Source organism: Alligator mississippiensis, chromosome 14 (genome assembly GCF_030867095.1).
Source record: "Alligator mississippiensis isolate rAllMis1 chromosome 14, rAllMis1, whole genome shotgun sequence".
In the NCBI taxonomy this organism is placed as follows: Eukaryota; Metazoa; Chordata; order Crocodylia; family Alligatoridae; genus Alligator; species Alligator mississippiensis.
Window position 1 is genome coordinate 35,506,664 of NC_081837.1, and position 244,555 is coordinate 35,751,218.

General features: G+C 45.7%; 8 protein-coding genes and 3 long non-coding RNA genes across 19 annotated transcripts; 7 read left to right on the forward strand and 4 right to left on the reverse strand.

The window, feature by feature from the left end:
• Nucleotides 1-11,775: 11,775 nt before the first annotated feature.
• ETV7 (ETS variant transcription factor 7) lies at nt 11,776-25,821 on the reverse strand. 3 transcript variants are annotated; one of them, XM_059717093.1, is made up of 8 exons: nt 25,664-25,813; nt 22,679-22,811; nt 20,556-20,720; nt 18,731-18,853; nt 17,795-18,010; nt 16,833-16,975; nt 16,019-16,119; nt 11,776-14,972 (listed from the first exon to the last, which is right to left on the reverse strand). In XM_059717093.1, exons 1-8 carry the CDS (start codon nt 25,667-25,669, stop codon nt 14,855-14,857), a joined length of 1,005 nt encoding a protein of 334 aa, XP_059573076.1. In that variant the 5' UTR covers nt 25,670-25,813; the 3' UTR covers nt 11,776-14,854. The 3 variants fall into 3 exon arrangements, with proteins under 3 accessions (XP_059573076.1, XP_059573077.1, XP_059573078.1); XM_059717094.1 differs by lacking the exon at nt 20,556-20,720 and having other exon boundaries at nt 25,664-25,821; XM_059717095.1 differs by lacking the exon at nt 17,795-18,010 and having other exon boundaries at nt 25,664-25,815.
• An 11,875-nt stretch (nt 25,822-37,696) lies between these two features.
• On the forward strand, nt 37,697-60,845 carry KCTD20 (potassium channel tetramerization domain containing 20). The gene is made up of 8 exons (XM_006266200.4): nt 37,697-37,820; nt 48,076-48,278; nt 49,970-50,234; nt 51,203-51,305; nt 51,686-51,806; nt 54,497-54,694; nt 57,251-57,361; nt 57,639-60,845. The coding sequence occupies exons 1-8, from the start codon at nt 37,810-37,812 to the stop codon at nt 57,929-57,931; spliced, it is 1,305 nt and encodes a 434-aa protein (XP_006266262.2). The 5' UTR covers nt 37,697-37,809; the 3' UTR covers nt 57,932-60,845.
• A 2,062-nt stretch (nt 60,846-62,907) lies between these two features.
• On the reverse strand, nt 62,908-87,382 carry STK38 (serine/threonine kinase 38). Its single transcript, XM_006266199.4, has 14 exons — nt 87,259-87,382; nt 85,084-85,216; nt 82,511-82,562; nt 82,238-82,360; nt 81,205-81,288; nt 78,572-78,695; nt 75,208-75,362; nt 73,974-74,076; nt 71,339-71,400; nt 70,471-70,588; nt 70,015-70,138; nt 68,702-68,797; nt 68,296-68,390; nt 62,908-67,348 (listed from the first exon to the last, which is right to left on the reverse strand). Exons 2-14 carry the CDS (start codon nt 85,212-85,214, stop codon nt 67,218-67,220), a joined length of 1,398 nt encoding a protein of 465 aa, XP_006266261.1. The 5' UTR covers nt 85,215-85,216; nt 87,259-87,382; the 3' UTR covers nt 62,908-67,217.
• A 91-nt stretch (nt 87,383-87,473) lies between these two features.
• On the forward strand, nt 87,474-91,067 carry LOC109284343 (uncharacterized). Its single transcript, XR_009456715.1, has 2 exons — nt 87,474-87,773; nt 88,719-91,067. It is a non-coding gene; the product is annotated as an uncharacterized LOC109284343 (long non-coding RNA).
• LOC132244878 (uncharacterized) lies at nt 90,281-104,590 on the reverse strand. 2 transcript variants are annotated; one of them, XR_009456712.1, is made up of 4 exons: nt 103,501-104,590; nt 94,341-97,939; nt 92,855-92,960; nt 90,281-91,974 (listed from the first exon to the last, which is right to left on the reverse strand). It is a non-coding gene; the product is annotated as an uncharacterized LOC132244878 (long non-coding RNA). The 2 variants fall into 2 exon arrangements; XR_009456711.1 differs by having other exon boundaries at nt 92,855-92,963.
• Nucleotides 104,591-104,685: 95 nt separating this feature from the next.
• On the forward strand, nt 104,686-111,082 carry SRSF3 (serine and arginine rich splicing factor 3). The gene is made up of 6 exons (XM_006266198.4): nt 104,686-104,787; nt 105,851-106,058; nt 106,861-106,995; nt 109,132-109,170; nt 109,806-109,892; nt 110,191-111,082. The coding sequence occupies exons 2-6, from the start codon at nt 105,853-105,855 to the stop codon at nt 110,216-110,218; spliced, it is 495 nt and encodes a 164-aa protein (XP_006266260.1). The 5' UTR covers nt 104,686-104,787; nt 105,851-105,852; the 3' UTR covers nt 110,219-111,082.
• Nucleotides 111,083-116,293: 5,211 nt separating this feature from the next.
• On the reverse strand, nt 116,294-175,238 carry LOC109284342 (uncharacterized). 2 transcript variants are annotated; one of them, XR_009456714.1, is made up of 3 exons: nt 175,149-175,238; nt 173,466-173,575; nt 116,294-116,966 (listed from the first exon to the last, which is right to left on the reverse strand). It is a non-coding gene; the product is annotated as an uncharacterized LOC109284342 (long non-coding RNA). The 2 variants fall into 2 exon arrangements; XR_009456713.1 differs by lacking the exon at nt 175,149-175,238 and adding an exon at nt 174,982-175,142.
• Nucleotides 125,407-131,664, forward strand: CDKN1A (cyclin dependent kinase inhibitor 1A). Its single transcript, XM_014605451.3, has 3 exons — nt 125,407-125,507; nt 128,477-128,890; nt 129,831-131,664. Exons 2-3 carry the CDS (start codon nt 128,485-128,487, stop codon nt 129,878-129,880), a joined length of 456 nt encoding a protein of 151 aa, XP_014460937.1. The 5' UTR covers nt 125,407-125,507; nt 128,477-128,484; the 3' UTR covers nt 129,881-131,664.
• Nucleotides 135,131-170,895, forward strand: RAB44 (RAB44, member RAS oncogene family). Of its 3 annotated transcripts, XM_019492478.2 has the most exons (15): nt 135,131-136,312; nt 140,221-140,448; nt 141,864-141,978; nt 142,881-143,052; nt 144,106-144,252; nt 144,866-144,956; nt 152,032-152,219; nt 152,646-152,694; nt 153,972-154,063; nt 154,989-164,131; nt 165,103-165,184; nt 165,923-166,037; nt 167,355-167,456; nt 168,562-168,638; nt 169,886-170,895. In XM_019492478.2, the coding sequence occupies exons 2-15, from the start codon at nt 140,245-140,247 to the stop codon at nt 169,971-169,973; spliced, it is 10,665 nt and encodes a 3,554-aa protein (XP_019348023.2). In that variant the 5' UTR covers nt 135,131-136,312; nt 140,221-140,244; the 3' UTR covers nt 169,974-170,895. The 3 variants fall into 3 exon arrangements, 2 of the variants coding, with proteins under 2 accessions (XP_019348023.2, XP_019348024.2); XR_002091759.2 differs by lacking the exons at nt 165,923-166,037; nt 169,886-170,895; XM_019492479.2 differs by lacking the exons at nt 165,923-166,037; nt 168,562-168,638; nt 169,886-170,895 and having other exon boundaries at nt 167,355-167,457.
• A 3-nt stretch (nt 175,239-175,241) lies between the features above and the next one.
• C14H6orf89 (chromosome 14 C6orf89 homolog) lies at nt 175,242-206,809 on the forward strand. Of its 2 annotated transcripts, none has more exons than XM_014605453.3 (8): nt 175,242-175,337; nt 178,633-178,840; nt 182,154-182,319; nt 197,332-197,486; nt 197,783-197,922; nt 199,274-199,388; nt 200,112-200,235; nt 201,192-206,809. In XM_014605453.3, the coding sequence occupies exons 2-8, from the start codon at nt 178,652-178,654 to the stop codon at nt 201,275-201,277; spliced, it is 975 nt and encodes a 324-aa protein (XP_014460939.1). In that variant the 5' UTR covers nt 175,242-175,337; nt 178,633-178,651; the 3' UTR covers nt 201,278-206,809. The 2 variants fall into 2 exon arrangements, with proteins under 2 accessions (XP_014460939.1, XP_014460940.1); XM_014605454.3 differs by lacking the exon at nt 175,242-175,337 and adding an exon at nt 177,475-177,545.
• Nucleotides 206,810-209,770: 2,961 nt separating this feature from the next.
• PI16 (peptidase inhibitor 16) lies at nt 209,771-218,242 on the forward strand. 2 transcript variants are annotated; one of them, XM_006266195.4, is made up of 6 exons: nt 209,774-210,133; nt 213,541-213,759; nt 214,341-214,450; nt 214,766-214,854; nt 215,418-216,119; nt 216,537-218,242. In XM_006266195.4, exons 1-6 carry the CDS (start codon nt 209,978-209,980, stop codon nt 216,674-216,676), a joined length of 1,416 nt encoding a protein of 471 aa, XP_006266257.2. In that variant the 5' UTR covers nt 209,774-209,977; the 3' UTR covers nt 216,677-218,242. The 2 variants fall into 2 exon arrangements, with proteins under 2 accessions (XP_019348042.1, XP_006266257.2); XM_019492497.2 differs by lacking the exon at nt 215,418-216,119 and having other exon boundaries at nt 209,771-210,133.
• Nucleotides 218,243-244,555: the final 26,313 nt, after the last annotated feature.

Below are 244,555 nucleotides of genomic sequence, written 5' to 3' on the forward strand. Positions count from 1 at the left end.
TTCACCCTCCATCCCCCAGCCCAGCCCCAGGCTTGTCCCTTTGGTCCACCCCTCCATGCAGGTGTCACCCAGCCCACTTAGGCTCCTCACAGCCCCCAGCTTGGCTCGGTCCCTCTCACCTGCTGCCGGCGGTGCCTGGTGAGGGGTTTGTCCTGCTGGGGAAGGAAAGAGCAGCTGGGGTGATGGACTCCCTTGAGCAGCGAATTCCCCATCTCCCCCGGGTGCAGGGTTGGCGGCCCCCAGAGCCCTGGGGCCAGGCAGGGCTCCTAGACCTGTGCCCCGGGGATCCCTGGGGCTGGGTGTTACCACCTGTCTCAGGGGAGTCCCCACCTCTCAGCTGAAGATCCCAGGTCCCCTGACACACAGATTTGGGAAGGACTGTGACTGTGATCGGGGGACAGGGAGGACAGGGAGACTCTCCCCTGGGGTCTCGTGTGCAGCATGGGGCTGGGAGGGGCACAGGACATCTGGTGAGAGACCCCTGCCCCCCAGATCTGCCCCCCCACCCCGCAGCCCCTGGGCAGGGGAAAGACTCACGGCAGTGGAGGGGTGCGGCCACCTCTGGCCCCTGGCAGCACTGCCTGGCACAGCTGGGACAGCCTCTCCCGCCCCTCCATCTGCCCCCACCACTGCGCCTGCGCCTGGTCCTGGTCGTGGTCCTGAGGGGAGACAAGGGGCCACGCGTCAGCTGGGCCCACGCTGCTGCCAGGGCATAGGGTGACCAGCCCCTCCAAGACACACACGTGGGGGCAGCTGCCAGCAGTCCTGCATGCCAAGAGGGCAGGGCCCTCCTCCACGGCAGTCGGGTGGCAGTCCCTCCAGGGAGCAGGTCTGGGAAAGACCCCAGGGATGTGGCTGGTCACCTGCGATGCAAATGCCCCTGGCAGGCGTAGGTCCCAGGGGACAAACGGATGAGGGGCAGTAACGCTGGGGAGGGGTCTCCGGGCCCCCAACAGATGTCTGGAGCGGGGGTGAAAAGTGCAGGGGGGTTGGGAGTAGCTGGGCCAGCGCAGCCCCCTGGGAATGAAGGCTAAGGAGGGAGAGGGGGTGCCCTCATGCAGAGACCATGCCCCCTCCCCATGCAATCACACAAGCCCCTCCAGCTCAGGCTGCCCCAGACTCACCAGGTGCAGGGTCCCTCCTCTCTGCACCTTCCCCCAAGGAGGGCACGCACGGGGAAGCTTTAATTGGAGGCAGTTTGCCCCTTGCCCACCTGTCCGCCTCCAGCGTGGCATCTGGTGCTGCGGGGGAAGAGGGCTGTGCATCAGGCTGCGGGGACTGAGCACCCATGTGAGGATGGGGGTCCCAAAGCCCGTGTGCGCCCCACTGTGCAGGGGAGCAGACGGCAGCAGGGCCATTGCCAGGGAGACTCCCAGGGCAGGGACAGGGCAGGGGCTGCAGGGCAAGGACCTGGCCCAGCGTGTGGAGCCCATGGGGGCCAGTCCTGTTCTCCTTCCCTGGGAGCTTGCTGCTGAAGAGCAGGGGGTGACAGCTGGAGGGGCACGGAGCTGGGGCTGTGCACATTGGACCTGGGACAGTGTGGGCTTGGCCTGCCAGCTGGGAAGGGAGGCCACACAGCCCTGAAGCCTCCCCTGCTGCCCAGCCCCCATTGCTCCCACGGGGGCACGTGCCCAGTCTCACCCAGGGTGCTGGGGCGCAGGCGCACGGGGGGCAGCTTCTCCCGCCGCAGCATCTGCAAAGAAACACAGCCCTGAGCTGAGGGCGGGAAAGAGGAGACGCACGGCCGAGAGCAGGGGCGAGGCACGGGGCCGAGGGCTGGGCCCTGGCACGACCTGAGCCCTGCCGGCAACCTGCCACATCTCCCCAAAGTCCCCGCCACGGGCCCGTGCTGTGTCCCCAGCGCTGCCCCCACGGCTGAGCGAGAAAGGGCGCTCACGGCTCCAGCCAGCGCACACTCCCGTGGCTCCAACTCCTCCCTCCCTACCTACCCTACTGCTACCTAAACTACTAACGAACTAACTAATTGATACACTACCTAAGAAACTAACTAATCAACAAACTAAGAAACTAACTAATTAATTAGGTAACTAACTAGCAAACTAAACTTATGAATTAAACTATCGAACTAAACTAATATACTAAACTAACTAAACTAACAAACTAATGAACTAAACTAACAGTCTAAACTAACACACTTACGATGTAGTGAACTAGCGAACAGCTAAGAGCTAAAACCGGGGCTCAGGAAAGACGAGGACGAGGAGCGAGGGCGAGGGGCAGCCGGCTCTGGGGGGGTCACGAGAGCACTGGCAGGAGCCGGTAAGCGACAGGGAAGCTGGGGATTGTGATGTCACTGGGCAGGAGCATCATGTGGCCACGGCAACCAGGGGTCTCCCCACCCCACGGGCAAGGTGCTGAGTGCTGGGGCTGTGGGCGCCTTTGCTCTGGCGTGGCCCAGGGGTCTTCCCAGCCCAAGACGACTTTGGACCCTGAACTCTTTGGCCGCGTTCTCCGTTGTTCCCCGTGGGACCAGGCACAGGGACAGCCCTGGTCAAACAGGAGTCCCTGGGGCCTGATCCTCAGCCCCTCTCTGATCACCCCACTGCCCTGTGGGGTCAGGGCACATGCGGGCAGTGACCGGGGTTGGGAACACAGAGCCCAGCTTGACCTCAGCCCCTTTTTGTGCTGGAGGAATGGCAAAATCCCAGGAACGACAGGCAGGAGCCAGGGTCAGCACAGACCTGCCTCCAATGTGGCCTCCCCTGCCCGGCACTGCTGGGCTGGTGCAGCTCATGCTGCATGGTTTCCTACTGTTTCCAGCTCTCACTGCATAATGGGAAACTTGAATACATCCTTCCATTTAGACTGAAAGAAAGTAGTTAGTGGTTAGAATACCCAACATTTCACCAGGGTCTGTGATTCTGTGATCTTCTGGGTGCAAAGCACTGGCAATGTGTAGCCGCTGAGAGCACTGGTACACCCCCTATCAGGCCTCACTCCCTGTTTAGGCGACAAGCAGGCGGGAGTGCCGGTGCCCACCCTGCAAGCACTGGTTGGGGAGTGGGGCCACCAGCAAAAGTGGCCGTGGGACTCCCATAAGCAGCACAGCTGCTTTTTGGCAAGTGCCATCGGCCACAGGAGGGCCCCTGACTCAAAAAGCACCTGTGACCCATGGTTCAAAAGATACTGGTAATGGCAACAATTAGCACATTCCAGCATGTGTTGTTTGGATGGGTTTCCACTGGTTATAGTGGGCATTGTATCAGGCACTTAAATAACAGGCTACATTTTTTAGCAGGAGCTCAATTTGGAGGTAACAGGTTCTCAGGATATTTGTAAATGCATTCATTCTTAAGCAGTATTAACACCATCACCTGGTTTCCTGGTTTCGAGGTAGTTGTACCAAAATTTAAATTTGGTCACAATGCTGCAATCTAATCTGCTAGAGCTGCCACCAGGAAAAACCCAGACCCGGGTGCAGGGAACTCTGATGCGTTGTTCACGGCAGCCTCAGGGTTCAACTATGCTTAGTCATACCTGCTTTTCACACCTGTGTATTTTCTGCTCTTATTTTTCTACCCAGATCTCATTGAGGCACCCGTTGGCAGATGTGGGAAACTCCTCTCTAATTCCCATAACCAGGCTATTTGCCAAGGAATGCAAATGAGTTGCTCTTTGCATTCAGGGAATTAGGATCCAGGCTTTGGGGGGCAGCAGAGATCCTGCAGTTACTTTCACTCCCTAAACAGTTTCCTCTGGTTGGAGGCAGTCCCAGCCGCAAGTGCTCAGCAGAATGCTAAAAAGGATTCATGTGAGCAATGAAAACATCAGCACTTACATTGGACTGGATAAAACATTATGAACAATATGAACCATCCGGCTACAGGGTGCAAGCCAAACATTCAAGGCTAAATCCTATTTCATTTTATCTGCCTAAATGGCCCAGAACAAAGTGACATGGCTGCATACATGCCATTTAGCCTTGTGCAGTGAAAACAGGATTTAACCATTTCTAGGACAGAATAGCTCATATGTGAAAAATATGTGGATTTTCATCTTCCTCTGATGGGGCTGGTATCAACCGCAGTTAGAGAAAGGACATTGGATTAGATGGTTCCCTGGTCTGATGAACTATTACAGTGCCTCCTATGTTCTTGTCTTCTAAGAGTCATTTATGTCTCACTGGGCGCGCCTACATGTTCATTAAGGCACTTTTGCTACTGCACATTAAATTTAGTACCTCTAATGTGAGGTACTAAATAAATGCGCATTAGGCTGCCCTAATGTGCAGTAGTGAAAACATGCTGTTTTTAGTGACGCTTAATGCGCAGCAGCTTATTTTACTGCACATTGGTGTATTAGCACAGCTTTTTGACACACTTTTTGCTAATATTAATGTATTCGCAGTTTTTGATGTGACACTTTAACGCACAGTCGAATAGACTATTAAAGCATGTGTGTAGATATGCCCCCTTAGGACTTGCTTCTGTTACTCAATTATATCCTAAAACTAAATGCTCATGAATCACCGCCCCCGCCCCCTTCCTGGTATTACACAGAGAAACAAGAGCAGGTGGATAATTAGCTAAGACGTTTGTTAAGACGTGAGCACATGTGCTCAAAGTGACCCAGTATGGTAGAGATGCAGATAAGAAGCCAGCCCCTCCAATAGGGGGGACTTCACACACAGCTGAGCAAAGCAAACAGATCAATTCTTGCCCCAGCTAAACTGGGAAAAGAGAATAGCAAAAAGCAAGAAACATTTCCACCATTTTTATCCAGAACCTAGTCATGGAACATCAAGAATGTAGGGAAGGGTCCTTAATGATATTATTATTTAGAGTATTTAAATATGAGTTGATTATGCAAAAAAAGCCTACTTAATGAGCATTCATAATAATGGTAGGCTTTATATTACACCTTTCAGAGAAATGCATTTCCAAGCACATTATAAAAACAATCAAGTAAAAAGGTATAATAGACAAGACCTTGCTATAATAAACAAGATTAATAAAGATAATATATCAGTGTCTATATAGTCATTACATCTTTGAAAAAATATATTTTAATAATCACCATCATTTAATACCACATATTGAATCACAGGCTTATTAAGGGATCAGCCAGGGGCCTTCATTTGAAATATTAGATTCTGATTGTATCTCTGCACCCGTTATTATGGAACTGGGCATTGTGACACATTCCCAGGAGAAAGCTAAAGACATCCCAGTAGATCCCAGAGCTGGCTCTGGACCTCAGCAGTGTAACTAAGGTGATGGGGTGAGAAGAAAGGGTATTGAGCAGTCATCCGGAGGTGTTTGGCAATGTTACAGGAGACAGCTGTCTGTACTTAAATAGAGGACAGGTATTGTATGTGCCACTCCAGCATACGTAACCTAACTCTTCCATTTTGTAGCACCAACAAAACTTCCAGTTGTGTGCTCCAAGTGGCTCCTTTTATATCAGTTGCTGGCAAGGTCCAGTTCTGATCAAACAAAAGGCCTCTCATACAGCATTTTTCATCCTCAAACAGTTCATGAAGGAGATCAATAGTGTGACCCTAGCCACAGTGCTACCAGCAGCCACATCCAGATTCAGGGTCCTGGGGTGTCAAATAGCTCGGTCAACCTCCCGGCCCCTAAGGCTGGGGCCACCTCTCCGTGGGGTGCTTTCTCCTGGTTCCCCCACACACTGGAGGGCATACAGTCCAAATATTTACATGACTTATTATTTACAGAAGAGGCAACATATGAATGAGGTTAACAGCAGAACAGGGTATCAGTAATCGAATTGTCGAAGGCAGGGACCAATGAACTAAGACATCAATTGAATCAAAGACACTCTCAAGTACAACTCACCAGCTTAAACCTTGGGCCTCCTGTGAAGTTCAGCCGGAGCACACAGGATTAACAAGACATCAGCTCTCCTTCACACTGGCAGCACAATACCCATGGCTGGTGCTGCTGCTCCAGAAAGTCCTGCTCTCTGCTAGAGCCTGCATGGGGGACAGCAGCTCTCCTCTGCTCCCGCTGTCTGTGCTATCTGCAAAGAAACGCACACTGTCCCCCCTCCCCAAAAGCATCAGGAGCCGATCAAAAACAGAATTGTGTGGAAACTTGTATAAAGTCATAAAGAAGTAGGGCTGGAAGGGACCTCCAGAGGTCATCTAGTCCAATCCCCGAAGGCATATGAAGCCACGTACAGGAAAACCACAAGTACCAGGTGTTTGTTGCTAAAGGAAGAAAGGGGCCTTCCCACCCTTTAACCCAATGGCCTAATGGTTACAGCACTGGCCCAGGAAGGGGCTTCCCCCCCACTACCCCCCACCCCACCTTTTATTTCCAAACTATGCATACGTGCCAAAAATTGCTGTTATGTGACTATGCAAGTACCATTTGGGAATGTGATGGTGAAATAGGATTTAGCTGTTAAGGTATGTCTATATGGCATGACAGTCTTCAAACACCTGAAGGGCAGTTATAAAGAGGATGGAGATAGATTTTTTTCTGTGGCTGTAGGAAACAGGACTAGGATCAATGGCCTTAGAGTGCACCAGAGGACATTTAGATCAATGACTGAGAAGAAGGTTTTGACTATGAGGCCAGCTAAGCATTGCAGTGGGCTACCTAGCAAGCTGTGGAATCTCCATGGCTGGAAATTTTCAAGCGCAGGTTAGACAAACACCTGGCCAAGATGGTTTGGTCAGGGATGCTCCTGCCTTGAGCAAGGGACTGGATTAAATGACTTTATGAGATCCCTTCCAGCCCTCCTTTCCTATGATCCTAGCATAATGCAGGGATCCCCAAGCTAGCCTGGGTGCCAGAAGCACTATAGCTGTATTAGCTCAGCTAGCCCTGCTGAGAAGCTGGCTGTATGGTAGTATGTCATGCTGAGGCAGCTATACTTCTTCCATTACCCAAGTTAGTTTGTCTAAGGCTGTTTCTCTGGGTCTTCTCCTGAATCCAGCTTTCAGCAGAGAGTCCAGCAAAGTGGGACTAGTTTCCTTAGCTCTGTTACTGTTAACCTCCCGGATTATGCTTTTCTGTCCCCTGGCTGCTCCTCTAGGGAAAGTACAATCCGTTCCCCTTTATGTATTTTTAGCACATATTGATGAAACAGTATCTAATATTGATTGGAAACTGTCCAGCATTGTCTGTATGTCACCCTCCAGTGCCGAGAAGAACTTTACAGATAACCCTGCCATCCAGCGTGTGCTCTACATCACTAAGGAACAGCAGGACCAGGTCCTATAAATGCCGGGCAGCACAAGGGCATGTTGTAGTGGGGGCTGACTAGCTCAGAGGATTGGGAAATGGTGTGTAGAGTGCAGCTGAACAGAAAATAGGGGGTTTCCACAGAAAACTTGGACCTTTTTTTTTTTAGCAAATATCACAAGCTAAAATAAATTCAACTCAAAGCAGCACCAGAGCAGAGTTTCAGTTGAGGTGAGATGCATTAAGCTCCCATTTTTCAGGGGTGTACTTGGTGCATTAAGCTCCCATTGCTTAATGCTGAGTTCTGTGTGCTGAGTTCTCAATCCAAACATGCCCCTGTAGTGAAGAGGCCTGTGCCAAGAGCTTCTAGACACAGTCCATTATGGCAGATGTAAAAATAGAGCCAGAAAGCCAGGCCCAGAGAGCAGAACAGATGCATTAGGCACCCCTCCTGCAGCTGTTGGCACACCAGCACAGAAATTTGACTTGTGATATTTCAAGGTTTGATCAAAATATTTAAAGGGGCTTAGTTATTGGGGTTTTTTTTTTTCCTTTTAAATCCCACCCAGAATAACCTCCTGAAAAACCAATTCCAGTCTAAAGTACCCATTCCAGACACAAAATACGGTTGCAATCACTGCCTTTCATACACTTCTGCATCACCCACCTCAACAGCAACTAGCAATTAGTTTTCGTTTCATAAAGGGGAATAAGCTTGCCTTCCAAGCAAGCTGCCCGTTTATGGTCTCTCCACTCCCGGCCTGTTCACTGACTTTGCTGAGAACCAGGTTGAATGGCCTGCACACAAACCTGAGCTGACACTTCCTATAAATGCTCACTTATCTGATATATGATGGGAAGCAAACCAAGTAATATTAACCTTGGCACGCAGGCCATAAAAGAGCAATGAATGGATATGCACTGCAGGAGCCAACAGAACAAGCATTCGTCTCTGGAAAGGGCAGCATCAATGCACGTCATCCACATCGACCAGGATGCTGCCTCGGTCCTGGCAGTTGAACCAGTGGGAGTTCACTCACCTCTGAAGGACTCTTTCCTTGTCACTTATTGGAAGAAAAATTAAAAACAAGCCAAACAACAAGACAGATCAGATCTTGAAACTGCTCAGTGTAAGGAAGAAAGAATGCCTTTGGCAGCTTCCCAAATGGGAGAGGAAATCCCCCAATCCAACCCATAGTCAGATGTGATCCTTAGTCATGGTGAGCAAAGGACAGATAAACAAGCCAGCTGCCATCTCATGTGATGTTGATGCCTGCTACAAGTAAACACGCTGGAAGTGCAGGATTCGCCGCTGGGGACTCATGCCAAGGGAGCTGCTGATCTGAGTGTCCCAGTTAAGGCGAGATGATCCCTGATCTAACCCCTTTACCTTCCACCCAGGAGTGCAAGGGGGCTCTTTACCTTTTCCAGATGGCTCACTGCTTGCTTATATCAGGGAGAGCAGGGGTGGAGGTATTTATTCCTACAATGAGTTTCAGGTGAGTGAAGGCGGGCACTGATAGCTCAAAGCACTCCCTTAATATATTGAGGGTGCAAAATGCACATCAACAAGCCTCCCCCAACCCAGACATCAGTTCTGGAGGTTCCTCTGTACAAAGAGAAGTTGCTGAAAATACTGCAGTGTTGCTAACACTGCCTCAATTGAATCAGTGTTAGCATGCTTATCCCATGTGCGCCACACTTAACAAACTGTTTCCAAACGTCATGGACTGGGTGTAAAATGCAGCTTCAACACCAAGGGGCAGGAGCGACCCTCCAGACTGGCTTTCCTCACAGTAGATATGGAAGGGAGAGTGCTTACACCTCTGCTTTGGCCTTCTTTACTTTCCCGTCTTCCCTGAACATGAATTCAGTAAACTTCAGTAGCCTGCAGTTAACCAAAATCTGCAGTGCGCTCACCTGATTTGGGGTGGCTGGAGTAGGGAGTGAGGTGGGAGTGCTTGGATCCAGTGGCTGGGATAAGCATAATGAGAGAGGCAGAGAGAGGAGCAAGGACACAGCTGGCTGCTAGATAGCTTTTACCGAGCAAGCAGAACAAGGGATGAGAACAACTACCAACACAAGGGAGAAAAGGGGGGCAAGAGAAAACCAGCTGCATTCAAAACCAGCCAGCTGCTGCAGTAAGGGGTGGGTAGGGGAGGAGCAATGCAGTGCAATGTCTGAAGGACCAACTAGACCTATGTCACGGCATGCTTAATGTCCACTTATGACATTGAATCAGTTTGTGGGGAGCCAGTTCAAAATAACATTTAATGTTCTGGGTACACTTTTAAACCATTCCAGGTAGCTTTAAACCATCTTAACAGGCTCGTATGTCTACCCACTTCAGGTTTAAACTGCATTTAAATCAGTCTAAGTGTTCCCATATCCCTAGACTGCCATCTCAGGGGCCCAGTCCTCTGCTGGGGTAAATCGGTGTAATCGTAGACTTCAGTAAAACGACCTATGGCACCCCTATCACCTCAACACCAGCTCCTTTGGGATGCCTGTTACTTGCCTCTCTGCCTTTGACCCAGACATACATTTCCCATACCAACATCTGGCCCAGCTGGGGTGCCATCTCAAAAGGAATAAGGAGCATTTAATAAGGGTCTAATACATTCATGAACGTTCTGTATTATTTAGATGTCTTTTATTTGTAAATAAAACAACAACAGTGATCATGCACCAGACCTCAAGTCATTTCACACAAAGCAGAAGTAGCTAAAGATGGAGAAAAAGCTCCTTAATGATGTGGCCAATGTCAGCCAACAGCTATGCACGCAAAGAAGAGAGATCTCTATCCAAGGAAAACCCCTATAGAAACTGAAAGCTATTAAACCTAGCCCTGGGTCTGCAGAAGAGTCATCAGCACCTATGTACCTACCATCACAGAAGATCCTCAAGTGCTTAATGAAACATGCTTCCAAAATGCCCCCTACATCCAGAGTGAGCTGCAGCAGGTGCCTGGCACAATATATGATTTTCTTTAAGAAGTGAAGCAAAGATTGATGCATCTCCTTGAAATTACAGGCAGGGTATGCAAACAGTTTTTCTTTTACGTTACCATTAATACACTAGATTAGGGAATTTGGGACAGGTCCTGGAGCTAAGGGTGATACCCCTCTAATGGCATGTAGGGTTTTATTAAATCCCATTAGAGCTTTCAAAATTGCATTTAAGCACTGCATTGGCCTGGTATTAACCCTCTGCAAATGGGTAGACTTCAACTCTAAAGAACAAAAACCTTCCCCCTTCTTCTTTTCTAAGGCACCGTTTGCCCCAAAGCCTGGGCATCCCTGCAGGACACCGGCCCTGTGCTGAGCCAGCCCGGCAGTGTGAACTGAATTCCTAGTCCAGGCTGCCAAGAGCTAGATCCAGATTTCCCTGCAACTCTAAGATCCATCTCTTTCCTCTGCTGCAAAAGGTTTCAAGTGTGATTCTCAGCCCAAATAACCAGTGTCTGGAGTGGTGTGAATATACTCCAGGGACACTTCAGCCTTTTCATTTCCTTCTTTTGTTAACAGAAGGCTTTAGCCAGGGTGTTCACACACAGTTAATTTTCTGGAAGTGAAACTCCCGGATCAGTGTTTATGGAGAACATGTCAGGTCCTGTCTCTCGAGAGAGAGCTGACAAAACTGGGTCCAATGTTTATTTTACTATGCTGCAAGTTAAGCTCTCAGGGTTATCATTGAGGGGTTGTGTTATTAACCACTGACCCCTTAAGCTTCAGCTTCATCAACTCTCCATCCCCAAATGCCTCCGAGCAGGGGGTAAAGCCAGGCTAAGGGACAACTTCTGAGAACAAAAGGGGAAATTCAACTGCAGCTGTAGCTTTATTTTCTTGAAGCGCTTGGGCTTGATTTCAGAGGTGAACTTACACCATTTTGACCCCAAGACAACTCTACTGACATCCCACCCGTGAGAGCAAGGAGGAATTACCCCCGCTGGGACGGATCCTTACCTGATGTAAATTGGTCTCAGTGGAGGTGCAGGCATTGCAGCAGCTCTGGAGCTGGGCTGTTATCTAGCAGAGAAATTCTGCCCTGCTTTGGCCGAGTACAGGCTGTGGGTGCTTGAATTTTGCTCCTCTAGCTCTGCTGTTGCACTAGTTTCCATCACGGTGTCTGAGGACCTAGGACTGCCAACACCGGGACAATTGGTGGAGTCTGAGCCAGTGCTTCTCAACCTTTTGGACGTGAAGCACCCTTCACTTGACTCAAGGTGCCCCTCATCAGACTTGAGCCCCCCTTGTGAACTGAGTGACACCCAGTTTCAAAAACTAATTTATGTATTACCTTCTTACACAGGGCCTGGTTAAGGAGTGAGGGATCGTCCAGCTGGGACGAGCCTGAGCATGGCTTATCTGCTCATCTCCTCTCTCAGTTACTTAGCTCCTCATACCTCGTGGCACCCTTCAAAGGATCTTGTGACACCCCAGAGTACCTCAGCACCCTGGTTGAGAATCATTGGTCTAAGCCTACAAGTTCTGAACAGCTCCAAGGGGCCTATGCCAAAGCCAAGATATTGTATTTAGGCACCTTGCACAACAGATAAATATACAGAGAATATATATAACGTGTATGCCAAAAACACCTCCATGACTTCATTATTTTATTTTTTTATCCAAAAAAAAAACACAAACTGAAATTCACAAGTCATCTCCCGTTCTGCCTTGCACCCCTTGAAGAAACAGCCTCAAAAATACCTTTGGGACCCGGGCAGCATTATACAAAGGATCACAATGATTCACAGAGTTCATGAAAGCTCTCCCATTGAGATATTTCATCAGCTTAACGTGTACTGTGCGCTAATTTGTAAGGCATTTTCAATCACCTTATTAAAAAAAAATAGTTAAATGATCATAGTAAAATCTGTAGACTTCCAGTGGTTAAAAAAACACCCTCCCCTTCTTGGTGGTGTGTGGTTATTATGGTCCAGGCTTATAAACAGATGCACCCTGTGAATGCTTATTCCTCATTCTTGGAAGCTTTGTGGTTTCTTGCAGAGGTTGACAAAATAGTTTTGCAGTTTTTCTAGGGCTTTTCAATACAGAGAGTCTCTGAACACTTTGGAGCTATAAGAAGGACAGTCTTTGGTGGTAAGTGTGCCTAAATTTAGCACTGGAAATTTGAGCATGCATGCATTTGACTGCTAATGGGGTAGGCCCCAATCCTGAGAGCATTTATGCACACAAATAACTTTCCAAGCAATGGGTCGGATCCTCAGCTAAATCAACCAAAATAGCTTGCTGGCACTTTGAAGTAACTGGGAGCATTTATAGCAGTGGTCCTCAACGTTGTTAGACTCAAGGCGCTCCTCAGTAAATTCAGGGTGCCCCTTGAAAAATGCCAGCTTAGTTTTCACTCCATTTTTGATTACAGAAATAAATACTAAAGAAACTAACTTTTCTGGTGCAAAGAACTCAGAAAGACCACAACAGGTCAGGATGTTTTTAACATTAACATGTTTTCCTGCTTGGTGCAGGGGGGTGGACCCGATGATCTTCCGAGGTCCCTTCCGGCCTTACGATCACTGAACACCAGGTATTCCTATTTGAAATCCCTAGGTTTGTCTTGTGAAACATATTTGCACACCTAACAGTGCTAACATTTCACCCTTGAAAGGATCCCAGTGCAACCCAAGGTATTGCCAAACCCTGGTTGAGAATCACTGGCTTATAGGCGTAGCTATTCTTAGGCCTAATGTTTGCAGGACCTTCGTTATACCCCTGTAGAAAGATGGTTCTGGGTGTGTCTACAAGAGACGCTTAATACGCAGTAGGCTGATTAACTAAGCATTACGGCATCAGGCAAAAACCATGCTATTAGGCTATGCGCAGTAGTATTAGTCTACTGTGCATTAACCGTCACAAAAAAGCATGCAATTGCACTAATGCGAGTAGGACAGCCTACTGCACATTTTTGTACTTCCTTTTGCAAGTACTAAATTTAATGCGCAGTAGTTACTTCACATTAATGAACATGTAGACGCACCCACTGTGTCCAATTCACACGTGAAAAAGCTGAGGCTCAGTGGTAGTGACTTGCTCAAAGGCACAGAACTGGCAATTGGGGAGTGGTCATACAGTCCTGGTCCTCCACACACACTAGCAAAGATTAGAGGGTCAATACTAAAGAACAGGCAGGCTCTGTGGTGGGTTATACATGAAGCCACACAGTGGTTGTAATCCATCTCCCTCACAGTAGAGCAATTGTGCACGCACACCTCCTGACTTTGCACTTCTTTGCTTTAACTAGTAGACAAGGTTTCCTCTCCTAAAATGAGAATAGCCTCTAGAATATGTTATTTAGGCATAATCTTGTTCCCATTGAAATCCTAATGACCTTGAAGCAAGCAGGATGAGTAAACTGGAAGAAGGCAGGGCAGGGTGACACCTTAGAAACAGCTTCATAGCAAGTCAGAACTACTGCAGGGGATCTGAAAATGTTGTTAGGCAAAAATGGGATATTGTCAGATTTTAAAAACCCGCACGCGCATTTGCTAGAGTATTTTCTGAACAACGCCTGAGATTATCTAACGAAAAAATGAACTTGCAAAAACCTAAACTGACCTCTGCTGCTGTGTAGTTTAGTTGCATTTTGCTTACCTTGGACAATGGAGTCGGATCACTCAGCTCTGAATCCCCTGTGGTTAATGAACCGATTCTTCCCTCACTTGCTTCGGTGAAACCTCAGCTATCCACAATTTACAGCAGCGGAAGAGAGCCAGCATATGCACCCACTAAGCTTTCAGTCCTCTGCACGGGGCTGAATTACATGAAAGGAGAATAAGGCCGGTTACTTCCACTGCTCATTTAGTGTGAATTCAGCCCTTTGGGAATGTTGTATCTTGGTACTCAAACCCCAAGGGGAAGGTTTCTTCTGGACAGAGCCTCTGCTGGTATGAGTCAGTATAGCTTAATTGACCTGAGCAGAGTTTACATCAGCTGAGGACGTTAATCAATCATTTGGTCTCCTGAGGCAGGGGACTCGTCTTCTGTTATCCCCTGTGTAAATAACTGGAAGACCTGGAGTCCTTCACTATTTCTATTACAACTCATTTTGGTATTTTGTTTTTGTCACATGCCTTCATAGTCAGCTAAGCATAACCAGTATTATTATTGCTCTATACACAGTGAAATTAATTGGAAATATTCAGCTAAAAGAACCCCTCTGCCCTGAAACCACACAAAAATCTTCACATAAGCTGTGACTGATTTAGCAAGGTACAGAAGAGTTTGCTTAACTTGAAGCGTAAGAGTAGAGTTAAGCAGATGCTTAAGAGCCGTGCTGTCCTGAATTAGGGTCACAGTCACCAGCCATCTTGAAACTCAACAACAGAGCCTCAGCCATAACGTACCAAATGTGATCATTTTAAAAAACAGACAAATACACAAAATAACCCGTGGGAAAACGTTAGCAAGCAAAAGGCCAGCCCGCAGATTCATCTCAGTTTCAACGGCCTGCACAAGTTTCTGTGCATAAACTCTTGCTGCCAAACTTCCACATTTTAGTCTTTGAATAGAAAATGTTTGAAGCCTTTAACTGCAACCCAGTGAGAGAAAGGCAGTCTCTTCTTCCTGAGACAGCAGGACATCCCAGGTTCTTCACAGTGACTCAGAGCATCTCTCTGATGCTGCGTGTTTCCACATTGTAGACACGGTGCAATAGAGTTCTTAGGGCGATACCTCCACCACATCCTCCTTGAAATCCAGTCCCTCCTGTTCCTCGCTTTCCAGCTGTTCCAGCTTGCTGGATTTCTCATGTATTATCTCCCCAGGTGTTTTCAAAAATCTGGAATTAAAAAAAAAAAAGGAAGGTGCCTCAGAAAGAGTGAGGCCAGGTAGGGACCTATCCCAACGCCCAATGCAGTCTTTCCATTGATTTCAGTGGGTTTTGGAAGAAGCTGTACAAAGTTGAGCTCCTCCCAGAAGATACTCAACACTTTACACAACAGGTGGGCAAAATGCGGCCCGCGGGCCGGATGTCACCTGCCAGGCCATTCTGTCCAACCCGCGGGGCCCCTAAAATATTTAGAAAATTAATATTTATCTGCCCCCAGCTGCCTGTCACGTGGCCCTCGATGGCTTGCCAAAACTCAGTATGCAACCCTCCGCCCGAAATAATTGCTCACCCCTGCTTTACACCTTGCTTGTATCTGCATGGGGCACATTGCTTTTGTTGTTTCAAAGGGCTGGTAGCTCTTTGCAGGGCTGAGCCCGTGGGATTGGGCTCCACAGGGATCAAAACCTGAGCCACTTATCCAAACCTGGAGGCTTGTGCAATTTGTGCAAAACACACCCTCAATTGAACCCAGCCCAGGTTTGTCTTTGCAGGAAAATAGATAAATAAAACAACTGCCATCATGTTGGCTTTGCAAAACCCAACCCCATTCGACTACTGACTTCTGCTTTCAAATACATGCATTGGACTTCACTGGGATTCAGATGTGTATAAGACCTGAAGTCAGGCCTGCGAACCGGGTTCTGATCTCAGTAGAGATCAGTATAAGCCTCTGTTTTTGTACCCTCAGTTCAATGGCAGCAACAGCCAGTCTGTGTCCCCTCTAAGTCCTCGTTTGCCCACCCCTACTTACACTACTGGATCTCAGTTGCAACAGTATAAATCCAGCCCAATTCCATCTACTCCAGCAGAGCTAATTCAGATACAAGACAGTATAACCAAGACCATCATTTTATTCTGCACATCTGAGGAGGCTTCAGAAGCAATGAGATGAAGCTCAAGACAAGGTGCAGAATGTCTGGAAGCTAATACTAACTTTCCTCTGTCCTGGCCAAATCTCCCTTGTGAGGTCATTTGTGCCACCTGAGTTCTCTCACCTAAATAACAGCTTTTGGCCTGGTTCCTTTTTGATGATGTTGAGTTTGTAATAATGCCTTAAGGCTCTTGACATTTTTTCGTATGTCATGTTCATGCGGTTCTGCGAAGATAAAAGACAAAGGCCTTCTTAAAGCATGCTTAGTCAAGTTGGTCTTGAGCTATGACGTGAACCTTTAAACAGTATCATGCAGAGATACTGGGTGTCCTGAACAGGAGAGTGCCAATGAAACCAGCCAGTCAGAAGCCAGGCTTACCAGTTAAACCAAAGAGAAGGATGATGTACAACATAACATAACCCAACTTGCATCAAAAATGTGGAGGCACATGCAGTTAACAAGTCCTTGTGAATGCTCAGACCTTGAGAAACAATTTTTGTGGGACAGTTTTTAAGGAAAGCTTTACAGTCTACCAAGACATGGGTAGACTTAGCACTGTTCATCATCATCATCATTCTAGTACCTGGGAGCCCTAGCCACAGACCAAGCCTGGGACTGTGGACACAGGAGAAAAAGACAATCCCTGGCCTAGAGAAGTTAAAGTGCAGTAGTTTCTATTTGGTACTGCTGCAATGTCTGCACTGGCCCCATTATTTTGGGGGCTCTCTTTAATATAGGCATACTTTCCGATTCCTCTCAGCCTTCCTTTTAGTAAGGAAGAATTTACGGACTAATTTCACCAGGGGCTGAATCCCTTCAACACCCATTTATTTCAGTTCAAAGCTGGTCACAGAATGCACCATAAAGAGAGCATTGAGTTAAGAATGTGGGCTCCCGCGAGTTAAGGGATGACGGAGCCATATTGACACAAACATACCTTATGGTTCCCCCAGAGCTTGGCAAGTCCATTAGGATCGACAACCCGAAAGACCTTGGCTTCCTTATCTTCCCATTTGATGTATGGTTCGTACCGGCTGTCAGACAGCAGCTGATAGACATAGTCCCAGAGTAACCTGCAGTCTGCACAGGAACGCAGAAGAAGGCGTTCAGCTTTCATCAGAAAGTGTCCCCACAAACCAGAGCCAAGCAGCAGGCAGTGTGTATTAATAACAATAATACCGACCTCTTATCATTAAATCAGTAGATCTCAGTGTGCTTTAGAAAGGGTGTCAGTATCTATATCCCTAACTTGCAATGGGGAAACTAAGGCCCGGAGGCACCCACACTGAACTTTTGAAGCCTGAAACATGTATGCTTGGCCAGAGGGAGTGTATAACCCACGGCTGCTCAACAGAGTGCTCTGTCCTGATCTGGGAAGAAGCTGATGAGCTTGCCAACATGGCCAGCAGAACCAGATTTTAGCTCACATAGTAGAGGCTGATGCTTTCAAAATCAGAGGTCCAGGGGTCAACTGTGACCCCCAGAAGTTCAGACAGCTGCCACTTCCCTCTGCAGAGCAATGCAGCATATCACAGACACATGCACTGTGCTCTCTCCCAGAGATCTTACTTTGGGTCTTCCTTGTTGCTTTCCTTGGTGTAAAATAAAAGTTCTTTTCTATTGAAAATGCTGTGCTTTGGGGGCAAAGAGTCCTAAGAGGACCCATCTCTGTGTTGGGGAAATATGGTGGAGTCTTCAAGAAAGTCCCCCATGGCTGCCCTCCATGCACGGCAGACTTTGAAAGGTGGATGTAGAACCAGACTCACCAAGGTTTTCAGTGAACAGATGTCAAGTTTCCACTGACATCTCTAGCCGGTACCCCCATGTTTACCTCCACCCCCACAGGAGGTTTATTTCTCAGGCAGAGCTGCTTTCCACACCACAGGACTTCATGCTCACCTGCAATTTTACCATCAACTGGGGCTGGTGGGGGAGCAGGAAAACAACAGATGACCTCTGGCCTACAGCTGACTTCTGAGCCATGATGAGAGAGATTAAGTGGCTCCTCTCTGAAGAAGACCTTTCTGGGAGACCTGGGCTGTTCTCTGTGGCTTGGACATGTCGTTAGCAATGAAGAGACCCTTCCTGGGGAGACTTCTAACCTGCAGTTCATACCTGCAAGGAAGCCCAAGGCAACGTTATTTCCAAAAAAGGCCCTCTACATTTTTTAGCCATGTTTAAGCAACAGACAGAGAACAGACAAACCAGGATGGGTTTATTGGGTAAAACCTATATCCCAAGGGCGGGCAATTATTTCAGGCAGAGGGCCACTTACTGAGTTTTATCAAGCCATCAAGGGCCGCATGATAGGCAGCCAGAGGCAGATAAATATTAATTTTCTAAATTTTTTAGGGGCCCCGCAGGCCAGATAGAATGGCCTGGCAAGCTGCATCTGGCCCCTGGGCCACATTTTGCCCACCCCTGCTATATCCAGTGTCGGAAGATGATGAATGCACTTGATCCTCTTGTTACTGATGCCAGCATAACCGCACTGATTCTAGCGGGAGTGAGTAGAGGATCAAGACCGCTGGGTTTTCCCAGGGAAGGGAAACTCTTTGGGATGGAACAGCAGAGGGAACTGTAGGAGCAATAAGGGACATTAAGGAGCTACTAACTGGGAGAGGACACATGGATGGGTGAGAGAGGGAAAGGAGTGTCAGATCAGCAGTGCAGACCAGGGAGAGAAGAGAGCCTGAGGCTGTCCCCAAGTATCTAAGTCTGGTGCCCAGAACATGAGGCATGACCACCTTAAACATAAATATGCCAGTGAGACGTGTCCTGGGTTGGTTTCCAAACCTCACCCACCCATTCAATGCTTATAAATGGGCAACATACCTCCCACCGTGCTGTGCATCTCCATGTGTTTTGCATCCCGAAAGGGTGAATTAAACAATGGGCTGCACACAAGGGCTTGCCGCTGGATTTTGATGTACTGGAGTAACTCGTATAAAACGTCACCTGTGTGGGGAGAAAGAAAATGAGCACCCCTGGACTGAGGTCTGGCCATGTTCTCGGTCACCACAGCCCAAGGAAAGAGGAGACCCACTCAATGGACTACCCAAGGGAAGCTGACAACAGGCCTTCAGCCTTGTGTTATCCAAAACCATGGGGGAACTGCTGCCCAACCCTAGTTTAGAAGCAGGACTTTTGTGAAAGAGCCCCAATCGAAGAGGATAACCTGGTAGCTGACCCCTTACTACATGCAGATTCAGGGACCAAGCAAAATGTTGCTCAACTTTGGTGCTAGCTATGAGGTGCTATTGTAATGTGAACAATAAGGAAGGAGCTACAACTTTCAAATGAAGGAGGTTTTTCCACTTGCTGCAACATAATCCCAGCTTATCTCCCCCATTGATCTATTTATTTCATGCCCAGCACCTTGCATCCCAACGAACTTCAAACCCCTAACAAATCCAAGCACAAATCACACCAGTGAAATTGCAACCACCTCTGGGGTGGAACACAATGGTTGTTTCTAAAAGTGTGTCCACTTTCCAATATTCCTTTAGCCCTGGAAATGAAGAGGCTTGTTGAACCTGATTGAAACTACAGGGAAATATGGTTATGTGTGTAATAGAGCATGGGCTGCGATCCAGAACAGGAGTGGACACTCATACAGATGCATATTGGATGGGAAGCCCTCTTGCATTGGGGCATGAGCTAAACCAAAAAACCAACCTTGTGGAAGAAAATCCAGGACACGGCCCTAGACACTTCCTAGACCTCCAGAACCAGAAGTTATCTGCACCACTTATAGTTGCACTTCACACAGCTGTTTTAGTGTGGCATTGCATCCAAGAAAATCAGCTGTGCTGGGAGGCAGAGCTAATAAATGCAGGCACAGCTCTGGTTTGGAGATGGTACTATAGGCTGGAGCTGATCTGGGACCAATTCTTCAAACTGAAGACAAAGCTGCCTTTTCAAAGGAATGCTGAGACACAAGGCCACAAGACCTGGGACAGCTGGTCATTTAAGTTGACCGGGGTTAGGATAGACCTCCGTCTGCAGGCAGGTTATCCCATAACTCCCCACTGCAGGAATCTGACGCCTTCCCCCAGAAGCGGTAGTGCTGGATGCTGCCCTAGGCAGGAGACTGACTGAACGCACTGTGTGCCTGATCTAGTTTGGTGATTTCTACAATCCTGCCTGGCTTGAATGGATGCTGAGTTGAGAAGGGAGCCATGGGAATGCTCCCAGCACCATCACCCCTTCTCCCTGTGGCAGGACCTTGATGCTTTCTGATACTATTATCCGTCTTCCTCTAGAATCAGGATGCTCCAAATGAGACTGAATAATGCTAGATTGCATGGGCCCAGAGGTTATCACTGCTCCAAAGAGTCTACATTGGCTCCATGCATAAGGGAGGTGATAATTATTCTGCCCTCACCTGTCTTGCTCTTTTAGTCCGTGTCTACTTTGCAGACTTCCACCGATAGAGCTCTTGGAAAGATGCACAGTCATGCTGGCAGAAACCATTAGCGTGGATGCAGTCATATAATATCAGCCAAACAGTGCTCTTACTAGGACAGGTGGGAGGGGAAGTGATTGACCTGGGTCATTCAGCAAATCCCTGACAGAGCCCCTTGAATCACAGCCCACTGGACACATGGCACAGCACAGGGGAGCCAGCCTATTAAATCTCTCTTTCATTTCCTCTAACCTGAGCTAGGAGCCCTGTATCTGAAATCATCCTTGGTGAGAATGCAGAGGGCTTTTCCATTCATTTCAAACTTGCTTTCATCTGTTGGCCGGAGGGAATATTCTTTCTCGGCCCATCTTAACCAATGGATCACATCATCTTTGCTCCAGAGCGAGGGCTGGATTCCTGAAACCAGCAGAGAACAGTCTTTGAAATAAAGGGGGACAAGAGGAGACACCAGCCTTCTCCATCAGCACATTTCCCTTCTAAAAGAGCAGACTGATCATTAAAGAGAGTCAAAGGGCAATGAGACAATAAACAGAAGAAATACTGGTCTGTGGTATCATCCGGTGGCTTGTTCTCATACCTCTGGCTGGGATTGCCCATGCAGTCTAAGGAAATGAGGTGCCCGGTCTCAATGGGAGCAGCATGCCTAATTCTTTTACACCTGTTTGAAAATCCCAGCCATCAGTCATAATCAGCACTAACTAATCCCAAAGCCTCCGACAGCCATCACTGAATCTTCACGCTCCTGTGAGGCAAGCAAGGGGGATCAGCCACGTGTAAAGGTGGGGACATGAAATGATTTGTCCAAGGCTACAGACAAATCAAAGACGGATCTGGGAAAACAGCAGAGGACCCCTAACTAGACCCCAATTCTCATCACCAGACTACACTCCTTCCCACAGCTAAAAATAAACCCAGTGACTCCTGACTCATTGTTTCCCAGTACAACCACTAGACCACAATCTTCCCCAGAAACAGAATTAGAGTCCAGGAGTCCTGAATCACAAACTGCGACAGGCACTGGCACATGCACTTGTCTATAATATATTCTCAGCAATGCATGGGTTAAAAAAAAAAATCTAAAGCATCTGTCAGTAGCATTAACTCCATATTAAATGACATTATTTTTCTTGTAAAACATGAAATAATCCACAAATTGAACCAGCTGTCAAGTGTATCATCCTTTTTCTGGCTAATTAATATACTATCACAAGCTAAGGCTTAAAAGTCTCTATAGAAACTCCAAGGGTTGTGTTTTTTTAACCCATGGATATTTGTGTTAACATGTGCAGCAGTGCCACCACCTTCTTTTGCATCATCATAGAGCTACATCTGTGCTCCCATCTGGGCCCAGCAGACACAGGATGAGAGCTCGGGTTCATAAATTCAGTTCTAAAAGCCCTGATTCAAGCCCCAATCTTGGCTAAAGTGGTAGCCATCAAATCTACTGACTAAAAAGAAGAGAAGCGCTTTGCTCTAGGAGCAAACTGCTAGTTAGTGCCAGGAGCAGTCCTGTCTCCTAATCAGCTGGAGCAGACTGCTTCTCCTCTATGCAGTTAGAAATTTCCTGGGACGTGACTTCAAAACCAAGATACCAAAAAGCCTTCGAGCAAAGAAATGCTTCAATTGAAAGAGCTCCTAAAACAAACTCAGAAACCCCTGCGCATTAACCTTAGATGTTAAACTGATGCCTTCCGTAGCCTTGAGAAAGTTGCTTTTCTAATCAGTAAAATGAAGATATGGTATCGATCAGTACTGACCTGTTTCTAAGCTGTGCTGAGAAAATTAATCAGCCCATTAATGTTTGTGCAACGCATGCAAGGATAACGTGGATCATTCCCCTTGCTGTGGACTAGTCAGCTAAAGGGGAACAGCCTAATACTACTATCTGTTGCTGGAATTACTCCTTTAGTGCAAGTGGTAGAGGTCTACAGTACAGCACTGAACAACGCACACCAAGATGTGGTTGGCTGTTAGAATCGTACAAAAGTAAAGCTGGAAGCAACCTCAGGAGGTCACATCTACTCCAGTGTCCTGCTCCAGGTAGGATCATTCCTGTCTAAACCATCCTAAGCAAGCGTTAGTCCAACATGTTCTCAGAATCGCACAAACAACCCTCGTGCACACCTTCCAGGCATAACGTCCTAAACATCAACACACTTCAGCTTGCCCAAGGTAAAGCCATGGGACGAGGGCACTGTCAGTGTCCTGCCAGGGCAAGGACAAGAAGTGGTTTGTTAAAAATATACCCAAGAAATCCAAGGAAGAAGCGTATGCACAATGCTTTGAAGAGGTATAAAGTACCACCTAAGTACAAGAAAATGTGCAAGGCTGTCAGCATTGCACCATCTACTCACTGAGCCTGCCTGGCAACTTGAAGATTTCTCCCTCCGTGATGGGCTGCAGCGAGGTCACACATCTGGGCTGTGACTGCAGTGGCATGTTAACTGCTGGTACCGGGCCTGAAGAAGAATCAACCATCACTTCACCCTGGGGAAAGAGATCAAAATAGCAAATAAGAACCAGTCCTGCAGAGTAGGTTTACGAAGCAAAATGACAATGTGATTGTATCACAGGTAGGCACAGCAGCGCTAGCATTGATCTTCCCAGTCTGAATAACAGCAGTAGTAAATATGAAGCAACCTGGGTTAGCAACCAGACCACCAGCTTACTATGGATCCTGGATATGTACACCCATGGATGCCTACCCAGGCTACAATCACACCTTTGCTTTGCTACCGAGACATCTCCACATGTGCAGCCAATGGCTGCCTGTCAAGAGCATGGATTTAGAGCAAAGCACAGATAGTAGCATTATCCATTTACAAGAAGTTCCAGTCTGATTGGTAGTTTGAAGGCAGCGCTGAGGGAAAGCCCATTGCAGGAAGTTGTGTTGATGACTCAGGTCAGGGTATTCATCCTTCTGCGTCAAAACTGCAACCAGTTCCCCAACACGATGGTATAAAGAGCTTTGTGTTCCTGGAAGTACCACTTTGACGCTAAGGCATAAAGCTGAAGTGCTAACCACAGGTGATGGTTAAGATTCCCTTTCATTTCCCCCAGGGCAGTGTGGTATGGCATTTTATCGGGTGTACCAAACAGAAGTCATTCTTGGATAATATTACATTACCTACTTCCTTTCACCCTACACTTTCCAACAGGATTGGGGGGGGTGCTTCAGCTCCTCTCCTAAACACAGCCACCATGCTTGCACCCCAGACACGGAAGAACTGATCTTTGTTTGTGGAGCATTTCCAGGGAACATGGCTGTACCTACTCCTACATCTAGGAGACATCATGACATGGGCAGGGCATGAGTCTAATCCTCCAGAGATGCAAGTTCAAGAGATGTTAGTGCAGTTCCCATGCCAGCTGCAAGCTTCCTCTGTGATCAGTTTGCTCACCCTTGTCCCTCAGTTCTCTAGCCACAAAAATTAAGGAAAGCACTTTCCTACCTCAGAGTGCTGGGAAGATAAATTCTGCTAATGGTTGAGATGCTTCGATACTATAATGATGAGCGCTTCTATTACTATTTGTGTAAAGTTGCCTCCTTAGTGATTGCAGCATAAATGGAAGTTCCTGCCCTACACACTTAACCTGTCATCAAAATCTCTGATCACACCACTCTCTATCTCAGACCTATCCCCGCTGCACTCATGTGAAGCAACAACTACTCCCATTTCCAACGAAGAACTCACACAAGCAGGTAAGTCTGCACAGCAGAACGAAGGCGTAGCATGTACCAACATATACCGGAGCTAGCTTTTTTTTCTAGCTAGTACAGGTAACAACAGCAGTGAACATGAAACAGTGCACTTTGTTGTGCCTGTACTTGCTCTCGTGGGACAAGCCCGCTGGGGACCCCAGGAGCATCGTGTTGTTGATAGACTCTGCTGAAACTCGTGCTGCTGCATCCTCCCCAGGGTTGTGGAAAACCACATACATTTCTTCAGGACAATATCTATGAAATGCAGAACTCTTGGTTCAGAGATGATGTGATTTCTTAGTTGGTCTAATAAATCGTAACAACAAAAAAAGGGATAGATAGATAGATAGATAGATAGATAGATAGATAGATAGATAGATAGATAGATAGATAGATAGATAGATAGATATTGTGATTTCTTAGTCGATCTAATAAAAGGTATCATCTCTGAACCAAGAGTTCTGGAGTTTTGCATTTCTTTTTGCAAAAAGAAATGCAACCAACACGGCTAACCAAATACACCCCTGAAACACAGACGATATATATTGCACCTATGGAGCCCATGCCTGAGATCAAAGCCTGGCTTCAGCTAAAGTAAATGGAGTATCATGCAAGAGCCACCAGCAATGTGAATGTTGTATGTGCTCTGCCCATCTCTCCTGGGCTCAGCATTTTGAATAGTGTTCATTAGAAGAGAGCAATGGTTTACATTTTCACTAGGATACACATAAAAGTTGGCTTTGTAGCATGGCTGTGACTTGCGAAGTGGGAAGACTAATAGTCTACATAGGTGCATAGGTCTTTAGCTCCTTGCCTTAATCTGGTCAAGCTAAAAAGGAAGCCTTCCAAAAATGATTGAATTGTTCATTGGCTCATTCCAAAATTCATCTCTGAAGTTTTTTTTCCAGCAGAAGTTCTACTGCGGTTGGCTTTATCGGTAGGGACATCATCACTGATTCATGCCAGCTTTTTCTTTAGAAAAAGAAGCAACAATTGCTGTGAAAAAACATATGAACTTTTTTAGGAGACAGTCCAGGGTTGAACTCTTAACTCCCTCTTTATAGTATGTTTCAGATTCACTCTGAGCAACAAACTACAGGAAAAATAAAAGTGAAAGGAGTTAGCAGTATATATCTTATACCATTTCTTTTCAGAAAAAGCGCTTCATGGTTTATTTTTCTCCCCCTGGATCAGCTGCAAGGTCTACCTGTGGAGGGTGGGGGGAGCAGATACTTTGCCTGATGGCAGAGTTTGTTGCAAGGGAAGAAAAAACAATTCTCCCTTTCCAGATGTCTTCTTCCCTCCTTCCCCGCCCGCCCGCCCGCCCGCCCGCCTCTCTTTGGGTATCGTTTTATTTCCTTATTTCTCATGGCTCCGCGTGGATGGCCTTTCCCGACCCGGCTCTGGGGGCTCCGGCTGAGCGCAGGGAGCTCTGCTTTTCAGGGATGATCTCTGGGAGACTTTCAGCCTGGGAAGAGGATTTCGCCTCGCCCTGGCCATGCCTGGCACGGACCCGAGCGTGCGCCCGGCGGGGCGGAGCGGAGCGGAGCGGAGCGGAGGGCTGGGGGCCCGGGGGAGGCTGCGGGCGGGCGGGCGAGGGGCGCTGGGCGGCGGCGGGGCTCGGCGCGGCTCTTACCTGCATGGCAGGTGGCGGTCCTGCCCGCGGGCGCGGCTCGCTGCGCCGCCTGCTCCCGCCCCCTGCTCCGGGCGCCGTGCGGGGCGGTCCGGCCCTTCCGGGAAACGAAAACGAAACGAGGCGGATCCGCCACTGCAGCCTCCGCCGGCCGCAGAGCCCTCGCCCGGCCCCGCGCCGCCCCGCGCCCCGCACCGCCCCGCACCGCACCGCCGCCGGGGAGCGCGCCAGCCCGTGGGGCCGGGGCAGCCGGCACAGCGCGCCGCGCCGCGCCTCGCCTCGCCTCGTCCGGGGTCGGGGTCGGGGTCGGGGTCGGGGTCGGCCCGCCCGGCAGCAACGAAGAGAAATCCCCCGTTTTCAGATTAAAAGAAGTAACCCCACATCCACTTTTTTCCATGATTAAAATGAAACACCACTAATATTTGTGTGTGTGTCTATATGTACATAAATGTGTGCATATATATATGTATATAAGTGTGCATATATGTGTGTGTGTACATATATATGTATATAAGTATGTACGTGTGTGTGTGTATATACATATGTATATAAAGGGGTGTGTATATATATAGTGTGTGTGTATGTATATGTACATAAGTCTGTATGTCTGTGTGTGTATATGTATATGTGTGTGCATATATATATGTATGTGTATATACATATATATATGTATGTGTGTGCATGTGTATATGTATATGTGTGTACATATATGTGTGTATGTGTATGTGTGTGCATGTGTATATGTATATACATAAAAGTATGTGTGTGTATATACATATGTATATGTGTGTGCGCATATATATGTGTGTGTATGTATATGTATATGAGTATGTATGTCTGCATATACATGTATATAAGTGTGTGTGTGTGTGTTTTATTTATTTAATTTGTATCCAAGGCCAAAACTAATTCCACGTCAGAGAGTCCAGAACCAGAAGTGGCAAACATCCTCCACCCGCACCTGGGGCGTCAGATGTTTCCAAAACCGTTGGCAGGCATCCTACGTGCAGGCCCAAGCCCGAAGGCGTGGGATTCGGATGCCCCGGAGTTTTGCTTGCCCCCAGCCACAAGCCTGTCGGAGCAAGCGAAGGAGGAGACTCCCGTCTCCATAAACTGGGCTTAAAGCCGCTGCACCTCGGCGGGTACTGAACCAGCCAAGAGGGCCATTCTCCTGCCAGGTGGTTCAGGAAAACTGCCTTCATGGACACAGATACATGGTGTTTCCCCTGCCAGGTTAAGAAGCCATTATGCTTGATCCGAGCCTTCAAGAGGCCAAGAAGATATAGATTCATAGTTTGCACGGGGCTGGAAGAGACCTCAGAAGATCATCGGGTCCAGCCCCCTGCACCCAGCAGGAAAGACACCTGGGGTCAGATCACCCCAGCAAGGTGCCCGTCCAGTCTCCTCTTGAAGATTTCCAGGGTAGGCGATCACACCACCTCTGGAGGGAGCTTATTGCACAGTCTGGACACCCTGACTGTGAAGGAGTTTTTCCTAATGTTGAGCCAGAATTGATCTTCCAACAGTTTGTGGCCATTGCTCCTGGTTTTCCCCACAGATGCCCTGGTGAAGAGTTGTTCACTGAGCCCTTGATGTACTCCCCTGATGTAGTGGTAAGCTGCTACCAGGTCCCCTCTCAGCCTTCTTTTCTTCAGGCTAAAGAGTCCCAGGTCCCTCAGCCTTTCCTCATATGACTTGCCGTGTAAGGCTCTGATCATACAGGTGGCTCTTCGCTGAACTCTCTCAAGCTTGTCCACTGGCAACACGTAGGGGGTGCACACGGGTGCACATGCACCCCCTGAGATTGGCAGTGCACCCCCTGAGAGAAGCACTGCTGACGCTGCCAGTGACACTTGCAGGCAGTCACCACTTGCCACCTCCCCCAACCTCCAAGGGCAAGCGTCATTCATGAGTTTGTCCATGTCCTCGTTAAAATGCAGTGCCCAGAACTGGACGCAGTACTCCAGCTGCGCTCTCGCCAGTGCTGAATAGAGCGGAAGAATCACCTCCTTGGTTTTGCTGGAGATGCATCAATTGATGCACGCCAGAGTATTATTTGCCCTCCTGGCTACAGCATCGCACTGCCGGCTCATATTCACACTGTGGTCTATTATTACCCCCAGGTCCCTTTCATATACAGTGGTGTTTCATTCTGATTAGGAAAAAATATGGATTTGGGGTTAGTTTTTTAAATCCAAAAATTGGGGATTTTTTTTTTTATCAGAGAAACCGGGATCCCTGGTGATGGGCAACCTGTCCAGTGGCCTCTTCCTCCTGCCAACGTCTTCCCCTTAAAGCCCTTTCTGCCAGCAGCTGATAACGTAAATCCAGAAGTGATTCAGGCTGAACTCGCTGTTGGGAACTGTACTATTATAGCTCAGCGGTTCTCAACCTTTTTTCTACCAGGACCCATTTGTAAACATCGATGGCCAGTCCTGACCCAGTGCCCCTCTGCCAGCCTGCAATGGAAAACGGTTACCCACATTTTTCTCCTTCAAAGGAGAATAGTTTTTTTAAGTTTGTTCACAGCCCTTTCATATATTCTTGCCACCCACTTTTGGGTTGTGACCCACAGGTTGAGAAACACTGTTATAGCAGACACTGGGCCAGCTGTGGGGAAGCCTGGAGTCCTCCAGGCATTGGTAGGTCTGGTTGACCAACTTGTGGCGGACTCGAGTGCCACCAGTAGTACCACTGCCTCTGTGTGTGGCACGCAGCAGACTGGGGAGGGGACAGGCAACAGGGGGGCAGATAGGGCAGGGGACACAGGGCATGGAGTAGAAAGCAAAGCAGCAGATCGAGTAAGGGGAAGGGATCAGAGTGGCACTGGGGGAGGGCATGGGGCTAATTTGAGGCACAAAAAGGTTGGCCCCCACTGGCATAGATGAATCACATTTAGAGTTAGGAGCATGGGTTGATATGAGACCATAGTTAAAATGTGTGCCAAAGGCTGTGGGGACACTGCTGTTTTGCACTGTATCCACCCATTGCAGGGGTTTCTAAAAATGATCAGGCACAGGTTGTAGCTAAGCTGTAATTAAGTGAGGCTTAAACAGAGACAAGTATCTCTACAAGGCTGTGCTGGTCCTTTGGTATAACTTTAAGAACTGGGATACTCCACGATATCAGACAAGGGCATAACTCTCTTAACTGCATAACCCAGCGCCAGTCCCAACATGTCACCTAATCCTCGTGTTGTAACAAATATTAGTCATTTGGGTATGTTAAGTGCATAGCATCTTTCAAACTAACTGCATGATGTGAAATGATTAGGAATTTCCAGTTTCAACTGATGTTAGAGCAGGGATGGGCAAAATGCGGCCGGGGGCCAGATGCAGCCCGCCAAGCCATTCTATCCGGGCCGCGGAGCCCCTAAAAAATTTAGAAAATTAATATTAATCTGCCCTGGGCTGCCTGTTATGCGGCCCTCGATGGCTTGCTGAAACTCAGTAAGAAGCCCTCCGCCCAAAATAATTGCCCGCCCCTGTGTTAGAGAGAGAAAAACTTTCACCAAAATAAGGCAAGAAACGTTATTTAATCAGCACCAGAAAAAGCTTAGCCCGGCTGTTCCTGTGTTAGTAAGCTGTGTTTACACAGAGTTAGGGTAAGCACTTACTCTCAATAACATTGTTTCACTCCTGCTACTATGCATTAAAAGAATAAAACCAACTCAGTGGACAACTACTTGTTTCATATATTTAGAAAAATCAGTTCTTCCCAATCTTTTTCCAATCCATTCCCAAGCTGACATTTTCAGTTTGTTTGAGGTTTAAAATACATGAGCACGCCTAGCATAAAAGCTTATATCTTCTCTGCTGGCAGCAACTCCAAGCTCTGTAAAAACCCCTGTAACTTCAGTAGAAATACCCCAGAGTGTAATAACTGCATGTCTTAGACTGTGTACACATATGCTAATATGTACCCCTGTAGCTACCATGTAGATCCTATATTCTCTTTCAACTCTACAAAGCAATGTAAATAACTATGATTTTTAACATTCACTAATAAAGGCTTAAATACATCTGCTTGGAACAACCTGAGGCCCCAGAACAGCCCATATTTCTGGTACTGGTAGGAATTCAGCCAGGATGAGAGGCAGGTGTTAGCAATGCAGTGGTGTTTGCTCCACATGAATGTTAATGCACTGTGGAATTTTTTAAAATTTTTTAATAGTTTGGAACCATTTTCTAGGGAGAAATTATCCTCCCTGTGGGCATAAACATATTAGTCAAAACCATTATAAAAATAATTCTTAAAAAGTGGGAGGCTATGAGAAGAGCTAGAAACCTTGACCCTGTTCCACCTTGGAAGACCGCGGGTCTAATTTCCTTGCATCTTACTGATTTATGTACTGCATTAACCTCCATTCCCTGGGCTTGAAAACTGTATTTTGAGATGAGGATCGAGCAAGAGTTTTCTTTTAGCCAATCTGTTTGTGAATTTGGTCTTCCCTAGGTTTCTTGCTGTGTTTGGTACCATTTCTGTAGACATGTTGAGTCTCACCTAGCTGAGGGGAGTCTGAGAAAAGGGCTTTGCTGCAATCTGCGTTTATGTCTTTTGAGACTTTATGAAAGTACACAGATTGGGGAACAGCCTGCCTCGGCTTCAACAGGTCCTCAAAAGTGAGAAGCGTGCGTTTCTTTTGTCACTTGAGGATTTATATTTTCTGGTCAATGACATCAGCATGAAGGGTTTGGGAACTTGCTATGGCTTGTCTATCATTTAACTCACTTCTGTTATTCTTGGACCTCCCAGCAATCTCTCACATTTTATTAGTGTTTCCACCTTTCTTTTATTCCACACTGGCCACGTGCAGGTAGATAGATAGTAGCTACCATCTGCTGTTTAAAGCCAATGGGAGTGGAGCATAAGATCACTTAAAAGCTCCACCTAATATGCTTGCAAGCCCATATGCCAAAACTAAATCAATACAAGCACATATTTACTTATTAGGTTTATATGCCACCCGCTCCAGTAGAGGCCTGTGAAAACATTTGCCAAAGCTGTGTTCGATTCCGCCACTACCCTGCAAACCGCAGTTTGTGAAGCTGGTTCTGATACACCTGGCCATGCACTAACTTTAAGCTCTTCCAAAGTGGTTTGAAACTCTTGTTTCAAGCCATTTCCAGGAAAACAGCTTTGAAGTTAATGGGATGCGGCTGTTAAGTTCTCGCAAGCTCAAAACATCATTAATGCAGGGAATATATTACATTCTACCTCTTGCCATGAGGCCCTGGGCCGCTTGATGTTACCTTTCATTTGAATGCCGGCCATCTTCAGTAGGATTAGAAATTACCATTTTAAAAATGGCTTGGTAATTCAGTGCTTCTGGAAGGCACATATGAGACTTGCCATTCAGCAATCCAGCCTTATCGACAAAACAGGTGGCACCTTGGCATTTGCTGCACCAGCTCCCTCACTCCCTGGTAAAATCCTGGAAAAAAATTATCAATGAATCCATTATCGATAAGCTAACAGAAGGCAGCCCCCATGGCTTCCTCTAAAGGACAGCCAACGTGACTTCATTATGGGCAGGTCATGCCTGACCAATCTCACTTCCTTCTATGATCAGGTAACTCACCACCTGAATGGGGGAAATGAGGTTGGTGTCGTATACTTGGACTTCAACCTAATCTCCCATGATGTCCTCATGATAAAATTGGGAAAATGCGGCCTCGACTACTTTACAGTCTGGTGGCTAAGTAACTGGCTCGGAGGTAGGACCCAGAAAGCATTGATAAACAGAACTGAATCAGCATGGAGGAAGGTGACCAGTGGTGTCCTTCAGGGTTCAATATTTGGACCAGTGCTTTTCAACATGTTCATCAATTATTTGGATTCAGGTATTAAAAGCGAACTGGCAAAGTTTGGGGATGACACCAAATTATGGGGGAGCGTGGTCACGCTTGAAGACAGGCTGGCAACACACGCTGACCTAGGCAGGCTCACAAGGTGGGTGGATCTCAACCTGATGACATTTAATACGGAGAAATGTAAAGTGCTCCATCTGGGGAGAATTAATCCGCAACACACTTACAGGCAGTAGTACACTTGCCAACACCACAACTGAATGAGACCTGGGGGTTGTGATAGACCACAGAATGAACATGAGCCTCCAATGCAATACCATAGCTGGCAGAGCTGATCAAACACTGGCATGCATCTACCGATACATCTCGAGTAAGGCTAAGGATGCCATCCTCCTGCTCTACTCGGCGTTGGTGAGACCACAGCTGGAATACTGCATCCAGCTCAGGGCGCTGCACTTCAGAAAGGACGTGGAGAGGCTCTAGAGAGTCCGAAGGAGGGCCACGCACGTGATTAGAGGGCTGGCAAGCAGGTCATACGAGGAGACGCTGAAAGACTTGGGACTGTTCAGCCTGGGGAAGAGAAGACTCAGAGGGGACTTTGTAGTAGCCTTTAAGTATATCAGAGGCACACATCAGGGCCTGGGGGAGCATCTGTTCACCAAGGCAGCCCACGGGAAGACACGAAACAGTGGACACAAGCTGCTTGAAGATCACTTCACATTGGACATAAGGAAAAACTTCTTTACACGTCGAGTGCCGATGGTCTGGAACAGGCTCCCCTCAGAGGTGCCACAGTCACCTACCCTGGTGATCTTCAAAAAGCATCTCGATGCCCACCTTGCCGGGGTCATCTGGTCCCAGTGGTCTTTCCTGCCCCTAGTGCAGGGGGCTGGACCCAATGATCTTATAAGCATCTAACATCTATGAATCTACTAATCCACCACCTCCCCTATAGTACAGGCTCTGGGTGAAAAAAGGCCACCCTGTGCTAGTGGTGAGAGGATTGATGGATTTTGTGTCCATGTAGGCCTTGGTTTGCCCGCTGATAAATAGGTTGGCTAGTGGCGGTGGGTTTTGCGAGGTAGACACATATCCTATTGTGAGCTGTACTAAGCACATCAAGTTCATGGTCACAAAACAGCCATGAGATGTCAACAGCTTTTGGTCACTTCCAGCCTCGATTGGATTAAGCCCCCAAATTTAAGAATAAAGAGATTTTCTGTGTCTGTTTCTACTTGTCTGAGCCATCCAGGCTCCCGAGTGAGATAATCTTGTCCATGAAAATAGGCGTTGCAGCTTAGACGTGAACTCACTCCATTATTGAGCAGAACGGTGCTGTTTTTCTTTGAAGGAAAGCTGTTTTGTAGCTCCTGGTTTCCTAAAAATCCCAGATTTTCCTTTTGTCATGCCCCCTTGAGGAAACCACGCACATAACAGACCCTCATTTCAACTAAAGCCTGGACAACCTGGGAACGCTTGCCAAGCCAAACAAACTGAAAATGAGCATGAATGGACTGTTTTGTCTTCCAGAGTGCACTTGAGTTTAGCAACTTTTCAGATTTCAAGAGCAAGAGTATTACAAAACCATCCTGGCACCCACATGCATGCACTACACACAAGCGCCTATTTATAATGTTGGAGTAGGTGTCAGCTTTGTGTGTTTTGGAAGGTTTCTCGCTCTTTGTGGATTTCCACGAAATCTGGATGCATTTCCCCTGTGGATTGTGGTTGAAACCCATTGCACGCACCAAATATTTATCTGAGAGGGAAAAAGATTCATAGAATTGAAATATTCTTAGAAAGCACAATATTTATCCATTTGCACAAAATGTTCGTCCAGCCTTGTAAACAGAACAGGAGGGGTCCTGCCCACGAACTCGGGTAAACTTTAGTGATTATGAAAGCAGGAGCGAGAGACTTGGCTGTTGTAAACACTTTGTTCACGAGTGGTGTGAAAGTGGTACCGGGCCTTTGATTGGCAGTAGGAAGATTTTCCCCAGCCAAGGTGCTGGTCTCAAAAAGATAAAAAACCTGTTTCCCTGAAGGAGCTGTCACTGTGCTAACTAAAACTCTTAGTCACACCATGTAAACAAGGTCACACTTGCTCCATTCGCCCTTGCTACCCTGGGGTTTTTTTTAAAAAAGGAATTTACCTTTGGTTTTCCTCTGTGCAGCTGTCACTGAGCTAGATCATCTGTGCCAAGAAGGACTCGGACCGCTCACTAGGTCATTCCTAGAAGGCACACACCCCTTTAGTAACTCCATGATTCTTCCGTGTACCGAGTTTCCCACTTCTCAGCAGGAAGGTAGCGAGTACACTGTAATCAGAAGGTGGAATTGCAGGCTGGGTATCTAAGAAAGCTTGAATCTAGCCAGCACAAACAATAATTACAATCCATATGCCATAGCACAGGTTATATAGGCCAGCTGAAGTGCAAATTAAGGACTTTGGCAGGTCGCACATGTCATTTCATCCTCAGTGCTGACAGTACCAGCTAACTAGATTAGGGCTAGCTCAGGTATATCCCCATGTGTTGAAACACAGCTTCCTCTTTGCAGCCTAGATGTTCTGCACGTGTTGCAAGCTAGGAAGCTTTTGACTGAAACAGCATTTCATGTAAACAGTATGTAATTTCCCTGCTTTCCTTAGGAGCTGCCTATGCTCAGTTCTGAAAAGGGATTTTCTGCAGTTAATAGGTGCACTAACTTGGTGCAACTACTTTGCACTTTTGATTTTAGTTACTGTCATGTCACTAGTTAAAAAAACAGAGGCAGTTAACACGGTAGCAGATGAGCTGGGTGGAATGAGTTAGCATTTAGTCCTTGGGATTCCTTCCAGAGAGAGAAGGTGGAGTTTTAAATTGTTCATAGCCTTTTTAGAATAAGAGCCTAGGTAAGTAACTATTGAGAGCTGAATCTGTACTTTGCAGAGGTTTTGGGAAACCAAAAATAAGTCACAACTTAAAAAAAAAAGTTCTTTAATTAGTGTCTTATGTAACAAATGCAAAAAAATCAATGTTAATATTTTAATGTGTTGTCGGTGCATCAGTTTTGGGTTTCCTTGAGGGTTTGTCCACAAAGGGGAGTTACTGTTTAGTAAGTTAGGGTGTAAATTTACAGGGTTTTAACTCTTCCCATCTAAAGGTTCAGATCCTGTTTCACTTTATGGAGCCAAATGGCACTTTCCCAGCTATGTAAGTGGGACTTTTCACTCTTCGGTGAGATGCATACCTGCTGGAAATGACCTGTAGGCGAATGAGGGTGAGGGCTCCCTAATATTTTCACCCAGTAGCCTACTAGTTACGGCTCCCAAGAAGTGGGAGACCTCAGTTCTCAGCTCCCTGATGAATTGTATCAGTCCGGGTGGACATTTTTTCCATCTGTGATTCTAACACAGACGGAAAAATGAATCCGCTGTAGACTGACAGAGCTCTTGCAGAACAGACAAGAGCCACTTTGCAACGTGTCGGCTGCTCTATATTGTAAAAGTGCTTCTTTTACATATAACACCTGGTTGTGCTTGCACCTGTAGCACAAACAACCTAGCCTGTGCCATCTAGCATGTAACACAAAACGATACCAAAGAAGGCACAGCAATGTTAAAGTATACTTGAGCTGCTTCCCTTTGCTTGTTGTGGGGCCGGATCTACTAGTGGCTTGGGCATTTCCAAATTAGTCACGGCAGCACACTCCTCTCCTGTTTCTCAGGGTGCTGCTCTGACTCCCAGGTCACAGGTCAAGCATTATTCTGTCCCTTCTCCAGCCCTCCTCATGCAAGGCCACTGAGCCTTGCATTTAATAGTCAACCGAGAAAATGGGGAGCTTCTGTCCCTTGAGTAAGGGTCCAGGCTGGACCTGAGTCAGTCTCCAGCTTGTGCTCTCCTTGGCCCCACATATTTTCCCAGGGCCTTGGACATGCCTGAGCTCTGGCTGTATGGTTCAAGCTCTGCACTGGGAAGAAGATGTTAGGTTCAAGTCCATTGCCGGGGGGGGGGGTCTAGGACCTAAATGAGAGCCCTGACCATGAGGCTCTTGAGTTAAACCATGGAAGGGCCCCTTCTTCTGTAGCATCTAACACATGCTAGTCATGGGGTTTTTGCCTGGCTACAATTTCAGGACTTGCGTATGTAGCTGGGTGAGTGTGCGGCACTGCATAACCGCCTGGCCAGAAAACAGCTCCAAGACGCATGCTCAGGAGTCTTGCGGGAGCTTGTGTGTCCACACTGTGCTCAGCATAGGGTTGCAAACTGCGTGCAAGTGCCAAAAATAGCAGCTCTGAGGCTATAGAAGTGCTAATTGGGTAAGCGACATACGATCTGGCCCCTGGTGCACACTTTGGGATGGGAGGAGGCTGTCTCATGCACTTTGTGAACTCAGGGCATGGACGCCTACGACACTTAGAACAGTATAAATGCAGTTTAAACCTGAAGCAGACAGAGAGCAGCCAATTTAAACCAGTTCAAAACAGCTTGGAGTGGTTCAAACGTGTACCTGGAAAATCTGGAGTGGTTCAAACGTGTACCTGGAAAATCAAATACTATTTTAAAGTGGTTCACTGAGATCCAGTTCACTATTAACATGTGGACACGCCAAGCTTTCTGTGACATGAGTTGAATCAGTCCTCCAAAGATCCCACATTGCATCACCCCTCACCTACCCGCCCCCCACCACAGCCGCTGGCTGCTCTCCACTTCTATTGTTCCCTTTTTTCCCTTTTGTTGGCATTTCTGATTAACGAGCTCCCTTGCACTGCTTGTTCAATAAAAGCTAACCAACAACCAGATGTGTCCTCACTCCCTGTTTGACCACAGCCTCTCATGACATGGTTTTGTGTGTGTTAAGAGAAGCAATTAAAAGCAGAGGAATCTTACCTAATGTCTGTTTAGTGCTGTATTCAGAATTAAAACTGACCGAGCTGTCTAGCTCTGGATGGTTGAAATGAATGAGAATAAAGGCTCTTTCACATGTCTCCCCCAACTTTGTCATATTTATACTGAAAAGCAAATGTACTTAGTAGTAAAAGTTCTGTTTGCTGGAATGACATTTGCATTTGGCTATTTCTGAGCCATCCGAGCATGCATCATATAGGAAAGCATCTAAGGATCTATTGATTAAGGGTCTCATTTGCAGCAGAATACAGTATCATGCAGTAATACCTCTGCAGTGCTGCATGTGAGTGCTGCCATTGTGTGTGTGAATTTGGGCCCAGCGGCACCAGATAAGTGCAATACCTCATTTCCCTGAGTGACAGCAGCCCTGAAAGTGACTCTTAAGAGCCTTGACGAAGGGTTTTTGAACCCGAAAGCTTGCTTAATAACTATTCTCCAACCATTTGGGTTGGTCTAATAAAAGATATCAAATTCACCCGAGGAACCTTGTCTTAAGAGCCTTGAAATTGGCAGGTGCTTGTCATTTCAGACCTCTTAATACTCCAGGTTTGTGAAGTTTGTGCATCGCTTATATTAAATTTTAGTAAGTGCATACCCTTTTTCAGTCCCGAGGCTATGCACTTAAATCAAATGTACAGTATTAGCATATGGAGACTGAGAGAAGCAATGGGTTTGTGGTAATACGATATCTTTAACTGGACCAGAAGTACAGTTGGAAGAGATAGACATGCTTTTGGATACAAAATGCCCTTCCTCAGTTCTTGATCCATTTTGTGCCTGGAAGCTTAGCAAATCTCTCCTCCAACTACGCAGTCGTCAGTTCAATACATGATATCGCCCCCTTCAAAACATTTTTTCTTTCTCATATATTTCCTGGTCCATCACAACTACATCAGTCCAATCCCACGACGCTGCAGATTGTCAGCCGAGTGCCTAAAAGGTCATTTGTGCATGAAAATGCCTAATATCCCCAGTAACAGCGTGTGGAGATTAGGTCCCTGATCCAAAATCTGTTGCAATAAATGAAAACGAACACCGTCCTGTGTTTTTGCACATGGCCCTATAATTCAGGCCTTTGGAAATTTATCCCGCAGTTCCTTAATGTGGGAATTTTGTATTTGTAAGAGGGAAATAAAGCTGCATCTTTCCTAACAGGGTCCTACGAAAAGAAAAAGGCAGCAGAAAGCTATTGGAATACAGCACAATTTGAAATAATGCTGGAGGGGGGTTTGCATACAGCCTTGCATATGCAAACAGCAGCGTCCGCTGTCTCCTGGACATGCTGGCAGAGGACTTTTAAGTTGAAATATTTACGTGAATCAGACATCTGGGTCTTGGGGGCGGAGGGACAGCTGCAGCACAAACAGTTTAAACTCCGAAGTGTCTCTGTGGCTTGGCTTTCTCCCGTTATTATTTCAGGATTGCAGCGTGAGCACAACTCTGCGAACATATGAACCGACCGTAAGTAGTGGGGTCTTTTGTATTTGTCTATCAAAATGGGGGGGGTTGCAATGGGTGCTCCAGCTGAGGAAGTGGATGACTTCCTATTATTTAACACTTTGAAATGCTGCTGTTGGACCGGATCTGGCCTAAGCCTGGTCAGAAATAGCCATTTTTGATGCTTTCCACAAAATGCCTGTAAGGAGAGTTTACAGTCTACTTCTCTGTCGTGTAGCTGAAGCTGTTGGGATCGACTGAAATAAAAGTAGAAGCATGAATAGTCGGTAAAGCAGAGAGTTGGAGATGCAGTGTTGTTTTTAAACTGCATGAAAGTGTAACTTGCTCTCTTGCTATGGGCGTGTATGAATAGGTCTGTTGTAAATGGATGGGGCAGGGACCCAGGACCGCACGCTGCTTATTGTCTCTTCTGCTCCTTTGTCAGGTTGGGTCAGTTCGTCTAGTACAGATAAAGCATAATAGCACCCATAAAAGTCCCCGAGCTTAAATCAATACGCATTTATACTCATTTATACCACGGCAGCATGTATACTAAGGAGGGCAACATTTATTTTCCTGTCCCTAGAGGCAGACAGAAGGTTTTATATTTGGAGCAGCTCATCTTTCATTGGCCTTCTCCTCTAGATGACCCACTAATGTACCCTTTGCCCTTATGCCTGGAAAGGAGGCATGGTCTTTCAAAAGTGATAAGGTCAACTGTATTTAAAGTGTTGGCTGAATACACTTGCCTAGTCCTTGCAAGCATTTGTGAAGCTCCTGTTACTGTAATATTTAGATGTTATGTATGAGGGCTAGATGTGAGAGCGAGCATTTGTCAATGGACTGATAACCCAAATAACTTCAGCAGTGGAAACAGACTTCACTCCCCATCACTAGGAATATTCATAGAAAATTCGGGTTGGGAGGGACGCCAGGAGGTCATCGTTCTTAGCTGTTTTGGAGAGGAAAGTGTCTCTGGCAGGATGTTAGCCTGAAGCAATAGGGAAGAAGTTTGCCTTCCTCTGAGGTTTTCAGTAAGTCCATTATCTGACACCTAAATGAGCTGTGACCTATTCCAGTTGGGCAACATCCATTCTGGCGTGATCTGTTTCTTTTTGGAAAAGATCAGAGCGAGTGAGAAAGTAGAACACGTTCTAAAATTAAATAAATGCCCATTAGGTTGCATGGGTTTGGGTTGTAGCCATGTTGGTCTAAGGACATAGGCAGACAAGGTTCCTTGGGTGAATTTGATATCTTTTATTAGACCAACCCAAATGGTCAGAGAATAGTTATTAAGCAAGCTTTCGGGTTCAAAAACCCTGTGCTTTCATTTGCTGCACAAGCATGTGTTAGCAAGAAATAACCCATCTGTTCTTGGGGATCTGTGTGTCATCTTCATGACGGCACCTCCCATTAAAAGCAACTAAAGTTTTGTACGTGAACTATCCGACTATCTGTGGGCAAGCTGGTTTTTAAAAATGTTAGAGATTAAATTGGCAAAGCCTGGACTTGCAATCAAGGTGGAGATGTGCAATGTTAAACCAGAAAGACTGTATTCCAGACTGTAGCTTCAAGTTACATTTGTAGAAACAGTGGATTTCTGTTTGGACTCGAATAAATGAGTAATGTTATAAACGTTGCTAACAGTAAAGCACTATGCACAGAATAGGCTAAAACAATCAGGCATTTCATCAGACTTTAAAGTGGAAATTCTGCTGCCAGAGTTTTTGGGACTTGCTGATGAATTGCATCAGACCGGGTGGACATTTTTTCCATCTGTAATCCTAACACAGACGGAAAAATGAATCCGCTGTACATTGATGGAGCTCTTGCAGAACAGACGAGAGCCACTTTGCAACGTGTCGGCTGCTCTATATTGTAAAAATGCTTCCTTTAAATATAACACCTGGTTGTGCTTGCAGCTGTAGCAGAAACAACCTGGCATGTGCCATCTAGCATGTAACACAAAACGATACCAAAAAAGGCACAGCAGTGTTAAATTATACTTGAGCTGCTTCCCTTTGCTTGTTGTGGGGCCAGATTTACCAGTGGCTTGGGCATTTCCAAACTACTCACTGCAGCACCCACATCTTAGACACCTGGGCCCAGACTTGAAAAGGGACCTAGTTGAGGCAATGCTGTGAATCATCTTGTATAAAATACAGGCACATGTGCCCACGGGTATAATTCAAAAACCCCAGTTAGATGTCCTAAATCCCAGAGGTGTATGTAGGAGTTTCGGCAGCCTGGGCAGGAGTGGGGGGTACCAAGGGCTGACCTCCTAAAAATGGACCGGTGCGGGGCTCTGCAAGAGGCACCCGAGTTGTGCTATTGCTAAATCCCGATGCCTTGAACGGAGTGACTTGAACACCTTGGGGTTGGGATTCAGCACAGATGCTGCAACGCGGTGAGGGATGCAGGGACCCACGCATAGGAAACCCACGGGTGCATGTCTTAAATTTTGTCTGAAATAGGCACTTCTGTTCAGGCAGGATGCCCTACCTGACCCCCTTCACACAAAGCCATGGACTTGCATTGCCGCCAGGTGAGGGGAAGCCCACCATGTCCCCAGTACCATTACTGGTTAGAGCTCGCATGCAGGAGATGGGAGGCCCAGCTCAGCCGGGATCCAAACGTAACCCAGTGATGGGGGCCCTCCCCTATGGAGAAGTGAGCCCATGTTTCAGATCCCTGCTCCTGGGACTGTTTATACATTTTGCATTAAATAACCATTGGATAAAATGAATAAATGGCACTAGGTCTGCTCTTCTGCTTGTACGGGATCAGTGATCGCTTTGCATGGAGTACAGTACTTTCCCTCGTTCCACCGCCGTGTGAAAAATCCCTCTGTCAAAAGATAGTCAACAAATAAAATAAATGTGCCGGCCCCAGCAATGTTAAGACCGTGACGTTGCTCTTAGTTTTGAATGCACATGCTTCTGAGTACTGTAGTATTACCAGATTTTCTGTCTGATGATTTCCTTAGGGTTTAAGACTTTGAAGAGTTGGTTAGTGTTAGGAAATCCTGAGCAAACTGTAAAAGCTGGAGCTACAGCCATTATATTTCAGAAAGCAAATTAACTTCCTTCAAAACGCTCCCCTGAGTCACAATTAGAGAACCATTTATCGGTTTAAAATTGTGAAGCAAAGCATGATGGGGAGATTACTGTACAACTGGTGAATGTGCAGCGTCCAGAACGAGTCTAGACACGGCCAGGGCTGTGTTAGGTGCCGGGCGAACTGCAGAAGACACGAGCCGGTCTCACGCACCTGCGTGGTTTTTAAAGTTTTCAAAAGCAGCAGCATTTTTTTTTTAAATAGTGACTATTGGAAATAGCTGTACATAAAGTATTTATAACAAATCACAAATAAGGCAATGATAGACACAGGACTGACACATGTGGGAGACGAAACATCTACGTTCTCATTTGTGCAGACATTTTAATAACAGGAGCTTCCAATCCATAACAGTTATGCCGTCCATATACATGCCAGAGGAGATTAGTTTTCTCTGTTTAACGATAACTCTGCTTATTTATGGCATGCAGACAATCAATGTGCTCCCTGCATTGCTTACTGTGTCATTGCTGCGGGACAAATAACTCTCTGCTCCAATAAATGCAATACAGTACTGGCCTCAAACACAACTGTGGACTCCCTTTTCTTTCAAATGGGTAAAGGATATCATAGATTGGTGTTCGTTCTGCCCAACTTTTATATATGACAAACGGGAAAGCAGCTTGTTTCCCTCTTCATCGGTTCAATCCAACTTGCTGCGAAGATTCGGATTGCTAATACAGCTGTCCTGTGTATCGAGTGGACATCAATTTAATGATCCTCTCCATGAGAAAAGCACATCAAAAGGGAAACTCAGAAGGCTTCCCTTTCTCCCACACCTGCTAATACCCCTCGGCATCTGTTTGAGCTATATTTTTTTATTATCGCACTAGGCATACCCAAGTTACAGAGCGAGATCAAATGCAGTCATGTGAATTTGTGCTACTATTGCTGCCTCCTGCTCCACTTCTTTTAGGTCTAACCAGCCAAATCTCCAGGGAGAGCTGGTTCTCCTCTCAATTTATACCAGTGCAACTCCACCAGCTTTGGGAGAATTCATAGAAAAGTAGGACTGGCAGGGACCCCAGGAGGTCATCTAGTCCAACCCCTGCTCCAGGCAGGATCATCCCGGTCTAAAACATCCCAGACAAATGTTTGTCTAACCAGCATTCAAATACTCCTCATTTACTCAGCTGAGATCAGAACTAGGTCTCCAATCTGGCCTTCCTTCGCAGGGGCTCTGGAGTGACCACCTTTTGCCTTCGTTGTGATCAGATTTTGCTTGTATTCTGGGCAACCACCTGGAACGATCTCCCCGCAACCACAGAAGGAGAGGATAAATCTGATGAAGCACAAATTCTTATTGTGGATGTATTTGTCTGGCAAGCCATTTTATTTTAATCCCTCTCTCAGGGTAGAATCAAGCACGGCCAATATGTGCTCGTTTTTGGATGGACAGTTTGGGGGAAACTAGACTGGGCTGCCAGCAAGTTGCAAATACAACCTTTTCTCTTGCACAGTTTTGATGCCCTGTCTTCGCTACATTTCTGAATTGCCCTTTTTCTTTAGGAAAAAGCTGTTGCTTCGATGCATGCAAATAAACCCTAGTAAAATGTAGTTGTTGGGTTAGCAGTTGATTGAAGCACGGACCAGAACAACTGAGGGGAAGGTTGCGTGTTGCGAGGGAGGACAAGCGTTTCATTGCCTATGATTCCCCTACTCAATAAGTCATTGGGAACACTTGGAAATCTGAATGGGGGCACTGAAATCAGCCAGTGGTGCTCATGCTCAGCCACACTTGGTGCTATCTCCTGGCTAATCCATGAACCTCCCTGGTCTTCACTGAAGCACCCTAAAAATTGCCATTCTGCATAGGGGCATCGTTTGCTTTTTGCTGCTGTCAGGTCCCCGTTTTGGAGTGCCAGCGTCTCGCCCTCTCCTCCCTGTCCTCCTCGGGTCTTGTTTTTGGCTGATGGATATATCCCTTCTTGAGCCTTTGCCTTTCTGAATCCCAGAAGATTGTGCTCCTACCACACAGGACTGGAAAAGGACCGTCTGGGACATCAAGTTCAGTTCCTTGCGCTGGCAGGGAGCCACCCAATGGATGTTGACTCCAGGGGAGTCTCAAGGACTCTGTCCCCCATGCCACGAGTCACAAAACACCCCCAACAGGCTGCAAAAAAAAAAAAGACTGAAACTATCAGGCTACAGTGTGCACGGGAGAGATCAACAGCGCTGTCAGCACCTCAGGCCCCTGCAGTGCCAGGGAAAGTCAAGCGGCACATGCCTAGATGTTCCTAGAAGTTAACTATGTCCCGTACTACAGAAGAAGGCGGAAGGCGTTGGTGCTGGTGTCACGTGCCACCACTCTTCAGGCATGCCAAATCCCACTGCCCTCTCCCATTCGGGACCAGGTACAATATGTAAGGACAACCCTGGGCTGAAGCCACAGACTCGGGGAGACTCCTAACACGAACGCCGCATACTTGAGACTGGCTCCTTCCCCTGGCACATGGGGACAGCAGATACATCATGTGCTAGATCGCCTCTCAGCTACAGGGGCAGGCAGCTCTGCAGGGCAGTATGAAGGGGGCACGGTCGCATCCTTCCCACTCTCTTTGGACCCCTGTAGCATATTCGGAGACTGCCTTTGTGCCTAGCATTGCCCTGGCATTACATCTGAAGCCGACTCCATCACGTGCACTGCTTTCTTCCTTCCTATATATAGCTGCAGATTAACCAGAATTGGTCTCAGTACTGCTTCTTCCCATGTGCTCTTCGCTATGTACAGGAAATGTTTTTCATTATTTATCTTAGCCACATGGGAGAGCTCCTTTTTACTGTCTCTGTTGGGATCATTAAGGCATCGCTAAGCATTTTGCTTCCTTTCATTTTGAAAGAGAGTCCTGGACATTAAAGCTGCCGATAAACCTTTTGAAAAGCGTGCAATTACACCGGGCTTACATTCTTGTCCCATTTTAGTATGTGCAGGAGAACTAGGTCAGGCGCACACCCATTCTGACTGCACGCTTCCTGCTTACTCATGGTTCCCAGCATCATTCTGCATGGGAGCATCTTTGTGGATTTAGAGGGACGCCGTCACCTGAAAAATAAGTAATTTGGGGTTTTATGTAGGCCACCTAGTTTACGCTCAAGATTAGTAAGATTGGAAAAATGTAAAATACCTGATTCACTCTGTACTATTTGTGATTGCTTCCTTTTTCGCTGATCCCAACCAACAAGCCTGATGAAATTGGACTAGCTGCCTGGTTATATGGTCTTCAGGCCCTTTTAATGCTTCTGCTGTCATGCCAAAGCACAATGCGCCCATGTGTGTTGTTAAGCATCAGAGGAAAAGGTTTAGAATATTAATGAAAATTAATGAAAATTACTCATTTTAATTCATGAGGATGTTTCCATTAATACTAGATTTTGTAAACCTAATGATATAAGCTACCGGTTTGTAGTAGCAACTATTGGTGTTGTTGCCGTTGTTGTTTTAATAGAAATCTAAATGATCAAGTGTGTATGGGGATAGGAACTAAGGATTTAATATCTCCATAAAAACAGGAGGTATTACTGCCAAGCATGCCCTGTTCCTTTTTTTTCTTTAATTAGTTTATCTATTCATGGTAGTGTTGGGGTGGTGTTGTAGCCATGATGACCCAGGAAACATGTGAAAGGCAAGGATTTTTGTGGGAGGGATATAGGCAAGCTTTCAAAGACAAGGTATGCTTCCTCAGGTCCAGTACTGTACCTAGACTCTTGGCAGCTCCGGGCAAACTTTTAGCATCGAGCCCCGCTTCATCAGAGATAATGATAATAATATTCGGACAACGGAAAAAAAAAATTACCATTTTCGGGACCCCTTTCCATCCAGGCAGTCACCCAGTTCACCCATGCCTGTGTCTGGATCTGCTCAGATCACAGAGTACTGGAAAGCTTATCTGTAGCCCTCCAATAAAAGAGATCACCCACAAAAATCCTTGCCTCTTTACATATTCATAGCATGACAATACAAACTTTTTTGCTGGCCGTTTATCATGAATATACTCATTAAGGGTTTTTCATTGCAACATCCTATATAAACTATTTACTTAGCTCAGTACCGAGACCCATTTGCCCCCTCCAGTGTCTGCATGGGAGAACTGTGGGTGGTGGTCCCTGGCATCGCAGAGAGCCCTTCCCTGCAGAGCAGAGTAGGAGAGACACGTAACCGTCTTCCCACTTCTGAACGCACAACAGCAAAGATCCACGCTGCGGGTCCTGTCCTTGTTGAGAATCGTGTAGGGGAAAAAATATCGGCCCGTTTGATGATTTTTTTAATCTTTACCCGACACTTGGGATGCTGTGCCAAATAAAGCTGCGTCCGTTTAAAAACAGCAGGTCCATGTTCCCCGCAGAGCTGCCCTTGTACCATCTCACAACCTCGTTCCTCAATAAATCACAGCAGATCCCCTTGCACCTTCCAACCTTGTTACCAGCCTGGTTTTTTTCACGGTGTTGGATTCATTCTTTAATATTGTAAGACTTTTTTTCTGTTGCCTGTTTCTTGTGCCTGAATGTTCCCAACCAAACGAAACACAATGTTGGGAGACAGACCTGACTTTTCATTTTGACTCTGGCCTGGACTTAGTCGTGAAAGTCAGGCTTGTTTTCCCAAAGCGGTAACCACATTTTGGAGGCTCACCTTGACACCCAGGGCCTTTTTTTGTTTGTTTTTTGGTTTTTTCCAGAAGTGCTCAGCGCCCAAGAATAGAGTTGAAGTCAGTGGGACTTGTAGGCCTCCTGAAAATCAAAGCCTCCACCCAAGCCATTTGAAGCTGGGCACTCAAATTCAATGTCTAATTTAAAAAAAAAAAAAAGATGTCCTTATTCTTTGCCTTCGTTTTCTCTCATTTAAAAACATTCTGCAACAGCACTTTACAAGGTTGTTAATGAACTAATCCTCTAAATATCTGTAAAAAGCTTTGAAGATGAAAAGTGTAAATTATTATTGTATGTTCCTTACCACCAAGGTAAGGACGAAGGTAGCTCACCTTGATCTTAGGCATGAAAGGGAGTCAGGACCTTAATGAGCTGGACAGGTTTGAATATAGCCTTTTTATGTGGTCTTAAGAATCCGTTTCCATATAGGATTGCATTAATTGTAATGAGATTGTCACATTAAATGACTGGTTACTAGGCTTTGCTGTGCTGCCCAAATGTAATCGTGGTCTACAGCGCTGACTCTTACACCTGTTTATGTTTAATGTACCAAAGCTGGGATTCAGCCATGCCCGTGAGGTGGTGACAGAAGGGGATTGCTTTGCCGTAGTGGAAGCACCAGTTAGCATTATTCATAGCAAACCTGATTTTCAGGAGGGTTGATTACTCTTAATTGCAATGGGAAAAACCAGGCCCAGTGCCCATAAAAGCCCCAGGATCGAGGGGTATGCGTCTCCTGCTGTCTCCGGGGCTTTCTCTGTCCCGTGCCTTTCACCAGTGCTGCATCATTAAGCAGAAAAATTGAGTAACAAAAGTGTCAAAGCCAGTTGCTTATGAAAGTACATTCAGCAGCTTAAGTTGTAATATCTGGGTCAGATTCAATTTCATTATAGCTTCTAGCTGTGTGGTAACATCCTTTTCTTTTATAACGTGCCTTTATGAATAAAGTCTCTGATTCACCTTGCTCGAGGGAGATTCTGCGTGGCTCCGAGGTCTCTGTAGCATACATATACAGTAGATAACACGGGCCAAAACAGATGGAAAGAGCATTGCTTGACTTTGATCATGGAAATTCAGACCATAGAAATTAAGGGCTGGAAGGGACCTTGAAAGATCATTGAGTCCAACTCCCCCGCTCTGAGCAGGAATACTGCTGAGATCAAATGATCCCGGCAAGGTATGTTTGATCACGTTTTTTTCTAAAACTATTCAAAAAGAAAAACGTGGCTAAATTAGCGTGTTTTAGAAAAGAATCAATTGTCTGACGTGTTCATGTTAATTAGGAATGCAGCACTTGCACTTCCAGTAAGGACAGTCTTAACACTCTGGATTGCTCATTGTGGCCATTAGCCTTGGCACGACATGACTGAAAAACTCCCTGATGACTATTTATTGCTTTATTATCTAACATTCTTTATTCACCTTTTCTGTAGCCTTGTAAATGTTATGTCAGACTTTACAGAACCTGGAGCTGGATTCAAACAAAAATTATATGTGGAATAATTATTCTGGCACCGGAAGTTGTGCAAACTCCATTAGCAAGGCCGTGGGCATAGGGGGGAAGGAAGGAGGTATTGGAAGGAGCAAAGGGTAAACTAAAACACGAAGTAAAGAGATTGTTTCATCTTTGGGGCTTTGCATGGATGAAGGTGCCAGCAAAGAAGAGGGCAAAACAGCTGAAGACTGTAAGAGCAATGTAGAAAGGAGAGAGGAAAAGGGAGAACTTTAAAGGGGTTGGACTGCCTGATGTGCGAAGGTTTAAAGGAACTTAGCCGTGGGAACTTGGGGATGGATGATTTAACACCATGTGACATTGCGAGGAAATAATTTTAGGAAGGGAGAGAATCTCTTCAATGGCACTCTCTGTTTCATGATGGAAGCTACAGGAGGGTTTTAAAGTATTTTGGGGGGACACCATGCTTATAGGAGGGAGAGTTTGAAGCTATTGAGACTTTCCAACACTGGATCTCCAGGTGTCTCTCCTCCTCTGCCATGCAGCCCTAGAGCCTGTACTCCCCCAGTGCCTTTCTTCCCTACAGTGACTGATTTGGGGGCATTCATCCAGGCTGGGCACCAGCGTGGAGAAGACACGTCAGACTAGGGGAAAGGCAGGGAGCAGGAAGCTCACACTGGTAGGAATGGGATAAGAGATGTCTGGCAGTGAAAGGGAACTTGGTTAAGGAAGGGGATGCAGAAGTAGAGAGAGTTGGGACCCTGGCCAACGATCAAAAAAGGTTAATCAAAAGATAGCAAGTTTAGAGTAGGTTCAGGACAAGCTGCCTAACTTCTACAACAGCACATCTACCAGGGAAGGTCATGGAGACACCACCCATGTAAGATCTGAAATACCGGATGAAAGGATATATATCTGCTCTGGGGGACTCATCCGAAGAGCTCTGAAGACACTGAGAAGATTCCCATGGGCTTCCATGAGCTCTAGATCCACCCATAGGTAGAGATGAGTTGAACTGAAGTCTGAGGTTTCTTCTGACACTAATGTGATTCTCTCTTATAGTACCTCTCTGAGGAAACGCGGTCAGCTTGCGTCACGGAGATCCAGCATGAATATTAACTGTGCTGGGGGCACCAGCCGGCCAAGCAGTCAGGAGTGCAGTCACCCTGCAGAAAGCATCACCATTCCAGTCCACGAGCTACAGGAAAGTAGCCTGACCCTAGGCAGCCAAAGTCCTAGCACTTTTGCAGGTCCCAGGAATGATGGTAAGGATGATGAGTGCATTGACTTTATAACTTTTAACTTGGAGAGTGTTGGTTTTGCAAGGCCTTTGTTTTCTGAACAAATCCAGAAGGCAAACTGGGTTTTTAAAAGCCATGTTTTCTAAATGTCCTCCACTCTGGGGTATACAAAATGCATATCTTTTTCCTTTAAGAGCGCAAATAACTGACCATGTGCATATTAGCCAGGCTAGTATGAGAGATAGAAGGACTGTGCCAAGGTCTTACAGTGTTGACAAGATCTCCTCTTCAAATCCAACAGGAGATTCACTAGATTTCACCAAAGGAGCCCCCAACCTTTGTTGTCTGCCTACGTGTCCAGTGTAATATATTTATGAATACAACCCTCATTAAAATGAGCACTCCCTGTCTCAGTTAATGCTTATAATAAAATGGACCAGAGGCTGTAAGATGCCATGTGCTCTCAACACCAAACTTGACTTCACTTAGTGCTGAGGGTATTCAGCCTCTCACAAAGTCAGCCCCATATTTTGCATGTGTCCCCAAATATTTCTTACTAGTGGCAAATATTTCCGCTCTAATTATTTGTTTCTCCAAGCCTTTATACTCTCGCTGAACAAGCGCGTGTCTCTCAGGAAGGAAATGGCATGTACGTGTAGTGTATCTCAGTGTAGAAACAGCCTTGATCATTGCCAAACCTATTCTGTACCATTCTTAACAAACGCCTCCCTTGTGTAACGCCTTTCCTTACAAGGCTGGGTCTAGGACATATAATGTTCCCTGGGAACAGTCATATGAGGGTCCTTTTATGGTCCACAAGACCATAAAAACTGTCCTCTTAATCACTGAACTGTCCTCTCCACTCCCCCCACCACTGAAGAATTCACTAGTGCCGGCTACTGGATTTATGCTGTGCCTTTCCCTTTCATGCCATGAGAGAGCAGCTGAACGAGACCTGTGCAAGAGACTGCCCTTTCTCAGCATGCGCTATCCCCAGTAACATCTCAAACCATCCTCAAATGTGCATGGTATAATTCGGCTCCACCTCTCTTGTTAAACCAACAGCGGTCTGTGTTGGTTCCTCTGAATGACTGTTAAAGATGGGATCCAGCTGATATATTTCCTCCTATCCCCCTTCTAATTTCTTCAGTCTCTGATTCTGTTCACTTAAGCAATGTGAAATGGAGTTGGACTGAGGGCTCTGGGAAGCTTGGATCTGAATCCAACAGAATCAGGCGCAATGAAGTTACAGTTCAGTGTTAAATTACATAGGGTGCATCTACACGTTCATCAAGGCGCCTTTGCTACTGTGCATTAAGTTTAGTACCTCTAATGTGAGGTACTAGATAAAGGTGCAATAGCTGTGCTAACACGCAGTAGCAAAGGTGGACTTTTTGTGGTGCTTAATGCACAGTAAACTAATTCTACTGCGCATTAGCATGGTTTTTGCCGTGACACGCTAATGCGCAGTAGAACAGCCCACTGCGTGTTAAGGCATCTCATGTAGACGCACCCACAGTGTATTGCCAGGTGTTTTTCCATACTTGGACTTTCTTTTGAACCACCACCATGTCCATCTAGACCAGCATCTCCTACTTCCCACCTGCCCCAAAATGTTCCTACTGAATTGTCACGTTTAAGATTCAGGGAGGCTATCCAGCAAATAAGGTTTCACTGTCACAATATTTGTTTGTCTCTGTTTGGTGTAAATGCAGATTTCAAGTATGTGTCTCACCCAGCAAGTCTCCAGGTCAGTAACCTGTTAGCCACTCCTGAGGACGCAAGTGGCTCTAATTTCCAGGACGGCAGTAAAAGACAGCCAGAGCATTTCACTTCCCAAGAATGGTACGGGAGCGGCACTGCAGGCTCCAACAATTTACAGATGCAGGCTCCAGAAAAAGTGACTCTAGTTGTAGATGGCACTCGATTTGTTGTGAATCCACAGATTTTCACAGCTCATCCAGACACCATGCTGGGAAGGTAGGTGATTTTGATAACTTTCAAGAGGTTTCAAATGGTTTTGGCCCTTTCTGCAAGGGAACTGAACTTCATAGCTTGTGCTCTGATCCTAAGCAGGACCAAGCTGGCTCAGAGCTGACATGGACGTTGGCTGGGAGACGCATAGATAGATGAGGAGGAAGACTAGTAAGCAGTTGACAGTGGTTTTCTATCTGAACCAACGCTGAAGCAGCATCCAGGGGTGCTGTGCAACCAGAGCTTTGGTTTTTGGATAAGATAGCAGAGCGTCTAGAATCACACGATAGGAGAAGACGATTAGGGACATCTAGTCGACCCCCTGCACTGCTGTAGGATTTGCTGTTCTTGAACCATCCCAGACAGATGCATATCCAGCTGCCACTTGCATTCTCCTCCATTGGAAGTTTTCACACTTGCAGCCACCAAAAACTATACGGATCATATGCAGCTCTTCATAATTGCAGCTGTGCACACTCTTACCCCTTGGTAAATGAAAGCAAAACTTATGGTAGCCCCTCCCCTCCCCTGAAGTGCTGTGGTTTAGCTTTCATTTAGTGGGGAGTAAGAGCAAGCACGTGGACAATGACTGCCAAGCTGCTGACAAACTAAGGCCTTGTCCTTCATATGACCTATGCAAGAGAGGAAGGCCAAAAAGCCCCACAGTCCAAACCAATCTGATCAATGGGAAAAAACATCTTGACCATAGCCTCTAGCCAGGCCATCAGCAACACACCCCCGTCTTAGATGTGGCTAACATCCCAGTGCTTTGGGTGGAGGTGGAAAACCCCCCATGGGGTGGGCAGGGAGAGAAAAAGTTCTTCCTAGCCCCAACTGGTGAACAGCAAAAGTCCTGAAGTATGGGATTACCAGCCATCGCCTGCACTATAAGAGCTATAGCTGTGCCCCGATGAGGGCTTGGATTATGGCTTTATTGAATGCACTTGTACATATTTTGTGTATCTATATTCCAGAATGTTTGGACCAGGAAGAGAATATAACTTCACGCGGCCAAATGAAAAGGGAGAATATGAAATTGCAGAAGGAATTAGCTCCACAGTGTTTCATACAGTCCTGGTGAGGAGACATTTCTAGCAGTAGAAACATCCCTTTGTAATGCTTGCAAAGCAGAGCTTCCTTCCCATTCACTCGTTTCAAAAATCTTATGTTGTGATTACAGCTGATCATTTCCTCTCTCTCACATGAATCAACGTGGACTCTTTTTGCTTCTTGTGTTGGCACCTCGCTTGACACCATTTGCGCTTCTCGGCTCTGCTCTCACCCCGTTTCTGCCTACGTAAATGGCATGAAGAATTCTTTTTAATGTGGCAAAACTGCTTCATTCACTGTTTTTCTCGTAGCTTAGGATGTTGCGCATGAGCACTGGCCGACAGAACAAGAAATAGACTTTTCTAAACCATTTCTAAACACCATCTTCTTCCTTCATTTATTTGCAGGATTACTACAAAACTGGAACCATTAACTGTCCAGATGGAATATCTATCCCTGATCTCAGAGACACTTGTGATTACCTCTGTATCAACTTTGACTTTAACACAATCAAATGTCAAGACCTCAGTAAGTGAGAGCTCTGTCCGGTGGGGCTTGGACCTGAAATGTGCTGAGCAGCAGTCTGGCCCTGACTGGGCAAAGCTTGTTATGAAGTGTTGCATGTTAAGCATATGATCAGTCCCATTTACTCCCCTGGGACTATTTGCATGCTTAAAGCTAAGCCTGTTCTTAATTGCTTTGCTGAACCAGGGACAAAGCTTTAATGTCCTGCAGAACCCAAGCTCTTAGTCTTTGCAGTGTTCCCGACTCAAAGAAAAACTGGAACGACTGCAGAGTTGACATGCTGAAAGGCTATTGCTGGAAGTGATGCACCGATTAAGTTAACATTAAGAATTCATAATAATCCATTATGCATTTTACTGCATTGACTGGATCTGGGCTCTTAAAAATGTTCCTTGTAATGATCTTAACCTTTCCATTTCATCCAAGTTAAAGCTCATCTTATTTTTATTTTGGCTAACGCTGCCAGTTGGAGGACAGAGGCAGGTTGTTAAGGAAGTGATCAGAGGTGCCTATGGCCTTTGGATGGGCACTCTTGTTGTAGATATAGCATATAGTTAAGTACATGATCAATGAAATAGCAAGGGGGGACTAGAGAGAAGGAAGGGGAACTTGCAGCTTCCATTCTTTGATTTCCTAGTGACTTGTTTTGTGAGCATGGACAAGCCACTTGGTCCAGACTTCTCAAGCGCAGGTGCTGCAAAGGAAGTTCCTGCTGCGCGGGTGGTATTCTGCTACCCTTTGTGCACTTCCGTGCCAGTTTTCCTGATGCAGAGGTGGTGTTTTTCACACTTACATTTTGTGATTCTTTTATTCTCCCATTACTCATTCCTTCTGGACACAGAAGCGTACTACAGGGTTGCACCTACGCTCTGGCCAGGCAGGTATGTGGCTACGTACGCACACGCAAGGTACATGTGCAAATCACTGGGTTGTAGATGGTCGAGAGGAGGACGAAAGAGGTTCCTCCTCTGTTTTAGTTCCTGTAGCAGGATGCTTAGGGTAGTTGCCCAGGAAGCAGGACTCAGCACAGTGCTCTGGCTCCCATGCCACAGGTCAGATATTACCTGGGCCCTTCTCCAGTGCTGTGTTTGAAGTTGGACCCCTGGGGAACCAAGAAAGGGAGATATTTGGGGCCAGGAGGAAGGGAACAGGCTAAAGAGGGCTGTGATTCATGGTGCTCTGACTGGAAACAGACTCTAGGTTCCAGCCTGAGCCCTTGCTTCTCATTGAGGCAGAAACTCCCCCTACACTGCTTTCCATCCGTTTCCCCCAATTAGTATTAAATGCAAGTGGCCATGGCTTGCCATCCAGAGGAAGGGACTTGACTGATGCCTCACCTGTGCCCTGGTGGTTTGAGCACTGTGCTGAGAAACTGGAGGGCTCCAACTTCAAGCCCCCTCTGTATAAGAAGGGCCTACAACCTGAGTTTCCTGCTTCTTGGGCAAGGACCCTAAGACCATCCCCGTGGCTTCTTGCCACAAGATGTGATGGAGGCAAATACTATGGCTAGGTCCAAAAAGGGACTGGATACATTCATGGATAACAGATCTATTGATGGTTATTGTACAGAATGGTTAGAGATGTTTCCTCTGACTTTGCTAAGCCAATAAATGGTGGATGCCAGAGCGGGTATTGAAATGGAGGATAGCTCACTCTACAGATACCTGGTTTGGTGCTCTCCCTGTATAGCCTCCACTTCTGCCAGTGTCAAAGACAGGAGACTGGGCTAGATAAACCCTTGGCCTGATGCAGTGTGGCTGTTCTTAGGACTTGCACCTAGATACGTGTGTGTGTGTAGTCACGTACCTGCCTGGCCAGTGCATAACTTGGTGCACGTGCCTCGTACACACGCTCACACATCCACATGGCAGGAGTAACAGGATCACAAGCAGTGGTTGTCATAAACACCACTAACACAGCTGGGTAAGTGCCATTTCGGGGCACCAAAGGTAACAGAAGTCTGTCCTAGCTGTGCTGAGTAGGTATATTTATAAGTGGCCTAAATATTCATTGCCACCAGGGGATTAGAGAGTTGTGCACGCCCAGGACCTGTGGCAATTAGGCTAGCAGCTCTTGGGCTCCTAAATAGAAATTTTCACTAAGAGCCTCATATTTCTGACACACAATGTTGATTCCCACCCCTTCCCCACCCCAGCCCCCCATTTGCAGTTTCAGATCTGCAAAATGAGGAAAATATTTACTTTGCAGGCAGTTTCTGAGGCTGGATTCACTCATGTTCATTGGGTGTTTAAGAGCATCACGCAAAGTGCTTGGGAAGTGGTTCTCCAACTCTTTGGACTCGTGCTCCCCTCCACAGCTTTTGTGAATGTAGTGGCACCCCATTTTTAAAAAAAACTAATTTATACATGACAGTGCTCACTGCTTGCAGAGGAATTGAGCATTAGAAGTATGGGACTGGCCAGGCAGGGACAAGCCTGAGGTTGCATTTATCTGCTTATCTCCTCACACCTCGCTTACTTCCTCACACATCCCAACACCCTTCAAAGGATCCATGGCACCCTGGTTGAGAACCATGGTGCTAGAGGAAGGCAAGTGTTTTAAGATGCATCTGAGACCTGCCAAAGCACAGGTCCCATTTTAGCTTGGCAGCATCAGCTTGGCATAAAACATAAATAAGTTACTAAGTTCTTCTAGCTCTGTGAAGGATTTTGATTTGACTTGCCTCCATCTAGGTGCTTTGTTGCATGAACTCTCCAATGATGGTGCTCACAAGCAGTTTGATAGCTGCCTGGAAGAGTTAATTCTGCCTATCATGGTGGACAGTGCCAAGAAAGGAGAACGTGAATGCCATATTGTAGTATTGACAGATGAAGACACCGTGGACTGGGATGAAGATCACCCACCTCCAATGGGAGAAGAATATTCACAAAGTAAGAACAGGCAATTGGTTCCTAAAACCATGTGCTGCGTTAGGAGAAAGACTGTTGCCAATGAATGGCATTCTCAAGAGCTTTCTGTGATGAAGGGGGAAGGAGGTTTCCCTGCATGTGGGTTTGTTTTAGATGAGAAACTGCATATTGAAAACACAGCAGCGGCCTCATCTTCAGAAATGCAAACATGGGTATCTCCCACTAAAGTCAGCTGGAGCAGTGTGGGTGGGTAGGTGTCCCAGATCAGCAGTTTCCAGTCTTTTTGTACACCCAAACCCAAGTACTAGGGCTGCATGAAGAATCAGGGTACCAATTTAAAGGTCTGAATCGATTCAAAGGCTGGAGAACTCCCTTCTTGTCAGCACAGAGGCAGAAAACGATCTTGGAGTCATTACTGACTCCAAGATGAACATGAGCTGACAATGTGAGGATGGTCAGGAAGGCTAACCGTACCTTGTTGTGCATCCACAGATGCATCTTGAGCAGGTCCAAGGAGGTGATCCTCCCCCTCTATGCGACACTGGTCAGGCCGCAGTTGGAGTACTGCGTCCAGTTCTGGGCGCTGCACTTCAGGAAGGATGTGGACAGCATGGAGAGGATCCAGAGGAGGGCCACCCGCATGATCAGGGGCTGCAGGGCAGGCCCTATGAGGAGAGGCTGAGGGACCTGAACCTGTTCAGCCTCCACAAGAGAAGACTGAGAGGGATCTGGTGGCTGTTTACAAACTAACCAAGGGGGACCAGCAGGCATTGGGGGTGGGGGGGAGTCCCTGTTCCCCCGAGCACTACCGGGACTAATGAGGAATAACAGCCATAAATTGATGGAGAGTAGATTCAGACTGGACATCAGGAGGCACTACTCCACGGTCAGGGCGGCTAGGATCTGGAACCAACTTCCAAGAGAAGTGGTGCTGGCTCCTACCCTGGGGGTCTTTAAGAGGAGGCTGGATGAACACCTTGCCGGGGTCGTTTGACCCCAGTACTCTTGCCTGCCATGGCAGGGGGTCGGACTTGATGATCTGCTCAGGTCCCTTCCGACCCGACCAACTATGAAACAAAGCTCTCCGAATCTTTTCTGAAAGATCCCTGCAGTCCCCGGTGGCTGCAGCAGGGGGCTGCAGCTGACTCCGAGCTGGTAAGTACTGGGGCAGGAGAGCGGGGTCTGGGAAAGGGGGGGCACCATGGGGGGACCCCTGCCAGCTCCCCCGACCCCTGCCCGCATCAAATCGGGACAGTGATTCGAATCACCAAATCTAATCACTGTCCCCCAAATCAGCCGAATCAGAATCCAAAGCAAATACTAGCTGCTTTGCACAGGCCTACCAAGTACCGTAGTTGAATTTCTGTGGGGCTTGAAACCCCTTCTGGAGGGACAATGCAAAGACTTGGAACCACATTGGGGTTTTTTTAAGCTGCCTAATTCTTTCTGTTGACGTTTCGGTAGCTGAGGAAGTGGATTGCTGTGAAGTCAGATATTTTATGCAAAAATTATGTCAACTGATTTTCAAGCCTTCTTTTTCATTAATATCCAGTCATGCTGCTGGCATGATGTAAAGCTTGGGGGAAGAAAATAATGTTTCCTCTTCTTCCAATGCAATGATATATATCCCTTGTCTAAGCAAAGCTTTGGTCAGTGTTAATTGGAGTTTTGCCTGTGAAAGGACTGCACAACTGTGCTCATAAATGTATTGGAATAAGAGCTTCCTTCCTTACCTATGCATCTTACACTTGCTTAGCATGCTTCAGCTCCCACGGAAATCAGCACCTCATGGATCAGTCTCTTCCGCTGAGTGCTTATAATCTTTTGTCAGTGGCATCATAGCCTGATACCACGGAAATGGCTGCTCCGGCTCAGACTGAGAATCACAACTGAACGTTAAGCAGCCTCCGCTGTGCACAGCAGATGGGCTGTGAGGGAAAAAGAGAAAGCATTTGGTTAAAAATAACATAACTCTAATATTTGGCAACACTGAGGAGGAGTGATTATTAAAACCATGCATAGGGATCTTGGCTTAAACCAAACTACAGTATATCTGGGGATTTTTCACAGTGGAAGGCAGAGTCCCTCAACTATGAAGCTGCATCATGTAAGCTTATCTTACACACTGGGGGGGTAAAACCAATGGTAAAGCAATCACACACGCACAGTAACTTGCATTATTTTATTCATTTGCTTTGCTCTCCTCAACCTTTCAGCCCAAAGAGTAAGTAATATATATATATATATATATATGTGTGTGTGTGCGTGTGTGATAAACCCATCCAGTGCTAGATGGGTACTAGTTACATGACTTTCCACTTAACCTGTACAACTATTCTCAGACCCATTTTCCCCAAATTATGTAACCTGTATTACTACTTACATCAGAGAAGCCAAAAATCCTTGATGAGGTATGTTCGTAGGTAATAAAAACCAATTCTGAAAAGCTAAGGCCAACATTGTCAGCACCCAGATTGCTAGGAGTTGCCAGAGGCTGAATATTTCAACAGGTAACGAATGCTGAGTGCTAGAAAGTGATGCATTTCTTATACTGAATTATCCGTTTTCTTTCTCAAGTCCTTTACAGTTCCAAGCTGTACAGATTCTTCAAGTACATTGAAAACCGTGACGTTGCAAAGGCCGTGTTAAAAGAGCGTGGGCTGAAAAATATTCGAATTGGCATCGAAGGTAAAAACAAATCCTAAACAAAGCAAATGCAAACAATCCAGCAAATGCCCTCAGACCCCAGCCCCCTTGCTGGGAACGCGCTGTCTGTGGGAACTTAGTCTGTGCGGTAAGCCTGGCTCATGTCCCACCGTGACTACATATGGAATATGAGCCTGTGTCTACAGAGCGCTGGAGGTGGGCTCTCGCCCTGCCAGAAGTCTTGCAGGGACTCTCTGTGGTCCGTAGGGTGGCAGCACTGCTCAGAAAGGTGGATTTTGACAAGCTGATTATGTTTCAGGTTATCCCACATGTAAAGAGAAGGTGAAGAGGAGGCCAGGAGGCCGCTCAGAAGTTATCTACAACTATGTGCAGCGCCCGTTCATCCAGATGTCTTGGGAAAAGGAAGAAGGAAAGAGCCGCCACGTCGACTTCCAGTGCGTGAGAAGCAAGTCCCTAACGAACCTGGTTGCTGTGGGTGACGATGTTTCTGAAGACCAGGAAATTTTATTGCATCACCCACCCCAGGTGGACGAACTGGATAGGTTAAATGCACCTTTCTCTCACGTGGCTGCTAATGATCTTCCTGATTAGTACTGGCTCAGGGTCAAGTCCCCTTCCAGTTGTTCTCTGGCATCTGGGGACTCCTCAGCTTCATTTCATCCCAGGATGTGGAACATGCCACCTTGCAAGGTGCTTCCTCCTTATAATTGCTTATATTATGGTGTACTATGACAACTATGTGAATAACGAGCTATGTTCCCTCAGTCAAAAGGCAGGATTGCAAACAATGTCTCCTTGAAAGGGAAGAGATGGTGTTCTTTCCTCCACTGCTGACAGCTTTGGGAGTACCTACAGAGAGAGATGGAGGTTGAATCTTCACCTAGACCTGTGAAAGAAGAACAGAAGCACTAGAAGCCTCTTGTTTGGAGAGAGGCAATTCCATGAATATTAAAAAGCTGTTTCAATTTTAGATGCTTCCCACTGCTATAATGATAATCAGTTGCAAGGGGACCAAACATCAGAGCAAGACAGATTCCACCCTTCCGTACAACAAGTACAAATATAGCACATTTGTGACTGACTGTATAACACTGTGTACTCCCAACAGGTTTTGCATCCAGTATGTATACTACTGTACTTGAGAATGATGGAGCTACTGTTCCAAGAGGCCTACAGATGTTCACCTGCAACTGCTCACTTACAGTTCTCCTTAAGACAGAATCACTTCTTTATTAAGAGAAGACTTTATTTCTGTTGACCTCAACAAGAGTAGCAGATTTCAGAGAGTGGAAATAAAGCTCAATGATGTTTTACCAAAGGAGTGAATGTCACTAAGTTGCCTATCAGAGATATCTTTGCACCCTAGAGAGCTATAGAGTCTTCCCGAATCCCATTAAGAAAAAAAAGCAGAGAAGGCAACTCCTCAAACAGCCGTGCGGACAGTAACGTGAGTCTACAATCAGTTGCATCAGGCTCGTGCACCAACCTCAGATGTATGTTCAGCGGGGATCTTGAAGGCAACGTGGACTCCCCATGAGCAGCTGATGCTGGAATTTGGGCTGCTTTGTAGCTTGCAGGACTGGCGACTTCCCTCCAGTTTGAAAGCAATGGCATGACTTTATTCTGTCTGACCTGTAAAGGATGTAGGGTAGAATAACATTAGCAGATCTGGTATTACTACAGTAAGAACAGCCTGGTAGAGAGTAACTGTGCACCTGGGGAAAATAGTATAAATACCTTCTCCTGCCTTTGGCTCATTGTAGTAGGTTGTGTTTGAGGCCCAGACCATGTTGAATCCAGGAGTGTATCCGCACACAGATAGCCAAGCTAGGTTTCAACTAGCAGGCATGGGTTCCAGATGTGACTTGACCATAGCAGCCCATAATTCACCAGGGGCCAGTTTGCCTGGCTTCTCACCAGGGTAATTCAGCATGGAGGCAAGGGCTGCCATAGTTTTCCTGCTAGGTTATGCTGCAATCAGTTCAGACATTTTCCATGTTCACAATAGCTGTAGCCCCCATTCTGGTGCAAAGGCAACACGGGCTCTTCATTTCCTCTTGTAAAAGGAGCAAAAAAAAAGTGCAGTTCTGCTCCTGCACAAATTGCACCTGCAGCCAGTTGGGATGGAAACTCGAGCACTGCGGCTGTTCCATTTCTGTGTTTATAGATGGAGGAAGGGGTCTCAAAATCAGCCCTGTAAAACCCAACTAAGCACCTGTTTTCAGCAATGCTGCTTCTCCACTCCCCGTGAGTGGGAAACAGGCATTCTTCCAAGCAGCCTTTCATTATTTTCTACCTGTAAACTAGGCTCTTACCAAAGACATTTTTTTGCTGCTATAGGAATGTTTTTTCTTTCCTCACATATGTAAAAGTGACAATAAATAATAAATATCTTACAGACTTGTGAATGCTGCTGTAGGCCAAAAAAAAAAAAAGACAGAACCTGCTAATGGCTCTAGTTTCCATTTGTATCCGAGTTTAACCATCCCTAAAATAGCTTCCTTTCCACAGAGGTTTGTTCCTGGTTTCAGAAGCGCAACAAATCATTTCCTCTTCCTATAAGTGCCTGTGAGAAGCAGATTTTCAAGCATTGGAGGTAAAAGGAATGGAGGAGCTCAGATGCCATTAGACACTTTTGAAAATCTGCTTCTAAAACCTCTCAGAGCAGGACAAAGAAGTGTCCTTAAGCATTTGCAGGCAGATGATACACACCCCACGCTTTCCATTATTTCTGTTTCTTTGTATTGTATTGGAAGACTCTACATGGAACGGCAATCTTCCTGGCTTAAGGCCAGTTTGGATCCCTTCCTTATACTGGTGACACAAGTAGACCTTGTGGGATGATTACTCACCAACATATGGGACTTGCAAGCTGCCCATGAGCATTATGTTACGTATTTATTACTGCATCACTTTAGATGTTTAATTAATGTATAATATTGAGTAGCTGGCTTGATATTTGAGTTTACATTTCTTTATATGTTAAGGGCCTGAACCTGCAGGACACTGAATACCCCTAAAGTCCCCTTGTCCACTGCAAGGCTTCAGGTGCTGCTCGGTGTCTTGTGCTGTCACCAACATCAGAGCACGGGCCTTGAGCTTCTCATAGCATTGGGTATTTGGGGAGTTGAGGGCACCCAGCACCTCGTGTGAACCCTTTAACAGCTCATACAGTCAGATCTTGGATGCACTGAGGACACGTTCAGTGAAAAAATAGTTTACATCCACCACCTTACTAACCCCCCCCAAAAGTAGTTTTATCTAGTTTTGTAGCTAATTAAAGATGACTGGGATTTTTTATTACTATTATTATTATTCTAGAGCAAACTCAACTGAAGATTTTTAAATATCTCCATTCACTTTTTTTTTTTTTTACTGTTATCCATCATTCAGGTACATGGCAATGGTCTTATGTTACTTTTTACTTAGTTTGATGTTACTTGTGGTGTTTACAAGACCCTACAGTTGTATGGTTTCACTTCTATAATAAAGTGTTAAAATGTAATGCAGCTTGCATTTTCTTTATTGAACAGAAAGAGCGCTGTAAAGGATGGTGACTGACAGCTGTTCAAATGTTGCAGCTAAGAGGGATTCCTGTTTCATTTTCTGATCCTTTCTGTACATATTCCAGTGCCACAGCTCTGGTCTTATGCTTCCTTCCTGGCACGTCTCTCTCCCAGAGACATTAGGCTGGACAGCTCCAAGAAAAGGTTGTTCCAGCTATGCACCGAGCTGGGTAAAAATCATTTGAGACAAGGAGCAACAGGTTTCTCACAATATTTCCACAGAACAGGAAAAGTGACATTCACACACACTGCTCTTTTCACCTAAATCCAGAGATAGCCCTAGGCACTACGATGATTAGAGGACCCACAAATAGATGAAGGCCACAGTCTGTTGGTCATTGTGTTCATGTAACAAGGATGAGGTTCCTTTCTCCAAGTGAGTTATCAAATACTCAACAAGAGTTAGATGAGTATGTGATGCTCACAGAAAGATGCAAGAATAGCAACAGTCAACATTTCTGGAGCAATGTGAAAGAGAAGCCTGAAGAGCTTCAAAAAGCTTGAAGATCCAATTTTAAGTTCTCCTCCTCCCTTCAGGTTAGAAAAACGTACCTATATTCATCTATGATCTAAAAAATGCCACAGAACTCAAAGCGAACACAGCACCAGTATGTTTAGCACTCAGTTATGAACCAGGCTCTCAAGAAAGCTTTACTGTTTCATAGCACCTTCTGGCTGAAGTTCACAAAATACTCAATACCGGCCTACACGGAGCTCAGCTGATGTTAATCAAACCGCTCCAATGGGAAAGCTCTGATCTGCTAGTTGGCATTAGGGAAGTCAAACACTTGTGCTCTGTCTCTGTGCCAAAGACTGGCTCAGACACATTCCTAAGTGTAGGCTAAAGAGGAACTAAGAGGTAAAGTTGATGCTAGTTATGGAAACTTCTGCAAGGAAAGGTCAACCACTGAAAGTCTCATTGAAAGGTTTTGATAAAAGAATTTGGAGTCTAACTACTTGCTAATATTAAAAAACTGGCAAGTAGCAGGAGTGAGTAGCTCTCAGCCACAGCTGGACCTGCATCCTGGTGAGTGAAAGGGGCAGAGGGAGCTCTGATTTTCCATGATAAAAAAACCCAAAATTATAGGTATTTAGACTGTATTATAGTGATTGAGGCAGTGGTAGGCTTCCAAACTGCTTTAAAACTGTATCAATAAAACATTGTGTTCAACTGATGCATGCATACATCCCCCTCCCATATCTATATATCTATCTATATAGATATAGATAGATATATATAGGTATCAGTTGAACACAATATTTTATTGATATAGTTACAACATCAATATATATGACGTTTCATTTTAATTGTGGATTTTGGAGGTTTTGATCAGAGAATTTGCCATTTTTAAACAGAGAAAACCAGGATCCCAGCTCGGAGTAACGCTGCTCAGATGGTAGGAGCTGGCAGTGCTCTGCTGCAATAAGCAGAGCTATGTTGATTTGTGCCAGCTGGAGAGAGAGCCCAGAATCTAGAACTCAGTAACACTATATTATTTCTCAAAGCAGCCACAAGACTTTACTTTCCCCCCACCTCTCCCCTACAAGCCTTCAAGCAAGGTTTGTTACAAGCATCAGATTGTGCCCTCATACAGGGACAGCAGCTGCAAACTGCCAAGATCAAGAAATGACATATTCATGCAATACAGCCTTTAGCTAAAGAGGGTAAAGCAGAAATACTGTTGATCCTCTGCCCAGGGCTATCCACAAGCATGCGCTTCACCACTCCGACTCTATTCAAACCATCTTTTTCACCTATGGCATCTTATTCCTTTCACAGTCAGTGTTTTCTTTCACCCCGTAGCCCAACTGAGCCAGCTGCAGTGGATTAAGGAGTTGAGAGATTTGTAAAATTAGACGTGGATTCTTCAGCCTCTAATGCAAACTGAAATGTGCCCAAGTTGAACAAATCTCTGCTGAGGGTCCTAATTTAAAACACTAATGACACTTTTCTGATAAAATCTCGGAGATCTGCAAGTTTATAAAAAGACCCCACGCACGTTAACAAAACTAATGTTTATTGAAGAGGAGTTTTCTTTTTATTTACACAGTTCAACAGAATGTAAAAGATCATCCCATACAAAGTTGAGGAGCCCCTTGCTGAGGCCCCAGCAGCACGCGGAACAAGTTTGCCAAATTTTACAGTTGGGTTTTTGTAACACATTTCAGTATCTACACAACACTTTTTCGACTGACAATTTAAGGCAGAGTCAGGGCACAGTGATAAGTGACGTCGAAGTGCAATTTGGTGCTCGGCCTGATACAAAGAGGAATTGGCAGCATGACTCATGTTCACTCCCATTAGGATATTACAAGACTGGAATTATTCCTGAACGTCTAGTTGGGGAAAAAAAAAGAACGCCTCATGCAAAACTCATGTCTGTAACTTAAAAGAAAAAAAAAAAAGCGAAAAGGCATTGGTAATGACTTCAGGTTAGCAGCTAATAAGAGAATATACACAAAGTCAGTAACAAGTTATTTAAAAAAAAAGTTTGGCTAGCAGATCTGGAAAAAAAAACCATAAAAACTCTTATTTTGATAGCGGTAATGCATGGATCCTGGAAATAACACACTTTCCCCCCTCTCTAGTGTCGCTAAGAAACCACATGTAGTAGAAAACAAATGTATGTAGGTATCTTTAAAGGAAAACCTGTTACTGGAAGGGGATGACCAACAGGTACAGTGTTAGGGGGAAGATTTTCAAAGGCACCGAACTGCTATTGAAAGCCTACAGAAGTTGGGTGGCTGAACTGCCCCTAGTGCTTTGGAAAAAATCCATCTTTAATTTCAAATGCAATAAAACACAAACTGTATATGGTTTCAAAACACATCCAGAAATTAAATATACACAAGAGATAGCTAATACACAGTACTGTATAGTGATTTTCACAGCAAATCAGCACAAGCTCGAGGTGTACAGATTCTCCCTTGTCTTTGGTATATATAAAAAAAAAATACACTAGTCCCTTTGATGAAAGGGCTTCTAATACAATTACTGTCTCAATATCTTTTACACTCAAACTTGTAACAGCTCAGGAGGGTTTTCAACTTAAAAGCTTTAACATAAGCAAAAAAAGCTTTTAGGAATTGCAATAAAAAGGCTTAAATAAGAAATTGGTAACAGCTCTTGCCTTTCCAATTGTTTATAAGGGTATGTGCAGGCAGCTAGAGAGCAGGAACTCACCGTGGATCAGCTGCTTTGCGATAACTGCCCACATGCATGCTTTACGCCACAGCACAAGGAGCTAAACCATGAAGCTCCCAGTTCACAGAAGGCAGAGCTACACAAGTTTAGTTTTCACCTACAGGGAGGCAAGAGCATCCACATGGACAGCTACCACGGAGAAGCCGATCTGCAGCAAAGCCTCGCTCCCCTTTGTTAAGTAGTTCGTTTGCACATACCATTTAGGCTAAGTAGACATCCAGGGGTATTAGGGGGAGGTTAAATGAATCCAAAATGGCTGTCCAGTGTCAGCTAAGTCAGGATTGGGGGGAGAACACTAGTGGGGGTTGGAAGCCATGACTCACAAGGGGTGGGAGTGACAGGCACGACCTACGGGTGGGGTGGGGTCCACTCCCCCACAAGCAAACCTATATCCCCATGCCTCCTCCCCTACCTCCCACCAGTTCCAGCAGCAGCAAACACTGATAAAAGCAGTTTTACCCCAAGCAGCTTGTAGGATGGGGGCTGAGAGGGCTGGCTGTTTGTGGGCCGGGGGGTGTGGGGGGAGGTGAAAAGAGCAACCCCGGGGCTGGGCTTTTCCGGCCTTGGAGCTACTTAGGGAAAGCGTACAGAAGTCCCATGCACCGGTTTGACCTAAATCAAGCGAGTTTGATACTGCATAGATCTAAGTTTATCTTAAAATGGGTTCTGCAATTTTTAGGCCAGTTTGTCTGCATGGAATTTGTGTATCGTTACAGGTTCAGACTGACTGCTGGTCACTGAGACCAGGTCTATAAGCGTAAGGTCAGCACAGGGATGAGCTAAGTTTAAAATCAGGTGGCCATTTTCAACCCAACTTAACCTCCCCAAATGTCTGTACTTAGCCTTTAGCTACATATCTTGTAATGAGGATTAAAGGAAAATGGATTAGAATAGGATACAGCAACGTTCACATTTGAGACGTAAGCATCAATTAGAAAAAAAAGCTGTTAAAGGCAGGAAAAGAAAGAACTGGCTAAACAGTCTGATCCTACAAACCTTTACTTATGAGAGCCTCAACTGACATGAATATTCCCATTGTCTACAAAATGCCATGGCCCGAGTAAAGACAACTCCTGACTTCAGGATCTGCAGAACCCAACTTTATTTAACCTGCTTATGGCAATGGAATGAGACAATTCCTACTACACCAAAGTAGGAAATCAGAGTGCAGCATTCGGGAAGGCTTAATAGTTACGGTTTTTAGACAGAGGATGTTAACAAGATGTCACTCTCAGTCTTCACTAGCATTCCTGTCAAGCACAATACCTCCATTCAGATCCACCCCCCATTCAACATTTGTGGCACTTCCAATCAAAAAGACTATTCTGGGAATATTCCACAATGCTCTCATAAAAAAAAAAGTTGCATCAAAATCCCATTATCTTCCTTTTGCTAGTCTAAAAACCTAGGATACAATACAATCCTATAGCCCTTGGAATACCCTGAGGCATTGCTCTACCTTCTAAACATGGGAGTTGTTATATGCTAGCATTCAGCACCAAAAATAGGATGCAACAGGAATTTCAACAGTTTAAGTTGTTATGTACTTTAAAAAACTTTATTAATTTAAATGTTTTGACAATTAAAGACCAGTTCCACACAGCTGGTGTGGAATGCATACCATGAGTGCAACAACAGCTACCAAACTGGTGCAAAAAAGAGTGCTCACTGATGCAGAATCCCCCAAATGAGTCTGATCAAGTTAGAGAGCTCCGAGAGGTGTTTAGGCAAGGGAAGGCACTTTGGGGCTCTCACAGAGAGCATCCTGATCATAAAGGAATGTGCTTCCATAAACTACAATAGTAAAAGAGGGGGTTTAGGTTCCATGTACTAGGACTTTCTGATGATGTGGGGTAAGAAGTCATCTCCCTGAAAGGCTTCAGGAAGAGATGCTTCAGCCATGGTACAGAAAGAAACAACATGCAAATGGAAAGGGGAGGTCATTGAACAAGGATTTTTAAATGAACACTCAGAAGAATTTGATGCTTTCTGCCATAACTCACTGCTGCCTAGACAGTGCTCTGTTACATCCTGCCAACAGCTTAAAAGGCCACAAAAGTTTGCATCATCATCCTTATCTTTGAAGCTGACTAAGACTAGGCAAATATTAAAAGCTGTGAAGAGAGGGCAGCAGCAAAAATAGGAAGCCCCAAAGTTTGTCCTATTATACATAGGAATGTATAGCAATGTTCAAAATAAATGGATACGCTTCCTTTCTCCCCATCCCACCTTCTACTCAAGGCCTGCTCCTGTTACTGCCTATGGTTCACTAATCTCTTCTATTACCCACATTGATTACATGTATGCTTCTTCCTCACAGCAGTTGAAAATTCAGCTGGTTTCCATGGATAGGCTGTACCAAAGACGAGTAGACTGTTTTCTCCTGTCACTGCTCAGAAAAAGCAAAGCCTTACACAAATTCATAGTTCTAAAAACAATTAATGGATTTAGGGTCATTGTCTCCGTCTTAGTACCAAAAGTAAAGTGCACCACAACTTGAGGCAATTGAGAAAGAGCTGAAAAATGCTATTGAAAATGCTTCTGAGTAGCGTTATAAAAAACAGAACTACAAACTAAGGTTAAGGCAATACAAGTTTTGTCATTATACTACACGGTGATTTACTGGAGTTGTCTACCTCAAGCTTTAATTATTGCTTTAGTTCCTCTGTACTACAGTTCTTAACCATGAGAGAAACACTGCTGGCAGAATTGGCAAGTTAAGTATGTCACGCAATGTAGGACTGCTGAAACAGTCTGTGTAAATGCCATAAGCTTTGTGGTGTCACAACAGAAAGGCTCGCTCTCGCGCTCTCTCTCTCTCTCTCTGATGGATTGAACAATCTGGTAAGGAACCAAACACGAAATCAGAGAGACTCTCTCCTGAAGCAGCACAATGTTGTTTGCAGCAGAGGTGGTGAGAGCATTTTGTAGACTTTTCAATGGAGCAGAAAAAGAAACCCATGTTAACAACAATGGTGTGCAATATACTGAGCTGAACATCTTTTCCAAGAGCTCTAGCCCCCAGGTAAGGTTTTCTTTGAAGGGTATAATCTCAGTACAGAGAAGTAAAATCCAAGGCTCAGAAATAGTCCCAGGTCAAGACTCACTACTTTCCCGCTTTCATATAGGATGGTATCGCCCCTCGGGCTGTCAGGCCCTCAAAACGCTTGTAGGTGTAATTGATGAAAACCCAGTCTTTATTCTTGTAGTCAGTCTCTGGATGATTACTTGTGGCGACTTAAGAGACAAAGAGATAAAGGATTTAATTTCTTCAGACATTAAATGGTACTTATTCTACAGAATAGACACAACCTTCTTTAAAAACCTATCAGATCCTCGAGTTGAAAAAAAAAAAATGCTATTGCCCAGTTCTATTCCTTAGCTGCAATCCAAGAGAAGCATTGGAGTCTATGGGGTTTTTAAAAACCACTCACTAAAATGCTCTAAAAAATCTACCAATGGTCATTCAAAAATGTTTTGTCAAGCAGTCTTTGATTAAAGCAGACTCGCTCCAATGACAACATTAAATCTACCACATTCATTGTAAATCTGCATATGTTAAACCTCACCCTCACGTGCCCAAAGAAGGACCACCAGATTCCAACTATACATTTACAGTCATTAGTAACAGCATAGGGACAATCATGGTTTTGGGTGTGTACAATAGAGGGTGAAGTGTCTTATATATACATTAAAAAAAAGGCAGGCAAGGGCATCAGTGTCACCACCATAAGGGACTTTTGGCTGCAACATTGCCACAATACATATTACACAAGGGAGATAAATCTGATAAATACAAGTTTTCCTTTTGTTTCTGGGTTTAAGTCTGAAGTTCTCCTTAACACCACCTGTAGCTAGATATTACAGTAAAAAAAAAAAAGAGCCTGCTTCCACAAGGCCTTGACTCATACAGATTCCCATAATCGGGAATAATGAATCCTTCCACTGACTTTTCAAGGTCTATCCCTGTTGCTGGCTACAGTTTACTCAAAGTCCAGTGCATGGAGCAACTGGCAGGACTGAGCTCACAGCTCATAAGTTACCATTTAGAATCACCTGTAAGTATTAAAAGGACTCTTACCATGAACTTGCTAGTTTAAGCCATTTTTGCACATTTAACTTCAACAGGAAACACTACATTATTGTATATAATAGGTAACTACAGACTGCAGTGAGAGATTTACCTGTTGGCTTAAGGATATCAGATTCTGGAAATTCATCAAAGTTTGAGGTGTCATCAATGCTTTTAATTTCTATAGGTATTGCAGCAGGCCTCTCTCTGCCAAAAACAACACGCTCAGCATTAGATTTTAAGGCAACACATCGCAGACAATGAATACACTACATTTTGGAAGGGTGTCAAGAACAAGGCAGGAGAGTGCCCAAACTTCATGGAATTTCAGGTCAAGTTCTGTATTCCACTTCTATCTCCCATGCTTGGACCTGCTTCCCTGTACATCTGAGTTAGAGCTGGGGTTTTTTAAACCAATAAAGGAACACTGCCAACAAATCTATTGTGATTAGATTACTGGCCAGAAAGTAAAACAAGGACTAAGATTTCTGAAAGGTTATTGTCCAGCAATATCTTACCTGATATGTTCCCAATCAACCCCTTCAAAGAAAAGGTTAGTTTTGATTTCCTCAACACCAGGTGCACCAATTCTGTGCTCCCATTCACAGCAAAACCTGTATAAAAAGGAATCGTGAAAATAGTGAAGTGTTCCGTTTAGAAAATGCAAGGCATTTATCTATATTTAAGAAGTAATTAGAGATACTTAATTACAAGAGTTTATGTTAAAAGCAAAATACAAACTCTAAGGAACGTAAAAGTGGAGATGGAAGTGTAGGCTATTTCAGTTTTAATAAAATGTAGGCCAGTAGAGGGCAACAGTACGCCAACAAAACTGTACAACTATTACTAAGTATTAATAACAGATTAAAAATTATTAGAAACATTAGGTATGCGATTATGACAGAGGCAAACAACGGCATATTCTTTCACAAACAACCTGGTGCACAGTAGAACTTGTGCATAAACCATGCTCTAAATACACTATCAGCTGCACTGGCCTGTTGTGTCCCACAGCCAAGTCTGAAGAAAAGGTTTTCCAGGAAGTTTGTAGGAGATAATTTATTCCCTGAACTCTGTCTAAATTTTATTGCATACATTTATCTTGATCTAGATCAGGAAGGAACGTTTTGGTGTTGGTGAATGGCTCTTGCAGAGAACATGAATGTTGACAAAGGGCAAAAGGGAGTTACCATATCCATCATCATAAAGGTAGTAGTGTGTGAAAGCACAGTGGGCAAGTCCCATTTTGAGATATGAGCTTATCAGGATCACCTATAACTTTCCCAAAAGAACTTACCACCACTCGCAAATGTTTCAAAACCACCTAATGAAAAACCAACAATTCAAATTAAATGAGAACCTTGACTGTTTCAGAGACAACCTTTGCCATTACAAAGAGAAAGGGGTCTATATACAGGCAGTTAAATTATCCTCATTCTTTATTTCTTAGAATTATAAAATTCAAGTTTCTGCAAAATTCAGAGATGCAGGAAACAGAATTAAGGCATTGGGAGTATGCATCTTGTAGCATTTTGGACATATGAAATATCCTTACTTTATGAAGGAGTTTCAATAATGTAATCCTTTAAGAGATACAAATTGAAGGAAGCCAGTAACAGTTATGAACTTGAGGAGAAGTTTGGTTGCTGTTTGTCAGTTGTTATAAAATCATAAAAAAAACACATCTCCTTGAATTAAGCAACAGCTTTAAACTCTCTGTATCAGTCAAGTTATAAGTCTTTCATACATTTAGGTGAGATAAGGAGTTAGTAATATTTAATAAATAGTATTGGTTAAGATGATCATGTGATAACTACTGCCTGGATGGTACCTTAGAATAAGATCCTTGGCTTTATCAGATATTGGAACTTCTGGAGGAAAGATGAGAGTCTCTTTCCAGTTCATCACCTTCTTGTATGTTTCTTGAGGGGTCTCAGAACAGAAAGGAGGATAACCTAGAGACAGAGAGAGAAATTGCTGTCCTGCAAAGTAAAGAATGATTTGTGGATACTGAAGTCTATCCTCGGGAAGGTGTGCAGGTAGGCAGGAGGACAGATCCAATGACAACATTTGGGATATTTATGAAATACAAATTTGGAATAAAGCGAAGGTGAACAGCAGAAAGTAAAATTGCTTAATGTGAAAATGTGCATTGAGCCCTAGATCCTCCAATGTATGCGTGCTAAAAAGCCTATGTTCTAACAGCTCTAAATGTCTAACGTAACAAAATACGTAACCAAAGCCACATGAAAAAGAAGTTACTAGCAGACCAAACATTGCTTCTTACCAATTAACATCTCGTACATAATGACTCCAAGCGACCACCAGTCACAAAGCTTGTTGTATCCTGTCTGCATAAATACTTCTGGAGCAATGTAATCTGGAGTACCCACCGTGGAAAAGGCCTGAAAATGAATGGTTTCAGTTACATACTTTTGAAGAGCTCCTTTCTGCAACAATGGGTGTTTATGCTAAACAAAAAAAGACATAAGGGTCTTTCCAAAAGGAATATCTATACAGGAATCTGCAAAGCAAAACTGTTTGTGGCCATTTATTTTAGATGTGTGAAGATATTAATGCTTTTATTTTTCTTCACCATTAGAAGTCTCAGAGCCTAACAGCCGTTTTTTCCCTTGAACGGGACAAATTCTAAGGTGGTCAAAGGAAAGCCTTGTTCACACCTGAAGGCATGGCTTATGTCCATCTCTAACATCTGCTTTGCCACTGAACAAAAACTCCTCCTCTGGGTTTTTTCTGCTAGCTTCAGCTAGATATGAACACATGCTCTTTTTCATTAATTCTTCTTGATAGTCACCACTACATGCAGGAGGATGCAAACAACAGTGCTGGTCCCCCCTCATTTCTCAGGAAACATCAGTCTCAGGTTGGGCTAGCAGGTTCCCAAAAGGCAATGTTATGTTGAAAGTGGCTAAGAACTTTGCTATTTTTAGCCATAGTGGCACCATAAAAGCATCAAGCCAGGAAGGTTCACTAAGTTAAGTGCGTTATACACACACACACCTTCCAAGTATGGCTTAAAGGGTTTTAAAATGCACTACTGGGTTAATGACAACCATATTTAATATTAAATAGCCAGGTTGTTTCCATTTCAGAGCTCAGAGCTGTGTCTTTCCAGCCAGATGAACTGTACTTACCAACTGACGTCTATTTCTCTTCCAAGTTTCTGCTTTCCTTTTAGAATTCATGTTCTGGAAAGCTAAAGGAGACCAGGACACATGAATGTCACCACTGCTTAATTTTTTTTCCTCCTCCTCCAATTTCTACCCAAGTCATATATCCTCAAAGTCCAACAGAGAGGTAGAGTTACTCCTAGCTCATCAACAGCTTGCAGATCCTATCATTTCGACTCGCAAGTGCCCCACACTGCAGCATTCTAGCTGTTGTGCTCAGAATACAATTGGCCCTTCCATTAGAAACCCAGTTTTCAGAAGCATTAATTCCCCAATCAAAACACTCCCTTCAGGGAGTGAAGGCATTTTTAAAACAAGGATAAATTCTGAGCTCAGTTATACCCCCGTAAATCTGGAATAAATCCCCAGGCACCTCAGATTTACAACAACATAAGCTCAAAATCCATTCTACAGTCTCACTCCTGTAAATTTCCAAAAAGATTCATTCCTTTCATAGAACCAGATAAAAAATTGATGTTTCAAGGTTTTATAATTGCCACACAGACAGAGGACAGCCCAAATTGGATACTAGGATCTCAAGTGCTTTGAAAAATGCCTTCTATAGAAGTAATATATATTGGGTATAGCCAAATGTACAGTATTTTACGGTGCAAGTGCTGAAGCTGCAGAGCACGACAGCAGCATGAGACCCAATACAGCAAAACCCTTTTCCTCAGATATAGTTGTTGCAAACGTAATTCAAGTGAGAAGTCAGACTCAGAGCCCAAGAGAACGAAGGCTTCACTATGCACAGAAATTAAAGCAGATAAAGTAGCAAGAAAGACTTATTACCAGTCTTTCTAGCACATCTCAGCCCTGATCTGAAAGCACTATCTGTAGGGGTGAAAGGTGTTCAGCTTCTACAGCTGAAAAGTGAAGCACAGATTATCAAAGAGCTAGTCAATACCACCTGTATGGGTGAACTTTTTGGAATGGGTGCTCCCTTTCAGTGGGAACTGGATGGCAGCCAAAGTCACATCGCTGTCTTGATCATTTGAATTAAAGTGTTTTGATATAGTCAAGACTGACTAATGTTCATAAACATTAAAGTAGGATTCAGGGCCTAAGATCAGGAGGATCTCTTTAGATTAAAACCCCAGGAATTAACACACTGAAGGTCCAGTTAAAGCTTCCACACCATGGAGGAAGAACAGAAAGCATCAGTCTTCCCTACTTTAAACAACACATGCAACTATCTAGTAACCACAGCCACAAAGACAAAGCATTTGCTCAGCTGCCACACTGCAGTCCTTCTTGAGATGAAAAAATTATCTTAAAGGCTGATGTGTAAGAACACATACTCCAAAAATTAAGCCATCCTCAAATGAGGTATGGCAGGGTTTCCCCTATTATCCCAGCATGCAGGTACATAGGTACGAGGGTAGGGAAAAGAAAAGAAAAAAGTCAATTTAAATAATGTTTCTTTTTAAAAAATAAACCAACATAAAATTAAAATTTGAAGCTATAGTATGCTTAGGCCTTAAATACAGTTTATGGTAATCTACTCAAATCATTTAAATTAATTATTCAAGCAGCACATGCTCACTGCTGAGGTCTAAAAGAAAGGCAAAAAAAATCTCTACTAAGCTGGAGGAAGTCACTGGCTAAACACCTAAAGCCAAAACAATAAAATAGCGTTTGACAGCTGTAACCTCTTCTGCAAAAGCAGAGAAGAATTTTATTTCAGCTTTTTTCACTTTGACCTAGTTATTGAACTGAACTAAAAGTGGAGAAACCAACTCAGAGTTGGGAAAAAAGCAGGAAAACCTCATTTTCCTCTTCCAATCTATAAAGGTAAACATAATAGCCTAAGATCTATCAGGGCTAACGTCTTAAAGGAGATGATCACCAGAAACAATTACATTACATATTATCATTGTTGAACAAAGCAGCTAGTTCTAAATGAAAGCACGGTTTGGTAATCTCTCTTATATAGCCAACATATTTAAACATCCTCAGTAAATTAAAAGAACTTTCAAAATGCCATGTTTCACAATCTTAATCAGAGTCCAATTTCCGTCCAACAACAGCTTGACATAGGACATGGGTAAGATATTAATCTAATATAAAAAAAATTAAGAATATGACTAAACATATGTTAAACTATAGAAACATGTAAATAAGTATCTATTTACTTACATCCTTCTGGTTAGCAGAAAAAAGTACTAAAATTTAGCACTGAAGGCACCATTTGCTAGTCAACGTCTTAATGGTTACAAACTAATGAAATGCAATCTTTTCAGGGGCATTAGTACAAATGCAAAACAAGATTAGAATCATTCATTCCAATCAAGGTTTCTTCTACTCTTCTTACCCTGGTGATTCAAATCAGGGTGCATTAAATATGATGAACCATCATACAGAACAGCAAAGTGTAAGTAATGCAAAATAAAGGTAAATAGCATCTTTTTCCTTCCGCTACTGATCACCAAGGTTTGGGAGAACACAGTAACTGGGTTTGTTTTTGCAGTCTACCCAATTCACTAGTCACCTTCTAATCCACAACAAGGTTCTACACACCTGAAGTATTTTGCAGTAGAAGTTAGTCATCATAGGATGAAAGAATATAAAATACTGGTACTCATTTCAGAGAACTTACTGAAGTCACTAGGAAGACTGTGGTTCAGGTTTCTGTAGAACTCTGTTCTGTGAGCCTTCTTCAGTCCAGTGCACAGACCAAAATCTGATAGCTTCACATGACCCTGGAGATGGAGACCCAAAATGTAGAACCAATTTAAGACATAGATCCAAAGAACAAAGCTGTTTCTTTCCAATTATTTCAGATGCCAAAATTCTTCTTGGCACATGTACTATGTCCTGTTCTAGTATAACTGAAGATGCTGAAACAGGTTAATAATAATACATAGCAGACAAGTCAATGCCTGGTCACGGTCCTATTGACCATTTACTCCTGAGTGTGCCAAGGGCACCTTGCATCTTGCAGTATCAGACCCATAATCCCTTGAAGGAATGCATCATGCTATTTAATAAAAGAAACAGCAGTCTTTGGAGGAAGTTCTAGTCCCTCCTGTGCCACAAAAATGAAGGGGTTGTGTGTTATGGCACTCCATAATAGATTCAAAAGTCCGCCATGAGTAGAAAGCATTGCAAATATTTTCTAAAATTCTAAATCCTGACTTTGTAGATGCATATGCACTCCCTTATTCCCGTGAGGCTACATTCAATACCAAATATTAATTAGTTTTACCTTGTTTTAGAATTAACCAGGCAGTAAATATTTATTGCTGGTAAACTCCTTCCACACAAATTAAACAGTTAGTTTTACTTAGCAATAGGAGGGTGTTGAAATACCCAAACTCCCCAGGTATTACCTGCTGCAAACACCTAGAAGTAACCACGTAACCTGACCAGCCTGAAGAAAGATGCCCTGGTTCTATCAGAGATAAGATCTAGCAAGACTGAAAAGCTAATGGATCAGTTACATCCCCACATTTAAATGTAATTGCACTACTCAATATTTGGCAAGTAGAGGCCCAGCAGATGTCAGATCAAAAGGAAGCATATTGGACTAAGGAGGGAGAAATGAAACTGAAAGGGTGCTTTAAAACTGTACTCAGAATAACCAAAAATAGTTCAAAATAACTGCCACAGAGAATCACTCAGAATAAGGTACTGAGAACTGGAGGCTGAGCTGGCGGCTGTCATTATCTTGAATGTGCCTGGGGGAAGTAAACATCAATTTTGTGTAAGCTTGAAGAGATTAAGTGGTAGTACCCTATATCACAGACTGCATATTGAATTTAAGACAGAGATTAAGATTTGCAGTCTCTTTACTGCTACCCGAACTTCATCTAGTGGTTAATATTTTGTACCTTACTGTCCAAGAGAAGGTTGTCTGGCTTTATATCCCGATGGATAAAGCCCAGCTGATGGATGGAGTCAATGGCCAGTACGGTCTCCGCTATATAAAACTGAGTCTCTTCTTCTGTTAGGGTATCTTTTTTCATCAGCAGTGTCATCATATCACCTAAAAAAGTCCACAACCAATTAGCAAAAAGTAAACATAAACAGACTCAGCTCTAGCTTCCTACTAATTTTGAAGATATATACCATTAAACTAATGCCATTATTTTACTTTTCATTACATTTAGGACGAGTTTACAAAGAAGCAAATGCAATCCAAGTAGTACAGATTCAAGGACTCAAGACATGCATCTGGTAACACACATGAGTAGTAGCTATTTGCATATTTATATTCAAACTCAGTCATCTCTTTAGTTAAAATCATTTAGCAATGAGACAATGAATATAAAGCTTAATAGACTTCAGAGAATTTGGGGCAGAGGCCAAAACTACCTGTATACAAGTACAGTCCAATGCTGACCTGATGGAGACCTCAGCACAACACAAATAAATAATTTAAAAGCTAGTTAATACAGGTTCTCTCTTTAACATAACATAGTTATCACCCAGTGTTTCTTCCACATGACAGTCAAAAAAAAATAGTGACCACAGGCCATCAACTGGCCTCAACAGAAAATAAGAGCTAGATATTGTTTTAGTGGCATAAACCTAGAGACAGAAATTACACAAACTGGTATAAGTGGCTGGAAATCAGATCATATCTGTAACACAACAGAAGATCAGTGCACATAAACCACTTTCAAAATGGCCAAAACTGGTTTAAGATAAATCTGGATGGATGTAGATGGACTTAACTGATTTAGGTGAAATTGGTTTACTGAACTTCTGCCCCAGATCCCCTCCAGATTCAAGGTAACTCTCAACCCCTCAGCAACCCAGGATGCTTTGCACCTCCCCCGCCCCTTCGCAGGGTGAGCAGGCTAGCCTTGGCCCAAGCTGCCTATTCTAGTGAGCAGGGAGGCATGCTATAGAGCCCCTGGCTTCTGGCCTGGGCCACTGCAGGCATCTGGCTGTATTTCCAGAATCAAAAGTGAATATCTGTTCAGTTGCCTATCAGTTCAGTCTACCCAGCTTAGACTAACCTGAGAAGATTGAATCAGCCTTAGCCTTTTTGACCCTCTGTCCTTAGCCAAAAGCTGTAAGCAACAATTTTTTAAAGACAGGTATGAAGACATTCAATTCAAAAGAAATGAATGCAGTAGATCCCAAATAGTTTGCATTAATCACCGAAAGACCATCTGCTAAATACTACATTTGGAGAATTAATCAGTTATGGAAATTTAAGAGGCAAGTCAAAACAAGTTCACATCTGGAGTACTGTGTTCAGTTTTGGGTCCCCCACTACAAAAAGGATGTGGACAAATTGGAGGGTACACTGGAGGACGACAAAAATGCTTTGGAGGCTGGGGGACATGACTTATGAAGAAAGACTAAGGGGACTAGGCTTATTTAGTCTAGAGAAGAGGAGACAGAGAAGACTTAATAGCAGTCTTCAACTACCTGATTGAGGGTTCGAAAGAAGATAGAGCTAGGCTATTCTCAGTGGTGGCAGATGACAGAACAAGGAGCAATGGTCTCAAGTTGCAGCAAGGGAAGTTTAAGTTAGATAGTAGGAAGAATATCATCCATCCATCAGCTGGGTAGTAAAGCACTGGGACAGGCTACCCAGAGAGGTGGTAGAAGCTCCATTCTTGGGAGTTTTCAAAACCCAGCTAGACAAAACTTTGGCTGGGATGATCTAGTTGGGGATGGTCCTGCTTCGAGTAGGGGGTTGGACTAGATGTGACCTCTCAGGTCCCTTTCAACCCTAACTTTTTATAATTCTATGATATTTGGATTAATTTAGTTTAGTTTTCATCAACATCAGATACTATACCAGATGACATAAGAATAACAGATACAGGAAACCTCGCGACAGTCACCTAATCCTTCGCCAGAAGAAAAAGAATTACTAGAGAGATTGCACACTGTAGCCACATCTACACAAGCAGCAGACTGCAGTTGTTACCGTGCCGTCATTTAGTACTTGCATAAGCGAATGCTAAATGACTGTGCAGTACCATCCCTGCATAGCTTTTTTCAGACACTACTGCACAGTAGCTCATTACTACTGCACAGTAGTGGCACATCATGTATAGTACCCGCCAACGCTATTATGCAGTAGCTTGTTGCTACTGTACAATAGCATCTCGTGTAGATGCACCCAGTCACACTGTACAGTTTTTGCAACTGCAATTTAGTAAGCTTCTTCCATATTTCATTTTGTTCCCATCTAACTAGAAACTTGTATTACAGCTGTCCTAGACACACAACACTCAATTAGCATAAAGTTCAGTTGTGTACACAGAAATGCCCCTCAAACCAAAGTGGACAGCCACTTACAATTGCATATGTAGTACATCAAGGGCTCGGTGAACAATTGTTCACTAGGGCACCCTTGGGGAAAGCCAGGAGTAATAGCCACAAACTCCTAAAAGACCGTTTCAGGCTCAACATTAGGAAAAACTTCTTCACAGTTAGGGTGTCCAGACTGTGGAATAAGCTCCCTCTAGAGGTGGTGCAATCATCTACCCTAGAAATCTTCAAGAGGAGACTGGGCAGTCACCTGACCCGTTGTCTTTCCAGCCTAGTGTAAGGGGCTGAACCTGATGATCTTCCAAGGTCCCTTCCAGCCTCGCAATCTATGAATCTATGAATCTGAATCTTAGATAAACATCTGTGGTTACAGGATTCTTATCTAAAACAAATTGTGTTATGGCACAATGTCAAGTCAGAAAGCTTTTTTTTTTTTTAGTAATCATGTAATACACCATTACAATGAAAACCTGCAAGACTCCAACATTCACATACTCTGTACACTATAGTAATTTGGACTTTTTAAAAGTCAACCTATTCTCAGTTCCCAGAAGAAGATCCCCTAATGGTTATTGCTGCTGCCAGCCTACTAAAAGCAAAAGGTTAGAAAACAGAAAGTACATTATGATTCTAATAGTTGCTAGATGTAAAAGTCCACGAATTAGCCGAATAAATATTTAGACCCAGTTCTCAAACATCTGCAGCTAGCACAATTCTGAAAGAGGGCACAAAGAGAATAAACCCATAACCATGGGCCAGGTCCTTCAAGGTACCAAGCAGATCAATTCCCCAAAGCCAGGAGGCCTTAAGAATGGCTCAGTTCCTTACACAATATACCTCAAGATAGGTGGCAGTTATATGTACAAATATCAGTAACAAAGACAGACAAGGTTGGTTACTGAGGAAGAAGAGACAAAGAAGAGAAGTAAAAATGACCTTTCGTTCTCAACTAATTACCTCCAGGCAGAAACTCCATGATAAGGTAGAGGTTCAGTTTATCTTGAAAACTATAGAACATTTTCACAACCCACAAACTGTCTGCTTCCACTAGAATGTCCCGTTCTGCACGAATATGGCCCACCTGGAAATGCATGCATTCAATTAGTTACAAGCCTTACATTTTATTCGACTAATTTTTTTTTTCTCCACACAGAAGTAAATTATTGCAAAAGAGAAAATACCAACCCCCACCCCCCCCCCAAAAAAATGTCAAATTTCCAACAGCAGGAATTGAAACATCATTGCATCTCAATATTTGTAGGTAGAAAATACTACATCAAGCTTAAAACAAGCCAGAATCCTTGAATACAAGCCACTGCCATTCATCCACTTTCTTTTTTAAGGTACTTACTGAATTCCTTAGACCAGGGGTTCCCAACCTTTTTATGCTGCGGACCAGCGAACTGCAGACTGGAAGTGATCAGCATACTGTGGGCAGGCAGCCAACTCTTTTTTTATACTCAGTATTTAAAAAAAAGGGTTGGCTGCCAGTCCACAGTATGGCGGTCACTTCCGGACTTCCAGTCTGGCAATCAACCCGACCGGCCTGCGGGTTGGGAACCCCTGCCTTAGACCACTAGTTGACTCCATCTTACTCCTCAGCACACAGATTTGCAAACTATTTCTATTCTAAGACTTCCATTGCAAGAAATCTACAGGAGGATTTTCCTTTAAGAATTATAGAAAGTTTTTCAGGTGCAAAATACCCATAGCCACATGATACTCCAATGACGCTGGAATACTTGAGAGTTCTCTTTGTGGATTGTTTTAGATATGCAAATGTTTCTGGAATTAAATAAGACCCTGACTTAATAGGAAAAAATACTGCTGTTACACAACTTCTTGTGCTGTTTGTATTGCATGAGTGTCTACACAGGGAGTTATATCAGGAAGACTTAAAGGAGTAAAATTACATTAGAAGAGCTGTGCCAGAAAGCTTCCCTCTGCAGATAAGCCATAGGGTGATCTAGGTTAGAATGGTTCTATAGATAGTACTTACATAAGACACTAGCTATCACTCCTTTAACTAGAAAAAAAGGGGGAAAAACCTGAGTCTACAATTTAGCACTCATTCTGAGCTAAGGAACTTTGTTTTGAGCTCTAAAACATGAGTCCAGCTAAAATGATTCCTAACAGTTTAGGAAGCCAGCATGACCCCAACCAACCCATGCTGCAAGCATCTTTAACTAGAATTGTATTTAAAAAACTGAAATTTAAACATTTTGTCTTCAAACAAAATCTTGGAACAACATCAAATTGAAGTCTAGTCACTTTAACATGGAATAAAGTATCTCCAGATTCCCAGACAATTTTCATCCTAACCTTTTCTCATTTTAAAAAATGAAACAAGCTTTCTGACCTGGGTATGAGAGAAACGGGAAAAAAAAATACTACACAGGGAGGGGAAAGAAGGCTAGTCTCACTGAAAGCATAGAAGCAAACAAGAGTAAGATTCCCCACCCTTTTAATCTCTTTCAGTTATGGTAATTTCCTGTGTTAATTGCAACTCATAGTTAAAAGAGAGGGAAAGGGAACTTTCTAACCTGAGTGTATCCTTTTAATGTCTGGTCTACAATTGCTTTTAGAAAAGGTATAGCAGAAAAGCACAGGCTCTTCACGTGTTAACACTGAACTACCCTGAACAGCTCTTTTACACTTGCTACTTATATGACTAGTTCCACCAACTGCAATGGAATTACTCACATGAGTAAGCGAGCAAGAAGGTCAACACATGACCACTGGCCTTACTGGCAATTTATGGTAATGTTTCCAGCACTGAGCCCACAAGAATTTGCTGTTGGTGCTGAACAAGGACTGACATCTGGCTTAATCTGAAGATTTTATCGACGTTCTCACACACTTGATGGTAAAAAGAGATATATAGCATCACAGGATGTAGTAAAAAAGAACATAATCCGTTATAATCAGGAAGTAAGCTCTTGATCATGAAAGCTTATAGTTAGTCTATCAGGTGCATTTCTACTCTGCCTCCTGCTACCTCACTATACTAAGTTACAGTTACTCCTATGTCCCCTTCAAAGTGGAGAAACTGTTACTTCAAAGCCCAATTTCCAGTCTTATTCCACATCAGAATGAAATGCTTCTTGGGAAAAGCTAATACAATTGTAGCATCCATTAAGTGACAGCTTAAGTTGTTTTAAGAATATAAACAAATTTAAACTAAGTACATATATATTTTAATAAATACAGATATAGTACATATGTATAATCAATCACCGACATTATAATTCTTTACTTCCCCCACCTCCCCATAAGCATTAGAATTTTTTAAAGATAAAAATGAGGTGGGGGAGACCTGGACAAACCATAAAGTTTAAATCCTAAGGCTGAAATTTTCAAGGGCAGTCTAGGGAAAACTGGGCATTCAAATCTCCAATGCAACCTGAAAAGTCTGGGAGGGTGGCAGGGGTGGGAGAAGAAAATTAACACTATTTTTAGCTTGCAAAACTATACTGCAATTATCCCTTAAGTTTAGGCTAACAATCGTCATGAAGTAATTACAATTTACAAATGGAACAGAAAAAGATTTGAAGGCGGAAACTGCAATACTACTTAATAATCTCATTCACCTGCTCTTTTTCAAGCATGTCTGCCTTGCGTAGTATTTTCATTGCATACACATGCCCTGTGTCTTTCTTCTGGACAAGCCGTACCTATAGGTTGTGGAAAAAAAAAAAAAAAAAGACACAAATATATCCTTCCTATGGAAGCTTCCTCCTGCCCCCTCCCCAGCGTTGTTTTCAGAGCAATCCAAGTACTGAACGCTTAAAACAAACAGACAAAAGTTCTTTGGGCTAATCCAATACCTTGTATTAGACCAACTCAAACAGTTGAAAAAATCCTTCTTTGCAAGCTTTCAGGTACGAATACCCTTCAAAGAGTATTTGTACCCAAACGCTTGCAAAGAAAGATTTTTCCAACTATCCGAGCTGGTCTAATAAAAGATATCAGATTCACCCAAAGAAACTTGTCTGCCTGTGTCCTTAGATAAATAAAGCTACGACCTATACCCATAAAACAAACGGTTCAGTTTTGTTTTGAAAAGTAGCATCAGATGCAGACAAGAGCATCTGATGGCTCATGATACGGTAATGAAATACAGAGCACGTTACTTCTAAGACAACAGATCATTGTAATAAGGCTGATTCCTTCTGATGGCGTTTGGCAGCCTATATGAAATGAGTTGGATGATCTAAATGTTGTTTGGCAGGCAATTTTCTCCAGCGTTTAAATACAGTATATCTAGACCCTCAGCTATCACTGCACCCTCCACACTAGCCCTACAAATCTAGGATTAAGGTACTTCAGCAATACAACATAAAGAACATGGCAGGCTGCTATTATACCTCTTCTGTAGACAGAACTGTAACATACATGTTTGTCAACCATTACTAGAATTATACGCCTTTAAAATATACATAATAAGCACTGACTTAGAAATGGCATAAAGATAGACTCAATGAATGTCAAATTCTAAACCATCAGCAGCTTTTTTCATGTCATTTGCCTTCAAACTGTGTATACTGATTTAAGGCCTTTCAAAGCATTCTAGTCCTTATTATGCTAGTACTTTTATACAGCAGTCATGTTTTTCGTTTTTACCTCTCCAAACGCTCCTCTGCCTATTACTTTTAAAGACTCAAAATCTTCCAAGCCGAGCCTTGTTCTCTTTAGGCGAAGAAACTCAGTTTCCTTTTGGGCATGTGCTGATCTCCTAAGTCTCTTCTAGATTTTGTTTACAAGAAAGAGAGAATGAGTGTCATACGGTTAGTCTAAGTTTCTTCCGTGAACACCCCCACCAATCTTCATAAACAAATTAAAACTATGAGAACTAATGATTATAGAGCAGAAAACTTGTTTTCTTGAAGTCAGTACCTCTTCATCCTTTAAACCTTCCTCGTCCATCAGTTGTTCTAGTTTCTTTTGTCTGAAATAGGAAACACAATTATAAGAAATGTTCAGTTCTTCAGAAATACTAAAAAAAAAAAAAGCACATATACTTTTGACATGGGAGTGTTATCTTGAACAGAGAGCTAGGAGTTTGGAAATCTGGACCATCATGTTCTGTTCCTAACTTACCCAGCATCACACCAATCATGAAATTCCAACCTCTCTGCTTCAGTTTACCCATTTATACATAAAAGGGTGTATTTATATAGATTACAGATGTGTAGACAACTGATGTTTACTGCACATTCACTGATTCACAGTAGTTTAGGGCTGGAAGGGACCTTGCGAGATCATCGGGTCCAGCCCCCCCTGCTCTGGGCAGGAAAGACGCCTGGGGTCAAATGACCCCAGCAAGGTGCGCGTCCAGTCTCCACAAAATGTCCTTGGAAAAAAGGCAATATCAAAGTGAAAAAAATAGATTTACAGATGCTGATCTTTTCAGAGTTAAGCCAATAGCAAAATTACCATCAGAAGTCCAATTTCACCATCTTCCCTCTGATTTTGCTAAACTAAACCATCTGTCTGAAATTTCACATACCTTAATTTATTAAAGGTGATCTATGGTTATTCTAAACCAAGATTCCAGAGGTATGAGCTCAATTTCTAACTCTGCCAATGATTTCTTGCATCACATGAGGAACACACTTAGGCCCAGATTTGGTTTATTATTGAAAAAGAATAGAGTTACCTTCCTCAAGTACACAAAGTTACTTAGAGACCATTCCTCACTGATTTAAAAAGGAGTTCAGAACCTAAACTCCTTCGTGGATCTGGGTCTTGCCTTCTCCATGCTGCAGTTTGCTATCTATCAAATGCATAAAACAAATTCCCTACCAGAAAAGATAAATTCATTCATTTTTGCAAGATGTTGAGATACAAGTGAGGTGGAATGCATCCTGCCTAAATTGGTATTAATGATTCTCCCCACCTTACAGTATTCATATGCATTTACAACTTGAATTCCACCTGACTTCTGGGGGCAAAGGAGGCTGTAGCCTACTTTTGTTCAGATTCAGACATTACAGGTACCAAGAAGAGTTCTCAGAACAATGCACATTGCAAATTTCTCTATGAACTTTTCAGTGTGTATACTGTTTGATAAAATAAAGAACTTTTGTCATTCTTTGCAAGTCATTCTTTGCAAGATCCTCTTCCGGTTTCCAGTACCACTAAGAAACTGCCAAATAATGATAACATTTTAGGCCAACATGTCTATATCATACCTACTGAAATTGCTTTCCCATTATTTGCCTACCATCCTTCACACACAGGCAGTTCACATGAAGTAACTCATAGCTCAAATGGTGTTGAATCAGTTCTACTTTATACCCAAAGGTGAGTTTTTCCTTCCATCTCATTCTGACAGGACATGGAATTCAGATTTAAGCATGCAATCATAAAGTAATTGCATTCACAATGCAAATCTAATGAACGTGTACACACACAAATCTTCATCTTACAGAGAGAGAAGGCGGCTTTATAGCAAGGCTTTGGAAGTAGGGTACATAACACAGAGCAGAAGGAATCACACATGAAACATGAGCAAAGCCTTTGAAACTTCCCATTTAGACAGAATCTAAAAATTATTCATTACTGCCTTATGGCCTTGAACTAAAAAAAGCTCATAGATAACCCAGCCTTTATTACCTCAATATTTCGGGGTGGGGGGTGTCAGTACCTGTTTTACTTTTGTCAGTGAGCATTTCATAATGATTAAGTTAGCTTTTTCTGTCATTAAATTACAAGTGAGGGAATCCTCAGCCTTTCTGAAAGTTATGGTTAGAGGATCCTTTTTTGTCAAAAGGCTGCATTTCACACGTGCCACCGCAACCAATGATAGCTGAGGGTACTCAGCATCTTGGAGGATCAGGATTTCTGATGATTATTAACAAATTCGTTCATCACTCATTACTTAACAGCTCTTTTTAGACTCCTTTTCCATACACATTTAAAATGCTACAAAACAAGCTAAACCTTTAAACTTGGTCACTATCATCTCTTAAAGCTACAAAGATTTTACAAGGGGAATTAAAAAAAATCAAGATCAAAAGTAGATGGTGTGTTTTTAGGGGCTGAAGTTGTTCTTTACTACTTACATGATTTTTTAAATATCATTTTCAGTTTTAAAAAGAAGCCTTACCCCCATTTTTCCTCAATTTAGCCTCAACCATATGGATTTTTTAAAAAACATGGTCTAACAAACTGCTGGATTTAAGACAAAATATTCAGAATTGAAAGGATATTCTGTTTTAATTTGTAATGTTCTCCAGCTAAACATTTTTGCACTGTTTAATCTTGAGCCCTTTCGCAAGTACATTGCTTATAAGAGCCCCTAAAATATCACCATGGTTATGATAACGTTAAAGTAAGTTATATTTAAGCCACAATGTAGGAGAATAAATGTTTATATGGAAGCTCCCATTAAACAATTCTACTAATAGTATCCTCTCCCTTCTACAGAAACACACTTATCTCTTCCACCCCAAAACAGATTTTACCTCATTTCTCGTTCTTCGTGCTGTGCAATGAGATTGCTATAGAAGTTTTCTAACGTCACTTTTGTCATCGTAACTCGTTCCTTGGTGTGGTTACTCATGGATGAGCAGGGTGTTGGACCCGTCATTGCCATCGCTACTAGGAAGGAAAAAAAGAGTGAGGGGCAAAATATGCTTTAAATTGAATGTGCATTTGTAAAGATGTTTCACTACATTAGAAGCTGAAACTAAGAATTGAGATTGAGTGGAGCTAGTAATATGACGTAAAGCGTTAACATAATTAAAGGTGCTAGACCAGTTATCTGTCACCAGGAAACATCAGCAAGAGAGGCAGAGCAGGGAAAAATGTTACAAAATTAAAAGGTACATGTCAAACTTCCTGTTTTCAAACAATGAACTGAAACAAGAAGGAAGGAAACTTGACAAACATTATGCCTGAAAACCACATTTTGAGGCAGTATTGCAGATGTTTTGTACTACTCCCAAAGCATCTCGCTGCCTTTTATAAATGCTAAGAATGATAGAATCTGCCAAGACACTTAATCCAAGAGCCCTCCTTCCTTTGACCTATACAGAAAGAGGATAAGAGGATACCTTGAGATTTGTTACATGCTGCTCTTCCCTACTGTGAAATGTACTAGGAGCCAAGATGTTAACAAACGAGCTTGTAGAATAGCTGAAGAAAAGCAATTTTCCTTAGTTGTGTTTATCGTCTTCCATTTGAATGGAAATTTGCCCAAGACCGCCTGCCAAAATCCATATGGATTAGTTTTAAAATACATCTGAACTTAAAACAAGGACATCAGAAAGTTTAATTTCCCTAACCCCATGGTTTGAATGCTCTCTGAAAATTAAGAAATACATGAAGGCGAGGCAATTTCATATTCTGGCTCAAATTCAGGACAGATCTAAATCACCTCAATTTGCCTGTTGTAAGATACTTTGTAAAATGCAAAGCATACGACATGCAAAACGGGTTTTCCGTAATATTTATATTACGGGTTTCTGGTGATGATAAAACTCACAAGAACAAGATTCAAGTGGCTGGTACATCTCGCTCAGAATCTGAGAAGAACCGAGGGATACAATTCAGACAGACTTGCCCATTTATATCACTTGGCACTGACAAGATTGTAGTACATCATTATTTGCTACCTTCCCAAGAGCCTTTTTGAATAGGGCACCTCTGGTACAAAGAGCCATTTCAAATCTAACACGTTTCTGTGCACCTTTTTTTCCTCGAAGAGAAGAGCCCACCTGAACACTGTTGAGAAGCGTTAGCCGTATTTTCGAAGCTAAGCATTTTACTTAAGAAAACAACACCTCCAAGTGACACTGTATGAGTTAGGCATGGCAGATTCTCCCCTTACAGCACAATACAAGAGCCGACAGATCAGGTATCCGTGTGCTGTAAGCACATTTAAATCCTGCTCATTAGTTATGCAGCTAGTGCCCATTTCCCAGGGAAGAGGGTACAAAAACCACCCAGGGAAAAGCAGGTGGCATGAAAAGAAGGGGGGGGGTTGGGGGAGGGAGGGAGAGAGAGAGACAGGCAAGTAACTCGCACAACTGCAACGATGCAGATGGCAAGTTTGGCAGAACGAGCTAACCCCACGTTCCTGACAGATGCCACCTCCAGAAAGCAAGAGCGTGCCCCAAACAGGCCAGCCGCAGGGGTTGGTTGCGTTTGACCTGGGACAAGCGCCCGCGTCGATCCCGGTACAGAAACATCCCGGGAGCGGGGTGTCTGCGCAGCGCTCTGCCCCGCAGGGTTGAAGCGAGCAGCCGACGTCGTTGATTCGATGGGGATGACCGCGCGGACGTCCTGGGACAGACGGTCAGCGGTCGTGGTCATCGCCGTGGGTAGAGCCGAGAGGGCGGTGCGGAGAGGGACGGTCCTGCCTCGGGCAGGGGGGCGGACTAGCCCGTGGGGCGCCACCCAAAAGTGGGTTGCAAAAATGCATGAAACAAGCTTTAAAAAGAGATTCTCCTTTAATGGAAAAAAACGGGGGGAGGCAAAAGAGGATGTGGGGGGGGCGAGCACAGGCCCTATCCCGGGGGGGGGTACACCTGGCGGGGCAGGGCCCTGTCCGGGTGGGGGGGCACACGGAGGCCCCGTCCCGGGGGGGGAGGGCCCCCCCCAGAGGACAGCAGAGGCCGGGGGGGGAGGGGACTTACCGCAGCGGGAGGGCGGCCGCCCCCGCCCCTCACACGGAGGAAGACGCAGCCCCTCGCGCCGGGCCCGCACGCGCCCGCAGCCGGCACGGACGGCGACCCGCGCGGGACAAGCGCCCCCGGCACCCGAGCGCCGCGCGCATGCGCCGCTGGGAGACGGCCCCTCCCCAGGGGGCGGGGCTGCTCCTCGCATGCGCACGCGCCACCGGTTTCCGGAGCGTGGTGCGCATGTGCGGTGATCTGTGGGGTGGGGCCGCTCAGGCTGATTCAACCTGGCAGCCCCAGCAACGCAGGGAGCCAGGTGTCCTGCGGGGGGTTTGCGTAGATAAATGCATGAGTTTTTAAAAAAAAAACATTTAAAAAATGTAATGAATCATGTCTCCTATGAGGGCCAGCCAGGAATGGGACCCGTTGTGCCAGGCGCTGCACATGCACAGAGCAGGAGTTGCCCCCTACCCCCAGAGGTTACAGTCAGACACGGGTCTGTGGGTGCATCTGATCTCCTTTAGTAGACCAAGGTAATTTTTTTTCCAACTATTTAAATAAAAGAGACAGATGCATCTTGTCTGCTGATGCCCAGGTGTGGGCAAAATGCAGCCTGCGGGTTGGATGCAGCCCTCCAGGCCGTTCTATCCAGCCCGCGGGGCCCCTAAAATATTTAGAAAATTAATATTTATCTGCTCCTGGCTGCCTGTCATGCAGCCCCCGATGGCTTGCCAAAACTCAGTAAGTGGCTCTCTGCCCAAAATAATTGCCCACCCCTGGTGTGGAGTGAAAGACCTGTAAGAACCCAGACATACAGAAAAGGATGAAACCCCTGCTCATCCATATGCTGTGCGCTGTCATTTGTACCCAACTCTGAAAGATCACAAATGTGTTTAAAAAAAAATCTCAGTAAGCAGCTCTCCACCCAAAACAATTGTCCGCCCCTGCCTTAGACCAACACGGCTACAACCTACACCCCAGTGGGCGATGGGTATAGCACATATCGCAGGGGCCGTTAGCTGTGTTACTCTGAAGTGGGGCACGGAGTAGAGACTAACCAGTGCTGACAGTCACTGGCTTTTGTAGGCAGCGGCCTCCTTCATGAGCACAGCTGGAGGGAGACGAGTCCTAGTTCTGGGCCTCAAGTTTATCTGTGCAAACTGAAGGGCTAGAAATGTACATTAAAAGAATAAAGGATGCAAGCTTGACTGCTAGAGCGGATATTAACACAGATTGAAATGTCACAGCACTCAGTAGAAATATTAGAGTTGGCAACACTGGAAAAATGCCTCTTTAAAATATTGGAAGCTGGGGTCCTGGTATGTGAAATTTCAGATAGATGGTTTAGTTTAGCAAAATTAAAGGGAAGATGGTGAAACTGGACTTCTGATAGTAATTTTGCTATTGGCTTAACTCTGAAAAGATCAGCATCTCTCCATGAACCTAATTTTTCACTTTGATATTGCCTTATTTCTAAGGACATTTTTTGGAGACTGGATGCACACCTTGCTGGGGTTATTTGACCCCAGCTGTCATTCCTGCCTAGAGCAGGGGGGCTGGACCCAGTGATCTCACCAGGAGCTCCCTTCCAGCCCAAAACTTCTGTGAATCTTCCTCATCACGCCTGCTTTACCTGTGGTACGCTGTCAGATGTCACCCTTGCTTTACCTGTGGTACTCTGTAGGATGTTCTTGGTGTTTCTGGTTTGTGCCTGATGTGTGTAATGGTTTCAAATGACAATATTTAAGAGTTTTGGACTAAACTGTTGCCTGTGAACGCAGAGGACTGAACTTGATGGCACAGGAGATTCCTTCCAGTCCTATATCTCTAAAATGGCAGGAGCTGAAGCTTTTAGGAAGAAAATCCAAACATTCATGCAGTGTAATTATGGTATGACATCATGAGACAATGCAGTGACATTTTGGCAGAGTCTGGCCCAAGGATATCTTATCATGAAGTAGTGGAGTCATTGTGTCCTTACACCAACACACTGAGAGTAGATTTTGCCTCTGCTCTCAACATACTGAGAGTAGAGAGTATCATGACTCACTAGGTTTCTTGATCTATGCAGAGCTGGGTATTCCCAACCTGAAGGATAACTGCAGTCTTTGGAACAATATTGATGGAGTTAACCTGGGATAATGGGTTCTACTGGTGTTATCAGATGGAGGTAAACAGAAACAAAAATTGGTGGAGGAAAAGGGAGAAGAGATTAAAAAAGTTCTTCGAAAAGATGAAATCCCAAGGGTGAGTTCCCCAGGGCCACAATATCCCACTGTCTGTCTTATACTCAAAACCTTTATGAGGTTTCTATCACTATTTCCTATTTTAGGGACTGAATAAATAAATGTCAAGATTACTGTATTGATAAGAGGAAATAGTCACTCATTGTGCTAGGTGGGCCTTTGGAAGTGTGACAGAAACAGAACCAGAAGGGGATACAACAAAAACAACCATAGTGTAAGAAAAATGTAGACTGGGACTGGGATCTGCTAGCTCATTTCATACAAGCCACCAGGCATGTGTAAGTGAGAGAAAGTACATGTCTAGTGATTATAACATGCGATTCAGAGTTTCTGGACTTTATTGTAGTCTGGTGATTTGTGTGGGGGAGGCATGATTCCTATGTTTTGGCTCTCGCATTTACAAACTGCTTGGACACATTCACTATTTTAAGCCTTAGCTTCCTTGCGTGTAAAATGGATTTAAAAACCTCTACATCATAGGGATCTCGTGACATTCTCTGTGTTTGATGAATGTTGCAAAAGTGATTTGAGATCCTCTAACAGAAAGCGCTGTGAAATGGTAATGTAACACAACTGCTAGCATAAAAACAAACAGGGAACACCAGTTAATTTCACATATGTCTCAGAGCATGATTTTTGATGGTAACCGTTCCTGGGCTGAACCAGGAATTGAGAAGCCCCCATCAATTCCAAGTTTCAACCCTGAGCCATCCACTTCTCTCATACTTCTCTGTACATTTTTAAAGGAAAACCATTGAAATTCTGCATTAATCACAAATATGTAGAGATATTAGTAAAAGATAATCTTGCTTTATTTTATTTATAGTTCTAGAGTTTATTTGAGTACAACAGATATATCTATGCCGCATGTGAAAAATCTTTTCATTTTAATGACAGCAAGGACTGTTGTTTAAATTGTACCACTGTGTTAAATGAGAAATGTTCTTTTGCCCTCTGAACATACAGCTGAATTCTACTATTACCAACAGCCAATTTTCAAGAATTCAAGTAATATATGTCATCCACAGGTGATGGAAATGTTGATAGACTGGTAACATGAATGGGAGAAATATAATATCCAAAATATTTATTTTGCACTTGAACAGGATGTTGCTTTGCTTAAGACATAATTGACAAATATGGCAGTAAAGGTGAATGGCAAAATAAAATTCAAATTTCTTTGTGCCATTTATTGTTCCTTATGGGATAGATCAAGATGGCCTCATGAAATTTATATTTACCCCAGAAAATACTTGTCGCTCCAGCTGTTCTCAACTTTTTGTTTGGAGGATTCAGGGAAACTTTAAGAGATCCTGAAACATGATATCAAACATGCAGTTTGGGAACTGATCTGCATCCTTCCCCTCCCACCACTAATGTGGGACAATGATCTGAGTCTGCAACTAGAAGAGCTGCTGGTTGCTTTCAAACTCCAGCTTTTGTACCTACAAAGCCTGGGGCAGGGGTCAAACACGATGATCCTTCAGGGTCCCTTCTGACTCTACAATCTATGGATCTATGAAAGTCAGCATCCTCAAGGAAAACCTACCAGGTGGGAATCTGTATTTTTAATAAACAAAATGTAGCAAAAACATTTGGGCCTAGTGCTACAGCCTGGTTCATGACTATGAAAGGCCATGAATGCAACGATGCAGATGCAAAACTGATGCACAACAGGCAGGTAGTCAGGCAGGGGGCCCATAGAAAAGGTCTACATACCTACTGCACCAAATACATTTCTATGGGACTTTGAGAATCAAGGAATCTATAAATACACAGCTTCTCCAGCCAAACCACCCAAGAAACCCCGAAGCTTCAGACCCAGTTATGGAGCGCTCCCATCATGTTGAAGGGAAAATTCTGACTCCTGCAGACCTCCCCAGAGCACAAATCACTTGTTCAGTCTTTGTGCTAGGATAGTGGTCTGTCCCTTTACGGGGCTGTCTTTGTGCAATATCGAGGAATAATAAAGGGTACAAGTAAACGTTATTTTTTCTTTTGCAGTTCACCTTTGCAGTAGAGCATTTCCCCAAAACAATATCACGTGTCTAAAGCTATGGACAGACTGCAATGGGTTCAGATTGAGAGAGGAATGTTATTTGGTTGAGCACTGGGACTTCTTTTGCTGCTAGGATCTTTGACTTGAAATATGTCAGGAAGGTACTGCAGGTTCCAGCTACCTTTTGCATTCTTTATATACTGCAGCAAATCCATTTTCTTCAGCATAGGAAAGGTTTGTTCCTTCTCCATCAAGCCCAGCAGCAGCTGCTTCACTAGATTTGGAGTCTCATCATTGCTGATGCTGTCATAAAGGCCAGGGAGATCATCGCTCTTCTGCAGATCCCACATGGCATTTGAAAGTGGAACATCTCTGCTGCTGGCTGTATGCACACCACCCATGACATTAGAGAGCCACATCAGGCGCTTGAGCCCTTGAAGCGCCCTCCCTTTATCATGCATGTACTGGTGTTCTGTCACTGCTCTTTTACTGAAACGTAAAAGGAAAGTTCAGTTAGGGTAGGAAGCAGAAACCCATGCAGGTCTGCACTCCCGTTTTTAATCCTGGCTGATTTGTCATCCATATATCTTAGAGTGCTCTGAAACCTGGGTACATATGATTACCTGCCCCTTTTCAGAAATGGAAAAACTGAGGTATAAAGAGGTACGTGACTGTCCAGTCATCTATATATAGCAATACAGATGTACAAATCCCCAACTTGAGATCTCAACTTTATAGAGTTTGGGATTTTTTGGCTTACACAGGTGTATAACATATCACGAATACCATACCTCAAATTAAGTCAGCAGCATATGTAAGAAGAATGAAGCTCTATTATCTCTGCACTGAGCCACACCAAAACTTTTAATCCAAACATTATTAATTGGGACATTAAATATCTGCATACAAATCTAGGCAATATTAGATTTCAACAATTACAGCAACTGGTTCAAGCTGCAAATTTCTATCTAACTCAGCACTCAGATCTGGAATGCTGATTAGAACCATTTTTTAAAACATACAGCTTGTTCATACTCTTGGCTTTCTTCTTCGTGACTTCCTTCATATTTGTGTCAATTCATCTTTGCTTTGTCTAATTTGTGGTATTTAATAGTGGCACCTAAACTTCATTTATATGATATAAAAAGTAAAAATAAAATGCAAAATGCAGTGGGCCTGATTCTCTGCTTTGTGAAATGAGGACAAAATAGATATAAATTGTTAGCTCATCAGAGAGACTATTACTTTTACCTTTACTTTTCAAGGAAGTAAATGACTACATATGTGCAAGACAGTGGACAATTCAACCCGCTAATTCAAGTGCAAGAGATTTTCCAACAATATCTGGTACAAATGTAACTGTTCTTACTTTTCCACTTCTTGAGATGTTGCAAAACAAGCAAGAAAAAAGATGGCCAGAAATATAACCATCTGCAGAGATCTCTGGGACAGAAGCATCTTAAACTTCTTCGGATCTGCTAAACAAGACAAGAAAGGATAGACATTATTACCAAAGTTCTTTTCCCTTTCATGTGTTTCATTCTGTCAGGTGCATTTTCAACCCACAGGCATTTTAGTTCCCAACAATGTACATTTGCAAGCATAGCACATCACAGTACCTGGAACCAATCAGAGGTTTGCCTAGTAAAGACTGAATAGAAACTTAGCAAAGAGCTCAGTTGTAAGAGATTTGCCATTGGCTTCATTGGAAAGTGGATTGGAGTAAGAATTCTGGAATTTGGTTCTGTGACCATCCATTTCCTCTTAGCAGTAAATATATGGAACATGAAATATTGTTCTTATCATGCTGTTGTAAACCCTCCCTTGAATAGAATTGTAAGCAATGTAACTGTGATCCAAGACTGACACAGTGTGCCAATGATATAAGACCACTCAGTTCTGGTATTAAATCTTTACTAAAAAAGTGGAATTATACTGTTAAAAATATTTTTTCAGTGGAAGAGTGGAAGTGTGGAGTGCAGGGGTGACCTAACCTTGGTTCTGAACCAGGGAAGTGAGAATTAGCAAGAATTCCCTGATGAAATGAGCTTCAGCTCACAAAAGCATGTGCTATATGTGTGTAACATATACATGCATATATATGTGTGTGTATATATATACACACATGCATACATACACACATAGTGTGTGTATATGTGTGTATATATATATGTATATGTATGTATAGTAATGTATGTATGTGTGTGTGTATACACACATACACACATATTTTGGTTAGTCTGTAAGATGCCTTCTATATTAATTGTGGCAAACACAGCTTTAAAAGGCAACATAAACACATATATATGAGAAAGAACAAGAGTTACTGTTTTCACATATGTTTATGAGGTGGTTATCAATTTAACTTAGATTCAAAAGAGTTTAGTCAAAAAGAAAAACAATTAGAAATGTATTTTGGGTAACACATTCCAGCCTGTGCTAGACAGCTTCTAAAAATGGGTTTGCTTCCTACTTGTTTAGGTAATAGGTTGGTAGTACCATCCTGGAAACACTGTTTCTTTTTTCTTACACTAGGCAAAACTATACCACATGGCTGGAAAGCAGAACTTAAACCTCCCATTTTACATATATTTTTCACTTATTTTAGACTAAAGTCTATGGAAAACATATTTGAGAATAAAATATGTTGGAGAACAAAAGGCTATGGTTTATGATTTATAAATATGTCATAAATCATCTATCTTATGCTGTTGTAGGCTATATGAGATCTATTTATCCTCATTGTGGGTAATAGATGTGTTATGTCTTTGCATATGATCTATCCTAGTCCTACATATCAATAAAGAAGTATCTTTAAAACAAAAAAGTATAATATTAACATATGATACACTTACGGTTGATCCTACAGAGTTCACGGCAAAGGCTGATCAGCACAGATCTGTCTCAGTGCTAGTCCTCTAGTGAAGGTCCAGTTGCAATGAGAGCATGTATCTCTCAGCTTCTTTTATAGCCGCTCAGAAACCACACAAACAATAGATATGAGCTGTACAGCACCTTCTGTGACTAAGACTTTTCCTTGCATGTTAGTGAAACCTTCCTACTTCCAAAGATAATAAATCTTGGATGAGAAAATCTGCTGTCTCACTGGAGACCTCCAGCAGGTGAAAAACGGCTCAGCCCTTTGCTGTTGTCCCAGTCCAATCAAAGTATTCCTGTTAATGAAATCTGTTGGCTTTTTATTTTCAAAGATAATAAACCTTGCATGATAAAATTTGTAATTCCATTGATTAAAGAGAAGACTTCCAAATAGCTCATCCCATCCAGTCCTATCAGTAATGGTACACATTTTGTAAAGTAGATATCTGGATCAATAATAGCATGTGGTGCTGCTTATCACAAAGCTAGTAAAGCAGGACAGTTATTCACAGAAAAAAAAACAAATTACCTGAAACATTTGTAAAGATCAACAGCGCTGAATATCAATGTTCAACAAGAATTCTGCTTAGGCCTATTGGTTGTTCAACAAACACATCTATTCATCTGGGATCCTGGAAGTCAGGTTGAAATGGAAACAAACTCAAGACATCATTAAATTCATATTACCATAAAGGCAAGCTGTAGCTCTCGAAATAAAGGATGATTTAAGTATTAAAGTGGTGCTGCGCTAAGTATTAGACAAGAGGCAACGTTTGGATGTGCCTTGAGGCAGTCTTTGAAGTTAAATGTGAATGTGGTATGTATTTCATCACACGCATCAGAAACTGCATTTATATGATGTTTTACCTGAATCTGGATACCCATGACAAAATGACAGGTGGCAGTTTTGTATGTGCATTGAGTATGTCTATTCAGGGGAAATGCTTAGCAATTTTCAGACATACTAAGCACCCATTACACCATTTGACATCAATCTATCTAGGGGATTATGTAGCTTCAAGTATCATAACATTCAGGCACCTAACAATCTCCATCATCTTTATCCCCCCAACAGCCCTCTGAAGTAGGAATGTGCTACATCCCTGTTTTTTAGGAAGAGAAAGCCGAGGCCAAGAGTGCGACTTGCTAAGGTCCCACAAGAGGCCTGGGCCACAACCTTGACCTGAACCTGGTTCTCACAAATCTGAAGGGGAGGAAGAGGCACTAACCACTGGGCAATTCTTTCACAAGAGGTCTGACTCTATGCTTCCTGAAATCAGACTCAAATTGCCTCACACTAACCAGGCAATAAGTGGAGCACCCCAAATCAGTGGCTATTTGAAAATGCAGCTTCATATGCCTGAGTCTTTGTGTGATTTGATCAAACAATGGGTACCAGATTCTAAACCTCATATGCCACTCTTGGAGAAACAAGGAAGCTAGAAGAAAAGAGCTTTGCTTCTGCACAGAATCTTGGTTCTTCAATGAGAAACACAAGTTAACCCATTCTCCCATATGAAACTGCATGATTATAGTGGGCTGTACATAGGGGTGTACCTGAGTGCACCTACCCAATGGATCAAGGCCCTATATATATTTAATGAATTTAATGAAGAGAAAGCAAAAGTTTCCCAAAGGCTAATTTAACACTGATAAGAATTAAAGCTCTTCTAGGTATTTGCGACTCATGTCTGAAGTCTGCTCTGATTTGATTCCATTGTTTCCCACACTACCTGTACTGGCTATAAAGCATTTGGAACTTTTGATTTATGCTTAAAATTCAAGAGTCATTTTGTTTTGTTGAGGGTAGAGAAGTGAGCTGAATTGACTGAACTAGATATTAAAATTGTCTACTTCTTGCTAGAAGGCGTTCAACACCCTACGGTGCCTATTGTCAGTGGCCATGTCTACACGAGACACTGACTGCACAGTAGCTCATTACTACTGCTCAGTAGTGTCGCATGGCATGAAGCGTGACGCGACACTACTGCACAGAAGTAACAAGTTACTGTGCAGTAGAAATGAGCTACTGAGCAGTAGCATCTGCAAAAAGCCATGCGGGGATGGTACTGCACAGTAATGCCAGTTACTGGGCAGTCATTTAGTATTTGGGTATGCAACTACTAAATGACTACAGAGTAACAACTGCAGTCAGTGTCTCGTGTAGATGCAGCCAGTGTGTCCCATTTCTGACCTAAGGCTTGACCTGAGCCTACTGAAGACAATGAAAAGACTCCTACTGATTTCCAAGAGTTTGGTTCAGGACCCTAGAAGCAACAGCTGACAGAAAAAAAGAAGGGAATGAAGGCTTTGATCTCCTAAATGAGGGCACCAATGAAATAGGGTAAGAAGTTCCAGCTGCAATGATGGCAACTATCCTTTAAATGCTCAGACAAACCATTGGTCTATTCTAGAGGGGCAAGTCTTATTTTCTAAAGTAATAGCATTTGTCATTGCTGAGGACTAGGCCCCTGGAAAGCTTGAAGAAAAAGACAGCTGCTGAGTGGAAACATGAACTGCAAATTAATTTCAGATCGGCCATCACATAACCATACTTTGCCATTGCTGTCAGCCATGGCTGAATGCAAACTGGTGACTTAATGATAAAAGGAGCCATATTCTATTACCAGTCCACAAAGTCATCTAGTTCCTACTAATAGCATTGCTGAAATCTAATTGCATTTCATATATTGCTCACAACAGCTTATTTTGAGCCATGTTTCACAGCAATCAAACAAGGATTTCTGACTTCATTACTTGAGTTCTGATTGCTGGTGCGAGAGCCACTTGTTAAAGAGGACAAAGCCTCTCACCAATTAAAAAATAATTTTAAAAGATGTCACTAAAATAAAAGCCAATTTCTTTTTTTAGTTTCCAAGGTAGCCTGAAGTTATACCGAAGTATCTCTCCATGAGACAGAACTTCCTAGTTACAACTTCAAAAACTAATAAGCATTAGCCAAAGTCAAGTCCAAAACATCTGGTTTAATTCTTCCCTGACTTTTTATCATCTCCTTTGTTTAAGGAGCATTCACTGAGTGCAATTATTAGCATCTTCATCCTAAGAATTAAAATTGCATTCATCTGAGCAACTGCAGGCAGGTCAGGAAAATTGAAACATGACCATTAAATAAGCACTTGAGGCATTCTGTCACGGCCACAGACCATTACCCTAGCTACTTTGCTCCACTGTGTACTACTTTCCACTTAAGAACCAGAGGACAAAAGTCAGAAAACGTCCTTTGTGACTCAGTTTTCAAAGAGCTGGTATTAAACAAGATTCAGGGCATGATTTCCTACTATCTATATCGAGCTTTCTATCTTGGTTAGGCAAGGGCACCCCTGAAATCAGAAGCACACAGCACAATGCACATAACTGCAGCACTTTCAGCAAAAGCTAACATTTTCCTTTCAACCTCACTTTGAGAGGTATAAATTAGATTTGCTCCAGAGAAGTTAATACTGCTGCACTGGTACCAAGTTACTGTGAAAGGAATGCCATCAGAAACAATTACTCACTGTTACTGCCACAAACTTTAGATGCCATCAGAGTTTCTTGCTTATCACTTACAGCACTTCTGAAATGAAGAATAAAGCTCTGTTAGCACAGTTGTACCACTGGTGCGCAAACATTACCTAAGTCATTTCCATGATGCTGGCTGCTTACCACCATGCACATTCACCCAAAAGTGCAAACCCCATCCACTACCAGGAACAAATGATACACATTATCCCCAGGTGGAAATGGAAACACAGATTGTAAGTGTTCATGAACATCTATAGTTAGTAACTGAATCTGAATGTAAGGGAGACAGAGGGGTGTCTGGGTACAAGTTAATTTTACAGTAACTGCCCTGGTGATATATTTGGAATTGGGCCTGATATATATTTAAAAGTTAAAAACACATCCCTAAGTGGCATAGCTATGCTAGCAAAAACTTCAATGTAGATGCAACTGTATAAAATTAAAAAAGTATAGTTTATTTTTCTGGAAAATATTATAAACTACATTAGCGAAAGACCTGTTTTGCATCTCCATGAGGACAGTTTACTATTCTGGCAAGTCTTTTAAAGAACTTAGTCCAGGACCAGTTCTCACGTGATCGGAGGACCACTGGTTGAGTTTCAGACAACCTATGGCCTCTTTCAAAGCATAAAATTAAAGGAGTCTTATCTTTGACTTCAAGAGTCTTTACATCAGGGCCTTAGTTTTCCATTGGCTTAGGGCCTGCTCTTGTTCCCAGTAGAGTTAATGGCAAAACTTCAAATAGGATGAGGCCCTAACTACACAATAACCTATTTTCAAAGTAGTGCATTTGAATGACGATCAGTGTATGCCGGGGAAAGAGAATTAGGGTTTCTCCTGTGAACCATTCTTTTGTTGTGCTTTGTGATCCAGGCCCCAGGGACCCAGGTGGTGTGAGGAAGTGAATAGGGCTGCCACAGAGCATAACAGAAAAAGGAAAGAAAGAAGGATGGAGGCCCAGCGTAAGGGGGGAAAGGTTTGTAGAGGAATGATATGAGAAAAGATGTAAATAGCCTCCTTAGAGAAGCAATAGAAGCCTCATCATTTAGGACTTTTAAAACTGGAGTGGACAAAAAACTCAAATGTGCTCTGGAGGGGACCATAAGACTACTCATGGTATGAAAAGTAAGCACATGTGTAAGCACTGATGGCATCAGGCCCATTGAATAAAAGATTGCTTTTTCCCTGTGGTATAAATAGATAAGTCAGAAGGAAAGAACAGGACCTGCAAGGAGTAAACAGCTGATGGTTTGCAAATGGGTTATGAGTGCCATGATTTCTTGTTCGTTAAATTTTGTTTCAGTTTTAAGGTTTTCTTTCTATCTTGGACTTCTGCTCCTGTTGGACCTTAGTACACCAAGGTTCAAAACATGCATGTGTTTGAATGTTATGGAACGGGGAATCAAAAGGCAATGAGAATGCTATTGAGCAGAGGAAAATGAAGTGGAAATTCTCCAAAAAAGTAACATTGCATTTCATGTTAAGCCTAGTCAAGATAGGTTAGTGAAAGGGTCAATATCAGACTTGGGCAAATAGGAAAGAAACCATAGAGTCCTTTAACATCAAGCATTATCTGCTTCAGTATGTTAAAGGTTGTGAGATGCTCAGATACCATGGTGATGAGCACTGCATGAGTACCTAAGACAGCAAGTCTAGCCCTTGGTCCTGCAATGAGAAACATGGACTTCAGATACGAGTCACATATTTCTAGAACAGCATCAATTCTTATCAATATTAAACTAGCACTTGTTAAACTTTTGCTTTCTCTTCATCAAATTCATTAAACACATAGGGCCTAGACCCACCGGTTAGGTGCACTCAGGTACACCCCTATGTAGAGCTAATATTCTATCTACTAGACCATGCTTCCTATCTTACAAATCCTGAAGCCTGCCTGTGTCTTGCTACTTAAGGCAAATTCATCACAGTTCTTCCAACTTCCATTTTCTGCTTCTTCCACTCTCTTTTCTCCTCCCTGATCTGTCAGAGTCTGGACTTGACCTTGATGGAAATAAATATCAAGCCTCACAAGTTTTATCAGAAGGAGGGAGAGGAGATGGGTTAATAGGAGAAAGGATTCCTTAAAATGTTATTTCAGGGAGGATACAATTTCTCTTGGCATCTGGGGGAAATTTCTCTTGGCATGTCTGTGGAAGGAATCCCATTGGGTTCATGGGGGTTTTGTACATATTTTTGAAGACTGATGACGAAATGATTTTAACTTCTGCACTTGAACCTACAGTGAGTGCATATAGAAAAAAGAAGAGCAAGAGAGACAGAAAACACCCGCCCTGTCGGGAGGAAACTGTTTGACCACACATGGGTGGTAAAATAGAGTCCATTTCCCTTTGTTGATTGTGAAGCAACTGCTAATGCTTTGCTTTGCTGCTTTCCATTCCCCCACTTTCCCCTCCCCATCCTGACTGAGAGATCAGAGGTACCTCACAGTAAGCCCTAAGGCTATAAAGAATCTCACACCACCACACCCAACCGCATAACCCAAGTACTAAATTTTTTGTATGAGGATACCACAATTTGGGCTGTGAGTTACTTATATCACCCCACACACATCTCAGACAAGGTTCTTTGGGTAGACGTGAGCTCTTTTATTAGACCAAGTAAATAGTTTGAAAAATTGCTCTTTGCAAGCTTTCAGGCACAAGCACCCTTCTTCCAGCATAGGGAGAGACTGGTAGTGTTTTGTGTGCTCTCCTGGGTAGAAGGTTTGTGCCTGAAAGCTTGCAAAGAGCAATTTTTTTAACTATTTACTTGGTTTAATAAAAGAGATCACGTCTACCCAAAGAACCTTGTCTACCTATGTCCTTAGAGCAACACACCTACAACCAGCAGCCCCATATACATCTCATACACAGAGACAGTACGGGCACTGTTTTGATAACAATTAAACTAAGATTATTTTAGCAGTGGGTGTAAAAGGCAATGGCCAGATTTGTTGCTGTACCATGTTTTTTGATTTTTTTACAGTTACTCTGTGATATCTCTTTCCTACCTGGGCTAGCAAGGGGATAGTTGTATGGTCCAGAAAAGCAATAAGGAAATAATCTCATACAATTATTATGATGGGGAGGACACTAAAATAATGTCTGGGTCCTGTGAATAATTAAATCCTGGGGCCTGAAAACCTAACTCCAAATCCTATTGTAATGTCCCAAAAAGAACCCTTCCCTTCTTCTTTTCCTTAACAGACTAATTTCCCTTGGTCTAAAATTGAAGTAGAGAAGTGGTAAATCAGGCTAAAGGAATATTATAATCTTCCTTTTGACACCAGATTATCAGAGATGCTGAGCACTTGCGACTCCAGTATAATAAGATTTCTAGATGCTCAGTACTTCTGAAAATTAGGGACCAAGTAAACAATCCCAAGCTGCAGATGGTATTACTTTGTATGAGTGTGACTCCCTGAATCCCAGGCCTATGACTGGGCCACTAAATCTCACCCCGCACCAGATCATAGAATCATAGAAAATAAGGGTTGGGAGGGATCTCAGGAGGTCACATCTAGTCCAAGCCCCTGCTCAAAGCAGGACCAGCCCCAACTAGATCATCCCAGACAAGGCTTTGTCTAGCCAGGTTTTAAAAACCTCCAAGGATGGAGATTCCACCTCCTCTCTGGGTAACTGGTTCCAGGGCTTTGCTACCCTCCTAGTGAGAAAGTTTTTCCTAATATCCAACCTAAACTTCTCTTGCTGCAACTTGAGACCATTGCTCCTTGTTCTGTCATCTGCCACCACTGAGAACAGACTGGTGTCATCCTCTTTGCAATCATCAACCATCAGGTAGTCCAATCCCCTATTAAATCCCCTCTCAATCTTCTCTTCTCCGGACTAAATAAATTCAGTTCCCTCAGCCTCTCCTCGTAAGTCATGTGCACCAGCCCATTAATCATTTTCTTTGCCCTCCACTGGACTCTCCAAATTGTCCACACCCTTTCTGTAGTGGGGGGCCCAAAACTGGACACAGTACTCCAGATGTGGCCTCCCCAGTGCCCAATAGAGAGGAATAATCACTTCCCTTGATCTGTAGCTATGCTCCTACTAATGCAGCCCAGGATGCCATTAGCCTTCTTAGCAACAAGGGCACACTGTTGGCTTATATTCAGCTTATTGATCCAGAATAGCTGCCCTGTATCTGGGTCCAAGAAAGCAGTTTTCCTTAAGCCCCTGGGAGATAACTGTTCTTCTGGCATGGTTTAGTACCCACCAAGGCGTTGGGGCTTAATGCCCATTTTATGGAAATGGGAGGTTCCTCCCTAGCGTGCTCCTGCGGCCATATGGCTGAGGGCAAGCAAAACCTGGGGGCATCCGAACCCCAAGCTTCTGGGTTTAGCCCTGCACGTAGGATGCCTGCCAAAGACATTGGAAATATCTGAAGCCCCTAGTGGGGGTGCAGGATGTTTGCCGATTGTGGGGCCACTTATAGTTCTGGACTGACTCATGAATTTGGACTTGATTTGGCTGAATTGGCTTGGAACATGGAAATCCAGAATAGCTGCCTGTGAGCATTCAAAAGAGTGCAGTATACAATAAATTAGACAGAAATATCTAATTAGTGTAGACCATGAGGCTTCTACCTGGATCAAGTGGTATTTCCCCCTCCTTTGAGAAACCTTTAGAACAGGGGTTTTCAATCTTTTTAAACTCGTGGCAACCCTCCACCTTTTTTTTAAAAAATAAAAATAATACAGCAATTCTTCTGTTGCAAAGAACTCAGAAAGACCAAAACAGGTCAGAATGTTTTTGAACTATGCATTCCTATTTGTAATTTTTAGGGTTTATTTAATGAATCGTGTGTAGGTGTTTGCATACCTAACAGTGTTAATATTGGGTGGCACCCTGTGGCACCCTTAAAAGGATTTCACAGCACCCCAGATGAGAATCAGTGCTTTAGAACATGAGGTGATTCTGATCATCACCTGACCTGTATAATCAGTCTTTATTACAGATTGGGCTCTCATTAGCTCATAAAAACTAAGTAGGATCTACGTTTGGATGGGAGATTTCCTATACACCCTGGGTCATCGGGTCCCAAACTCTGACAGATTACGCACCGTCAATTTAAAACAATACAACCTCAAGTACCACCAGCAAATTTTTCAGTTCAACCTTAAGTAAATTTTTGTCATGTAAAGTAATTATAATAAATCTGTTAACAAGTACCACTGACAGGTTGTCTGTGTACCACTGGTGGTACCCATAACACAGATTGGGAACCGCTGCCCTAGGTAGTTGAGCTGTGTAAGGATCGGGACTATGTCACTGAGGCTTGGGACCACGTCACTGCTGCTTCTATTCACATTGCCGAGCACAGTGTCATTTTTCTGTGGCACATTTTCTTGGGCTAAAGCGGGGGCAGGCAGTTATATCAGGTGGCGGGCCGCTTACTGAGTTTTGGCAAGCCATTGAGGGCCACATGGCAGGCAGCCAGGGGCAGATAAATATTCATTTTCTAAATTTTTAGGGGCCCCGCAAGCCGGATAGAATGGCCCGCGGGCTGCATTTTGCCCACCCCGGCCTAAAGGATCTGCATACATCACTGCACCTCTCCCTGTCTCAGTTGCCCCAGTAGTAAAGCAAAGGAAATAATACAGCCTACCAAAGGTCATTGACAAACCCCCAATTTGAGGGTGATCTCTATTACGGTTCACTGGTGGGTCTTAAGAGGACTTAAGAGTCCAGTCCTTGCATCACAGAGCCATCCACAGATGTTGCAGGTCTTTCCACAGGGCAGAGTAGGCCGTAGGCTAGGATTTCTCTTCTTTTTCTCCCTCACTCTCTCTTTTCTGCTTTGAGGGCAAGATGTTTTACAATCTCTACCCTACCAAAGGATTTGAGATTCAATTAGTTCCCTCCTCTTGTGATTTTCCCTCAGTATTTGTGGTGTTCTGTAAGCTTCTGAAGGCCCAGGGTTATATCAATCAGCACCTCCAATTTAACTTAAAATGTACATTTCTAAATCTTAGGTGGGGGGTAGAAGGGGGAAAAAGCTGAACACCGTGGTTCAGAGATAAAGGTGGAGCCATGTTGGTCTAAAGTCAGTGGTCTCTTTTTATGAGACCAACTAAATGGTTGCAAAAAAAAATAGGCTTTATTTGCAAGCTTTCAAGATTGTAACGTTGCTTGCAGGTAGAAATGAAACTTCATCTTGCGCAGGAGCGGCGGAGGGTGGTCCAGGCGACCCCCGGCGTAGCGCTGCTCTTAATCGTTTCTGGAGAAACCCAGCGTTGAGCGAGACCGACCCGAGACGGCGACCGCGAACGTTTTCGACGACCCGACACAGCAACTCTCGTGGGTTATAAGGACGCCCGCCAAGCGGAATCGGATGCCGGTTTAGACCGAGCGTCGTAGCCAAACAGCCGCATACGTTTTTCCGGGTGGAAAAGTTCATTTCAGGCCAAATCAGGCTCCACGACAAGTTGGAGCAGCCCCTCCAAAACATCAAAACTCGCTCCCGATTGACTGGGCTGTTTTAGTTGCCCTGTTTGCTTGGGTCAAGGAGGCCTGTGCCCAGTTTCTGGATGCAGTGACGCTGTCCCTCGTGGCAGCACTGCGGCAGCTCCTGCTCCTGCTCCTGCCCCGCGAGGTGCCCGCCCCGCCACGCGCGCGGTGCAGGGGCAGGAGGATGGTGCAGGCCCGGGTGGGGGGAAGGGCCCGGCTGGGCGGGTTCCACGGAGCCGTCCGTCACTCGAAGCGCGCGCCGTGATTGGAGCGCCGCGGCGTCACGTGGGGCGGGGCCGAAGCGATATAAGTGCGGGCGGGGCAGGCGGCGGCCGCCATTTTGTCCAGGGAGGACGAGGGGAGTGCGGGCCCGCGCGGGATCGAGGCGGCGGCGAAGAAGTAGCAGCGCGCGCGCGATCCCCTCTCGCGCTCTCCCCCGGAATCGGTGAGGCCCTCCTCGGGGCTCCCGCCCAGGCGGGGCGGACGCAGGCGCCGGGCCCGGCGGCAGACAAAGGCCCGCCGCCATTTTGTGCGGGCGGCGGGGCCCGGCCGGGCCGTGGGAAAAAGAGCGCGGAGGGCGGGTGTTTCGCGGCGGCGCAGCCCGGCTGGAGGCCGTCTCGGCCTGCGGGCCTGGCGGGCGCTGCTCCCGCCGAGGATGGCGCCGTCCTGCCCCTCCCCCCTCGGCGCGCGGGAACAATGGAGGCGTCCGCGCATGCGCACGAGTGGAGCCTATGCCCCCTACTGGCGCCGCCCTTGCACTCCAGCGTGGGCGTGTGCGCATGCGCAGCGCTGGCTGGGGTGGGCAGCTTGAGCTCCCTTCCTGGGAAGGACTGGAGCCCCTCCCCCTCTCTGCTAAGCCCCTTCCCTTACTCCTGTGTGAATTCCTGGGAGAAGGTGGGCATCTGGCTTTCCTGCTCACTGCGCTTCCCAGTGAAGACAATGGAGCATTTCCAGATGGGACCTAGCAGGCATTTATGCGCTGACTACTTTACTGCCCTCCTCCCCCATGCACCAGAGATTCATCACTTCAGAGGATGCTCGATTAATCGAGTCTGCTGTACACGGCAAACAGCGGCATGTGCGAAATGGACGTCAGTGCACAGAAAGCAGCAGGGATGCACTTTTGAACTAAGGCTCCTCCAATGTGTTTCAGTTCAAAAGTGCCGCTGCCGTTTTCTCAGCGCTGACATGCATTTTTCCACTTGTATGACTGCGGGCGTCACACCACTGAGTGCTTTTCACAGCTCCGAGCACTGGTGCTTGCGTGTGTAAAAATGCTTTGTGTTTTCAAGGCTGCGAGTGGGATGAGGTAGGAGCCCACTTAACAGGCCTGTAGGTAGAGTAGGACCCGCTCACAGTTTTCTCATGAATTGCAAGCTAGGGGAGCCTCATCCTTTTGCCTAAGATCATGTCGTGTTGTCCTTCCTGCCCACAAGCGTGTAACGGTTGCACTTTTATAGCTGCAAGGAGAAAGAAACGATATCTGACCTGAAATGTTTTTGTTGTAGTGATGCATCGAGACTCGTGTCCGCTGGACTGCAAGGTTTATGTTGGTAACCTTGGCAACAATGGCAACAAAACTGAATTGGAGCGAGCTTTTGGCTACTATGGGCCACTGCGGAGCGTGTGGGTGGCTAGAAACCCTCCCGGCTTCGCTTTTGTGGAATTTGAAGATCCACGAGATGCAGCTGATGCAGTAAGAGAGCTAGATGGAAGGTAAAAATATCTTAACGCAGGTCACTTAAAACTAAAAATCTGAGTTTGTGTTCAACATCCTGTATTGGTAAAAGCAACCAGACAATTAGGGATGCAGAAATCTTGTAATTAAACAGCTTTATAACATAAGAGCTTAACTTTGATGGTGCATATTTTAATTGATCCTGTTCTATAGGTAGCTTCTTGCAGTTTGCACATCTGACATGAAACTGATACCTAACTGCTAATTTGAGTAAAGGGAACTTTCAGTTTGGGGAAAATAAGCTTTGGATACTTTAAAACACTAAGTTGTGTTTCTGTGATCCTTGCAACAGGGATCTAATCTTAAAATGTCTTTAAGAACAGCTCATTACATAGTGTGTGCTACAGAGCTAGTATGCAGCTGAATCTTGAAGTATTAAAAAGTCTGTAAAACAGTATTTTATTTCTCTTAACTGTTAACAGCACAGTTTTGGAAATATTCCTAAATGGCAGTACCTTGATTTCAGCTAGCTCAGACTTGATGTGCATAGAGTATACCCAGCTTTCAAGTGAAGGTAGGGGGAGATGGCACCTTTAAAGACTGATTTGTTCAGGAGCATAATCTTGTAAGTTGTTGCCTATAGAAGCACAGATCCCTCAGAACAAGTTAGTCAATAAGGTGCCACTCTACCTTCTAACTTCAGACTGCTACAGCTGTCTGACTTTCAAATATTCATCATGTAAATAAGACATTCAGATGAGTTTGTAATCTTATTCGCTTTTTTTGTGTGTAGACAAACTTGTTCCTATAAGCTTTTATAAGTACTGATGTTTATTTCAGAACGCTGTGTGGGTGCCGCGTCAGGGTGGAGCTGTCCAATGGTGAAAAACGGAGTCGGAACCGTGGTCCGCCTCCTTCATGGGGTAGGCGCCCTCGAGATGATTATCGCAGAAGAAGTCCTCCTCCTCGCCGCAGGTACACTGGGTCAGAGTACATACATAGAGAGTTGTTGGCATTGTTACCACTTAGCATCATAGAAGCAGGCTTTTTTTTAAAGCATGTTGATGGGAAACATACATCTGCTCTTAATTTGGAGATTCCAAACACTCTAAAAAGAGGTGAATACAAGTTGTGTTGAATGTTGGCTTTTGTCCTTAGGTCACTGTGCAAGTTGATAGTCAGCGCCCTCTCTCCTGGATTTATCCTCTTTCGTCCTAAGATCTATTCATCTTCTAGTCACACTTTCCCTTTCTTGCCCTTACTTCAACTTAGGCTATGTCCTTTCCTTTACTCCATAATGGCAAACATTACATACAGCAACCTAGGCTTTTCCAGGCTAATGTATTCTCCATTTTGTTTTGCACAATTTAAATACTTGCCAAGTAGGCAACTTTATTCATAAAGTAAGCCTACTTTAAATGTACAACAATCATTTTAAATATAACTTAAATTTCTAACTGAAGCGTTAGAACATAAATGTGGCGAATCTGTCACTTGTTTTGTGAACCCAGTTCTAAAGTAGGGCACATTCTTGGATCCAGGCTAGCTTGTCTGGATGTTAACTGTGCACTTCCATCAAACCTACAGCATGGTTTTTACAGGACTGAATTACCTATTGCAGGTGAGTGAAGTCCTCACAAGGCAAGGTTTCAAGCTTATCCCTTTTGCTGTTCTTTTTTTTTAAAAAAAAAAAATAACACAATAGGAGTATTTGTTAGCTAATAGATGGTTGTACTGATGGCTTGTTTTTCATTTTTTTTATGCTTTTTGGTCCATCTATTAATAAAAATGAACCCGTTACAGAGTCACCATCATGTCTCTTCTCACCACCCTCTGAGTCTGCATTAGCCAGTCAACTAGCCCTTTCAGCGTCATGTGACCAGCGCGCCCCATTCAGCTTGGCTGGTGTCGTTTCACATGACCCAGGCATGGCCAGTCGTCAGGTTGCACCGCCCTTTGGTTCCCGAGCATGCTGTTTTCTCTCAGCCTTCTCTCCAACCTTAACCAAATCGGCAGCAGCCACCTCGACCGCCCACACATTCCCGGCCAATCAGCTCAGCTGTTTATTTACCAAATGTCTTCACAACAACTACAGCAGCAGCCTTCGGCTAACAAAAAAGCAGGAAAAATCCACAACACCCCCTTCGCCAACCAACTAAATACAACGCAACATCTGGCAAAACCTTTTCAGCAAATTCTTCTTGGCAGTCAGTCCGGCAGCCTCACCTCACCATTTCTAGCTTGTTGAAACCAAAAACTAGTAAGTTTTTCCTGCTTATACAGTTTACTGCTGGTTAAAATAAGGAGTAAGCGGCTTATAAGTAATTACTTTTCTCAATCAAAGGCTGGCTGTGCATAATTGAGTGGTAACGTACATATGTTGCTTGAAAAACTTTTAAGGGTGATAAGGAAACTTTACATCTTAAAATAGAGCAAAAAGTAAAAAGGCAGTGTATATGCATGTGATGTGCGAAACTAAATTCTTAATGAAGCTCTAACAAACTTAGCTTTTTCCTGCAGAAAATCCTATCACCTTTAAATGGTTTTACTAACAGTTTTCAAAACTTAAAACAATTACTTTTTTGGGATGAACTGGGCCGAGCTAAGGTTATTTTTTTAAGTCTAAACACACTGGCATTTTAAAAATGACAATCACAAATATGCAGTTCTAATGTAGCACTTTAATGGCATTATCAATATTTACACAGAGCGCATTTTCACTTTTTCCACTTGGTATCTCTTGTGTCTTGTCATGGACCCTTTTGGCTTGCATGGGTTCCAAAACATTGGTTTATGTTACTTTTGGAACCACTTGTGGGACTTTGGTGTGGTGTTCTGGGCAGTGATTTAGTTGATATGGAAATGTTGCATTGGACAAGTCTGCTATGAAGCATTAGTTAAAGTGAATTTCTGGTTGGAAACGTGCTGTTCACACTGAGCTTTGTTTTATTGCCTTAATCTTTCCATGCGTTTTACTGGATGATGGATGCCTATTTTTCTTGGCACGTTCCCTGGGCCCAGCAGTGAGTTTGACAAGTTGGGAAATGCCTCACCCCGTTAATGCTAAAAAAAATAGGAAAAAAGCCTCATTTTTCCCTTTCTGATTTTTAGATCACCGCGAAGGAGAAGCTTTTCTCGTAGCCGCAGCAGGTAAGCAAATATTGATTAAACACAGACATTGTTATTTGAGAGGTCTTAGGAGGTATCTTTTTTGTAAATTCCTGTTTTACTTGCTCAAAAATGGCATATTTGGAAGAGTTCTGCTAATACAAGGTAACAAGTTCTAGGCAGGTATGAAATATTCCAAGGACTTAGTCATTAAACATTAATGGATTTCAGTACATGCCTTAATGCACTGGAACAGGAAAATATTTACGTTATGCCATAGGCTTGCTTCAGCTTAATCACATTTTTAACAACGTTGCCTATGTGGCAAATAAGACTGAATAAAAAGCTAATACATTAGTGTTAGCATTATGCATTAACTAGCTACTCCTTTGCAAGAGTGGAGGTACCAATTAGAATTGACACATTGAAAAAACACAAAACATAGGCACTTCAGTAGAAACCTACAATGTGCCTTGCAAATTCTTAGATTAGTGTGATTTCCTGGATAGTGAGATGCAGGACGGTTATATTTGAAGTAGTTACTGATGCTTCATATTGAACCAACCTGCAATGCAAACGTAAAAGGCTGGGATTTCTAGGTACCTCATAAACAATCAAGCAGTGTTTTATAATCTGTAATTTCGTATTGATGCTGGATAGTCATATCCTTGTTGCAGGTCCCTCTCCAGAGACAGAAGAAGAGAGAGATCGCTGTCCCGGGAAAGAAATCATAAGCCTTCCCGTTCCTTTTCCAGGTCTCGTAGGTAAGTAGTTAACATGTCTCCAAAATAAATAAGAATGCAAGACTTGTATAATTCAATTCTATTAATTTCCCTAATCGTTTTGAGGGGTATTCATGCTGTGTCACTTATAGCTATAAGCCACATGTCTAGTTTTTCAGGCAAATCATTTGTTACAAACTTGTTAAAGAGACTAAAATTGAGATCTTTAAAAATAGTTAAAGTGCGTAACTCTAATTGCTTAATTTAAGAATTAAATTCGGAAATCTATAGATGAAATAATACAAATTATTGCACCTCTAACATTATTTATCTTATTTAGTCGTTCTAGGTCAAATGAGAGGAAATAAGACTTTCGGGAGAAGCTGTGTACAGGAAGTCAGATCTGAGGACAGGAAGAGGAAGAGTATGTACAGAACACTGTTTTGTTTGAGACTTCACAAAGCTCAGAGCATTTTAAAAACATTTTAGCTGTTAAACTTGCTTTGTTTCTTGTATCTTGTAACAGGTGACAGATGTAAAGATGTGAATCTGTATATGGTTCTGAAGAGATCATATGATTTGTAATACTACTAAACTTAGTGCTTTACAATGTACCCTTATGCATAATTTCTAGTTGCTTAGAATGGTACTTGGTTTGTACCACATAGATGGAAGAATGTTTCTGGTTTCTAGTGCATTTTGGAATCTTTTTGCTGGGAATCTGTAAGTTTTGAAACCTGCAATGAAAACATTTTAATATTCATTGCAGCATTTTTTTCTAACCAAACTGAATTCAGCCTATGCAGAGCAAGAAGCGTCTGCTTTCCAGTCTGGTGGGGGGAAGAGATGGAGATGCAAACCAATAAAAGGTTAAGGGAATGAATGAATTGCAGTTGGTGTTATCCAAAGCTCCTTAAGTTGTAACATGTATTAGCTGGAACAGCTACTTGCCACTATGTGAAATGTAGTTTTTTTTAATCCCATGGGTCATTAAATTCTGTATTTCCTGCGATTAGAGCACTGCTTTTAATAGATGATTGTCTAACCATCCAGTCCAGAGTGTTGAAGCAGACCAAATTATACAATAAAACTGACAACTGGAGTGGATGGTTTCAGTGTGTAATGGTACATTGTAAGTGTGAGAAATAACATTTCTTTACTGTACAAGAATTTTCATGTCACTTGTAAAATGTTTTTTGTGAGATTCTTGGGATTAAAGTTTTGGTTACAAATTGTTGTAAGTATTTAACTTTGAATACCTACCGTACATTTCCATGCAGAACACACTCAAATCTGGACAGTTTGGCATAATTTAGCTCAAATAGAACACTGTTCCAAAGTATTACAGTTAAGTTGAAGCCATTCATTTCATCTTAATACCTCTTCAACAGTAAATTTAACCATATGGAATATGTTTAGTTGCAAGATGCAGGTTGTTAGTGTGGTTAAGTTGAAACCACCTGCTGCTTGGAAATAGTTGACTGTGCTCCATAACATTTCACACTTTGAGTGATGGGTCACTAAATCTATAGCTGGTTTACAATACTACTCTTCCTGACACAAGCTAGACTTCTGACTAGACAGTCTAGCAGATTCAGCTTTGAATTCAATGCCTACTGTTGGGCTTCAGTAATGCTTGCCTAAAAAAAAAAAAAAAGCATAAGCAAAGAGAGCTTATTATTTCCTGTGTCCTAGGATTTCATTGGTAATAAGCTTAAAACAAACTGTTCACTTTAAACTTGGCTTTCCATTCTGTCAATGAGGTTTTCAAATTGCTTCTGTCTGTAAACTGAAGTCTTGCATGGAGATTACACCCCAGCATTGAAAACAAATTTCTGGCATGGCTCAAATGTAAGTAGTTCCAAACTTCATAATGGCTCCTTTTCTTCCTGTATCCAGGAAAATAGGCAAAATCACATTTTCTGATCTTGTGTATCTAGATTAAATCCATCATACTAAACAGCCTTGTGGTTTAATTTCCTTCACTGTCGTACTTAAGTACGGGGGTGGTTGGGGAATACTGTATGAGGCTTGGACTAAATAATAATTGTGAAGGAATAGTTTAGTGCTACTCCAGGGCTGTCCTATTTCACAAGGAATATACAGACAAGTAGTATTAACTAAATCAGTTATTCATAATACATAACATAGCACTATATCCGTGGTTAAATGCAAACCAATGATGCATTTCCCCTCAGATGTAATGGGGCTTGCTTATAACTTTAAAAAAACACCTAGTAAAGTTAGTCCTTGTACAGCTTAATAGGACCTGGGATCAGTTCTCAGTTCATCAGCTTGATAGGGTCCGGCTGCTTTCAAGAGCGGTAGCACATGGTAGTTCTATATTTTAGGGGTTGACACTTCAGTCAGGTCCTAGAAGTCTCATCTAGGTGCGTACTGAAGCTAGAAGATGTACAAAAAACTAGAACTTTTGGTTCTAAAATGATACCTTTTTCTTAGACCAACTGGAAAACGGCAAGAAAATTGTCCGTGCATTTGGCAGATGTGCACTTAGGTCTTCTAGCCAGCAGAGGTCACCATGGGACCTGTTTAGTATTAGTACTGTTTCAGGGATAGCAAGAAGGGCGGGTTACCGGGTATGACATTTTCTGCTCTCGGCACAGATTTCATTTTCTCCTTTTAAATTTAATGTTGCTAGTTTTTTTGGATCGATCTAAATTGGAAAAGCAGCCATCAGCCACTTTGCACGTGACCCGGACAGCAGTACTTCCTAAACATCCTGCTCCCTCTTCCTTGTGCTGTAACTTGTGGATTGACTGGCATGGAATCACCAAACTTTCCCACAGCTCCCTGGCAGATTAGCCTTCCTGATTACAGGTTGATGCCTCTTGTGGCTAAACCTGCAGGGTGTAGAGAGGAACTAGCAATCTGCCAGTAGTATAAACAAATGCTCAATTTAAGGGGTGGGGGAACAATTCTCTGATATGCCAGAGGTAGCGTACTACAGGAAGTATGATGGTAAGTTTTTCACATCAGTAGGAGTCTGCAAAAGTAGTCGGGGTTTTCTCATGTCCAGACTTTCAGGTTTTGTTTCGTTTCTGTTTTATTACTCATGATGATCAGAAGCGAATCTGATGTTATTTAGCTAGAAACTGCCATTGCATCAATCCACTGGCTCTAGCTAATAAATTAATCCTCCAATAGGAAAGCTCAAAAACATAGCCTTAAGGAAAAGCTGACTATGTCTATGAGATAACAGTTCTTCAGTTTCTTACTTTTAATCCTTTATATAACTGCATGTCTTCACTGTAAGCTTTTCAGCTCATTCTTACAATACTATAACAGACTGAACCAAGACTGAAAATTTAAACCAGTTGTGGATTCTGAGCTTGGTGTACCTCCTATTAAATAAGAAAAGCTCCACACACTCCCTTTGGAATTAGCTGTAAGTGGAAATCTTTTCCTTGGTCTTATAATGGAGTAGGTTGTTCATTGGCTATACTAAGTGTAAAGCAGAAAAATAAACTGGTTTAAAAGTAATGAATGCAATTGTTGACAAGTTGCATGCTTCTAGTATCTTCTACATACTCAGTTAAGAGATCACATTGCTTCTGCTGTGATAGAAACTTTCTGGGAAGCAATTTCCCTGGTGGCTGTTCATCCTTTCCCCTGCTATTTTGGAAGTTTCCATGGATTAAAAAAAGGGAAGCAGCTCCCAACTGCCTTTCAGTTTTTTTTCTGCCTACCAAAGGATTAGTGAACTTGGGCAATACATAGTATCCTCAATATTTTCCTGGTCTTGTCTTTATTCTGCCCTCTGGAGGCAAGTTTTGGGTCAGTTAGTTTGCCATTTGGTTAATCAGATGTTTTTAAAGAAGAGATGCTGCATTTGTACAGGCTTTTCCTAGACTTGCAGGAGTGAAACTGCTTTATGCACCCCCTGCAAACAACACTCCTCAAGCCAGTTTAACTAAGCTTGCACTTCATATGTCAGACATTGATTTTCAAGTATTATGCTGAAATGTCTCTCACTTCTGATAGGGAATGTTCTTAAGGCCCAATCCACTGAGGGCAGCTGCTTGTAAAATTAGCATTCATTCAAGGATCATTGTCAAGGTCTCAGATTGTTCTAAAAAGCCTGGTAATTTGCCAACAGTGGCTTTGTGGATGCTGGATCAGTGATCCAGGAATGGAAAAGTTGGATAATGATCTGGTAGCCAAGCATAGATGTAGAGCTACAAACTCCAGCTTTGAAATCAACTGGCAAGCATTGATGCAGAGCTGTGAGAAAAAGAGTAAACTTCCCATTTTACAGCTGCAGCTGACATGCAGATCTAAAGCAAAGCCTGCATTTAGATCTGGTTACATGTAACCAGGGCAAGACCCTGGCTTGGAGTTGGCAGCCAAACCTATTGATTGCCAAGCACAGTGGCAAAAAAAGACCTAACAATTCTGTGAGCATATAGATCCGCTATGGGAATTCCAGCAATACTAGAAAGGGGAAATGCACTGCAAGCTTCTGATTTCGCAAGTTATGGAGAATATCCCATCTGATGGGATGCTTTTTCAATTGTGAACTGCACAGAGTTCAATCTAAAAAGCTCTTATATTTCCAGTCCAAATTTTTATGTCAACCTATAGCCCGTGTGACTTGTTCTGAATGTATTAGGTAGGTTAGAGAGTTCTGAAATTGTTCACATTCTTGTACCATGCATTTCAGTAACTATCTGAGCGCTATTAAGGAAGGAGCATATTCAGTGACAGTATCTGTCCCCTGTGGTTTGTGCTTTCTCACATCCTCTCCCCGGAGTGAGAATTGTGTGTGTAATGGAGCGTTTTGTTTAGGTAGGTTTATTTTTTTTTTAAGTGCACAGTTTTGCATTCATGTTAGAGAAGCAAGATCAAAGAAGTATATCTAGCACTTCAGCAAAAAGTGGGAAAAGTTGTGATAATCCTTTGTCTCTGTGGGACTTGGTTCGACAGACACCCAGTTAAATGGCAAGTTAGGAGCATGGGGGAATGCTAGAAGATGATGAAGGAGCCCCAAAGCAGTCTGAAATAAGGGTCTAAGCTAGAATCTGGAACAAAGAATCTGCAGGCAGGAACAATGTTATAGTCAGACAGCCATCAAGCAGGACATGGGAAACTAAAAACCAAGTAGTAGGACCTAAGGAACTAGTCATGAGCCCACAGCTGGCCAGAAAGGCTTCTGTCCTCTTAACTTGCCTGTTGGGCTCTGAAAGAGCTGTTGCTTACAAGCAGGCAACCATACCCCTGGTGAGGGTGCAGCGGGACCAGCTGGGTGTAGTTAGATATATGGACAGCCAGGATCACTCAAGTAACCAGGGCCAGCTGGGGGCAATTTAGCCTGCCTGTTGCCATGCTCTGGACACATTGTATTGTCTGTACCAGTCTTTGAAAGTGCTGTCACTCTCCTCGTGTTTATTTTAAAATCTATATTCAGCGTTTAGTTCCCTCTCCTGATAAAAATGGCAGTAGGAAGCATTGATGGTACTCAATGGCACTTAAGACACATTTCTTACCACCCCCTTTTCCTTCTCTGCTATGTCCCATCACCATGAGATTTAATGTGTGAACACTACATGACATCAAAACTTGTAATGAAAGCTGCTAAAATGTTTGAACGCTCCCTTCCTGTTCACGGTAATTTGATTTAACTCCTTTTTCCAGACCCATGTTCAAACACACGACCCTCCTTGTAATGATGCAAGTGCAGTGTACTGTGACCTAGTGAGTCACTGTTGTCCATACGAGGTTTCTTGTCCAAATCCAGACTCGGTGAAATGCTGCTTAGTTGTTTATAAGGTGACATCCCTAGGAAGCTTTACTGGAAATAAAAAAAATAAAATGGCTGAGCTGAACTGTCAGTCCTTTGTGGAAAATGCACATTCAGACAGCTTTCATAGTAGTCCAGCTCCAGCACTAAAGCTATGGGAGATCAGACAATTTAAGAACATAAAAAAAGGTATATTTTTGAAAGAAAACTGATTCCACCAGCTGAGGTTTAGTATTAACAGCAGCACAGGGTAGGTTAAAAAAATATTGCTATCATAATCCAGGCTTCTAAAAGATTCGGACTAGAAAACCTCAAATTAAGACATGTCCATTCATGCCCCACACTGATACATTATGAGTAGATGGCTCACCAGCTGTTATTCTGAGTGCTGTGTTGGATTTGCTATAAAGGATTTCAAAGGTCCACGGTACAATTATACTCAGGGAAGACTTAACCTATAATTAAAATGTAGCTAGCTCAGGTGAAACATCACTGTTGAATCTAGCACAGAGACACTAGGTAGACAAGAAACTGGGGGACAAAAAAAAAGATTTTCCTATCAAAACTGCAGGTACTGGATTTACTTAACTTGGAATTTGACCAGGGCACCAAGGCTAAGGCATCCAAACCTTTGCAAAAAGTGCCTTCATAGCTTTACTGAAATGCAAGCAGTCTGTGTGCCTCACCTGAAAGACTGCAGTTAAGCAGCACCGTGTTCCCCTATTACCATATAGGGACATGGATTACTAGGTATTAGGTTTATTTGATTACTGCCGTTCAAACAAATATGCCTTTTTTAGAATCAGTCTGAATCCATGTCAGTTCCAGGCAAATAGAGTTAAGAAAACTTCGGGGGAAATGTACCTTTGTGCTTTGTACAGCTATTTTATTAAGTAGGTCCTGACAAGGCAGGTGTCCTCACAGGGTCTTCAGCCCTTAAATCACTTAGAAGTCAATGGCATTATTTCCATTTGTGTTAGCCCTGGATCCGGTCTTAGAACAATTTTAGCTGCCATCATTCTTTGCATGAGATGATCTTATTCTGACTCCTGCCTGGGCATGATCCAGAGGTAAGTGTTGAACTTACACCAGCATAGAAGCCAGCAGAGTTCATCTTCTCGCTTGCCATAAACTAAATATTTTTCCAGTATCATGCATAAGTGATGTCTCTTTCTATTGCTGCAGCAAGGTCCTCCTTCGTACACCAAGGTGTCTCACCAAGCAGTCAGCAAACGAGCAGGTGCTCCATAGTCTGCACTTCAGAGTACTCGCATATATTCATGTCCCATTTGTCCCATCATGTTTGTTTTTGACCTTCCAGGTTGCATACGCAGGCGATGCAGTCAGCAGAGTGATTCCTAGTAATACACAGAAGACAATCTGATTAGAATTAGCTCCCAGAAATTCAGCTTTTATGCAACCCAAGTGAAGACTGTAAATCAGAAACAGAATGTGGCCTGGAAAGAGATTGCAAGACCTTGTGCTGACTGCCAAAATGATCAGCTAGGTGCATAATCAACAGGAAAGAGTGCTTTTCTTTTATAAATATTACATTTAGTTCTCTTATTCAGAGAGGAGATGTTCATTGCACATGAAATGCCTACGGCGCTTGGAGATAGGTCAGCAGCCGCCCTGGTATCAGGGTGTGGCAGCAGTAGCAGGGTGGGATGGCATGTCACCATGGGTGTCACTTTCCAACTGGATGGAAGATTACTGTAACCAGCTGTAATTAAAACATTACAGCTGGTAACATTGTTTTCACACGCACTCTGCTCTTTAAACAGTCTGCACAGTTCCCTTAATAAAACAGTGGCATTCAAAGCCTGATAACATTTATACCACCTAAACACTTCCAAGGTTACCAGGGCTTGTAATATTTGGATCTAATGTTTATTCACAATTTCTGCAAGCACCAGGAGTGGATAAAAACACTATTTTATGTATGCAGTGCCAGAGCCTGCTGCCTTTGAGATCAATGGCAAAATTCCCATGGATTTTGTGTTGTGGGATGAGATGAGAGTTAGCATGCTTGTGATAGACTGTGGGCAGGAGTGAGCTGCACAGCTGTAACTGATGGCCTAATTTATCTCTTTATGTAAAACTAGGCTTCCTATTCTCATATTCAGTTTCCTGTATGTATACTGATAAAGGAAAAAATGTTATAAACAAGCAGGTGGTTGCCTTACATCACAGGGAGAGATGTGGATTAATGGCATACACCTGGCACCAGCTCATCAGAACTCCTAGGTTCTCTCCGCTGTCATTGTGAGTGCCTCACCCAGAAAGTAGATGCTCTCAGATCTTAGCCTGACCCTCTAGGCTGCACTTTCTAGATGTATTAAACGGAGGAAGTGACTTTCCTGCCTGGAAAAGGTCTGGTAAAAAAATCATTGAATGAACTGATCAGCATCTATACCGTGCTTTGAAAACGCCCTGCCTGAAGTGCCAAATACATAATTATAGGAAAGAGTCTGGGAACAGATGTGGAAGAATGAAACCAAAAGAAAAAAAAATGTTTGCACTGACTCCTGGCCAGCTGCTGGAAACTGGCGTAGCAACTTTGAAGGAAATGAGCCCATGTCAGTTTGTACCAGCTGAGGCTCTGGCACAGTTTTACATTTGTGCTCAGATGTACTAATATAAAGGAAGTCATTAGTTCATTACAGGTGAAAGCCACTCCACCGTCTTAAAGCCCAGCTCTTCCAGCTGGTTTTGGGTGGCATGCAAAAGGGAGGAAGAAATTACTCTTCCAGTCATGGGCCTAGGTGGTAACCACTGTTCACCCCACTCCAGCAGATGCCATTTCAAGCCATGGGTATCCCCTCTGTGCCAGTTATACCAACACCAGTGAGAACCAAGATTTGCATCCCTTCCCAGCCCACTGCTATCCTCCTCTAGAGTGGCCTGGAGTGCTGATTCTGTGAGGCACTTTGAGGGGGCCATAGGCTCAACTGTGTATTATTCCTCTGCACAAACCTGATGTGAGTCAGACAGCCCTTGCACTCAGGTTAATTTTATCTTGTGCAGCCTATGAAATTGTCTTGCATTCTGCTGCCTCCATGCAATGAGACGGATCCTCCATCCCTACGGTGATGTACAAGAGGTGCACAAATTCTTTGTAAGAACAGGCCCCTTTACAGTGGGTAAAGGCAATAGAAGACAAAGTTTAAACCCAGTGCTGGGCTCTATATTTCTCCAAGCATTGGACACATCTTAGTTTTATGACCAGGTTTGCATGTTGGCATCAAGTTTATTTTGTAAACAGTAGTGGAGTGACTTGTATTCCACCTACTCATATCTGTTTAAGCAGGCAGAGGCCAGATGCATCATTTCATCAGTGGTTAATTTTACGTTACAAATAATGATCAGGTATGAGTCAACAGCTCACTAAGGGACATCCTGTGCCTGTATAAAATATGAAGGGCTGGATCCTGTTGCTCTCTGTACTGTAGATCTCAAGTAGCACCATTGGGCTAGACTACAGAGTTAGGAGTGGGCCAGGTAGAAACTGCAGCAACCCAGAAGCAGCTGCAAAAGGCACAAATTCCTCCTTGCTCCGTGATGATACTGACTCGTTGTCCTACTTCTTCAGTAAGTTAAGTAAATTGCAAGTTCCTTTACACCAATTCAACTCCACTAAACTGCTCCATGGGGGAAATAATTGGGTACACTTAGTTCTGCCTTGGCAAAATCTGGATAAGCCATGGCTGACTGCCTCTCCCTGTCCTCAAGTCCCTTTCTGGGCGTGGGCTCCAATTCACAGTCTCCCTAGTGAAAGCAAAGGGACCATTTGTAAAAGTGAAGGGATTGTTCAAGTAAGGTGCTACTTATAGCAGTAGTACTGGACTATTCTCAGAGGCTGCAGGAGGTCAAGGACCAAGACTTAAATTGCACCATGGAAATTTAAGTTGGATATTAGGAAGAACTCTCTCACTCAGAGGGTGGTTAAGCATTGTAATAGGCTACCCAGAGAAGTTGCAGACTCTCTATCCCTGGACATTTTTAAGAGTACAAACGCTTGACTGGGTTGATTAGTCAGGGATGATCCTGCCTTGACTAGATGACCTCTTGAGGCCCATTCCAGCCCTACTATTCTGATCCTATGTGGGTAGTAATGGGGGCAGAGTGGCCCCAAAAGTCTCGAGCCTATGTGTTTCCTTATGTAGGAGAGGTACAGCAGGTGGGGTTTACTTCTTTAATGTGTGATGAAGAGACTGGATTTCTGTTCTCTGAAGCCAAGAGGAAGTGTTCCCCTGTCACTAGGTTGTCAGTTCAAATGTGTGGGTGATTAGAGACTGGATTTACAAAAAGGCCTAAGCAGGTTTGGCTGCCAACTCCACTGACTTTCACTTAGAGATGTCAAACCAGCTCAGGCGCTTCGAAAAACCCCGCTAAGTACTAACTAATGAACTAAAAAGCTGGAAATCTAGCCCCTCTAGGAAATGTTTGTTGTCTTTCAATGGATGCACTGCTTAGACTTGCAAACCGCAGACCCTCTCCTGTGACTGGGAGCCAGACCCTTCTTCACTCACACTTGAGTTCATTAAGAGTCAATCCATTTAAAACAATGAGCAAACCCTCGGATGAGGCACCAGCTTCACACCGGTGCTTTAAGAGCTAGTTTCCTGAGTGCCTGCCTCTTGATCCCAGTGAGAGTACAGGGTGCAGAGCACCTGCCCTGCCTGGATAGGTCAAGCACAAGTAATGATCCGGAGGCCAAAGGACAGACAGAAACCTGTGACTGCTCTGAGCCACACCCTCGGTGGGTGCAGTGTCTTTTGCATAGTCACAAGTTCCTCTCTGACTACAGCGAGTAACAGGGACCAGGAAATAAAATATTGGATCTCACTTCCACCTGCCTCATTTCACCATGCTGCAATAATGAGGCTCTTTTCTGCCAGCCCCAAAAAAGCCCCACAAGCTGCTCATGGAAAGTTCCCGAAGCAATTATGTTAATGACTATAAACTAGCCCAACAACAACCGTGGATGAAAATGAGCTCAGGGGAGTGAATGAAACAAACAATTCATGCTCCGGGCTCCCGGGATCCAGCAATATTTCCAGTAACCCAAAGGCTGCGCTTTAAAGAATGCTTCATCCAACCATTTGCGCTTGGCAGGATTCTCTTTACACTCTGCTGGGCCCAGAGTCTCATCAACCGTGCCTTCATAAATGGAGCAAACAATGCCTGAATATGGCAGGGAAAGAGTCAATTAACACGATCCAAGTTCTTTTAGGGGCAGAGTTAATCAAGCATTCAGCGTTTTGTCATTCTTGTCTTTCTTTCCTGGGAAAATCCTATTAGTATAAAATCACTTAATAGGGCACTTCAAAGAGTTGATGGGAAAACAGCCTGTGCTCAGATATAAGCACCATTCAGCTGAACACTGGATTCATTTAGACTTTTGCTGGAGCATGAGAGTTTCATTATGAGTGTTCACGTTTGCTACTTTTTTTTTCACGAGCTCATTAGTAGAGATAAAAAAAAAAAATCTTTGGCAATCTTAAGCTTGCTGCACAGAATTTCTAACATTCATAATCTTGCTGAATAATCATGGTTTGTCCCTTGCACAGCCCTTTACACCTGTGCAAAGTGCTTGTCAAACACTGTCCTGATCTGACAAGCTCTCACACCCTCTTAGCAAACTCTGGCAAGGAAAGCTTGTTAAAAGCTGTGTCCTTTTCCTTCTTTCATAATCTCTGCTGTCACATGAGAGCCCCACGCTGCTGTCCTTGCTCACATGTGAAACCCCACTGATGGAGGTTTCCTCACAAGGGGATTCCAGGATTTTTACATTCAGTGCTGGCCAGATGGTGCCGGTATATTCATGATGAATTGAAGGTTAAAAAAAAAAAATCAGCCCTGCAATGTTCAGACACAGAGTGTGTGCATCGAAGAAATAGCTGTTGCTGCAGCACAGATGGGAGCCTCTCTATAGGGTATGATTGTGTCTCCTTTCCCCAGGTGTTGTCCAGGGTATGATTGTGTCTGCTTTCCCCAGGTGTCATCATTCACCAGCAGCTAAGGGGCAGATCCTCATTCTGCTTTACCAGCACTGCCTTAAACTGAGCCACCCTGATCTGCATCAGCTGAGAGTCTGGCCTTCCAACTGCAATTTGGGATGCCCACTTGGCCCAGATGTAAAGCAGTGAGAGATTCACATGCATGTTCCAGCTTTCCTCTCATAGGCAGGTTGAACTGAAAGCCCAGCCTCAAATCTGCCTGAATCGTAAGGTGTTTGAAGCCCGCGCTTTAACTTTACAACTGTGAACTAGTCTTTCCTCTCTAACCCTCCCGCTGGCATCACGTGCACACCAGTTGACCGTCCAGTGTTACTGGAATTCCCGTTCACTCATGATGAATGCTTATGAGCCTGTCACAAATGACAAATAGCCAAATCCTTGGAAAGGAACAAAACTGAGATTTAGAGGAAATATGTTTGGACATGTCCTGGAGACTACTGTCTGTTCGGCTAGTATGAGTTCAGCGCAGCCTCACTGCTGAGGCATAGGTGACTCAGACACACTGGTGCAACAGACACTGCTTGGTATAATTAAGTGTCAGGCTTATTTATTTGCATACAGATCTGGAGTGACTCCAATCACGTTATCACTTGGAGGCCAAATATATGTGCTGAAACTGAGTTCTGAGCTAATAAACAGAGTGTAAGTGAAAAGCTTTCAAGTGTAGAGATTGCTTTTTTATCCAGCACTACAGGCATGTACAACATTGGCAGCAGTGAGAAGTCAAAACTCAGGTATTAGCAACTCCTCAGAATCATGTTCTTTAAAAATGCTTCAAAATCTTAGTAATAAAAGGGGGGGGGGGGGTAAATTGTTTCTGGATTGTGTTTCCAAGCTTCTCACCCCACCAATTTTGATAATGGGGAACTCTCTTTTAAAAGAAAGCTGAGCTTCACATATAATCACATTGACTACAGGAGGGTTGGATTGTAAGAACATCAGTTAGTAAGAGGATTATGATACCATTTCAAGAGAAAGTCAAATTAGAATTGTGACTGCATCCAAACAGCAAAAATAGGCACCTCTGCCCCTCTGAATAGCCTGTCTGTATATAAACTCAGCAAAGCGTGGCCACAAATACCAGCAGAGAAGCAGGTAACAAGTTCCCATGAGTTCAGTAGCTTAGAGTTAAAAGCCTTTGCTTCTGTTAGCCAAGGCCCTAAGTTCAAATCTCGTAGGGACTCTGCCAGTGGTTTTACAGCATGAGTATTTTTTGTTATAAAAAGAAATGGGAAATTTGTCATTACTTCATTTCGTGTCTTCCAACCAAGACTGCATGTCTTTCTGGAAGTGCTGGGTTCAATACAGACAGCTGGGTGAAATGGATGTCTCCCTTGACTTAGGTTAGACAGGGGGTCAGACTAGATGATCAGATGCTGGCCTTAAACTCTAGGTTGGACCCCCCACCCGCTAAAAAAAGCTTATTGCAAGAATCCCTGGGTGAAAGTCTATGTCTTATGTTATACCAGAGTTCAGGCTAAAGTATCACAGTCCCTTCTAGCGTTAAACTGTATCAATCTCTAAATTTTAGGAAAGACATCCTGAATGAAAGCCAGGGTGGAGGTGACAATACACTGGTGCTAGAGAAGTGGATCCCAAATTTTCTGGATCAAGAGACCAATATCAACCCTCAAACCATCAAGCACCCTTATCATCAAACGTATCACAGAAGCTGACCATGGCTGCCAGTGGGAGTGCAGACTACATCTTGGGAGCTACTGAAGTAAAGGGCATCAATATGCTGGACAAACAGAAAACTTTAGGTTTGAACCCCTTCAACGGTTGCTGGCAAGGAGAGCAGCAGCTAGAGAGCAGCACAGCCCCACATTGAGCCGGACACGGTAGGAAGCAAAGCCGCTCAGCGTCCTCTCTAGGGGCAAGGCTGTCTGAATACCACTGAAGATGTGGCCGCAGTTGCGAGTGCCAAGTTCGTTGGGAAATCTGACCCTGTTATCTGACAGCTGCAACACTGAGCTCCAGAAGTGTCCCCCCTTGCAATGCGTTCATGCACACCCGAGTGCTGCTGACTCTCTTCATCCCAAAGCGTTCAATGGCACCATGCAGCATTGAATTAGCACACTGCAGAATGCGTGCCCTCTGCTGCACGCTCATCCCAGCACAATTCTCCCACTCTGTTGGGCCGTGCGAGAGCTGGGCATAACAAGGGAGCTGTTTTCCACGTGGCCCTGTGCCAGGGGTGAATTCCTCAGCTGCAGAATCGGAGAAGGAGCAGGTCACGGAATAGGATTTGTGAGGTTATTAAACACAAGAAGCAGGGGCACCTGCACAGCGCGGGGTTGGGCAGATTTCTGCCTTCTAGTGAAAGCAGCAGCTCCCAGCGGGTGTCACACAGGAGCAGAAGACCCCTCCGGCTGGCTCAGAGCAGTGGGATCCCCCAGACAGCAGCCCAGCCTGTCTGTGGCATAGGCCGGCATTCGATTCTTGAGTCATGAGCAAAAAAAACCCTCCAGTCATCAACAGTGCAGTCACGTACTCAGAGGGAAACCCCCTTCCTTCCTAGCTACTCTGCTTGGCTCATACCTTGGAATGAGAGGACCCATCATTTCTTGTCTTTTCCTTACAACTGTGGGACTTCCCGTCCTCCGGAGACGGCGAACTGCCTCTTTGACTGCTCTGCTCTGGTCTTCTGCAATATCTTTTGGCAAAGAGCTCCCCAGGTGCACTGTGTCGTGATAAAGAAGGTGTGGCTTTCACCGGCCCCGTGCCAATGGAAAACGTCACCAGGGCCGATCGTCCCGTGCTCTTGATTTTATTTGGATGCCTTTTCTAAACAGCATGTAGGTAGCGAAAGACTTCTTGGCAACAGCCGTGTACCTTTGAGGCCGGTAATGCCAAGTGTTTCTGGGTGGTCCCTTGTGGTTTCGTGGAGGTTCAGGGCTGGAAGGGATCTTGCGGATCACCGGGTCCAGCCCCCCCGCGCTTTGGCAGGAAAGACCGCTGGGATCAGACGACCCCGGGCGTCACCAGGGTGGGTGCTGTCAGGCTTCTCCCTATGCGAGACCCTTGCTGCGCATTCGCCTAATAACCAGGGATCCCGGTTCTCTTCGATTTAACCTCTCCCTCCCCAGTCTTCAGTTTAAAAAAAAGTAACCCCCAAATCCCCCTTTTCCCCGCGATTCCAACGAAACACCACTATACATACGTCTCTATAGCAATGGCGTTTCGTGTTAATCACGGACAAAATGTGCCTTTTGGCCTTACCTTTTTTAAACCGAAAATTGGGGATATATACATATATAATTTTTGTAAATCGGAGAAAACCAGGATCCCGCCTAATAACGCTGCGCGGCAGTAGGCTGGCGGTTAAAAAAAGCCTCCTGCGCGGTGCTAGTAGCCAGCATCAGACGAAAACCAAAACGAGAAGTGTGCCGGCACTGACGAGCACGGAGTTAATACTTCATTAAACAAGCACTGGACGAGACGTGCGGCCACTGGGGCGCGTTCATGACCCCCCCGGGGCGCGCGAGCCCCTGGCTGCCCCGGCGCGGGGGGCTCAGCTGTAGGGCTGGTTTCTCCGCGGGCGGGCGGGCGGGCGAGCGGGCGGTCGGGGCCGAGCCCCGGGCGCGGGCTCCCTGCCCGCCCGCCCTCCCTCCACGCGTGCCCCGAGTGCGGGCCCGGCCGCCCCGACACGTGCGGCCCAAGCGGCGGGAGCCGGGGAGCTGGCCGTGCGCGCCGCGGAGCACCGGGCGGCGGCGGCGGGGACATGCCCCGACACAGCCCCGGGCGGGGCCGGCCTGGCCTGGGCCCGCCCCTCGCTGTATATAGGCGACGGCGGCGGCGCCCGGGACTCGGCAGTCCGCGGCAGCAGCGGGGCCGGAGCAGGCGGGCGAGGGCGAGGAAGAGGAAGAGGACGAGGTGAGCGCGCTGGGAGCGGCTGCCGGAGCGGGGCGGCGAGCGCGGGCGCGGGTACGGGTACGGGCGTGGGCACTGGCTGCTTGCCGCAGTCGCGGGGGGCCGGGGCCGAGCGGGACCTCTCCGCTTGTGTGATAACGCAGGGCTCCGCTGTGACGTCGGGCTGACGCCCCTCGCCGCGGGCCTGATTCGGTGGGGCGCCCCGTGACGTCACTCCCGTGGGGCAGGTGACGGCAGAGAAGCCCCGGGGATGACGTCGTGCGAGCGCGGGGTTGAGCACGGGCTCCACCTGCTGGTCGAGGAGCCGCACTGAAGTGGCCGCTATGGCCGAAGCGGTGGTTTGGATCTGGGTCTGGGGGGGGACCTTCCTGGTTAACCCCCCCCCCCCAAAAAAAAACAACAAACAAACAAACTAGCCCTGCCCTTCCCCAAGTGCTGCTCTGATCCCCTCGCCCGTCTGACCTGCTGCTCTGCTTTCTGCTCCCTGCCCTGCCCTGCCCTGCCCTGCCCCTCCCTGCGTGCCCTGCCCCAGCTGTCCCATGAACCTCCTCTATCTGCGAAGGTAGCTGGCCACGACTGACTCATGAATGCAAAGCTGCCACCTCCCATGCACACCTTGCCTGGAAGTGGCACGCTTGCATGACCGGGGTGTCCCAGGCTAAGGAGACAAGGCCGGATGAGCCGTAAAGCTTCCTCACGGTCTCCTCTCTGCGGTGGGCTTCGCTGGCGCAGACCAGGACTCTGCCTTCCTTCCCGGCTTGGTGCAAGGGAGAGAAGAGGCTGCCTGGAGGGCCGGGTGGTGAGGATTGGGGGAGCAGGGATGACTTGTCGAAGATCATCGTGCTGGCTTGCTTTTAAACTGAATGGAGCATGTCCCTCTCGGATGTCGTGTCCTGCTGAAATCTTGCTAAGTGTAGGAACAGGACTGTTCCCTGCCAGTGCTGGTAGTGAGCAGAGCATTTCACATGCTCAGCTGGTTTTCTTAAGAGAAGTGCACCAGATGTGGCTCGGTGCGCTTCTTTGGGGCCAGCTGATAACATGCGTCAGCTGCAGGCTTGTCCGACAAAAGGAAGGAAACTTAAATGTCCTCTTTCTAATACCGAAGAGTATTCGGCTCCGTGTCCTTAGCGCTCGGTAGCTTCCACCGTCATGTGATGGTGCTGGAAAGACAAAGCATCGAGTCTCTAAACATCTAGTTGTGCCAGATCGCTGGCTGAGGAGCTGCCACTAGTGTCGAAATCGGTGGGAGGTACGCAGCATTCGGCACCTGGGGATTGGGCATTTGTATGGCTCGGTCCTGCGTGTCTGGAGGGGAGGAGGAATCCTGTTTGCTTTTATAAGCATCAAGTTCAAACTTGTCCCGAGCCCTAGTTACCTGCCAGTGCTTGTTTGGACATGCTGAAACTTGCCTGACTCACCATGATGTCATTCCCTGAAGCTGTTCACAAGGGCGTGAGCTGCCGGGAGATATGAAGTTTCAGTTCTATTTTTAATCTGAACTTCTCCGGTTGGGGCTGAAAGGCAGGAACAGGATAGGTTGGATCAATATGCTATTGGCAATCGGACCACTAATGGTCAAGGGTGAAGATGTGCAAGCTGGATGCGGCCTTTGGATGTGGGCCTGTGTAAACTCCCAGGGTACTTGGGACTGAATAATGTGGGAAACTTGTGGCTCTTTTGTGACGGTGGTGTATGGGTTGCAGAGCTGACCACAGACCTCTTTGCTTGGATATTTGACTTGAGCTGTTTCTGGTCACGGACACATGTACTTGGTACGTGTTCTTTAGCATGTCTGATTCCCATGGTAAGTAATGGGGATAACCCAGGGGTGGGCAAAATGCGGCCCAGGGGCTGGATGCAGCCCACCAGGCCATTCTATGCAGCCCATGGAGCCCCTAAAAATTTTAGAAAATTAATATTTATCTGCCCCGGGCTGCCTGTCATGCGGCCCTTGATGGCTTGCCGAAACTCAGTAAGCGGCCCTCTGCCCAAAATAATTGCCTGCCCCTAGTATAACCAAATACTTGGCACACCTTTCCACCAAGCCTATGAGAATAATCTCAAGGTCTTGCTGTGCCAGATGCTGTATGTACAGATAATTCCTGCCCTCCGGTAAAGGACTCTCCTCGAGCACCTACAGGCTGCAAAGGGAGGCCATTAACCCTATCTATGCATGCCCATGGGAAGGGAAAGGGGAAAATGTATACCCCTGTAGCAGAGCTGCTGCCTTGAACTCCCCTCAAGTCCAGGTCCTGTTTCTGGACTCTAAGGCTGGTTCCTCATTGCCACTATCTGCATACGGAGGTTTTGTCAGTAATTACCCAACAGCTTGTTACAGATAAATAGGTTGATTAACAATGTGGAAAAGCTTGCAGCTTGTCCCCTGCAGCTTGCTTCAAAGCTTCCTTGCCATTGAGGTCTGGTTCTTGAGTTTAAGAAATGCTGCTAAAGTTTCCTGTTGCCTCATCTGCTCACAAAAGTCTTGTATGAATTTTCAGATTTGATTCTGGATTTTTATGATCTCAATTTTGAGGGAGGCCGGAAGCTTTGTGGTGTGTTCAATCACTGCTCAGTCAGTCCACAGGACTTAATTCCCACCCCTTCCACTGGCTGGGATGGGGGCAACTCCATCCCTCCTGTTAGGATAAGGCAGGGATGGCTGATGAGAATGGCCCATGCCACGATTCTGGCAAATAACTTGGTGTTGGTCTAACTGACTACACTTGTCCGAAAACGGGGTTTGCATCCAAGACCTTTAGCACTCTCCCAGGTGAGCACCAGGAGTACCTCTTGCTTCTGGGAGACTTGGCCTTCGTGTGGACCAGGCACTATCCTTCCATGGATTATATTTGCAGGTAGCCAAGCATGGGGAGCTCGAGGCAGCCCCTTGGAACAAGGAGACAGTAACTGAGGTCCATCTGCATGATGTTGCTTTCCACTGTCTGTAACAGCACCCCTTCTTTTTCCTTCAGCTGGGAACATGCCTCTGTCACAGAGCAACCTCCGGCAGACCCCCTGCAGCAGGAAGAGCTGCAGAAACCTCTTTGGCCCAGTGGATCATGAGCAGCTCCAGAGCGACTTTCAGGACTCGATGAGGAAAAACCTGGAAGAAGCCCAGCTCAAGTGGAATTTTGACTTTGAAACTGAAACGCCGCTGGAAGGTGCCTTCAAGTGGGAGAGGGTCCCATTTCCAGACATGTCTTCTGAGTACCTCTGCAGCCACTCCAAAGTCCCTGGAGAGAACAGTCGAAGCACTTCCACCCTCAAGATTCCCACAAAAGATCTCCTTAATCGGCCCTTCTCGGGTGAAACCATACAACAGGTCTCTGAGGCCAATCGGGCCAGCTCTCCAAGGCGCCTGAAACGCAGACAGACCACCATTAAAGGTAAGGCTGTGATGCTTGTGATTTTTGAATAAGAGTACCCCACTGAGTATCCTGCAAGGGGTGGGTCAATGGCCACAGTCGGCGTTATTTATTTCGCACTTTCTGAGTTGCGGGAGCTGGAGCAAGGTTCATGACCACTTTGGAGTCTTCCCCAGGCAGGGCAGCAGCTCTAGATCAACTTGCCTGCCCTGTGGGAAAGAGCAGCCAGTGAGGAAATAGGCTTAGCTCCCTTCCCTCCCATGAGGCAGCCCCATCCTTGCATGAGAACCCAGGAATGCAGGAGGGCCCTGCTCCCTTTAGTTTCATGTAAGCAGTGGGATGACTCTTCCCTCCCTGCAGTACCTGAGAAAGGGAAGAGGGTTAGAAACCCCTGGAGCAGTCCCTTCTTCAAGGTGGGAGTGGGGGCATGGGAAGGCAAGATGCTCCTACTGCTTTCCCTCTTGGTGAGGTTGGGGAAGAGAACAGGACAGCCCTAATGTGGCACAAAGGACTAATACTGGGGTGAGCTTCTGCAGCAGGGGTCAAAGTGACCTCGATCCAAAAGTTGCACAACACCTGTCATGTAGGTGTGCAGGGAGATGGCCAGTCTTGCCTGGCCAAAACCATGGCTTTTAGATTCTGAGGTCAGCCCCTTGAAGAGATCACATTTCCCCTCAATTTCCTATTGCTGCAGCACAGGATACTCCAACTAAGAGCCAGACCTTGCTCCCAGTGCTGCATTCTTGCCCAATGAAGCTGTACCTACCCTGGACATCCTGCTCTATATGGTTGAGATCTTTCTGATGACTTGAAGCAGGACTCCTGCTCACCCTTGCTGTACTTTCAATTCAGACAGCTGCTCCTAATGTTTCTCTAGGTGACTTATTTGATGAGACCGAGATTTGAAACTGCATCAAATGAGAATTAATACAATAGTCTCCACTTTTTTTCTCCCCCGTAGATTTCTACAGTTTAAAGCGGAAGATCTCGTCCAGCAAGCCAAATCCTTGATCTCAGAATAAACGCTACTGTCTGTGCCTTTGTCTTGGGCACCATCACTGAGATCTGTTTTCCCCAACTAACCTTTAATGGAGCCATGTTGCCCTCTGAAATGCCTCCTGTGAAAGAACATGGAGGAGTTGCCTGTTGGGTAGGACAGAATCTGTGGGGACTTTCCTGAAGCTGCCCATGGGCCTTGGCTACCATCCTCTCTCTGTACTGTATAAGCTTCTTCCTTGATCTGTGTGTTTAAGTGGTATAGTGTTTATAGTGCCCTATTTATGATTTAGTCCTGGGTACCTAGTGACCCACCCATGTGCAATGTGTATTGTAAAGCATTATTTAAACTAGACTTGGATTATGCTTGGGTAAGTTCTTGGGACTGTGGAAAAGAGGGGATGACAGAGGCTGAAAAGTAGGCCCCGGAGGCTCGTGTGATGGTAATAAGGAGTGCAGCAATGGGTACAAGAGACAGACAAAAGTACTCCCACCTAGGATGTGGGTCTCAAACTCCTGGAACCATCTATCTTCCCTCTCCTCCTGGCCACTTCCTTGAGCCCAGGATGCAAAAAGAAGGTAGAGAGGGATCTTCATCTTTAGGTAGCTGTACCTCACTTAAAAGGAGCAACGGGGTGTCCAGCATCCAGGTTCTAGCTCATGGGATCAACTTTGGAGCCATTTATTTGTGTCTCCTCACTAAGCCTCACCGCTACTGAGCAGCTTCACATGCATTGAATTTGCACTGGAAGGAGAGAGCCATGCATGCACTGTCTGCCTTGGTGTCAGTGTATCAGTCCAGTGGAGGTTACTGCTCTTCCTTTTTTCTTTCTAAAGGAATAGTCTGTTGAGGAAGAAGGAGATGCCATGGGCTATGTAGCAAGCACCCCTGCTGCACTGACTTACAAATCTGAATCAGTTTGGGGTGGAGCCTCATGGGGAAGAGTCTCCTAGCATCTACCCTGTAACTCAGGTCGGGTGCTGTTCCTCTTTCAGGCTACTTCCACACAGAACTGAACTTACCAAGAGAATTATCATGTAGCTCTAAAGTGTGTCTTGTTTCTGTATTAGTGGCAAGTGTTTTGTGAGTTGTGCAGGAAGCCTGGACAGGGGTGGAGGAGTCCACTTGGCAGGCAGCACCAGGAATGCTGGTCCATCTTGCATTTAACAGGCTAATGTACTGCTCTGGTCTTTCCACGCTTGTATGAGATCAGAATGTGCCCTGAAGGTTGCTTTTCATAATCTCCCCCCCATGCTAATGCTACATCTAACTGGCTTCTAGCACAGGCTGACCCAGAACATGCTCGATAGAGGATATAGTTTCCCAGTAGCTAGGCTGGACTTCCATAATAGAAGCAGAGCAACTCCTCCTGTGGGAGGCAGGGTGATGTTGTGGCTTGCTGTACCACAACCACTTGGCTTCTGCTGGTCTAACTAGAACTGGAAAAAAAAATCCAGTTTATGCTACTGGATCTCTTCAGGTGTTGGGCAGGACCATCTGTGCATGAAGGAGGAGCATATGCTCTTGTTAGAGATTGGTCTGAAGCCTTATCAGAAATCCTGAGACACTTTATCTCATCCTACTGATCTTGGACTGCTGAACATAGGCAGAACAAGCCTCTGCCATGGATGGACTCAGTCTTGTCCCCTTCTCATCTTAATGCACTTTGGTGTCAGAGAAATGCTGGCAAACTCTTAGCACTAATAGGATCTTATTTACAAATAAACTGGAGAATCAACTAGAAAAGATAGTTTAAAATATAACTTATGAATAAAAACATCTTTGTGTATAACTGAAACTGTTGCATGTCTTCTGTTGAACATAAGCTTCCACACCTTTATTAGTGGAAGTAATGCATCTTTATTTCTGGATTTCCACGTGCCACATGCCCTTAACACCTGGGTTTCTTGCTCTGCTATACATTCTGTTGCTACTTTACCCTATACATCATTAATCCAATCCCCAAATGGGATAGGTACTGCCCTTTCAGGGGAGGGTTGCAAAGAAAATGTGTTTAGAGATGGGATTCTTATTGGAAGCTGTGTTGTGCCACCCTCTGAGCATACTGCAGCCATGTCGCTTGCACCTCGCTTCCTCCTCCCACTCAGTCTTCCATGGCTGACTTGGTTGCACACAGCTGGAGGCTGCAAGATGACACTTAGACGCAGGCAATTTTTGCCATATCTGGCCACAGAAAGTGGTCTATAGCTGTGACCAAACACAAGTGTATGGTTGCAGGCTGCTTCAAAAATGGCCGATCAGAAATCTTCCCCCCCCCCCGCCTCATTGTATGAGTATTTCAAAACCGAGCTTCTTCTATAACTTGTGTCTGCGCAGCCTGCCAGCCTTTCACAGTTTTGAGAACGGAGCGGGGAAAAGGAAACAGAGGGAGTTCAGTCTGGGTTTTTTTCAGCTGGTGCTGGAGGGTGGGACAGGTGTACTGGAGCCCCCCTGAGGTGGGGAACCCTTAGAAGAGCTCCCTCTGCTCCCTTTCCCCCTCCCATTCTGAACACAGCACAGGCTGTGTGGAGGGGCATTGCTAGGGGAAGCAGCCCGCAGCCTGGCAGCTAGATTCCCCTCCCCCTGGAACCAGGAGTGAGTTTCTGTTTGGTCTGGGGGGGATGTTGTAATTCCCACAAAGGGTTTTCAGTTACAGTGGGGAGCTGCACTTCTGTCTGCATGCTTATTTCTCTGGAGCAAAGCCCTCTGACCACTTGTGTCCTTTCACACAAATGGATCTGCCTTTGCAGCCCTTATATTAGTGTAAATCAGCATAGGTTGGGGCAGCATGGACCAACCTCTTTGACAAGTGCGCTACATGATGGCCTTGCCCCTTCCTCGGTTGCCACTCTCTTCCCATTTGTCTAGTCTTCTGCTCTGCTTTCTGCTACCTGATTCCCTATGCCACACACTGTGCCATTGGGGGGGTTGCTTGGCCACCCTTGCATTAGGGCACAGACAGGACAACCACTTAAAACAGTTTAATCTGGAACTGGGCTGACCTACAAGCCTGTTTAAATGGCTAAAGCTAACAGGAATGGTTCAGAAGTACACCTGGAAAATCAAGTAATATATTTAACTGGCTCACTTGTTAGGTGAGGATGCCCCATGCTCTAGGACACTGCCTCCAGGCATGTCCATCCCATACTGCATTGATCCTTTTGGGCGCCCCACTCCCCTTGACACTCCACGGCAATTGTCTGCTGTGGTACCCAGCTCTGGTACCCCAATCCCTCTGTTTCTCTTGCTTGTTCACTAACAACCAGCTGTGTCCTCACTCCCTACTGCACTCCAGTCCCTCATGCCTTCCCCAGCTCCAAGGAACCCAACAGCCTGGATCTAAGCATTCTTCCCCTTTCCCCCCAGATCAGTGAAGCACATGCAAGCTTCAGTCATTTGTGGGCTATTCAAGTTTATTGAACTCACATTTAGGAGAGAATAGAAAACAAGTGAAAAGGCCCCCAACCCAAGGCCACCCATCCCCTGAGAACCCCAAAGGCATAGGTGTGAGCACTTCCCCCACTCACTGGCTGAGAGGCATGCTGGCTCTTACCCCCCTGGTGTTGGGAGTCGCAGCACTTCACACACTGTGAATGGGTTCCCAAGCAGGGCCATTTGGGAATGGTTCAATTGTTAGGTGTGACTTGTGGAGCTGTGCTAGACTGCAGCTGTGCACCTGACTTACCCATCAAGTCCCTTTCTCTGCTGCTCTAAAATAGCTTGAGCCTTTTCACCTAAGAAATGCTGTGGTGCTTTCCCTAGCCTCCAGGGGAGTAAAGGACCAAGTCTTGCATCTCCTGAGCCAGGAGCCTTGCCTTTGCTAATCTAGACCTCTAAGCCTCCCTGGGGGTGTTAACACTCTACAGATATTTGCAGAGTGTTGTTGTGCTATCCCTTGCTGCAGCTAAGCCAAGATCTACAGATTTAGCCCTTTTAATCTTGCTTCTTACGTCAATCTGGCCGACCCCTCCAGTGATGACTGCTCCCCTGCAATCCCCTCCAGTCTGCCAGTAGGAGAAGGAGATCGAGCAAGCAAACAGGTCACCGATGAACAGCTCTGGAAATCTGTGCTGCTCTCAAGATGATGAGCTGGGCCCAGTTCTAGGGTTGCTCAGAGAGCAATGCACAAACACAAAGCAGCAGGATGAAACAAAAGGAGGATGTGTGTGTGTACGTGCATGTGTAAAGCACAAAAGACCCTGCCTCTCCCACCACCAAATAGCCCAGTGATTGGGGTGCATATGCACAGACTGTGCAAGAATGACGTCCAAATCTTTCCCCAGGCAAGTGCCCTCACTTCTAGGGTGTAGGTCGGGGAGGGCAATTATTTCGGGCAGAGGGCCACTTACTGATTTTTGGCAAGCCATCGAGGGCTGCATGACAGGCAGCCAAGGGCAGATAAATATTAATTTTCTAAAATTTTTAGGGGCTCCACTGGCCGGAAAGAATGGCCTGGCGGGCCATATGCGGCCCGCGGGCTGCATTTTGCCCACCCTTGGTGTAGATTGTAGCAGTGTTGGTCTAAGGACATAGGCAGACAAGGTTATTTGGGTAGATGTAATATCTTTTATTAGACCAACTCAAATAGTTGGAAAAACTCTCATCCTGAAATGACTGTGCTGGGTCCAGACAGTCCACCCAGGAGCAGAAGAAGTTCCCAGGGGAAAACTCCATCAAAACACAATCTCTGTGAACCAATGTAGTTCAGGTGAAAGAGCATTTAGGGTGGCCGTGAGGGAAGTATCTAAACAGTGGTTTGGGAAGTGTCGTTTGTCCTTCCCCACCTGCATCAGTGTTTATACACTTCACCAAGGCATACTGAGGAGACATGCAAGTAGAAACAGAGGACTGAAGTTGCATCAGTTCCTCGCCGTTTCATGTGTTTCAGTCACCATCAGTGATCACACACTTGCTTTGGTAAGGCCAAAAGGCACCTTGCAGCTGCTGCTAGAATGCGCTTCAAAGAAATGGGGTCTCTGTGGACCATGAGCCCTGCCTGCCCTGTCATATTAATGGGATCACCTCCCAGATCCTGTAGCCTTCTATGAGCAATACCAAGCAGGGGCTTCTTATTCTGGGAGCAAGGAACAAGATTGAACTCCTCCTCTATTCACTTACTCTACTCTACTTACACTAGTAAATCAGCCCCTCCCAAACACACCTGCCTCGAGTTCTGCTAATGGCTGTAAAGCCACAATATCTGTAACAACTGTCCTGATGTTAAACTCCCTGCAGCTGATTGTTAGCCCATAGTACCACACAAGTGCTTGCCAAACAGGTTTTACTTCAAAACACAGGCCCAGGGGGGTTGACAGTATCAGCCTTCCTGTAATTCTAAGTGAGCTTGGCTTTGATTTCCTAAATGGGGACGCAGATAGGATCTGTTTGCACGGAGGTAAAATGTTCTCAGGGATATTTGCACTCACCCCCCATGATGCACCTGAAGGGAGTAGGCAAGCGTAACCAGAGCTAATCTCAGCTTTGGTGAGCAAGGATCAATGCTGGGCACCTCTCTACAGGTAATGAATAACTCTACTCAGCACTCAAATCCCTGGCGAAATCTAGGAGGCCGTTTTGGCATGCTGTATCCAGTGGGGCTTTGGCAGTGTGGAGAACCAAAGCAGAAAGAAAGCAACAAGTCCAGTTGCATTGTCTCCTTGCAATAAATAAAATAACTAAACAGCCCAAGAGCGAATACCGAGTGAGATTTTTAAAAGTTGGATGAATAACAGAGTGGGCATTTCAAAGGGGCACGAGGGAATGATGCCCTGAGTTTGGAGCGCCCGAATCCTTCGGGTTCCTTTGCAATGCCCACCCAAAATGTGCAAACTGAGACTGAACCAAAACCCAAGATCCAAAGAAATGGGAGGCTTGCAGGAGTTCAAAACTCTGGATCTAGATCAGAATTACGCAGACAGGTCTCTGTGCCATGGGAGTGTTATTAGCGTGGGAGGCCAAGGGCATTCACACCCGTGTTGTTTACATAGCTTCCAAAGGCATCCAGACCTGTTTAAAACATGTCACTGGACCAAAGAGCTTATCTTATCACCAATGGACCCGCTGGTTACAAGTCCAGTAGCTTGTTCTGAGTGAGGAGGTGGATTCTTAATTGGTCCTCACAGCAGCTAGGACTTGTCCGTGTGCCTTGCTATTTTACAGTGATGGTGTCCCTTTAAATATTATTTTCACAAGTTAAGGTTACAAAGCAGCATCTGAGAACAGGAAATGCTGGGAGGTAGGTCTCACCCGACCGCGGAAAACTGAGTTGAGCAAGAAAGACAGCAACAGCTCAGGCCTGAATTGGGCGGATAACGTGTAACGGCAACATCCCTCCTCTGCAGTCTTACCGAACTAACTCCCCTGAGAGCTTGGGATCCCTCTCGCACAACAAGCCGGTGCCCTGCACTTCAGACAGGCTGAAACCCTTCCTGAAGCATTACTAGAAGGTAAGACAGATAGGCTGCTCTTTTATTCCTGAGCCTGGCTTAGCCTGGGACCTGCTGCAGACACCTGAGCATCAGGGTTATTGCTATGCTTCCAGGTGAAGAAACAGCTCCTTTTTGCACCTTCAGAATCATTTGACTCCTGGTTTTGTATAATCAGGGCTGGATTTGCAGCAGTGCACTTCTAAGCACAAGCAGAAATGCTTTGATGCTGATATTTAAGGGGGTTGAGCAGGTGGCTGTGATCTGCATGAACTGTTGTGAGTAGAAGGCCACGTAGAATCAAGGAGACTCCAGCCTATTCATCTCAGCTGGGTGGGATCCTTCAGCTGGACCCACTGGCTGTGCTCTGTGATGAGACGAGCCACAAGGCCATCCTGCTCTTGGTACAGGATGCACCAGTAAGATTGGACTGGGGGATGGGCAGTGACACAGATTTCCTATGATCCCATGTGGTCACCTTATGCTTCTGCCAATGGGTTGATTCAGAGTAGGCATATGATGGGGAGCCAGGGCTCCTACTCGGGTTATCTCTATTTTGAAGCCCAGTGCAGGCTTCAAATGGTCTGCTCGCTTGCTTCCTGCGTAGGCTGGATCCTTATCAGTACCTCTTTTAACCGTTGCTAACCTTACAGAACACTGTAGTGAACTCTGCTTACTCATCAGCCCTCTCACCCCCGCAGACAGTGTCATGGCTAATCTCTGTAGCTCACATCGAAATGCCATTTGTTTAAATGGAATAGAGAAGAGTCTCATGCCATGTGTGGTGGCACGAGGGGCCAGTGGTGAGTGTGCTGGCCTGCACTTAAGAAAAGGAGTTTAACCCCCTGCTCTGCAAGAGACTCCCTGTGTGACCTCATGCTTATGTATTTTTTGCAGTGAAAAGTTATTGGATGAAAAGCAGGTGCAGTATGTTGGGAGTAGGACCAAAACCCAGGACTCTCCCTTCCCAGCTGAGAGCTCTTATCACAGGGCTGCACAGACAGTTTCTTCTTACAGTCACCCTCCCTCTGGCCCCCGCGAATCTTGCATTCTCAGCTGCAGAGTGGAGGAGCGGAGGAAGTCCCCAAGCAGGGTAGGCCACACCTGGTGGCTAGGGTGCTCTCAGGAGTGGGGTAAGGGAAGATGTGGCTTTGAAGCCCCTAAGGGTGAGTAGGGCATTGAACACAGGGCAAATATTCTGGCCAGTGTGCTGTTATACAACAGGGGTTACTGTATAATAGGAATTATACAGTAGGAAAGCACTGTCTCATCATCATCTCCTCCTATATTAAAAAGGCTGCATGTACCCACACAAAAACCCCGGACATTGAGTCCAGAAGGTGTTTTGTACTATGAACCCCCAGGGGCCTCACCCAAGACTACAGGCAATGCCAAGGGAGAGGCTGGTTTTCAGACAACCCCTTTCTTTCAGCAACTTTTGTTGGCTGGTTTGGGTATCTCCTTGCTCTCCATACTGGTTGCAGTGAATGCCACTCCCAGGGTTTCTAACTTTGCCCAATCACTGACCAGGAGTTTTGTTGTCTGGCACAAGTTTGTGAATTTACACCCCCAGCATTGGGATCTTGGCCCCTTTGTTGATCTGGCCCTTCGCTTCTCTGCTTCTCAGTGCCACAGCTGCAGCATCAGGATAAGAGCCATGCCCTCCTGCACAGGGGTGTGGTGAGGACACACATTAAAGACCCAGTGGTGCTCTGAGCTTGCAGCGAAGGGAGTCGGAGAACCTGGGAGAGACGAGTAGACAGAGCTGGGGTTTACTGTGAAATGCAGGTGTAAGACTGCAGACAGGAGCCTCAAAGGGATTCTCTTCGTGGTTTTTACCAGTAACGTCTAAGAGTCCCCATCTGGGATGGCTCCAAACTTTGCAGCCTGTTGGGAAGGATTTAAAAAGTGCTATAAATAAAAACCAGAAAAAATTAGCAGATCTGCTAAAGGGCTTAATAAGAAGCCTGGTTTGCTTTTACACTGAAGTCTCAACCTGTTCCTCTGATAGCCTACGGCTGGGTCAGGGCTCTGCACCAGACTTGATCCTAGCTGCTGCCAGAAGAACCTCAAATTCACTGAAACCTGATGGTTTATAACATATATCCTACTCTAGCCTATCATTTTCTTTTCCGGGAATGAACTTTCAAAACCAAAAGCAGAGACTGTAGCTAATCCCAGGACTCCAGGAACTGAGGCTTTAAGAAAAATGCCAAATATCCCAAGTTGGGTGGTGGAATTGTAGGAGTAGTACAGTGAAACCCACATGGACTTTGGCTTCATTTACCCAAATTTGAGTTTGCTGCTGTCCTAGGGGGCTGAGTTTCCTTCGACAAGGAAAGTCAAAGCCGATCCAGGAGGCTGATCTGCTGCTGCCATTCACAGGATCTTTTTTTTAAATTTTGTGTCTGGAGCCAAATCGGTTCCAAATTCTATTGATTGAGCACGGTTCAATTGTTCAAGTCTGTGCAGCGCTACCACCAGCAAGTGTCCTACTTCCCAGACTCTTCAGCCTGAGGCTTCAGATACTCCAAAATCCATGGCAGGCATCCTATGTGCAGGCCCCAAACCCAGAGGTATTGGAGTTCAGATGCCCCCTCATCTCGCTTGCGCTGTGCCAAGGAGCAAGTTAGAGAGAAAGCCCGAGAGCAATCCCCCATCACCATAAATTGTGTAGCCGAGATCCTCCCATTGGGAAGCCTTAGTAGACTCTTGCACAGGTGCCCATCTGCAGTGCAAGGAAGTAGGGACAGGTCTCCACCCTCTAACTACACCAAGTCATTCAAGGCTGAGAAGAAGGGGATCTCCCTTGCCAGGTAAGTAAAGCCACCTGGGATGAGAACCATGATCATGGTATCTCCTTTACCAGATCTCTCTCCCCAGCCCCATCACAGATCGGTCGCTCAGAATGAGTAAGGCATTTTACACTGCAGTGGCACTGTCCCTGTCCTGCTGAGTTCAGCCTCAGACACCATATATAAAGGAAGAGCAGAAGTAAGACCATGAGCATTGCCAGGACCTGCCTTTCCTGCCCTTAGCATAAGGGATGGGAACAAAAGGGGCTTCAAACTTTTTGTGCTTCTTGTAATCTGCAACGATGCCAAGTAAGCTAGAGTTACCCCAAGACTACTTTAACCTATGCTCTGCCTCCAAGGATCTTCCTTTGTGAGCCCTGGGAAGAAAAGACTAGCTCTAATGTGCCTGCAACCCACCTCCTGATGGCAGAAGCTAGGAGCAAGTCTGGTACAGAGCCCTTACCCCAGCTTCCCACTGCTTTCTGTACAGCATGATCTGCTGCCAGAGTGGGTATAAATGCAAACCGGGCCTCTTGTTCAGACCTTTAGTGATTCAAATCCAGGAGGCTGATCTGCTGCCATTCACCTATCTGCTGCCATTCATTCATCTGTCAGGTGCTTTTGCTTGAGGCTTGACTCTTGGTATCTGCAATGCTGCTTTCAATCACTCAAACCCAAGCTCCCCTCCCAGTTCAAACCTTCAGGACACCTGGCTTAACTCCTTTACTTGTGGCTATTAACGTCCAGTGTTTTGATGAAAAATGCCAGAGAGAGGCTTTGGTTTGGGCAGAGGGATCAATTCTGGGATGCTTTTCTCTCCCTCTGTGCTGGCTGAGCAGCAGGATGGTGTCAGGGCCAAGCCACTGGACCTGAGAAGTAGGAGGTCCATCTCGAACTCTCTTGGCTCTTATGTGAATTCCCTATGTAGCCACAGGCAGCTTCTTTAGGTATCAGTTTGTCAGCTGCAGGGATATAGCCATGTGCCCAGCAGGGGCTAGGAATACTGAAACCGCCTGTACCTCCTCAGTGTGAGAGGTCTGTGACCCAGAGAACTAATCCAGTTAAAAGCCTGTTACTTAGATGCACTGAGGGGAGGAAGGAGAGCGTGGTGCCCTCTTATTTCCCTCTTCAAAGGGCTGAGCTGTATGTTCAAAGGCTATGGAGCGGAAGAGGACTCCAACCAAAGGCAGGCGGCTGGGCTCCAGCCGACGGAAGCAACTAAGAGAAATGAGTGACCAGGCAAAGGAATCCTCGATCCTAGAGGAGGATCCGGTGGCGTCCGAAATAATGGAAAAGGTCCAGGATTTCTTCCGGGAATGCGACAAGGACCAGAAAGGATTCCTCACCCGTGCCGACATGCAGGTAAATTGCAGGCTTGAGCATTGTCCTGGGTGAGCTGAATTCTGCCTCCTGGAACCAAGGGCTGGGACTTGACAAAAGCACTAGGCCTGGAGACAGATCATGGGAATAGGACTCAGGAGACCTGTGATCCTACTCCTCAGTCTACCCCTTGTCTCCTGTGTGACCATGGGAAAGTCACAGCTCACTGTGCCTCAGTTTCATGCTTTGTAAAATGGGAAAATGCTATTCACTTGCCTTCATCAACCACACTGAGATCTAGGGCTGACAAGTGCCATTTCATGGCTAAGCACAATAACTGCATTGCAAATAGATGAATATGAAGCTAGTCAGTCTCTAAGGTCTGAAGCTCAGAAGAGCTCTGCCCCATTCACCTCCCAGAATCAAGCCCGTGCTCTGCAAATTGCCCAATGAAAAGCCAAACCAAACATGTCATGAGCAAAAGTGGGTGGGCTGGCTTGTGGTTAGCTCATGGGGCTGCCTGTGACTCACCACATGGTTCTGATAAATCACGTTGTTTCCTGCCTCAGTTTTCCCCTCTGTAAAACAGGTCTGAACATTCCTCTCTGCTCCCTAGAGGTGTTTCATAGATCTCTAGGGTCAGAAGAGACCTATTAGATCATCGAGTCCGTGTTAATAGATACCTGGCATGGATGTTTCTAGATAAGGACAAAATCACAGATCACAGGTTGCTATTAAGTTTTGGATCTGATCCTGCCAAGTCTGCAGAGTAGACGGTTTTCAGCATGGTGAGTTGGGAAAAACTTGGTAGTCCCAGCAAGGTGTTTGGAGGTAGGAGTAGGTGGATAGGAGCTCTGTGCATCTGATTCTCCTTTCAGCAGTGCAAATCAAGAGTGTTGTTTGTATTACACTGCCTGTGTTTGAGGCATTGTAGATCCTGTACAGGGTCTCTCTGCGCCACGACCAGGGAAAGGCTCAATATGGGCAAATTCACCCTGCCACAAAAGTGGGCCACGCTTCTGAGAAGCAGAGTGAGTTAGTTCCATGCTGCTGCAGCTAGACTGACCAGTACACAGTGGCTAGGGTACATCTACAATGCAGGTGCCTGAAGCTTAGACCTACCCCTAAGAGAGACTGACTGCCCACAGTGAACAAGGGGAAATGGGCACAGAGCAGTGACGTGCCCTGTCCAAGGTCCCCTGAAGGCAGAAACAGAAGCAGAACCCAGGTTGCCTGAGTCCCAGTTGCTGCCTCTGTAGAAATGAATGGAGTCACATCACTTTCATTGTGTGGAAATGGGATCAGGTGCAAGAAATACAACAGATTAAGGCAGAGTTGGGGCTAGTTACCCTTGTTGCTTAAGCAAAGTGCCTCTCTGGTGGGCGAACAGCTCCTTTCCCCTCTCCTCCAGCTACTGCAAGGGGTTAGTCACACTCAGACATTTGCATTGTTTTTAGAACCTGAAGATGAGGGATCTCCCATGCAGCGCCGAGGAGTTGGAGTTCATCTTCGATACTCTTGATATGGATAAGAATGGATCTTTAACGACAGAGGAATTCACCACAGGGCTGCGTAGGTGCCATTTCGCTGCCTTCAAGGAGTCAGTGTTGCCACTGTATAAATGCAGTAGTTGCGGTAGAGCCCCAGCGAGGAAGGGGGCATCCCAACATTTATAGCGCAATGGAGGCTTGTGCGGTGATTTCAGAGTATGTGCAAAGACATGGCCATCTCTCCTGATCTTTCAGCCCAGAGGAGAGTGTGGATTCATTCACTGTAGCAGGGCAATGCTTTGCTGCATGGTTTGATTAGTGCACTGAGAATATCTGCCACTTCCACTTCTCTTTTTCCAGAAAAACTGGCTTTTCCCTTAGCACGGCCCTCCAACTCTGCCATACGGCCTGCATGTCCCACAGGCTGCCTCGTGCCCGGGCTGCCGCACAGCCTTCTTCTTGCTCCAGGTGCTTGACATGCTCCAGGTGGCTGGACTACCTGGCATTGTCCACCTGCTGCCCAGATATCTGTAATGCCCAGCCTGGCTTACCCACCCAAGCTCCTGTCTCTCCAAATGGCACCATTTGCAATAATTAACTCCAGTCCAGCTGTGAGTGTGATAGGAAGCCTGGGGCTGTTCCTCAGGCTGGTTCTTCCCTCTCTCACACGGGGAAGGTAGTATGGACAGTCTAGTTTATCAAACATTTTCTTGTCCAGATCCTTCCTAGCACCTAGAATGACATCCTGGATGCTTAGCCCCAGGCTTCTAAACAAGGGACCTGGTCAGGCTCCTGATGAGAGGTGCTGAGTATCCAGAAAATCAAATAGCTGCATGTGCTCAGAGATCCTAAAAAACACTTTATTTGGGTGTGTATTTGTATCGAAGTCTAACATTGAGCCCCCCAACTTAGAAAATCTTGGCCTTAGGCTTTACTGTTCTGTACCACCAGGCCACTGAAGTATCTTTGTTCATGTAATGGCAGGGCAGTTCCTGAGCGCACAGACTGCAACCAGAGAGCATCGGAGGAGGAAAACAGCTTCCCGGAGGGTGCACACGATGTCTGCTAACCTGTCTCTGGAAGATGTGGATAGTGAGGAAAGGAAATGCTTCATAGACTTCATGGACCAACTGGGTGCAGAGAACATCTTTGAAGAGTAAAAGCCTATCAACCACGTTTTCATTTAGTGCCCAGTGGTTGGGACCCATGCAAGCCTGGGTTGGGGTTGTGAATCTATATGGGACATCCAGGCCAAGATCTATCCCCCATACAGGCCACCAGGAGCAAGACGGTAGGGAGCAAAGGAATAGCCTTAAGACACCTTTGCCCCATGCTTCCTATGCCTGCTCCAAGGGCAGGGGCACAGTAGTTGAGAGTCAAGTCGTGCTCGCCTGCAGTCTTATTGGTGGCCCTTCCTTTGAGAGGGACCTTTTTAGTCATCAGGCATGAGTTGCTGTTCCTTGAGCTAAAGAATGCCACAGCCCCAGTGCTCACAGCCAAACTCAAGGATCTTTCTTGGTCCACCTCCTAGAGGGTTGGCTGGTTGCGGAGCTAGCCACCTGCCTTGCAAAGAAATCCTCACTGAATGGCAAGCCTCCTTCTAACAAGGTGCTCTGAAATGTTTCCATTCCCTTCCATTCCCAGGCTCTAGACTATCACTAGGGCCCACTAAAAGCTTTTTGATAAAACACTTTCCACTCCAAAACATCTCCTCAGCCACCACCTTTGTTCCATACAAAAAGCCTGACATTTTACTTTTCCCCTTTTTTTCAATTGTACAAGAATTTGCGTTTCCTTTCAGTCAACCTTGGACACATTCAGGACAAACTCTGAATGAGACCAATGATTTTCCTTTTTTTATTTTTAATTAGCAGAAAATAATTTCCCTTTTTTTTTTTTTTTTTCAATGAGTCCTAACTCCCCTCCCACATTCCTGGCTCATTGTCCCTCTCTACAAACCCAGAATTACTTGAAAAGCCCTTTCATTCATGTTCCTATAGACTCACTGGCATTCAGACTGCTATGGGGAAGGTCTCAAGCCCTGCAGAGACTCTCTGGAACAACAAGTATTCTTAGAGAGCTTTTTCCCCAGTCTAACCATTAATGAGACCAGAGGGCAAAGATCCTCCCTGCCACTGCAAACAGATGGAAGTGGGCCACTGGAATCTGCAAGCTGCTCACCTGAACACATCCATGTCTCTCTCTCCAGCCAGTCGGAGATTTGGAAGCTGTGGGTGAAACTGCGTCAGGATGAGCCACACTTGCTGGGCAACTTGGAGGAGTTCCTGGCCAAGATGACAAATCAGATCAAGGAAGCAAGGAGTGAAAAGGCAACCCTGGAGCTGACCTTAACCAAGTGAGTCACACTGCAGGATTGGGCTGGGGATCTCTCAGACCTAGCCCTACCGAAGGGAGATGAGTGAAAAATAGGAATGATGGAGAAGGACCTAAGGGAGGATTTCATCATTTCCATCTGTGGGGCAATGGGTGGCTTAGGAGGTTGCTTAACAGCTGGAAGCATTTGATGTCCATGTTACATGATCTGATCCAACCCAGTTCAGACCAAATGTCACCGAGGTCTCTGTTGGCCCAGAGGAATTGCGGGGAGGGGTCCACATCACAAAACCACCACTGCAGAAGGGTGGTCACAGCAGTGAGACATGGGGCTCAGAGCCTGAGCCAACCTCCACTGACTGGAGGGACTCCAGATGAGTTAGATGTGTGCCAGATCAGGCCCAGTATCATCAGCCCAGCACCGCCCTTGCTTCTGTGAGTGGCCTGGGCAGGTCAAGTCATATGGGTAGGGCAGTGCGGAGCAGAAACTTGTCTAGCTGCTGCCTGCTCTGTTGGGGGAGAAGCCTCTCCAGGGCTATCCATCAGTCCCCTTTCCTCAGCATTATCTGTGGTCAAAGAGCTCAGTCTGGTGCGATTAGACCCATGCTCAAGCGCCCCTCCTTTTGCTGTGCCAGACAAGTCACTGAACGCAACAGGGAGGTGCAGCATCTGTACGAAGAAATGGAGCAGCAAATCCACCAGGAGAAGCAGCGGCTGCAACATGAGGTGGGTTCAAGCCCTATGCGTATCTGATCACCTCCAACTCCCGTGTGTAGCAGGGTGCTCAGGCGAGGGGAGAGAGGCGGTTATCCTTTCCCAGGCAGGAGGGCTTCATCTGGACCCAGAACTTGCTGCCTCTCTGACCTCTGGGAGGTGGGCTGGGAAGAACCTTAGAGAGCCACGGAGGAGCTGGGCCTGCAGGGTGGGACATGGGGAGCTTGGCAGCTTTGCTTCTGCCTGGTGTTCAGCCAGAGGCAGGGAGCAAGCACACAGAAGTACAGGAGCCACCCAGGTGCAAATGCGCAACAGGAAGTCACTAGCTCTGCAGCTGTTTATCTCTGGACCCCACATTTCCTGGTCATTCACAGTGATGGCCTGGGGCTCACAAACATATGTCCATTTTGCTCCTAGCAGCAAGGATGGGATTCTTCCCCTCTCAGCTTTGTTGTTCCATATCCACCTCCATATCCTGCCTGCTCTGTTAGGGCTTCCCCAGGGTTCATATTACACGCAGGCTCTTGGGGGTCTGTGGCAGTGGCAGCTGGAAGCCGGAAGGAGCCACTGCTGCTGCCTGAGCTGGTTAGAAAGGCACGGGGTGGGCTGGGGGCTTCTCATCATAGCAGAGTCACTGGCACAGCTGTTTGAGTGCTCGGGTCAGGTCCCAGAGGACTGGAAAGGGGCCAATGTGGTCCCTATTTTCAAGAAGGGGAGGAAGGAGGATCTGAGTAATTATAGGCCAGTCAGTCTCACCTCCATCCTTGGCAAAGTCTTTGAAAAGATTATTAAGGATCATATTTGTGTGAGTCCACCAGGAAAAAAAATAATTCAGCAGAGCCACCAGCATGGATTTGTAGCAGGTAAATCATGACCGACTAATCTGGTTTCATTTTATGACCAGGTCACAAAACGCTTAGATGCAGGAATAGACGTGGATGTTGTTTACTTGGATTTTAGGAAGGCCTTCGATATGGTATCTCATCCCATTCTCATAAATAAATTAAAAGGCTGTGACTTAGATGATTACACAGTCCGGTGGGTGGCAAATTGGCTTGGGGGTCGTGCCCAGAGAGTGGTAGTAGACAGGTTGGTATAGACCTGGAAGGATGGGGTTAGTGGGGTCCCACAGGGCTCAGTCCTTGGACCTGTACTCTTCAATGTCTTCATCATTGACTTGGATGTGGGTGTGAAGTGCACTTTGTCTAAGTTTGCGGATGATACGAAATTGTGGGGGGGAATGCACACTCCAGAGGGTAGGGAACGATTGCAGGCAGACCTGGACAGGCTGGAAAAGTGGGCAGAACACAACAGGATGCAATACAACAAGGACAAATGCAGAGTGCTGCACCTAGGGCATAAAAATATCCAGCACACCTACTAGCTGGGAAGTGATGCTCTCAGCAGCACAGAAGCAGAAAGGGATCTTGGGATCATAGTGAACTCCAAGATGAACACTAGTCATCAGTGTGACGAAATCATCAGCAAAGCTAACCGCACTCTATCGTACATCAGCAGATGCATGACAAATAGATCCAAGGAGGTGATATTTCCCCTCTATGCAGCATTGGTCAGACCGCAGTTGGAGTACAGTCATTCCTCGGACTTACGACACAATTGGTCCCTGAAAACCTTGTCTTAAGTCAAAACATTGTAATTCGGAACCAATTTTCTCATAAGAAACAATGTTATAATGGGGGATTGGTTCCTAAACCAAGGCCCAATACCCTATTTTCACCAACAATACCCCAGAATTTTGTACTTGATCAATTATAGATGAGTAATATAGCTACATTAATGTATTTATATTGTAAATAGCAATCACATTGATTTGGAAGGACTTCTTTGTGGTGTCTTTGCTGGACTTTTTGAAAGGCTCTTGGTTGGACTTTTTGAAGGGTTCTTGCTGGAGTCTTCTTGGGAGTCTTGGCTGCAGGTTTTTCTGGACTCTTGTCTGTTTTCTTAAAGAAAGCATCCAAGGAAGTTTGGACAGATGTTCTCCAGGAAGATGAGCGACGCAGCAAACTTGTTTGCTGGCGTGGCGTCGCGTTGGATCAAGCATTGTAAAGTCAAAACTGACATCATAAAGTTGAAACAGGGTGTCGGTTTATAAACATTGCAAGTGCGAAACGTTGTAACTCAAAACGCTGTAAGTCGAGCACTGCCTGTACTGTGTCCAGTTTTGGATGCCGTACTTTAAGAAGGACATGGATAACCTTGAGAGGGTCCAGAGGAGGGCCACTTGTATGGTTAAGGCTTTGCAGGCCAAGCCCTATGAGGAGAGACTGAGGGACCTGGACCTCTTCAGCCTCCGCAAGAGAAGGCTGAGAGGTGATCTTGTGGCCGCCTACAAATTCATTAGGGGGTACAGCAAAGGATCGAAGATGCTCTGTTCATCAGGGCGCCTCTTGGGGTAACAAGGAACAATGGTCACAAACTGACAGAGAGCACATTTAGGTTAGACATCAGGAAAAACTTCTTCATGGTAAGAGTGGCCAAAATTTGGAACGGGCTTCCAAGGGAGCTGGTTGTCTCCCGTATCTTGGGGGGGTCTTTAAGAGAGCTGGATAGGCATCTGGCTGGGGTCATCTGACCCCAGCAATCTTTCCTGCCCATGCACGGGGTCAGACTCGATCTGTTGAGGTCCCTTCTGACCCTAGCATCTATGAATCTCTCTCTTATGGGGGGGAGGCTCAACCCTCTCCAAGCCCCCCCTGTATTTTGAACCCTGGGCTTCCCCGGCTACTTGCCACACAACCCCCTTTAAGTTCTGAATGCATTCCCTGATGTATCATCTTCCCCTCTCATCCAAGTCCCAGAAATGCTTCTTCACCCACCCAGCTGGTATAAAAAACCACCTTTGAATCTTGATCCATGTAGGGCTTGGATAAGGGACCAATTAAATAATCCTGGCAGAACCATTCACACTCCATGTTCCAGGTCTGACCTCTAAATCTAGGATGCCCTTGCCTTTGCTTTGCTGTCTTTCCTACCATATGTTTTCTCCCTTGTTCCCTTCCTTTTTCACTTAGGTTTACAGACTTTTTTGGAAAAATATATTCCTATATGCATATAGTTATATATACAATATCCCACAAAAGCATTCCTACACACACCTTAAAAATGCATACCTGTTCCCCCTTCGGCCTACCCCAGTAGTTGTGCCTGAATTCATAGCGGAGGGAAAGCTATTTATAAAGTGAACTTGTCAGATTATGGTCATTAGTTAAGGAAAACATGCACATTTTGCTGTCACAGTGAGTAAGCAAGTTCAACATAGAGTTAAAGGAAGTGATGGGATTCATTTTTTTTTGGTTACTTGTGTGCATGCACACACCTACCCTTGACTATATATGTAATTTTTGTCAATGTTTCTCTGTCACCTGGGTTCTGGGAAGTGGGAAGAAAGTTTGGGATTTCTAGACTGGGCTGATTTCTTCTTGGGGAAGAACTGAGAACATGCAGGCTCAGGCCAGGCCTCCTTGGTCTGCTTGATACACAGGATACCCATGGATTTCATTCAGCCAGGCCAGAGATGGCACACACAAGGCCAAAGCTTCCTCAGCTGATTATATCCCAGTAGTGCCCATTGTGGACACTTGTGATTGGAGTCCACTGTACAAGGCACTGTATGAACTCATAATAAACAGTTACAGGAAAGCAGGGCTGGAAAGGACCTTCCAACATCATCTAGTTCGGGCCTCTGCTCAAGGTAGGAGCATCCCTCACTAAATCAGCCCAGTCAAGTGTCTGTCTAACCTGTTCTTGAAATCTTCCAAGGATGGACACTCCACAATTTCTCTAGGTAGCCTGTTCCTATATATTAATAAACGCACACATACAATTAAAATGATATGACAATAAACAAAGCAAATGATACTTAAATAAACAAATGACAGAAAATTTCAGAATAATTTGATTTTCACCCTGCATTTTAAACCTAATAATGCAGCTCCTACTCAGTGTAGGAGATTAGAAAGCAATTCCTGCCTCTGTCCTTCCTGCCAGGGCTCCCTACAACTTCTCCCGTCATCCTGTTTCACTCACCCGGCTGGCTGAGGGCCTAAAATCATTCCCTATGCTCAAAAAAAACTAAAGGCAAACACTTGATCTCATGGCAAGACTTACATATGCTTTCTTATCTGGCTATTTACATACAATATCCATTGCATTCTTAAGGAGCTTATACTATGCATATAACTTCCTGCCCCCAGGGGTGTAATTGTTTACCAGTGACTGAGAAATCTTTCCTGCTCCAATTATGACCAGGAGAACATTTGCAGCCTTTCAGACATAAGGATGACTAATCCAATATCCTGAAGATACTGTCTCTCACTTAATTTCTCCACTGTGAGAAATGTCCTTACCTGAATAGCCTGTTCTCAAGTGTTTTTGTTACAGGTCTGTATTCAAATATAAATTCAATGGAAGGGCCTGGCTCAAGTGCCACATACCATGTCCACAAGGTCTATTTAACTGGCCATTAAACATACCCATGTCAGATGTTTATTCTTATCAATGACTTCTCTCAAGTGTGAATAGGTCAGGAACACTTAAGTGAAACACTGCCCAACTAAATAATCTTGGCCAAAATATGAAACAAAAAAATTACATTCATATCAAATACCACAATTCATACCAACATAATAATGATAATGGTAAATACAGCTTGAGGCTACCTATACATAGAGACTACACATGCTGTATCGATAAAACCAACTCAAGAAAACACGCATGATATTCGACAAACCTCTCAAAATATTGCAAGTTCGTGATGACGTGCTTCTGGTCCAGAAAGCTTTCAAGCTACCCGTACTAGCAAGAAAAAGGAAGTGATATTATCTCCTTCTCACCAGTGCCCAAAGAGGTTAAGTGACTTGCACAAGATCACATAGGGAATCAGTGGCAGGGCCAGGGCTCAATCCCAGGGGTCTAGCAGTCCAATCAAGTTCTTTGTGTGCAGGACCATCCCTTCTCTTCTCTTTCATGAAGCCAATTTGTTTTCAGGGCCCCAGCTCAAACCAGTATTTTCTCAGTCCTTTGCACCAGCAGGTGTGATGTAGCTGTCTTTGGATTAGGGCTGGCATGCCAGTCAATTGACCAATCAAATATTGTTAATTGACCAGTCAATTGACAGCATGTTTTTTGACTGGTCAAAGATTATAGGAATTTTATTTTAAAAAACTATATTTTTATAGTTTTCTTGACAGAAATATTATTTGTATTGTTTTTTGACACATTTCTTAATGGAAAATTGTTCTTTTTCTGTTGTTATTTGAACCTATTGGCAATTTTTTACAATTTTTGACTGATATTTCACTGGTCAATTGACTGAACTTTATATGACCAGTCAAATATCCAACCGTACTCGGGACATACTCAGTTCCTGTTGCTGCTGGGTGTTTTGACCTCTGCCCTCAGACACACATGTGGGTTATGAGTCATTCATAGTGCTAAAGGTGTCGCTCGGAGTTGCTCCTCGGTGTGTGTTTGGACGTCCAGTTGGAGCCATTCTGTTTGGGCCTCCAGGCTGCAAGGAGCCAAGGTCTGTAGTTTGCCTTTTGTTTGGTCAATGGAAGCTGTGTTACGTTCCAGCTGAAATCATGGGTCAGACTGTGAACATTTGCCCTCAGCTTTAGCTACTCAGCCCTGAGTGCAGTGCAGCGAGGGAAGAATGTGTCACTCTGGGTGGCATCAGGGGACAGGCAGCTCATTTAAAGAAGCTGGCATTAACGTCTTCTCTCGAATCCAGAGCAAGGCTAGAAGTCACTTGCAGAGCACGGAGATGCAGAGAGCCCTGGCCATCAAGGAGAGGGAAGTGCAGCACCTCGTATTGGCCCAAAAGGAGGTGAGATGGTCTGTGTCCTCCCGACAATGAGCTGTGTGTGGGGAGGACTTGGACCTAGTGGCAGAAATACTCAGGTGTGTGGCTGGGTGAAGCATCCATGGGAGGCTCCTTCAGGCACCAGACTGGGCACTGCTTTGTATCAATGCCAGCTGAATCACTCCACTGAAAGCATCTCTTATACCATGCCAAAAACCTTACAGCTGGGCCCCCCTTGAACTAGCACTGCCAATCAAATCCTATACCCCATCCTTCTTTTTTTTTCACAGGTTCTGGTTTCTGGCCGAAACAGAACTGTACTGGAATCTCTTATCCTATTAACCTGTTGCTTGCTGCTTGGATGTCTCAGCTATATACAAATGCAATGAGTTTATTTTGTTGTGCTGATGACGTTGTCCCTATAGCATGTGTTCTGCTTCTGGGTGGATCGGGTACACCCAAGTGCAAAGCACCTGCTGCGATGCTTGATTTAGCTGGCACGCCTGGACAAAGACAACTGTTGTACTTTGAAGTGTTGCAGACTTGAGCGGGCGGTAGGAATCTGGTGGGATGGTGAATGCAGCATGTATTGCCTAATAGCACAGATCTCTGTTGCATACTCGTGCACTTGTTCCACTCATGGAAATTCCACCCCCAGAACCAAGGCTGGGTAGGCTTTAGAGTTATGAAGAGCCAATTGCTGATGGCGCTGATTCTATTTTCTCTCTCCTCCTTATACTCTGCTTTTTGCACATCTTTTCACAGCATCTGATGAAGTGAGCTCCAACTCACAAAAACTTGTGCTGTATATATCTTTACCTTGGTTAGTCTATCAGGTGAAAATCTATCCTGCCTTCTACAAAAACAACTCTTCCATTGCACTGGCAAGATCCTACTGAGGAGAGTAAAATGCTAGGTTGCCTGGATATTTCAAAGTAGTGATTCAAAGTCAGGCCACCAGTCAGCCCTGCTAATCCTAGCCAAGCAGGGCACTGTCCCCTGGGAGCAGGTGGAAGACGGGGCTACTCCTTTGTGTCGTTAGTTTGGGATCCAGGCTTCAAGCCCTGTGCGAAGCAAAAGGCAGTGCATTTTCTGCAGAGGGCACAAGTGCATTGGAGCTGGCCTACAGGGAAGCTTGGCCCCAGGCCCAGGATCCGATTAGCTCATTATTCATAGGTTTGTGTGTGTTGCTGGTGAGTCTAACAGCCTCCCCACTGGCTCCTCTCTGGGTCCTTGAATTCACCACCTCTTTCCCCCTCACAGCTTGAGACTGAATTTCATAGCCTCCAGACCAACCAGCAGGCTGCCAGCTCTGAAAACCAGCAGCTAAAACAAACCAACCAGGACCTGGAGACCCAGCTGCACCAAATCCACCAGCAGCTCCAAGAGACCCACGAGCACCTGGGTGCTATGAAAAGCAGGGTATCCCAGCTGCACAGTGAAGAAACAAGGCAAGTACTCCTCAGGTAGTCACTATGGGACACCACAGGCTGGAGAAAAGCCTTTGGGCTGTCTAAAGGTCAGCCTTTCTCCCAGAGAGGAACCCCCAGATCACAGGTGAGGCAGAAGCCAGTATCTGTGCTGGAGGGAAGCTTGCCCTACTGCTCCCCCGGCCATCCCTGCTCCATGGACAGAGTTCTGCCACCTGTCACCAGCCTGATTGCACATGGTACTTTCTGCACAACATCCTTTTTCCACTCTTCAAATAACCCTTCTCTTCTCTATCTCAATCTCACCAGCTGTCCCATGACGGGATCCCTCACTGTGCTCAGCAAGGATAGCAGCATCCTGCAGCTGAGGGATCTTGGTGAAGGCACGACATGTATGGCATCATACACAGCAGTTGTAACATCACTGTTGCCTCTTTCTGTTTGCAGGGACAGACCACTGGCTGACGTGTCCTTTGAGACTCCTTTGCCTTCCCAGGTATTTTGTCTGAGTGGGGACAGGTCATGGTGATGGGATTGCTTCTGTTCTCATAGCTCTGGGGAGCCTTTCACATTGCCTTTGCCTTCCCTTGCAATATAACTGGCTTCCTGCCCTGTGGCACCATCCCTTCAGAGAGGAGTTGCCTAACTTCACTGAACCTAGCACCTCCAAAAGACAATGAGTGCAGCTCTAGCAATGCCCTCTGGGGGATGCTAGTGCTGGAATCTTATCACATCTTAATCTTTCTGTGTTTCTAAGGCACCTTTTGCTGTCACATACTAGGCTGGATTCACCAGCATCTGACCCAGCATATGTTAGAGTAGCCCTAAGGTTGCTCTCATTTATGCCTCTCGCAATGACCCTTTTGAGCTACTTCTGGGGACCAGGCATGGTAGAGCTGCTGCAGAGAAGATGTAGAGGGTCACTGGGACTGTTCCCCTTTAGTTTGTCCTGGAGCCTCGTTGTACCAGACTTGTTGTGGTAAGCAGAGCTCATGATTTCTACACAGGCTCAATACTTCTGGGTGCCCCAATGCAGCGTAGATGGAATATCATCAGACTTAAGAGTTTCTTGAGGATATCAGTAGAGCTGCTTGTAACTAAAGAATAGGAACCATCTGGAGCCAGCTTTTCAGCTAGAATAACTTAGTGGAGCTCTTTTGGCTTCAATGGAGCAATTCCCTTTGACCCCAGCTGCAGATCTGCCCCATTTTTCCTTGCTCATTTAGGCTGGGAGACCAACTCAAATTTGGGCAGCCCCCTTACAAAAGAAGTGAGTCAGATTTTAATCAGCCCACAGGGCACAATATCCAGTCAGCCACACAGTTCCCACGGCCTGCCATGTGCTTCATTGCAACAAATGTTAGTATGCCGGACACCAGGCGTCGTGCTGGACAATGTGAAGAATGGGTGCAGCCTTCACAGGGTGTGAGGATGATCTCATGGCTCTAAGCTCCCCACACTGCAAGCTGTGAGATATGGGCCCAGGTCACTGACCTGAGTCACTTCCCTTCTCTGCCTTTCAACTTCCAGATCAGTAAAATATGGATGACAATCCTAATCCATTTGCAAAGCACTCTGAAGCCCAGGGGGTGGAAAGATCTTGATGTAAATCCCACTGAAACGGAAACTGAAATTGAAATGAACTGTCTTCCAGGAATGGGGATAAGGGACTTCACTGTTCTGAGAAAAGGAAGTTGGGATCATATGGGCAGAGGTATCTTGTATTTCTTTGGAAAGTCCGTTATTGATTCCTCTTCTCCTCTTCCTTTTCAGGAAATGCTGAATAAGGAGATGCCCCACTCTGAAATGCAAATCAAGTTTGGATCCCAGCTCAGGCATCAGGAACCAGAGGGCACCCCTCAGCTGTAAGTGCCAGGAACATGGCCAGCTGGTTTGTCTAGGGCAAGATCAAAGAAGTGACAACTCCTTGCCCTCCTGTTAGCACCTTGCTCTGTCTCTGAGGCTGTTACACTGCTGGTTCTCTGCTCCTATGCTCTGCTGAAACCCCAGTGGGACACTGTAATGCGATTAGCACCTGGTGGGAGGCATAGCTCATATTCGGCATATCGTGGGAAGGGCAGCTTGACTGAATAGCCCTGCTACTTGGAGCAGCTCCGTAGGGGCATTTTGCTCAATGGATGTCTAATAGTGTGTGTGTTTGTAACTTCAGCATTACCTTGTCTGGCCTGTGGGCTAAGCGAGCAGTCATCTCTTCTACTTGCTATTAGGCAATGGCATTACTTCTTCAGCCCAAGCAGTATAACATTGTTCTACTGCTCCGCTGGCCACTGCTGGCCGTCCAGTTCTAGTTGCTGCCCCTTTCCTGCAAGCAATCTCTTCCTCACTTTTTCTTCCTTTTTCAAAGAGCAAGAATTCTTGTGGGTGGTGTCTTTTATTGAACTAACAGCATGGTTGGTATTGGTATAGCTATAGTCAAGCTTTCAGGTATTGTCCACTCTTCCTTAGGCCTCCTGAAATAATTAGATCAGTTATTTCAGCTTGGTGCCCTGGATCATCCGCTATCACTGCTTTATATTCGGATCAAACTTTCCTCTTGTTTTACTGATTCACTAATTGGAGGTGTTTTGGATGCTTTTTAGTCCCACCCCATGTGCAAAGGGTTAAACAACAGCCCCTTGAAACAGGTGCTGTCTGTGTTATGTTACCACACCAGCACTGTGGCGAGGCTGTCACACCGCTAGCACAGCTCAAGGGTGTGGAGGCAGTGGAGCATGTTTGCACACACTGTTCCTGTGCACATCGCATGCCATCATCTATGCTTCTTTGCAGGGCACCACAGAAAGGGCCAAAAGAAGAAAACATTTCCATTGGTGCTGGGAGTGATTCAGGCCCCTGGAAAAGAGTGATCTCCATAGAAGAGGATCCTGTCTTGGACTTCATGGAGGGACAGCAGTGTTTCCCACAAGAGCTTACAGGCCAAAGCTCTCTGCTGCGAGAACTGAATGATGCAATAGCAGCTCTGAAACGAGGGCCAGAAATACGGAGAGACGAGCTCCTCCCACAAAGAGATGGTTCTTTACAGCCGAGCAGACAAGGTGGGGATTCTGGGCAAGGAACTGAGCAGGTAAAAGAGGCAGAACAGGAGGCACAGTGGAGAAATGACGCAGAAGCCAAGGTCTTGGAGGGGGCACTGGCAGTACTCGCCAATCAGGCCACCTTACGAGGAGAGCCTTGGACTGAGGGACCATCCCAAGCAGAACTTCATGCTCAGGAAGCAGAGCAGGCTGGTGCTTCTCAGCCAGCAGGGCAGGATCCAATTCACCCATTGGCAGTAACACAGGGAGTGAGCACCAAGGCAGGTGTGCAGCTCCTGGGTGAGGCGGAGACACTAGAAATAATGAAGGGGGAGAGAGAGGATGCAGCTCTGCAGCCTCCTGCTGGGGCACAGGTCCTAGAAGAAACCCAAGGGGAGCATGCTGTCACAGATGTGCAACACCTGGATGCGGGTGAGACAGTAGAAGACAGGCAAGGAGACAGGGTTGGTACAAGGGTGAAATATCTGGATGAGGACCAATGGTTGGCAGTACCACAGGGAGAGGGTCTTAATGCAACAATGGAGACCCTGACTGAGGCTCAGCTATTAGAAGTAGTGCAAGGGCAAAGTGCAGATGCAGAAGTGCAGCCCCTTGCAGAGGCTCTGGCAGTAGGAACAGGGCACAGCGACAGTATGGAGGGGCAGGGTTTAAGAGCGGTCCAGGAAGAGAATGGAAGTGCAGATGTGCAGCCCCTGGATAAGGCTGAGGAGCTTGAAGGACTATGGGGAGAAAATGGAGCAGGCAGGGAGTATGTGGGTGAGGTTGCAACAGTAGAACGTATGCAGGGAGAGAGAGATGCAGATGTGCAACAACTGGATAAGGAGGAGGCAGGAGAACCACTGCAGGGAGGGAGAGAGGATGCAGAGATCCCACTCCCGGATGGGGTTGAGACACTAGAAATAAGGAAAGGGGAGAGAGAGGATGTAGATGTGCCACACGGGGATGAGGCAGAGGCTGTAGAATCAATGGAAGGAGAGAGTGCTGATGTAGACGAGGAGCACCTGGATGAGGTTCTGACACTAGGCATGACAAAGGGAGAGAGAGATAATGTGGATAGGAAGCATCTGGATAAGGCTCAGATACCAAGAGTATCACAAGATCTTGTTATGGCAGAACTGTGGTCCCAGGATGAGGCTGTGGTACTAGGAGCAATGCAGGGAGAGATCACTGGTGCAGAGGTGTGGTCCCTGAATAAGGCTGAAACACTGGAAGTGATGAAGGGTGAGGTAGCTGATAAGGGGAGGCAGCAATGGGCGGAGTCTCAAGAACTTGAAACCGCTCATGGCAAGGGTGCTGATACAGATGTGCAGCACCTGGAGGCAGTGCAAATGTTAGAAGTAACAAAGGCAGGGAGTGCTGAGGTAGATATGGAACATCTGAATGAGGCCCAGTTAGTGGCAGTAGCACAGGGACAGGGTGTTGATACAGATGGACAAAACATGGATATGGCAGAGACAGTAGAAATGCCAAAAGGAAAAAGTACCGATTCAGATCTGCCATGTTTGGACAAGGCCCAAATGTTAGACATACAAGAGGGAGAGGAAACTGATGCAGGTATGGAACATCTGGATGAGGCCTGGTCATTGACAGTACCACAGGGAGAGGGCATTAGTGCAGCTGTGCAGATCCTGAGTGAGGCTCAGCTATTACAAGTTACACAGGAGGAAAGTGCAGACACAGAAAGAGATGTGCAGTCCCTGGAGGAGGGACAGGCATTAAGAGGAGCCCAGGAGGAGAGAGTAGCAGCAGATATGCTGCCCTACAATGAGAATCAGGAACAAGAAGAAACAAGGGGTGCAGACCCGGAGCATCTGGGTAAAGTTGTGATGGTAGAAGTAACAACAGGAGGGAGAGAGCTTCCAGTTATGCAACACCTTGAAGAGGCTAAAAAGCTTGGTGTGATTCCCAGAGAGAGAGAAGATGCATGTATGCAGATCCTTGATGAGGCTCAGGTCCTACAAGGAACCCAGGGGGAGCATGTTGACAAAGGTGAGTCACTAACAATTATGACAGGAGAAAGAGAGGATGTAGATGTGCCACACTTGGCTGAGACAAAAGTAATAGGATCAATGCAGGGAAGGAGAGTTGATATAGACACAGAGCACCTGAATGACTTTCTGACACTAGGCATGACAAAGGGAGAGACAGACGATAAATATGTGCAGCACTTGGTTAAGACTCAGGTACCAGAAGAATTGCAGGGACATCATGTCACGGCAGAACTGTGGCCCCAGGATGAGGCTCTAGTACTAGGAGAAATGCAGGGGGAGGCAACTAGCACAGAGGTGTGGTCCCTGGATAAGGCTGAGACACTGGAAGTGATGAAGGGTGAGGGAGCTGATATGGGGAGGCAGCACCTGGTGGAGCCTCAAGAACTTGAAACCGCACATGGCAAGGGTGCTGATACAGATGTGCAACTGTTAGAAGCAACACAGACAGGAAGTCCTAAGGTAGATATGGAATATTTGGATGAGGCCCAGCTAGTGACAGGAGCACAGGGGGAGGGTTTTGATACAGATGGACAACACCTGGATAGGGCTGAGACAATAGAAATACTAAAGGGAGAAACTGCTGATGCAGATCTGCCACACTTAGGTAAGGCCCAAATATTAGAAATAGAAAAGGAGATTGAGGCAGATATGGAACATCTGGATGAGGCCTGGTCACTGAGAGTACCCCTGGCAGAGGGCATTAGTATGGCTGAGCAGACCCTGACTGAGGCTCAGCTATTCAAAGTTACGCAGGGGGAAATTGCAGACACAGAAAGAGATCTGCAGTCCCTGGAGGAGGCGCAGGCATTAAGAGGAGCCCTGGAGGAGAGTGTGGGGGCAGATATTCTGCTCTGCAGTGAGGATCAGGAAGAAGAAGGAACAGAGGGTGAAATGGGCAGTGCAGACAGGGAGCTTCTGAGTGAGGTTGTGATGGTAGACCTAACAGGAGAGAGAGAGGATGCATCTGTGCAAAATTTGGAAGAAGCTAAAAGGTCTGATGAGATTCCTAGAGAGAGAGACGATGCAGTTATGCAGGCCCTGCATGAGGCTCAGGTCCTAGAAGGAGCACAGGGGGAGTATGTTGAGACAGATGTGCAACACCTGGATGAGGCACAGGCAGTAGAAGCAATGCTAGGAGACAATGTTGATGCAGCTAAGGAGCTCCTGGATGAGACTGTGGCACTAGATGTGACAAAGAGAGAGAGAGATGATGGAGGAGATGTGCAGCTTCTGGATAAGGCTCATGTACTGAAAGTATCCCAGGGAGATCTTATTATGGCAGAACTGTGGTCCCAGGATGAGGCTCTGGTACAAGGAGCAATGCAGGGAGAGATCACTGATGCAGTGGTGCGGTCCCTGGATAAGGCTGAGACACTGGAAGTGAAAAAGGGTAAGGGAGCGGATATGGGGAGGCAGCACCTGGTGCAGCCTCAATACCCTAAAACCATGCATGGCAAGGGTGCTGATGCAGATGAGCAGCACCTGGAGGCAGTGCAAGTATCAGAAATAGCAGAGGCAGGGAGTCCTGAGGTAGATATGGAACATCTGGATGAGGCCAAGTTAGTGGCAGCAGCACTAGGGGAAGGTGTTGATACAGATGGACAACACCTGGATAGGGCTGAGACAGTAGATATACTAAAGGGAGAAACTGCTGATACAGATCTGCCATGCTTGGATAAGGCCGAAATGTTAGAAATACAAGTGGAGACTGATGCAGATATGGAACATCTGGATGAGGCCTGGTCATTGAGAGTACCCCTGGCAGACGACATTAGTGCAGCTGTGCAGACCCTGAGTGAGGCACAACTATTACGAGTTACACAGGAGGAAATTGCAGACACAGAAAGAGATGTGCAGTCCCTGGAGGAGGCACAGGCATTAAGAGGAGCCCAGGAGGAGAGTGTAGGAGCAGATATTCTGCTCTGTCATGCGGGCCAGGAACAAGAAGAAACACAGGGCAATACTGGGGTTGTAGACAGGGAGTGTCTGGATGAGGTTGTGATGGTAGAAGTAACAACAGGAGAGAGAGAGGATGCAGTTATGCAACAGCTGGGAGAAGCTAAAAACCTTGATGTGGTTCCCAGAGAAACAGAGGATGCAGGGATGCAGGCCCTTGATGAGGCTCAGGTCCTAGAAGGACCACTGGGGGAGCATGTTGAGATAGATGTGCAACACCTGGATGAGGTTGAGTCACTAGAGGTAATGAAAGGAGAGCTAGAGAAAGCAGATGTGCCAAACCTGAATGAGATAGAAGCTGTAGAATCAGGGCAAGGAGAGACAGTTTATGTAGACACAGAGCACCTGGATGAGGTTCTGACACTGGATGTAACAAAGGGAGAGAGAGATGATGCTGATGTGCAGCATCTGGATAAGGCTCAGATACCAGAAGTATCGCAGGGAGATCTTGTTACGGCAGAACTGAGGCCACGGGATGAGGCTCTGGTACTAGGAGCAATGCAGGGGGAGATCACTGGTGCCGAGGTGTGGTTCCTGGATAAGGCTGAGACACTGGAAGTCATGAAGGGTAAGGGAGCTGATGAGGGGAGGCAGCACCTGGTGGAGCCTCAAGAATTTGAAGCTGTGCATGGCAAACATGCTGATGCAGATGTGGAGCACCTAGAAGCAATGCAAATGTTAGAAGTAACACAGGCAGGGAGAGCTGAGGTAGACATAGAGTATCTAGATGAGGCCCAGTTAGTGGCAGTAGCACAGGGGGATGGTTTTGATAGGGGTGGACAACACCTGGGTATGGCTGAGACAGTAGAAATACCAAAGGGAAAAATTACTGATGCAGATCTGCCATGTTTAAACAAGGCCCATATGTTAGACGTACAAGAGGGAGAGGAGACATATACAGTTATGGAACATCTGAATGAGGCCTGGTCATTGACAGTACCACAGGGAGAGGGCATTAGTACAGCTGTGCAGACCCTGAGTGAGGCTCAGCTATTCCAAGTTACACAGGAGGAAAGTGCAGCCGCAGAAAGAGATGCACAGTCCCTGGAGGAGGGGCAGGCATTAAAAGGAGCCCAGGAGGAGAGAGTAGCAGCAGATATGCTGCCCTACAATGAGAATCAGGAACGAGAAGAAACAAGGGGTGCGGACCCAGAGCATCTGGGTAAAGTTGTGGTGGTAGAAGTAACAACAGGAGAGAGTGAGCATGCAGTTATGCAACAGCCTGAAGAGGCTAAAAAGCTTGGTGTGCTTCTCAGAGAGAGAGAGGATGCAGGTATGCAGATGTTTGATGAGACTCGGGTCCTACAAGGAACCCAGGGGGAGCACGTTGACACAGATGAGTCACTAGAAATAACGATGGGAGAGAGAGAGGATGTAGACGTGCCACACCTGGCTGAGACAGAAGTAGTAGGATCAATGCAGGGAGAGAGAGTTCATACAGACACAGAGCACCTGAATGACTTTATGACACTAGGCATGACAAAGGGAGAGAGAGACAATGAAAACGTGCAGCACCTGTTTAAGGCTCAGGTACCAGAAGAATCGAAGGGAGATCTTGTTACAGCAGAACTGTGGCCCCAGGATGCGGCTCTAGTACTAGGAGAAATGCAGGGGGAGACCACTGGCACAGAGGTGTGGTCCCTGGATAAGGCTGAGACACTGGAAGTGATAAAGGGCAAGGGAGCTGATGAGGGGAGGCAGCACCTGATGGAGCCTCAAGACTTTGAAACTACACATGGCAAGGGTGCTGATGCAGATGTGCAGCACCTGGAGGCAGTGCAACTGTTAAAAGCAACACAGGCAGGAAGTGCTGAGGTAGATATGGAACATCTGGATAAGGCCCAGGTAGTGGCAGTAGCACAGGGAGAGGATGTTGATACAGATGGACAAAACATGGATGTTGCTCAGACAGTAGAAATGCCAAAAAGAAAAAGTACTGATGCAGATCTGCCATGCTTGGATAAGGTCCTAATGTTAGACCTACAAGAGGGAGAGGAGAATGATGCGGTTATGGAACATCTGGATGAGGCCTGGTCATTGGCAGTACCACAGCGAGAAGACATTAGTGCAGCTGTGCAGACCCTGAGTGAGGCTCAGCTATTACAGGTTACACAGGAAGAAGGTGCAGGCACAGAAAGCAACGTGCAGGCCCTGGAGGAGGAGCAGGCATTAAGAGGAGCCCAGGAGGAAAGTGTGGGAGCAGATATTCTGCTCTGTGCTGAGGATCAGGAACAAAATGAAACACAGGGCAAAACTAAGGTTGCAGATGGGTTGTGTCTGAGTGAAGTTGTAATGATAGAAGTAACAACAGGAGAGAGAGAGGATGCAGTTATGCAACAGCTGGGAGAAGCTAAAAAGCTTCATGTGATTCCCAGAGAGGCAGAGGATGCAGGGATGCAGGCCCTTGATGAGGCTCAGGTCCTAGAAGGATCACTGGGGGAGCATGTTGAGACAGACGTGCAACAGCTGGATGAGGCTGAGTCACTAGAGGTAGTGAAAGGAGAGCTAAAGGATACAGACATCCCACACCAGGATGAGACAGAGGCAGTAGAAGCAATGCCGGGAGAGAGTGTTGAGTTAGAATCAGAGCACCTGGATGACGTTGTGGCACTAGGCATGGCAAAGGGAGAGAGAGATGATGCAGATGTGCAGTATCTGGATCAGGCTCAAGTACCACAAGTATCACAGAGAGATCTTGTCACGGCAGACCTTTGGGCCCGGAATGAGACTCTGGTACTAGAAGCAATGCAGGGGGAGATCACTGGTGCAGAGGTGTGGTTCCTGGATAAGGCTGAGATACTGAAAGTGATGAAGGGTGAGGGAGTTGAGGAGGGGAGGCAGCAACTGATGGAGCCTCAAGAACCTGAAACAGTGCAGGGTAAGGGTGCTGATGCAGATGTGCAGGACCTGGAGGCAGCGGCAATGTTAGACATAACACAGTCAGGGAGCACTGAGGTATATGTGGAACATCTGGATGAGGCTCAATTAGTGGCAGTAGCACAGGGGGAGGGTGTTGATACAGATGGACAACATCTGGATAGGGCTGAGACAGTAGAAATACCAAAGGGAGAAACTGCTGATTCAGATCTGCCATGCTTGGATAAGGCCCTAATGTTAGATGTACAAGAGGGAGAGGAGACTGATGCAGGTATGGAACATCTGGATGAGGCCTGGTCATTGACAGTACCACAGGGAGAGGGCATTAGTACAGCTGTGCAGACCCTGAGTGAGGCTCAGCTATTACAAGTTACACAGGAGGAAAGTGCAGACACAGAAAGAGATGTGCAGTCCCTGGAGGAGGGGCAGGCATTAAGAGGAGCCCAAGAGGAGAGAGTAGCGGCAGATATGCTGCCCTACAATGAGAATCAGGAACAAGAAGAAACAAGGGGTGCAAAAACAGAGCATCTGGGTGAAGATATGATGGTAGAAATAACAGCAGGAGGGAGAGAGCATGCAGTTATGCAACAGTTTGAAGGGGGTATAAAGCTTGGTGTTATTCCCAGAGAGAGAGGGGATACAAGTATGCAGATTCTTGATGAGGCTCAGGTCCTAGAAGTAACCCAGGGGGAGCATGTTGACACAGATGAGGCACTAGAAATAATGGGTGAGAGAGAGGATGTAGACATGCCACACCTGGCTGAGACAGAAGCAGTAGGATCAATGCAGGGAGAGAGAGTTGATATAAACAAAGAGCACCTGAATGACTTTCTAACACTAGGCGTGACAAAGGGAGAGGGAGACAATGCAGATATGCAGCATCTGGATAAGGCACAGGTACTAAAAGTATCCCAAGGAGGTCTTGTTATGGCAGAACTGTGGCCCCGAGATGAGGCTCTGGTACTAAGAGCAATGAAAGGGGAGAGTACTGGCATAGAGGTGTGGTCCCTGGATAAGACCAAAATACTGGAAGTGAGGAAGGGTGAGGAAGCTGATGTGGATGAGCCATGGCCAGAGGAGGTTCAAGAACTTGAAACAGCACAGGGCGAGAGTGCTGATGCACATGTGCAGCACCTGGATAGGGCTGAGGCACCAGAACTAGCACAGGGAGAGAGTGTCAGTGTGGGTGTGAAGTGCTTGGATGAGGAGTCTCTATTAGATATAATGCACAGAGCTCAGCATGAAGCAGATGCATCTCTCTGGTCTGAAGCTGAGATACTAGAATTAATGCTGGGGAAGACCTCTTATGCAAATGTACTGCCGCCATGTGAGGTGCAGACACTAGATCTAATGCAGGGAAAGATGGTTGACGCAGATGTGCAGGCCCCTGCTGCTTCAGAGCTGCCCCTGCAAGCCAGCATGCTTCAGGAAGGACTGCTGATGCAAGAGGATGTTCTCATTCCAGATGTGCAGCCTCCTGATGTTTCAGACCAGGCGATACAAGAGGAAGTTCAGAAGCAGGCACCAATGCAGAAGGATGGGCTTGTTCCAGATGTGAAGACAGCTGCTAGTTCCAAGCAGGCAGTGCGAGAGGAGAATCCTCCCACAACAAAGGTACCACAGAACATGACCCTTGAGCATAAAGAGCCAGAGAAACAGGAGGCTCCACAAAACTATTCCTCTCTCATGGAGATTCTACACATGGAGCCTATTGAGACTAACATTGAGCAAATGATTCTCAGAGACAGCCTGTTTGGGGATGCACACATGGCTGAGAGTCTGCCCCACAGCCCTAGGAAACCTAAAGCAGAAGAAACCAAAGAAGATGCAGTGGACAGGAAACAAGAACTCGGTGTTGATGTGAACAAGGCAATGAGCCCTGAACCAGGAGAGGAGTCCCAAAAGAGTCCAGCAGAAGACTTCAAAGACCTTGGCCCTGATCCAGACCATCTTTATAATGTGTTGTTTGTGGGGGACTCCAATGTTGGCAAAACTTCCTTCCTGTACCGGCTACATGATGATTTCTTCAATCCACGCCTGACTGCTACCATAGGTAGGAATCTCTCAGCTTCCAATAAAAACACATACTGTCCATCATGGGATGTAAACTGTATGGGGACATAGGAAGTGCTCTACCAGATCTAATCTTGCCGTGGCTAACACTGCTTGAAAGGCAGGTGAGAGACCACCAGCCCCTATGTATTTTAAGATAGATTTTTATAGATATGCCTTGAGTTTAGGTGTATTTTTTCTAACCACCTCAAGTCCTGATCCTATTCTTCATGTAAGGTCCTGTCAGTCTGGACCAGACCACAGGACTGAGGCCTAAATAAATCATTCATATACAAAGTCTGGCCCATTATGGCATGCTGAGAAGAGGAACAATAATTTGGGTTTGTGCACCAGTACACAGAAGGAAGCAAGTCTATTCCAGTAGGACCAGGAAGAACAAAAATCCTACCTGGCTTTAAAATGGAGCTTGATAAATTTATCAATAGGATTATGGCATGGCTGGTCTGCTCTAGTTCTATAGGCTGTGCTCCAATGACCCACCTCCTCAAACTGTCTGTATTATCTTAATGATTGGACCTGTTTTATCACCATAGAATGAAGCAGTCCCTAAAACCCACTCACAATTCAAGTGCAAGGCAGGTGAACCATTGTGATCCCCACAGACCATGGAATTTCACTCTGAGATTTCTGCACCCACAGATTGTCCACACTAAAGAGCCTCTGTGTTATTGCCATGTTGGCGGAGACCTCTAGTGGAGATGCAGCGAATGCTAGCAGGAAGGGTGTTTTCTCTCTACTGGAGAACCATATAAGAAAAGCCAACAAAAGCACTTGTCAGCATAGCTGTGTTGGCTGGGAAGGGGGAAAAGGGAAGTAATCTCTTCCTACCTTTAGTTGGAGAGCTATGGCAAAGTGTGTAGTTTGGTAGACTCTGTAGATCTTATAGACCTGCACACTCTGTACTTCATTTGGATTCTGCTGCTTTACAAATGACTTCATTGCATGCACTAGGATTGGATTATCGGATCAAAAACCTTTTTGTGGATGAGAAGTGCTTTGCTCTGCGCCTGTGGGACTCGGCTGGTCAAGAAAGGTAAGGTCCAATGCTATATGTATGAAAAGTTACATATGGTAAAAAAATGTCCTTTTCTTATATAAATTTCCTGTTGTTTAACCCTCTTCATTCACAGTAACCTCACGGGATACTGTGAATGAAGGGAGTTGCACATAAAAAGAATAGATGCTTACATGAGACAATTGACAGGAGATGGATCAAATAAAACAGAGTTGTCAATACGATGCTTCAAATGAGTACTAACTGCTAAATCTATGCATCACCGAAATAAAAGCAAACTCCTGTTCACGTCAGAGAGGTCAGGACTTAATCCCAAATATCCTGATATGTATAATATATGTGTTTGTGCATGTATGTGGTATAAATAAAAGTATTTTATACAGGTACCTCTGTATACACTTACATACCCAGACATGCATGTATGTGTATTAATATAGGTACATGTATAGACAGACATATATAAAAAAAAAATTGTCAATCTATATGTTCATGTACACATGCACCCTTAAGGCTGTGCATGATGCTCCTTAATTTTACCGTTGCCAAATTTGCAACATCTAATTTTGCTTCAAGACCTTGCGAACATGAGTATCTGCATATTTATGCACATTTGCATTTTTTATTTTGCTACTGTCATTAATATTGCAGTCCTACATGAAACATGTTTGCTGCTTTTTTCAACTTCCATTTTTCTGTCTTAAATGTTGCAAAAGAGGTCCACAGAGCAGCATAAAAACTAAGAGTGCTTTATAACAGGTATCATAGCATCACCAAGCAGTTCTACAGAAAAGCTGATGGAGTGGTATTGATGTATGATGTCACTTCAGAATACTCCTTTGCAGATGTGCGGTACTGGCTGAATTGTATCCAGGTAGGTAGAGTGAGTGAAATCTTGGTTTTACTAAAATTGGTTCTGAAATCTCACTGACTACAAAGCAACCAGGATTTCATCCAATAAGTCTTTGCCCTTTATTAGTTCCTTCTCCTTGAAGATTAGCAAGCACATTGCGATCATGCATTCAGCATAACTGCTCCCCTGAGATGTAAAATGGGGATAATGGCAAAGTGTGGACACTGAGGCCAAGAGAGATAACATCCTAGGTTACCCAGATGATTAGTGCTGGAGCTGGGAATAGAACCCTTGTCTCCTCAGTGCCTGTTCATTGCTTTAGGCATCACACTACAATACTAAAGAAGCATCAGCTATATTTTGCCTTTAGATATCTATTCACCACTACTATTGGAACTGGTAGGAAACAGGTTGGTGAATCTAAGAGCCAAATTGACTTTGTTTTTTTCTGGAGAAGATACAGAGGATATGAGAGGTAAGTATTCTCTATAGAATTGAACTGTTAATACCCTTATTCTTCTGAAGAAAAGGGCCTTTAATAGTGAAGTGGGGTCAGAGCCTTACTTTTGTGTAGAACTGGCTACAATTAGAACAAGTAGGAATGTCTCAAATATTTTTTTCATTGAATTTTGGTTTATAATTACTTTTGGCAAAAATAATCAACCTTTCAGTCATTTTCATTTTTTTCACACCAGTTTCTAATATTGTTCATTGAAAACATTATCAACAGAGTTATCAATATTTTTTCTTTATCACAAATGTGTTGGGGAAATAAAAAAAAATTGGGAAATAATTTCAAGATTATTTGAATATGAGGCCTAAATTCAAAAAAAATAACAGTTCTGCACTAAACCCTGAAAAATGGAAATAAATTAATTGTTTGTCAGCTTTTTTTTTAAACAATTTTTTCAGCCAACTCTACAGTTTGTATTATACTATTAAGATTGAACCAAAAAGGGAAGCAAATTTTTCACAATGTGATGTCTTCATATCAAGACCAGGTGCCTTGCTGGAATATGAACTTCAGTAAAACAAGTTATTTGGCTTTCTGCAGGATACCTAGGTGAAATCCTCTGGTCTGTGCTATACAAGAGGTTAAACCAGATGATCTAATAGTCCCTCTTCTGGCCTTAAAAGCCATGAATCTATTTATATTATTGTCTAAATCCATTGAAGACACTGGGGGTCACACTAAACATTTTCTGAACATGTTTAAACATTGTTTCTTGGTTATCATTTGAACAGACAATGGATGAAACTGGCCTATTGGAATCAGTGAAAAAATTTCTGTTGACTTCTCTGGGGCCAAGATTTCAACCCATGTGTCCTCCTTTACAGGAAGGTGCAGAAGATAAGGTTGTTATCCTTCTACTTGGTAACAAAATAGACTGTGCTGCAGACAGACAAGTGTCTACTGAACAAGGTCAACGCTTGGCAAAGGTACGTGCATGGGTTTGTTAGAATTTGCCATCAATTTAAATTCCTTCTTCATACTTAGTTTAATGGTTAAAAGAATAAAGCAAACCCAAGGCTATAATTAAGCAAGGATGGCTGAAAGAATGAGTCTTTCTAAACATTTTATGACCAGCTGGGAGCTGTGGCAAAGCAGAAAACCTTTAATGCATTGTTCACATTTGCCAGGAACTGACCATATAATATTGTCGCCTTCCCCTGCGTGTGTGTTTATCACTTCTTGCTGTTCTCATTGTTAACTTAGGCCCTGATTCTACAAGCTGCAATATGAGGCTCCTACCTTGAGCCCCAGATGGGGTCCTAGGTGGTAAAATTCTTGACACAGGGAATCTGTGCTTCTTCCCACCGTAAGGCATCGTGCTCGTCTCTACTGCCAGATGCATAGTAGAAACCTCAAGCAATACCAGTTCAGGATACTTTGCAGGGAACTTACTGTTTTACATTCTCAAGGTGTTGTCCAAGCATTCATTCTGGTGACAGTCCGTAGTACAGGCAAGTGTCCTTCTCCCCATTTTACAGATGGGCAGAATGGGGCAGAAGGGTTCAAGGATGCAAAGCAAGTCACTAGCAGAACCAGAAATAGAATTTGGGAATTTTTAGCTGAAAACTCCAATATCCAGTGGTCTAACCATGCTGCCTCTTTCTATGTACATCTGCTTCACGCTAAACATCTCTTCCCTGCAGTGAAAGACTAGCATTGTAGCTACTGAGGAAGCTAGTTGTATTCTCAACTGTCCTATAACCTAACAGGTTCTTCATACAGACTTTTATTCATGTATAAATTCTCCTTCACAGTAGCAGCAGCACTTTCTAGGCCATACATTTCCAACTACATTTCCATCACCGTCTGCCTTTGTGTAATTATTAGTCCTTTGCCCATGAAATTTGTGCTTTTTTAGTCCCATTTAAATCATGTTATCTTTCCAAATGCACTGTCCTCTTTCTCTTTTCATGCTTAATAGGAGAGAGGGAAATGCTCCAGTTGTTTTACATCCACCTAATCTGTGGTTTGAAACTATCAAATAGATGTATACAGCAAGTTAATTTGTGTGTGGCCTCTTGTATCCTTCAGGAAAATCGGCTCTCGTTCTATGAATGCAGTGCTGCCTCAGGCCACAACGTCTGCGAATCCATGGTTGCCTTAGCCAGGTGAGCAGTGTGCTTTAGGCTTGTCAACTGTGCAGAAGTGAATGGGCTGGCTCACACTTTTCACATGTCTTCAACTTGTGAACGCTGACAGTTCACTTACAGCTGAAAGCTGCTTGGCTTCACATTCTGTAGAAAACTCAGCACCCTTCCCCCTCCCCTTCCCACCATGCACAGACCTTGCTGATGTCAGTCAAAATTGGGACTATGCCCATTCTTACCAGCTAAGAATTGGCTATGAGTTCAGAGATCAAAAATCATAAATGGGCACGTTTATGAAATGGCAGCACACAACACGTACCTTGAACATCTAGCATCATTGCTCTGACGCAACATGTGTAGCTTCTGCTGAGAACACATTATTGGATGGTGGGGTAGAACACAGCATACTGGGCCCAGATCCACATTAGCTTTAGGACTGGCTACTAGAAACTTCCATGGGTCTTCCAGATGTTGCCAGCCCAATCTGCTTCCCCCCACCATAGATTAGGACTGTGGGAGGGTGCCAACTTCAACTATTTGTTCTTCTCTCGGATAAGTTTGGAGCTGTAAATCAGGCATTGCTCTACCTACCATTGTTGGATATTATGTTTTGTTCCATGCCCCTCTGATCTTAGGCCTCAATCTACAGGATGCTGCTAATTTTGCTATGGCTTGATCAAGGAGGTCAGATTCATTCCGGATGTGGCTTGATTTAGGTTGGAATTTTCACCCAAATTCCTTCCCTCAGTGGCCATATCTTCCACATTCTCCAGGCAACTCCCTTCAGCCCCTTTGAACACCTTAGCACCAGGGGTAGGCAACGTTTTTTGGCTGGAGTGCCGAAAAAAACCACAATGTCTACCATGGAAAGTGCCAACGTGCCGGAGCCCGGAGCAGCTGTTTGCAGCCTCCCGGCTGCAGCCAGCCCAAGGAGCCCAGTCTGCTTGCAGCCTCCAAGCCACCTGCTGGGAGCAGCCTGGGGTCTGTGGCTGGCAGCAGCTGCTTAGAACCTGGGCCGGCCGTGGTGTGCCGAGCAAAATGGCCTTGGGCACCATGCTCGGCACGCGTGCCAGAGGTTGCTGACCCCTGCCTTAGCCCTATCCTCTATCAGCATTTTCAGAGATGGATGATAATGCCTGGCTTGTTCAATGGATTTGGGCACCTAACTCCATGTGGGTGCATTGTAAAGTCCAACTTGTATCAAGTCACATGTAGACAACAATGCTGAACAATTAGCGGGCTAATTTGTTTTGTATTTATTATCCTAGGTTGCTAAAAGATCAAGAAGACAGATTAAAAAACGAGGCAGTGGAGGCACCAGCACCTCCCCAGAAAAAAAGAGGCTGTTGTGGGTGACCAGCAGGACCTCTGCTGTGGTCTATGCATACTGTTGCAACCAGAAAGCATAAAAATAGCTTCATCTTAACCACCATCTCTGTGTCTGACCTTACTGATTTCCCCTCAGGCACTGCAGAGCAAAAGCAGTTATGAGGGAGTGGGCTGCAATCTGTTCTGAATCTGTCTCATTCATGTCTAATCAATTTCTATTATTGCCCATCTCCAGAGTATCTAAGCGCTTAATGTGTTAATTTGGAAACATCAGTTCTTTCATTAAGAGATCAAAACTGCAATCCTTCTCTGCAACTGATGATGCAAAAAGCACAAAGGACCCAGCCAATTTTTCATAGCCTTAGTTGAGTTACTGGAATCAACAAAGAGCAAAAACCTTTGAGGGTGAAATTCAACTCAGCGCACAGGGCCAACACAAGGCCTGTGTTATCACCGGGAGCTGCAAAATAGTGCTTAACGGTGCTTAGGCCTCTGTCTGGTGGCAAGTTTAACTCTGAATTTGTAAACTGAGAAAATGTGATTCCAAATCAACGGACAGAGAACGTACAGTAGACCATAAACTCCTTTTACAGTTATTTCTTTTCAGATTGTACTTTCTAAAGTATACTATCAGTTTAAATTTCTTCACCTGTACATCTAATTTTGTTTTTGCCTGCCTTTCATGTTCTACTATGCCTGCAAGTAAGAAAGGATCACTTCCTCTGTATAAACTTGCTATTAAAAACTACAATAAGAAATGCACAGAAAAATTGATAGAAGCCACAGGATAAATAATACAAGTACATTGAGATGAAGAGCTTGGTCAGCTGAATTATTTTGAATGAAGTATACTCTAAGAAGCAATGGCTTATTCCATTATAACAAGCTGGGGAAAGGGAAATTAAGGTGTTGTAAACTACATGTATAAACACCCTTGCTTTGTTTTTTATTTGTGAAGTGTTTTTTGTACTTGTTGATCTTTGTTTTTAAAAATACATCTTTAAGTAAAGTCCAGTGAAGGGCCGGAAGTTACAATTTCAGTGCCTGAGACTGTGGGAAATGATCTAGCTCAGATGGGTGTGTTTTTGTTATTGTTATTTAATGTTTCTATTGTGGTGCAGCCTAGATGATTTAGCTAGGTGTGGGTTCATTGCGCAGCTGAAGGAAGATATATAGTCAATGAGTAATATTTCAACACCACCATAAATAAGGTGTATTTCAATATGAGTCTGGTTCTACTTCTCTCTTTCAATTGGAACATGTGTGCTATTCATAACTCTACCAACCAGGTGAATGATGTCAGCTTTGCACATTGGGTGGGGAGGAATGAATTGGATTCATGCATTTGTTGTTGCTATTGGGGAACACAGCCAATATATTTACAGTGGGCGCATCTACACATGCACATTTACTGCATGTAGTAACCAAAATTACTGCGCAGTATGGGTGCATCTACATGTGCATGCCCGTACTACACAGTAAATATGGCGACTTACACCAATTTGAGTGTAAATTTGATACCTGCATGATGCAGGTATCAAATTTATGCCTGATTACTTACTGCACAGCAATTCACATGTAGATGCCTTACTGCACAGTAACTGAGTGTAAATTTGATACCTGCATCATGCAGGTATCAAATTTATGCCCAATTACTTACTGCACAGTAATGCACATGTAGACGTCTTACTGCGCAGTAACACTGCGTGTGGACTGGCTTGAGACTAACTTTAGTCCCAAGTCAGTCCACATGCAGCATTAATGCACTTTAATGCCTGCACGTGTAGAAACTGGCCTATTCCCGCTTACTGCGTAGTAACTTTAAGCGGGCATAAATGCACGTGTAGACATGCCCAGTGATACAAAAATGGTGTATAAGCCAGCCCTCGCTGACCATAGGTAATGTTCTGACAGTAGCATGAGTGGGGTTGGCCTTTGCCCAGTGACTTGGACTGAGTTCTTCAGGTTCTCAAAGCCCAGTAGTTTGCTTTCTTATCCTTGGGAAAGAACAACTGTGACAGAACCAGACCAGAACTCCAAGGACAGAACAAGACCAGAAAGATCGCACCTAAAGCTGACCAGCAAAAGGAGACAAAGGCACATCACGAAAGGAATAAATTATATGAAATCATAAGACGTGATAGCTGAGGTAGTACAGTTTGCAAGCTATGGCACAATTTTATAATTAAAATGGTAGAAGACTAAGAATCAGATCTTTCATGCTAAGAGCTCTGGTGTTTTAGTGGTTTCACTGACAAGTTCATTGACACATTTGGATTAATCTTGATTCTAATTTATTTAAAATTACAGGTATATAATAATAATGCCTCCTACAGTGTAGACTTGAATAGACTTGAAATCCCATTCAGCAATGAAAGCAAAAAGTCCTCAATATATACATCAACCAAAACAGACCATCCATTCAATTCACAGAAGGCTGCATACTTGTATTCTAAACTCTGTGGAGAGCTGTGCAGCTACACACAGCCAAAAGCTATCCACCAGAGCTTTCCCTCATCCTAAATTGTGTTTGTACTATGCACAGAAGATGGCGCTTTTTCTTTCTTCAGTCCTATTACTGGTCAGCAACTTTTTATTTGCTTGCAAAGGAAATTAAATCATTTAAGGTTGCTATTTTTCAATTCTTCCATTAGATGGTAGCAAATACACCAGTAATAGCCAAAAGCATGCTGCTGTAGCTGTAAAAATGGCATACTGTTAACTTGTATTGGACTCAAAATGTAGACAGGCTTTTTTCTTCTTTTTTTTAATGAAAAGGCAGACAAGAAGCAGCTGTTCTATTTTATTCCTATTGGTTCCATTGGGATAAATTCCAGTTAAAGAGTACTTTGTTTGCAACCCAAACTTGATAGCACTAAACCTGAAACCACATCCAATTATAAACAAACACAAAATAGATTTTTTTCATTGCCTAGCTGAGAGAAATGCTAAGTCTGTAATAAGTGTAAATAACGACAAGTGAGTTGCATTTTTTTTAAATGTCTCACTTTTAAGGCCCCAATCTTGCATGCATTTGCATGCCTGTGTAATCCTATTAAAGCCAACAGGACTGCTCAGTGGCATAAAGTTAAGCATATGCTCAACTGTTTGGAAAACGATTATAGGGATTTCACCAGTAATAGAGGAACTTCCTACATGAAATTCCATTTCTTAGCAATGCAAGAAATCTTAGAATGCCAGGATAAGGTAGCCGAGTGCCTGAAAGCCAGAGAATTGTGTTGGTTGGGCCTTCAAAGTGAAGCACAACCAGACTAAAGAGTGCATAGATCGTGACATGTTTTAACCAATCATCACATAAAAGCTACCTAACCTCAGATTTTCAAATTTTAGCTCTTTCACCATTTAAAGTGAGCTTGTCATTTGCTGATTAAATATAAGCCAAACTAATAATAATGCCTAATTCTAACATAGCATCTGGAAAACTCAAAACAGCTTGATATCATTGTGCCAGTTTCACAGGTTGTGCATCTGGGGCACAAAAGAGGTGCAGTGACTTACCCAGCAAGCTGTTAGCAGAGATGTGACTTGGAACCGAGATCTCCTGAATGCCAGTGCAGAGCTCTGCTTTGGGGCCACAGAGTTCTCTGCATGTGTCGTAAGTGGAGGCCCTAAAAGAAGGGAAATTTAAAACCATTAAAATACTTTCCTCTCACAAAATATAAACTGTAGAACTCATTCCCACAGAAATTCAGGCCAAGAATTTAACAAGCTTCAAAAATGATTGGATGATTGTATAAATATCTGGACTATCGAGTTAATCCAAGACCTCAATAATGGCAGCAAAAAAAAAAAATATTACTGTACATTTAATGATTATGGGTCCCGCTAATCTCCGTCATAAATCAGGATGAAACCTGTGGGAGGCAGATTACCATGTTTACCCACTGCAGCATCCTTACATCTTCCTCCAAGCAGCTGGTGCTAGCCACCATCGGAGACGCAAAGCCAGGCTCAAGTCTGATCCAGTCTACCAGACCCCATGTAATTTTAAAAGATTTAGCCAGCAGACACACTAAATAATGTCAGTACCAGCCCTCTGCACCTGTTAGGGTGGCCATCATAGAGGACATTCCCGTTTTCTGCTGCTCTGTCCTCTATTGATATGAAACCTCTTCAAGAGAAAAATAGAGGACGTAAAGGCGTTGGGTTTTGTATCAACAGAAGACAGAAAACAACCAGACTGCCACCCCTAGCACTTGTGTGCTATTAATGGACATTGCAGGCTGTGCTTTTATACAGAAAACTATAAACTTGGAATTAATTTTGGATTATGGACTAGAAGTAATTCATCACAAGGGCTCATCTGGCCGATCCAATTACGGTAACATCCCAACGCATCACAAGCAAAAGAGATTCACGCAGGTTGTGATTTTCCAACTTGCAGCTGTAGCCAATTCCCTGACAGTTTCAAGCAGCAGATAAGGGAAGCTGGTGGGCACTGCCAAATCACAGCAAGGAGGGAGCTCGGGGGCTATGTAGACTAGGGACGATAAAAACCGGATGCCGTATAGATAGGGGTGGCAAAAGCAGTTGATGTGACCAATAAAGCTGTGGGGTGACTGCACCTGCCAAAAAGCATCCCCCGAATTATGAGGACAGGGTGAGGTGGGCTGAGGAGGGCACCCTATAACCCTTCTGAAAAGTGTGTGTGTATGTGTGTGTGTGTATGTATATAGATATCTATATACACACACACCCTATAATCCTTCTGAAAAGTGCGTACACACACACACGTGTGTGTACATATATATATATATATATATATATATATATATATATATATATCTCCAATATACACACATCTACATACACACACACATATATACACATACATACATATCTATATACACACACACGTATATATACACATACATATATATATCTATACACACACGTGTATAGATATCTATACACACACACACTTTTCATACGGATTACAGGGTGTGTGCATACATATACATGTACATATCTCCTATAATCCTTCTGAAAAGCTCCCAGGGATGCGATGTGACACCTCATGTGACGCAGACACTCGCCCCCGGGCGCCGACCCCCTCACACCGACTCTCCACACGGCTGCAAGCTCGAGGCGGCGGCGGCGCGGGCCCCGCCGGCTTCCCCGCGATGACACGGGTGTATAACGCACACGACGCGCCCGGGGCCTGAGCGGTGTTTTACGCACGTCTGTGCTGCTGTAACTTGCCGTTAACGACACCTCCCACAGCGGGCCCGGGGGGCGGGGCCAGGGCGCTCTGCGGGGGGCGGGGCCTGGGCCCGGAAGCAGGAAGCGCCGCGCCACGCCCCGCCCCGCCCCGCCTGGCCGCGGGGGCAGGAGGAGGCGGCGGACGCGGCCGCCGAGCGGCGTGGATGGGTGAGGGGGCGGCGGCCGCGGGGGGCGGGGCAGGCCCCGGGCCTGGGGGCAGGAGGGCGGAGCAGCCTCCCCGCAGACCTCGGCTGGTGCCGACCCCGGGGCTGTATTACACCCCCCACCCGCACACGTTACATTTACAGCGCGGCCGGGTGGCGCCATGAATGTAGACGGGCCGCACCTGCCGCGTGGTGGCAGACACGTGGCTGTCCGGCCAGGAAAAGTCATTCATGGCGCCATCCGATCACGCTATCAATGTAGACAGGCCGCACCTGCCAAGTCCATGGCTGTCCAGTCATGAAAACCCATTTATAGCGTGATCGGATGGCGCCATGAATGTAGACGGGCCCCGCCAACCGAGTCACGGCAGCGCCAGGAAAAAACAGCCTGTCTGCCCTCAAGGTAGCGCTTGAGCCACTGAAGAGCTGGTGTGTCTCCAGTATTCATCCGTAGACACCTCTTCAGGCATAAGGGGAAAGAGCGGATCTGTTTCTCCTTTCCTAAGTGACTGGTCCGTTGTGCCCATGTGGAGGCCAAGGATCATTTGCTTTCTAGAAAGGTGTATTTTTTGCCCCTAAAAAAAAAAGAAAATAATCACATGGGGAAAGGCTTTTATCTTCCAGCAGATTCATTTTTCCCCTTGTGTCTCTATAGGTGTCTGGAGTACATCTCACAGGCTTCACGTGGCCAAGCCTGTAGAGGTCAAAGAAAGTGTTTGTGATTCAAGGGGTTCCCTTTGAGTGCCACGGCTCTGAGAGCTGTCTAGCAATCCAGATGGGGCTGGAGAGAAATCACATTGGGCGCTAGCAAGCTGCTGCGAGGGCAAGGGGGAAAGTGGCCCGTGCGCGGTCGTGTTGCTGGGGCTGTTGTAAGTGAGATGGCAGCTGCTAGAACAAGCCCTTGAGGTTACAGACCCTTGCATCAAACTCGTGGAGTCCTGCATGAGAGAGATTGAGGCTTGAGCAGTGGTGTACTAGAGTTACTGAGAAGCTAGGTAACTTTTCAGTCTCTTTAGCCAGCCTGTCGTTGCGGATCCAGGGGCCAGGCAAATAGACCATGGTTAAAGTTGGAGCAAAAACAATCCGCCACTGCCTCTTGCTTGCTTTGAGTCAGTGCAGGGGTAGGCAACCCCTAGCACGGGTGCCAGTGTGTGGCACACAGAGGCATTTTGCTTTGCACGTGTGCCTTAGGACAAGGCTGCACTGCCCCGACAAGGATCAGGCTGCTGGTGGCTCCCTGGCCATCTGCCCTGGCACACTAACATCCTACAAGTTGAGGTTGTGGGTGTTTTTGACGCTCTGCCCAAAAACATTGCCAACCCCTGAATCACTGTATCATGTGCGTAAGAGAGTTGGTAAAGCATCCTAATTTTCCGACGTCTTGTGTGTGCCAAGTGCTCTCTTGTTTTGTAAAAGGTACCTGCCTTAGGGAGTTCGTAGTCTTCAATCCGATGGTGTGCATGCTTGCTCTGATAGGAAGACTTGCAGCTAACAGCGAGTCTGCATGATCAGGTCATAAATAGATCAAGGATGGCGGTTATAATGTGAGGGGAAGGAAAGCAACCTGGCAGTACAGCCATAGCACATACCTCATTCCATCAGTTTGCTCTTATTTTTTAATTGATGTTACTCTGGTTAGTATTTCTAATTAAGGTTTTTGAGTCTAATTAATCTCAAAAGGTAACAAACTAGTTTGCAGGTTAATTGTTGAAGAGCCTACAGGATTTTAACATGAAAGCATGATTTCTTGATTTATGGTTGCTGCTGTTTTTGATAGGGGAGGTGTAATTGAAATGAGTTGATATTAGATGTTAGGTTTGTATGTTATACAGCCCTTTGCTCCCTCAAGGACAGGCTGCCAAACTTATCTGTGCTTTTAGCATACTGGATGTGTTGACAGACTGGTGCAGAGTGTACATGTATAATAGCCGTGTGTATTCTTCTCACTGTAATAGACTGAGCAGAATCAAAGGAGGAATTTAGCAGGCAGTGTGCTTGATCTGCACTTGCTGTTGAGTAGTGTTTGCATACCAGCCTTGCTTTTGCTCTAGTTTCCATTTTCAGCCTTGGGTTGGATGCAGCAGGCTAGATTTTTACATGCAGGTCAGGAGCCTGCATGCGGGGCTGGGTGTAATTGCATTTTCTCTCTAAAAAGGCTTTTGGTTGTCCGAGCTTGGGGAAAACCCTTTTATCCACAGCTCAAAAGCAAGAGGTAAGGGAAAACTTCACATTCATCCTCTTCTCTAGCCAGTGCAAGATATTTGCCAGCGATTTGTCCCATCTAGTTCCTGGTATCGCTGTAATTCCAGCTGGCTTTTTGCTTCCTTGCATCTTTCTCTAACCATAACATGTTTAAGTTGCAAGACTTTTCCCTTATGAGAAACTGGTGGGGTGTGGAGGAATAAACTTGCATCCTGATGCTAATCATAACTTATGTTGCACAGATCTGTTGTCACAAGCTTCCCCACTGAAACTGCACAGGGGGAAATAATTTGCCAGCAAAAGCCATACTGTCTCTGTCTGGTATTTATGATATGAGTCTCAGTGCAGTACTTAGTTGTGTTGGGTTGCTGTATGCTAACAACCTGGAAGCCAACTTGAAGCTTAACACTAAAAGCCTCTCATGCTTGCCGCTTGCTTTCATGTTGCCAGTACCCAGCAGTCAGCTGGCCTTGACATTACATTGCAAGCATTTAAAGTATAAAATCTTGACATTCCCCCCAGCCTCCCACCCACACTTCTTTTTAGAAATAACCAAGAAGGAGAAGGAACGTACTGAACAAAAGATAAACCTTGTTAAAGTGAATGATTCAAAAGCTATAGGCCATGAAAAAATGGACTGTACACCTGCTCTCTGGCTTGTGTATTGTTGGTGATAACTCCCAATGACCTTTTAAGGGCCAGATTTTCAGCTGAGGTAACTGGATGTAATATATTGATTTCAGTAAATTGGTATCCATTTATACCAGCTTAAAATCCTAGCTGTTTACCTTTATTGTCTGCCAAGTGTTCTTTAATGTCAATGGGGATAGAGCTGATTTTCTCATTTGGTCACTGGGAGATGTAGAAGCAATTGAGAAGATAAGGGCTGCAGCTAATTTTCCAGATTTAGTTCTTCTGTGTTTGAATAGACTAGCTCTTTGGCATCAATAAGCCTTGGAGCTCTGCTGAAAAGAAACCTCCTTTCTCACCTTCACCTGGAGGTATAAACTCTTGTGATTTTCTGGAAGTGGTAACCTTGGGCTGCCCACATGAGGCTTTTAAAAGGTGAAGGTCCTGACTGTTGATTCTTTCCACAGGGATTTTTCCCTGGAAGCCATGGAGCTTTCAGCTAGCGAACCCAGCATTTATGACAAGCTATCAGAGACCATCGACCTGGTGAGACAGACTGGATACCAATGTGGAATGTCAGAAAAAGCTATTGAGAAGTTTGTCAAGCAGCTCTTGGAGAAAAATGAGCCGCAAAGGGGACCCCCACGGTACCCTCATTTGATGGGTCTTTGCAAGGTAAAGTGTCTTTCCCACATGCAAGGGTGGATGACACGGGTGTTTTTTGCCCTCCGTACCTTTGGAGGGCTTGAAGTTCTTCCACTACCTGATGGTGTATTTATCCATGATTTTCTTGATGCGTCTGTCTGATTTTACTATAAATGGCCACTTGTATCTTCCTGCACCCATTCCCCAGTGAGAATGTTTAAACAAAAAGATAAGTTGCCTGCACTTTGGCTCTGTCCCAGTGAATTGAAAGATGAGCTTCCCCTTAAAATGTTTAACAGAACGTGGGCCTAGTTCTCAAAGTTAAGACTCAACCCTGTCAGCACTTGCAATGAACCTTTGATGTCCCAGCATGATTTAATAGCAAGGAAAGGCAGCCTTGGGCCAAAGATCATGAATGAGAATTGAGAGATCTGGGTTCTGTGCCTGGCTCTGTCACAGATCCCTGATATCAAGGTATAGCTCCCTGCATCTGTCTTTAAGCCTGTGGAATGGGTGTGCTGCTAGGATCCTTGATTTCAGGCTCTTGTGGAAAGGAAGGAGAGCAGCAAAGCAAGGACCATGGACTTGAGAAAAGCAGACTCTGACTCGCTCAAGGAACTCATGGGCAGGATCCCCTGGGAAGCCAGTCTAAGGGGGAGAGGAGTCCAAGAGAGCTGGCTGTAAGTTAAAGAAACCCTGCTGAGAGTGCAGGAACAAGCCATCCCGATGTGCAGGAAGACTAGCAAGTATGGCAGAAGACCAGCTTGGCTTAGCAGGGATCCCTTCAGTAAACTAAATCACAAAAAAGAAGCTTATAAGAAGTGGAAACTTGGACAAACAGCTAGGGAGGAGTATAAGAGTATTGCTTAGTCATACAGGAGTGAAGTCAGGAAGGCCAAAGCACAATTGGAGTTGCAGTTAGCAAGGGACGTAAAGGGTAACAGAAGGGTTTCCACAAGTAACAAGAGGAGAATGAAGAAAAGTGTGGGTCCCTTACTGAATGGGGGAGACAGCCTAGTAACAGGATGCAGAAAAGGCTGAAGTGCCCAGTACCTTTTTCACTTCAGTCTTCACAGGTAAGGTCAGCTTCCAGGCTGATGTACCAGGCAGCACAGTCTGGGGAGGAGGTGAGCAGCCGACTGGTTAAAAAAAAACAAAACCAAACAAAAACAAACAGGTTAGGGATTATTTAGAAAAGCTGGACATACACAGATCCAAAGGGCTAACCTAGTGCCCATATTTAAGAAAGGGAAAAAGGAGGATCCAGGGAACTACAGACCTGTCAGCCTCATCTCAGTCCCTGGAAAAATCATGGATCACATCCTCAAGGAATCCATTTCTAAGCACTTGGAGGAAAAGGTGATTAGGAACAGCCAGCATGGATTCACCAAGGGCGAGTCATGCCTGACCAACCTGATTGCCTTCTGTGATGAGATGACTGGCTCTGTGGATGCAGGGAGACCAGTGGATGTGATATACCTTGACTTTAGTAAGGCTTTTGATACGGTCTCCCACAACATTGTTGAAGGCAAGCTAAGGAAGTATGGGTTGGATAAATGGACTGTAAGGTGGATAGAAAACTGGCTGGATCATTGGGCTTAGAGGGTAGTAGTCAATGGCTTAATGTCTAGTTGGCAGGCAGTATCAAGTGGAGTGGAGGGCCCAGGGCCAGTTTTGTTCAGTGTCTTCATCAATGACCTGGAAGATGGCATAGAGTGCACCCTCAACAAGTTTTTAGATTACACCAAGTTGCGGGGAGTAGTAGATATGCTGGAGGGTAGGGGTAGGATTCAGAGAGACCTAGACAAATTGGAGGATTGGACCAAAAGGGACCTCATGGGGTTCAATAAGGTCCAAAGTCCTGCACTTGGGACAGAACAATCTCATGCACCGGTACAGGCCGGGGGCTGACTGGCTGGGCAGCAGCTCTGCAGACAAGGACCTGGGGGTTACAGTGGACAATAAGTTGAATATGAGCCAACAGTGTGCCCTTGTTGCCAAGTAAGGCCAACAGCATATTGGGCTGCATTGGTAGGTGTGTTGCCAGCAGATCAAGAAAAGTGATTATTCCCCTCTATTAGGCACTGGTGAGGCCACATCCGGAGTACTGTGACTAGTTTTGGACTCCCCACTACAGAAAGGATGTGGATAAATTGGAGAGAGTCTAGCAGAGGGTAACAAAAATGGTTCGGGGGCTGGGGGACATGACTTGTGAGGAGAGGCTGAGGAAACTGGGCTTATCTAGTCTAGAGAAGACTAAGAGGGGATTTAATAGCAGTCTTCGGCTATCTGAAGGATGGTTCCAAAGAAGATGGAGTGAGACTTTTCTCAGTGGTGGCAGAGGACGGAACAAGGAAGGAGCAATGGTCTGAAGTTGCAGGAAGGGAAGTTTAAGTTGGATATTAGGAAAAACTCTCACTAAGAGGATAGTAAAGCACTAGAACAGGTTACCCAGAAATCTCCATCCTTGGTGGTTTTTAAGGTCCAGCTAGACAAAGCCTTGGCTGGGATGATCTAGTTGGGGATGGTCCTGCTTGGAGCAGGGGTTTGGACTAGATGTGACCTCCTGAGGTCCCTTCCAACCCTCATTTTCTATGATTCTGTGCTTAAAGCTGGGAAAGCGCTTTAAGATCCTTGATTGAAAGCAGCGGTATAGGTGCAACATATTACTTGGCTGTGGGCAATGTTCCATCGGTGAGGTCAAGATGTTTAAGATGGGAGATTTCCCATTCAAATTATATGCAGCAATACTTTAATACTGCTTCTGCAACTCTCTTTGAACCAGTCTTTTGACAAAAAGAGTCAAGGTTTGTCACTCCTAGAAATGCACAAATGCTGTGTAGTTAGGCAGGCAGTCTCATGGTTAGAGCAGAGCATTGGGAATTCCAGTTTCTGTTGCTGGGCTCTTGATTCACTGTGACTTCTAAGAAAAGTCACCTAATCTCTCTGATTTATTTAGAGATTTACACAGCTAAGGCAACTCCTGGCTACTCTGCCAGAGTGTTTTGAGGCTTGGATAATGTTTGCAAAGCACTTTAAAAATCCATGCCTAAGGGGTGCTGTGGAAATGCAAGTTTATTATTTGGTTAGGCAGCAGGAATTCGGGACTGTTTTCAGATATTTCTCAGCCCCCTGGCATAGGATATCTCTATTGTTGTGTTTTAAAAATACAACCTTTTGTCTGCCAATATTTTTGTTTGAAGGTAGATTAGTTTCACTTTCATATAGTTCCAATTAATGAAGAAGCTCTAGTTCCCTGTGTTAGTAGCATTGCTGTTTAAGTGATCCTGAAGAAGTGCCTGCTTATAATAGTATAATTAATCATGTCTGTTTTCTTTCACAGGGCCTACTCATCCTGGGGCTAGTCTTGCTAATTGTGTACTTCATAATCCAGCCATATACCCCTTTGCCACCTGAAACCACTCTCTCCAGAGCCCAAGTCTGGGGCTCCCTCATCGTTCATATCCGGCTCCTGTCTTTGCCCATTGCCAAGAAGTACATGCTGGAGAGTAAGAAAATAATTTCTTTGCTGTAACATACCAGATGCATGGAGATGGGAGAGACAGCGAACACCAAGTTAAACACTAACTGTGTATACTGGTTGCATCTTTCACTCGCCTCCAAATTAATAGATGTTTTACTATGGAGACACAAAAATTGGTCTTATACATAGCTTCCATCATTTCAGCTAGAGCATGAAATTAGCCCCAGTGAAATCCCTACAAGCAATTTCCAGTTTACAGGCACAGACTGGGGTGTATTTTTCTCTATTACTTTTTAATCGCAAATTCCTTCTTGCATGTTCTCTCTTTCTGGTGTTTAACACTGTGGGACAAAAGTTCAGATTGAAGAAGCGATGTCCCTTCTTTAAGCATCTGAGTAAAGTTACTCCTATGTTGCAAGGATAGGGGGACAATGAGGAACTTGATATATTTCTTTGTAAATACTGCCTTTTCACTCTTGATTAAGAAAGAGGGGGGTAACTTTGTAAGTCAAAGGCCAGTTGTGGGAAGAGTTTTGAAATTTCAGCATGTGATTCTGATTGACTTGGAAAAAGGAAACTTTGCCTTAGTGACACACTGGGAACAGACTCTGGAAGAACACTGTAGCTTTTGCATGTAGAGTGTTCTCACTGAAGTCACTTAAAGCTTCTTGCATGGGGCAGCTGGAGCATTAGTCTCCCAGTTAGGGGCACTGATCCCATGGTGATGCTGGGACAGAGAGAACAGCAATGGAAAAGTTTGTGCTGGGTTCTTACCAGAATAGAAGCAAGTTGGTGTACACAAACCTAGACTAGTAGGTGGGAAATAGCTTGGGTTCCTGTGCTAATGTTGATAAACTCTTTCCTGAGACTTTGGTAATGGTGGTATGAAAGTTCTTAATTCTTCTGACGAAGAAGGTGGCATGATATCGATCATCTCTCCACCCAGCATAAAACAAATACTTATGTCCTTGCTGTAGCCTGGTTTATATTTAGTTTCAGGGCTTCATTGTGTCAGAGTTCCTTGTTCAGGCTTTGACTTTTCCTGTGGCAGCTAAAAAGGTCAATCTTGAATTGCTAGCTCCCTTCTTGTGTTTTCTCAGTGTGTCTCCCTTTGTTCCACTGGCTCAAGCACTATGATGTAAGCCCACTTGGGTGGATCAGGGTATCCCCTTTGTTCACTTCCTGGCTTGCAAACTAAGATTTCTTGGGCCAAAAATAATAAACCTGGGTAGAGGAGAGGCCCTGATTTACAGTTGGTATTGATAGTGTGTGTGTACACAAGTCACTAAAATGCCGTTGGTGCTAATGAAACATGTCTCTTCCTTTCTCTGCTGAAATGTCAAACACAGCAGATAATTCTGCACTTCTAATATTTTAACATGGTCTAGAGAGAGGCGGTTAGTTGTGCTAGGCAGAAGTCATGGCAGCGTGGCACCTTATAGATTAACTTGTTCAGAGAAGTGTGAGCTATGAGGACGTAGGCTGTAGCCTATGAAAGCTCATGCCTCTCTGAACTAGTTAGTTTATACTACCCTGCTTTCTGCTTAAAATGATCTTGTTAGTAAGATGCCACAGTACTTTGTAAGCATGCAACTCACAGGTCTTCTCGAGTGGGGAAAGGCTACTGAGGATTGCTGGGATTGTGAAAAGTCTTGAAGGAAGAGGAGCAGCTTCAGTTTGATTCCTGTTGAAGTCAACAGCAATTGACTTCAGGTCCACAGTCTTAATGTGAGAGAGGACTGAATGGGAGGAGGTTGGAAAGTATTCAAGGGGAATAGGAAAAATCTGGGTCTGTGAAGGTGGGAGAGAAAATTACTCAGTTCTTATACATTGCCCCAACTCTGCATGGATTTCAGGAACTTGGGGTGGGGAGAAGCCAGAGTGTCAATGTGGGGAGAGGAAGGAAACAAAGATTGGGGGTGAACCCTTGTGGCTTTTTGGATTTGGAGCATTGTGGGACTGGTGCCTTTTGAAGGCTTTCTTTTTTTTTTGACTGTCATAGCACCCAGTTTCATGTCCTGCAAGAAGAGTGGTGCTGTGGACCTGCTCTGACTCCTCCCTGCCTGGGAGGTGCTGACTCACTGCTGCCTGGGATCTGGATCACTTAAACATTCCCAGCTTCCACTTTCCTGCTCAGTTGTTCTTTTAACAACATAGTTCTCTGTTGTCTTAGTCACTATCTCTATACCATCTAAATAGGACCCATAATAACAGGGAGTGAAGGCTGCTGCTGTGTCAGCATCTGGGCTGCAAACAGAGCCCAGGATGCACCAACACTGAAAAAAAAAAAAAATAAAACATTTACCCTGGTTTGACCAAGAGGAAACCCACTGCATTACCTAAAATATTCTTACCAGGCACTTCCACAGGGAGCCCCAGTGTCAGGGAAATCCTTTCTTTTGATGTTTTTATTGCTTCATAACTTCAGTACATTACAGAAATGACCAGCAGCCCTCTTAAACCTCATTTCTTATGGATTGCTTGACTTAACAAGTAGAAGAGCAGCCAGGAGATGGAGAGTAGCAGTATGTGTGACTCTGATGCATACTAGTGCCAAGGAAGAGGAATCATTTAAGGTCATTACATGGCACGAAGTTGAAGAATGGGTGGGGATACAAGCTACATATGAGGAAATGCCATGAGAGCTGTCAAACTGAGGGATCACCCAGCACAGGAAGTAGTTTCCCTTAACATTTATCACTTGACTTGTTGACATACTAGGACATAAACTATGAAGGCTTTGCACTGGCAAAGGAGGAAGGAAGGTTCAGTATTTTATGCACTGGAGTAGGCTTTGGTGGGGTGAAGGGATCTGGGTTTGGCTGCAGGCTGTGCCATAGTTTTCTTGTGTTATCTCAGGCAAAGCACTTATTCCTGTGGGCCAAGTTCCCCTGTCTCAAACTGCAGATAATCATCTCCACCTTTTGCCTATCTTGTCTTTTTTGCTTGCAGGCTCTTTGTTGCAATGTTTCTTAGTATGGGTGTGTCCACTGCCTGCTACAGTGGACCTCTTCATTAGGACCTCTAGGTGCTATTCCAGGGCTATCAAACTCATCCCATACCCCGTGCTGAATCTGTGGGGCCAGTAACAGTAGCAGCAGGACTGGTGGTCTCAGACCAAATGACCATATGCTCTGGCAGTGCTGGGGCAGTAGGCTGTGGGGATGTGTTTGACACCTTTGGGCTACTGAAATAATAATTTGGTGGTGCAACAGATAAGCCAGTGGTTCTTTTCCCTGCCAGTTTTCTGGTTTGGGAGGCTGTTGGAAGTCTTACAGGTTAAACTTGCAGCATGTCCTGATGACAAACATCATGTTCTCACTGTTCCAGCTTTATCATCCTGTATCCTGCAAGCAGTCATAGTGCTGAGTTTGTTGTGCCACTTGTTTCTGTGACTGTGTAAATTGTGATTGTCTTAAAGGCAAAAATAAGGGGTTTGCTGCGGAGTGGTATAAAAGGAGAAGTTATATGGAGAGACAGCAAAAAAAAAAAAATTGTTGAAAGCAAGAGAGAGAGAGAAACAGACCAAAATACCAAACAAGGGCCCAGTTCTGCAAAGCCAGCTTCCTTCTTTAATGTAAAACTGGGTAGAATGAGTTCATTTCCGAGAAGACTGCTAATGACATGCAGAGCCCTTCTTGCCTGGACACGGATTCAAATCCCACATGCTGATGGCTGAAAGTAATCCTTCACTGATTGAAGGCAGGCATGACTGTCTCCTGCACGGACACGACATGTTTACTTTGGATTAATTTAACTTTAGGTTAAAAACAGGGCAGACTTACGAGGCACAGCTTTACACCACCGTGAGTCACTCCATGGTAAAGTTGCCTTCAGAAAGCAAGGGCTGACTATGCACCAATGTAAACTTCATTTCTATACTAGTCGGGTGTCTGCATCCCTAGTCACCCTCACCTTGGTGGGCAACTGTTTGCTCAGTGCAAACCTATTCTGCTACCCAGCGATCAAGCAGCTGGGTTGGGTGAGCTGGTCATGTGTCTGCTCATTACCATCGAGTAAGTTTATTACAGAGTAAAGCCGGTGGTAAATTACTCTTAGTAATAGTGTCATGTGTCTGTGCACTCAGTCTCATTTTTGGTAGACACATGTAGACCCTACCATCCTCACAGGCACCATCATGGGTGACCTCTATATTGAAATTAAAGGTTAGGGAAGTACTGCTGTGTTTACTATGCTGCTGGAGTTGATGTTGCTCTTCACAGTAGGAGCAGCTGTGCCTGATGGGTTGTTTGCAGGGCTGGATGCAAATTTAAGTTTCCTTTTCATGTGTACCCTTTCCTCCCCACCCCATACCCTCAAGTCCCAAGTCATGTCCTCACCCTCCTTAATTTACATCTGTCTGCCTTACTCGAAGATGTTTTCCCAATGTTGGCAGCTGAAGTCCCGTTGGTTGGGTAAAAGTTCTGCAGAAATGTGTTTTGCATTTTCTCTAATTGAGCCAACGGGTTTACACAGCATTTGTGCGAGCGAGCACCGGCCCTTGGTCACGTTGCACTTCCCATGAAGCAAAGGAGAAGTCTGCCCAGCACAAGATGGCTGGATCAGTTGGGTAGACTTGGCTCAGGACCCCTATGTAGCACATATTCTCAGGAGCTTGACAGGACATCTCTTGGGCCTGGATTGTTTTCTTACCTGTATTGAGACAAAATAATGTGGAAAAAAATCATTTAGGGTAAAGGGCAGATGCTTACATGGTGAGTGAGGGGGGTTAGCTCGTTTCAAAGGGGAAAGATTGTAGGTAGGTAGGGTGCTGGACCAGACCTGGACTGCCTTATGATCCTTGCTTTGTAATAGGTTTCTTGTGTCACCTTGGGCAGGTTTCTTAAACTGTCTTCTCGTATTGAAGAGCACTGCTCTGTTTTGCAAGGGTGTTATGAGGATAAATGTGGTTTAGGCTGTGGAGTAGTTAGATTCTGCCGGGGCCATGTATGTACTCTGAATAGAAAGCTGCTTTGCACAGGGACTTATTGGCCCCAACATCACTGTGAAGAATATGATATCAAGTAGCTAGACAGACTGACCAGCTGGTTCTCCTTTGGGTCCTTTCCTCTATTCCCATCAAAATATATGCATATTTCTGGTATTTCTATTCTTTAAATGTGAATTTAAGTAGCAGACTGACAGCCCTGAATAGTTTAACTCCTGCCAGTAAAGAAATGTAGAACAGGCGATGGCAATACCTGCTTTCTGCACACTAGCCTCATGTCTGCCCTGGAGGGAACACTCCCAGGGGGAATTGGATAGCTCCTCATCCATGGCCTACTCAGTCCTTGGTCTCTCTACTGAGGTTGCCAATGAGAGGGTTAGTTAGGGTCAACATTTTAATGACATGGACCCCTGAGAGATGAGCTGAGACCCTGGGAACTCACTTCACGTTGAGCTCCAGGCACTGTCCATGTGTTACAAGCTTTCCATCACATCTTGCCAAGGCTGGATTTGAACTAGTAAACTGAAAGGGTGAGAGTCCATTGCCTGCATTCTGTCTCCAAAGCCACCCAGTTTGCCATGACAGCTTTATGTCTGGGCATTTATTCCCTGCTTTACATTTTGATCAGACACTAAAATGTAAAGTGCAGTGCTTATTTCCAACCCTCTCTGTTTCCCTTAAGAACCATCAGGTTTTTTCCTGAATTATTTTGACACAGCCAAAGAGTGTTTTCTTTTTTTTTTTTTTTTTCTGTTCCAAATTCTAAGCCTCAGGATTTTTTCTCGTCTTATGTTATTTCCAACCCAAATTGCTATTGAAAATCTCAAGGGTTATTATCTCTGCTCAAAGTAATGGGGAGGCTAGTTTTACTTGCTTATCAGCAAGTTCACCAGCCACTCCTTTTAACAGATCTTGTATCTATGCGTCATGTGATGGTAAAGCACCCTCCCTTGAAATAAAGGGGAAGCCCTGCATCGCTGCTACCATGGTAAAATAACCTCCTAATCTTGTTTTTGGTGTGTCAGATGTGAAGAGGATTCTGCCCAGATTAGGAGGAGGAGCAATACTTGCATAAGGAGTTAGTGTTGTGGAGCGACAGCCTGTTCCCTGGTGCTGCGGGAATGTCCCAGGGTGAGAGAGCAGGTTGACTGAGCCCTTCTCTTCCTCCTACCCTCTCAGGCACTTCTGCAGCCCTTTGATTGAGAAATACAGTTTCAGTTCACTTGCCTACATATCTGAAGTGAATCAGGACTTGAACCCAGGTCTCCCTTGGCCCAGGCCTCCGGACTGTCTTGTTCTACCCCCCGGATTGTCCTTCCTCTCTACCATCTCCCACAACTTGGTGAGAGAGACAGTGATGATTTTCCTTTTGACCCCCAGCAAAAAGTGTCTGCTGCATAGGGACCCTTTTTCTTTGCTGCTCCATAACAGGAAGATAAGTGATTAGATGAGATTAGCAGGAACCATAGGGCTGCGCACAAGGTCCCCTCTGAATCCTGTTGCAGCTGCCAGTTGATCTGAACTTCACTGTAAACAACCCTTGCTCAGTATAACCTGAGACCTAATAACAGACACACATGTTGGCTCATTTAAAGACAAAAAAGTCAGTCTGGCTTAGCAGGGAAGGGTGGTGTAGATTGGGTTTTATACACAGCTTTACAGCTTTGCTTTGGCTCACATTCAGGCAGCGGTTTGTTTATTTGAAATTGCTGACAGTAAACTAGCTCCAGATAATTGTGGGAACCTGGAATGCAGAAAACTATCTTTGTTTTTTGCATTTTGAAGACTCCAGTTTATATATATTTATATATTTTCCCTTCTCCTTCAGAGCCAGCAGTTTGTGCGTTCATTGCCTAAGGTTTTCATACAAAGCCACAGATGTGCCACACCTATAAATAACACCCACCTCTTGAGGATATTAAGCTTAACGCATGTTTTGGGATCCCTGGATGTAGCAGAAGCGGCCGCTGGTGGAATCCTGTTTGTGTTGGGAACCAGAATTGTGCTGCTCACCTTGGAGGGCATCTGCTTATAATTGTAGGTGCCGGTTGGACTGGATTTTGTGAAAGGTCTTCCAGCCAACCAGATCCCCACCTGTCAGCGGATCAGTCGGTGTAGATTTACTCAGGGTATTAGGGTCGTTTCTTAATTTGAATAATGATTTCACTATTCATGTTAAGTCAGAGACTTTATTTCTCCACTTTTAGTTGGATCAGAATGATTATCCATTCTCTCTCTAAAAGTGAAAATCACACTGCAGTTACTTGAGCAGCCATTCCCTATTACTGAAATGTGCAAGTTGGCAATGGCTCATAGCAGTGAAGTCTGCCCATGACAAGCAGTTTCCCCATGGTTAATGCTATGAAAACAGCTTTGAAGATGCTTCTTCCTTCAAGGTTAAATAAGTCCCGCTTACCCCAAACAGTAGGGGTAGTGGATGAGAGAGAGGGGAGAGGATTGTGAGTATTAGGGTGAGGACCATCTGTTCTGTGCGTCTGTACAGTGACCAGCACAACAGGATCCTGGTCCTTGATTGGCACCACCAAAATAAAAATACTGCTACCAGCACATTCACAGCAGTGTTTATGGACTGCTGCGAACTCATCCAAAGTCTCGAACAGCAACATATTACATATTCTTGTTTTGAGATGATGTTATACATGAATAAGGTGCTTACTAGCCTGATTGAGGAAAAACAGTAATTGCAATGCAGGTGTTTTTACCGAGGGAAAAATGCTGGCCCTTGTAGAGGGACACAAGACAGTGTTTCAAAAGATGTGATTTCTGGCCACAGTCCTGCCCATATCATGGGTGATTTTGAACATGTTGCTTCAGCTCAATGGTTTTAGTTTTCAGGAATGAGAACTTTTTCTATCTCCAAGCCTACATTTGTTAATTAATGTCTACAAAGCACTGGGAGATTCCTGGACTTTTTTCTTTCTTACCTTTTTTTTTATAGCTCATTTACATCCAGCTGGATCCCAAAGCACTTTGTGGGCAAGCCACATCCTGTTTTGCATCAGGTGAAGAGACAGCACGATAAAAACACCAATAACAAATAGTAATAAAAAGTAAGCGAGCTACTCGGGGGTAGGAATAATCACAGCCATCTAACATGGCAGTTGCTTGGTCCCGTCTCGGAAGCAACAGCAGATGGAAGATGAGACTACAATGTCTGTCAAACAGAAGCCAAATGCAATCGAGTGCTGTCGGGGCTGGTTAAAGGAACCAAGAGACGTTTTTTTTGTTCAGCCTTGCTTAGTCTTGGCCCAGAAGTGGGGTGCCTAGCAACACCAAGACGAGGTCTTCAGCTGACTTAATGAAGCTGTTGTTTAACTTAGTAGCCTGCCCCAGATAAAGCAGCCTGATCATAAAAGACTTTGACTGTTTGGCAGCAGGAGAGTGGCAATTAATGCTGCCACTGCTCCCCTGTCACCAAATTTTCGGATAATGGGGCTGGATGGCATGGCTCTGTGGGACGGGTTAAGCACTCTTGCACTAAACCATAGCAGTTTTGCCAGGCTCTGAGAAATAGCACTGCAATGGTGGGGTCTGTGTGTGTATGAGAGAGAGAAGTGGCCAGAGGCCTGAATTTTGGTGTGATCTTTCTACATGTTTACTCAGATGTGTGTTAGCTTATTGGCAGTGCATCAAGCCACGTTTTTTGTGGTGGTTGTTAGGGTTGGCACTCAACTCCCACCTGGGTGAACCTTGAGGAAAATAAGGTGTTAATGGGATTAAATACTGCATGACCATATCCATGCAATAGAGAGGGGAGGAGAGGTGCTGATGGGCTGGAAGGCAAGAAGGAAAAATCATGGGGTTGCTGCTAGCATACTTCCTGTGCTCGAGCCCTGCAATATGTGTATACCCTGCTAATTGCTACGGAAAGGGGTGCAGAAGTGCAGGACTCAGCATGCAGAGGTATGGGACAGCTCCCCAGGTTGGGGTAGACCAAGGGTCGAGCGCTGGGCTTCAGAATATAGTTGGTCAGTGTATGGAGGCTTGAGGACAGCTTCAGGGTCTGCCCTAGTGGTCAGCGTCAACGTAGTTCTGCAGCATGCTGATTGATTGGGTGTCTTATTAAAAGATCTGCTTCAGACCTACAATGAGTTTTTTAGAATCGCTGCAAGAGTTACAACTGAAATTCTGGCAGGCATTACTTGAGGTGTCAAATGGCATGACCACAATGGTCTTCCGGCCTTTGAAGTTTCTGGCCAGAACTTCTATCCCTTTCTTAAGAAACGTTTCCACTGACTTCAGTGAAAAGCCCAGTATGAAAAGGGACTGAAAATGTGAATAAGAGTTAGTAGTAACCTCAAGGTATTTATTAAAGACTGCTTGAAATATTCCCCCTTGTCCAGGGTTCTCTTTAAGGGGCTGTAATTTAAACAGATGTGCACCTCTACACAGGCATTAAACATAAGTGATTTCTTCTTCTCCATCTCATTTGCTCCTAAAAATCTATAAATTCTTATTCGACTATTGGGGCTGCAGGCTAGATGAGTCACTGCTGTGCCTGTAAGTTCTGCCTTGAATCTGATTTCACCTTTGAATTGTCTTGGGGTAAAATTAGTCACGCTCAGTCCAGACTCAGATCTCTGTAGTTAATCTGCTGATCCGCCCAGATGAGAACTGTTCCGGTGCTGTTTGACAATGCGTTAAATATCCTGTGGATATAAAAATAAAAGGCAACATTGGGTGGCGGTTAGTGGAAACATTTGCAGTCAGACTGATCATCCTAATTGGGGAAATGGAGCACCTCTGCCTAGGGCACTAAAGAGTCCTTTAAAAGTCTGATCTAAAGCTCAGTGATGTCAGCAAATCTCCCTGTTGACTCCAGTATTCCCAGTACTGCTCCTCAAGTGCACTTGGGAACACTGTTACTGGTGAAGATGATCTAGTCTCCCTAGGACTTCTTCAGAGGGAGAGAGGCAAAGGGTTTTTGATTATATATTTTATTGGACCAACTGTATAGTTGGGAGAGATGTTTGACAAGCTTTTAGGTACACAGTATTCTTCCTTGGGTATGGGTAAATATCCAGGGATCAAAAAAAAATCAATAGGGAAAAAACCAACAGAGCAGCACATGGGCAGTGTGCGCTGCTGAACAGAGCCAGGCTGCTCAGAGCCGCACTGCGGCTACCAGCCAGGCTCTGCCCAGCAGGATCGCTGTTGCTGCAGCCGTGAGAAGCCCCCAGAGCCCCAGTTAAGGCTGGTGGGGCCAGGCCAGTACTGGCCCTAGCCTCCCCATCTGCCCTCAAGATAATTTGCCATGTACCAAAAATGCACATGGCACAGGCATTCTCCGGGGGCATGTAGCTGCGGCGCATGATGCACCGCTGCTACTTGTCCCCAAGGAACCAAATGTCTGGACGCGGCCTTTGTGTCCAAAAGCTCATCTAACATCTCTCCCAACTATACAGTTGGTCCAATAAAATCTATTCCCAAAAACTTCTTGCTGCTTGCACATTTCCTTGACCACTCCAACACCACTCCAACCCTATTCAGGGAGAAGAGGCAGGAAACGTATACCAGGTTGGGAGGATTTTCTTTAAGTTTTCACAGTTAAGCCTACCTGATGTCTTAGCCCTAAAGGAAACTTTCAGTGACTTCAGAAAGCCAGGATGTGATGCAAAGCTCATTGCAGTCTCTGGGAATCTTTCCATCAACTCTGAAACAGGTTTTCCTGGGCAGTGGAGTCATCCGGGAGTCCATATAGAAAACGGTCACTAGTATTGTTGGCAGGGTGTGGGGATGGAGATCCCTGTACCCTGGTATAATGTATACTGTTTTATCTACTGGAGTAAATTATATGGAGCTCAGGAATGGATAGACTTGCAGTTACCCTGGGATAGGCAGGCAGCTATTACTGTACCTTGCTAATAGGTGGGGAGGAAGTCTGTAATTTCCTGTTTGCTTTCATCAAATGAGATGGACACTTGTAACTATTTCAGGGGTAATTCTCTACTGTATTGAATAGCCTAACCCTGATTTAGGGGTTGGTGTGATCTGTCCATTCCTTATACTGGAATAACATTGATTACACCATAAACATTATCTGTCTGTCTATCCCCTGAGTCTTGCTGCCAAGAACCTTGCGCGTTTCATAGAAGCTCTTTGAGGGAAGTTGGCATAGAGGTCAGCCAGTGAAGTGCGTCAGCCTTTTAACATTTTATGCACCTAAAATATTGAAATTCTTCAGCACTTAAGCATCTGGGGTATAATGAGCTAGTTCCACTTCACACACATTTTCAGCAGTATATTGGAAAATGAGGGTTGTCTGTATCTCTCCAAGTCTTGGGGGAGAACAGGTGCTTTGCAAGGGGTCCTGTGCTGGCTGGCTTACCTTGAGCATCACCGCCTGCTCTTGCTAATCGATGCTAGCCCTCAGCATGGGGCCTTTGCTGAATAGGATGTCTTGATGAGGGAGATCCTGCTCTTTCTGTCAGGTTGGTGTGCGCAGGCTCCCACTAGCTTTGTTGGCTCAGGACAGGGGCAGAGCTTGACATTCAGATCTAACTGTTCCCCTGCTTTACCTGTGGCTGGTTAGGGTATTACATCTTGCATTGTGTCAGGTTTGATGATAGTTTTACATATTCCAGATTTCTATAGGATGGTTTGGATAGGGATGATCTTGTGTCAGGCAGGGAGTTGGACTAGATGACCCCTGAAAGTCCCTTCCAGCCCTACTTCTGTATGATTCTGTGACAGCAACAGCAGAGCCAAAGCCTATTAACTCCCTTTTCTAGTTTCCAATCCAGCTGTCTACAAACCAGCGCTTGACACTTTGCCCACTCAGGTGCACCTATGGGTTTAAAGGCAGTTGTTTGTACTAGCAAAAGGGCAGATTGGAGATTGTGAAAAGGTCAAAAGGGAGGGGCAGTCATTTTAAGCTGATCATAACAGGAAAAATATTTGTTCCGCATAGTGGAAATTATGGCCCAAATCCCTTACACTAATCATTGAAGCATTTAAAGGGAAATGCCCATATATTTGTCTGTCCTACAATAGGATCTTGGAGTTAAGTCATGGACCCAGGGGCCTGATGTACATACCGTGATAGGTGGTGGTCATGGCACGCTGGTTGCCATTCTATGAAAAGAAGGCCGTGTGAACACAGTGCTGGGGGAAGCTAGTTACAACCAAACCAGCACCCCAAAATGTAATGTGTGTTTGTACACGCATGAATTATGATGTGTGTACACACATGAATTATAACACACAATGAATTATGCCCGTGCCCATAGCATTACATTTTAATACAAATGGATGTAGCGTAGTAGTAACGGCCGTGTTGCTCTGAAAGCTTATCCTCCTAAATCTACAAACTGATCACACATGCAGCATGCTACACTGCAAGCCCAAATAGTCCCCCAGGGTGTCTGGGCAGGGTGATAATGTAAAAGGAATGTAGGGGTGTAATCAAAAAGGAGGAAAGAAATACTCTGCAAAGCGCCTGCTCCAGTCCCCGGTGTGCTCTTGTACGTACATCATCCTCCCTTCTACACACAATCCATTCTCCCTCCATCTCTCCCTCCCTCCACACAGAGGCCCAGCCTTCCTCTCCCGTCGCACTTTTCATGCCAGTCACACACGTTCTGATATGCAGGCTAACACCCTCCACAATAAATCTAAAAGATTAATTAAAACTCCCCCAGCCCCTCATGCCGCATTTATAATGCTTCTCGAATGCTCTTTGGATGGGTTATTCACAGTGAAAATAAATAACCTCCTGAATCAAGCGATTTTGAAAATGCAGGCATCTCGCACTAGTTCAAAAGAGAACTTGGGCCCTGGCCTGTAGGGCCGGGTATCAGGCAGCTTCACCGGTCGCTGTATAAAATTTCAAGACCTACGTTCGGAGAATTTCACAAGAAATGATCATCTTGGTGTCCCTCTCTTGATTGTGAATTACCACTGTTTAGTCTTAGGATATGTTTTCTTGCTGAATTAATGTTATCTCGGGTTAGTCTGGTGAGATCTTTCAGGCTTTTGTTTCCCATCACTGACTAGCTGGGGGGGTTTGCTCGTTTTTTTGCAAATTCCAACTCCTTACAGGGGCTGAAACAAAGATTTTCTTTTTTGCTCTCTCGTGAGTGGGGAGGATGGGAAAAGCACAGCACAGCAGTTTCTTAAAGCTGTTGAAAAACTGTTCGGGTGCTTGGGGTGGAATTGACCTTTTGCTTGGAATAAAAATGTTACAGTTGATATCTTTTTTTTTTTTTTAAACAGCACTTTTATTTATTTGTGTTTTTCTCACAAGGAACAGGAATGATATCCTGGTCCTCTTTAGTTTGAATCCCAACAGTAGTACCTGAAACCAAGCTTTGCAAGTCATTGTGCAAATAGGAATTGAACAGGATGTGGAAGGACACACACACGCCCCCTCCCACCGTGATCATCAATCAGTGAACCATAATCCTCTACAGTGGTGTTCCCCATCTGTTGGGGAGTAAGGAAAATAAACCGCTTTCCTGTTGCATGATGCCTGTTTGGTATAACTCATTATACATAATGACTTAGGTATACATTAGCATTTTGGAGTTCAGGCTATGATTTGCAAAGCTACCTAAAGAACTTAGATGCCTAATTCCTAGCCCTTAAGTTCCCCTAGATAGCTTTGCGAACTGCGAGCTAAAGGCTGTGATTCCAGGTTCAGAGGAAGACACAGATCCTATGTGCCCATACATTGAGCTTTTGGCTCCTGGCAACAGAGGAGAAGATCAGCTTCTCGACTTTCATTTAAAACCATGTTTCTTGCCTTCGTGGACACAGAAAAAAAATCTTGAAAGTTTGTTATGAATGTAGCCCACATCCATCTTTCTGGTAAGGAAGTGTATTCTGAGTATGCAGATCTTTTATCTTGAGGAAACTTGATTTAGTACAAAATAACCGGCTTGCGAGGGCAAGCCCTAAGTGTGGTAAAGAGCTGGAAATAACCCTCAGATGTGAGCTGCTCCACTTTAGTGTGCTAGTACCCTCTCCTAGGGACTGTTACATGGGAGCAGGCTCTGGGGGCCCTGTGTGGGTTTTGCTTTGCTTTAATTCAGTCCTGGCATCTGATCTGGGTGGGCAAACCCAGGCACCCATGTGCGGTGCTGTTGACATCACTGGGACTCCATAGGGCCATAAGGCTCAGGTTTGGGTGGCTGTTATGAGGTTAGATCCTGCTCCTGCAACTTATAGCTGGTGGGTGGACTCCTGTTGGCCTCTGAGCATTGGAGCCAGCCTGGCATTAATCATTAACTACTCTTTGTCTGATGATTCAAAGCTCTACAGAAACCCCTTTTAACTCTTACCTCGTTCCACTAAAGGATCTGCTCACTGCTCAGGAACAGACTATAGGCACAAAACATTCCCAGAATCAGGCAGAAATGTTGACGATTTCAAAGTTTGTATTTCACCAAGTTTCTTGTGCAAATCCAAACCATTCCCCTGAAGTATCTGATGCCCCAACCCACCAGTGCTACCACATGCAAGAACCTAGCTCAGGGTACAAAGGAAACCTGCCTATGGTGAATGGTGGACAGGAAGCAGAGATAGAGTTAAGGGGTAAAAAGGAAATTAACTTTAATAATTCACAGGTGGAGTTAATGACAGTGGGAAGGACAGTTGAAAAGAAACTATTTTTAACTGTCAACTTCCTTCCATAAATCTAGATGGCTCCTAAGTTAAATATTTGAATTGCTCCATAGTATGTGTATTTATTTCAGGTTAGTTGCACAGTAAGTGGTCACTGACATTTCCCCTAGCTTCCAAGTACTGCCATCCGGCAGGGGCATACTCTACCCTCCAACATTTATTGACAAAGAGTAATTTCCTTCCAAGATTCTGCCTCCAAAATCTTCACCCCTTTTCCTTACATAATGCCCAAGGAAGAAGATGCCAGTAAGAGCTACATGAGTTACCCTAACACAGCTTGCCTGATGATTCCTTGTTAATAGGAAATAAACTTTGGAAGACATTGGTAATCCTCACCATATTGGGCTGGGAGGTGGTGAGGTTGTGATCTGAAATCTTGTATCTTTCCATTTTGCTCCTCATAATACAAACCTTGTTCCTTTTTTTTTTTCTTAATCTTCATAGAGTGCCATGACTGGTGGGGACTCGCTTGCAGACACAATGGCTCTAAAGTTCCTCCTGACTGCATTTGCTGTTCTGCTGTAGACAATCTCCAGATAATGAATGACCTGGGACAGTTACCAGAGAAACTCCACAAGTGTCAGCCTCTCCTAATCAAGGTAAAGCATGTATTTTAAGGCTGGAAGGGACTGTTATGATTCTCTGATCTGAAATCCTGCATAGCACCAGGCAGAAAAACCTGCTTAGTAACTTCTTCAAATTCATAACTTCTGTTTGAGCTAGAGCATATGTTTTAGGAAGGCATTCAGTCCCTAGGTAAACTGTTTCAGTGGTTGATAACCCTCACTGTTAATCATAACAGTCTGTATAGCTGCCAGTATTCTTGAAGGGGTGGAAATGGGAGAGAAAATAGCCCAGGTGCATGCCCTTAATCTTTTTCTTATGTTTGTTTAAGACAAGGCAGTATCTGTCATATGAAGACCTGAAGCATTTTCAGTCCCAGTACCCAGAATTGGCAGAGGTTACAATAGAAGAAAATGCAGCCGACCTGTGGAGCTGCCATCCAAGAGATGAGTTCCCTTTTGCCTTCCCTCGGTGAGTTCAAGGCAAACTGGAGTGCTGGAAGTTGTATACCACTTTACCCCAGGAGGGCCCAGCCTTTGGTCAGTTCAGATGATTACCCTGGGCCGGAGAGCTCCATCTGATGGGAGAAGAAAGGAGAGACGGTTGCAACCTCCCTTCTTCCTAGCAGAGGTGTAGTCTGTGGAGACCATTGGCACTGATGTGTAATGCTTTAGTTTGATCTAAGTGGACAGTTGTTCTGCTCAAGATGGAGAATTGCATGTGGGTCTCTGTAGTCTGTGTGGGCTGTTCTTCATATTAAAGGTCAAGGCATTCTTGTATGACTTCTTGGGCTTTCTTTGGACCATCTGGTCTCAATTGGAAGAAGCAGATTTGAAAGGACCCCATTTTTTTCAGTTGAAACTGTTTGATCTTGAAGTATAGAAGGGGGCTGACCCTTCTTTGATCTGTGCTAAAACTCTTAGTATGTCTAAGGCTTTGGCACAGTTTGAAAGCCCTGTAAGGTCCCAGTCTGCACAGAGCAACACTGTGTTAAATCTTTCCATTCTGCCTGTCACTGTGGGGCCAGTCTATTTTGTATGAGTCCCCCTGGCACTTATGTGAGTGGTTGGAGCCATACTTAAAGCTGCTTTTCTCAAAAAGGGCAGGTGTGAGCAAAGGAGTGTGGTGAAGCTCAGCAGGGGTACAATGGATTCTGTATGTTGGTCAGTGGTTAAGCAGGGCTCTTTAAGTGAAAGACGCAGCATTCACTAACAGTCATCAGTAATGGCAGGTGGATGATCTGTATATTGACACAGATGTATTAACACTGTCATCCCATCAGGCAGCAATTTAAAAATGACATGCCTCACCCTAACTCTATCCTGTATTTTCTGGCCTCATGAATAGGCTTGGATGCTCTGCACATTATCCATGTGGTTTCAGTTAGTGTCATACAAAATGCCACCTCCACATTTTTTTGTAATGACTTTGTTTGATTAATGATGTAGAATGCAAAGGGAAAGGAGAGAAAGAGGTACTCTTTAGATCTCTCCAGTGAGGAACAAACCCTTTGTTCCCAAATGATCATGTTCTACCCCCCGTTTGAAGGTGCCTTGCTCCATCAGTGAGGGATGAGACCAGTGCACAGGGCTAGAAGCCAGGGAGCCTTGGGTTCTAATCCAGCTCTGACAATGACTCCACATGAAGAAGTTACTTAACCTGCCTGAGCCCCAATTTTCTTGCCTAAGGTGGGGCTATCAATATGCATCTGCCAAGCCCACAGTGGTGTGGAGAATGAATGTCTGTAAAGCACACCGTCACAGGATGCAGCCTTGTAAGTGCTTGCTATTACAGTAATGTTAGCCTTTAAAATGTTTTCCAGGAACAAAACTCAGATTCTCCAGGAACTCTTTCCTGCCTTCTCCCTGCTGCCCTTCCTCCAGGCAGTCTCCCTAGAAAGCTGCTTTCTCATCCACCATCCAGAGTTACAGAATAAGGTGAGAAATCCATTGCAACAATGCTTTCCTCTTATGTGTGTGCTTGGCACACTGTCTGCATGGGCTGTAGGTCTGGCAGGGACTCCTCAAGGGATCCTTGTGTATCACCTAAGCCATGAGGAGAGTCAGGCCTTGTACTTATATGTTCAGCACAGAGCCGATGTCATTCCCCTGTAGTGCAGTTGGCAGCAGACGCTCCATCCAACTGTTTAAGTTGGGAAACGCAAGTGGGGATACCAAAGTTTTGTCCCTGTTTCTGTCCCCAACTTGCTGTAGGACCTTGAAGGCCTCGGTTTTCTTATCTGAACAATGGGGAGAAGGCTCAGCTTCTACTGAGGAAGATTGTGATGCTGGTTTGGCACAACTGCTCATACCCATTTTGGGTGATAGGTTGGGGGAAAGGAATTCTCGATTGTGTCCCACTGTCTGCCCATTTGTTTTCTGTCTTCTCTTCCCTTGGAGTCCCATGTTATCTCCCCTTCTCATTTTTTATCTGTTGGGATGTTGGAGTTTGGAGAAATAGTGAGTGAAGGAGCGGATGCACAGTGCAATGAGGGCTTTGATGTGCTTTTGTTTTGCTAAACCCATAAGTAGTAGTTGTCTGTGCAGCAGCCACCTGCCCACATCAGCCTTGCAGAAGATTGCAGCTGGATTCTGGCTCTTTGAGGACAGGGAGGAATTCTGACCAGTGCTCCCCATGTCTCCCTCTCCCTTGTGTTGCAGACCCACAGACTGCACAGTGTGTTTGCTGTTGGAAATGGCCAGTTGACCTTGAGCATCATGCCTTCTGACAAGTGCAGAGAACACTGCAAGACACTGAAGGTGGAGCTAGAAGCTGGAGATTTTGGTGAGTATCAGTGCTGCAGCTCCAGACCCCTTGTCCCAGCTCAATCTTACTCCCACTACCTCCGAAAGGAGTGAGCATCAGCTTCTAGCACCAAATAATTGCTCCTACATACTAGGCAACACTTCCACATAGCAAAAGAGAAGAATTAAACCCCAGCCCCTGTGGAGCATAAGCCATGTGACTCCTAATGATAGCACATGCAGCTTTGTGTCTAAGGTCTGGTCTGCATTGGAGTTCTGCCAGCACAGCGTTGAGTGTGTCCACACCCAAGTGTCCTCTGCGTCGGCAAAGCCCTCCGGTTGCCAACAGAGTTACTCCAGCCCTACTGAGTGAAGTAAAACAGCTGGCTGAAGGTGCATAGGGACACTCCCTCAACCATCTTCTGGCTGCCACAGTCCCGTCAGCCACTGGTGCCTTCCCAGAATGTAGTTGGCAGTCTGGCAGAACAGCTGTTGAGAAGCTGCATGGGGACCACCCAAAATGATTGGATAGGCACGTGCTTCAGCAGCCTGGCAGTGGTGGCTGTCTTCTGGTGGAGGAGGAAAGCGTGTGTAAACAAGGCCAGTGGCCCGATCCTTTCCTCTTTTTTAAAATCCCCTCTAAGTTCCCAGGATCATTTGAGGTCCTGAGCACAAAGGAACTTCTTATCTGTGTTCACCAAATGGCTGTTGTCTCAGCATTTGTCTGACCGGGTCAGGGTCCATCAGTGCTTGGAGTGGAAACTATACAAGCATGGGCAAAGTGCTGCTGGTAATGGCACTTGTCATTAAGTGGCTCCTTGAGTCATTGCTGATCAGTGCCCTGCTGTGGTGCTACAGCCTGAAGAAGGTGCCTTTGGGAAGGAGTTTTAAACCAGGGGCCCTGATCCTACTCTGTCCTAGACCCACGTCCATCACATTTGTGCATAAACTATGTCTAGTCTGTCTAAGACCGCCTCTCCTTTGTGTTTCCTGAAGGCTATGCTAGCGAGGAGCACTGGACACTGAGCTTTCACTCCAAAGGAGCAGAACCTGTTGTGGTTTGCGATGGATCCGCTAGCTAAGAACTGCGGGGGTAATGAAGCTTGCTTCATTGCAGGGACATTGCAGTGCTGGGGACAAAGAGACTGTGTATAAACACGCTAAGGCTGGTGCAGCTGAAATGTCAGAGAAGGCAGGTTTGCCAACCCTACACATTTACAACGCAGGGGACCTTGCACTTAAAATAACTGTATTCCTGACTTCCGAGGTAGTGTTTGCCTTTTCTCAGAGATGCCTTGGAGAAACTAGAGCTGAAATGATCTGACCCTCAGGTAAGCCATGGATTTGCACTGCAGGCGTTTCCCTGAGAGCAAGCACGGGGGTTTCTCAGGACGAGACTTGCCTTGTGTCACTTGTGAATATCGTGCTTTTGAAATTTCACAGGGAGCTGCAGACTGGAAGAAAATTGTGAATAAAAGTCTTCACCCCAAAGGGGTAATTTGGGGCCTGCTAAGGGGGTTGGTTTGCCACGGAAACAAATTACTGAAAAATGTCATGTGCTTTCCCCCTCGTAACACTTAGGTGGTTAGCCATACTAGCCTGAAGTCCCGGTGGCACCTTGGTTCAGAGACATGAGCTTTCATAGGCGACAGCCTACTTCATCAAGTGCCTACATCTGACCAAGTAAATTGTTGCCTCCAGAAGTTCAAGTCTCTCTGAGCCAGTCTCTGAGGTGCCACCCTGCCCTGCTTTTTGCCCCTTACAACATGCATCACTACATGCTCCAGAAAGATAATAATGTAACCCCCCTCTCCCCCAACCCAGTTTGGGCTCTGTGCCACAGGAACAAAACAAGCCTTCCAGCCTGGGTTCAGAGACTGCCACCCAGCAGCATTCCTCTGCCAAATGAATCTGTCTAGCCACTGACTCCTCTTATCTGGCTGCGAACGCTCTTCTGCATCTTCCCCAACAGCAGTGGCTGAATCCAGTGAATGGTCACTATATTTTCCCTGTGTCCAGAACGGTTGGCAGGAATGGGGCAGTTGTGACTCCGAGGGTATGGCGGCTTTGGGTGGAGCCCATCTTCGGTGCAGGGAAGTGCTGCATGAGGTTCTCCTGCCAGGTCTTTGCATCAGATCCGCTCTCCTGCTAGTTCCTCTGCTGAGTCCAGTCTCGCTTTGACCCCTCTGTTCAGTGACGGGAGATTTTGAGTCGCAAACTTGGGAACTCAAAATCCTCCAAAAAATAAATAAATAAATAAATAAAAGTCACCCTCCTGCCAAGCCCCTTTAAAGTGTCCTAAGATGGCTGCCTAAAGCCATTATAGTCTTCTCTTGAAAATTTGGCTCCAGTCTAACAGTGGCCAAGGAAGCCTTAATCACAGACTTTGCTTGGGTATCACACTGCACTTGTTTGGGAAGTGCTGATGCAATTTCCCTGGCAAGTGTAGGCAGGATTTGAAGGAGGGCAGCCTCTTAGGGTTTGCTTTATCTGAAAGGTCCTTCTTCCCTTGTCGTTTTTGTATTGCCTTCTTCTGTACCTCAATGCTCCATTTCCCTCCAGAATGACCGTTGATATTTTTCCTGAGTCCCTTCCAAGCTGCCTCTACATGTTTCCTGTTGCTTGTGCGCTCCTTTGTCCAGTGCCTTAAGAGAGGATCGGTTTCAGCATGTGCAGGCTGCTGGTGCAGCGGTTCCTCCCAAGTCTGATCCTCTGGGTCTGTGTTTCTGCTGTGGAAGATCACTTACAGATGTGTCAGACTGAAGTCAGAGTCCAGGGCTGTGGTTCAGGACATAAACTCATGCTCGTTAATGCAGGATGCGTGGAGTTATGGTGTTTACGTTTGAAAGCAAGTTAATCATGTTAGGAGAAGCGAGACACTCTTCATTTGTAAATATTTTTAGGTCTGTTTAAACTAACGGGCTAGGAAGATTTCTCTCCATCCCTTGCTGGTTTTTAGCAAGAGGCGAGAAACAAAGGGTGCATGTATTTATTATTTGTCACGATGATGATCAAAAGACCGAGACAGGTTCAGTGCCTCATTTTGATCCCTGTTCAGTAATCAGCACGGAGAAAGACAGCTCCAAAAAATATTCAGTCTGAGGGTTTGATCCTACTGACATTGTGCATATGCATCACTCGAGTTACTGCTACTGAGTCCGGTGAGACTAATGTGTGTCTGTGCTTGCAGGATTGGCCCCTAAACAGACACGCAGCATAAGCAGAATAGAACATAAAGGGGGATGTTCATGCACTGTAAAGGGCCAACTTAATTGGCAGCAAAGTGTCACCTGGAGTTAGGTTAGTAAAACTTACAGTATTTCGGTTTTTGGTGTGGTTTAGCCTAATGATTTTATATGCATTGTTGTATCCATAGATGCCCCACTTTAGCTCTGGATTCTACTGAGTTAATGGGAATTTTACCCTGCACTTTAATAACAGCAGGACCAGGCATTAGAAACATGAACTAGTGACTTGCTACTTCTACTTTGGCAGCTTCTCAAGTCAAGCTCGGAGGCTAACGAGGTTACCTCAGTCGCTCGGCTTTTCTGTGCCTAGTCCCATTTATATAAAGTTTTAAATGGGAGATGCATGCAGCGAATATAGTGGACTGGGTGTTAAGAGTGTGGGTGGGTTAGTGATAATGTTGTTTCTAAGTGTCCTTGAATGTAACTTGCAGGAAGTTGCAGAGACAGTTCTCAGTTGTGGTTGAAATGGCTGTGTTTTGTGGACCACATCAGTGCAGCTCCCTGGCTGCTTTTTGGAAGGAGGGGAGATCAGTTGATCTATAGTACAGTCAGGTTTCTGGCTCTCTAGCAAGAAGTAGATTTTGAAGCCAGTGTGTGCCTGCTAGAAGGGCTTTCCTGCCAATGGCTTCTCCCCAGTGCAGAGAGGTCCTAGCAGAGCATTTGCAGCTGGTTGGACACAAGATGGTAAATCTGTCCTGATTGCAGATTCACTTTCCAAGTGCAATTTATGGGCTCTGCATGAGTTTCCAGATCTGTGTCTGAGCGATTGCACTGCATACGTCCCAGCCTCTCTCCCCCTGGAGCTTACATCATTTGTTTTTGAACTCAAAGTATTTTTTTCTTGTCCTCTTCCGAGAGCTATAAGGAATTAAAGGCAGCATTAACTGCTGAACTAGAACAGGAGGGCCTGAGTCTACTAATCTTTTTTCCCCCCCTCACTTAAGAATCAGATTTGGTGCTGTGTGAACCAGTGCCAAGCCCTGATCTGTAGCCAGATTTCAAGCCTACCCTTGTCCTGAGCAGCTGGGCAAACAGCATAACATCTTTAATGCGGCCTTAGCTGTCAGGGTTTGAGCTCTTGGTCAAATAATACTGAGACTGAGATTGTGTGTGACAAAGTGAAACGTCAGCTCCTGCCGCCAACCCCTGCTGTCCAGGCTAGAGAGGTGAAAGGCTGCAGGCAAGTCCAGTCCCTCTCTCCCCTGCTGATTTTGTGTTTTGAGGTCACAACTTCACACAGCCGCCCAAGAAAGCCATTTCCAAAGGCTGTGGCAGGTTGGGTTGTGACCTAGGACCTGACAGAAAACATGTTTAAACCTTGTCCCTGCCAGCCACTTCCCAGGGATCAATGGAGGCTGTAACAGAATGGCCATCCTCTCGGGTAACAGAGCCACCTTAGCAGTGAACGTGGCTGGATCAGCTCATTGATGCTGTATATTCTGTTGTGTGTTTCTACCACCTCAAACATCACCTGGGTATTTGTGGGCCCTGTTCCCTTCCCAGTGTCTTGAGACAATCTCTGTGTGCACCAAGTTTCCTTGTGTTGTCTCTCCTTCACTGGCTTCTTCAAGGTGCCTGTTAACACCTTCCGCGCAGATTCACCCCCCCTGAAATTCTCTGCCCAGCTTCGGTGCCAGCCCGGAGCTGGACATGTGATCACTGAAATGCCAGGGACTTGCGACCTGCTGTGAAAATCCACCAGCTGAAGCACAAAGCTGACTCTCTAACCCATTACCCTAATGGCCCAGGGTAACAGAATATTTTGCTTGCCAGTGTGGGAAGATCACCTGCTCCAGGTGAGTCAGTAGGGAGCATCTTGCAGAGGTTGGATTAAGGCCGACTTCTGATAACAGAAGACACTGATGATCCCTCCGTCCCTGGTTTCTGAACTCAGGATCATAGAAGGCAGGAGAAAAGGAATCTTGTTACCATTCTTTCAACACCAGGAAATATTCCAGCTTCCCCCGGGGCACTGGGGCTGCCAAGTCCTGCTGATTTTTAATAGGGCTTACACATGGAAATCCCCCAGGCAGTTTTACAGCTCTCAGTCTTGGACTTGCTTTGCAAAACCCCAGAGAGTTTTTCCAGGGGAAGAGCCCACTAGGTCACATAGTTTTCACTGCACTTAGCCCCTTTCTCAGCAGCTGTTGCAAAGCAGACGCCCTCCAGCAAGGAACCAGGGATGGGATATTGGCTACACCTGCAAGGTTGACTTGGTCTTAAGCTGTCTTATTGCCCATAAGGGTGCGGAGCCAAGGGGCAGGTGGTTGCTGATTTGTAGGGAGATAACTAATTTACATTGACCCTGCTGTGAAACCCCAGGGCAGGTGGGGCATCTCTAGTTTTGATAGGAGTTAGGTAGGTTCAGTCAATGCTGTGCTCCCTCATCTGGTTGGCTTCTCCTAGTTTGATGCCAAAGCTACAGGGCCTTGATTGTACAAGGACACCTAATGCACATCAATTATACCCTGGTAAAAACTCTGCTCCCCTCCCCTGCCTTTTTTTTCCTTATTTTTCCAGCAAAGACAAAGCCATGGAGTAGCTGAAGAGAAAATCAAGTGAAAAGGGCTGTGAATGATAAGAGAAAATTGGGTTCAAAGGGGATCCTACAGCCATTTCTCACAAGCAGTGCTGTAGTGAGTGGCCTGCCACTGTGAAGAGGGGTTGCAGGATCACGCCTCTCCTTGCAGCATGCTGAATGCCATCTGCTCCATGTAATTCAGTGGAAGGCAGGGAGATTCGGGCCACAAGTATGGAGCAGCTGCAGCAGCCTTGCACCCATGACCAGAAAATAAGCCTCTCAGAGGCTTCTACTTTCTTCTCTTCACATATTTTCTACATAAAGCTACGTACTTACTTTGCTCTTCAGGGCTGCTGACCATAGGTCTTGTATAGTGTAGATCAACTGTCATACTAAGCCAAACATGGGAGATAACTGGCTTTTCCCTTTGTTTTTGAGACTAGAACAAATGATAGTGTATTGTTAGCATCATCTTTGTGTAGGGGGGGAAATAGGGGATATTATGGTTAATTGTAACATATTACAAAGGCTCAGGGCTGTGCTGGGGAAACAATCCTATATATATAGCTATATCTATATATATATATCTATCTATAGATATCTATATAGATGGATATCTGTAGATATAGATATCTATAGAAATATATATAAATACATTAAGACTGTTTTGAATTATGTACACTGTAAATTTGAGTAGCTGTTAATGTAAATATGCAACAAATGCAGAATTTTATGGATGGTTATAATTTAATATATTGCAGACTTTGTAAATACTTGGCTGGGGGGGGCTGTAAAAAGTGTAAGTAACTCAGATTTGTATGTACAAATAAAAAAAGATGTTTTTACTTTTTGCACTGAAATACAAATGTTAAGGCACTCCCTCCTCCCGCCCCCCCCCTCCCACCCCCCCATTAAAGAAAACCCGTGTCGCAGATTCGGTTGTTTGTTTGGGGATTATTTTCTCCATTTGTTCCCTCCTTTGAGGTCCTCTCCAAAACAAAAATGTGCTTTAATTTCATTTTGAAAATGGCACGAAGCAAAGATTAGACTTGGCCGACAACTCTGTCTCTTCCCCTGTTTTTTCTTGTGTCTTTTGTCCCCCACCCACCTTCCCCCTGTGCACTGAAGCTGTGTCAGGCTCACACATGTCCCCACGTGCCAATGTATAACGTGTTATGTAACCAAGTTGTTTATCCTAGTTAATGCAGATGGGCTGTATGTCGCTGCCGCGGAGCAGAGCGGTTGAACAAACAAAAGCCACATTCCTTATGCCGTTACCTAACGGAGCCTGCTGGACTGGACGCAAGCTTCTCCGCACATGGGTGGAGGGGTTGGCCCTCGGTTTTTTTTAATGTCTTTATGCTGTAGAAACAGGTTCCAAAGAAAACAATTGTGGGCGGGGGCCCAGAGTTGAGAAACTGCCTTCAAAGAGCTTCAGGGTTGCCAGCAGCTGTGAGTGACTTTGCTGAACACTTGACTATTACCAGCTATTTCGTGCTGTTAGCTCTGCACAAGGTTGACATTTGCTGGGGGCGTGCAGTTGGGGCCATACACACAGCACTGCCAAACCTGCGGCCGTCTAGAGATGCCCGGAGGCAAGGCAGCAGGCTGGCATGCTCCAAACCTGGGCAGGCAGAGGGAGCAAGCTGCTTTGTGCTTAAAGACCCTCCAGGGTCTGAATTTTTTAACAAGAATGAGGATGTCTTTCCCCCTTTTCTCCCAGCCTTTGTGAGGCCACATCCCAAGATCCTTTCCTCGTGGTTGACAGGAAGCTGCCTGGCATCATTTCTCTGGCTCCCGCCATCCCAAAGCATTCGGCAGTTTTGGACACTTTCCCTACTGCCTGTGGCCTAGGTGGGCTGGACGCTGGTTGAGCTTGGGGGCAGGTGCACAGGAGAAGGGCTCGTTCTGAATCCCAAAGGATCCTGCAGCCAAGGAGACAGAAGGGGATGGCATTTCTGGGGCTCAAGATCTGTTTGATGACATCCTGGCTGGTACTGTGCCTCCCACTTGTTCACTCATCTCCCTTTCCCAGTCACTCAACTTCCTTCCCAGCAATTAATATTTTACCTAATTAGCACATCGTGCTATTCCCATCATTATAATGAATTGTTTGTATTGCAAGAGCACTTAGGAGCCCCGACCATCGCCCTTTTGTGCTAGGTGCTATGTAGACACAGAACGCAAATGGTCCTTACCAGTTTCCTAATTCCAACCTTTATCTCTAGACAAGGTTTAGAGAGATCTGCTTGCAGGTTGGGGACTTCTGCAGTGGTCCCAAGCCCATGTCTTGGTCCACAGAGAGATGGCTCCAGTTCCTTTACTTTGCTAGCCACTTCCACAGGTCTCCAGGTCCTTTATTGTAAAGGAGGAGCTAGCTCCGTGGTGGTGACTCCTCCAGTAGGTGAGAGGAAACAGGCACCACCTTTTGGGTGTGTGACTGCCAGAGGAAAAGGGTTGTTTAAGTTCAGACGTCTTCTCAACTGTGTCCTGTGGACACATGCCAGGTAGGCTTAAGCTGAGAGGATGTTTGAGTTGTCTGCGATGTAGTTATACTCAAAATGGACAGGACTCTGTCGTACTTGGCTGTTCAGGGCAAGAAAAGCAGCTACACTTTAGACTTGCATAAAACGGCAATTGTGTGCCTGCAGAACTGTGTTCACTGGTAAGGATGGTCCTCCCCAAAATGCTATGATCCAGAGGAAGACACTACTCAGACCATGTTGGAGTGGAGAGAAAATTCCCCAGGTGACGAACAACTCCATCGTTCAGGAAGTAAACACGGTCAGAAAGTGATTGGATAATTAGGAAGATATAGCAGGTCCTGATGGTGAAAAGAGATTTGTAGGTAGAATAAAGTGTGTGTAAATGCATGTGAAGGCTCAAGGGGATGAATGGAGCAGAGCCCCCTTGAAATGAGGCACACGTGTCTACCAGGCAATGATTGAAACAACCTACCAGTGCCCCCCCGCATGTAATCCATTGTTACTTGGGTCTCCTGTCTGTTGCTAACTGTTGTACCTTTGTAATTAAAAGCAGAAGGTGTATTGGGGGCTGGGGAGGTATGAGGGGCAGGACAGCACAGACAGGATATAAGCAGACCTTGGGATTCATTTACAGCATGAGAAAAAGTTAGCAATACTCTGACCCTGAGACTGTTGTTCCCCAAAGGCAGCAGAAGGGGCTGCGATGGGGATGCAGTGCAATCACGTGCTGAGATCGCAGATGGGACGGGAGTTCTCCGCCAGGCAGGCTGTCCAGAAAGATGTGCTCTCTGCTGTCACGGGATCTGGGGAACCCTTTGCTGACACCTCATTATTATTAGCTATGGGAGCACTCGTGATGTCGGAGCATAGCATGAGACACGGTCCTTCCCTCATAGAGCCTGTGCCTGAGTTCTGGAGACGAAAGGAGCAGCGGGGACAACTGCAATGTCCCACCCAGATCCCAGGGCCTTGCCTGCCTCATGCATCATGAGTACAGCCCATGCCAGATCTGATATTAGAAATCGTAACCCAGTGTTTCTGCTTGCTGTTCAATGGCTGGTTGGTTCCTCCCTAGCTGCAGCTGCAGGCTGGTGGCAGGTGCAATGAGCTACGTGTCCATTTGGGGTTTGTTTGGAAAGTGCTCGGGCATCTTTTGGAAGGGGTGTGGAAGTAAATAGTCACAGGGTCTCCTGTAGGATCATGGCCATGTTTTAGGTCTGAAATCAACAGCAGCAGCAGGACCAAGAGAGGGAGCTCCTGTGATTGTGGAGAAATTAAAGGGATTTCACTCTCAAGGTCAGTCTCAAGGACTGGGCACAGCTTACTCGTCAGTCCCTGAAGCAACATTCCCCTTCCATCAGTGACATTACGTGGGAAGGGTGTGTTCCACGGGGCTCTGAAACGTATTCTAATAAAGATAAATTTCCTCCCCCTAATCTCAGCCTTTGGGTGTTCCTTGTTTTGGGAAGTGCTTTAAATCTGTCTGCCAGAGACATGGACTGCTAAAGCCAGAGACTGACTGCCACAATGCTGAGCTCAGATCTTCCTCGCGTTCTGCTGCTGCTCACGGCCGTGGAGCTGAGCTGGGGGTCCCTTAGTGATGAAGACGAGAGGATGATTTTGCAGATGCACAATCTCTACCGCTCTCAGGTTTCCCCACCTGCTGCAGACATGCAGAAGTTGGTAAGTGTCCCGTGGAAACTTTGGGGTCTTCCTGCGCCAGGCTAGTGATGGTCTTCTGTATGGTGGTAAGAGAATCCTTTTGCAACTGGATATGAAGGGTCTCTTATATGTTGAAACAAAATCTTGTATATTATTGCAATGGGGTGGAAGGGGATCTTCTCCATAGTATTTGATGTCAGTGGGATTTGGGTGTTTCCTGCATTTCCTTTTAAAATAAGAGTATCCTTTGTCTTCTGAAAATGTAATTTTAAAGATGCCTTCAGGTTCACAAATGTAATTGAATTAACTAGAGATCCAGGGGCATGATGGCATTTCTTTTCCCACTAGAACTCCCTGGCTGAGCTATGTAGGGTGCACAGTTAATGGAAATTGCTTCAGTGAAGAAATTGCAAGAAGCAAATGACCAAACTTTAAATTCAGTGGCCAGAGCAATGAAATCCTGCCTGAGATCTGGTAGCAGCGCGTTGTGCAGTCCAGCGCACGTCACTATTAAATGCTTTCGATCATGAATAGACTTTGTTCTCCAGAGAGTGAAATACAAAACTGAACCCCAAGCACCAAATTTCTTACTGGATTTTGTCTCTAGTGAGTTCTTAATACTAGGTGCTGCTCTCACAATACTCCTGACGGGTGGGTTCAATGCAAAAGGATCATCCCCTGTTTCACAATAGGGAAACCGAGGCATGAAGGCGTAACTTATCCCAGGTCGCGCATGAAGACGTAACTTATCCCGGGTCGCACAGGGTGTATAATCTTTACAACCTCTGCTGCGATCTGAGCACTGAGAGCCAAGCCCCACCACCCGCTTGCACTCGAGGTGCAATGTAGAGCAGGAACCATAGAGCAGGGCTTGTGTCTCAAAGGCAGGCTTGAAATTGCGCACAGAAAGAGTCACGGTGGCGATTGAACTAGGAACGGGAAATCGGTCTTGCAGGCCCCTGCTCTAACCGCTAGAGGGTGCTGCTACTTGGGTCCGAATCCTTGATTCCATTAAGACAATGGCAACTGGTGAATTAATACTTGCACCAGGCTTTGAAGGTGGAGGGTGCTGGCTGCTGATGTCTGCAACACTTCCCCCTGCAGCTGGTTCGTTATCATAATTTGACTCTTAGATCCTGCCAACACACAAGTTACCCTGTGTTAACTCCACTTTTGCGTGCAAACAAAACCCAAGTTACCTTCTCACTGCTTTTAGTTCAGGGATAACGGTTTGAAAAGCCCCCAAATGATTTAAGGACCCACGTCCCATTTTTGAAAATGTAGGCACGTGGAGTCCAGATCCTCAAGCGTATTCAGGCACCTAACTCAGTGGGATGAGCTCAGTGGGGGTTAGGAGCCTAAAAACCTCTGAGGGCTCAGGCCCCCTGACCTGTTTCCTTCTCACAAGGGACTTGGGCACTTAAGAAACAATGATTCTTAGGTTCCTGAGTAACTGAGAGTGATGTTGATCATTTCCCCGCTAGGTGCTTAATGAACCATGTTGTCTATTGTTTGTAATGCCCATCTGCATAACAACAAGGACCTTTAAATGCAGTCCTATTTGTTTAAAAAAAAACCTAGTTGCAAGCCAGTTTCCAGGGCAGAGGCAAGGATTTTAGCTAAGATGAAAAACTGATCATTCTGGATTCTAGGCTTGCTCTGAGTTGTGTTTCTGGCCCGACTGTAACTGGGGGATGTGCAGTGCACAAGCCAGCCCTGCATTTTGTGCTATAAAATGTAAGGGTAAAATCTTTGTGACCTGCTGCTAGTCAGTAGCTGAGGTTTTTTCTGTAGCACGGGGAGTGTTTGTAAGCCACTTGGCCTAGAAACAGTCCTGGCAGTCCCCTATAAACACCCTGTTTCTACACGGCTCTCGCCTCCATCTGGATTCTTATGGCTCTTTTTCCCTTGGAGAAATAAGATCTGTGCCTGAGTTCACCTGCTTCTGTAGCCAACCCCCCCGCTCTGAAGTCACCCTCTGCTTCTGTTTGGGACAGCAGAGCTGGTTGCCATGGAAATAGCTATTCAATGGGCATGCGCAGGCCAAAACCATATTTTTGGATGAAGCGACTAATGCAGAAGTTGAGTTTTCTGCCTGTGGAACCGAGCCCCATGCAACAGGGAGGGAGGGAGGGAGGGATAGCACAGCCCTGAAGTCGGGTCTGCAGCCAGCACCACAGACCCGGCTCTGTGCTGATGCGGTGGGGAGCAAGCATCCCCATGCTTTAAACCTGCCCCCTCTTCTCCCTCTGACAGGCCCGGCTCAGACCTGACTGTGCTACATAAAGAAAAAGGAGCCCCCTCAGCCTACAGTCCCTCTTTCACCCCACCACCTGCCCTGAAGATCTGATGGGGATCTTGGTAGCACAGTGGGTGCCTCTTCTCCAAACCTTCCTCCTCTGCTTGGGCTCTGATGCATAGGAAACAGGGATTGGGTTATAGCATCATCATGCCAACTACAGTTACTACCCCTGCCACTGGGCCCCAAGCGTGGCCCTGCCAAGTGCTTTTGGTCCTAAATGGAGACTACCATCTTCCTTTTCTTTCAGCAGCCTCTAGCTCACTCCTCAGCCATGGGCTAGCATAAGTCCATTTTGCATGCCTGGGTGGCATTCCCGCCTGCCATGCCCTCCCTCCTGGTTGGACTCCAGAGAAACTGCTGCCTCTTTTTAATGCTGTGAGAATGGAGCAAGCAGCTGCTTCGCAGGGTCCCCTTCATCCCTCCCCTGCATGAAAACATCTCCCTTTCTTTCCTAGTAACCGGCTTAGCAGGATGGAGCTCAGCTGGGCAAGATGCTGCTGTCAGTCGAGGCACTGGAGCACTTCCTTAGCAGGAAGCTGTCAGGCTGAATCTCCGTTCCAGCCCGTGCACCGCAGGGCCTTGCACAGCCGTGAAACTGGGCATGTCTCTTTGGTTTGTCCTGTTCCTCCCAGTCAGCCTAGTTACCAGTTTAAGCAGGAGTCTTGGGACTGCTGCCCTCCTTCCCAGCAAGCTACCTCTCTTCTCTGTACCTCAGCATCCCCCTCTGTTCAACAGGGTTATATCCTGACTGGCCAGAGATGCTTTGGATCCAACACTGGAAGTGCCTGTCAGGCTGTTGCTATTTGATTGTAGTCTGTTGGCAATCAGGATTTTACCCAAGTCCCATTCATGTTGGTCCCCGTGAATGTCAGTGGCGTGCGGGTACTGCGTTCTCCTAGGCACATTTGGAAATCCCTGCATACAGCATTTTAAAGGCCCCAATCCTGCAACTGGACTCCACTGGTCCCACCCCTCCTGCCCTACCTGTGCCACTGATGGGGATGAATGGGAGAGTGTGTGTGTGTGTGTCCAAGGGCCCAATCCATGCTCCCAGTGACTGGATCCCATCTAAGGACTTCTATTCCTGTCTTCCAACATCCTGATGGTGACTTTGGGCTTGTTCCAGAGCTGGGACCCAGACCTTGGCACCTTTGCTAAGGCCTACGCAGAGAAGTGCATCTGGGACCACAACAAAGACCGTGGCCGGCGAGGTGAGAACCTCTTTATCATGATGGAGGAGCTGGACCTGCAGCTGGCCATGGAGGACTGGCACAGCGAGTACCAGTACTACAACCTCACCACCACCAAGTGTGCCACGGGGCGCATGTGTGGCCACTACACCCAGGTACCTGGATCCAGGGCATCTGAGGGGCCTTGTGGGGATGGGGCAGGAGCTGTCCCTGGGACTCGATCCCCCCCTAGTCTTAGTGAATGTTCTCAGATGCCAGGGCAATGGACACAGCATACAGACCTCAGTAGAAAAGAAGAGAGATGGATGATGCTAAGCACAAATTACATAGTTATGGGGCATAGTGAACAGATTCTCATCATTAGAGATCTGGTGGATAGGAGCCCTTGGGATGACGAGCCTTTAAAGCAACCTATGTATTCGAATGCAGCCCTCTGGTTACTCAGAACACTTTGGTATCAACTCCTGAGCGCACACCATTAGGGATGGGAGCAGGCGTCAGGACACAGGCGCCTGGGTCCCCAGACCTGTTTAGATCTGGGTTTTTCCTTCAGTTGATTATGAAGACAGGGTCTTCTCTTGCAGAAATCGGTTGTGGAGTCTGAGCTGCACCAGAGATCGGGGCATCTGGGTTGCCCAGGCAGGCTCATCTTGTGGTCTCCCTTCTGATTCAGCTGTGCGCTCTCCCTACCTTACACCAACAGGCCTAACCCTCCTCTTTTTCCATGTTGCTTCAGGTGGTCTGGGCAAACACCCTGCGTATCGGCTGTGGGGCACACTTCTGTGAGACTGTGGAGGGCATTGAGGAACGTGACATGCACCTGCTGGTTTGCAACTACGAGCCCCCGTGAGTTTGCACTCACGAGAGCAGCTGTGACTGTATCTTGACTGATCGCATCTATTTACTCTAAACATCCTCCCCCAAGCTTGGCCCTTGCTATCCAGTAACTGGGGGAAGCCAAGGCGAAGAAAACCCTGGGCCAACAAAATAAGACGATGAAGTGTGCAGTAAATGTGGTTGCCATTTTTGATCATTTCTAATCCTTATTAAGGGTCTTGCATGGATAGACATCCACTGACTGTCGTGGGCTGGGGGCTGGAATTTTATCCTCTCTGTTGTCACAAACTCAGTGTCATTTTCATCTGCCTGTTCTGCTTCTAGTGGTAACATAAGGGGACGAAAACCATACAGGGAAGGATCCCCCTGTTCTCTGTGTCCCGAGGACTATAAATGCATCAATTCGATGTGTGGTAAGTGAAGGCAGAGAGAGGATCTGGGTCTCTCACCAGGAAACGATTGGACTGGGAACCATGGGTGGGCTGCCCTAGCTGCCCCCATGGACCAGGCCTCCTGAATCCAACGGGGTTAGTTTCTGAAGGAGGAGCTGCTCCACAACTGAACGGGGGCAGATGAGGGATGACTGAATGGAGGGATGTAAGCTTAGTGCTCTGGCACCTGGTCTCACTGTCACCACTCGAGGACTCTCCTGTACCTTAGATAGAAAAGGCTTCCAACCCTGTTAGCAATCATCTCAAACTTCCTCCAAGGAAGTCTTATTCCAAAGGGGTTGGGGTTTCTCACCTCGGATCAGACCAGTATCCTGGGACTGATCAGGGATGTCCCTGGGCCCTAGTATCTACCTTCCCTTGCTGCGCCATGAGACAGAAGGAGAGGGGCAAATCCCAAAAGGGAGGCCTGTAGAACAGCTGCTTTTTTCCAAGGTCTTCACTGTCACACCACTCAGAGAGGCTGGGGTGCAGTTGGGTTTATGCTGCTCTGATGCTAACCCCTGGTCCTCTCTGTCTCTCATCAGAACCAAGTGTAGACTCAGAAGAGACTACTATACCCACCATGACAACAAAGCCTAGCCCAACCACTATTGCCAAGCTAGCACCTACCACTACCATTCGAACACGCACCTCCGCCACAGGCCGAGCACGTACCACAACCAAACCAGCACTGACCACAAGAAGCCCAACACCCACCACAGTCCCAATACCAGCATCTACTACTACCCTAACACCCACCACAACCCCCAAACCCACCACTGTCACAAAACCAGTACCCACCACAACCACCAAAACCAGTCCAGCACCCCCCACAACTATAAGGTCAACACCCTCCACAATGGCAAGGCCCAGTCCCACTACAGAAGCTGAGCTGACATCCTCCATAGAGCCCACTTTAGACCTGGACATTGAGTCCTCTCCAGAAATGCAGGTATACTCTGAAGAGGCAACAGAGGCTCTGCCTTTAGATCTGGACCCGACCTTCAGCCCTAATGCCACTCCAGAGGTAAATGGAGAGAGGAAGGAGGTCTCTTTGAGAGCTGAACAGGCTGTCCCCTCAGATCCACCTCCATCCCTTGAGCTAATTTCTTCAGAAGCTGATCTAAGCTTGGAAGAGGCCAAGCAGATTGTAACTACCCTAAAGCCAGTGCCCTCCAACCCTAAGGCGCCTACCCTCCTGCGTTTAATGTCATCTTCCAAAGACCTCACTTTCCAGTCCTTGTCAGGTAAGGAAGCTGTGGAGCCTGTCTGTGCCTGTCCCAACTTGAGCATAAAGACATTAGACAACTCCTGAGTAACACAGAATGCACTTGCTAAGGACCGGTACTGAACTGGCCTTCCAACTCCTCCTCACGCAGCACAGACCCTGTTCCCCGCACCTTCCCCTGCACGGCACCACCTAATGTTGGCAAGGATGGCTGGCACCACCTAAGCTGTGAAGCATGATCCTGCCTGCTCCCCAGTGTTGCACAAACAGTCATGACCTGTGTCTTGCTTCCAAAGGAGCTGCGTGCTGCTGTCCTGCACCATGGATTGCCCTTGTCCATGTGGTAGCACGCTGCAGAGAGTGCTGCATGCGCTGGGGTTGATTCTTAGCTGTGGGCTTCAGCCTTCACTCCCGGCTCCTTTCCTTCTCCCCACAGGTGCCAAGGAGACGGAAGACATATCACCAGACCTGACGCACAAAGATGGGCACCAGCCCAAGACTTCATCTGCCAGCAACATCCTAGAGCTCTCTTTTCTATTACTGGCCAGTTCCCTCCTGAGAGCCCTTCTGCTTTGAAGGTTCATTCTTAGCGATCAGTGCTCCGGTCAAGCAAATTCTCCTTCATTACTGACTGTTCCACTACACCGCTGGATACTTGGTGCACCATTGGCACAAGGGGGAAAGACTTTACTCAGCTAATGCACTCCAGTCTGATCCTAGTTATACTCACATTCAGGCTCCCTCACCCAAGAGGCCAAAGGCAGTCCTGTGAACCCATTATTCCCTAGATACCAATGAAAGGGGCATAGAAGAAAGCTCCCAGCTCATCTGTGGAAGGGCAGGAAAACTGGACAAAAGAAAGCTAAATCCCACTGTGTTTCTTCCTCCCTTATCCCAACCTGAAATTCCTTAGCTCCTACTGCAGCCTTTGACTGTGAGATGGGAGCTCCTGAATACTGGGCATCTCATCCTCCAACCTAGAGTTACTGGGTTTGGAGAGGCCCATCTCCAAAGTGGAAATGATGGGCAATCCCACAGCTCGGTGGAGCTGGCAGATCCTCTCCATCTCATTCCATAGGAAAGGCACCGTGTGTCATGTACAGGAAAAGGTCAAAGGTCCACCGACCCCAGCAGCCCGTCGGGCAAGTGGGGTGAAACCATTGCTTTCTGCCTGCCTCCCCCAAAGCTGCGGCCGCTGGTGCAGTGGATATGCAGGGAGCTCGGCCTGCCTGCTTCCCACCAGTCCAGCTGCAAAGGGCAGCAAGCTACTACACCAACCAGCCTACCTCTGAGGCTGCGCTCTGCCTCCCTGCTCCTCCTGCAGCCAGGCTCTTTGGCTCTGCTCCATCCATTGGGTGTCCCTCTCCACGTATTCCATATCCCGTGACTCCTATTTCTTTTTTTGTGCATGGAAGATAGTTCTTCTGTAGTAGAAAAGAGGAAATGGCTCTTTATAAAGCTCCCATCAGTGTTTTCTGCCATTTGTGGCACGACTTTAGGATTGTTTCCCTGAAGTGTACGATGTATTAAATTAGATACAGATTTTGGTCTGATATATTGCCTACATCAGGGGTGGGCAAGATGTGGCCTGCAGGCCAGATGCGGCCCTCCAGGCCATTTTATCTGGCCCGTGGGGCCCCTAAAAAATTTAGAAAATTAATATTTATCTGCCCCTGGCTGCCTGTCATGTGGCCCTCGATGGCTTGCCAAAACTCAGTAAGCGGCCCTCTGCCCAAAATAACTGCCCGCCCCTGGCCTACATAGTGTATATGTATATTAGTATGTATAGTATACTCCAAAATGAAGTGCCTTGGTAGAGTTTGGGCTTTAAGCTCATTTTATAGTCCAGGACTCGCTTTCACTCTGTCATTAGTGTTCGTTAGTTCCTGCCACTGCTGTATGTATCTTAAGATTTTCGGAAAGGTGTTTACTATATAGCACATTTCCCCTCACCCTCGGGTGGTCAAAGGGGAAAGTGCCACCAGGAATAAAGCATCCAGCAACTATTGGGTCCCTTCATTTTTCTAACAGATGAGATAAGGAATAGCATTGAAGCCCTTATTTCCTTCCTTGCAAAGGCTAGTGCTTTTCCAGTATGCCTGTGAAGTCCGTCTTACAATAAATGCCGTTGTGTAAACCATTGTTCTGGAGTGTACAGTATTTTCCTGACAGGGGCAGGGATCCCAGTTGCTGTGTATGAATTAAGTTCTTGGCTGCGTACTTAGCATTTGGTAAAATCGGTGAAAAGTAAAATGGCTTCTGTGGCTCCTCCCTTTTCCTTTTTTCCATTTTCTTCTGAATTTCCGTGGTGTTCTTCCCTGCTAGGGTCTTGCACTGCATGCTCCATCATTGCTGCAGCCGTATATTTGTGCATGGACTTGAAGACCTACAGGGAAAACACAGTTACACAGCTCCAGAGTGCTGACAGCAGTTTCCCTTTATTTCTTTTCATCTTGAAAATATTAAAAAAAAAACAGCCAGTCACATGTGAACTTCCTCTCTGCAGTGCTAATGCAAGCACTTTGATTTGCAAATGTCCACCAGGGAATATTAGACTATGGGCTGTTTGCTCTTCCGTGTTGAGGCTTGAGCTGTTAAATGTACAGTATAATGTGTGCCTGATATATATGGCTGGGAACATGGTGAAACTGGGTCCTGCATGCTGAGATTTCCTGATTCTCATGTGTCCTGCTTTGTTCTGGTAATGCCGCTCTGAGGTCGGGTATGCTTCCTCTCTGTTCATGTCAGAAAACTCGAAAGCCCCATTTTTGTTACAGGAAGAAGCCTGTGGGTTTTTTTAGGTCACTCAGAGCTGCCAGCTCCATGAGCTTCTAGCCGGCAGGTGGCGATGGTGCAGATGCAACAGAAAATGAAGCAGCTTTAAAGTTGCTGAACAAACCCAGGGAGAGTTTGAACGCTTTATTTAATCAGAAAGATCAGACGTATTTAAATGTTAGATAAAAATAAACTTGTGCCCAAGTGACTTGGGTTGTATGTGAACTCAGTCCGGGCTGAGCTTCCCTAAAGCAACTGCTGAGGCACATGCAATAGAAATGCAAGCTTTGAGCTTGATGATGGAAATGCAGATCATGAGGAACCATGGTGCTGCCTGGTTGCTCCTAGGGCTAAGCCTGAAATACAGCCTCTGCTCTGCATGGGGCAGGGATAGAGACCCTGTAAATCAGAAAAGGAACTGAAAAAATGCTTTTCCTCCCAGTAAAATGGCAGAATTGGGTAACTCCAATGCCTTGGCTAAGCCTGGCTCTCTGAATTGGTGACAGGGCTATTAGCTGGGCAGAGACCTGGCATTGCTAATTCTCCCAGTTGTATCCCAAGTCTTTCCAGAGAGTCGAGGGTTCATATTTTTTTAACCCGATTTCAGTGCTGCTGCCTCTTGCACAGTTCAGTGTTTCCTGTAAAGCTTTAGCTCCTGGAAGCAAATGATTACATGAGAGTCTTATATAGAGAAGCAGGCTGTTGGGCCATCTGGCTTTAGAGGGCAGCTTGAAACTGTGATCTCTAAAGGCTCAGAAATCTAAAGGCAAATACCATCTTGCTTGTATTTCTTTCTCATCTCAGTTTTTAAAGCCAATTCATGACGTTGGGGGTGGCAGGAGAAGGAGAGGGCGCGTTGAGCAGTTGGAGCTGGCAGTCCTGAAGAGGAGTGTTCTTGCTGGTACTGGGCTCTTACACGGCTTGGACCCTTCCCCTCCACCCTAGGGTGGCCATCGTAGAGGACAGTCCCGTTTTCTGCTATTCTGTCCTTTATTGGTACGAAACCTGACACCTTTATGCTCTCTATTTAAAAAATAGAGGACATAAAAGGCGTCAGGTTTCGTATCAAGAGGGGACAGAGGACAACAGGACTGTCCTCTATGATGGTCACCCTAGTCCACCCCAACACCCTTTCACCCTATGTGTCAGCCTCTTGAGTAGAGCTCCTGACACTGCTGTGCTCAAGACCCAGGTTTCGCACATGCCCCCAAGGCCTCCTCACCACTTCATTTCTGCTGTCATTGAGCACAGATGGGACCAAGTGGCCTGGGGTTATCTGGCAAGGGTGGCCCACCCACCTTTTCAAGCTTAATGCACCAGTGCTTTGCAGTTGGAGACAGCCACTGCTCTAGCCTCCTTGTAAGGGGGATTTATTTCCAGCAGTGCCAACCTCCAGCTTGTCTTGGGGTGAAGCTGGCGCTAGAGCGGCTGGTGCTAGAATATGGTCCTGCCGGGTTATTCTTAAGGGTACGTGGATGGTGAGAGGGACAGAGGAACATGCTGGTAGTGTGGGGAGAAGCCTTGGTTAGCAGAGGAGGAAGAGGACAGGAGGGTGATGGATGCTCCACGGTGAAGTCACAGCTCCGTTCCCCGGGAGAGGCAGCAGCAAGCATGCCTGGAGGAGGCCGCCGAGTCTTCAGCGCCCAGGCAGCTGGCAGGGCGTGAGGCTGAGAGTTATTCTGAAGCCAAGTCATGCACCAGGGTGGGAGCTGCAAGCACACCCCAGTGCAGCTGGGCCTCATGGGAGCCTGCTGAACACGCCGCCTCACGCTCCCCTGCTCCTGGGTACTAATTGCTCCTCTTTGCTGGCATTCGGCTTGCCAAGTTGCACTGCGGGCTGGAGAATGGGGCAGTTTGGCCTCTTTTTCCCTCAGCCATGTTGCTATGGCAGCTGGAGCTTTTTAGAACACAAACCCTTTTGTTAGCGGTGGGCATGGGCCAGCTCCAGCCCTCCGCCCCCCTCCTCCCACACTCTCTGGGGCTCAGCAAGCCTCTGCATTACATGCGCTTCACACAGGAAAAGGCTCCAGGGAATGGCACGGTGCGTTTCTGGGGTTACAGAGCTTGCTATGGTGACCGTCAATAGGAAGCCAGCTGCCTGCAGCACAGCACCAGAGGAGAAACCTTCATGCATCCTGTCAGCAGGTCCTCTCTGCTCAGCCGAGGTGCCTGGAGACTGATCAGGCCCAGCAAATTGGCAGGTGCCAAGGCGTGAAGAGAGAGTGGGCACACAACCCATTCAGCATGGAAATCACAGACCTGCTCTTTTGCATCTCGACAGAATATGCCAAGTCCAGCCAGCCGTGGGCGGTTACTTTAAGCATAGCTCTTATACAGACAGCTTAACCCCCGCAGGATGTGCTTTACTCTGCCTTGGCATGGCCCTGACTATTCAAGCAGTCATGAGCACCATCTCTGAAAATAACACCCACCTTTGGGATTTGTCCTATGCTGATGGCTGCACCCGGAGCAAATCCTAAGTGGCAACAAGGCCCAGGTCCTACAAACTCTTTTGTACCAATTTCCCCCCAGTGTATCACGTTACTCATTGCAAACAAACTAGTGGACCCAGTTGCCTTTTTGTCCCCATGTTCTGGATTTCCAGAGGCACAAACCATGGGGATTTTGTGAGTACTCTGGAACCAACACCAGCCCACGGGGCTGTTTATGTTGCCTACCTGCAATATGTGATGGGTTGCCCAAGCCTGCTCTTGGATGGGCGGATTGTAATTTTTTTTCTTTTAATGCCAAATAATTAGAGCAGGTTAAAAACGTGGGGTATGGAAGCAAAAACCTGCATTCATATTTTTTTAGCGGGATTCAAACTTTCATCCGAGAAGGGCCTTCCCCAGAATGGTGGTTTCAAGGCAATAAAATGACACTCTATTAAAAAAAGGACAGAGTTTATTTCCCAGAGGCCGTTTTCCCCACCAGCAGTTTATTCGTGGCACAAAATCCACTCTCAGTGATTAGGATGCCATTGCATTCATACAGGGAAAAAGCACATAGCCGTATTCACTTGACACAGGATACTGGAAATTAAGCCCCAAACAAGAGATGCTCCTTAAATAAGAAACAGCTGTGTCACCTTATCACCTGTGCTGGTATTTTGATGCCTTTCATGCACTGTTTGAATGGGAGCCTTGCAGCCAGATAAAGCATGTAGCTAATTGGTTTATAACCCCTGTGAAAGAAAGAAGCTGCAATTGCATGTCACAAGGGCATGCAGCTTTGTCAAAGAGCTGGATTTGGGGATTAGAAAGCAGCCCTCCAGAATAACAGGTCTGATCTGTTATCGCCAGCTGCTGCCACACGTACCTGCCTTTGACCCAGTCTCTGGAGTGATGAGGGTCTAGGCAAAGTGGCAGTGCATTTTAGTAAGCTGTATCCTGGAAGGTACATGAGCCCTCAGGCATCTCATCCTGCAGTACTTTCGCTATCAGCTCTGAGTGGCTGCCTGGTCTGATGAGCCCTGAAAGATTTGGATTCACCCCTTTGAGGCGGTGTTGCTTAGTCAGAACAGTCAAGGACCCAAACTAGAAGCCCATTTCTAAACCGAACGTTGGGTCCAGTCCTGATTCCCCCAGTCTCCACAGCCCTGTTTCTACAAAGAATGTGGAAAAGGACACAGTTCATCCAAGCACCCCAAAACTCTGGGAGAAAAGGGTTTGATCCAGGATCCGAATCCTTCAGAATTTGGGCCTCTGCTTTTGAGAAGGATGATGCATCTGACAGCTCCATCAAGCATTCATGTACCACCTAACCCCATGCTTTAGCTTCTTGGGCACCTTCTATCTTTGAAACAGATGGACAGAGATTAATTGAAGCAGATGGTGTCCTGTTCATATGACTGGGGCACAGAGATCAGTGATAAGCCTAGCGTTGCAAGACCCCAGGTTCCACAGGAGAAGCACATTGAGAAGCTGCCCAGGAATTTCATATCAGTGTGAATCCCTTGTTGGCAAGAACCGATGTCTCTGGATCTGTGTGGCTGAGCTGTTTCTCAGGTGGTTTTGCTGCTCTTCAAGGAAGGCAATAGACTGTATAGTTATCACCTGAAATGGGATGAAATCCCTCCCACCAAACTATACAACCTACTACCTCACCTCCACAGAGCAATACAGAGAACTCGCATACTCCACAGCCACAGCACCAGCCTAGCACAAGGAGGTAACGGTCCACGACACCAGGCTCAAGACCAGGTGAAGCTCCATGCATGGCGTTGACACGGTTGGTGTGACCAGAGCTGATGACCTGACTGTCTCCTTAGGAAAGACAGTAGATTGTATAGTTAGCTCAAAGGGAGGGTAGGACTCCACAACTATTCAATCTACTACCTCAGCCTCAAGGACAGCGTGGGGCCGCAAGAGCCCAAACCAGTGATGCAATGCCAATGGAAAGACGGCTCCTCTAGAAGGATGAAGTTGGCCCTGCAAAGGGAAAAGAATGAGCAGAGTCAGCCTTTGTGCAAAGTCTTTGTTCTGCTGGAGCCATTTCCTACCTTAAATACCCCATAGTTTGTACATAACAACAAACTCCCATCTCCTCTGCAATGGATCTGGTTATAAATTTGAACCACCTGATGCCTGAGTGCTTTTGAATGCCCTACCAGCATCCATGTACCTGCATCCAGAACCCACCTGCTGGACCATGAAAATGGACCAGATAGGACACATTTACTTAGCCACTGAGAATGGTAGGTAAGATCAGGCAGACTAAACCAGCTAGATATAATTCGGTACACTACAGGTCTTGGGCTACCAAATGCACCAGTACTATCATGTAAGCATCATGGATTCCTTTAACGTTATAACAGAGCATGGCTATGTAGCAGGGCAAAGCTTAATGTGAGACCGAATGCGTCAGATTAAGCATGCAATTGCAGGGGCTTAATCTGCCAACTTCACTCTCAAATAGCACAGGCAGTCTCTGTGCGTGGCACACGGCAGACTGGGGAAGACACAAGCATCTCAGCAGCAGATAGAGAAGAAGCAAAAAGCAGAGCTGCAAATCATGTAGGGAGCACAGAGCTGGGAGCAGAAAGCAAATGGGGCAAGGGAAGGGGATCAGGGCAGCTCTTGGAGAGGGTAGGGAGCTAATTTGTGGCACACCTGCTCTACATCATTTTCATTAACTTTCTCTTCAAACACTGAGGCAAGCCAGCCAGGACGGGGAGCAGTAAATAAGACAATGAATGAGGCCAGGTGCTGTAACAATAGACAAGGGCAATAAAAATTTCTCTGGATGGGCAAAGTGTATCTTGGCCTTGAGAAAAGGGAACTACTCTTTGCAGAATAAAAAACCTGGGTATGTCGCGCAATATTGACTGGGGGCAGGATTTCCTTATGGGCTTCAGCTCTTTAAGTGGCTGAATTTCAGAGCTGGGAATATTATTGAGTGCAGGTTGGGGATTGAGCCCTTTTAAAAATCTACCTATAAATATCAGCATTGGAGCTGCAAGGGCGGGGTTAAAATCAAGCCTTGATTTTACATGTTGAGCACTTGAATATTGGGGCTGTTTAGTCCAGCATTGCTGATTGAGTAGATTGTAGAACTAGTTGAGGAAAAGATCACCCCCTTTCTTGAGATTTTCCTGGAAAAAAAATGCCTTCAGCTTTATAATGAAAAAGGAAAACTTGAACCATTTCCAGGATTTGTAAACCAAAAAACTAAATGTGTTCCCCCCACTGCCAGTTTTCAGCTTTGCATCAAAATTAGAATACTTCAATTAAAATGAAGATTTTTTTTCTATGCAGTTTTGCTTTGATCAAAAACAGCTATTTTTCAACAATAAAAAGGTTTTTAAAAAAATCACCTTGGCTCAGTAGCTACTCAAGTGGGTAAGATAATGCTTTGTAGGAAAAGAAGAAGGTGAATTGGAGAGAATGTGGAAAAGTGAAGAAGCAAAAAGATCCACAGAAATCTTCAGCATCTTGTGAGCAACCTGGTTTTTAACTTGTTCTGTAGAGGCGGCACAGTCCTGTTCCCTGGATTTTTTAGCCTATTTTAACAAACTACTCCCTGTCCTTGCAGTGGCAGGGTACTGACGGTGCGTGCCCTCATCCTTCTGCTCTACCTGCGGCAAGTTAAACGGTGCTTTTGATATTTCGGGCATTATGCCTGGTAGTTGTGCACGGAGGTTGCTCCTAAAGTTTTTAAGAATAGATTAGACAAAGGATGGTTTAGATAAAATATGATCCTCCCTCGAGTAGGGTGTTGGACTACATCTGACCTCCCGAGGTCCCTTCCAGCCCTACTTTTCTATGATTCTATGGTAATAATTAAGTATGTATTTTTTTTAAACAATGAGGAAAGTTTTTGGTCAAATTTCTGTCATGGAAAAATTTGCTGCTCTGGATTTTCCACTTTCCCAGCATTGGCAAGTTGACAGCACTATAATATCTTGGTTCTCTGGCTAAACCAAAAAAAAAAAAAAGTTTTAAGATCTTATTTTGTATTGAAACAAAACTTCTTTGACATTTTTCAGGGAATTGGGAAATAATAATAATATCATTTGGGGTCATATCAAATGCTTGGTTCTACCTGAAAAGAAATATTTTTGCAGGGTTTTTTTCCCCCATAAAAATTAGAGCAAAAATCAACATGAAATGCTGACTTGATGCAAAAGCACCAAAATATTCCATTTTAAAATGCTCATGCTAACTGTTTTGCCTTTTCAAAATTTTCATTCTGTCTTCGTGGTTGTTGTTGAAACAATTGGCTGAAATCTCCATGAATTTGTGAAATGTTTCAGTCAACTTCAGTCTGCATTTCTGGCTAAAAAAAGATCATCTGAAAAATGTTACCCAGCTCACAGGTCTGACTGAGCAGATAGTTGACAAGCGTTGCGTCTCTGGACCTGTAACACCAGTATATGTGTAGCTCGAACCCCCTTGTCTCTCCCCCTTAGACCTAGATGTCTCAAGGAATTAGCAAGCCGACATCCCCAACTCTCGAATGGCTGCAGGCTGAATGCTCAATGCAATCCCTTTTCCCACAACAGTCAGAGCCTTCTTCCAAGCAACGGCGTGACCCAAGCTGACTGTGGATCAGGCCTTGAGAAATGTCTTGGTTTCACTAAGACGTGCCTTGCCCGGTTCCCTGTGTGAGCCTTCAACTTGGACTGACAGCACAGAATCGTTGGAATAAATGTTAATAAAATAACAACACTTCATCTCTTATGCTGAAGGACAGAGCAAAAACAAACACTTGAGATTTTCGAAGGAGCCAATTGAAAGAAGAAACTTAATTCCCATTGATGTTCAGTGGACTTTGGGTGCCTAAATCCCTTAAGGCCCTCTCAAAAGCACAGGTTTAATTGGAAAAGACCTATGGGCGCTTGTATGCGTGATGGGGTTTAGACCTCAGGGTTTTATTCTATGCCCCCTAAACTGGTTTTTAATTGAAACCCACCATTTCACTTTTTCCGTCATGTTACAGCGATAGACCTGATCCGTTTTTGTTTTTTGTTTTTTTGATAGAACTGGAGCCTGGGCCGTGGGGGGGGCCCTGGTCCTTCCCTCCGCGGTGGCGGTGCCCCCCAGGGCCACCCAGATAGGCTGCTAGCAGGCCAGGTGCTGACAGCTGCATCGTTGCAATTTGCAACGTTGCAAAGTAAACCACATTCGGCCCTAATTTAGTTTGCAATGATGCAAACTCATCAAAAACACCCCAAATTGGCACATGTGTAATGCGTGATGCCATTAAGCCACACAAATGACATTTTTGTCACGTGTACGTCGTGATGACCATCACATGTACAAGCGCCCTATGGTTTTAGCTCATTTCACCAAATTGTCTCCTGTGGTAATAGCGTGTGCATGTGTGTGCAAGCTCGTATGGCAGGACAGGAGTTTCACGGAGTTTAGAATTGGGCAGTATCGCTAGTTCACCTGGTCTGGCCTTCTGTGTATCCTAGGACATTGGTTTCACCCACGTATGCCCATTACTAAACCCAAAGATTTTATTTAGACGAAAGTTTTACAGACCTCAGGAGAGGAAAATTGTTGGGTGCCACAGGCTGGGAATAGGCAGGACGACAGTGTCATTTCTGCAATGGCAGGGATTTGATTCAGTGAGAGATGCCCAGCTGGTCTCCCGCAGGTAAACCATGCCCGCATGCTACAGAGAATGGAAACCCCTCACCTCTCAAGCCCAATCTAACTTTTCTGGCCTCATATCTAGTGATCTGTGTGACCCTGTGCATGTGAAAGAAGCCGGTCTGTGCTATCTCAAGAGGACCGGTCTACTCTGTCCAGAGTCCTCTCCCCAGCTGTGGCCAATTTCTGATGCTTCGGAGGAAGGTGAATAAACCCCCCAGAATATGCATCTGTCCAATTGTGCATCAGAGAAAAAAAAGATTGCTTCCCAATCCCTGACGGTGACTGGCTGAAGCCCCGAGGCATGAGATTTAATTATAAGCATTGTCTGGAAAGTTATAAGTATTAAGAACACATTAAATGCAACACACGCCGTCCTGTTCTCACTGGGGTCCACGAAGGCAGAGGGTCCTCATCGATAGCAAAGCTAGAAGAAATCACCACGACCATCCAACCTGATCCCAGTCAATATTGCATATATTACTCTCCCAACAGATACCGTACGGCATCGCAGTGATAGATGGTGCCTGTCCTGGATAGCCCGGAAAGGATGCAGTGCCATGTCAAAAGCAGAGCTGGAACTAGACCCCACCTCATTTTCTGAATCCCAATCCGCCCCGCTCTCCTGATCGCACCACTTCAGATCCCAGCCTCCTGCTCTGATCGCTAAGCTGTACTGAACACGATAAAGCAGGACAATGTGCCTCTTTCCACACAGCATTGAACAGAGAGCAAAACAGCCAGCCTCCGTGTTAACGGCCGTAACAGTGTGAGGCATCACAGAAGAGCCAAGATCGCACAGGACATAAATAACAGCTCAATGGTGCACACGCTGCTGGGCCCTTTTTGGAAAAAAATAAAATAAAGGAAGGAAGGATGAATTCACTCGTGGGCATGGGAGATCTGTGCAAAACCTCTGCCTGCCGGGCTTCGCTTTAGAGATGCCGAGCAGCTACCAAAACAAGCTGCATTTCAGCTCCCCACGCCCCAAACCGTCCCTTCCTGCACACAGCTGCTCGGCATTTCGTTTTGGACGCAGCCAGCCCTGGCTCCGGGTACAATATTCAAAGCACCAAAGTGACTTAGAAACCTCCTCCCCATCAGTGGCTCCTAACTCCTTTCGCCCCGGGGTTTTAGGTGGCACGTGGACCCTTTCTGGAAATGGCACGCATACATTTTTCCATGAAGCGGCGTCTGTTTTTTACCCCCCCGAGGCTTCTTTCGGGCTCTCCAAAACCGGCCCGAACTGAAGACAAGCAATTGCTTTATATCTGAGCGTTTCGGACAGGGGCAACCAAAAGATCCCACCTTATAAGTTGGGAGGGATCTCGAGTATGTCCATGGAAATACTGGATCCGTTTGGTGGCTGGGGGGCCGGGGGGGACACACAATAGGCTTCCCCAAAGCCCGCGGTAGCAGAAAAGTTCCTCGAGGAAGTACAATTAGCTAATTCGAATCCAGATTTTGCTCTCGATCCCGAGGGGGAGAGAGCTCACTGAGGTTTAGGAGCAATGCAGAACTCGTGAAAACCCCTCAAAGATCCCCGAAAAGCAGGCCCACGGGATTTATAAGCGTCTTTGCACGCAAGACGTCTGGGTACGGGCAAGAGTCGGACTTGAAACCACGGGAGGCGCCGCGAGGTGCTATGGCCACCTCAAAAGCTCTGCAACGATCTGGAAAGGCTTGAGGTGCCGATCTGGTTTATTAAGGAGCCCTGAATGAAGTGGGGAAAGGAGGGGGAGGAAGCCATAAAACAACAAAATAGCTCCTTTAAAAGCCAGACACTGCTTTCAGCTTTTGTGTAGTCGCAGTCCTGGGAGACGGTGCCAAAACGGTCCGGGGACAGGCAGGGTCTCTCAGCAGGAAATCAGGGCGATGCATCTCTTTAAGCCTTTTCAGTCTCCTGCAGTAAGAGCCGAATTAGGACCGACCCAGCCCGATTTTAAAAAATAAATTTAAAAATATTTAAAAAAATCTGCATGAAAGCAGCTGTCTGCATTGACACAAAATGGCTGACCGTCAGCCATTTTGTTTCCTTAATCTTGCCTATAGGGAAGCATGCAGCAACTGAATGCAACGTTTCATTCACCTCGCTGGTTTGCAAGGGTAGAAAAAAGATCATTGCACCAAACTTTTCAGCAGTCTCACCCCTCCTTTCCCCCAAAACTTCTTGTGGTTGCAGTAACTTCATTTGCCTGCACGAGTCCTTTCTGCTGTCTGCATCCCCTAGCAAGTTCGTTCCCTCGAGTTATGGCAGCTTCTCAAACGCTTGGAGTTGCCGTGCGCCCTGTTGAAATACCGAACCGGGTTCGTGCCTCTTGGTCTAGATCAACGCCCGCATCTGGTGCAATTCTGTATACCAATGCAAGGAAACCGGACTAAAGAAAAGCAGCCGACGGTCCAAAGAGCCTCAAGAAGTCACCTACAGCCACTCCCAATCAAAGACAGCCGACTTCTTTGCCGAACTAGGAAAAAGTTTGGCAAAACTTTAAGCGCTCCCAAGTGAACGTTGCGTTTTAGAAAAGCAACGCAACCCGTCTTTATTTCACATGCCACCCAGAAGTGTGACTTAAATAATATTGTTAAAATAATTCACCAAGCGTCTATTTATAGGCAAAGGGAGGAAAGAAATGTGAACGGAAATTCTTAAAACTCATTCGGGCAAAAGTCTCGGTTCGTCTGCGTAACCTTGCTTCTCTGTGCCCGGTTAAGGGAATAGGTCCTACTTCAGATTAAGTTTTAAATGGGTTAAAAAGGATTAAGGAATGACTAACAGATGTTGTAATCAATAGCTCGTTAATTATTAGAAATTGTCGGTGAGTGCAACACAACGCTTGAAAGCGTCTGTGCCGTTTATCGATGTATACCTGTAACATGCATATAACATCGGCTTATACTTTATTAACCCTTTATTCAAACTTTTATTAAATATGCCCTTAATATAAAGCATGGCCCTAAAGGGAACATGTTATTTAGACATTATCCATATCGGTTACTATATATTCCACCTTACCTTGAGAAAAGTCCTGTAAAACGTTTTAGAATTAAATCAGTAAGGGTCTATTGCTATTCAATAGGGGTCTGGAGAAATTACCCTAAAAAAAAAAATCAGTAGAATTCATAGATGTTTGGGTCGGAAAGGATCTTAGCAGATCATCGAGTCTGACCCCGGAGATTGTGTGGAGTTTCTCCTTATTGTTTTATTTTAGCATTTGATATCAGGGCTAGACTTCTCTATTCAATTCTGCAGGATGGTTTGCACAGCCTAGAGAAAGATCACTTTCTATTAAATTGTGTAGCACTTTCCTAGAGAGGATACCTGAATTCAGATATTGTTCAAATCCGGAGACTACTAAGAAAAACATGTCAAATAACCTACAGTGACAAATGCATATGGTACCAAAGTATTTTCATTTACAATCAGTACCACCCACCCCAAGCCCACGCATGCAGTACCAGTTCTGCGATCGCCATTTCTGTTGCAACAGTCCACGCCGTTCTGTTTATGACAAAAGCCATTCAGATAGGGAGGCTAATACCTGTTCGAAAAAGAATAAATTCCCTCTCGTTCTTGCCCTCAATCCAGACTGCTCGCTTGAAGTGTCAGGTTCTCTACAGACGCTCTACCACACTCCCCCAAAGAAAGGTGATACGATCACCAAAACCCAATGAACTGCTGTCTTATTTAAACCCAATCGCCCCGTGCCGTTGGACAGAGATCTGTTACTCCCAACGTCCGCGGGCAAGCCAAGATGTGATTGTTAACTGACAAATGCGGTCATGCTATCGAGGGAAACTCAGACTTTACACAAAAAACAAAACAAAACAAAAAAATTCTGCATTTGGTGCACGTCCTGGTATCCTGGCCGTGTTACTGCGTAGCAATGTATGGGAATGCCACCAAGTTCCCATAAACTTCATGCCATGCCAATCTGCATGGGGTCTCCACTGCAAACGAAATATATTCCTTAATGATTATAGGACATACATGCTGGTACAGGAAATATCTTGGTGCCGCACCATTAGGGTGTTATTAATACTCTAGGAGCCAGGAAAACATACTTCTGTATAAATTAACATTTTATATCCTGAAAATGAAAATGTATAAGGGGAAGGACGCATTAAAAAAAAGAAAAAGAAAAATCACATTAGCGAATACCATGCACTGTTGCATCAGAGGAAAGGTCCGATCCCGCTTCCACCCAAAACCAGAGGACACACAACAGGTTAAAATGCTACCGTCCGGCACTGACCGGTTCGAATCATACCAAGCCGATGTGCAAAACCATTCGCCCGTCCAAAAACAAATTAGACAACAGTGCTCTCGGGTACTCTATAAACATACAAGAAAGGAGGGTTGTTTTTTTTTTATTGAATATAGTGAACAAACCTTTCCATCCGGTTATACCGAGCAGCCACACAATTCTGCATGCACCGAGCAGCATTACGCTGCTAATACAAAAGCTCACTTTGGCAATCCTAGGCATTTTCAATGCTCAACATACGCCAAAACTACCCACTCTCTGTCTCTGACTTTGGTCTTGTTCCAAAAAAAGGTCCCTTTTTTTTTTTTTTTTTTTTTGCTACAGCCGGTGCCACGTAGAGGCGGAAGAGTTAGGCTCAAACATGGCCGCAGACTCCAAAAAAGAGCCAAGTCCCAGCGTCCTCGCTTCCCTTGCAGGCAGAAAACAAAATGGCCAGGCAGCAGCCATTTTGTTTGCTTCGGCATGGGAGGGAGAAGGGAAGGGAGGGGAGACAGAGACCAGGGAGAAGGGGGGGTGTAAATTAGAGAGGAGCCAAAGCTCTGCAGAGATGCATTGCTGCATCCTCCCTTCCTGACGCTGGAGAGAGAAAGGGGCCCATCCGGCTCTGCATCAGCACCGAGAGAAAGGCAGGGATCAGATCCTGAGCTTTCTCGCTCGCGACAGAGGGCTGAGCTCAAATTTGCTGATCTTGAAAGCCTTACACTTCGTTCCCCTGGTCTGGCTGGGTGCCCCCACCCCGGCTGTTGGCACAGAGTTCAGCACAACTCGGTCCATCTGCCCGGACAGAGACACGCAGCTCGTTCTGTGCAAAAGCTCCCAGTGGGAACGGAGCAGGAGAACGGAAACCAACCCGGGAACATCAAACTCCTGAACTTCCCTGGACAGGAAACTGTGCAAATAACACCCACGTAAGGGCAAAGGGTGGGGAGGGGGGAACCAACAGCAAGCCTGGGAGCCCTCAGGAGAAAGGTTCATGTGCAACAGGGACACGACAAGCTCCGGCTCCTTCCAGCACCTGCATGGGGAAGGGGTAAGATCAAACATCCCTCCCTAAACACCCTTGTTTTCGGTTCAGCAGCATTGCACAGTGGTTTGGCATTGCCCATGCCCCGGCTCTACGCTCCCAGGGCTCTATAGCCAGCTAGTCCCTGATCCAAAATCCAGGGACACCAACAAGATCAGGCCCTTGTTACACAAGGGATAGGTGTTAAAGGAATTAAGTGCTCCGCTGAATGTGTCCACCTCTCAGCAACCAATTTAGCTTGCATAGCAGCCCCAAATTCTGCCCTGCCAAGCATGACCATTTCTCTATGGGATGGTCTCTTCTGGAGAGAGATCTTCCCAGGGCCTTATAAAAGATCTGTGGCCAGACCATCCTGCTCTGTGTACCATTTCCCTTGCCTCGGACTTCCTTTGAGATACCAGAAAGCTGAGAAGGATGCAAGCTGGTCCTTCACCCGAATGAAGTCCTGGCTATGAGATAGCTACCATGTGGGACAATAGGGACACGACAAGCTCTGGCTCCTTCCAGCACCTGCATGGTGAAGGGGGCTCCAAGGGAAAGCCTTTTCTCGCATTTCTTAGCTAAGATCAAACATCCCTCCCCTAAACGCCCTTGTTTTTGGTTCAGCAGCATTGCACCGCACCTGAAGTGCCACTGCTAAGCTAACACCCTGGGAACGTCTGGCACTTGCTAAAGTCAGGGTGTCCCCAGAGCCATCGCCCCCATTTATCATGGGGAGCCGTCATGGATGCAGAATGCATTTTGAGCTCTAATGATAGTCTAGTGGCTTTGGGGGGAGAAACCAGGAATGCTGCCTCTCTGGGGCAGCCAAAAGGAAAAAACAAGCCAGAAATGACCAAGGATGGACCAAGCTAAGCTGGACACACCTGAAAGGAACGGTCAGAGTTGTCTAGCAGTGACAGATGAGAGGAAGTGGATACCAGCCCCGCATCTGGCTTACTCTCTCAAGCAATGCCAGCAATCTGTGCAGATCATGCTACAGATCAGTCTGCTTTGCCAGACTCCTTGGTCTGTCTCTGGGTATCAAGACATTCAAGCCAGGACCAGGTAATCCCTGCATGCCCCTCTGCTTTCAGACTGGGAAGCCTTTCCCAACAGACCACCCAGGTTAGCTTCTTTCTCTCCGCTCTTAGCAGAAGTGTCAGCAAGGCGTGGAGGCTTGAAATCTCCTCTCCATCCATGGGTGGCTTCCTTCAAGTGGCTTCCCTCCTTCAAGACAGACTGAACAGAGGACTGCAGGTAGATGGGGGTAGGCAGTAGCCAGTCCTAAATCCCTACAGTGCAAAGATCTTCCATTAGTGCAAGAAAGGCAGTGCTCACTTGCCACACAATGATAATGAGGAGGACATGGATATCCACAGCTGGCTTCTTGCTCAGGGACCTGCCACCCATTTCATCATGAGGGAGCAAAACCTTTCCTGCTTCAGTCCAAGGTGTTGGTGCCCTCCCCTCATGCTGTTGCATTATGATTTGCCACCTCGTGTCTAATGTTATACAGGCACAGTAGGGTGATGTAGCACCTTACGCATCGTTCATGGTCCGTTTGCTCCTGACTGTGCCTGATCAGAAGGTACACGACAAGCTAGTGGAAAACAGGACTGTCCGTCAGGATTCAGGATGCCGGAGAGCTCCACCACAGTTATCAACACTACAGTCAAAGCTGAAGAGCCAAAACCTGGTTCAAAAGCTAGCAACATTGAAGATCCTATAGCCAAATCCTGAACGGAAAGATTTTAACTGAACAAGTCACTTGGCTGGAAATGCTCAGTCCATGATTTGGAAACTCAGAAGTTATATTTTAGTCAAACACAAATTACTGGGCTCCAGCCAGGGATAAGTAGCTGCAATTTAAGAGCCCGTGACACACAACAGGTTAGAGTAGGTGCTACAGGTCTTCTGGCAAGCAACAGGACAAGATAAAAAGCATTGAGACAAGGCAGAAGACACTGGGTACCTGAACCAAGTGATCCCCAGGCTGTAACATACAGGCAAACAAAAGCACTGCTGGAAAATAAGGGAGCAGCTTAGAGCTGTTTCTACTGACAAGGATGGTTGCTGGAGGTCTTGTCCTAAAACCTCCTTTTTTCAGGCCCCCATTAGCTTTCCACAAGCAGAAACACATGCACAGGTTCTCTTAGTCACCCTTGTATGACACACTTGCCTCTTGAACACAGCCCATGTTGCTGCTGGTTTATGACCGCAAACCATGTGGACAAACCAGAAGAGGTTTTATTGACTTCGCTGGTGGGAGAAGCCTCCAGCTTTCCTTATGGAGGAGGAGGCCTGGCCATATTTCCTTCTCATATTATACAAGTGCAGCAGGGCGCTTGGTTGAAAAAAAATATTTGCTCGATGGAGATTGCCTCTCCCAAACCTTATACTGGAGGTTTTCATTGTAATATCTCAGCACCCATCCAAGGGTGCTTAGAAACCCTGGGAATGGAAGCCATTTGTCAGAGGGTCTTTTCCGAGGATCACAGAGAGAGGAGGTTTGGGAAGGGCAAGCAGAGAGGCACCCTGCTCTAGTCACTGAGCACTGGCTTGCATTACAATGCTGCTGTCCTACCTGCTGGTGAATCGTCGTGTCTCGGCTTCCTCCTCTGGGAGCCTGATACCCACTCCCAGTGGGGATGGGAAGATTAATTAGTGAGGGTCCCAAAGTGCCACGAACAAGTAAAAAGTTGAAGGTGGTTAATCCCATGAAGGTTTAAATCCAATATTGGCTTCAACATGGGTGGGCTTCCAACTTGCATAAATCAGCCAGGGGCACTTTGCTCTCCAATGGGCAGGGAAAGAATTAAGCTTATTTGCATTTTTCATGATATATTTCTATAATTCCAGAGATTGCAAAGAGCTGTGCCCAGAGTCCATTCTAGGAGACCAAGACATTCATTTAGCTCCTTCCCCTCCTTATTTTGTCCTCCAGGATCCCAAATTTGGGATCCCAAATACTGTTGTTTGGTAGGTATGGCACTGCAGATCCATTCCCAGGTGAGTACAAAAATCCGGAGCAGGTTCTTCTCTGGCCTGCAACCAGAGCCCATTCACTGTGTGTAAACCAAGCCAAGTCTTTTCTGTGTGACCGCACAAAGCCAGTGTAACACCGTCCCTTCTTTCCAAAAAGTTCACGGGGGTGAGGCAGCCTCCACCAGTGAAACTGCAGGATGCTTTTACCTAGCAGAGCAGCTGGGTTGTATTCCAAACTGCATTTGGGTGCACAGCACACATGGGTCTATAGACCACACTTTTGTAGTCTTAAGTCCATAGTGGACACATCAAAAAGACAATCAGGTGTCCTCATACAGCTTCAGAATTGTGCAGACAGCTGTCTGGGTGCCACCTAACTATGACATTCATGCATGACATCCAAAGCCAAGTATCAAATTAGCTGGGGCCATAAGCAAGCAATGATGTGGCCAGATCAAGCATCTGACAGACTGAGGGGCACAGGAGATAGTCACGAGACTTTTGCTTTGTTTCCCTTCTAACAATAATGAAACCCTTTCCATATAATCCTGGCACAGATAATTGCCTCCCCAGAACAGTGTGTGGGTCTAGAAGAAGGTATTTTAAAAGTATGTGGCAAGAAAGTTTTCTACTACCAGGTATTTCCTCCGAAGATGCAAGAAAGGGAGTTTACACTGAGAAGGAAATGTGCCTTTGTATGACTTGCTTGTAGAGATGGGGTTTGACACCAGAGAGCCATCCAATATGTTAATGAAGCAACCACATACACCAATTCTGATCATTGAATTGCTATAATTTGGGCACCCAGCAATTGAAAACTGGCTTCACCTGATGAAGAAAGCCTTGCATTCAAAAGCTTGTCTAACTTTATCCCAGCTACCAGTACATAGCTTGTCCAATAAAAGATATCACCCACAATAATTCTTGCCTCTCACATAATTCCTGGACCATCATGCCTACATCTCTCCAATACTACCTTAACATATAGCCACTTAACATGACCATTTAATGTGAATCCTTAACATGAAGGGCTCAGGCATTTGCTGAGAAGATGTTTCACAGAGCTATAGTTTTCAGCACACTTAAGCGGCTGTTACAGCCCCCTGACAATTCAGCCAGGTTGGAGCTGGGTCTAGGATTCTCCATAGAGGGTGCATCTACATGTGCACTTGACTGCGGAGTCAACTAATTAGCTCTGCAGTAAAGCATCACCATCTACACACATGCCAGGGACAGTACTATCTTACAATACAGCACTTAACTCTGCCGAAATGTATGCGTAGATGGTGACAGGGGCTGGTTGGGGCAGGAAAGTGCTAAAGTCTGGGGGCTATCTGCTGCCTAGCCCCACACCTTAACACCTTTGTGCCCCAGCCAGCCCCTTCGCTGCCTGATGCTGCCACCCGAAGCCTGGGGCTGACCCCCTGGGGCCTGCGAGCCTGGGGCTGCTCCACCCTGGCTCAGACTGCTGTGGACTCAGGCACACATACAGACTCTGTGCCCGGGAGCAGCTGATTCTGCCACAAACTGTGCCGGAGTTTATCATGTTACCTTAATGGCACATGTAGGTGCACCCAGTGTCCTAAACGAAGCCTCTGAAAGTCAAATCCCTATGGATGCTGTATGGTGGTTCCTGGACACAAACAAAACAAGTCCAGCCCGAGTGTTTTTGATCAAAGTTGGACAATAGACTAGCCACTGAGAGAGGGATGGGTGGAAGGTGAAGTCATGACAATTTGTCTTGCTGGGGAATTAAGGTCAGGTAGGTGTCTGGATTTATAAAAGACAGGATTGCTTTCTCTTCCTTCACCTATTTTGCAGTTGTACTCATCCCCTGATTTCAAAGTTTTTATTCTTGACTGGAAAGGAATATACAAGGAGAGCATTAAAGTCATTTTTGGGGTTGAAATTTCAAATGTGGACACATGCTGTTGGGGCTTAATCCAACACCCACAGGAGTCTTTCAGTCAGGCTCTTGGAGATGAATTTTCAAATTCTCCCCTACAAGGCAGCAAGATTTTCAAACGTCCATATTCCCCAAAATGTGGAGCGCTTCTGAAACTTGGGCTTCTGTCTTGTTCACAAAGAATTCTTAAAACACTGTATCACAGCACCCAGAATATTTCATTGCCTAACTATATACAAGAATATAAATGCTTCCTTCTTTTTCCTCCATGGTATTCAGTAATGGCTTACAGGCTGGGCATTCATATTACTTTGACAGCTCGTACTATTCTGTCCAATTTTGTCCCATTACCTGTTTGCTCAATGCTGGTTCTTTACTAAACAATGCATCAGGTCAGCACTGCCCAGGGATTTATCACTTTTGATTCAGCAGCAGCAGAGCATGGAAAAACTGTAGGACCTACATAAACAGGGACTACTGTTTTCTTTTGCTGTTATCAGTGCCTGGAGGCTAATCGGTGCATTGCCAAATAAACCAAATCCTGACCTTCAGCATTCAGAGAATAGTCCAGCTCCATTACAAAAGGGGTTTAGGCAGCTCCAGCTTTGCATCTAGGGCCCCGTGAGCATCCAGTGAAAGGTTTAATTGATGACACATCCTTCCAATTATTTTCCGTCCTACCGAGCTGAGGAGCATGGAATAGTTAGGAAATGGCAGAAGCTTGATTGATTGGGGCATTTAAAGCCACACCGTGTTTACAGTGCATTCTCTCTGGGGCAAGAGCCGTCTGTTTGTTCACAGCACATATCACAGTGGGATCCTGGTCTGCGGCTGGGGCTCCTGGTTGATACCACAATGCAAATCTGTACTGAAGCACTGAAAAGTGACACAGGTCAAGTAGACGGGGTGGAGAACTAAGACACCAGAAGCCTTGGGTTCTCTTCCTAGCTCTGCTTCTGAGCGGCTGTGTGCTGTTGGCATACCTCCATACAGCAAAGAGTAGTCAGTTAATGGGATGGGTCATCCTCGGACTTCCAAGGAGCTATGCCAATTTACACCAGCAGATTTTCAAAGAGACTGAGTCTCCCTTGACTTGAATGGGACCTAATGAAGGCTCATCGCTATTGCAAATCAGGTCCTTAATTTCAACACCAGTGTAGGCGCTTTGGTACTTCTATTTAGGACCCAAACTTGGGCATGGAGAACAAGTCCACACTGCTCTGGGGTGGGAGGTGGAAAGGATGGCACAACCCACCCCTAGCTTTCCAGAGAGAAGAGTAGGAGCTATTAGGTGGAGAGCTCAGTTAACAACCATCGTTGATAGGTCACCCCAGAGAGCTCCCAGTGGCTTAACAGAGACTCTAATACCACCCCCCCTCCCAAAAAAAAAAAAAAAAAGGTCCCTGCCCAGCCATGAACCAAGAGATTATTTTACCAGACTCCTCACACAGTTCACCACAACAGTGCTGTAATCTGTCTATCTGTAAGAAGTCGTCCACTGCTGTTTTGCTTTTAGAAAGCCATTGCTGGTCTGTTCTATAGTGAGGAACCTCCATGCTGCTGGCAGATGCAGCTGAGGTCCATGCAGTGCCCAGGGTGTCCTGGCCACTGGTATCAAGCACCTCTGACCCCATGGAGCCGAATGCACGGAGGATGCTGTGAAAGCCATGATGGGGCAAGCACTGCCGGTGCATAAGGATGAACAGCTGGGTCGATTACACAGACAGAAATGGACACTAATGGACTCCAGATCCACCAGCTGCGAGATTTCCTCCTAAGCCCTCAAGGGCAGGAAGCCCTTACCTGCCTCATTATCCTGTCTCTAATCATTAGCCCCTTCCCATCCACTTGGAAACCACATCTCAGATGATCCCTGAAGGGGAGCCCCATGGCTGCGTCTGGACGAGAACTCCCACAAAGAGCAGGGGACTTCAGATGCAGCCGCAGGTTTGCGGCCCATCTCAGATGGCGGCTTCAGTCATTTTTGCCATGTGATCACCCTGCTCTGGGAGCTTGCTGTGCAGCCCTTCCCTTCTCTTGGCCTCTCCTGAAGCCTGGGAATCAACTCCTGTGGCAAAGACACTGGTGGCAATCCCGCCTTCCTTAGGGATCAGGTGGGCAGAGCTGATTCACCAACAGACAGAGGTTTCTACTGCTCTGATGAATCCCAAAGGACTGCAGTCCATGCTATTAATTAATGGCTTCAACAGAACTCTGCAGACATACAAACCTATTCAAGCCAGACACCTAGCAGTGGAGGTCAGAAGGCCTTCGTCCTCCATAGGAATGAAGCTACCACTGACATGAAAGACAGCAAATGTTTAGCAGGGCACAGCAACTCAAACTGGCAGCCAAGCACAGGCGTGAAGACCCCCTGATGCCAGAACTCTTGGGGAAATGGCAGAGGGGTGGGAGTCTAGCTGGCCAGACTGGAATTTGGACATTACTCCCAAAAGAAGGCACAAGGAAGCTTTACTGATCACTAAGGGGCCCTGCCTTTAGTCTTGCAACTTGGCAACTCAAGGGGAATCACCGGGCTTGTAGCCCTGTAAGTCCCAGTGTACTCATGTCATCCACCTACCGTCTCCCTCCAGCCTGGCTTAGGTCAAGAAGCAGACAACCATGTGGTGCAGCTACAGATCTGGCCACAACGTGCCTCTAGGATGTTCTCCACTGTTTGCTTGCAGGGATGCCTCTGGACACCTGCACTGGAAGTGCAGGCTCGTAGAGTGCTGTTTATTGAGCAATCAGCATCCTCCATCGCTGGTGTCCTGCATGAGTAACTCAGCCTGGTCAGACCTGCTGCTCACATAGGAGCCAGGCTACCGTTCCAGCATGGCTGCTGGGACCCCTTGCTTCCTGCCACACAGGGCCCTCCATGCCTCTCTGATGGAGAGCCCATGCAATAGACCTGAAGATGCCCCTACTGTGCCTGCTGCAAGGGTTGTTGTAAGTACATTTTCTCCTCCTGAAACCATCTGCAATCTCATTGCACCTGCCAGGCTTGAGATCTGTGTGCTGCCCCGAATGCCTCTGTTCCCCCTCTCACCCCCAGCTGGCATTGGTGTGGGGGGTAGGGAAAGGCTCAAACCAGAGCTGATATAAAGGAGAGCAACACCCCACATTCCTCAGTAGGGATTCCCAAAAGCTCCCAGAGCAGCTGGCATTAACTCATGCCCTGAACTTCAGGGCACTAGAGCACAAGCGTTAGAGCCTGGGGCTCCAGGCAGGATGGCTTTGGCTGAGATGGGCCTGCTGTAGCTATTCTTGAGAGGCCATCAAGAGGAGAGAAGGCCCTTTTGCTCTGCTGCCCTGCTACTGAAATACCATGATATACCTGGTGCAGTCCCCAAGGCAAGGATGTTTCTGCATTTACCATATGGGGCAGCAGAGTCAGGCAAAGCTGCCAGGATTCCTTGCCCTGCAAGGCAGCCCTTTCCCTCTGGCTTGGGTGAGATGGGAACATGGGGGCCTTGATGTTACACTGCAAGAGAGAGTGTGTCACTCAGCAATAACCCTGAGGGTCGTTCCCAAAGGAGCTGATCCCACTGCCTGATCTATGTGCACTCCGTAACTGCAAATAGAGTGAAAAGCCATGTAGACTATGCAAGCCATTTCTGTACATATGCTGTTGTTATAAGTTAAAGAGACTAACACCGATGTGTGTCCAGCGTTCTACTGGGCACCTACATTACACATATTACAGTCAGAGGCTTTAGTCCCATTTTACAGATGAGGAAAATAAGGCATAGACAAAAGAAGAAATTTTCCCAAAGTCACTCAGCAAGCCAGGCTCAGAGCTGGGAGCAGAACCTCAATCTCTTATGTCCCAGGCTGATTCATGAATACTATTGACTGCGCTGTGTTGGGCCTGTCTCTCTGTCCACAGGCAACCCTACAATAACAAGCCACAGTGCCCAGTGGTCTTGTTTAATCAAGACTTGCCCCATCCAGCACCCTGCAGCAGCCCTATCGCAACAAAGCGCTTTGGTCAACATGGTGCTCCCAAGCATCCCTGCCGTAACAAGCCACCATGCAAGAAAAGGAGAGTTTTCAGGAAGGAAAAAGATTTAGACGTTGAATATAAATGTTAACATAAATGCGAGTAAAATATGTACTAGGAGCTCTTGAGAGGACTGGGTGGCTCGGGCACTTGGTGGTACAACAGAGACAAACACCTGAGGCCATGCTGCCGCGTTACCACTTTAAAAGGCTAAGAAGCAAAGGCCACAAAGCTTTAATGTTCTTTTCTCCCCCATAGCGGTGATCATGGTTGAACCACATTGCTGGTTCAGTGCGAGGGAAGATCGTCCTGCTACTATCCACCTGGCATCCCTCTCCCAGGCTGCTCTTTAGGTATCTTTATCAAGCACTCATTTCACTCCAAGTTTAAAAAAGGCAGAGCTCTGGCACCCAGCCTTGGCCAAACCCAGCCCTTTGAAGGTACGGAAATTTCCCAGAGCCACTTGAAAACCCATAGGCTTGATTCTGCTCTCAGCTATGTTCGTGTCCACCCAGAGCATATTCACAGGCTTGCTCCTGATTTCTGCAGCGGTGCAACGGACAGCAAGGTCCGAGCCTGAGTGAAAATGTCCCCCTCATTATTCACACTACAGGGCAACACTAGCAACAACATCTTCTCAAAGAGGCTTTTGAGGTGAGCCCAAATTGAAGGCCAACAACAGGCACCGAGATCCAACTGCAAAGTGTCCCTTCATGTAAAGGACGTGTGATTTTCTTTTCACCATCTCTGGGAGCTCCGGCCTTATTTTGCTGCGAGCTGTACGGAATAAAACAGCTGCGTCCCTTGGCAGCGCCTGGATGGGCTCTTGCAGGGCTGCCAGATGTTTTGCCTAGGACACGTCAGAAGTGCCTTGCCTGAGCTTGGAGCGCACTGCTCTCTGCAGCTGCCCAATCCAAAGCCCGCTGGAGTCACTGGGAGTTTTTCCCATCGACTTCTGTGGGCACTGGGACAGGCCTCAAGGTCTCTTATTCAGGAAGGAATTCAAACATTTCGTGCACCTTGGGGAATGAATGGCCCCATCCTCGCGGCTGTCTGTCTGAACAGAGCTGGGGAGAAACCTTGACTGACTGGAAGACTGAAGAGACCCTCACTCTCATTAAAGGGCCACATCTGCCACTGGTGTAAATCAAGCCGGCTGCCTGGATGGCAGTAGGAATATGCCGGTTTGTACCCACGGAGGATCAGGACCAAAAAGGCCTCCTGAAGACCCGATCCTGAGATCTCTGGACAGCTGAAGGCAGCAGCCCTGAAGCCTCGAATGCCAGACCCATTGCTGAATGCATCTGAGGCTCATTTTTCCAGACAGGCTGAGCATCCGCATCTTCGATTGCCTTCAGCTGGACTTAGCAGGGCTTTATTACTTTTGCAAATCAAGCCCTAACAGCCTTGGAACGGATTATCACCTTCTGATTGCAATGCACTTAACCAGACCAAGTCAGTTCTATCATCACATTTCCACGGGCTCTGCCTGCATTTGAATAACCAACAGCAACAGCACTTCCAGAGGGAAATCCATTGGAGGGTACCAAAACAGACGCCGGGCTCCCTCTGCGCTGTACAGACGATGACAAGGGGTCCGGACCGACCTACTGGAATTACTCAAAAACACCTATCTGCATCTTTAAAGCACCAAAATATCTTCAAAAATCTACCCCAAAGTGGCTTGCCCCCCAGCCAAGCCGTGCCTAGCACAACAGAGCCCAGATGGGCCACTAGCATGCATATAATCATCAATGAATCACTGGGAGGACCCAGGAATCCAGGTTCCCAATCACCTTAGGCCACCTAGGTCACAATGGCCCACTGACACCATAAAAGCATGAAAGTGTAATTCTCCAGAGAACAGAAAAAGCATCCGTCTTCGAGCTCCCTCCGTTGGAAATGCTCGTGCTGTGTTAAGGAGGGATTTGGTTTTCTTATGCCATGGCAGACCCACGAGGCAGAAGGGGATCATTTTAGTCTGCCCTCCTTTTAGGGAGCCGCAGGTGATAACCCAAGAGAAAGGGTCACTTAAAGATTTCAAGAGGCAGACAAAACCGAGGTCTCTATTCACAGGCCAGTTTGCCAAGGCCTCAGTGGGACCCTCCGCGCGTGCGCAGAGCGGGGCGGTTATGCGGTAGGGGTGTGGCGCGTCTGGGAGGACTCAGGCCCGCTGCCCAGGGGCCAATGCGAAGCTTTTACAGCACCCCCACTGCTTCGCTCCCTGCAGGGTTTTGGGGGAGGGAGGGATTTTTTTGCCTTTCTTTGGGAGGGGTGGAGAAATCCTTGCTGGCTGTGAGCTTTCCTGGGAAGCGTGCAGGCCAGGCGGTAGGCAGGGCAATGGGGAAATCTGTTGCTCTCCCTGCAACAATCTGCTTTTGTTGCGTACAAAACCGGCCTAAATTAAGTTTGACTGAAAGAGGACAGATTTCCCCGGGCTGGGACAAAGCCCCTGAGCGTGGTTACGTTGGGGCAAATCCGCAGGCTGTTGGAGGGGTCACGGCAGACACAACCCAGCAAGGGAGGATGGCAGGAGAGAGCTCCATGGAGGGAACAATCCCCCGGGAGGATGCGAGATGCAGCGTGGAAAGCACCCTCTTGAATGCTCCCTGGCGTTCCCGCATGTCTTGGCAATCCAGCCGGTTTCGTATCGGCAAAGCCCCATCCAGAAGCATCTCCGAAGGCCAGAGGCCGCCATTGCTGTATTAAAAAAAATATCCCTTCTGCACCCCTTTCTTCCTCTCCACCCCCAGCTTCGCATCAGCAGTCTCCTTTGCATGCCACCCTCACGTAACATTGGCCGGGAATGCTCCAGAGAGCCTGGCACATGCACCCGACGCTGCTGAGCCCCTGCGCTCGGCCTGGCGCTCCCTCCACCCCCCGGTCCCTGCCAACCCGGCCAAAGGGATGAAAAACGAGCCAGCTTCTAAACAGTTAACGCTTCACAACACGAAGAAGGGGGATCCAGCCATTTTATACCCCTCCTTCTCGGTTGCTCCCGATTAAATGCCCCCCCAAAACATTCTCAGCCCACCCGAAAATGGGGCACTCCCCCTTTCCGTGCCCCCACCCTAGCCCGCACGATCGAAGAGCAGCGCGCGCCCACGGGTCAGCTTGGCATTGCAAGTCCCTACCACGTTAGCTGCGGCTGCCATGTTGAATTGCAAATCCGACATGATTCAACATTTTTCCCCTGTGTTGCACAGGGTGGCAAAAAGAAACACAACGCTTGCATACACACACACACATACACACACACACAAACACACACCCCAGCTCAGAGCGACTCCCAGAGCCACAAACAACCTGATCTGCGGGAGCAGGGGAAAGAAAAGAAATCATCATGGAATCCTCTTTCAAATATTTTCTTTTAGAGTCAGACGTTTTAGCACCAAAGACCCGGAGGAGCAAAAGGG

Bases quoted from the DNA above. Each gene is read 5' to 3' on its own strand.
- SRSF3 (XM_006266198.4), top strand. From the start codon at position 105,853: ATGCATCGAGACTCGTGTCCGCTGGACTGCAAGGTTTATGTTGGTAAC. The intron at 106,059-106,860 runs GTAAAAATATCT...TGTTTATTTCAG, and splicing joins GTAAGAGAGCTAGATGGAAG to AACGCTGTGTGGGTGCCGCG. The intron at 106,996-109,131 runs GTACACTGGGTC...TCTGATTTTTAG, and splicing joins AGTCCTCCTCCTCGCCGCAG to ATCACCGCGAAGGAGAAGCT.
- PI16 (XM_006266195.4), top strand. From the start codon at position 209,978: ATGCTGAGCTCAGATCTTCCTCGCGTTCTGCTGCTGCTCACGGCCGTG. The intron at 210,134-213,540 runs GTAAGTGTCCCG...GGCTTGTTCCAG, and splicing joins CTGCAGACATGCAGAAGTTG to AGCTGGGACCCAGACCTTGG. The intron at 214,451-214,765 runs GTGAGTTTGCAC...TTCTGCTTCTAG, and splicing joins GTTTGCAACTACGAGCCCCC to TGGTAACATAAGGGGACGAA.
- C14H6orf89 (XM_014605453.3), top strand. From the start codon at position 178,652: ATGGAGCTTTCAGCTAGCGAACCCAGCATTTATGACAAGCTATCAGAG. The intron at 178,841-182,153 runs GTAAAGTGTCTT...TTTCTTTCACAG, and splicing joins ATTTGATGGGTCTTTGCAAG to GGCCTACTCATCCTGGGGCT. The intron at 199,389-200,111 runs GTGAGAAATCCA...CTTGTGTTGCAG, and splicing joins ATCCAGAGTTACAGAATAAG to ACCCACAGACTGCACAGTGT.
- CDKN1A (XM_014605451.3), top strand. From the start codon at position 128,485: ATGCCTCTGTCACAGAGCAACCTCCGGCAGACCCCCTGCAGCAGGAAG. The intron at 128,891-129,830 runs GTAAGGCTGTGA...TCTCCCCCGTAG, and splicing joins CAGACAGACCACCATTAAAG to ATTTCTACAGTTTAAAGCGG.
- KCTD20 (XM_006266200.4), top strand. The intron at 48,279-49,969 runs GTAAGGATGATG...GTGTAAATGCAG, and splicing joins TGCAGGTCCCAGGAATGATG to ATTTCAAGTATGTGTCTCAC. The intron at 50,235-51,202 runs GTAGGTGATTTT...TCTATATTCCAG, and splicing joins CCAGACACCATGCTGGGAAG to AATGTTTGGACCAGGAAGAG.
- ETV7 (XM_059717093.1), bottom strand. The intron at 18,011-18,730 runs GTATGTTGCCCA...GCTTCCTTGCAG, and splicing joins GATGCACAGCACGGTGGGAG to GTATGAACTGCAGGTTAGAA. The intron at 14,973-16,018 runs GTGAGAGAACTC...TTTTAATTCCAG, and splicing joins GGCCAAAAGCTGTTATTTAG to ATTTTTGAAAACACCTGGGG.
- STK38 (XM_006266199.4), bottom strand. From the start codon at position 85,214: ATGGCAATGACGGGTCCAACACCCTGCTCATCCATGAGTAACCACACC. The intron at 81,289-82,237 runs GTAAAAACGAAA...CACAACCTATAG, and splicing joins GCAGAGGAGCGTTTGGAGAG to GTACGGCTTGTCCAGAAGAA. The intron at 68,798-70,014 runs GTACCATCCAGG...CTTTTTATACAG, and splicing joins GCCAAGGATCTTATTCTAAG to GTTTTGCTGTGAATGGGAGC.
- RAB44 (XM_019492478.2), top strand. From the start codon at position 140,245: ATGGAGCGGAAGAGGACTCCAACCAAAGGCAGGCGGCTGGGCTCCAGC. The intron at 165,185-165,922 runs GTAAGGTCCAAT...GCTTTATAACAG, and splicing joins GACTCGGCTGGTCAAGAAAG to GTATCATAGCATCACCAAGC. The intron at 166,038-167,354 runs GTAGGTAGAGTG...CCTCCTTTACAG, and splicing joins ACTGGCTGAATTGTATCCAG to GAAGGTGCAGAAGATAAGGT.